The sequence below is a fragment of the Hakea prostrata genome, chromosome 7 (assembly GCF_041222555.1).
Source record: "Hakea prostrata isolate BN-2017 chromosome 7, UWA_Hpros_2, whole genome shotgun sequence".
NCBI classification, from domain to species: Eukaryota; Viridiplantae; Streptophyta; class Magnoliopsida; order Proteales; family Proteaceae; genus Hakea; species Hakea prostrata.
The window spans coordinates 15,346,095-15,611,249 of NC_142606.1; the positions used below are offsets into that span (position 1 = coordinate 15,346,095).

The 265,155-nt window shown below is 38.1% G+C and overlaps 16 protein-coding genes and 1 pseudogene across 31 annotated transcripts; 5 read left to right on the top strand and 12 right to left on the bottom strand.

Annotated features, from left to right (window-relative positions):
• Positions 1-4,615: 4,615 nt before the first annotated feature.
• On the bottom strand, positions 4,616-5,206 carry LOC149010106 (uncharacterized). The gene has a single exon (XM_089162397.1). It carries the CDS (start codon positions 5,204-5,206, stop codon positions 4,616-4,618), a length of 591 nt encoding a protein of 196 aa, XP_089018523.1.
• A 1,388-nt stretch (positions 5,207-6,594) lies between these two features.
• RUS6 (root UVB sensitive protein (Protein of unknown function, DUF647)) lies at positions 6,595-14,008 on the top strand. The gene is made up of 13 exons (XM_089162844.1): positions 6,595-7,341; positions 8,317-8,415; positions 8,588-8,701; positions 10,978-11,049; positions 11,144-11,254; positions 11,339-11,458; positions 11,693-11,794; positions 11,892-11,964; positions 12,125-12,208; positions 12,309-12,373; positions 12,542-12,643; positions 12,732-12,935; positions 13,353-14,008. Exons 1-13 carry the CDS (start codon positions 6,976-6,978, stop codon positions 13,404-13,406), a joined length of 1,566 nt encoding a protein of 521 aa, XP_089018970.1. The 5' UTR covers positions 6,595-6,975; the 3' UTR covers positions 13,407-14,008.
• Positions 14,009-16,795: 2,787 nt separating this feature from the next.
• On the bottom strand, positions 16,796-19,566 carry LOC149010108 (zinc-finger homeodomain protein 2 pseudogene; annotated as a pseudogene).
• A 6,900-nt stretch (positions 19,567-26,466) lies between these two features.
• Positions 26,467-58,254, bottom strand: EMB140 (EMBRYO DEFECTIVE 140). The gene is made up of 16 exons (XM_089163536.1): positions 57,732-58,254; positions 57,518-57,651; positions 56,901-56,958; positions 56,463-56,678; positions 55,994-56,269; positions 53,704-53,838; positions 53,504-53,629; positions 52,168-52,212; positions 49,349-49,456; positions 44,900-45,051; positions 44,696-44,819; positions 42,336-42,410; positions 34,497-34,829; positions 34,328-34,420; positions 31,133-31,292; positions 26,467-27,777 (listed from the first exon to the last, which is right to left on the bottom strand). The coding sequence occupies exons 1-16, from the start codon at positions 57,924-57,926 to the stop codon at positions 27,551-27,553; spliced, it is 2,457 nt and encodes an 818-aa protein (XP_089019662.1). The 5' UTR covers positions 57,927-58,254; the 3' UTR covers positions 26,467-27,550.
• An 8,990-nt stretch (positions 58,255-67,244) lies between these two features.
• Positions 67,245-67,823, bottom strand: LOC149010110 (18.1 kDa class I heat shock protein-like). Its single transcript, XM_089162399.1, has one exon. The coding sequence runs from the start codon at positions 67,821-67,823 to the stop codon at positions 67,245-67,247; it is 579 nt and encodes a 192-aa protein (XP_089018525.1).
• A 2,119-nt stretch (positions 67,824-69,942) lies between these two features.
• Positions 69,943-70,608, bottom strand: LOC149010111 (22.7 kDa class IV heat shock protein-like). The gene has a single exon (XM_089164131.1). The coding sequence runs from the start codon at positions 70,536-70,538 to the stop codon at positions 69,960-69,962; it is 579 nt and encodes a 192-aa protein (XP_089020257.1). The 5' UTR covers positions 70,539-70,608; the 3' UTR covers positions 69,943-69,959.
• Positions 70,609-72,208: 1,600 nt separating this feature from the next.
• On the bottom strand, positions 72,209-74,351 carry LOC149010112 (22.0 kDa class IV heat shock protein-like). The gene is made up of 2 exons (XM_089161936.1): positions 72,971-74,351; positions 72,209-72,867 (listed from the first exon to the last, which is right to left on the bottom strand). The coding sequence occupies exons 1-2, from the start codon at positions 73,236-73,238 to the stop codon at positions 72,548-72,550; spliced, it is 588 nt and encodes a 195-aa protein (XP_089018062.1). The 5' UTR covers positions 73,239-74,351; the 3' UTR covers positions 72,209-72,547.
• Positions 74,352-74,447: 96 nt separating this feature from the next.
• Positions 74,448-78,330, bottom strand: LOC149010113 (malate dehydrogenase, chloroplastic-like). Of its 2 annotated transcripts, none has more exons than XM_089161935.1 (2): positions 78,171-78,330; positions 74,448-76,001 (listed from the first exon to the last, which is right to left on the bottom strand). In XM_089161935.1, exon 2 carries the CDS (start codon positions 75,991-75,993, stop codon positions 74,758-74,760), a length of 1,236 nt encoding a protein of 411 aa, XP_089018061.1. In that variant the 5' UTR covers positions 75,994-76,001; positions 78,171-78,330; the 3' UTR covers positions 74,448-74,757. The 2 variants fall into 2 exon arrangements, with proteins under 2 accessions (XP_089018061.1, XP_089018060.1); XM_089161934.1 differs by having other exon boundaries at positions 74,448-76,014; positions 78,171-78,329.
• Positions 78,331-79,859: 1,529 nt separating this feature from the next.
• Positions 79,860-94,919, bottom strand: LOC149010114 (uncharacterized). The gene is made up of 6 exons (XM_089162221.1): positions 94,509-94,919; positions 94,063-94,138; positions 88,466-88,596; positions 88,284-88,354; positions 88,060-88,141; positions 79,860-80,298 (listed from the first exon to the last, which is right to left on the bottom strand). The coding sequence occupies exons 1-6, from the start codon at positions 94,827-94,829 to the stop codon at positions 80,278-80,280; spliced, it is 702 nt and encodes a 233-aa protein (XP_089018347.1). The 5' UTR covers positions 94,830-94,919; the 3' UTR covers positions 79,860-80,277.
• Positions 94,920-94,945: 26 nt separating this feature from the next.
• On the top strand, positions 94,946-98,337 carry LOC149010115 (Pentatricopeptide repeat (PPR) superfamily protein). The gene has a single exon (XM_089162220.1). The coding sequence runs from the start codon at positions 95,035-95,037 to the stop codon at positions 97,327-97,329; it is 2,295 nt and encodes a 764-aa protein (XP_089018346.1). The 5' UTR covers positions 94,946-95,034; the 3' UTR covers positions 97,330-98,337.
• A 2,730-nt stretch (positions 98,338-101,067) lies between these two features.
• Positions 101,068-104,934, top strand: LOC149010116 (small ribosomal subunit protein uS2-like). Its single transcript, XM_089163598.1, has 5 exons — positions 101,068-101,298; positions 103,002-103,264; positions 103,373-103,564; positions 103,823-104,045; positions 104,615-104,934. Exons 1-5 carry the CDS (start codon positions 101,166-101,168, stop codon positions 104,716-104,718), a joined length of 915 nt encoding a protein of 304 aa, XP_089019724.1. The 5' UTR covers positions 101,068-101,165; the 3' UTR covers positions 104,719-104,934.
• Positions 104,935-106,851: 1,917 nt separating this feature from the next.
• Positions 106,852-107,853, top strand: LOC149010117 (uncharacterized). Its single transcript, XM_089162400.1, has one exon. It carries the CDS (start codon positions 106,852-106,854, stop codon positions 107,851-107,853), a length of 1,002 nt encoding a protein of 333 aa, XP_089018526.1.
• Positions 107,854-111,729: 3,876 nt separating this feature from the next.
• Positions 111,730-144,816, bottom strand: NRB4 (mediator of RNA polymerase II transcription subunit 15a-like protein). The gene is made up of 12 exons (XM_089163485.1): positions 144,275-144,816; positions 144,051-144,178; positions 131,451-131,562; positions 130,619-130,742; positions 127,871-129,268; positions 122,645-122,709; positions 121,800-121,874; positions 118,922-120,409; positions 118,486-118,830; positions 113,041-113,235; positions 112,872-112,960; positions 111,730-112,564 (listed from the first exon to the last, which is right to left on the bottom strand). Exons 2-12 carry the CDS (start codon positions 144,155-144,157, stop codon positions 112,357-112,359), a joined length of 4,206 nt encoding a protein of 1,401 aa, XP_089019611.1. The 5' UTR covers positions 144,158-144,178; positions 144,275-144,816; the 3' UTR covers positions 111,730-112,356.
• Positions 144,817-146,545: 1,729 nt separating this feature from the next.
• LOC149010119 (mediator of RNA polymerase II transcription subunit 15a-like) lies at positions 146,546-168,801 on the bottom strand. 3 transcript variants are annotated; one of them, XM_089163487.1, is made up of 8 exons: positions 168,719-168,801; positions 168,440-168,567; positions 151,617-151,728; positions 150,810-150,933; positions 149,042-149,106; positions 148,208-148,282; positions 146,967-147,323; positions 146,546-146,851 (listed from the first exon to the last, which is right to left on the bottom strand). In XM_089163487.1, the coding sequence occupies exons 2-8, from the start codon at positions 168,544-168,546 to the stop codon at positions 146,762-146,764; spliced, it is 930 nt and encodes a 309-aa protein (XP_089019613.1). In that variant the 5' UTR covers positions 168,547-168,567; positions 168,719-168,801; the 3' UTR covers positions 146,546-146,761. The 3 variants fall into 3 exon arrangements, with proteins under 3 accessions (XP_089019613.1, XP_089019612.1, XP_089019614.1); XM_089163486.1 differs by having other exon boundaries at positions 168,664-168,763; XM_089163488.1 differs by lacking the exons at positions 168,440-168,567; positions 168,719-168,801 and adding an exon at positions 151,876-152,072.
• Positions 168,802-170,825: 2,024 nt separating this feature from the next.
• Positions 170,826-183,233, bottom strand: LOC149010120 (mediator of RNA polymerase II transcription subunit 15a-like). 2 transcript variants are annotated; one of them, XM_089163490.1, is made up of 6 exons: positions 183,096-183,233; positions 182,900-183,010; positions 175,851-175,962; positions 173,970-174,093; positions 171,930-171,994; positions 170,826-171,175 (listed from the first exon to the last, which is right to left on the bottom strand). In XM_089163490.1, the coding sequence occupies exons 2-6, from the start codon at positions 183,004-183,006 to the stop codon at positions 171,086-171,088; spliced, it is 498 nt and encodes a 165-aa protein (XP_089019616.1). In that variant the 5' UTR covers positions 183,007-183,010; positions 183,096-183,233; the 3' UTR covers positions 170,826-171,085. The 2 variants fall into 2 exon arrangements, with proteins under 2 accessions (XP_089019616.1, XP_089019615.1); XM_089163489.1 differs by having other exon boundaries at positions 170,827-171,175; positions 183,118-183,232.
• Positions 183,234-187,556: 4,323 nt separating this feature from the next.
• Positions 187,557-198,941, top strand: LOC149010121 (cyclin-dependent kinase C-1-like). 2 transcript variants are annotated; one of them, XM_089161497.1, is made up of 13 exons: positions 187,557-187,796; positions 188,144-188,263; positions 189,876-189,957; positions 190,149-190,239; positions 190,344-190,373; positions 191,264-191,373; positions 191,509-191,581; positions 191,675-191,795; positions 191,926-192,043; positions 195,527-195,666; positions 195,811-195,868; positions 197,692-197,762; positions 197,914-198,939. In XM_089161497.1, exons 2-13 carry the CDS (start codon positions 188,154-188,156, stop codon positions 198,458-198,460), a joined length of 1,551 nt encoding a protein of 516 aa, XP_089017623.1. In that variant the 5' UTR covers positions 187,557-187,796; positions 188,144-188,153; the 3' UTR covers positions 198,461-198,939. The 2 variants fall into 2 exon arrangements, with proteins under 2 accessions (XP_089017623.1, XP_089017624.1); XM_089161498.1 differs by lacking the exon at positions 187,557-187,796 and adding an exon at positions 187,833-187,921 and having other exon boundaries at positions 197,914-198,941.
• Positions 198,942-199,137: 196 nt separating this feature from the next.
• LOC149010122 (uncharacterized) lies at positions 199,138-255,964 on the bottom strand. 11 transcript variants are annotated; one of them, XM_089161503.1, is made up of 15 exons: positions 255,274-255,964; positions 254,614-254,813; positions 252,685-252,772; positions 252,425-252,540; positions 252,226-252,300; positions 252,031-252,119; positions 251,809-251,924; positions 244,902-244,998; positions 244,698-244,803; positions 244,388-244,443; positions 243,987-244,085; positions 216,048-216,349; positions 201,225-201,405; positions 200,237-200,520; positions 199,138-199,715 (listed from the first exon to the last, which is right to left on the bottom strand). In XM_089161503.1, exons 12-15 carry the CDS (start codon positions 216,081-216,083, stop codon positions 199,479-199,481), a joined length of 738 nt encoding a protein of 245 aa, XP_089017629.1. In that variant the 5' UTR covers positions 216,084-216,349; positions 243,987-244,085; positions 244,388-244,443; positions 244,698-244,803; positions 244,902-244,998; positions 251,809-251,924; positions 252,031-252,119; positions 252,226-252,300; positions 252,425-252,540; positions 252,685-252,772; positions 254,614-254,813; positions 255,274-255,964; the 3' UTR covers positions 199,138-199,478. The 11 variants fall into 11 exon arrangements, 7 of the variants coding, with proteins under 7 accessions (XP_089017629.1, XP_089017627.1, XP_089017630.1 ...); XM_089161501.1 differs by having other exon boundaries at positions 244,388-244,502; XM_089161504.1 differs by lacking the exon at positions 244,698-244,803 and having other exon boundaries at positions 255,286-255,964.
• Between the last annotated feature and the right edge of the window lie 9,191 nt (positions 255,965-265,155).

The window sequence follows — 265,155 nt, forward strand, 5'->3', positions numbered from 1 at the left end:
CCGTACCCAAACCACAACTCATTATAACCCGTTTTATAGTTTTGCATTAAATATTGTTCATACTACCATTAGCTAGTTGGTATAGACTATCATAAAAATTTAACATAAATTCAAATATCACGTAGTTATTATACTAATTGTAAGAGACAATTAAAAAGATTAAGTATGAATGTACCAATTTGTTTAAATTAACTAAATATTTATCAAGTATGAGAATGTTAGTTAAGTGTATGATTATATTTATCCAAATTTATTTCTTTTGTATATCATCAAAATACCAACCTAAAAATAGACGGATTTCATAGAAGGGAAAAAAAAATCAACATTATCATAAAACAAAAACCTAATTTCAAGACAATCAATTATAACACAAGTTACAATTTAAAAAGAGTTTTTTGTTTGAATATTTGTTTAAGGACTATCCGGTGGAGCCTAAGGAATGAGCTTGCAATTTATATGTTACTACTTACTATTTGAGTTATTGGTTTCTATAATGTGGCCGAGATTTCTACAACATTTAATGATTTTTCCTTCTTTTTTTTTTTTTAATGAAAAATTGATCAATAGCAATTTTGTTTTCCATTGAATTGTGGCTCTTGTTGTTGGATGCTCGACTATTTATTCTCATTATTTTTCTTGCTTAACTATAAATTATTAGCCCTCAAACTGTTAGTCAACCCGAGTATAGACCATTAGCCCAAATCGTTAGTTAGCCAAACCCAAATTGCATCAAAATAAATCGTCCCAAAACACTTTATTTTGCTAATGGGCAGTGTTTGGGTTGAGTGCTTTTGAACCCAAAACCATTAAACCCAGCCTAAAACAACCCCAAGCTACACCGTTGACATCCCTATTGATTATTGATCTTATCTAGAGCAATGTTACATGCACTACAAATAGATGATATAACCAGAGAATCCTCCAAAAGACTTTGAAAACCTATACAAAAAAAAATAATAATAATAATAAATAAATAACAAAATTTACATGAGCCTCTTCCATTTTCACTGAAAACACTTTACACCTCTTTCAAAATCAAAATCTTATAAATGCCCCATCTACACTCCACATTATCAATCTTAACTTTATTTTAAAGAGTTAACTATGTACTTTCACTAAGGGTGTGAAGTGTGAAGGGAGGCTTTGTAAGATTTTGATCCTTTATGGGTGTGACATGTTTCCATGGGAATGAATGAGGGCTAATGTAAACAATTAAAAAATACATCATTTTTTCATTTTTAGATATGAGTTAATTCGGGCCAGTTTATGCATACCTCGACTATATAATTATGTGGTTTTTATAAATATTTTAAATATTCCATTAGGGATAGTCAAGTCCATGACCACTTTACTAACAAGTGTTGGTCATTACCAACCAATAGCAACCCTTTAATAGTACATTTATTTATTTACTAATAACAAACACGGCCATTTATATGTAGGTATAGAAAAAAATATGGTAAATTTTCAACGCCATCCCTTGGCCTTGAGTAACCACTTAAAATTAATGCCACCTTGAGTTATCCAAATTATCAATAATGACCCCTATAGGATAAAAATATATCAAAGATATCCATACCCTTATGAAATCATAGTTCAAACTGGACACGAGTAACCCTGAGCAAAAAAACACCCACTCGACTTGTTTGCTTGTCTCCCTTTACCATCTGCTATTTCTTCTATCAATCATAAATCCACACAAAGTTTGAGAAATACACCTGATGAAAAATGTTTTTATAATAAGATGTGGGTGAAATACTATGAATACAAAAGTAAAATACTAAATAAGACTAATGGTGGTAGTAGTGGGGGGGGGGTATGTTTGATAAATTGAATAGCTCATGTGGTACCATTAATATTAGGGGTTAACTCAGGGGTGGCGCTAAAAAATTCTCAACAAATATCAAACAGGAGGGCAGTAAAATGTCTCATATATATGACGCGGTGATTGATTAGTACAAGGAGATAAAATGGTAATTAATTAGTTTTCAGATTTCTGTACGAAGTTACAAATAGATTTAATAGTTATCTACAAAGTTAGAAAAAATCGTCTTAGGCGTGCTCATAGACGACCATTAGTTGCAAGGTTGTTAAATTTATTAAAATGAGAGATAATATTTTCAACTATAGTTGAAGTGGTGAATAAAAGTGAAATCAAGTGAACACAAATAGATGTTTAATCTTATGATGTTTATTATAATGCTAATCACCTAGTACTTTTTAAGAGTACCTCATTAGGTCATTTTTTCTTTTTCTTTTTCTTGGTGATGTATAACCAGCTTATTCACACATTGTGCATGATTTATTTCATCCTCGCATAAGTACATTATGCATGATCAAGGACAATACAATTCTTGTACGGATAATGGGGATGTTTGTGGGTATTGTCACGACTTATAGTTATTTTATATATTTAGTTATAGTTCAACACAATAATTTTATTTATTTTTTTAAATAATAAGTTTGACATAATGAAAGCAATTAAAATACTACTAAATTATATAAGAAAATAAATTTATGTATTTCATTCTATTTCTATGAATTCATAACAAATACGAACTAAATTATATATTTTTATTTTTTAATTAGTTGAATGATTATTTGAACCCTTCAATTACAGAAATTCATATATTTCAACACACGTTAGGTGATTATTGACATATTTTATTTATTATAAACAATAATTTTGAAGTATTACTTTGTTAGAAATAATTGAATAAAGTTATGATTTGCAATTGTTGTGGTATCTGATAAGAGGACTTGGACTTTTTAGTGTTCATTTCAAATAGCTATATCAAAAATATATTATATTTACATAATTTTCAATGAGATCACCATATGAGAAGGTTGGAAGAAATACAACGGAATTATTTAAATGGAGTTCCCTATAAAATGAACTCCGAATAGTTAAAGTATAAATTAACATACTAAATAATAAGTTGAAGAAAAAAAAAATCTTCTTCACCATTTTTTTTCTTCTTAGGGTGCGACAATCAAATTTCGATTCTCAAATTATTCAAACATTAATACAACTTGGAGTTCGGATTTAAGTTTTGATTCAACTTATGAATAGGTCTATTTATTTTTGTTATTTGACTAATAGTTATAGGGGGTGACTCATCCCTCTCAAATTGTTTTCCATTATTAAGGTATTTACACCACCTCGAATTCGGAACCTCTTCAACAACTTTTCCCTTCACCCATACGATCTAAAAAAAAGTAACAAAGATAAAATACAAGCCCGTTTTATGGAAATAGTGGTTAATCATTAATGTTCCAAGGTTAAACCATTAACTCGTTTAATTAAAGGATAGTATCGTTTAATCACCATTCGGCTGTGAATATTAGTAATTTAATTCCCACCCCATAACAAGCTACCCTTAAAAAAAAAAAAAAAAAAAAAAAAAAAAAAAAAAAACTTCATTCATAATAACATGCAAATAACTTATTCTATATCCTATAACCGAGGAAGAGGGAAAATAATAGATAATTAGTTAAATATTAAATATAATGAAATGAAAAAAACAAATAGATATTTGAAAGGCAACTAATATAGAAGAATATATATATATATATATATATATAATTGAAAATAATAACTAATATTGTTTATTATTATATTATGAAACAAGATTGTAGCCTGTATTTTTTTGGAATGAGGTTCATGCGGGCCAGCTTGTGCGCACCACGACTACATCCTTCAGGCGCTTTTTATATAATTAATATACGCGGGGACAATTTTTTTTGGAAAAGAATATAGCGTATATTTGTAATGGATAGTTAGATATAATTTTGAGTGATGAGACAACTTTTTTTTGTTATCTTTTCATTTTGGGATGGAGACATGTTTTTTTGGATTTAACATGTAAGGTAATATCATTTTTTTTTTATGAGATAATATTAATTTATATACCATCACTTATGTGACATATAAAGTTTTAATTAAACTGGCATTCATTGTATAATTTCAAATCTCAGGCTCTTTGTGCATGGTTTTCATTTTTTACTCTAGTTTTTGCCAAAAAATTTGACTTTGACCTATCTTTTAAATTAGTATGACTAATTTATTTTGAATCCAAATGCAGAAAATGTTTGGTAACTAATTGATAAAATATATTTTTATATTTAAATATATATATATATATATATATATATATATATTTATATTTTTATGTAATCTAATTTTTTATAGGTTTTAAATACTTATATTGAAAAAATACATCAAATAATGACTTTGTAATATCCGATTGAGGAATTTGGAGAATAAACCTTTATTTTTTTATTCTTTTGTTGGACTCAAACAATTCAAATATACATTCATAAGAATATTATTATTGGTGATTCTACTTTGAATAGTTTTTAATTGTTGAATTTCAGCGCACGTTCAAAGCACTGAATAATAAGTATTGGAATGATATCATGGTGTTGTCGCTTTAAAAACAACAATCATACCAAAGACTACCTCAATAGAGAGTGTAAATTGTGGTTTAGAATGGAGCCCAACAACATCCATTAAATCCATCAGGAAAACAATTGAAATGTTTAAACTGTTTTTCGCAATTCAACACCAAAGTTATTAGTTTTTTTTTTTTTTTTTTTTTTGGTAAACCACATTTCATTCAACTGAAATAAAATGAGATAAATCCGAGCTACAAAACCTAGAAATCCAGGTAGTGGAAATAGGCCAGTCAAACCTCCCCGGTGAGGAGACAACCTTCCGTGCCAGAGAGTCAGCTACGCTGTTAGTCTCCCTTGGAGAGAAAAGAAATTTGCAATCTACAAATTTTCTAGCTAAGTACTTAATATCCCATTTCAAATTGTCCACACAAATAGGGGTTTGAATCTTGTCTTCAAGAGCATTGTAAAGTTGCAAACAATCGATCTCAGCTTCAATCATCTCGAACCCCTCAGCCAAACACTGAAGTAATCCTTCTCTTAGTGCTAGAGCTTCTCCTTGAAGCACCTCGGTGAAGCTCGCTAAAATAGACACCGCCACCAGCGGCAACCCTCTACAATCTCGGATAATAAACCCCAGTCCCCCTTTTGATCCTACCTTAGCTGCATTTGAATTCAGTTTAACAACCCCACTCAAAGGCTTAGACCACCTTACTTCCTTCTTTTTTCGTCTCTCATCACCCAATATCGAAGGCTTAACCGAGAGAAGTTGGGAACTACAAAGATCTTCAAACTGAGCGAGAGCTTTCATGAACACCTGGGATGGTGTTGAATCCACTCCATTGAAGGTGAGATCATTACTGGTTTGGTGTGAAATTTATTATTCTTGTTTAGTGTGTATGTATAGTAACGAAGTATTATTGACTTCATACTTACGATGCGTTAAATCTTCGTGGACTCAGGGTCTGTTTGGTTACATGAATCAATAGATCTCAAATCTTTAGATTCATGAATGTGAGATTTATACGGGTTTGGTGTGAAAATTTATAGATTAATGAATTCTAGAGATTCATCGTCTAGCGCTAAACATTTGTGCATTCACAAAAATCACGTCGAATTAATAGTTTTTTATGATGAATCCACATATTTCATTCCACAACCAAATAGTAAATTTTATGAATTATGACTCTATAGATTTGAAATCTCTAGATATTTGAAATATCCAGACTCGTGTACTCCCATTGTGTGCCTACTGATTTTCAAGATTCAATTATATGTATTATAATTATTATTATTTAACTTAGCTTCACTATGAATAGCTTACGCCCTTGGCCTTTAAGAGATCCGAACCCTTGACATCATAATTATGAGAGGTTGGTCTTACTAATTGAGCAACCACTCGAGATTGCCATGCATAATATTCTTATCCAGAGACTAAGATAAACCTTGCTAACTGACCTTCTTCATTGCCCTTAACCTAAATCGAGAGCCAAAATATAAAATAATAAAAAATAACAACTCCTTATATTTTAGTTTTTATTTATTTACTTTATAATTTGATGTTATTTTTTAATTGTTGCTATTTATTTTTCAGTTTGAGATTATCAAAATTTGAAAGTTTATATACTTCTAATAGGTTGCAATTCCAATATTAAGCCACTATGAAAGGAAAAGATTAAGTATGATTTTTATTTATTTACATTCCATTTTGTTTTTAAACAACATCTAATTTACAATTTTACATTATCAATCTTGGAAGGTTCCATAAGCTGTAATTTTGTTTTCTTTTCTTCTAAGTAAAAGTAGCTGTCAACACGGAGTTGTTATAGTGGTTGAAACCAACACCTCTTAGTGAAGAGGTTGTGGGTTTGACTATTGTTTAAGGCATGTAAATATCCTCATCCCCGGCTTAATAAGCCCCTTTGTACAAAAAGAAAAAAAATGTAAAAATAATTTATCCGATTTAAGAAAAAATAAAATAAAATTCATTTTAGCACCGAAAGTTCCACCATCTTAACGTCGGTGGTAGCAGTAAGGGGACAATAATAATTTCGTTAAAAATAAGATACCTTTAGTAATTAGCTATAATAAAAGTGGGCGACAATAATTATTCCAAGAAAGAATTACTTTTGTAATTTAAAGAATTTTATACTCGAGAACCTTCCCGTCCAAAATACAGGGCGAAAGATCAGAGACACGGCGAAAAGGTGATTTATATTGGTAAGAGACAGTAAATTTTAGCGCAGACAAGTAAAGAGAGGTGCAGAAACTCTCCTATCTGGCTGCGTTTCTGGCTTTCTCCTTCTTGAGCCCACCACAATGGAGATTGGAGAGGAAGGGTGGAGCAGAAAGGATCGAAGTTAGGTTTTACAGGTCAACCTAATATATTATCTGTTTCGCTCTTCCTCTGAAGATTTATTAGAGCGAGCCTCTTTGAGTCTTTGTCTCTTTGGGACACTTTCTTTGACTCCAATGACGCGTCATCGTTTCTGTCGACAATATCGAAGCTGTTTTGTCTTGGATATATTCGGTTCTTTCATTCCATAACAAAGGATCTTGGCTTAGTGTCTCTTTTTCCTGATGGCTCCGATCAAGATCAAGCAATCTCCCAGTTCTCATGCTCAAACCATTGCCAGCTCTCAAGATGCGCGGCTTCTGGTACGAGAAACTCTTCGATTAAACGCCAATCTTGCTTCGGCTCTATCTCCTGCAACTGCATCGTTGCCTTCTCCTTCTTTGGTTGCTGTTGAGAGCAGTGGCCTCAGGGTGGAGTCGAACATCGGGCTTCTAGAGGAGGACTGTAAAATTTCGAACTTGAAAATCGTCTGCACGGAGGAGATTGATGGAAGACGGTGGCAGTATGTGGCCGAGAAAAATGGTCCTGGACGATTGAAGGGAGGCTCGATTCGTACTGTTAGTTTGCACACTCCTCAGGCTCCTATTGATGTGAGAAACTATTGCCCATTTTTTACTTGGCTTCTCATTTTCGTTCTGGTCTGAAGTGATTTATCTTCTTCGGGTGTTCATATTGTCTGACCCAGCCTCATAATTTTCTAAGTTTTAAGCTTCAGAATAGAAGTAGATGTCTATATTAACCTAGTTTTCTTTTGTCAAATTAGGTTGACTAGTTATTACTTATTCGAGTCGTGGCTCTAGAGTCCATTTTTTTTGAATACTGAAACGATGCAAAAATGAGAGTAACTATGCGTCACATGCATCTGAAGACTATCCAATTTTTAATTCCATGCCTTGTACTCCTCTATAGTACTTTATATGTAGAGTAGTATGGTATTAACTATATTAGACACTGTTCACTGTTCTATATTCACTGAATATCATAGAAGGTACATAATTTGCTACCAATTTATCATTTTGAGATTGTTGATGAACGAGTGTTATGGATTGTTAAATTTTAGTATGAGCAACTATATTAGTCATTAGAAGATTTCTCATGTCAAGGGAAAAAAAGCAGAAAAGGAGATGACTTTGTCGTTTGGCGTGCTTGTTCTATGGCCTGTACTTATGCCAATGCCTTTTGCTGAAGAGTTCCTTCTTGTTCATAATAAAAGGGAAACTTTATTTGCTGTTTGTTCTTCATCAGGACCCACTTTGACATGCCTTTGTTGGGCATACAGCCACATGGTCGTATTTTCAAGGTTATCAACCTTCTAAGATTAGTTTTTCCCCCTCTTAGCCTCTAAGTATGATATTCTGTTGGATGCTAGAAAAGATACAGCCGTCATATTTTATTTGGAGTGTTTTACTTCTTGTATGCCTATTATTTTTTCGACTTACACTACTGTTGGTATTATTGATAAAAGAAAGGTTTCCATGGATATAAAGGAAGATCCATGTTATTATTATTGGTCTTTTTTGTTGTAGGAAAAATTTTCATTACTGACTTCTTGTACGTTGGTACAGGAGTTGATATCGTTCGTAAGATCTTATGTAGCTCCTGAAGGTTTCCCTGATAGTGTGACACCGGCATATGTTCCATACATGACATGGAGAGCTTTGAAGGTATTCATTTACTTGTCAGTAGCACTAGTAACTTGGAGTACGGCTTGTCATGGAATAGTCAAGTGTATGATTTGATTCTGAAGCAGAGAACATCGATTTTATTTGATTAGAGCCTTCCATTGATTTTATATTTGCCTTTGATATATTAATGATTGTTGCATGCTCCCTGCAGCATTTCTTTGGTGGAGCAATGGGTGTTTTCACAACACAGACACTTCTGAATTCAGTAGGCGTGACCAGAAATAGAGCCACTCCAGGGGCTGTTGCTATTAACTGGATTCTAAAGGTATACTCCACATGCAAACTTGTTATGGTCTGGAAATACTTCCATATAATCGTCCTTCGTTTGCTGGTGGGATCATGCTCTGAATCAGTATCAAATTGAAAGATTTGAAGAATGATTAGAAAAATTCCAGGTTTTAATGCAGTTCTATAGAAATATTTCAGTATTTTCCAACCATATCCAGGGACAGTCAGATGGATCCTTGCTCTTCAATTCCTCTGTTCGGTGTTATGCATGGTATGAGGCTTAAGCTAGGGATTATTTTCTTACTACTACTCCTATGGCTGTCTTAGGTTCCTTTGGTTCTCTCAGTATAAAATGAGTCACTCCACGGTCAGAGTTGTATGTAGGCCTTTATTGAGAATGACCATTATGCATCAAATGACTTTATTTAAGTTTATCATCGATTGAAGCTTTTACTGACCCAGCTCTAACATGGTCATTCCTTACCATATATCCTTTATAATTTTCTTACACATCCATCTCAACATCCTCATCTCCGCTATGCATGGTTTATTATATGAAATTATTTAGCTGCTCAGTTTTGCATTGTATATCATACCTGGTTGGTGACAGTCTGAGAAAATTTTCCTTCAATGTTGTGAATGAATACATGGATATGAACTACGGACACGCCTTTCCAGTATCTGAATCCTCTGAACAACATAGTCTTCTAGTTTATCTCAGATATCCAAAATTATCACTCTGCAGGATTTTCCTATTGCTCATATTTATCATGTCATCATGCATCCCATTATTGCCAAAGTTACACACCCTTATTGTTACTATTCCACCTAAAACCAACAGACCCCATTTGAGATCACAAATAGAGGCATCCCATGCAACATAACCGAATTACCCTAAACCCTTATTTTTTTGTCTCTTTGAGCTGGTTCTGTTACTGATCTTGGTTATTTGGCCCTCATTCAATTGATTGAGGCTACTTCCAGTTCTCTTTGGTTGGGTTACCTCTAGTATGTTGATGATACCATTTATAAGGTTGTAGGGTAGGAGTTTGAGCTTTCATTCTGGCGTATTATGATAGCCTTTATTTCTGATACAATCAGAGGATAACTTTCTTTGGCAGCAACAACAATATTCTGCTAGTGGTTTATTTTATCCAGCCACTTCTGCCGCTTTGACTGCTAGTAATCTTCTTCTTGTTTTCCCTATTTTTCTTCCTGTCGTGCTCTTTTCTCTTCTTGACATGATTTGGGATCTCATTGTCTAAAATCTAGGTGGCTCGTTGCAATGCCTTAAGAAATCCAATTGGACGTGTAACAGCTGCGTTGACAACAACGAATACATTGTTTGTTGATGAATTACATCTCAGGTGCTTCTTCCAAAGTGAAGCACTTGTTTTTGATCTAGCGAAAGGCATTATAGACTCATGTAGTTTGTCCATTATTGATTTGTTTAAGTTTATGAAGTCTGTGTAAAAGAGAAGGTAGTTGGAATCACAGCACATGCTCTGACATGTATTTCTTTGCTCTAGAAAACTTCTTTCTCTATTGCCTCAACATCAAGGGTTATGTTGGGGATAGCTCGGGAATCAGGATGGATGTTCTTGTATAATGTTCATGTATCTGTATGTACTTTGAAGTGGTTGGTCTAGTACCAATTTAGCATTTGAGTATAAATACATGAAGGGAAAAACAAAATTTCTATAAAAAAGGAAAATATTTGCACATTTCAGCATCTCCGTACTGCTAAATAGCTTCTCTTTTGACTATGTCTATTTGCAGCTCTATCCTTTGACAGAAATAAATATTTGCATTTAGATGAGTGATCTAACGCAAAAATTTCTATGTTCAATTATTTCTTTTTGTCTGGCAGTGCGATATAAATGATCATAGCTTAAAGTTAGATGCACAGAAAACATGAAGGCAAGAGGCATGGACAAATACGAGAACTCAAGAACATGAAAAATGTGCTTATCCAAAAGATTTAATGGAAAAGATTCTCCATGTTCAAAAGTTACAGATTCAGAATGTATCACTTTCCAGATCAAATGGTGACATTTTATCCAGAGCATGAAACACAAGATGATCCAAACAGTTGTTTCCAATTAATATCTCTAGAGTCTCCTATCTTGTTTGGCCTATTTTTATTCTTTTATTCTTTTTCTTTTAATTGCCCTATTACATTATTCACTCTTCATTTAAGTAATTTTAAGGAGTGTTAAGTTGCATGACTTCTATATTTTGGCATGTTAAGAGAGATTAAAATTATACTTTTTTCCCGTTCAAGTTAAAACTTATGTTGTGTTGTATTTTTAGGATGGAGCAGGTCGTGTTGGTAAAATGCTTTTTGCACGGCAAGGAAAGAAATTTGACTATGATCTGAAACAGGTAATGTTGCAGTTGAAATTGGTGCTATTTTTCTTATGAACATTGTTGTCTACTGTAATCCCATTTTATATACTGTTGCTAAAATTTGTTTCAGCTTCGGTTTGCTGGTGATCTTTTGATGGAGTTAGGTGCGGGGGTAGAGTTGGCAACTTCTGCTGTGCCACACCTTTTCTTACCATTGGCTTGTGCTGCTAATGTGGCCAAGGTTGGACTCTGCACTTCTGTGTTTCACATGTATTTTTGTGAAGAGATTTGAGAAAAGCTTATTTATGGTTCCTTTCACTCATAGAATGTGGCTGCTGTGACATCAACATCGACTCGCACACCAATTTACAAAGCTTTTGCCAAAGGTGAAAACATTGGGGATGTGACTGCTAAAGGAGAATGCATTGGAAATATTGCAGATTTGGTATGGACTTAAAGTTCCTACTGTTCTTTGCATATGTTGTTCTTTTAGATGTTTTGCGTATGATGCTCTTAACTTATCTGACTTATAGCCTCTAATTGTTGCTTGGGACTTTCCGCATCTTAGCGTTGATTTTATTCAAACTTGTTATCCGAAGAATAGGATGCTACATGTTTCATACATTTTCCAATTCAAGCTAAAGTAGGTGACTTTGTTTTATCTTTTTGTTTTGCAAAGCTTGGAACTGGATTCAGTATCATGATCTCAAAAAGAAATCCGAGCTTGGTGACTACGTTTGCACTCCTCTCATGTGGATATGTTCTTAGCTCCTACCAGGAGGTTTGGTTCTGGCATCTTCAGTTGCCATTCTTTTTCTTTTGCACTTTTTGAAGTTGTATTAGTTCCTTCTCATTGCCTTTGATTTGGTTGTGGCCAGGTAAAGTCTGTTGTTTTGCATACTTTGAACCGGGCTAGGTTCACTGTGGCAGTGGAATCATTCCTTAAGACAGGTTAGAGTTAATCCTTCGTAAGCAAGCATAGCATATGTGGTGTTCTCATCTCATGTCCTCATTATGTGTTCTTTGGTTGCATTAGCTGAAGTTCCATATAATCTTCGATAATGTGCTTCGTCTTTGATAGCTTTCTTTGTACCACCTATTAATGTTGCAGGATGTGTGCCCACCTTGGAGGAGGGGAATATGAAGGAAAATTTATTCAGTTTCCCTTGGACAAGAAATAGACCCATTTCTCTAGGTACATTTAGAATCTGCTGATCATGGCTGCTTTTATTTGTTCTTGCTGATTAAATTTGTTTCCTTAATTCAACTGATTTTTGTTGTGGCTGTTTTCACAGGAACGAGGTTTAAAGATGCATTTCAGGATCCTAATTCTTATTTTGCTGTAGAACCTTTATTTGAAGTATGCTTCATCACTGTACCTCTAATATCAGGATTCTAATGGAAATTTTGCTTCAGATTGTCTCTCTCTCTCTCTCTCTCTCTCTCTCTCTCTCTCATGCACTTACACTTGAAGAGTTGTTTTTTTTGTATTATTTAAAATTCATTTTTCCTTTTACACACATGACAGAAAGAGAAGTACATTGTTACATACAATCCTTCAAAGGGTAATGTGTATGCCTTGCTGAAGGATCAAGCGAAGTCGGATGACATTATAAAAGCTGCTTTCCATGTGAGTATTTGAAGTAGTATCTTATCCTAGTTGTATTTTGCTATATTATTCGGAGATCATGTCTTGTCTAAAATGTTGGATGATACAGGCCCATGTGCTTCTGCATTACATCCGTTCATCAAATAAACATAGCTCTTATTCAAAATATGGTGAATCTGATGGTACCAATTTTGATGGATCCCCTTCAACTCATTCTCCTCTGTCTGCTGCTGATCTTGAGGCTCATATCGTGCAGTCTTGCAAAGTGGTGTCTAATTCATATGTTTTCTTTAAGAGGAAAGCTGCTGAAAAGGTATTAGACTGAACTTATGTGCCATTTTCCCTTTTATAGATATAGATATATAGATATAGATTGTATCATGATAACAAAAGTGATTAGGTTGAACGAGGAGGAAAGCAAGTTCTAGTCTATAGATGCCGCAATTTTTCCGAACCAACCCCCCATTTTTCGTGGTAAACAGTGTCCAGTATTTTGAGGAGACATTTCCAAAACTTTGAATGGCAACTCATGCAAATATCTGGCGTTTTACTCTAATACAATTTCGTTTCTGCTTTTAATATCTTGTTGTATATTATTTTCGTTTGAAATAATGGGGGACTACTATGAGAACCTGAACGGTAAACACTTATGTCAACTATCCGTAGTTTCACATTTGCTGTTTCCTCGTTTGCCCCCTTAAAGTTGATCTCCGATTTTACTTTCTTGCAGGGATGGGTAATGTCAGAATCACTGCTGAACCCTGGGCGAGCTCGACTATGCTAACAAGAGCTTTAAAGAAGATCTCTCTCTATCCACTGTTCTTAGCACAATGCCCAGGCTATTCTTCTAGTCCCTTAAAATTTTTTACTGGCGAAAATGGGATGAGATTCATTACAGGAGGTCTTTCACACAATGATGATAGGGACCATTCCATGGAATCTCCTGCAGTGGTTGGCGTATCTGATTTAATTAGTTTCTGACAAATAGTCAAAGCTCTTAATCACCATGCTCTATGTCCTATTTTAACTTATAAGATTAGTTCCACAAGAGATGATAACGAAGAAGTGAGCATTTCTGTCGGTTTTGACGAGACACTTAGCAAATCCATTAAGCTGTATAGTCATATTGTGCAACGATAAAATCTCTGTTTTCTTTTGGTTTCAGGGTTGGGGGTTTATTCTGTAGGAGAGGTCAGTTTGTCGATCTGATGATGTATAACTTTATTTATTTATTTATTTTTGGTCAGAGACTGGAGGGGCAAGGGGTTCCTGTTGTTATAAAATGTAGGATATTTGATTGATCAATGGTAGGAGGGATTACTGCTTGTACCATATCTTGTACTTTTTTTCTTCACTTCAAAAAAGGAAAAAAAAAAAAAAAAGGGCTTTGCCCTGGTTGCTGGCACTTAGGGCCAGCGACATGCTTTAAGGTATGTCCTGCCAGCGGGGCTAGAACATGAGTAAAAGGGCAAACGTGGTGCCGTAGGTTTTTGCACAAGCAGACTCTTGGGAGTAAATTTTCTAGCTAATTCTATCTAGTAATGTCTGTTGAGGGGCTTTTTGGATGTCTTGATCTCAAGGTCGACGCCTAGTTGAGGCTTGAACACGAGTCCATTGGGCCATGCTTTCCCCTCGCTCCCTCTCCCCCCCTCGCCCCCAAAAAAAATTGGTATGATTTTTTGATCCTCTTTCTAGTGTGAAATATCACCAATTGGGCCTTCTTATATTGGAAAGAAATAATTTTTTTAAGAGTAAAGGGTAATGGGTAGAACGCACATTATGGCTTTTTCAATGTTGAATCCTCACTCCACCTTTAGTCATGATATATTTGAAAATTTTGTTTACTACCGGTGATCAGCAACAAATGAACATTCAATTTTGATAACTTTGAGGGGTGATTCAGTTGACGAAGACTAACGCTTCTACATAGGAGGTCAGGTTTTGAATTCCCTTGGGGTCAGGGGTGAAGTCCCGCTTTTATATTAATTATATGAACCTACCCGAGGATGTACCCGAGGATGTGGTTGAGGTAAGTGTAAGCTGGCTAATCGATTTTGATAAGATCTTTTAGACGAGCCAATGTTTGGTGTAACAAGAAGGTTTTGCTGTCAAATCGAGAAGCGGAAAACTTAGGATCAGATGATAGAAGCTTCAAGGTTCAACTTCTTTTACAATAAGAAACCCAGGAATCAATTAGTGGGGGTCTATGATTAGGTTATATAAGCTACACGAGACGGCTTTCGTAATAAGAAATTAAGGAATCAATTAGTGGTGACTTTAGACAATAAAGGACTCTGGAAACATCAATTACAGCCTATATTTGCCTATAATTAAGCCCTAATCGTTTTAGTTGAGCATGCTAAGCCTAGGTGGAAATCTCTAAGTCAAGATTTGTCCATGCTTTTCATCCCCTGGAGAGCAACTAATGAGATGAATCATATATAAAAATTCAGTTTTACCAAACGGGTTCTTTGTGCACATGATTCCTACTTACATTTGTCCTCTTTGCTTCAGATAAAATTATTAGGGTAATGATCCTCCCAGTAGACTTAAGAGCAATGCACTTTACTTTAATCTTCCCAGTTCTCCCTATTTGTTCCCTATTTGTTTATGTTGCTTTTCACCTCTTTCTATCTTGAATCATAGGATTAAAGAGGCATTCTATTGTGTAGAATATGGATCTTCACAGAAAACACTTATGTTTTTTACCTGTTAAGGGGACTTGGGGCCTACAAGGGGATGGGATGTTGGGGGAAAATGTGGACGAACAAAGCTTAGAATCATAGAGTGCCCAATGAAGGGCTCGCTTCTGATTAGAATTCAAAGGTGAACGCCTTCCTAATGTGTGATGGAGATGTGTGAAAGGAGCAAACAACTCTATTTTGATGAGTAGAGGATCCTTACTCGGTTCGAATCCAAGATTTCTTTGGTCAAATTATCTCTACATAGAAGATTGCCACCACTTTGTCAGAAGCAACAATTTTTTGTTCCAAACGCCAACTTGTATAAAACAAAAGTATCATAAATCCATGAGGAAGGTCACTGGCACTTCATTTCACACTTCTAGCTTAACCATCCAAAAGAATTCAATTAGATTGGAATGAGGTTCTCGGCCTGAGAGAAACTGCACTGCAATAATCCATTTATATTTGTAAAGGATAGATAAGCCTTTGTTCATCTCAACAAACGTGTCTCAAGAAGTGTGGCATGACTGATTAGGGCATCCGTAGAAAGAGATCTTATCCTTTACAATATTAAATAAGATCATAAGATAGAAATACAGTCACTACCATCTGCAAGCATTGCTCCATTAAATAGGACAGGTCATTTTGCGTATTAAATATGGCTCAGAAGATCAGGTTTTCCACAGGGCTCCAAATTAATTAAGAGAGACCCTATTAAATGAAAGGGTAATAATTTCACTCTTTGCTCACCTTCATAACTACTAGTCTTTTTGTGGTAAAAACTCTCATAACTCATTTGTAAATTCTGAATTCAACATAGAACATGTCATAGATTCCAATTTCCACCGATTTGGAACGATATTTTAAAGGTTTTGCGGTCGTAACAAGCGATATTTTATGTCACCATTTAAAAAAAAAAAAAAAAAAGAAGAAGAAGAAGAAAATGAACATTCATAAAAGAGCTTTCTAAAAGGGAAAATGGCTAAGGTAAAACAAGTCATTTTCTTATTGTTAAGGTCGTCTGAGCCATTACAACAAGGGTGGACGGTGAGGAGAGAAGGTAGGTAGAATCATCATTGGCAGGATTTAAGACTGAATACGTCATGATAAGTAGATTTGTTTCTGAAGGCTTATTGTTAACTGTCGTTTGAAACTGATGATTAAAAAAAAACAAATTAATGTATTAGCTTGTTTTGATGTGAAAGATTTCCAGTTCATCAGATAATTAGTAGTTAAATTGAGTTACAGAATCATTAGTATTCATCTATTGATATTAATGAAACATGCACTCTTACTGTACATGCATGGTGGTCCTGCAAGTACTACTGTTGCATCATTTTCACCCAGGCATTATTTCTCTCTCTATCTTCCAAACATACATGATGTGAGAAAGAGGAGATGAGAGAGAAAATTGCCTTCTCAAACAGTATAGTTGCTGAAAAGCAAATTAATATTTGTTCTTAAAAAAGGAAAAAGGAAGTGAAGGCAAGAGGAGATTAAGATTTGGGAATACATTGTAATCAATCAATCTCATGGAGTTTCTGATTTTGCGTATGTAGGGAAAGAAAATGAACAGTGGTCACTGTGTATATATATACTTCTACTGAAGGTACGTGAAGAGAAGACCTGAATTTGGACAAAAAAGAGATGCACATCAATACCAAGAAAGATAATAGAAACAGTGACAAAACAACACAGGGAAGCCTATCTGAGTCATTAAATTTTGGAGCTAGTCTACACACTACAGTACCTGGGATTCAAATGCTTTTCGTTTTCTTTTCCACTTATCTCTGACAAGAAAGAAAGATCAACAAGAGATGCTTATTTTGGAGGGGGTGAGAAATTGGACTTAGAAAATAAAGAAAGAGGAGACCAGCCCCATCTGAGCAACTTCAAGACCTTAGTGGTAATAAAACCAAAACCAAAATTTGAAACATAATTACATAAAAATTAGAGAGCCCAAGTGGGTAACTAAAAGAGAAATTGGCTGAGGATTAGATTAGAGCTTAGGCAAACAATTAAATCTATTGTAGTGGAAAGACAAACATGCATGGGTGGGTATCAAACCTCAAATTCTTGCAGACCAACTCTACCTGAATCACATTACATTGCCACAATAGTATGTAAGTAAACCGCACCCGAAAGAACAAGGGGAGAGGAACAATAGTCAAATAAGGGAGATCAATACAAAGAAAGAAAACAGTATAAAAGTAGCTGGAGTTCTACATCAGTGACCAAGAAGAAAGATGGAAACATAGAATAATATAGGGAGGGAGATAAACTAGGTTTTCAAGATACTGCTGCTGCATTCTTCTTGGCCAAGTTGTGCTTGTTGTTGTGCATCCACACCTTAAGGACTCTCCTCTTGACACCGATCTCCTGGCAGAATTGCTGCACCATAGACTCCTCTTGCTTCTGCATCCTCCAACCTACCTTTTCTGCAAAGCTGAGCATCTTCTCCTTCTGTTCTTGAGTGAATTTGGTTCTGAACCTCTTCTCCACCAGCTGTGGTGGCCTTGGGACAATTCCACCACCACCTTCTTGTTCATCAGACTCTGAAGGGACAGAACCTCCAGCCGCATTGTAAGACATTATCATAGGATGGTGAGATAATGGAGCTTGTGCTGCCCTTGATGAATGCATGAAAGCTCCAGTGTGATAACCCAAAGCCTCAGGAGGGCCTAACATACCACCAACCTTGTGGGGGCTTGGACCCAGAATGAGCTTCCTTCCCAATCCCATTCCCACCCTGTTGAGATGGGGGTGGTGGTAGCAGTCACAGGAGGAAGACTCACCTTCAATTTCTTTCCTATGGAAGTTCCTGTGGCAGTTGCAGGCTGAGCACTTAAGGGCTTCAAGAGAACCCTCTTCTCCACTGGGCATGAACTCTCCACACCCATCTGTGGCATTCCCACCCATGGCTGCTGCATGGTTCTTGAGGCATTCTCTGTATCTGATCACCACTTTCTTGTAAGGCATGTGATCCTCAAGAGCTGGTGTTATGGGGCCATTTGAGGGAAGCTGTGGGGATGATGAAGAAGGGATAATGTGGTTGTGTGCAGGAGTAGGTTCATGATGAATCATGTGACCATGTCCCCCAGCATAAGTGCTGGTTATTGGAATTGGGATCTCATCTTCTTGACCTGAAAGATCCATCTCCTTCACCCTATCTCTTTCTCTCTCTCTCTCTCTCTCTCTCTGTGTTCTTTTGTTTGGAGACCAAAAGAAAGAACAAAGGAAGAAGACAATTAGAGGCTTGAATGATTAAGAGTGGAACTTGTTTTTGGTCAGGGATTCTTGAGACTTATCTACAGTAATGTTGCCCTTCTTGCTTTCCATTTCTTCCCCTCTGAAAAGACCCACCAGAAAATATAATCAACCACTACGGATTTGCTTTCTCTCTCTCTGGATTCTTCAATTGGTGGTGAGCATGGACTCTCTTCTCACTGTATGCATATACAGTATACACTCAAGTATCTCTAAAACTAATGAAAGAGAATGAGAGAAAGGTAAGGGAGGAAGGGAGTCAACAGATTAGCCAAGCCAACAACTCAAACAGAAATGATGGTGGGGAAGATGATGGAATAGAAAGTCGGAAGAAAAAATGGCATGGAGACCATAACAGGAGCAGCACACAGCATGAAATATTTCCTCTGATTGCTACTGGAGTACAGGCCTCAGGGGATTAACAAAGACACTCTTCATACATCACCTTCTATCTGCAAAACTAGAACTAAAAACAAACTCTACAGAAAGAAACAGGTATTAAGGAAAAAGAAGTTTAAGAAAGAAGATGGGCCGAATGGAGCAATCGGAATTAATAATGGTGAAGGAGAAGAAGAGGGCTGAGAAGAGAAGAGCAGAGAAGAGAAAATGAAGGTGGGTTTTGCTGGTGGGATTTCAAGTCAAGCACTAAGCAAGAGCTTATAGTTGTAGTGAAAGAGCACAAAAAGGAATTGGCTATGGAGAAAGAGAAGGGGGACAAAAAAATAAAGCAGGTTTTTACAGACAAAGAGGAAGACAGATGGTTTAAGAGAGTGATGAAAAAAAAGTGGGGTTCTTGCTTTGCTTGCACTATCAGGCATCAAGCTTACGCCATACAGGGGTACAGAGCCAGTGGTGTCAGAGACTGTAACAGAGAGAGAATAGAGAGAATAGAGAGAGAGAGAGAAAGAGAACGTAATATAGTGAGAGAGGGAGGGAAAGAGAGAGAGACAGAAGAAGGGGAGACCCCTTGGAAGAATTTTGGAAAAGAAAAGGCATTAAATCCCCACGGAAGAATTCTGGAAAAGAAATGCCTTACAATATGAATATTTGTAGAGAAAAACAGTTCTTATTTATGACTAGTAAAGTTGACTCAAAACCCAAAACATTTTTTTATGACAACTTTGACCTTCAGAGTAACTTTTATACCATTTTCTTCTGCTATGTTTTTTTTCAGACTTTGCGTGGGTCTGCGCATTTAATGCAGAGAACCATCCAACCAAGCATTATGGACCGTCAGATTGGAACTTTGGTCGAAATGTTGTTCTCGACAATTGAAATGTTCAACTTCGACTGAGAATTCGGACCTGATGGTCCGAAACCTTGGCTTGATGGTCATGCTCATTTAATGTGCATAACCCCAGCAAAATTAGTTTTTTTGGGTCCATCTTAACTGTGAAGGAGGCAGCGTAGGTGGTTGGTCAAAATGCATGGGACTAATATTTTCTATGATATAGGAGGGCAAGTTGGTCATTTTGCCATTTCAGCTACATGTTCGTTCCCATGCATATCCAATGAAAATCTATAGAAGCAATCCTGCAATAGATATTTGCTAATTGAACTAACCTTTTGAGGTTAATATAAATGTTATTTGTGATCAAGAGGAGAACTAAGGAGAGAATATCATGCAAATGTAGAAGACATGTTGGACCATTGAGGTCTCTCTGTCACTCTCTCATGGAGTCATGGGCAAAATTACTGAATGAAATAAATATTTACAGAAATAAATCCAAACACAAGAAAAGAAAGAGAGGGTATGGTGCGTGAAATCATAAATTAGAATGAAGAGAATGGCCCAAACAAAGTCACCATGTATGATGTCCTTTCCAAATTTTGCAGGACAACCAACCAGTGCTTCACCCCAAAGGAAAAGGATTGCTATTTTATGCTTTCTAACCCTCCAAACACCGCCCAAACAGAGAATACCAGCACCAACGGCTCTTTTTTTTTTTCTTTTCTCTCTCTGGTAATACTAACATACATGCAAGTGTATATATGTACCAATACTCTTCTTCTCATAATTTCATCTTAAGAAAATTTCTGGTTTTTTTGTTGGGTTCAGATTTGATTTGGTCCAATCCGGTTGACCGGTCTAATGCAACCCATAAATGGTGAGGGTGCGCAGTACACCCATACCACAAAACTGTAGTACCAAATATCATTACTAGGGGCCCCACTTCTCTGTCAAAAAACTTATGGTATGTACAGTTTCGACAGAGGAAGATGATTCAGAAAGCAACTACTGTTCTTTCTATCGTGGGATTAGAATCTGCCAAAATAATTATATCCCAAGGGCATATTTGTCAATTTACCCATAAGAGAGAGTTTATTCTATATAAAGGATAGGAACCCTAGTTCCAAATCTAAATTTTTAATCTCTTATTTTTGAGGGGTGTTAAATCTATTGAACCATTTCTTAAGGTTAATGTGCAAATGTTTTCCGAGTTCGATAAAAATCATGTTCGAAAAAAAGATATCGCGACTCACAACATTTATTCAGTATTCAAAATTTTGGATGAACACGAGAATAAATCACGAAGGTATTTTAGGAAAACTAAGAATGAAGGAGAAACCCTGTGTTTTGTTAGTTATATTTATTTATAATTTCTTGAGGTTTTCTAGAAGAATTTATGTGGGTTTTTTTTTGAAGAATTTGCATGCGTTTTAAAGTGAGTGAATGATTTATGTCTTTATATATTTCAATCCAAATCACTTTATTCTTCATTATCCATTTCCTTTATTCCATCTCTCCACATTTAAAGTTTCTTCTTTTTATCTTTAAAGTTTTTTGTTTCATCTCCTTTCACCATCTTGTAAGATTATTAGTTCTTCCTATCAACTTGGCCATCTTGATATCTGCGTCGTGGTTGAAATTATCATTGACATCAAACAGGTTTTTCTTTTCTGCGTTTACATGGTTGAGAAAAAAATCTTATTTTTACACCAGTAGAACATAAAATGATTAGGCGGTAATTAAACTACTAATGCTAATGATGACACATTTGGAATAAACTTTATTTAACTTGTTAAGTGTTTGTCTCTACTGTTAAACATAATGTGAGGTATAATGATGTTGAATTAAGCTAATCATGTTTGTCATTTATAAAACAAATTAATGGGTTCTTGATCCAAAGTGATTATAAAAAAATCCACACCCAAAGCATACTTAGTCTTCAAATTCAAAAGATTTGAGTTTTGCTTGAAAGGAAGGAAATAGACAAAAGTAAGCTTTGAGGAAGCTCTTCCTCTTTTTTTTTTAATCCTGTCTTTTGCATTGTCTTAGGTGCTAACCATGTTTTCCAGATTAAAAATGGGATACAAGTGCACTTAAACAAACTGTGATAGATCTATGTTACATTTCTTTCATCTCTTTTAAGGGATTCTAATAATCACAATCCACTTTCTTCATTTCATCTTTGAAAGTTGGTTCTTTCTATTCTTATTCTTTTGTTGATATAAGAAGCAATCTAGATTAAGTAATCTAATAATTATAGGGTTTTCCTGCCATCAGTGTAGATAGAATCTCACTGATTAGAGTAGAAGAGAGCATGAAAAAACACCTTCAAGCTACTGACATAAAAATCATTTTACCAACATAATAATGGGTTTTAAAAATGGAAAATTTCCAACTTTTGTTTGACAATGAGTTTTCCTAAGAAAATCTCTTGATCCAAGGGATCTATGTAACACTGACATTGAACAAAGAAAGGGGATTTTAGATATTCAATTCAACTAGAGGGACCAAACTTAATGATAAGATTTGCTATTGAAGGAGTTCAATGAGATTCAAAGCAATCAAGTCACTAGTGGTGAATCTGAAAGAATACAGTAAAAACCATCTCTCTTTCCATTTGGGAATTGCAGTGTGTTTGTCCATTTCTCTTTTCTGGAAGTGTTTATTTTTTCTTGTCGTAGGGGCTAATGTACCCTATGATTCAGAAGGAGAGTGGGTGGGTTGTAAGTTGTAACTTGTACCCTTTCTCATCTCCTTTGCTTTGTGCATGTGCTTGAGGGCATGCCCTTCAACTTAGAGGACCATGTACCTCTACTGCTAAGTCAAATCATATATAGCCTTGCTCACTTCATACTTCACAGGGAGAAGAGTCAGATCAACCACCCACTTGAGGGTTAGGGGACCAATCCTAGTCGTCCATGGAGAGCTTGATCATACACCCAAGAGGTGGGCTCTAGGGTCTAACAATCTCTCATGAACATATAAGTAAGTCTCTTGCTGGCTAAGAGAAGTAGACTCTTACATGACTATTGAATAGTAGTTTAAGAAGAGAAGCAATAATCTATATTGCTCTCAAGTTTTTTTTTTAATTCTCCTACCTCCCAATGCTTTCCCTGCCCAAGAAGTAATTTGGATACCATTTCACATTCAAGGAAGAAAACTTGGTTCATAGAAATTGAACCCATTTTGATTTTTTGATTGTTCTCATTTTTCATATTCATAGTATATAAATTTCAATGCTTCATTAGTAGTCCGTGACATTTCATGTAGTTTCAGAATGAGTCACGAGTCTCGTGACTCATGAAAATCCAACTCTAAACAGCCAAGAATTGGTCAGAATTTCGCATTAGATTCTGTCACGATAATCAGTCCAATTGACAGATTAGTCTTTGACCTTAGCAGGGTTGCAGAATCTTATGCTCATTTTCACTTCTACTCCTTCCTGCAATGCTGAGGGTGTTAAGTGGTGCAATTCTGACTGATACGACAGTTTTGATTTTAATATATGAACATTTCAGTTGTTTCTTCTTAAATTTGAATATTTGTTAGAAAAAAAAAAAAATCAGCTTTCGACAAAAAAGAAAGAAAAAAAACGGGTCGAGTCAAACGCTTCTGTTCTGTATAAATTCATGTTTTCTTTTTTATTGATCAACAAATTTCATTAATTTATCATCAAAAAATTGGCAGACCTGACCAACAACTCTTAGTGAAGAGTCAGAATTTAATTCTTCCTGAAGATATATTTATATTGTATATAAAAATAACCTTGAGAATGTAGTAGAAATACACGGAAGTTAACCCAGATAAAATTCAGATTCAAAAAAATAAAAGGTAATTTCAATAAAATTTTTCAATTTTTGTGATATATTCTAGTTAAATATGAGAGTAGTCTTCATAATTATTCTCTATAATACCAGAGCTTTCTGTTTGGGTCATGGTAAGAGAGAATCTCTCTCTTTTTGTACTGAAAATTGAACAAAAGTGATATACATATTGATAAAAGAAGAATGGAAAAAAGGGCAAAGTAGCAGCCGTTAAGACATTCCCACCACTTTTAAATTTTGTCTTAACTTGGGCACTTGGCCAAAGGTTTTATATCCTGCCTCCTGGTATAAGATTCAAAGTAGGCTTAGAAAAAGATGGCCTTCTCATAAAAGAAAAACCGTTATTTTCCTACTCCAACCCCACCCAAGCTCTAATGAAAGATAAAAAAAAGTAAAAGGGATAAGAGAATAAAAGGATACATGAAAGCAAAGTGCATGGTTTCAAAACCTAAAATTGATAGTATCAAGGGATTCTAACACTCTTTTTGTTGCATCAGAAAAAAAATCTTCCAGAAATTATTTAAATATAGATGAAAAAAGTTCTTCAGAAAGCAAATCCAATGCGTGAGCTTTTCGTCATTGTGAGATTCTAGGAAGTTATAATACCCACAGACCATCCTCTGTTTCTTGAGTCACAATACCTAGATCATAATAGTGCAACCTTACTCTTGTATCTTTTTTTATTTATTTATAGCTGGAGTGTAGAATTAAAAGAAACATTGATAACGACAATGCCAGAAATACCCCAAAAAAAAAAAAAATTATGATAAAAATTCAAATTATTTTCTTTCAATAAAAGAAGCTAAAATGTTAGTCATTTCCATGTATTTTCATTGAGTTCCTCAAGCCTCTATAGATCCCATTGTAAAATTTTTTTTCCTCCTAAATTTAACTGTTTAGTTTGGAGCCTTTAGAAACTTGACTTGCCCTCCAAATATATTTACATTTGGATACTAATAAGATAATATTATTGCAGCATAAGACTTGTCAATTGTCACCTAAGTTATCCTATCGAACTATGTTTCATCAATATAATGGAATAAAAAGCAAATGTCAACGCCATTTGGGTCTCTTTCTCTCTCTATGATTCTTGCTCAAAGCCAAGAAGTGAAAGCTAAAGTACAAGAGTTAAGGAAACAGAAAGACCCATGCCAACCAACGCTAGATCTTCTGTTCTCTTCCCTTTTCTCTTGCAATTTCTAAGAATGCCACAAGTTTTCTTCTCATACTATAATTACATTAGGAAGGCCTACCATAATGCCCGTGTTAATGTGGGTATCCCTAGCATCATTGTAGATGTGTTATCTCAAGGCTTATTGGGGGTTCTGGCATGGACTGGACCATCTGCCCACTATACATGAACTGCCATGTTTGTTTTCCATGATAATGCAACAAAGATAGCTAGAAAAGCAAGATTTAAGTTAGTTTTTGTCTTTTATTAATGTGTTGTCTGAAGCTTTATTCCACTTTCGATTAATGGATCAAGCTTTGGATTTGATAAGGGGCCATTTTCTTCTCACTTTAACAAGTTGAATTTGTTTTCTTCTTCGTCTGGTGGAGCAGGGGAACCTGAGCCAGCAAAAGGGTTTGGTGTGGTGTGTGGGTCTATAGAGTGTGGCTTGTCGGATTTGATATAACCAGGTTAGGTAAAAGTTTTGGAAGGTTGGGTTCTAGTAATAAGGTACCCTAAGAATAACAAAGAGGTAAGTGTAAGACCTTTCTTTCTCCTTGTGTTGAGGGTGGGGACCCCTATTTCAGGAGGGAAAGAAGACCAATTAAGGGTCAGGGCTGCCCATATGTAAGAAGGCTTTTAATATGCAAAGCGGATGTTGCCAGAAAGATCATTCTCAAAGCCCACGCCAGTTTAAAGGACACCAACCCACCCTCTCTTTCTCTTTCTCTTTCTCTCTCATTTTGCGTGTGGGTTTTGGTTTTGGTGTCTGTGTGGGGATCGGAGCTGCACAGAATCTAAGGCATTATCAACTCAGAAGTCTCTGTGCTAATTACATAATTTCTTAAGAGGAGAACAAGAGATGAAGAAAGAGGGTTGTTACCTGACCTGAGGGAGTTCCAGCCCTAATTAGCTGATGATTATAGAAGTCCTCCTCCGTCCATGTTGGGCCAAATGCTGAATAATTAACCCATCAAAACTATTAATATATGTTTAGATACCAAGAAAGGTAAAAATTAACAAATAAAAACCAATCATTGGATTATTGCATATCAACCGAGGTGATGGGCAAAAATTCAAAATCCAAGATTCAGGATACAGAGGATGCGAAATGACCAATCTACCCATCTTCCTGGGAATATAATATAGAGATTTGTACTTGCTGAAACACAGTTGATACAGTTTGTTGAGCTTCCTACTGGCTACTATACCACTGCCAGTGGTGGTGATACGTGTTGTTAGAGGTGTGTTTCGTAAAGCAATGTAGTCGGTAGATTAGATAGCAAAACAGGTAGCGAGGTGTCAACAGGACACTGCAATGGACGGTAAGAGAAAAAGTTAAATAAATTAAAAAAGAGATTTGAATTGAATGAACAGAGCATTGAAAGGAGAGAGAGAGAGAGAGAGGAAAAGGTGAGACCAAGAAGGTGAGGTAGAGTAATTGCGCGATCCGAGGAACGCACAACAGAGCGCCAGAGAGAGATGAAGATATGTGCAACAACAAAGACCAGAGGCGCGCATGCCCGCATGACCACTGACCAGACTTTTTCCGACCACTGCCTGCCACCATTGCATCACCACGACACAGCTCTCTCTCTCTCTCTCTCTCTCTTTTGGCAAAATTCTGGGATTGGAACACGCAACCCCACCACACCCCAAGTCACCCGACTCACTTCTTTCTTTCTTCCTTCATTGCTACTACTGAATGCTCAGAACTCTCCCTCAGAGTCTGGGAGTGTAGGACCCACAGACAGCACCGAGTTATAGCCTTGTAGGTACATGAAAACTGTGCCCCTTGTCCATGTGTTTGACATGACATGGGCCTTGGCCTGGGCCTTCCTAGGTTAGATGACCTCATACATCCATTTTCTCCTCAGAATGTGTTCAATGGGTATGGTCTCTCGGTAGCTGTTCTTCAGTTATCTCGTTTACACTTCTGCTTTCCCATCTATTCTCGTAAGATACCGTACTCATCAAGTGTAGTGTCTAGTAATGTCTATACCAAAATAGCAGGTGTACCCAAATTTATTCAGATCTGACGATCGATGATTCAGATGGGTCAAGACAAATGTGTGGCTGCAATCAAACCTATGCAGTGAGACCACTAATACTCTGCGAAATCTCCAATCATTCGATGTGGTCAAGCTGAGTATCCAGAAGGTCATTCATTGTCTAAGGACCGCTCATTTATAAACCTAATCTCCATTGCACAACTTTCTGGGCTTGAAATCTGTCACACAAACACTCAAATGACATGAATCTCGAGCTTAAAAAGGAATACATGCAGAACAGGAATGAAAAAAAAAAACACAGGTTCAGTTGTTCTTTCACTGCTATTATGATTCAACGGCAAAGCATAGAAATATGTTGAAACTGTTCTTTAGCTACAATGATTGATCAACAGGATCTAAAAACAAGACAATTAAAATATTCATATCAAATATATTCTGCAATGCATCCAGATTATACAAAACAAAATTTTCATTACAATAGTTTATTGAATACCATAACCATCTAAAATACTTGATAATATTACAACTAAACTCAGGAAGCCTTACCAAACTAAATGGAGTGGCCCGCACAGATTCTATTTGCTATCACGTCTGTTCAAAAACACTGCTTTTCAACTGTCAGGTTACAAGTTCGATTCAAAGGAGCTACAAAAATGTTGAACATAAAAGAAAGAAAATACAACTAGAACTCAATTCATGCGAGTCAACTAAGCCACAATCCTAAACATGAACGAGAATGTTACGTGTTGGATTTGAGCAACATTTCCCTAAACTCATCATTAGATTTTGGCTTCTCATCCTCTTCAGTTTTCTGTTCGTTCTTACTCCATCCCAGGGGTCTAACCAGAGTCCTTGGCATTGCAAATGTGTTCTTCCCCTTCAACTGAACTCGGTCTTCACGCTTTTTGGTAACTGAAGATGACTTTTGAGAGGCTGCAATAGGTTCTTCATGTTGTGCCCTTGTACCTGCAAAAAATTATCGAATAACATAACGGTGAACCAAGAAACCGGAGAGTTGTGAGGTAAGCAAGAAATCCCAAACTGATGTCACCCCATTGAACTATATCCAGAATAAAAGTTCAAGCAAAACCTACCACCAAAAGCACTTGAATGCTCACACTTCTAATAATTTGTGGCATTGTGCAACTAACTCATGAGATTCCCTAAGAATTAAGACTCCAGATTTTGAACTGACAGCCTACTGGTGCCACAGCTGAAAACTGAAATTTTATCAGGCAAGAAGCCTATATGTTTCAGCATTAGGATCATTGCTGTTCAGTCCTGATGCCTCCTACATCTTCCCTTCAGTCTGCTCTTGTCAAGGAAGTTCATACCTTATGATAGAGGAGCTGGCGATCAAAGCCCTGGAGAACAGCGGCCATAACTCAAAAGGTCCTAAGGTAGTGAAATTCCTTGTTGGGTTTAAACCACGGTCCTCTTTACCTGTGGACACAGCCGACCTTCACGTAATTGGCAATTATCCAATCAAAAAAGGCTAGGTTTGTGATGCCGTGGCTGTATTCCTTTCCCTTTCTCATTTATCCTATCTTCCAGCAAACCCATAGTTTGCATGAGTTTCTGTTGCAACTTGGACTGCTGTTTGAAGATGAAATATGACTTGCTGTCCCTCCAAAGCTACTGCAAATGATTCTTTGATGGTTGATCAATGATCCAGTGTCAGTTCTTCTCAGGAATAGTAACTAGCAGCTATGGTTTTCCTTTTAATGTTGTCTTCTGGTTGTTACTGCTGTAAGAGTAAGCTTCAACCCTTGGCTCACATTTGTCACAGAACCTAGGTGACCCAAAGGCTTAGAGAAGGCAAAAGATAGAGTTAAGGTCACTAAGGAGAGCGAGACATCTAAACCACCCACCTAGGTGGCCACGGCGCATGTATGCTAATGTGGCGATGCCTTGACAACCTTAATTGAGAGCAAACAAGGTGAGTCTATTCTCTTCCGATTGTCATCCACCAACCTGAATTTTAAGTCCATTGGTGGTGCTGGCCTCAAGTTATTTCAGTTACTTATTACTAAATTAGTGATCGCGCTAGTTTGTGTTTCATGTCTACCTTCAGTACGAAGCATATGATGGTCCTTGAAGATGCTTTCACCACAAGTTCATCAGTTTTAGGCTTAGCCACAACCAGATTTTGTGCCACGTCAGACGGGTGCAAGTTTGGCCCTGACGGCCTTGACCCACCCTGAGCCCGAATAGGGCTTGGGCTAAAGATTTTGGCCTTGAGGGCGGGTTAGGGCCAAAATATTCTGGCCTTGAACTAGGCCAAGGGCGGGCCTGGGATTACTCTCTAGCCCGCCCAGCCCATCCCGGCCCGTCCCTGATTTTGGCCCTAATCTTGGCCCTGATTTTAGCCCTGATTTCGACCTTGATCTTGGCCCTGATTTTGGCATTGATTCTGACCAATCTTGGCTTTGATTTAGGCCCATGATTTTGGGATTTGAGTATGGACCCTCCACCCATATTGAGAGGAAGTATTTATAATCCACATGGGTGAATATTTGACACGTGTTAAATTTTAAAAAAATGATCATGTTTTGTAAAAAATTAATAAAAATAAATTATATCTTCATTACCAATGTAGTAAGCATTCACCAAATTTTGACCGATCTTGACCCTAATTTTGGCTCTAGTCTTAATGTTAATTTGACCTTGATCATGTAATAGATTTTTACCTTAATCTTCACATTAACATTGCATATAACTCTAAGTCTCAACTTTAACCTTCAGTCATTTTTATCATATTAGACTATGAGTTCACCTTCTATATTATTTTTAAGATAATAGATTTTTTTTTTTGACTAAGGCGAGATAATATATTATAAATAATAAAAGCTAATATATAGAGAATTAATATCTAACAAATCTACACCTCTCATCATGAATATTGTCATCTTTCTTTTGCCTCCAATGCGATATTTCAAAAAAAAATCTAATTTCTTTAACTACGAAAAAAATATCAATACTAAATTATCATTGATTTACTTGTTAACAAAGTTTTGAATATGATTTTTTTTTGGTTGAATAAGGATATCAATGGGAGGGGTTTTCAATTTCCATCACCAAAGTAATGGGAGAAGTTTTCAATTTCCATCATCAAAGCAATGAGAGATTTTCAGAGATCAATACAAAATTATGGAGTATGAATTTATTTATGTTTTAAGCAACACTATCAACTTATCGACTATTTTATCATTTTCTATGAGCTTGAATCATCTTATATTTATATGAATTTTATTTTTAGTTTATTTATGATACTTTTATTTTTATTATTATAATATTTTTTTATGAATTTACATTTGATATTTTAGATCCAAGGATAGAACCAATTAAGGCTAGGGCGAAGATAAGGTCAATTAGGGCCAAGGACAAGGCTAATCAGGGTCAGAGCCAATCAGGGCTAGGGACAGGGCCAATCAGGGACAGGGACAGGGCCAATCAGGGTCAAGGCTAGGGCCAATCAGGGTCAATTAGGGTTAGGGCCAGGGCCAACCCATCCCGACCCGGCCCAATTAGGGCGGGAATGGGCTTGGCTTGGCCCTGTAGGGCTTAGGGCCAAGGACAATAATCCTTGGCCTTGAACTAGGGTCAGGGCGGGAATGGGCTCAGATTAGAACATATAGGGCTGGGCTTGGGATTGCAAAAGCCCGGTCCAGTTGCAGCCCTAACGTCAGTAGGATGGTTTTCAAGTTTCTTCTATTTCTGTTTCATTGTTACCTATGATGGGAAACTGCAGTTCTAACCTGTGGAGTTTTCAATTCATCAAATATTTGTGATTTTTCAGAACTAAACTAACTTCTTAGAAAAGTTGAACCACCTAAACTCACTTTTTTCCAGAGCTACAACCAAGCATCAGACATACATGAAGTGTTGTGGTTCGGTAACAGTATTATTTATTTATTTATTATTATTATTATTTATTTATTATTCCAGAGCACTGAGTTGAACTTGAAATTGGTTGAGTAGCACAAAACTCTACAAAAGTTAAAAAAGAACAAACAACACATAAATGTCTTAAAAGAGTCAGTTTAAGAATGTGAGGTATGCACACCAATGCATAAGTAGTCAAGAAGCAACATCTATAAAAGAATGAAGTCCAGGCTTCTTTTTTTTTTTTCTTTTTGCCTGAGTTTTTGGGGATGGGTTTTTTCTTTTCTTTTTTTTTTTTTTTTTTTTGGGGGGGGGGGGGGGGGGGATGTTATGCTAGCACACTGTATTTCCAATGAATTCTTGGTAGACACATCACAACTAATGACTATATTAGTAAACAGACAGTCGGAAAAAAAAAATGGTCATGTTGGCATACCATGATCTGGTTTAGTGCTACCTCCAGAGGAAACCCTCTTTTGGCTTCGTTTTGGATCTGACCGTGCAATGCTCAATCTTTTACCAAGCAATGTCTGTCTGTTCTTTGATACAGCTGCTGCAAGTTGTGCACTATCCGAGAAATCCACATAGGCCAGTCCCTTTGGAAATAAAAGAAAATGATGATGGAAGGATTAACAAAGGAAAATAAAATTCATTGGCCAGAAAACAATTAGACAAAGCATGAGGAAGGGCCAAACAGAGAAACAATAGACATAAAAACTCGACTCCTTTGCAAGACTCCAAAGCAAAGGAGCAAAAGTAACAGAAAATCAAATGCAAAACCAAGGACAATAAAAATTCATTCCACATGTTAATTAGAGGATTCAGATGGTAATCCCACCCTGCTACCTTAGATACTAACATGGATAATCTACTCTCTCTATTTGAGGCCCTCTCAGCTTGGTCGTTGGTTCCCACCCCCACCTCCTTCACTCTTCCCTTACTGGGGCTCTTATAAATTACCACCCACCTACTGTTCTCTCTTCCCCTTCTTGGGGTTTGGCATTGATTTGTCAATTCACCAAATAAATAAATCCTCATTGGAAAAAGATACGATCCACCCACCACATAAAACTTTATTGGAGATGTCTTCCGTTAAGGCACAGTAGCCATCCCACATTAACTTTCCTGTGGTTGAAAATAGAAATGTCCATTGAGTGGTCTTCCCATGCCACCATCTCCACCCACGTCAGCCCTACAACCTGCCTTTGACAATTCATGGGTAAAGGTAAGGTCACTGCAACTGGTGCTGGATGGCTATGACAACCCAACTGAAGCCCCAACAAAAGGCTAGGAAATCCCAGCCCTTATCTATGCTTTCCATTGGCTGGTATATGCCATTCTCAAATGTTTAAATACCCTCAATAGCAAGGTTGTCAAGGCTGCAAGGCAGCTAAAGCAATAGGGTCTCCACCTAGGCGATTAGGCACAAAACGGCGCCTAGGTGGCAAAAAGGCAACCAAAGCGGTTGGGTAAAAAAAAAATCTTCAATACAACTTTCAAACTACTTTTTAATACAATTCTTTCTATAATAAGCAAACAAACATTCAATAATCACATTGATAAAAAAATAAAAATAAAAGCATTCAAGAATCATAATTATGAAAAATTATCCAAAAAAAGAACACAAACATAAATTCATTCATCAAGCATCATAACAATGACTATGTACTAACAAGGCCAACACAATAAATTAATAGATCTCACTATTCCGATTTCCAAGTCATTGTCCATTTAATGATTCATTGATTCTCGATGTTAAGTATGGCTCATGCTTCACATTTTGTTGCAAAGGGGCATAGAGTCCTGCTCCCCGATGAGTGGGCGGGGGTCCTATGTCACTTGGGCCTCAATTCCGAAATGACTAAGCTATTAAAGTTACATACGACTTTGTAGAATAAATCTTGATTTAAAAAAATTAAGAAAAAAAAAGATTATGTATACAAAATGTCAAAAAATCGGCTACTTTAATGTCAAGGCGGCAATAACGCATACAAGGCGATAAAGTGGCAAAAATCAGCGTGTCAATTAAGCAATTCAAAACAAGGCAGTTGAAAAACCGCCTTGCTGCCTAGGCGAACTCTTTGACTACACTGCTCCATAGTTAACCAAGGAATTGCCTAGGCACCCAGATTTCTGTTCATAGGTTTTATTCCCCCTGACCACTTTGGTAGCTTACTTGACTTTATGTAAAATGGAGATGCTGGGAAGTGTTAGACCTTGGACTACAAGATATTCATAGGGCTCCCCCCACACAACATCCAAACATTTTTACAAATAAGCATCAGATCAGACTCAGGCCAACAGACAGACCCATGGGCCTCACCCTTCCACCAGCCCTGCCAGACCTCCGGTTGGAGCTTCACAAGCATACTTTGGCCCATGGGTCTAAAGTCCTAGTCCTGGATATTTTGAAGCAAGTTGTGGCCTTTCTGACAATAAATCCTAACCCACCCTGTCTTCTTCTTATTCTCCTAGTTGACTGAACAATAACCCCCACTATGCCATATAGAAGGAAGCCCATGATTGGAACTTTGAAGATGAGACAAAAGCATGCAAATTCTTCCAACACATAATATTGCATTGCCACACACAAATTCTTCCATCAGACATTAAAAAAGAGGGTTCTTGACACCCCCAAGGGCCAAGTTATTGCTGCAAGAGCGCAGACCTTCACAATAAAAGACAAGATAAAAAGAAATACTTCAACGCAAAAAAGGTGCATCCAGTGCATCAGGCTCTAGCAATCACAGGGTCTGACAAGTGCCACAATGTATGCAGCCATACCCTGGTCTGCAAAAAGGCTGTTTCCCGATAAAGAAACACCCAAATTCAAAGAAAAGAAAAGAAATCCCAAGAATAGTACAAGGAAAAGGAGCACTAAACAAACCCACAGGTCCCATTTCAAAACAAACATGCAGAAACCAGAAGACAGAAAACAAAATTCTCTCAAATTGTAGAATTTATCCATGCTCACATGGTAACACAGCACCTTCTGCAGTGATAAACATCATCCCTGCAGGAAACAAAAAAGCAGTCTAGTCTTTCTGACACTTCTGGATAAGAAAAAGAAAAAGAAAAAAAATTTAGAAACGGAAATCACAGGAAGTGCTTTTTACACTTGCTAAACCACGTACATCAGGTGGACAATGGAACAGAGCTCAGCAGAACATCTTGGATATGGGTCAAAAATTGGAAAACAAATGAGACCTTGAAATGCAGTCATTTGATTGTGAATGAATATATATTTCAAATAAAAGAGACTGTTGATCAAATGATATAATCAATACGAACCGATCCAGAGCAATAAAAAACTGAAAAGTAAATTTTGCTGCAGGACCAGAATGCTGAAAAAAGCATGTTGCATAAAATATCCCCACTTTACACCTAGAAAATCCTTGGAAGCTGGGAAGAAGATGGTGCCAGGTGGATGTTTAGAATTTTCCTAGTAAGGGCAGCTTCAGGAACCACAGCACCAGAAATTATAATTCGTAGTTTGACAATAATGTGTAATATGAACAGCATTGGCAAGATTGAAAAGGCATAAATATATGCATCTGAGCAAGTTTGGCTCTATGTGCAAATAATTGTGTATATATTTTCTATGTATACATAGGAAGGGGGAGATACAAACCCTTGACTTGCCAGAAAACTTGTCCCTCAAGATTCGTATATCGGTGACCACACCAACATCGCTAAAGAACTCACGCAGGTGTCCTTCATTTGCCTAAGAAACTGGATATTATTAGAACTAAAGTACATAAATCAGCACAAAATATGTTCATCACAATATGGATACTTGCCTCCAAGCTAATATTTGAAATAAACACAGTGCACTCATCAGTGTACAACTTAGGTTTTCCAGCTCCAGAATCATTGACTTGCTGCTCATCTGAGTTTTCAGATTTGTCAGCCTTAACTTCGTTGAGTCTCTCCATCATTATACCTGAATCCTTTTGAAACAGTCCCTTCTGCCTCTTCGGCTGATTCTGTTCATCTGCTAATTTTGCATTTGATTTTCTTTTTTGTGAGACATTTTTTGCAGGGGTTCTCTCTTTCTGAGTTGTTGGTGCAGTTAGATGTGCTGACTGCTGCTGGGACATGAATACTTTAATCTCTCCAAGGCGTGGAGTCACCTATTGAAAAAAGGGCAAAGATAAGCCACTCGGACTTTGGAAGCTTTAGAATGGGGATATAACTTCAGTAGTTAATGATATAAATACTTTATGCATAGCAACCAGACACCTTGTTCAATTTTCCCCATCATCAATTTCTTTCAATTTAAAAAGATATTTAACTGTACTACAAGAAATATTACTGCAGAAAATACTTAAAAACAACCAGATGATGAAGTAAACACTAACAATAGAAATGTCCCAAAATAAGTGCATAAATGATGACATGAAATAAATAAGTCTCCTGCAAGAACAGAAAGTATTGAAATGAAGAATCATCTCATGAAAAGTCTCTTAACTGCACCACTAATCTTGTATCTCAGGTTTTCATTCTATTTTCCAGGCAAAGGTACAAATGCCAACAGTGACATGGTAGCAGTTTTATCACTATCTTCAAAATGGATTCAGTAAAATACATGCGTGTTTATCTATTGACTACTAGAATATGTACAGTGGACCAATGAATAGAAGCTTAAAGGAGAAGCAGAATCTATATTCTAAATGTGTGTGCCCATCTAAAAACTAAGTATACTAAATACAGGAATAGAAATGTAATAAAATAAGATAAACTAAAATGATCGCATGAAATAAGAATGCATAAATAAGTGTCCTGCAAAAACAGGAAGTATTGAAGTGAAGAATCATAAAGAGGTGGGCCTGGGCACAATGGTTGGTGGACCACAGTTGTGGCCTAAGGTCAAGGCATCAAAACAGCCTCTCATTTTTTTGTTGTGTTACCAAATCAAGACTAGAGGTATGTTAGGAAATCAACAAGATTTGGATCCAAAACTAGGCATCTGGCCAACATTTTGGACTGAAACCTTGTACCAATCAAAACCATTACCATCCACCTAGATAAAAGCCCACTTTCAATAAACTTGGCTGACTACGATCACTCTGGTCTGTCTTTGGTGGATTTCAACTATGAACACACAAACCCTCCCCCACCCCCAAAAAAAAAGGAGAAAAAATAAAAAATAAAAATGAAATAAAATAGAATGACAGTAACACAACCAAGCTTGGAGCAAGTGGGTTTTTTAAAATGCAAATCGTTTTAATTGAATTATAAAATGCTATTCCTATAGCTTATTTAAGCTGTTTTGCCTGAATTATGTGTTCCATACTAGTAATCGTGCAGAATAGGTCATATCTTGTATATAAGTACACTGCAACTTAGGGTCCTAAGTTAAACCACCATTTGAGATGCGATTTAAAATTTTTTTGTTATGGGTTCCACCATGTTTATAAGACCTGAAATGGTCGTCGTGCAAATTTCATCACCTAAGTAGGTCACGTGGCCGCCGAAACCATAGGCCAAATTTTGATATATAAACATCAAGTTGGCCAAGACTTGCCAAGTTACCAAGATAATCAGGTTCTTTTGGCAAACCAGAACCAGCCAAGATACCAAGACCTCGAACCAAGGTTTAAAGTATCGGACCATATCATATCATATCGGCCAATACGTATCAGTATCACAAGACGATATGTATCTAAAATTTTGTTTTCCGAATAATCTCTCGTGTATCTCAATGTATTGGCTGATACATGCCGATACAATGCGATAATACCAATATGACCTCTGTTCTCAGCCTCTTATCCTTCTCGTTTACTTCTTCACCTTATAAGTTTTCTCTTCTCTACTTTTCCTTTTTCTTTGAGTTAAGGGTCTACATTGCATTAAAGCTATTATTTAAGTTCTTATTTCTCAGTTCTAGATCATGCATTTTTGCTTTCGTCTTCCATTTTCTGCTGAAAATAAAAATTGATCTGATTTTGAAATGGTTCATATCATTAGATGTGATCAACTTATTCAAATTATCTAAATGATTAGTTTACTATTTTTATTTATTTTCTACTGATTTAATCGATGAGTTTCAGTTGGAACGATTTGGAGTTATTTAAGAGGGTATGTTCTGAGATCGATCGATCTCCCTTTTTACTTCAATGTGATTTTCCAATCCAATTGGCTTTAAATATTTGAAATCTCAGCATAAACTTAAGTAGGATCAGAGTTTTGTTCACTTTTGGTCTTTGGTGGATTTGAAGGAATAGGTTTATGAACCTGCTGAACCTTTTTAGTAGTTATTTCATAGCATCTTCCCGGAGCATCTATTGCAAATGAATAGAATTGTGTCACTAATGAAATCTATTGTCTTTATCATTCTAATTGCTTCCCTGATGGCCCTATTTTACGCTTTATTTGCCAATGGTTTGGGATCTGAAATTCAATTCCATGTCGATGGTTGAACTATAATTAGATAATCCTATAAAGAAAGTAGACCAACTTGCCCATTGACCCTAAAGGAAAGTTCCTGGATTTGCACATCCCAAAACTTGGGAGAACTAAATGTCTAGACTAAAGAAATGGGATGGACATACAAGATAGAGTCTATTGTTTTTATTCAAATTAGATTGTTTTCGTATGTATTTTGACAATTTCTATTCAATTATGCACCAATCGATACATATCTTAGAAACGATACGATACGATACGAGCCACAATGTCTCTTAAAATCACCCGACCGATACATTACCAATATGCGATACTTTAAACCTTCCCTCAAACCTTGAGTCTAAATGATACAAGCACTAAGCCATAAATGTCTCTCCTCACCAAAAACTTTTGTATGTTTATTTTAGGCCTGGCCCAGACTCTTCTAGATTCCTCAATCTGAACCAAATCAACCGAAATCACTCCAGAAAGGACTTTCCCAAGCTTATCAATTATTGGAGCTACTCCCAGATCAGCTTTGATCTGGTGATTTATTACTTTCACACTCCTTGTCTAGTCCCCACATCAAACTCAACATCCTCACCTCTGATAAACAAATTGTTTAATTGCTCAACATTCTGCACCATGCATCATGGCTGGTCACATGATAATTCTTCAAAATGTTCTTCAAAATAGGCTAAACACAACACTCCATGTTCTCCATAGGCACCTCTCCACTTCATCCACCCTTATTTAACTTTTAGTTAAATGAATAACATCAATCACCTTCTTTATTTATGATTGAGCTTAAATAATAAAATGATCACCGGTGAAATCTCCAGCAGTAATATTTTCTGGTTTGTTAATTGTTTAACTAAAGGTGCACACCATATAGTATGTCTATGTACTATTATTTTTATGGGGAATTCTTTGCAAACAGGGAGGAGAGGAGGCCAGCATGTACATCTTTTCTCATTGCTAATGAAGCCACTTTCATCTCTCCTACGACACAGGAACCTTGTCAAACAATGTAAATATGGGTGTTATAGTTGCTTGGATTTTTCCTTTATGTTAGTCTGTGTTTTATACACGTTTCAGGCCCTACCTTACCTACTTAGGTTACAAACCCCTAAGACCACTTAAAAGATTTTCTTTGATTTCTTATACTAAACTACATAAATTTTTTTAAGTAAAACTGACCTACTACATACATATATTTTATGCAAGACAGTCTTGAATTTCCTTGCGTATCTCACTGGTTGCCAAAAATCCACTCAGAAACTGTGACAGTATGAATAAAGCATCTTGAGAACCACAGGACAAGGTAATGCAGCCCTAGATTGGGTGCCCAACAAGGCAGCAGTACACCAACATCCTCTATACAGAACCAGATCAAATAAACTTCAAACAAGGCAGTTTGAGAAGTTTTAGTATGATGTAGAGGCTTGTAGGGGTTGTAGCTTTGGGTTAGGCTTGAAAAAGCAAGGTTACAAACTGACAAAAGCTTGGGGATAATTGGACAACTTCTAAAAATAGGAGTTTGTTGAGTGAAATTAGAAATCTCTGGTCACCAGTCTTCTAGGATTAACCCTAAGCTGGAATTCTCATCAAAGGAGGGATATGGGGCTATGGTATATTAAAAGAGACGGGATTCCAGTTAGGGAATGGGTAGTTATTAGGGTTTTATTTTTAAGGGAAGAAGGGAGTGTTGAACCAGGCCTGTTACAGGCCATTAAAAGCTGAAGACAAAGACAAAAGAAGGGGAAGAAGAGGTCCCAGACCTGAAGAATGTTGACTGCCTGAGACTCCCCTTTCGGGCCTTGCTTGACCAACAACGGATGGTTGCCCAGCAGCTCCGAAGGTCCCTTACCTAAAATAATGGAGTTGTCCAACTCCAAGGGTGAGATCACTTCCAGAGATTTCCCAAATTCCAAGCTTCAAACAGCAATTATTTTCTTAAAATCAAATCTAGAATCTATCCATTTGATGTGAACCGGATCCAAGACCACCCAAAGAGGGCCCAGGGGAGGTTACTAGTATCCTGCGGCCCAACCAGCAACCCAAGGAATTTTGGCCACCATAGGGCTATTTTGGTCATTTTGGGTCCCTAGTCAAACCCAATCTGACGTAGGTTGATTTAGAGTCCTATTAGGAGTTAGATCTACTCTTATTTTTTAATTTGATTCCTTTTTTGTTATTATGAAAGAGTCCTAGTCTAGTTAGAAGAATGAGAGGAAGATTTCCTTAGTCGGATCCAGTATGTTTCTGCAATCCTAGATCTACTTTTACTTTTAAATTTGAATCCTTAATTGTCAAATTATTGAAGAGTCCTAGTTAGGTTGAGATTCCCAAGTAGTAAGGGACTCCCCCAGTTACAGTCTACTTCCTACAAGGATTACATATCTACTTCTATTTTTCAATTTTGATCCTTCTAGAGTCCTTAGTCCAAGTAGGATTCCTAGTTTGTTTTGCTTTCAAAAGTTGAGTCTTAGTGTGAATTCCTTCTTAAAGGTCATAAATAAGCCTCTTTAGCTTGTAACAAATCAGATGATGATTAATGAAATTAAGCTGAGATTCTTGTTGGAGGAGTGGAATCTCCATAGGGGAACTTGCGGCAGCTTAGAGTGAAGAATTTCGGCCAAATTTTGTGAAGATTGACAGCCCCGAGCCATCTTCAAATGAGTACTAAAGCTCAACCCCAACCCAGCCCCTTCCCTCTTCTTCCTCCCATCTGCAACCTTCCCCTATCCCACCCTAACCTAATTCTGTAGTTTGTAGCCACCCCCCTTCTTTTTTCCCCACCGCAAGTCACCTTCCCCTCTTGCCTACCCTGTGGCAGCTCCTATCCCCTCCCTCAGTTCTAAAACCTTAACACCCCTCCCCTCCCCTCCCCAACCATAGATTATCAATCCCAGCCCCTCCTTTCTTCTTCTTCCTCCATCCTTGCAGCAATTTCTGGAGATTCCAAAATTCTTAAAACAGAATTACCTAACCCAAAACCCTAGGTTTCCGATAACCAATACCCTACCCCTTAAGGATTTAGAGACCCCCTTCCACCTTCCCTACCTACGACCTTCAATTCAGCCCCCCTCCCCCTAAACCCTAGAAAATCCTGCAATTCATCTTCTTCAGTAGAAACATAAAAACCTAAAATTTCAAATTCATTATTCTCTTCAATCATTCATTGAAAAAGCCCTTGTAAAATCAACTTCCCTCAACCCTAAGAAACACTCAACCCTTATCTTAACCCTAGTTCAAACCCTAGAAACCCTACAAATCTTAGAAACCCTAATTTTCTAACTCAAGATTTAAAAACCAGTTCTGAAATTAAAGTTGCAGCAAGTTTCAGACTTGACTCTCTTAACCATAGCTTCTGAACCTAGCCGAACCTAACCCCTACACAATTCCCAACCCTAAAACCTCCTACCCAGCTCAATTCCCTCAACCGTAGGATATTACAAACCCTAAAAGACTGCTGATTCACTTGAAGAGGATCCTGGGGTGGACCTAGACCTAGGGCTTGCATCAACCAATTAAACCCTAGATCCTGGTTCACATCACCGTTATTCTTCCACATTGGGGGTATTTTTATAATAGGCTAATGGCCATACAATGGGAGTCTGTTTTGGACTAGAAATTGAAATAAGGGAATCCTAACTACCAGCCCACCTTTTAAACACTCCTAAATTGGGTGAAATTCCTATTTATCGCATGCACGGAACTTCTATTCTTATTACATAAAATAAAATGACAAAAAAACCTTTCATGCTACAAATTGAACCAACAGGCTGATAACCAAATTAAAACAAAAGACACCTAAAATAACTATGGAAAATTTTCGTACCCAACCTATATTCCGATGTTTTAGGTCTATAAAGTTGACTGATTACAAGTTAAACCCAGCCAACAAATGTCCTACAAACAAAACTATCAAACCTAGGTTGAGTTTTAAGAAAATGAGCCTTCTTTGGTGCCAGATCTGCATAGAAAAGAGTATTAGCTTTCTAGGGATGTTATTTTGTTCGGTCTGGTGGCATCTGCAGAAGCTATCCACAATCATACCCAACACGTTTGGACAATTCCCCGCCTCTCGCCGGTAAGCTTAACATAGATGGTAGCTCAATTAGGAACAATGATGTCGCAGGTGTGGGTGATGCTTTCAGAGAACATGAGAGCAAGATAGTGTTGGTGCTTTTAGTACCTTTGGAATGCATACTGGATTTTGCAGAGTTCAAGGTATTCATTCAAGTAGTGGAAATTGCACCGACAGATGGATGGACAAATATTTACTGTGGAAGGTGATTTTGTGCTTTCAGACTGGCTTGAATATTATCCAAAGGGTGACTGGCGGCTTGGGATGGATGGTCAGTGATAGAAAAGCTACAGCTTCAATTACCTAAGGTAATTTTCCTTTCTTGGAGAAGGAGATCTGTAAACTCTATTTGAGAGCTTATTGTATTATGCAGTCTGGTCGAGGGTGAGCTTAGGCTGTTTTGCTTCTATTATTTTACCCAGCTATCTGCTTTGCAATCGGAAGGAAATCAGAAATCAAGTTTTAACATAACACAGCATGACTTAACAACTACATAACAGGCCAACCTAACAGTGGGCCAACATCCCAATGTTCAAAAACTCGTATGAACAGCAATCTTGACCGTTTCTGAAGATCTCTGCAAGTTTGTGTATCTTTTTTCCATTCAGTGAAGGATGGTCATAGATGGCTCCAAACCACAAGATACATTGAAACGTCCACAATGCACATTACAAAGATACCCAACACAGGTACATTAATAATATGCTACTATAGACAACTAGCTACCCTAGTCGCCCATGTCTCAATTTTCAAGTCCAATAATACCATATTATGAGTATTTAACTGCCTACAGAGGAGAAGATAATAAAAAGTTCAAGAATCAGCAGAGAATTCGCCAAGAATATCTAAATATTTTAAATTCAGTTAAGCTAGTTGAAATTGTGCATTTTTGTGTCTCATATGTCATCTCATCCTGAGAAGTCCAGATTCTTGACATATCTGAGATCTTGACCAGTTTTTGAACTATGTCCTACATTGGAATCAGAGTATCTGCTAGTCTGCTCTAAGATGGAATAGCAATCTCTCCTTTAATGCTGTACACTAATAGTACTCGAGTATCAAAGCCCACCAATACAAGGACTATTCTCTACATGCAAGGAAAACCTTAAATTCAAAATGCGGAAAGCTTATCAAGTTAAGAAAGAGAAAGAAAACATACCTTCCTTAAAGCATGGTCCAAATCCTCCAGGGTACCAAACTCCCGCTCAAAGCGCAACCAAGAATGGCATATGTCCTGAATAATTCTGTGTTTTAGGAAAGGAAGGTAGCATCCAATCCACAATATACTACACAGTAATTGAAGATCAAACTTCATAGTAAATATGCCAGTTCTGAGACTTGAAACGACACACAATTCAAAGAAGAATTCATATGAAAAAAATTCATGTGACTGAGAAAGAAAAACAATTCTTGATTGTGCTTCAGAATTCCAGTATTTTATCATGTAGGAAAACTATAGCAACAAGTCCACAAGAAACAACAATAAAATAAATTATCCCATTTCTATTCAATTGGAATGTGCAATATCCAATCAAGTAATAAGCAACTAAGTTGAACCGTTGGAAGACAGGAGTGGCCAACACATATTTGATAGACCAGTAATTAAGATCCAAAACAGGCCTGTTTCTTTGCTTGGAAGAAAATAAACTGCAGTATCCTTGGAATAAAATTGCAATCACACTGTTAATGCAAGATGCTGAATGAATATTAAGTGAGATGTAATGGATCACATTGTGTGGAGTACCATACAAATACTCTTGTTAAGTAAGGGCATATTTGCCAATATAGTATAGTGTATGTAAATAAATATCAGATAATAAGATTGGTAAGAAGACCGCTATCAAGTCAATAACATCTCTATATGCTTCTTTATCAGTTTCTGCCCTAATCAGTGTTCTGTTTTACAACATGGAGTCAGAACACTGATCTAAAGCAGTTTTCTTTCTCCGTTTAGATTCTTAACTCAGATACATTCTAAATGATTATTGGTTTCTCCTATGCTGACTCAGGAATAGATTTCTTTCTGTTCCAAAGTGCCTATTGGCTGCTGGCTCTGTTAGTGGAGCACATCCCAATGATGTGCACTATAATCTTCATAAATCAAAGCAACTTCTGACAGGATATCTTTGTGTTTGTGATCAGATTCAATTGTTGGTGATGTATCCCAGTCCTTGAAAGGATGATAACATTTACCAGGTGTCAGCTGTGGAGAAGTACATAACAAAGCATCACTGCCAGTTTTATGCACTACCCAGCTGCCAAAGAAGATTGGGATGCTGTACATGAAAGGTTTAGGACAACCAGAACAACTATCTGTGTATCAGATTTATAAAGATACTATTGAACTGAAACACAGTTAGATACCATTGAACTGAAACACAGTTAGATACTATTGAACTGAAACAAGTTATAAACCCCCCCCCCATTGAATGATAATTGTCAAGGCTAACACATAAATGAATAATACAAGAACACCCAACCGTAACACCCCCCTCCCCCAACCCGGCCCTTTTTGTATTTATTTTCCCCTCTCCCCCAACCAAGACAGCAAATCTCCTGCAGCTAGGCCAGCCTCACCTAGCCAATCGAGCACTACACGGAGCTATGGTTTTGATGGGGACGGTACAAGGCTAAGCTGATTTGTGTTTATTGGCAGACACCTTACTTAAATAGAGATGGGAGCACTTTCTTCTTGGTTTATAGTTGGCCTAAGTAGTGAGAACAGAACTTTTAGCTCTAATGCGAAGTGGCTGTATTTTTTGGCACTAAATTAATGGGGACAAGTTCACTCCATCATCTAGCCATGCATTAATTTCCAGTCTTCTTCCACATTGCCTAATGTCAGAACATTCTTTTGAAAATAGGGCTTCTAAACATGGTGGACCATACAAAAATTGAGCCATAACTAGCAAATTCCCCCATCTATCCAAATATTACAAATTTAGAATGACCAAACAACTGTTACTACGCTTTCAGAGAACAGAAAACCCCCTGAAGAAATTGCCTTTCCCTTAATTTCTTGGGGGAGTGTTCCACTAGCAAAATTAAGATCTTATAGGGCTCACCATGAAGCAGTCTCTTAAGTAAGCTTTCTAAACCCTAAGATTCTCCCAAGGATTAATGATTGCCCCAAAGCTAGTAAAGTATCAGAGACAACAGAGTCGAAAGTAATATATACTCTTGACAGCAAAGCAGCTAGAAGAGTAGAAGAACCCTTCGTATCTTCCGAAGATTACTTCATAAAATTGGTCGGTCATATTAGTTTCTCCTTGTCAAGGATAGTATAGGACCAGGGGGTTTCATAATCTTATCAGACCAATTTTATGAAATTTTATCTGCATATTTAATCACAATCAAATGACTGACTTCAGAACATTAAACAGAATTTTCATCAACAAAACATCCCAAATAACCCAAAAGGCTGAAAAATCCCAAGGGTAATTCGAAACAGCTCTAGCCCACAGTGTTTTTGTTAATTGTACATCTACAATTTCATTACAGCAAGAGAAAGGAGCACACCTCTGAACCAGTTCCGCTGAATCTTTTACTGTAGCACCTCTTATAGATAGATCTAGCTTCATGAATATGACCCATTTCAATTTCCATTCCTATGTAACCTTGCCAGGCCTCAATCATTGAACCACTGTGTAGTCAAACATCAACCATCACAAAGCAAAGAGAAACAGAAATAATATGCAAAACTTAAACTGAGATCAGTCAAACCTGGTCTTAAGCAGGCTCTCCCAAACACCCCGAGCTGCAACTGGATCATTTCCAAGCTTCAATTCCAAACGAGCCCAATAAGTATGCAAACGTAAATTATGAAACAAACCCCCTTCAGCCTTTAGGCATTGGGAGAGGTAATCTGCAGCACGCTGCACGTAAAAATATGTAGTCATAAGCCAAGAAGATATATTAAATAATACAGCATACAAACAAAAACGAGGATTTTTTAATCTGAAAAAAGATTGAACAGAATGCTATCAGTCAACAACAAACCCAGCCTTATTCCAACTTAGCAGGGGTCAGCGAAATGTACCCAGACAAAATAAAGTAGGGAAAACAGAGGTCTATCAAATAGGGGGACTAAGAGCTGGTAAGACAGATCGGAAATGATATAAGCCATGAAAAATTATAGAACATGTAAAGAAAGATGCAAGTGAGAGAAAAGAGGCATACCAGCACACCAGGAAAGGTCCACTACATGAAGCTTGCCCTCTAATAGGATCTAACTGAGGTCATAATTGGAACAAGACCTCGACTATGCCCTCCCTGTTCTAGCTCCTTTGATCAGGATTATATCACTCTTTATGTGGACACCACTAAGCTTCCAGTACCGTTCCTCCTGATAGGCTCTAGCGCTCTACATCAAACGTCTCTATTGATCTTGTAATTCATTGGGCAACTCTTAAGTCAGCTTATCCTCCATAGTCCTAGCGCAATCCATCTTAACATCCTTAATGTGCTACGGGTGGCTACTCAGTACAACACTTCTTAACCGCCCAACTTTCTGAGCCACACATCATAGCCAGTTATACAACAATATGTCAGTCACACAACACTCTGGAGGCATCTCACCACCCAATCCATCTCATCATTATTCTCTATGAAAATTCATCCTCGCTTTTCACTTTATTTATGATATGATTGACCATAGATACTTAAAATAATCACTTTGTGGTATCTCTCTTTCCTCAATTTGTACCACATCAGAGAAGTACACAATTTACCCCATCTTTGTTTTAGTAATCTCAAATTTTCTTGTTTACAATGTTGATCTCCACAGCTCTAACTAAATATTAATTCTTGTTATTGTCTCATCTACCAAATGATCAAGTGAAGAGCATGGAGTGTTATACGAGCATGGGAAGAAATGTAAAATGACACCAAATAGAGTGACATGCAATTTTCAGGGGGATGGTAATAAGATCAGCAAAGTTAGAATGAAATGAATGCATCCATAAGAACCATGGTTCGAGGACTCGCGAGATATTGGCTCCGTGAGACCTTGAGAAAAGACTTGAAGCAAAACTGGGAGAGTTGTAATCTCAGCCGAGATCTCAGTCCAACCATTTGTCATAAATACCAGATCTCATCAAGTCGAGACAAGATGTCTCGCTCGACTGTCTCGACCCTTTTCTTGACTCATCTTCTACTCGCCTTGCTGTTTTTCATCTTTTGGCTAGATTTTTGCCAAAGAAGTGCTCAGATCTCACCCTAGGCTGCATGAACATGTTGTCTTTAAACTTCCCTTTGGCATTTGCCTAGGTTTGTACCATGGCTTGAGATCTTGGTCTCAACCCAGATCTTGGTAGGCCAAAAAACCGAGATCTCGGATCTAGTTTTTTTTTCAAACTCATCTCAAGTGAACTCAAGGGTCCATCATAGCGGGTTTTAGGGCTCAACCTTTAGGAAGTTTCACTATCCCCAGCTGAGAGAAGCCTATTGCTCATATCCAATATTTAAAACACTCGAACTGCAGAACCACTTATAAAAGACAATTTTTAGAAACCAAGAATCGAAACAATGAATACATATCAGCTTCATGGTAGAGCCAATATCTTCCCAAAGGAAGTAGCTCTCATGAAAGCAACTCCTTTTTACACTTCCTGTTGGCCATCTTTTTTTGTCAGTAGTTCCAATTCCCATGGCAAGCTATTAATATCCATACAATTCCTGTTGGCCATCTTTTTTGTCAATAGTTCCAGTTTCCATGGCAAGACATTAATATCCACAGTAATTCATATGTAAAGGAGTTCATAGCATCACAAGGCCAAATTAACACTGGGGGACTGCTAAATCCACAGAAGCATGGTTTGCATTTTGGTCTAAGTAACCTAAATTTTGTGGAACTTTCAGTTTCGGAAACTTCTTACAGGCATAACTGACTTTTACAGACATCAGCCAAAGTTTCAGGCATTGTAATTATTTTGACCATTTCATCAAAATTTCAGGAAAATTTCCTTGAAATCAGGGCAGACTACTACTAAATTTTGAGCTTTCACCCCTTTGGCCTGAGAACTTCAAAACTTACTTGAAAACCTTACTTTTTTGCCGAAGTCCCATCAGTTTGTTACTAGAGCCAAGAAACCATTGTCAATTGTGAAGTATTCACTTCAAAATCCTGGCACAATTTTTTGATGGACTTCAACTGATTCTTCAGGCAGAGAACTGTATTTGGATGGAGAGTGCTCCTCTCATAATTCTGTTATTCAAGTGGACATCTTTTCTTTCTCTCTGTGTGTGCTCCCCCCCCCCCCTTTCTTTTTTTCTTTTTTTTGTTGGGGGGGGGGGGAGGATTTGGATGCACATCTGCAAAAGACAACATCCATCAATTGATCCACCCATTTCAAAAGGATTAGGTGTTCCAAATGTCTTCTTGTTTTGGCTTGCTGCTGAACTTGTACACATTAGTTGTGTAGTGTCATGCAATTTAATGTCTGGTCCTACTCGTTTGATGATGTGGGTAAGCAAAGAGTCTTGTGCCAACATTTCTCAGACATCTTTCTAGCAAAAGCACCGTGATGAAGATGAAATTCTCAGTCAATTGATTAGCTGGCATTAAAATAAAATAAAAATTTAAAAAAAAAAAGAGCAAGAGCAAAGCAAAGCTTTCAATAAACACTAAAATAAATCCCAAAAAAAAAGAAGAAACAACACCATTTTGTGTAGCTTGACAATAACACACACAAGGAAAAGACTATACAGGGATTTCACAAACCTAACCTAATCAGATACAGTGGATCTTCTTCTACAAGACAACTTAGCCTTATCCCAACTAAACAGGGTCAACTGTGTGGATCCATACAACTCACCTACTGGGGTCAGCTACATGGATCATTACCCTCTAATCAGTCTATTTGAGGCCAAACTTGAGATAAGGCCCAAACTATTTATGTGTTTCCTAACTATTGAACCTAGAGTCATTTCAGGCCTGCCCCTAGATCTGTTTGACCTCATCCACAATTCAAAGAAAACAATACAAAACCTGTCTCTGTGGCTTCCTGGAATCTACTCATATAGATAAGATCTCTTTCTCAAAGATTACTTTCTTAACGCATAGAATTTTTCCCCCGTGGGTCAAGGGGAGACCTCAGGCTTAAGGTTAGCAATAGTAAGAAAATCAGGGGGTACTTATGATGTATCTATAAATATTGGTACAGGTCTGGGACTCCATGAAATTTTAAATTACCTTCAAGAACTTGAATATAAAATATAACTTCTTGGTTTATAAAGAGGTAGTAAATGTGCATAAACTTTTTTGTGCATGTATAAATGTAAGCAAAAGCCGCCACCCCCACCAGCTGCTGCCCAAAAAAAGGGCTTAAGCATAAATTGTCAAATTTGATTTTTAAAGTTCAACCCACAACATGGAAGAGACATTTAACCAATAATACAGCAGAGAAAACACAGTGGAAATTTGAGGCTGAGGAATTCATTCTCTTTTTTCTACAACATGAGTCAAAAGATGGAGATAACAAGAGCAACTAAACACTGTTATTGAAGACAGCCAAGTCAGGTAGACTGTTTCTTTGAGTTTTTCATTCCCCCCCCCCCCCGGCATTCTTCTTCCCCATCTTGTCTTTGAGTCAGGGTTCCTTTCTTCTTCATCTTATTCCTTCTCCCAACCCCATATACACACACACACCCTCCAAAAAAAAAAGGGAAAAGGGGATAAAACAGAACAAATCATGTTTAGTCCACATTCTAATGTTGCAATATGCAATCAATTGCTCTTGATCTAGTCAAGTAGCATAATCAAACTCCGTAGCCTTTCCCACTCCATATTCTTCTCTGGACTCTTTAATGTTTTTTAAGATGAGACTAACAGCAACAGATTAAGAAGCATAGGAAAATTAGGATACCACAAACTTTCTTTATGGCCAAATTATTAAGTCCCAGTATCTTCATATTAACTACAAACAGAATCACAAAGAAATCAAGCTCAAACAAAAGATATTAAAGTTACACCATTATCAAAGAAAAAATTCAACAAATCCAGTGAACCCAAAAAAATATGATGTAAATCATTAAAATAGAAAAGACCAATCAAGGATGCAGCTTATATTTCTGCATGGAAAAAAAATTATGCAGGTATTATGCAAAAATACAAAGTACATACAAAAGTTAGCAGGTGCAAAGGAAAACTCAAGAGAAGAATTCTCTATAAACCTGAAATGTGTCCCTTATCAAGGAATAGTTGGGGACATCATCAACCAGACCAGTTAATGAAATTCTTCGTCGCAGCCCATCTATCCGAGTGAGGTATAAGTCCAGATACTGAAAATGGCATGAACCACTGACTATTAGCATCTTTTCACAATAACTGGTTTAGTAAAAAATAAGTACGGCTAAGACAACAGAAACTAATTGTGCCATCAACCTCTAGTAGCTGGGATATGTATGCGACACCACAAGACTGAAGATGCAACACAAATGCATGGATAAAGTTAATGTCAAAGGCCCAAATAAACTCAGCAGCATTTTCTAGCTCGAGTCAGGTCATAAGAACCCCTTGTAAGAGTGGGTGAGGTGTTGCAGGGACTCAAAAACCCCAACCTTTAGAGTCCCAACCTAGCAGGGTGATGAGGATGTTGACTGATCATATTCCAAAGGCTGCACGCGCACCCTATTCCCCTATGGTGCTGGAAATGATGGTGGTGATGATGATGATGATGATGGAATGATGGTTGTGGTGGCGAACTGGTGATCCTAGTTGTCAAGGCGATCCGCAGGTGTCCAGGCACTTTGGTCGACCTGGGCGCCTTGGACAGTCTGTTTGCCTAACTGGTGCCACCTTGTACCTTTGCCCTCTCCAACACCTAGGTTTGCCTAGGGAACATGAGAATTATGTATGCTGTAGATAGATATGCAAACATAAATAACAAAGATTAGTTGGCAAGTCATATATCTATTGTTGTTGGTGTGAAGATCAGTTCAGATAGAAGCCTAAACAGGCTCTTGGAAGGCACCATCCGGTATCTCCAGTTATCTAAAGGGCCACTAGTTGATAGCAGCATCTGACATCTTAAGGTATCTCAACTGTGCTCCCAGGGAAAACTTAACACACTTACTGCAAGCTACTACACGTTGGTTGGAGGTAATCATGTTTCATACTTTCATTGAGAAATAAAATAGCAAACTGCAGTAGCTAGTTCAAGTGTGGAGAACTTACAAAGCTACAACTCATTCTGCAACAGAATTTATATGGCTTAAATCCTTTATTCAAGAGCTTGATATTCTGTAAAGCAAGCATGAGGAAATGTTCTGTGATAACCAAAAAGCTACCATGTTGCTAGTAATCCAGTCTTTCACGTCAGGAGCACACATAATGGCAGAGAAGAGCCATTTATTATCCAAGTTTATTCATTCTTGTGTATTTTACACATGCATTGATCTAGATGGTCCCTAATCTTCCCAACAGATCTGTTCAGCATTATGCTTGAAGCTTTGAATCACCATTAAATGTGGGTCATGCAGGAAAAAAAAGGAAGATGGAAACTACACTAGGCCTGTAAATAAACCATGTGCAAGAATGATCCCCCCTCCCAACCAGCAACTTCTTCAACACCCTGCTATACATTGTCCAGGATGCCTTTCTTTCCTTTCCCAGAAAACCTAATGGTGGGGATATAACATTGTTTGCAGTCTGCGGACTGCATCTGCTTCCAGTATTCTTCAGCTCAAAAAGGGGCCCAGGGTGTCATCCTTTCTTATGGTACATTATCCCTCGGCACAAGTTAGTGTGGTGCACGAGTCACATACTTCGTCATAACTTTGTTATATGGAGGGACTTCTCCAACTGCCTCTTGACAGACTCTGCTCATCCACAGCCAGATTCATAATTTTCCACACATTGCATTTGTTGGAATGCTACAGAAGATATGAACCACCTCAGTTTTGCTTGCACATTTTCCTCTTCCATCTGGAAAGGAATCCTAGAAATCATGCTGGCCAAGGATACAGGGTATTCTTCGATTCCAGAGCAACACATTTGGATGGATATAACTTTTGACAGTAAATCAACTTGGGATATAATGGCCAAGTTCATCCCAACAAAAATCTGGCATCACTTCAAAACCATCACAAATCTATCCCTCCAACCATCTAAACACTGATTTCCCTACCCATGGGAAAACTCAAATCTCCCATAGCATCAACCATTCATCCACACACACACACAAAAAAAAAACCCTTCACTGATAATCTCCCCTACACCTGTCTCGGATAACCAAAGCATCAACCTAATCCTAAATTTCACAAGAAAACCTAGTATGATGAAATCAGATCAACCCATTCACATAAGATCCAGTTTTACAGGCCCATTACCCCTAACGGGCGCTCTTTATTCCTTCTTCTTTTTTCCAACTTTTTCTCCTGGTAATGAATAAGTAGTTCACCTAAAAAAATTATTTCTTTGGTACAGAGGATCTTTTTTTTTGGGGGTGAAATTCAGTACAGAGATTATAACAACATACATACCCAGGGGCAACAATGAATCAAACCCAATGAAGGGGGGAAAAACAGAACCATAATGGACTACCATCAAATCAATGAAAGAATATTAGACTAAGGTGTTTCAAAAAAAAAAAAGGGGAATAAATTCACAAGTGATTTCGAACTTTGCATCTATTACAAATATCAAATTTTGACTTTGGGCTGGATCTAGTTATAAATTACTGCATCTCCTTTCTCAAATTGCAAACCCAGATAAGAATGTTACATGCCATGGAAGTACATCCAACAAAAGCTGTGGGAAATTACAGAGATACCATAAAATGCTAGCACAAATTTTCGAAGGCTCGTGGCAATTTTGCAATGCGATAAACGTTTGAAACACATTCTCATATTGAATACTTTATTGGATTGAACATTGACTGATGTAAGCCTCTTCGTGGCAATAGCCTACTCGTATCTACCATGGCATCATGATGCAACTTAACCTATAAATATTAAGTTTACCTAAAAAACCAATGTGGATATTTTCTCACCTCTTCAATTGTTGAAAAAGTACATTGCAGGGACTGCTCAAAGACCTGAAATAGAAGGAATATACTATGAAAACTTAACCTATCAATCAGACCAAAATAATAATAATAACGAGCTGTAACTCATCCTCATTCAGATCAAAGAAACAACATCAAAATTATACTCTAATGCCACACACACAAAAAAAAAAAAAAACCAGAGAGAGAGAGAGAGACTAACGAAACAAATTCCAAATTGAGATTACTTAACCACAGGGAATCAGAACTTATATCATGGAAAACCATTAAGCATGAATCAAAGAATCCCATTCAGAACTTGCTTGTGACATCTAAGCCTCCCTAAAAGTATACACATTGCAAATCAATTAGATATGAAACATCACAAACCAAAGGAACAGCCTGAAGCAAATACCAAAACTACTCTTTAAGATCTTGGTTACATATATATTCACTACTAATGAACCTACCACACCAATAAGCAACAGAAACAACATAGAAAAATAAAAAGAATCCATACACGAATTGTCCACCTCATCTCAGATATATTAGAGATTTGGGGGCGGGGGAAAGTAAGTATCTGTGGGTTAAATACTCTTCCCCCACCCCCTACCCTGGATCAGGGAACTCCTTAAGTCTTTTCCCGTCTTTTGATCTCATATGATTTGATAGCCCTTGCAAACTCATCCCCAAAGCTCATGTACCAGTGGGTGCACAACAGGATCTGATATGTACTCTACCCAAACAACAGACTAGTTTTCCAGCAATGACCTCCCTCATGCACCTAGCTAATTATTCAGCATTCAATCCCAATTAGAGAGACACCTATGAGTCTATGACCAACAACGTGGTGACTCTACAAAAGCAATGGGCTCTTTGAAATAGTAAGAGAAGATCCTGCAACAACATTAACAAGGTTCCGCAAACTTGAGAAAGCTCTGACAGCAAGTAGGCCACTAAAGATTAGCTTAAACTTCCTTGCCTCCTCTAGTAATTATTTGGTTTGGTATTTAAAAATCCATGGGTCCAGCCACAGAAAATTGTTAAAATGGTCAATGCTTCAGAAGGCAGGGAGGTTAGAGGGCGCTCAGGTATTGACAATAATCAAGGCATTGGAAGGGGGGAGAAAGACCCAACGCATCCAAGTTGCCCGGCTAGGCAACAGCAGTAGTCATGTCAGGAAAATATAATTAAATCTCTGGACGTCATGTGCTTTTATATATAGATAAAAAATTAAATCTCTGGACATCATTTGCTTACATACAGATATACAATAAAATCTCTGGGCATCATACACTAAATAAGTTCAATAATCCGACAAAAGATAAGAACTCAAACATACAGTAGACAACTCATTTTCAGAAGCATGACCACGCTCCAAGGAGAGCAAATATCGACTCCAAAGCTCTCCAATCCAGGAGCAGTTTTTGATGGACCTGGAATATACATCCTTAGCAACACTGGGAACCTGGAATAGAAGACCAAACAATAGTCATAACCTATTACACTACAAGTAATTTAAGCAAGTTTTAAGGGGGCAACCTTCAATGTGTGATCCAAAAAACGAGTGTAATCAAGCCATAAATCACTTGATAAAGGAAACTCAGTGATGGAACGTTCATACAGGATTTGAATGCGAGCTGGATCACCACATGACTGTTCAAATTTTAGGTATGTCTGCAACAACACAAGGTCTGTCACTTGCAATTAATTAAAAGAGATCAGTCAAACTATTAACAATAAGTCTATTAAAAAGAATACCAAACACGTGAAAATAACTTTGGACCACCTAGTATAGAATAAGTGAACAAAGCAGACTAAAATGAAAGTAACGATCACTGAAATGACCAAATATGAAATATGGAAGCAGTGGAAGTGTGTTTTATGTTAACGGACAACAATTACTTTCTCATCAGGGTAATCAGTATACGGAGGAACTAATGATATCCAGATAAATCAAAACCTTCTGATTAGAGAACAGCAGCACGAACCAATTTGGCAGTATTTGTAAGTGGTCCTTCTGCAGGTATTATCCTGTAAAATAAAGATGAACTGTTTTCCCAGATTCCCAATTCCTCTTCAAGCTGCTTATCTGCAGATCCACTTTCCACTCAACTAGGCAAAGCATCACAGGAGGGAAAGGGGGCGACGGATAACCCATAACATCAATTCTTTTACCAAATACCAACTGATATTGACCCCAAATGAAAAGGAAAAATGGTTATGCTTCTTTTGATACAGGTAATGAATCCTAATATTAGTGTATAGTACCTGTCTCTGACTTTCTACCGTGTCCATATTTTTGACAGAATCACCTTCTGCTATCGTTGGAAAAAACAGAAGAAAATACAAAAAGGAAGAATTTTGGCTGATTGGCCTGATTTTTTCACAGTAAAGCACTCCCAGCGGAGATGTAGAGCATCCATCTGATCCAGCAGCACGCCCAACTCCCCAAAAGCAATGGCAAAGGGCATGATCAATATTTCTTCAGTCTCCAAGTACTCTAGAAAGGGTGGCCAGCCCAATCCAAGACCAGACCCACTGCCTAGCTTGGCCATGGTTCAAGATCTCAATTTCATGTCCCATTTCGCCAACTACAAGGGAGTTGGCTCAAGATATTGCTGAGTTGGTGGAATTTTCCCCCCCAACTTGAGGGGCATCAGAGGTCATCTAGGGCTGAAACCAACTGTCCAGCCTATTTCAGACCTTTAGAACGCACTAATAACCCCAAATTTATTGTGTGAGGGTGGGGGGAGAAATGTGTCAACATGAGTTTCACTTCAGACCCAAGTTGGGAACCACTATGCTGAAGTAAAACCTTAAAATGGCCTATTTGTACAAAACCTATACTTGAAGGTTAACACATTCAAAGTTAAAACAATTCTAACACATTACACATGTTCATAATTCAAATTGCATAGTCCAAATTATTGTCAAACTTACAACTCAACAGTCAAGAGTCAAGACCAATGTGCTAAGCACATCATGTCGTCTATCTAAACTAAAAAGAAGAGACATCTTGCAAGCCCTACTTTCCATTAAATTCTAACTAACTGTAGTTAACCCCAACAACCCTAAACCTATTATTGCTTTTTCCCTAGGTTCTGATCATCCATCCTTTGTCCTTTTAAGGAACCTTCCCCCGCTACAGCGCCTACACTCGACCAAAAGCCTGCCCCAAACAACCCCTCAGACCTGATTGCCAGACATCCCTACATTCCCTCAATTCAAACACCTAATTTTCAGGAACTCTCATCGAGCCATCAGAGTCAGTGAGAGACACATAAACCTTCACCTAGAGCACATCATTCCCTTTAAAGGCTGTTTCCAATGTGATTGCCAAGTACACTAAATACCCATGATCAGGTAACTGCAAATTGCACATTCCTACCTTCTGCTAACTTAAGAAGCTAGCTTCCCCTGGTCGTGCTTTAACTGGTATACCTACAGCCTTAAACCAGTATGTAAAGATATGCTATTCTGACAGCAGCACCAACAAAACTTTACAAGCAAAATATACCGTTCAACAAATAAATCGGGACCAGTAAATGCGCTGGAAAGGAGGAATAACACTTAATAGGTTAGAGGAGCCACAAGGGACAGAAAAAAATATATAATGGAGATATGAACCAAAAAGATACAAGTTCAAATAGAATTGAATGACAAGATGGGACTCCAGTAGCCAGCCCATTTAATGAGGGTAAGGCATAGTCAAGTACAGTTGGGGTATAAAATACATAAATACACAATAAAAGAATGTAACACATGAGCATATTACTAAAAATCTGAACAAATACACATCTTCAGCGAATAGTGCAAAAATATTTTGTACCATGTAATGTTGAAGCTTCTCCATGTCTGATGTGTCTTGCTTAGAGATTTTCTCTTCGTGAAGGACCCGAGCACTATACATCTCCATGGCCTTTTCATATGCTGAAACAACATTAGGAGGAACTCCGTCCAGCTCAGCAACTTTAACTTCAGGAGCAGTCCCTTGTTCAACCTCCCAAGCTTTGTAGGCAAGAAGTGTTGACCTCAAGTCAGCCAGAGGCAAAGATAACTGACGATGAAATATACTTCGAATTCGATTGACCTGCTTTTCTTTTTCCTGTACACAAAGAAAACAATTACAAGTCGCATTTATCACTAGTTTTCATTTACCACTAAAAAGAAACCTAAAAGAGGTTACTTGCTTGGGCAGGATGAAACAAACATATCAATATAATTGAGATAAGGAACAGATCACTCAAAGAAAGTGAATGTTTGACATGTAACTCTTTCTCATGCAGCAAAAGCCTGACCTCTTGACCAATATCATCAATGGTATGAGCGACAGCTTGCTCAAATTTTCTGTATGCTTCCCAGATCTTATTGCCTTCAACAAAATGCAATCCAGCAGCAGTAATAGCACGTTCAAATAAGCTCCTCATTTTCAAGATACCAGCTGGTGAATATTCACAAACTGATGGGTCATGCTCTTGGACATAAGTCAAGTAGTCACACCATAGAGGCACAGACTGCAAAAGAGATGCAATATTTAGTTGTACTGAGAAAATTAATTTACTGACAAAACTTACAAAGATTGAACCCAAGGGATGTTGAGACTAGCCGTTCACTTTCTTGAATAAACCCTAAAATGCCCTCCCCACCCTTTTTCTCCCATCTATGGTTTACCTTTATTCTTCTAAGAATACTAAACATCTACAATATTTTCCATATTATTCCAAATCAGAGCTTACCAGATATTCATGTAGACCTCGCTCAAAAAGTTTTTCAATTACAACAAAAGTTTCGGGTCTGCAAAATGATAAGGAGAAGATAAAATATCATCAAGTCATCGGTTAACTAAAATAATATCATAACATCCTCCCAGACATCCACTCCTCCCTACAACCACAAAATAACTGAGAGAACAAAGCATGATTTAACAAGATTTCACTCATATGAGAAGTCCAGGTTCAACATATAGTATTGTATGATAAGACAATGAGGTTATATACTGTGAGTAGACATGCAAATGAAAAACATTTTAACAAAATGTTGGTATACAAACCGTAAGTTGCTTCGATAATTAAAATGAAAAAAGGGAAAACAAGCTAGAAAATTCAAAATGCTAAAATCAAACGATTTCCTCCATTCAGATTCTTCCAGTATCATCATAAAGACGAGTTAATAAAGGCCCCCCCTAAATACTTGATCATCACAATTGGCGCATGGGTGAACTATGCGAACCCTAGTCAATCCATGAGAAACGAGTGATAGATATAGGAAAATTCCATAAAACTTTTAGAGTCTAAGATAGTCGTGACTAACACAAACATAACTGGATCAAACGTCAACAAGGAGAGGAACATACCCGGTGCTCAGTGAGGCTTCGTCCTTGACCCACTCCTGCCACATTGCAGGGGTTAAAGGGAAGAGAGCATTCATCGACTCCCTTGCTTCACGTAACTTCTCAATATGGCCGAGTCTCCTCAGAGCTTTAATGTACTGTGAAACGCAAAATTTTAGTTAAACCAGTAGGATATGTTGCTTATCAACCTAAAAAAATTAACGAAGTAGGAACATACTTGAACGTGGGTATCATAACTCGACGGATTCTCTGCAAGTTCTTTCTCTAGGGCTTCAACTCGGAGATCTTCGACGTCATCGTCCGACTCCGAATCCGACTCAGAAGAACTAGGGTTTTCCATTTCTGTGTCAACTTCCATTTCATTGTGAGTTCTCTCGAGGGTTTTCGCTTCCATAAGAGACGTTTCCGACATCGACTCTTCTCTCTCGGCCTGGTAGTCGTTTGAGCTGAGCAGCCACGAGCGCAGATTCTAACGTCTTCTACTTTTCTTTTGGGCGCCTAAACGAAGCGAGTGTTCTCGTAACCGCCAGATCATGGTTCAGATTTAAAAATCCATTCGGACGGATGCGGATCTGCCCACCTACAATAGGTGAGGGTGGTTTCAGTCACCGCCATTAATCTTCTACTTCTCAGATCGTAGTTTCAGATTTAAAACCTCATTTGGACGGACAGGGATCTGCGCGTCCATAAGTCTGATGGTCTCCATGGATCTGAGATTCTGAACAATGTTCACCTACTGAAAAACGATACGGTTTCCTTTTATAAGCGGTATTTGATGTCAAAATATGATATCGATAAGCAATTAGGGTTTATCAAAATTAATTAGAATTCACCGAAAAACAAAAAACAAATTACATGTGAGTCCCTTTAGTGTGGCCTAAATTCTTGTTAAGGCTCTTTTTTTATCAATTCTCATTTTCTATTAGAGATTTTTTCATTATTTTAAAATGATTTGGCATCTATTATCATTTTTATTTTTATTTAAAATAATAGAAAAACCTCTAAAATCCACAATGGATTTTTTCTCCATTATGGATTATGACTGAGAATTGATTCTCCTCATTTATGCGGGGGTATACTTGAAATTTTAAAATTAAGACGAGGGTATAATAGGAAATACACACTATTTTATAAAATCTCATTTTAAATTCTCTCAAACCCTACGGCAAGTCTCCATTCCAGCAAAACTTTTCTCATCTTCGAACGGCAAACCTCCCTGTTTCAACCCTTTCAAATTCTCTCAAACCCTACGGCAAGTCTCCATTCCAGCAAAACTTTTCTCATCTTCGAACGGCAAAGTTCCCTGTTTTAAGGCTTTGACTCTGCTCGCTACTGCTACTTCTTCCCTTATTCATCTGGTTTAAGGCTTGAGAGCTCCGACGGCAGATTTTTAATGTCGGTTTCTTGTTTACCAACTTTTTCTTTTTTCATTCCATTTCAACTAGTGTTTGCAGTGGATTTTCCTCTCATAACTTCCAGCTTTGAAGATTTAATGTGTTCGTTTTCCTCTATTTTTGAAATCTTGACCGTGGGTTTCTGATTCTGGCACTACTGAAGTAATTTGCGGAGTTTACTTTTTTCATTTCTATTAGATCTAGATTTACATCTGAGAAGGGTTTAAGGTTTAGAAATGTTTTTGTTGTTTTAATTGTTAACGTGTTCAGTTTGGAGGAAGCTTAGGTTATGGGTGGAAGTGGAACTGAATCGGTTGGAAACAGTATTTTCAGTGTAAGAAAGAAATTTTACCGTGAAGAGAATTATGAGAGACTTATCGAATCAACACGCCTCCACCCTCAATGCTCTGATGGTTTGTTGGCGAATCTCTACTATTGCTCTTTCTCCTTCTGCTTCGATCCAGCCAAAGCAAAGAAGCTCTAACAGAAAAATCAAAGATTAGGTGTCCAGTCAGCCCTCTTCACGGTAAGAAATTTATGAGATTAAGGTTGAAGCTGGCTTGATGGATCGTTCTGAATAAACAAAACCCAAAGCCCAAAACTAGAGATTAAGCTAGAAAGATCAAGTGGAGAGGTGTACATCTTTGATACTTAGCAAGACGATGGTTTAAGCTCAGTTAATTAATCATGTACAATATTAGATAAAACAGTTGAATCAATGGATTACTCCACTCCTTTTGGAATTTATGTTTGTTTCTCTGTAATTCTCCAGTGTTTTTAGAACAGAGATATTTAGATCAAGTAGGATAATATAGTATTTCTCAATTTCATTTTGGTGAGTTACAGAGGCGAGCAATTGATTGAGACCAGCTCCAAATGGCCACTGTTCCTTAGTAGCTGAAATATGTGCCAATCTCTTCCTCATTCCCTCTCTGTTTCTCTTTCGGGTGAATCTGAAGTGAACCCCCAGATTACTTCATTTTCTGTTCAAGTCATCAGAAAACCAACCATCTATAGAAATTCTGAGATTCTGGTTCACAGAAAGAAGTAAATCATAAGGTCTTTATTCCCTTAGGTTTCAATTTCCATTGTATCACTCAGTTTCCTCTCATACCTTTGAGATGGAATTTCAACTAACCCATCTAACAAGTATTGTTTAAAAGAGCATTTCTTGTAGGCAACTGAGCAAATATATATTCTTCATCTTTATATTTTATTTGATGCATTTTTTAGTAATTAGTTAATTGTTAATATTAAGATTAATAGGATTTTTTTATTTATTAATTTCTAGAAAATTTTCATTTTGACATACCAAACTTATTTTTCATTCCATAATTTATTGTCGACAAATGTCACCAAACCATTTGTCATTCTTGACCAATAATGGATTCTTATACTTATTTCTTTTAAATAGTCATATTAGACAATGAGAATTGATACCAAAAAGAGCCTAAGTCCCTTCATGCAAAATTTATTGTCTCAAATCAACTTTTTAAGTTTGGGATAATTACTATTAGCCCCCTGTACTTTGATTTTATTACTATTGTATCCCCTGTACTTTTCAAAATTACTAATCCAACCTTCAACTTTGTCTATAATTACTATTGCCCCCTACCGTTAGTTAACTGATGATGTGGCATCTTTATATTTTCTCAAAAATCCCAAAATACCCTTATACTTATCTCTTTATTTATTTACCTTTTTGTCAAGTTACAGTAGTACCCTTAATTGACTGTGGAAAAAAAAAATACCAAATAAAGAAAGAATGATTGAATAAAACTCAAATAGAAACTGAAGAGGAAGAGAAATCGAATTCAACTCAAATTGGAAACTGAATATCACTTAAAAAAAATTCAAAATAAATGAAGTTTAGTGAAGGTGGGAAACCAAATCGGATTTGAATTTTGTCCATTTCATTAATTCAAAATAAATGAAGTTTAGGGTAAAATTTACTTTTAAAAATTTACTTTTAATATGGTTTTATAAATATGATAGAATCGTCTTTTAGTTTCTTAATTTTAATGAAGGGCAAATTAGACATTAAATATTCAAACTTAATGGCAATTTAACACCGTTATAAGGAAAGAAAGGGGAGCAACAGTAATTTCGTAAAGAACAGGGTTTTATTAGTAATAAAATCAAACCACAGGGGGGCAACAGTAATTATCCCTTTAAGTTTTATCATAAAATGAACAAAATAACACCCCACTCAGCCACCTCCATCGAACATTACTCACCACAAAAACAAGAAAAATAAAATTTAACACTCGAGTCACTTATATTTTATCCAAACTTGTGTTCCCTTCTTAGACCGGTGACACAAACAAAAACATAATTTTGCAGAGAAAAGATGAAGGTTTCTAAGGGCCACTAATAACCATGGCGACTTACCATATCCTAGTAGTCATTGATTCTGGCGAATAGCGAACATGGAATCCGGGGAAGATTCTGGTAATTTCAGTTAGTTCGCCAGAAAATTGGCGATTTTCTTGCCAAATCGGGAGAAATTTGCCCGACTTTCGCCTATGTTTTACAATGGTTTCACCCCACTCCACTAGGTCACGTGTACCATTTCGGATGAAAGGGTTAGTTTCTTCAACAATGTTGATGATCTTAGGTTGGCGTTTATTCTGAGCCAACACAGTGATTTTGAAAACCCCATTAACCAGATGAGCTTCAATGGCTTCCAAGTTCGCATGGCCAGGCAACCTGAACTGTCTTCAGAATTTGCCAGTAACGATTTCAACTTCAACAGAGTGCCATTTCTCGCCTTCTACCTTATCTTCACGCTTATGTACTCTCCCAGGGGATTCTCAGAATCGTATTTTCCTCCACCTCGATCTCCACATCTTCCTTCTTCATCCATGGAACATCTACTGCTATCACATGTGCGTGCTGTGTCTCCTTCCAATCTGCCCCAGCCATAGCGCCAATGTCTCAATCCCAACCCCTTTAGGCATAACAACTGGGACCTGCTCGACAATATTCCTAAATGGATTTTCTTCTGTTCGGTAGTGCCAAATTCCACAAGCTTCTCGATCGTCAAGAACATCAGTGCCTTCCCCCGGCAGGATCGACCAAGATGTTCACATCGCCATGCACGCAAACGTCATCATGCACAACAACAAAGTCGATCGACCTCGTAATCCTTATTCTTCTAAACAACAACAGAGGAAGCAGACATGATAGAGTGGAAAGTCTTCCCATAAACTTCGTTTAGCGTACGTACCAGAGTTTCAATTTTAGGAAGCAACAGAATTCTTTGCTAGATAGTTGGGGTACGTTCCTTGCTAATAGGAATTCAAAAATTCATCTTTGAATTAGGATTTATCCGTATCAGTGGTGACTGCGGAGACCTGAGAAAGGGTAGTGGAGAAAATTTAAGCTTGAAAAAGACTGGACTCCATTAAGATAGGAGTCGTCGTGGAACGGTTTTACAAATTCAGATCCTAAGCTGAACCTGAAGGGGTTGGAAGAGACTGGACTCCTACAGGATAGGAATCCATAAAACAGCTTTTTAAATCCTCGATCGTAACTGATTTGCAAATTCCTTTTTGTGTTTCACGAGCCGTTATCATATGTGTGAAGAGTTGTTGTGAGTTTGAACTCTTACCGTGCAAACACTTCGGGTGATGAGAGTCCATTAGGTTTAGAATTTTGTGTAAGCAATCCTTGTGAATACTTATCCGAAGACTTATCCTTGATACTTGCTAATTGGAACCTATATACATCTGGTTTAACCTTATCGCATGGAATTTAAAAATTCATATTTGAATGAGGGTTTTCTGTATCAGTGATGACTGCAGAGACCTGTTTTACAGATTCAAATTCTAAGCTGAAGTTTGGAAGAGGTTGAACTCCTACAGGATAGAATCGTTTTTCAAAGTTCAATCCTTATAACTGACTTTAAATTCCCGCGATAGAATCGTTTTCAAAGTTCAATCCTCATAACTTGTAAATTCCGTTCGAAATTAAATACCTGTTAATTTTGATCTTAATTTTCCATGTTTCCTAAATTTGCTTTCTAAAATATTGGAATGGGCTGATTATTATTATTTGAATATTCATCGCCAACTTGAGATTGGATTGGATTGGATATTTACAAAAAACCAGAACAAGTGATTTCAAGATCAATGAAAGATTCATACTTGCAAGTGTGAAATTGTTGAAAATCAATATATAACTGAGAGGTTTCACTAGTGATCAACCCAAAATTGATCATGCAGTGCATTGAATTGAATAAATATGATTTCACAGAGAACAAATTTTCTTCACCAAAACAATTACCATCTAACTAAATTCTGCAGGAGATGAAACACAAACTTGAAAGAAATAAAGAAAAAAGGTTGGGGGGATCTAGTGCATGATCTTAGACATTTTTAGGTTTTATGTTCTTGGAGCAACTATGTCTTCAGGAGTATAACCACAAGCACTCGTGTTCAGATATTCCAAAATGCTGTTAGTATCGGGTGGACCCATATCCTCTACTGTGATCCTTGGCATACTGATTTCCAACATCTCCTTCATCACCAGACGAGTTCTGAGAGACTTTATAACTGCATCATAAGGCAACCTGAATTGTCTGCAATATCTACCAGTTGGGTTCTCATACGGCCGCCGCCACATCGCTGCTATAATATCTTCTGGGTTTTCAGGGAAAGCCTCTCCAAATTTCCAATTCCCTTTGATTATCAACCTTGGATTTTTGTTTCCTTGAATCACCTGGATCCTTACATCCTTCTCCTTTACAATCAAACTTGGAAGGCGTATTGTAATCACGTATTCGTACACAATACTCTCGTTTACGGACGCAACACTTTCTCTCCAAATCATCTGATGTACTTGAAGCTGCTGCTTTTGCTTGTGAATCTCATTGTATTGCTCCATCTGGATCCTCGTGATCATATTGTACTGCTCCATGTCTATTCCTCTCGCCAAAAAGGACATCAATAGAACTCCCAAAACCATAAAGCACACAACCATTGTTGATGATCTCTTCATTGTTTCCTTTTCTTAATTTCTAAAGTGAATGATGAATGAGTATATGCGTTAGAACTCACACCCTAACACAAGAGCAAGGACAACCCAAGTCTATGGTATGAAAGTCTCAAGAGTTCTAGTTATCCTTAAATAGATGATACAAAGTAGAGTCCTTCACGATTTCAACTTAATTTCCTACTTACATGTAAAATTGAACTCTTTTATCTTCAGACTTTGAAAGAGTCCTTGACTTATTTTTCTTTATAATCATGCATCTACATGCATTTTAATAATAAATCCACAACTATTAAAAAAGATGACCGGAAATTTGAAATTTTAGAATTATAGCTAAAAAAACACAAAAAGAATTTGCAGGCAATAACGGTCATAGTGGGTGTAACTAGGCCTATAAACGGACCGGATTCGGCTCGGATACACCAGTATCCAAATCTGGCAAAAATTTAGATAAGGCATCCGAATCCGAATCCGAAACTTTATCGGATATCCGATCCGATAAAATATCCGATTATTGATTGATAATTGTCACTTTTTTACATTTTTTATTATAAATTTCTAATTTCTGATTACCGAATACCGCTATCCGAATCCGATTACCGATATCCGAATCCGATTATCATCTATTTTTAAAGGAAAAATGTTAAATACTTTACTCTATCCGGATAAAAATTTATCCGGATATTATCCGATCCGATAAGCAATTATCCGAATCCGAATCCGAATCCGGTTACTTAGCGGACGGATACGGATATTTTCCGGTAAGAAAATTTCCAGATTCGGATACCCTTAAACGAATACGAATGCGAATTCGGAGGCGGATTTCGGCTATCCATTTACAGATCTAGGTGTAACTGAGCAAGGATGAGCAAATTTTTAACGGTTATTTGGTTTTCAGAAATACCTCCAAATAATTAGCAAAAACAATGGATACCTTAAAATTATGTTGAACTAGCAATTACCCTTTTCCAAGTCGAACAATTAATTAACTAGTCTACGGAGAAAACAAAAATATGAAAATATGAAATTTAAGATTCAATTTTATTAAAGATAAAAATCATAGAAAATATAATAAATATTTATTTATTTGAACCTGAAAGGCTAAAACCACAAGTCTGCTACTCTAAATGAAAAAACTTCATAAAAATTACTATAAATTTAAAGGCATAATTTTGAAGTTACCATATTTCTAACAATCTTGAGGAATTCTTGAAATTTTCTCTAAACTTTATGATCCCTCTATTGGGATAACATTATACTTTACAAACTGAACCATAACTAAATGTCATGAATAAGTAACCATTAGTTATGGGTTAATATGAAATGTTGTTACTTTTCACAAATGATCATAAATCCAATTTCACTTAAAGTGCTCAATTGAATTGGCGATTGATGCTTTTGATGGGAAAATGTATTTGAGCCATTGTTATATAAAAGGGTCCCTGAACCTAGCAAATACATTAAGTCAGACACCATTATTCTGGATTTGCTAGGGGGTTCAGAAGAATCCTTTAAATCATTTTGTTATATTTGCAAAATCTGTAGTAGCATCAATGGCAGGAGGATATAAAAGACATTCACTTCTGCATTTGTTTTATCGTATGAATTTAGATTTTCATGCTTATTATTTGGTTAACAACAAACAATGCTATGATTGGTTCTCTTGAAATTGGGTTCTTTCTTGTTATGTGAGAATATAGATTTCCCCCCCCCCTCTATGAATCCCTCTCTTTCTTGGGTTGGTATTTAGTTTGATATGTAAAAGATATTTCAGGATTGGATAAGTTTTTGTTCAATCTAACCAAACTTAATATATTCACTTGGACATTCATACTTAATCCTCTAATTGTCTTACAAGTTATAGAATGACTATTTAATCAACTTTTTCCGGTTGTCTATGCCACCTACTTAGTGGTAATATGACAATTCAAATAGTATTTAATATAAAACTACAAAATGGGTTATAACGGTTTACGGTTACAGTTGTCTGTATCAACTACAGGTTATAGTTTTGTTTCAGGCTAATGTAAGCTTTACCCCCCTTAGCCCAAACACAACCCATTAAGGTTAAGTTTGGACTAGCTTTGGCAATAACGAGATGGTATAGTTCAATTTTAATGGTTCGGGCTGCAAATTAACATTGCTACTTTAAACATTGATGCAACGTGCGCAAAGAAAAAAGTTAAAACAACTCAAAATTAATTAGAAACTCAAGAAAATAAAAGTGACCCCAAAACCCAGTAACCGATGGAATTTGGAAGTCAAAACAACACCAATAGGGACATTATAGAGCTTCTCAAGCTTTTATTTGACATGTTGTGGATCCCGTAACTCTTCCCAACTTAAAAGTTACATTCGTTTTTCGATCAACACATCAGTTAAGTAATGTTTTAGGCCAAAATTGCACTCATAGTGTATGTATTGGTCTCAAATTGGGTTAGACATTAAATTTCGACAAAAAAATGACATATGACACCCCCCAATTGAGGATCAAAATCCAAGCGAAACATGACGAAATTTCAGCCAAAATATTGGCAAATTTCGTCGTTTAGCCAAGGGATAAAATGGCGAAATTCTCTGATATTTCACACCTACATAACATTCACTACCCATTCTCAGATATTTCACACCTTCTAAATCCGATTATTAAAAACATTATCTAAATTCGAATCCAATATGGATATACAAATTTGAATTTATTTAATCAAATTTGGATATCCGATTAGAATAACTATTGGTAGTTTAATTAATTACTAATAATGAATACTAATGAAGGAATAATGATATACTCCTCAATATTAAACTTTAATCGAATATATAATAATATCCAACTTAAAAATGACAAATCCAAATTTAAATCTAATTATTAATTATTAAATTCAAAAAAATCAAATTTGAATGTTCTTAAACTGTTAAACATATACGAATATGAATCAATTTAAATTTTCGACTACCCAATGGTTCGGATCCGTAAAAAGATTAAATTTGTTGTCGGGAAAAAAAATTATCCATAGTCACTGGCCATTTGAATAAAAACGCAATAAGCACCTCGACTTCATTCCTAGCTTAGCCCAAACTTGCTCTCAAATAGAAAAGGGTGGATTGTTCTCTTCAATTTCACATTATCTGATCCCAAAACGATTCGAATTCAGTGACAGATAGATAGATGCTGTTCCCTCATATCCTGAAACAAGTCTCATTATTTTGTAAGAAACTTCAAGCTCATTACATTCCTCTCACTGATGGGTAAATTACAAACACACGTACCATGCATATCATCCATAACATTCAAACAATGGATATTAAGTTACAGTCACCAAGAACGCGAATAACAAAGTGATTTACGCATCAGCCTTGGAAGGCTTGATGTCTTCACCACCAGAAGGGTTAGCCTCTTCAACAATGTTCACAACCTTGGGTTGGCGCTTCTCCTCAGCGAGTTTAGGCACAGTGATCTTCAAAACCCCATTCTCCAGATGAGCTTTAATGGCTTCCAAATTCGCGTTGCGAGGCAACCTGAACTGTCTCCAGAACTTCCCAGTAGTGCGTTCGACGCTGTGCCATTTCTCGCCCTCAACCTCATCTTCCCGCTTCCTCTCACCACTGATCCTCAAAACCCTATTTTCCTCCACCTCGATCTTCACATCTTCCTTCTTCATCCCCGGAACATCCACTGTAATCACATGAGCTTGTGGTGTTTCCTTCCAATCTGCCCGAGCCAGAGCCAATGTCGTCGTCTCAATTCCAACCCCTTTAGGTAAATTAAATGGGCTCTGCTCGAGAATCCTGAATGGATCTTCTGTAGGTAGTGTGAAATCCCACAAGCTTCTCGTGTAGGGCACCAGTCCCTTCGCCGGCAGGGCCATCAAGAGACCCCCAAACGCCATTGCAATGCACAATGCCAAAATCGAGCTCCTCATTCTTGATCTGCTACCCCTGACAAACAACAGAGAGAAATTCGAATGGATTAATTAATCTGTTCGCAAATTGCTTGCTATTTGTGATTGTGTTGATCAGTGATAGTTGCAGAGACCTGAGGTGCATTTTATAGAGCAAATGAGTGTTTGTTCTGGAGAGTTTCCATTTTCTGGATTCTTCTCCATGATGAAGTAATAACATTACAATGGGTTGTTTCCGGAGCTTTCTACGTTTTTCAATGCTTCGAGTGAGATTCACTGACCATGACGTGTCATCTACTTTGGGATTATTTTATTGACGTGTCAAATTCGATCTCGGCCGTCCATTTATGAATCACACAGAACAAAGAAGAAGAAGGCGCTTCTAGAATTTCATTAAAAAAAATGAAAATTTTTGAATTTTGTGGTCGGTGTGTATTGTTGTCCGTTGGATCAAATGTATTTGATGTATTTTCTTTAACCAACGCCAGTGATCTATCCCGTCACAAAATTTGAGTGGATTCAGCAGGGTTTGGAAAATTTGGAAATTGTACCTGAATTCACTGTTCAGGTTTCCATATCTAGAACCGGTTCACATCCTTTACAATTTTCATTTCCTGCAAAAATCAGATCAGTTTAAGAATTAGGAATTTAGGAGTCGACTCAATTTAATATAGTTTATTAAGAAAAAAATACTTATATAATCAACCAATCTGGGATTCACATCCTCTGTAATTCCTTTCTCTGCAATTCCTTACAATTCCCTCATAAGATTGTGCCATGTGGCATTTAAGTAATCCATCGGTTACCCAACAAACTAGAGTTTCAATAAAATTCAAATTTATGGGTGGGTTTAAATACAATTCAAATTTAGTTTAAATTGGATAACCATTAGATTATTTAAATTCCACATGGCACAATCCTATGAGGGAATTATAGGGAATTGCTGAGAAAGGAATTACAGAGGATGTGAATCCACCAATCTGATGGGTTCACATTCTTTATAATTTCCACTTCTTGTAATTCCCTGTAATTCCTATCTAGAATTGTGACAGATGACAGGATCCACATCCTCTGTAATTCCCTTCCCTACAATTCCCTGCAATTCCCTCGTAGGATTGTGCCATGTGGCATTTAAATAATCCAAAGGTTACCCAATGAACTAGAGTTTAAATAAAATTCAAATTTATGAGTGGGTTTAAATAAAATTCAAATTTAATTTAAATTGAATAGCCGTTGGATTACTTAAATGCCACATGGCACAATCCTACGAGGGAATTGCAGGGAATTGTAGGGAAGGGAATTACAGAGGATGTGGATCCCAGATGACACCATTACATTCGACCTGGCTTGATCCACTATCGGCCGTGAAACAGATGCCTTGTCCTGCTGTGTTGAAGTTGCAATCAGTTTTGTCTCAATCTTTCCAACCTTTTGATTCATTTGTTTTCCCGGAAAGCTAAAGTTTTTTTTTGTTTTTCCAGCTTATAATGCATATTTCCATTATGATTATCAGCCTGGTTGGTTACTTGAGTCTTAAAGAAGATGATGACTAATGGCAGAGCTTCCACTAATTAGACAATATTAATAAACTGAAATTAACGCCATAGATACTTCTTCAGTTTGTTCTAACTTGAAAAACAAGTCAGACATGGAAAGGTAATTTCTGTCACCGAGTTCTTCCTTTTAAAGAAAAACTCAATTCAGAAGAGGAAGTTTTTCAAACTAGAACTAGGAATATTTGCGTTTTAGTTTTATTAAATGTTTGCATTTTGATTAACCAACATAAGTCAAACCCTTAGCATCAGTTTCCTTTTTCCTACCTTAATGCAATCTCAAGATTTAATACCATGACAAAAGCCAAATCCTCACCATCTATTACACATCTATCCAATTTTTCAAATGATCTGAGAAGAAAAAAAAAAAAGTGAGTGAACGTTAGGTGAGCTAGAGAGAAAAAATTGAGTGTACAGTGGAAGTGGGTGAAAACGATCTGAACCACAATACGATCATATCCTGAAACAAGTTGCATTAATATTGTACGAAACTTCAAGCCCATTACATTCCTCTCACCAAGAGGGAGGTTACTGTATCATACATGACATTCAAACAACGAACTGTTAGGTTATTATCAACAAGAACACGCGCGAACAGGGTGATTTACATATTGGCTTTGGAAGGTTTGATGTCTTCACCACCAGAAGGATTAGCCTCTTCAACAATGTTGACGACCTTAGGTTGGCGCTTCTCCTCAGCCAGCTTAGCCACAGTGATCTTCAAAACCCCATTCTCCAGATGAGCTTTAATGGCCTCCAAATTCGCGTTTCGAGGCAACCTGAATCGTCTCCAGAACTTTCCTGTAGTTCGTTCAACGCTATGCCATTTCTCGCCCTCAATCTCATCTTCCCGCTTCCTCTCTCCACTGATCCTCAGAACCCTATTTTCCTCCACCTCGATCTTCACATCTTCTTTCTTCATTCCTGGAACGTCCACCGTAATCACATGTGCTTGTGGTGTCTCCTTCCAATCTGCCCTAGCCAGAGCCAATGTCGTCTCCATCCCAACCCCTTTAGGGATAGTAAAAGGACTCTGCTCGAGAATCCTAAAAGGGTCTTCTGTAGGTAATGTCATCAAATCCAACAAGCTTCTAGTGTAGGGCATCAGTCCGTTCACCGGCAAGGCCATCAAGAGACCCCCAAACGCCGCTGCAATACACCATGCCAACATTGAGCTCCTCATTTTCTTGATCTGCAACTTCAGTGAAACAACAGCAGAGAACAATTCAAATGGAATCCTTCGTGAGTTGCTTTGTTCACTATCTTCTTCTCGACGAGCGACGGTTGCAGAGACCTGAGGTGCGTTTTATAGAGCAAACGACCGTTTGTTCTGGAGATTTTTAATTTTCTGGATTCTTCTTCGTGGTTAAGTAATTACCATACTGGGTCGTGCTTCCGGAGCTTTCTAGGTGTTTCCATACTTAAAAAAGTGAGAGATTCTTTTTCCAAAGTAGATCATGAGAGCTTTCATGTTTCTAGAATCTGGATCTGTTCGATTAACTGACCATGACGTGTCATCTTCTTGTGGACTGTTTGGAAAACGTGTCCTATCCAATCTGCGCCGTCCATTTGTGGACCTCTAGTTCACCGTGCAGCCTACGGTTCTCATATCGCAACTTGTGGTCGAGACTGCAGCCGTAGGAGGCACGCTGCTAGACTGCTGCAGCACTGAAACTTCTTCAAAATTTACGAACTAACGCACACAATAAAGAAAGAAGCAAGAAGTTTCTAGGGTTTTGAAAAATTGGATATTAGTGATGGATTCGGCTCCCCGTGATTGTATGTGTAATATTTCCTCTCTATATACACAGAAGTTTCTAAGGTTTTGTAAGAGCGAATTTGAGGTATACATTGGTGAGTGTTTTTTTTTAAAGCTAAATTAATAACAATTTATGGTCCACATGCAAGTGGCAATGGGGAAAGATTGTACGTTGATAATTGTAAAGTCACACTTATCAAGAACCATAATAAAATCATGCTACGCTACATAGCAAAAAGAGTAAGCTGAGTTAGACATTGCCAACCCAAGTGATTTGATATATTGTAATCACATTTGTAAGGAAGTGAAATGTATTGTCTAGGTCAAATTTGATAGTCGGAACACTACATAGCGAGAGTACATGATCACAACTACTGCATCCTCTCTTTTCTTTATCTAAATAAAAGAAATCATGCTATCAATTATGTGTTTTTGAAATGTTTAGTCTTGTTATAAGAGTCTATTGCTATTAAGGCTTAAGAGACCCATTAACACCTAGTGTATATTTATAAATGTAATGTAGACACTAGAGCAAGTCTAGTGGATTTACCCAAATAGGGAGTAAGGTCAACTGAAAGTCCAAACGCTACATAACGAGGATGCAAGGTCACCACTATTTGCATTCCATCGTTGAACCAAATTGCCTCTTTGCTGTTCTTTGTAAATCCACCTAAAAGGGATTCTTCAGCACGCAGTTGGCTGCAATTGATCGTTTGCAGGTTTGTTTCTCTGGATCTTTGACACCTCTTTAGTGAATAGATACATCATATTGATACAAAGAAACTGCATTTCCTTAGAAAAGAAGAGGTATGTTTGCCGTAGGTTTTAAAGTCTTAACAACCAGTTTGTTCATACAATGCTTCTAGACATCGTAAATCATACTTGATTCACACATTATAAATCATAATGAATGTAGAATGAAATTCTATACTTTTCCCTTTCAGTAAAATGTATGTGTATTTTTATTTTTTACTTTTTTTAATTTAATTAATTTTAAGTAAAATCTCCAAACTTGGAAGAGCATATACGTTATATATACGAATAATATTGGTTACTTGTCATGAATATATAGAGCTGATTTTGGTTTTGTACAGAGAGCATCTATTAGACGTTTCTTGCAAAATTCGTTTCGATCGTTTCTTGTCTTTCCTTCCGAGAGATGGCTGTCCATGGTAGGTTGACGCCTCCGTATAACACAATTGGAAGAAACAAGCTAAATAGTAGCAAGCAATGGCGGAGCTAGGGCATTCTGCACACAACTGAAAGGTCAGTTTATTATCTTCATAGCTAAATTTATCTTCACAGAAGAGCAGCAGTCGTCCTTAACAACATATATCAGTATTACAAACTTTATAATTAACACTAAACATGAAATTCTCTCTCGATAGATTGCAAAATGCAAGTAAACGCAGGATCACTGTTTTAAATCAAAATCAAAGTTCTTGCTTCTGATCATGGCCGATTTCGGGCTTTTTAGCATCAGCATCTGCAATGCTGACGACTCTGGGACCCTTGATCTTCTCTGGAGCCAGCTTAGCAATGGAGATGGTGAGAACGCCATTCTCCAGCTTAGCTTGAATTGAATCCAAATCCACGTTTTCAGGCAGACGGAATTGCCTCCAGAACTTCCCAAAAGACCTCTCCACACGGTGCCAGTGATCCCCTTTCTTATCCTCTTTCTTCTTCCTCTCTCCGCTCACCCGCAGCACTCTGTTCTCGTCCATCTCGATCTTCAATTCATCTCTCTTCAGCCCTAATTAATTAACACAGCCGCCACCAATTTCAGAATATTGGATAGATCAACATCCAAAAAATCACTAGCAGGGAGAATTCGAATCAGCTATTTGAATACTTACCAGGAACGTCGAGTATTATGAGATGTGCTTCGGGAGTCTCTTTCCAGTCAACCCTAGCAGGAGAGACGACAATGTCATCCTTCTCCAGTTCGAAGGGTAACCGTTCCAGTATTTTGAAAGGATCTGGTAACCTATCCTGCCAGAAATCCGACCACAGACTTGGCGGTGAATCCATAAACGGCAGCAGCGAACCCTCCGAGGGTGAAACAATCATCATAGCTACGAGTACAGCCAGAATGGCACCACAGATGATTGAGAACCTCCTCATTTTTGCTGTTTGATCACAATATTAGTTAAATCCAAACCAAAACCAGGCAGTAGAACGTAATTCAGGGACAAAAGCAAGCGCAATCTCTTGCTATTTGCTAGCAGTGTGAATTTGGTTTTCCTGAGATGATCGATCACTTGGGGATGAAGGAGTGGGTTTAAAGATTTATAAGGGAGAAGGGTCGTTTCTTGAAGGTTCCATACGCGAGAAGGTTCGAGTTTCATCATAAAGAATTTCGAGTTCCAGAGGTTTCACGTAGAAGGTCGAATTGAAATTAGTGATGATCGAGGGTCCCTCCATTTTTGTTAGTAATCATCGAGGCCCATTTATCTTATCTGACAACAATGTTGAGATTCAGTCCATGGGCCAAGTTCAAGTCCTACTAGGTAGGAACCCAAATAGCCATATGTCAATTGGGATATTGCGGTAGAGGACTCTGTTCGTCCTTTTACTCTCTACTATACATTTAGGAGAAAAATCTATCTCTGATCACACCTCAATTATACATTATCTTTTCATCAAAAACCCACCAACCAATTTGTAAGTTGTAGCCCTTATACTAATGAATGATTTGAGAATCCATATGAACATATGTAAACAAGATGAAATCCTCTAACTTCTTGGGTAGAAGATTCTGCCCCTCTCATCACCCCCTTCATCTTACGTTTAAAAGAATGTGTAATTGAAGAGTGAGAGGAGAGCACAATGTATTTACTATTTACTGCCTGTACCACAACAAGCAACTAGACCAACCAATTCATCTTATTCTAAATGGGAATCAGTTATGCTCCCTCCAGAACCATTGCCACTAAGCAGTACCGAAGCAAGTTAAGAGACCAACACAGACTAGAACTGAAAGAGAGAACACAGTCGCAGTTGAGGTAGTATTTTATTGATCAACAATCACAAATGCAGTTTCAAGCTTTGTCAAAGATTAAAGGTGAAGGGGCCAAACAAAAAGAAAAACATTTGAAAGAAAATTCAGATCCATATCGGCAAGAAACCGCCCCTTCCTAGCAGCCCAACCAGTAGATATGCCTCAAATAAATTTACCCGAAAAAAACAAAAAAGGAAGATATGCCTCAAATAAATACAAAAGTTGGAAAGTAAATGCAAGAACTGACAACATTCATCTAGGAGACTAGTTATTGACCTACTGTCTTAATACACAATACCATATTAAACTAACCACAAAGGCATCAGAGGGTGTATTAAGTGTGGAGAAGCCCCACAAAGTTTTGGAGCTAAAACTATTACACGCTATAACCTACTCAACCTAGCTCTCCAGCTAGCTCTCCAGCTGAACCACAACGTTCTTCAAAACAATCAAAATTTATCTCAGAACTACAGTTCATCATACTAAAATCCCCGCTACAGGAGAAAGTATTTCAATGAACACCAATGAAAAACACTTACGCAATTGGTTTGCCCAAAGCACTCCTCTCTTACTCCCTCTTGTTATTCAAACGCTAGTACCTTTACCTCCTAAGTTCAAGCTCCACAACTCCAGACATCTAACTCAAGCCATCGCCGGTTGCTTCTGTGCAAATCCTACACCTTTCTCGATACTGGACTTGAGTTCTGGTTTAAGCGCCTCTAGAGCCTTTGCCTCATATTCACTCAACCCATTAAGATCACTAGATATCAGAGCTTCAACACCTGCCTTTCCAAGCTTTATCCTTGATGCAAAGAAAGGCAGCTCTGTCAGATCTGACTGGACGAATGCGCACTCATAGACATCTGAATCTCCATCCAGGGCACGAAGAGAAGATTCAACAAATCTGGCTGCTGCATATGCCATAGATAGAGTTGCAGATCCTGCCCCGGCCTTTGCCTCTACTACTTCAGTCCCAGCATTCTGGATCCTCACGGTCAGCTCCTCTACTTCTTCATCTGTGAAAGTAACAGATGGTTTTGTCTTTGAAAGCAAGGGAAGAATAGTAATCCCAGCATGTCCCCCAACAACTGGGACATCCACATCAATGAGCTTCAGGTTCTTCTTCTGTGCAACGAATGTGTTTGCCCTAACAACATCCAGAGTGGTAACACCAAAGAGCTTCTTTGGATTAAAAACACCCTTCTGCTTCAACACTTCCGCTGCAATTGGTACTGTAGAATTGACTGGATTGCTGATGATGTGGATGAAGGCATCTGGGCAGTTATCTGCAACAGCCTCAACCAGGGTTTTGACTATGTTGGCATTGATCTTGAAGAGGTCATCACGAGTCATGCCCGGCTTTCTTGGAACTCCAGCAGGTATCACAACAACATCTACACCTTTCAGAGAGTCGGCCAATTCACCGTTACCTGTGAAGTCCTTAACTTGTGAAGGGGTATTGCAATGACTTAGATCAGCTGCTACTCCCTTAACATTTGCAATATCATAAAGATGCAGATCCGAGACCAAAGGCGACATCTTGATCAGAAGTGCAAGCGGTTGGCCAATACCACCAGCAGCTCCAAGAATAGCCACTTTAAAAGCAGAAGCCTGTGGTTGGACACAGGTACTTGTTCTCTTGTTTGGTTCTACGGCTCTTCGAGCAAATGAACCTCGAAGAGCAGAACTGCTTTCCTTGGCCAAGAAGGATGACTCTGATTCACAGCTTACAGATGTTGCAGCTTTGAGACCACTGAAACTCCTAAGAGAACTGGCAGAGTTCAGCTTCATGCTGAGGGGCTTAAATTTTGAAACTCGGCTTGGCTGGTTACCAGTAACTGACCCAATGGAGAAAGTAGCTGCTGTTGTTGTTGCCATCTTGCACTCTGAAGGGTAAAACTTCAATGAAAAACAGACACAGAATTCTTGAGTATCAACGATAAACAGTAAAATTAAATCATCTGATGAAAACAACTGGTATTTAGCAAGTTGATAGCAAATTAACTAAAGAAATGAGATCTAGGATACAGATGTTTTATATGCTGCTTTGTTATTTTTAAACCAAAATACCAAGTAGACTAGCCTTCTGCAGTAAGAAAGATAAAAGTAGACTAGCCTTCTGCAGTAAGAAAGATAAAGTAAACTAGCCTTCTGCAGTAAGAAAGATAAAGTAGACTAGCCTTCTGCATTTTGTTGATATGAGTCAGAATTGGAAAAATAATAGTACTCAAGAAAGAGAATCCAGACAAGAAGCACACTTTAGTCAAACTTGTGTTTGCTAGGCTGGTTTAGGCCAGTGTGCATTGATCATGGGGAGACTGATCCAAAGCTGGATTTTGATCCCTGTATTGTACATAATACACCAACCCTGAGGCTATTAAAGATACACAACATTTTTAAGTACTTACAGTTACAATTTCCACGCGCTCAAGGGACAAGGCAATTAGGCACAAATTGAATATGACCAGCCCTGTTAACAGAGCAAACACCCCCACCAACTCACTAAGGGCAGCTTTCATTGTTTACAGCAGGCCTATTGATCTTAAGATGATTACAGGGCAGAAACTTTAGTAGAGAATGTTTCATTGAAGATGCCAAAAAGGTGAATAAGGTGGTCAGCAATCTTTACCAACCCTTCCCCAAAAAAGAAAAAAGAAGAGGTTTTACAGCCATCTTACCATCCATATATTGATTCTATTCCTAGAGGAATCAAAGATGCCACTGATTCAAATCAGGAGGAATGTGACCATTGGGACCCAAGCAAGTTACTTGGATTCCAGGTCCATTCTATCCTCCCTTTACTTGGAGTCATGGGAGGATTCACTCACTGAGATACAAAAACACTGAAGACTAGGTTTGCCAAAATTTCTAAAGGGCTTTTTTTTCTTTCCCCTTTCTTTTTTCCCTTTCGTTACAGTTTTTATATGTATAAAATACATTCATTTGGTACTGATTATGTTTTATAATGTTTGGCAAAAATACCAGGTGGGTATAAATATGTACTAAAGCAAAGAAAATTACATATGATATTTCAATAAAAATGAATCAGAGTGGACAATTCAGTTACCAATCGACCATAGACATAAATCTGGGGCTGCAGCCAGTCCATATTGGGCAATTAAACAGGGAACTGCCACATTGTCTGAGCTGAACCCAGATTTGTCCAGATCTTGGCATCCATAAAGAACTAAAACATCAGGGACCCTAAAATTCACGACAAGTCAAAATGAGGACTCGTGAAAATACAATGATATAATAAGTAATAATGATAAAAGAACCACAAAGTTATTTATTATATCAATGGCGGAATCAAGGCTTCAAAAACAAAAACCTCATTAAAAGAATGTAGAGCGCACACACACACACAGAAAAGAAAAAGAGAGAGATAGAAGGAGAGAGGGAGAGAGAAAGAAAGAAGAAAGAGGTAAAATAATTAAAAAGGAAAAAAAGGGAACCAATTAGAAATGAAATCCCCGTGTTACCTACCACACAATAATTTAAAAGAAAAATCGAGAAAAATGTAAATAAGATGCGAGTGTTGAGTAGTAAATCTTCTAATATCAAAGATTAGCAAAAAAACCAATCACAACCACAAAAGGCCCTTTCATGTAAAAGCATATAGTGACGCAATATTTAGGCATCGAAGAAAATCTCCAAGTTGGTCCAGATTTGTAGAACAGCAGATGCATACCAAGATACGGAAACAACGGTAATCTCAGAAGTGCGAAAAAATTGATGAACAATCAAGCATAGTCAGTGGACTGATCTCCGTTAAATTTAGCCTATTCAAGTTAAAACAACCATTCGAGGCATCACTAGTTCAAGAGAAACTCTCAAAAGTTAGATCTCAAAGCATAAATAGACGTAAATCATAAATTTCAATCCCGAAATAAAAATCCAAATCATGAAACGAAATGAGTTCGGATTCTACTTGAATCGATCCAAAAAAAGTCAAAAACACAATAACTAAATACAGTATGCACTCGCAACAGAGGAAGGAAAAGAAAATTTTATGAGAAATGAAGCTTACAGAGTTACAGGGTTTCTATTCTCACCTGGATTTGATCTACGCTCAGCTGCTAGGGTCACCTGCTCCTTGCCGGAGCTTGAATATCGCTTCGCTTTTTCAACTTTCAGCTCCTACTTTCCACGAAGAAGAAAAGGGACAGAGAGGCAAAAAGGTTTTTCAAGTCTCTTTTTATTACAATTTGGATTTTATAATTGAGACATATTCTTATTCAGAGTCCAGGCAACAGTGCGGATTAGAGCTCCGAGTTGATTCTAATCTGACGGCTTCATAGAAGTTTGCTTGTGCGGTTGGGCAGATGAAGAACATTTTTCCGTCAGAAAGCTGGGTTGGAGCGACAAAAGCGTGTGAATCGGTTTGGTTTTGTTATTTGGTGCAATTTCGGTTTATATATCGACCAGGCAAAATCAAAATGACAAAATCAACCTTTTTTTTTTTTTTTTTTATCTGAAGTTCATCCGAGCAGCTTGGGCACATCACGACTATATCTCATGGGAGCTTTTATATAATTAATATAGAAAGAGGCTTCGCCCCTAACTTCGAGGAGATTCAAACTCTGACCTCTTATGTAGAAGCGTTGGTCTTTTGCCAATTGAGCCACCTCTCGGGAATTAAACAAGGCTTTTAGATGGATGTGCTTCTAACACAGTGATAGGGTCCTCTTATGTTAAGTCAAATAAAGTCTTGGATTCAAACTTTTGTTCTTTCGCACTTACATTAAGAAGGGACCACTGAGATCTACCTTTTATTTTTTTTTTTTATCAAAAATTAGAAATGGTCCTCCTCTTAGTGTGTGGTCGAGAAATGTAGTGAACAACTAATCAATGGACCAGATAGGCACCACTACCCAAATTTAATATAAATCAATCAAAATTATATTACATTTGGTTCGGTTTTCTTAATTTATAATTAATTTGTATTATTTCCTAATCAGTTCACATGCAATTTATTCTTTGTAATACCTACTTGGGAAATGATGAGAAAGATAACTTTGGTTTTTCTTGTGTCTGCACATCATCCTCTTCATATTGGTTTGCCATGTCTTTTAAAAGATAAAAAAAGGGAATCATCCTCATGTGTCTCATTTTTAATCTTTTTAGTACTTATTTATCACATGATAAATTAACTATTTCCTTCAGTAACAGGTGGGGTTTTGTTAATCCATTTTAATACGATCCATCATATTCCATCAATACATAAACATATATGTTATAAATTACTAGTTGTCTCAATTGATGATCATATTCCATGGCATATCCTAATCTCTATACATAATAACATAAACACTATAAATTACTAGTTGTCTCATTGGATGATCATATTCCATGGCATATCCTAGTCTCTAAAAACAGTATTAGTTGTTTCATGGGTTTGTTAATAAGAAAGAAAGTATGGTAGATATTTTCACACCTGTTTTAATGGTAAAATTTCAGCTCCAAACAAGCAGAAGCACTGTGTTAAAAGCCAGTGGTTAACCCAAAAAACAGGTGTTAAAAGCCAGTGTAAGTAAGCACTAAGATTTCACAGAAATTTCACTAGATTCCGTGTAAGTGGTCAGTCTATGGATTTTTAAAGGCCGCGGGGCGCGAACCGGGGACAAAAACAAAAAAGGGGTCCGGGGGGCCAAAAACAAGCAAACAAAAAAAAAAAAAAAAAAAAAAAAAAAAAAAAAAAAAAAAAAAAAAAAAAATAAATGATTTTCCAGTAATTTCCCTTGCTAATTTTGGGCTGAAACTTTGACCAGTGAAATGGATATGAACTCCTCTTATTATATTGGACCTAATCAGTTTGATCCATATTTGTACATTATTAAGTACAAACTGCTTTTCATCCTGTTCTCTGTAACCATCTCACACAACAAGCAAGCACACACACTCACTCACATACGAAGACAGAGGGGGGGGGGGGGGGTGGAAGAGGCCCTTTCATCCTCTCAAAATCAGCTCCCTTTCAATGAGACAAATTATACAAACTAAAAGTTATGTCAAGCAGAAAGAAAGCTTTACAAAATACAAAATGGCCAATTTTTTGTTTCTCTCCCAATCCAAAGTTGAGTGTGCTAGTACCAGGATCAAGCTAAATTGAAAACATGATACATGAACCTGACACTGATGCCATTGCTCTTCTCAAGAATCTTAAACAAGCGGCCTCATTCCCTGCAGGGACCCAATGAGTTAGATTTGGAATCTATTCTAAAACTATATGCATTTGATAAAATGAGTAGAATTCCTCTCTAGCAGAATGCAGTCTGATCATAATGATATAAATATTTTCATGGTGGGCAGTTCAAGGTGATTATAAATAAACAGAACCGGTGAGGGAGGGAGGAGAAAAAAGAATAAAAAGGGGGGGGGGGGGGGGCATAAAACAAAATTTCACCATCTTGTCCATTTACTATTCCATTGTTAACTAGAAAAAGGATAGGGTTCACAAAGGAAGGAATGGTAATGCATAAAAACCCTGTAAGTTGGGCCAAACCCTTTACCCCTCCCCACACTGGACCCAAAAAAGATTTAAAAGGAAGAAAAAAGAGAGGCACTTAAAACCATCTTGAGTCATTTGAATTGTAGATCTTATCAAACTGCAAACGGATGGTTAGCATACACTTGGATTAGCAACATGCATAGTTTCAGATCCTTAACCATGCCGTGCACTTGGTTGTAACTAAGCAGGGTTTGGTTTATCTCTCAACCTATATTTGCACACTGCAAGATGCATTCTGTTCTCCATGACAAGGAAAAAATCAGTTACTTGTCTCCATGAAACCTCAACCCCAACCAGAAGAAAGAGAGATTAACAGAGAACTACTGAGATCATAAACAATTAATGCTAAAACCATGAAATTTTCCTAGAAAATGGATAGATCACAATGAAGGACTCCATGAAGATTAAACATGAATCATAAAAGCATAGAAAGCCATTGTAAAATGATGGAGGCTATATAATGGGGGACACAATAGAGAAGAAAGAAGGATAAAAAAGATAGGGGGAAGAAGGGAAATCTTAGAAGAATTAGTCTTGAAGAAGGGGAAGAGGGAGAAGAAAACTCATAAGAAGAAGAAGAGAAGAGGAGAAGAAGGGGGGGCTGCAAACACACAAAGCTCAAGCTTCAATTCATTTTTTCTATTCCATGCTCAATAAGCTGATTACAAGTGTTTAAATAACAAAATAAACATACTTGATACGAAAACAACTATAATAGGACTCTTGGTAATTTAAAACTAACAAAAGATTGATCCTACTAGGACTCTTAGGAATTTAAAACTAACTAAAACTTATCCTAGATATCCTACCCAAATAAAAACTTTGATTACATGATTATCCCAATAATAAATAACAAAATTCTAAATCCTACCCCCCTATCCTTAGCCAGTTCCGTGACTCCACCATCTGGACCCCTTCTCCATCAAAAACCTTCACCACATCCTCCGCCTGGAACCTTCTTCGTCCCCACCATCCCCCTGTCCCTTGGTCCCATTTGGTTTGGTTTAAAGGTTATATCCCCCGCCACTCCCTCACCCTTTGGAGAGCCCTCAACCTAGCTCTTCCAACCCAATCATTCCTTATTAGCCGCCATAGACTTGCCACCCCCAGCTGCTCCCTATGCTGGACTGATTCAGAGGACATTGAACACCTTTTTTTCTCCTGCCCCCTTTCCCGGTCCTTATGGGATAGAGTCCTTGCCTCCATTTGGCCTCGCTCGAGGCGATCTCATGGATTTGCCAGTGATTGGGTTTGGATCTTGAGAAACTTTGCTGGTCACTCTATTTGCGATCGCATTGGCAAGCTAGTTTTCGATGCCACCATCCACCATCTCTCGTGGGAACGTAATATCAAAAGATGGACTCCCAAATCCCGCTCTCTCGACTTGATTTGGGGAGCCATCTATTTTGATATTTCTTCCAGATTGTTATCTATTCCCCCCCCCTATGGTTGATTCTCTCAGAAATAGGTTAATTGTTAGTTTTTGGGGCTCAGCTCTCCTCTTATCCCCTCCCTGAGCTCTTTGAGTTCCCTTAGTTTGCTCTTGTGTATATTGCTGGTTTTTTAATATATTTAGTTATTCATCCAAAAAAAAATTCTAAATTATCACTAGAACTCCCACAAAAACAGTTCCTATTTTATCTCCTTGCAAGCTGGAGTTTGGGCCCACCAAATTTGAATCTATTTCCATGCAAGCTGGACTTGGGGCCCACCAAATATGAAATTATCATCTATGTTACTGTTCACGCTACTGTAGCGTGAATAGTAACTTCTGGTTGTGCTGCATCAATTTCTCCCTCTCTTAAAAAAAAAACTCGTCCTCGAGTTTCATAGAAAAAATTTGTCTCACGATTGGCACCACAAAAAAAAGGATTTGATAGGTTGTTGTAGCATTGTTCACAATTACTGAGAATAGAAATTAGGGACGATAAAGAAAGGATGAAGAATAGAAAAATCTCAAGGAGGAGAAGAAAACAAGGAAGAGAGAAAAGAAGGTTGAACAAACCATGAGATAAATAAGAGATCTATCCAGGTTTGGGCTTTGATACCAGAATTGATGTAGGAAAAAAACTAGAAACTAGGGGACCAACAAAGTGGGTTACTATACTCTTAGAATTAAACACTTATTCTTGACAGATAGTAAAGAAAGGAATTTGCAGCACTTGAAATCTGATTAATCATGCATGTAAGACAGCTAAAGTAGAGAAATAAACACAATAAATCTTACTGGTAAGCACAACTAAACAAGAATCAATAGGGAAACAAGGGGATGGGGATCTTGGCACCATAACACTAAATTGGATGCAAGGGTATTAAGAAACTTAAAGAAAAATAGAGCTGTCCTAATCAATATCAGATTTCTAACAAGGAAGTTTTGGGAAGTTTTTGTTTTAAACAAAACTACTGCCAAAGAATAAATAAGAAATATTTTAGGAGAGATAATGTTACCTACTGATCCTGGCTGCAAAACAGGGGTTAGAAAGCATATAGGAACAGAAATAAGAGAAAGAAAAAATATTTTGAAGTAGTGAATCCTAGGAAAGGAGAAAAAAATATTTTGAAGTAATGGTGTATCTGAAGAATGAGAGTAGGTGATAAGATAGAGGGAGGGAAAGAAAAGAACCAAAGAGAAGGGAAGTGAGACTAACAAAAGAAAACTAGACTGCCGTATAAGGGAAAGAGGGAAGAAAAAAAACAAAGGTTTTTTTTTCTGCAATAAAATTATAACAACCGTGGGGTTTGGGGAAGAAGAAGATTTCTAGGAAAGAAACTAGGTCTTTTTTTGAAAAAAAAAAGAGTAGATCTTTGTAGAAGAGAGCAATAGGATTTTTTCTAGTGGGAAACAAGGGTAAAAGGAGGAAAGAGAGCTTACCTGGAGAGAGGGGGAAGAACTAGTACCGCCAGGAGAGAGAGAGAGAGAGAGAGAGAGCATGAGCTTCTTTTCTAATTCTTTTTTTCATTCATTGATTCACCAAAAATGAATTTCATACAAGGTTTAAATAAAAAATTGATCCCTCACAACCCTACATGTTTAATTCTCAAAATAACCCCATCTTAAGTTGTAAATATAACCCAAACTCAAAATAATTCAAAATTGGGCAAAAATAGACTCTAGGCCCAACCCATAAAGACTCAAACATGAAATTAAAATATTTCAATAGTAAACTACTACCCAACCCACTAAAACTAAGGAAAATAACATGACAAACTGCCTATGAGCAGTGTTTTTCATCGAACCATAGGATCCTAGCAATCTGATAACCTCCGAACTCATCATCGATCCACATAGATGTTGTCGTGGGATGATCTCTACGTCGGCGTCGCTGGTAAACTCGGAACTGCTCATTGATGTCCTCATCAACTCTCCCCGACTTTAAAGAATTCACCTCCGGTGAATAAAGGCTCTGGTAGTACTCTAGCATGTCTGGGTCAAGTCGTTGTAGCTCTGCCATCGTGATCCAAGTGCTGTTGTTCTCAGGATGTCCCTGCCACTTAGCTAGGAATTCTCTGTAACCTCCCTCTTTTGTAGTTGTAACTCTCTCATCAAGGATCTCTTCAATTGTTTCAACTCTATCGTGAAATTTAGGTGGTACTGAAGTAGTAGGGAGTGAAGGGGTCTTACCAGCAGGGTCATCAAAAACAAAGGGAAGGGTGTCATCTGGATAGAAAGATGCAATAGTAGGAGTGCCATGGAAAGGGACAAGGTCCTCCACATTGAAAATATTGTTGATCCCTATGTTAGTTGGCAGATTAAGAACATATGCATCAGCTCCTATTTTCTTCAGAATCTCGAATGGTCCTACACTACGAGCATGTAGCTTGCTCGCTTTACCTTTAGTGAAACACTGCGGTCTGATCCTAACCATCACCATATCTCCTTCTTGAAACTCTTGCAGTCGTCGATGCACATCAGCTTTGGACTTATATTGGTCATTACTCAGTGCTATTCGTTGTCTTATACTTGTATGTAAATCAGATATGTGCAACGCAAAAGACTCGGCTAATGGGGAAGTCCTAGAATTGGACACAACTGGAATAAGGTCTATAGGAGCCTTGGGCTGGTATCCTAGACAAACCTCAAAAAAGGTGACAGACCAGTGGTTCGGTTCTTAGAGCTATTATAGGCAAACTTGGCTTGGGTAAGGACCCAGTCCCAACTGGTAAGGTACTCTCCTATAAGACAATGCAACAAGTTCCCCAGACTTCTATTAACAAATTTGTCTGATGTGTGATGTGTATTTGAATTACTTTGCGAGGCAACTAGAGCATAAACAACTCCTGATTCTTTACACTCAACTTCAAATTTTTGCTGATTTAGTATGCCAAGTGTTTTAGAGCAAGTTTGTTTGATAATACTGCCTTTATGCTCCACAACCTTAAACTCTTTTGGGACGGTAGGGGTCAATCGGATCTTTTTCCCTTTATATTCAAAGATACAGATGTTAGATTTCCTATAGGTAGTGACATCCCTATCATATAACCATCGTCTCCCTAGAATGATGTGAGCAACATCCATCTCTAGGACATCACACCACATTCTGTCCTCATAACCAGCAAAATGTAGGGGAACTAAACACCTAAAGGTTACAGGGATAATAGACTGATCGACCCAAGCAACCTTGTACGGTTTGGGGTGAGCCTCTAGTTTGAGCCCCATTCTGGAAACAACACTTTAAGCAATTACATTCATGCAGCTACCACTATCTATGGCGACTCGACAGTTCTTACCTTGATGGCAAGTATAGTAATAAAAATATTAGTCCATCGCCATTCATTAGTATCTTTGAGTTGTGATACCATACAATGCACAACTCCAAGCTTAGACCCATATACCATATCAAGATCCTCATCAGATATGTTTTCATCTGGTCTATGGTCTTCATACTCAAGCTCCTGATCATCATCCTGATCTAAATCCATATGGTCTTGCCCTCCAACATAAAGATTTCTGTTGGGGCATTCCCTAGCAACATGTCCAAATCCTTGGCATTTGAAACACTGGAGCTAGCCAGCTTTCATGGGGGAGTTCCCAAAATGCCTTTACCCTTGTTATTAATTGGGTGCTGTGGATTAATAGGGGGTCTTTGGAAATTGGTAGTGTTAGGGGTAGACCTTCGGAAACTAGATTCTCCAGGTTGAAAGCTATTCTTTTAAGGAAAAGTCTTCATGGATGTCTCAAGTTCTAGAGCAATCCTAAAGGCTTGAGGGACATCTCGCACTAAGTAGGGTGCAAGTCGTGACCAGATATCTGAGTTAAGTCCAGTAATAAACCTAGAAAGTGTTTGCTCAACATCCTCACGAGTACGGCTTCTAATCTTAAGTTCATTGAATTTGGCCATGTACTCAGTCACAGTTAATTTCCCTTGCTTTAGGGTATTCATTTCATTCAACAAGTTCAGCCTATAGGTGATAGGTAAGAACTCCCTTTTAAGCCTTTCTTGCATCTCAACCCAAGTGGTCACTGGCTCAAGTCCTAGATTGTTCTCTTGGTACTCTAATTCTGTCCAAAAATCTTGGGCAGCCCTGGTAAGCTTAATCTTAGCAAACCTAAAGCGAATCTCTTCCGACATATTATAAAAATCAAAGTACCTGTCCATTTGTCTAATCCAATCTAGTAAGACTTTTGCATCTATTTGGCCATCATAAGAAAGGGCCTCTACCTTGACTATCCTCCTAATATCGAACCCTCTATCATGGGTGTCATTGTCATGCTCATAGGTTGCATGAAGCATAGGACCAAGATGTCCACGTGCTCCATGACCTCTACCTCTACCTCTTCCATTACCTTGGAAATTATCCCCAGTTCTATCAAGATCCTCGAAGCGGTGGTCAATGTTTTGGAGGTCCACTTGGTAGTTTTCATTCTTAGGTCCATTGGCTTGAGTATTATGTCCATGCTGCTCTTGCTGTCCCTCTATGGCTGTAAGTCGTGTTGCAAGGGTCCGAACATTACATTCTATGGCCTGAATGGTGGTGGCTTGGGCTGCCTGTGCTGCCCTTTGGTTATTTAACTCCTCTTGAGTTGTTTGAATGGCCTTTAAGATCTCTCCATTTTGTTGGAGCAGCTGAGTCAATTGGTCAGGGGTCAATTGGGCACTTGATGAACCAGTCATATTGTTTCCAATTCGGGTTACTACCATACACAGTTTGACCTAAAGACACCTAAACTAAAAACCAGCAATTCTAACAACTCGAAACCTAAAAGTCCAGCAGTACTGACACTCTAAACCATGCTCTGATACCAATTAATGGGGCCCAATTTTGAATTATTTCCATGCAAGCTGGACTTGGGGCCCACCAAATATAAAATTATCATCTAAGTTACTGTTCACGCTACTGTAGCGTGAACAGTAACTTCTGGTTGTGCTGCATCACTATATTGCCAGGTCATCGAAAAAAGGACATCACCAGAAAATACAAGGAACTTTGGTAGAGAATAAACGAGACATTACAGATGTCTCTGTGTGTGATTATTTCTTTTATGGGTAGGGTGGGTGCAGGACATGAATTATAGCAAATGAACTGAATTGAATTGTTTTAGAAGCACCAGCACATGAATGAAGCCCTAAAGAAGCCTAGGTCATCATTCTTTATTTTTCCACAAGATTATGTCTCTTCAATCCAATTGTATGTGAGTGTTACTTTGCTTTAATTTCTCCAAACCTAATTCCCAATTTTATTTTTCTGTTTCATAATGCAATAACTTGTCACTGACTTATTCCAAGTACACCACTCCAAAAAAACAACCTGCACCTTTCTCTTTCAAATCTGTTGTGGAGATTGAGCGGTCACATGATGAATCACTTGCAAGCAAGAAGCTCATGATAAAGCAGGATATAGAACTGAAGCTAGGTCCCTTGGGGACTCTCCAATGCTTAATCCAATATTCCTCACAACAGCAGTAATTAGTGTCAGGAACCAAAAGAACTAGAAGTACGAGAGAGTACTAAAATAGCTCAGTGAGTAGCTCTCTCCACTATATGATAACAATATTAAGTTGACTCTGGGGAATCTTCTGTTCATATGAAGGCAACAAGACAACAACACTTGAGAAAGAAAATATTGAGTTGAGGATGACAAAATGATTATTTAGGAATCATGCTCAAGTCACTTTTATTCCTGGATAAGAAATTTTAGAATAGCTATCTAAGCGGAATTTGAAATATCGCATCTTGGACAACCATATCTTTCTTAAAATAATTCTATCAATGTTAATGATCCATTTTTTGTTCAACTGAAAGAGAGAAGGGGAAAAGAGACAGTCTACATGGCTATATAAAACAGTGTATATGGCATCACTCACCCCAACACTACGAAACAAGGAAAACTGGACTGAAAACTTTCATATGAAACATGAATAGGATATCCATACATTACTATAGTAAGATTTAGATGAGGAACTTTGAACATTGCCTGATTCTATATAAGCATACCTTGGATGTCCTCAGTTCATTTACAGCCATTCTAAGAGAATCGTCAGATAATATCAAACGTGATAATGCACCAGTGCTTAACCTGCACCATTCAAGAGAGAATGCAATGATTCTAATTGATAGTGGGTTAGGGTCTGGTAAAACAAGTTAAAGCAAGAACCAGAATGCCTGCTGTATTATATCAAATATTTTATAACTCCAACGAATAGTGGAATTTTTTATACCCCAAAAGCTTTGCTGCATCTGATACAGAGCCATCAACTGCAAACATTAGGTCCAACAAAGCTTGCATTCCCTATAGCCGAAATAAATGAAAAATTAGACCGAGATCATATTCATTTACAATCCTTGTAGGCTTACAAACTTTAGAGAGATAATTAGCATACATAATATGATAGGGCAATACCAAGACAAATTTTGGATTATTTGGTCCAATTTGTGAGCCACAGTCTGGTCCTCTCATAGTTGACTTTGCAGGAAGAATCTGAAGAAGCTCAAGTGGAGGTTTATAGCCATTCAAGTCAACTGGTTTCCTGACTAGTTCAAAGGCACAAAAATGCTACCAATCAGTGCAAAACACATTTTCATTTCACAAACAAAATAAATACACTGTTATAAGGAGCATAACTATGATATATGTTCTTCATTTATTCACATCCATTCATCTCAGGTGGATGTATCCAGAAATTATGCATCTCCAAGAATTTTTCCTAACAATTTATTAATAATTGAGGAACAGATGAAGTATCAAATAAGTAAGATCTCTTCCTTTTTTCAATTCATGACTAACAAAGAAATTTAGCCCTCTTCCAGTCCATCTTTTTTCCTTTTCCGATAAATAATTCAAAGAATACTAAATTGCAAAGGTAAGTCAACAGACTTCCAAGACAAAATTTAAGAATAAGAATCATAAACAATTGCAAAAACCTTTATATGGTTCCACAGTGATTAAAAAACTCTGAACAAAACATAGCTGATAAACAAAGAAATGGAAGACTTCTTCACTGAAGCAAGCCTTGAAGATTCATCCCAAACCTGACTGCAATTTGAATGTGTTATTCCAGTCCAAGTGTCCCACCCTCAATTGGGAGATCATTTTTTTTTTGGATGAATGAATAATATATTAAACAACAAGCAACACTACAAGAGAAAAATACAAAAGGGCAGACAAGAAAGAAGGAAAAAAAGAGGGGGGGGGGGGGAAGAGCAGGGAGCTCAAGAGGGGGAGAGGAAAGAGCAGCTGAGACCCCAAAAACTAACAATCAACCTGATTTTGGGGCTGTCAGCAGCAGGGGGGGTGGGGGGAGGGAGAGCAATCTAGAAGAAACATCAAAGAAGATGGCTTTCCAAATCATGTCTAAGGATCGCGATTTGGGAGTCCATCTTCTAAGGTTGCGCTCCCACCAAATGTGATGGATGACGGCACTAAAGACTAGCTTGCCAAGGCGGTCGCAGATGGAGTGACCGGCAAAATTCCTCAGGATCCAATACCAATCACGAACGAACGCGTGCGAGCGCCTTGAGCAGGGTCAAATGGAAGCAAGAGCTCGATCCCAAAGGGGACAGGAGAAGGGACAGGAGAAGAAAAGGTGGTCAATGTCCTCTGAACCACTCTAGCAAAGGGTGCAGTTAGGGTTGGCGGGGATGTGGCGGCTAATGAGGAAAGATTGGGTAGGGAGAGCATGGTTGAAAGCTCTCCAAAGGGTGAAGGAATGACGGGGAATGTGGCCTTTGAACCAAACCAAATGGGACCACGGGACAGGGGGATGGGGGAAGCAGAGAGGATTCCAAGCGGAGGAGGTGGTAAATGATTTGTAAGGCAAAGGGGACCAAATGGTGGTATCTTGGGATAGGTTGAGGATCGAGGGGAGCGCATTCCAAACATGTGTGAGACTAGGGTGGGGGAGAGGGGCCCAGGCCCTGCAGGAGAGATGGAGTCTAGCGTGGTTGTCTTAGGGATGTGAGTCTCATAGGCTGCACGGGGACCAAGAAGGTTGAAAAGAATGCCCAACGGATGCCAAGGGTCAAGCCAGAAAAGGGTGGAGGAACTGTCCAAGACTTGGATAGAGATGGCGGAGAGAGCACGGGGCCGAAGGAGGAGTCTTCCTTCAAATCCAGGAAGAGTTTGAGGGGCAGGAAGCAGTCCAAAAAGAATCCTATTTGAGAATGTAAGAATAAACCCAGGAGACCCAGATGGAGTCATGCTTGGAAGCAATCTTCCAAATGAGCTTAAGGAGGCAGGCCAAGTTAACATCAAGGATACGACGTATGCCAAGGCCACCCTCAGCTTTGGGGAGACAGACAGCCGCCCAGGAGATGGGATGAAGGAATTAGGAAGCTTCTTGACCTTTCAAGAGGAAGGCACAGAAGAGGGACTCCATGGACTGAATAATGGATTTGGGGATAGAGAAGATGCCACTCCAATAAAGGTAAGAAAATTGGAGGACAGATTGAATGAGCACCACTCTCACAGCAAAGGATAGGAACTTGCCTTTCCAGAGCTGAAGTTTTTTCCTAATATGTTCAAGCATAGGAGAGCAGTGATGGCGGGTAAGCCTACCAGGAATAAGAGGGAGGCCAAGGTAGGTCACAGGAAAGGAGCCAGGATTGAACCCAGAGAGCTGCAGGAGAGAAGCTCAGGTAGCATCCGAGACACCGGAGAGAAAGAGAGTGGATTTGTTGAGGTTGACACAAGCCGGAAAGAGATTCAAACAAGGAGAGGGAGGAGAGAATGGTGGAAATGGATTGATGGTCAGCTTTGGAGAAGATCACGAGATCATCCGCAAAGGCGAGGTGGGTGAGGTTTGTGGATCTGCATTTGGGAATGGGAAAGATGAGGAATTGACCTGTATTAAATTGAAGGATATGGGAGAGGACCTCAAGAGCCATGGTGAATAAGTAGGGTGAGAGAGGACAGCCCTGGCGGATTCCCACCCCGGGAGTGGAAGAAGCTGCAGGGGAGCCATTAGTGATAATGGAGAAGCGAGGGGTGGAGATACAAATCTCAATCCAGTGGACAAAAGCCGGAGGGAATCCCATAGCAGAGAGGACCTCGCTAATGAAATCCAAACGGATTGAATCAAAGTCCTTATGAAGGTCCACTTTTAGGAGGGTAGCTGGGGAGTGGGAAGATCTATCGATACCTCGAACAATTTCCGCACGAAGGAGGATATTATCCGAGATGCTCTGACCTGAGATGAAAGCAGATTGGTTAGGGCTCACCAGAGAAGGAATAACCTTCTTGATTTGATTGGCAAGGATTTTGGAAATGAACTTGTAAATGACATTGCAGAGGGAAATGGGGTGAAAATCAGAAAGAGAAGAGGCGCCAGGCTTTTTAGGGATGAGACAAAGGAAAGTTTGGTTGATGAAGGAGAGCTGTGAAGGATTAAGAAGAAACTCCGAATGGCGTGGATGAGATCATCCACAATGAAGTCCTAGGAAGACAAAAATAAACCCATACTAAAACCATTAGGGCGAGGGGCCAGATTAGCTTTGTGAGAGTGGATGGCAATGAGGATCTCATCAGGGGAGGGGATAGATCGGAGGAAGTCCAGATCAGAGGGAGAAACGAACTTGCTAAGAAGAGAGGGAGGGAGAGAGGGCCGAGGAGGGAGGGAAGATGGAGAAAGAAGACTGGAAAAGAAAGAGACAACTTCATTCCTGGTACTAGGGAGATCAGTGATCCAGGATCCATTCCTAGACAGGAGACCAGGAATGGAGTTGTAGTTCAAACGACCTTTGAGGGAGCGGTGGAAATAGGCATTGTTTGCGTCCCCAAGTTCGAGCCATTTGATTCTCGCTTTTTGCCTAAGAAAGCTTTCCTCCTGAGAGGAAAGGGAGAGAGAATGCTCTTCCTCAGCGAGAGAGGGATTCAAGGGGTCCCCATAAAGAAGGAGCTGGATCCTAGAGAGATTAGAAAGGTAAGAGGTGACTTAGAAGGAGATGATTCCAAACGTGGAAGAGGTCCAGGATCAGAAAGCGAACTTAGTGTTTCTGAGCTTGTGGGCTAGAGCAATCAAGGGGAGAGAGTTACAGTGGGTCGGCTGATTCCAAGCCTCAATGACTATAGGGAGGAAAGAGGGGCTAGAGGTCCACATGTCGAAGAATTTGAATGGCTTGGGGCCAGTGGAGGGGAGATCGAATATACGGAGGATGCAGGGGGAGTGGTAAGAGAGGCTAGGTGGGGAGAAAAAGGCATGGGATGCAGGGAAGGAGGTGAGCCAGGACTCATTGACAAGGAAGCAGTCAAGCTTGGTGGCGATGCGGGAGGACAGAGGAGTTAGGGGAGCAAAACCAGGAGATCCTTGATTTTTTTTTTTTCCTTTCTTTCTTTTTCTTGTTTCTCCGGTAAGTTTTCATTGGAGCTGGTGTCGGAGATGTGTCGGCAAGGATAACAAGGGATCTGAGCTGTATTTGAGAGGTTTTCTTCCATTTTTTCTTCAAGCAGCGGAGCAGAGCTATTTTCACTGGAAAGTCGTGGATTCAAAGAGTTCGGTTTGGGCAAAATTCCATCAGAGGAGTTGACATTTGAGAAACTTGATTTGCAGGAGGATTCTTCATGACCGAAGGAGGCACAGGCGTTGCACCTTTCAAGGATCAATCATAGGCTATGATTTGGTTGTAATGCAGCCCATTGTCATCTTCGATGATGATATGAGGGGGAAGGGGCTTGGCTGCAGAGATTTCCACGCAGATTCTAGCATACGAAAGACGCTCCAATTTTGAAGTTTTCAAATCCGAGCAGAGGGGGCGTCCAATTGTTGAGCCTATTCTACTGAGGCAGTCTTGATTCCAGTAGTCCAAGGGGAGTCCTGGGAGGTTGATCCACAGGGGAATAGTATTGAAGTCGACCCTGCAGAGAGGCTTAGAAGGCTCCCAAGACTTGATGAAGATTGAAGATTTACCAACAAACCACGAAGATCCTTCAATGGCTTTTGCTTTACAAGAAGGAGAGGCAAATTTGAAAAGGAAAGTATTTGTGTCGATCAGGTGAGTTTCCAAAGAATCTTGAGCGCGCCATTGCTTAGACAGCGAGGTTTTAACAATGCCAAGGGGAGGGCAAGGGCGAAGAAATTGGCCATACACAGCAAGATTCTAGAGCTTTATGCTATCAGCAGTGGCTTCCGAAGGGCAGTGAACCAGGGGGGCTGAGTTTGGGGTGGGCGCAGGCGGGATGAAGGAGAGGTTGCAGCTGTGGGAAGGTAGAGGAGGGATAGGCGAGACTCACGAGAGGGAGGGGTTAAACAGGGAGCTCCAGGCTTTTGGGGGAGACTCAAGGGAACAAGGGATGGCAGGTTTGGGTTCAGGAGGATTTGTGGAAAGGGTGAAAGCAGATGGGGGGTTGCAGAAAGAGTCAGATGGGGAAGGAGAGGTGGATGGTGGCTGAGGGGGGAATTGGGAGATCTTACCCATTTGAGAAGCCTAGTTACTACTTCTAGAACTATTTGATATTCTGGGTATCACCTTATTTCACGTCATGATGATAGACTAGAGTTTGCATGGTTTTGTTTCTTTTGTGGCTAAGATATCACCCCAACATACTGAGACATATTGCTGAGAGTTTTAAGAGTTGAAGAACCTTGATGTTCACCTAGGTGTTTCTGTTATTATATTTTTTTCTTTCGGTAAACCAAATTTCATTCAATACAGCAACTAGTGACATGATGTACTGGTAATGTGTGGTTGTTCTATAGTGGACTAGGTTCATAGGTGTGCCCCATTTGAATCCTTGTCTCCCACTATATTTTTCTCATTCAAACGCTATGTTCTTTAAGAAGGAAACCAATGGGGCGGAGGGAGTGGGAAAAGGAGGGCAGAGGGGAGATCACCAAAGAGAACTCTGTGAAACTTCAACGAGAGTTCTTGATAACACCACCAAATCAAGAGCTACTTTGGTTGCTTTACATCCCATAATCAAGACACAAACACACACACCTCTCATAGATTTAGAAGTAAAGGGAGAGGAAAGAAATGCAGCAGGCAACCAAAGTTGGAGGGAACCTTTAAGAGCTAACAGAGTGCGCAAACGAGCCAAGGCTGATGCTCGGTTCCTATGTTGTGAGCGATCCTCGGCAGCCTACACAAGACACAAAGCCAGTTGAACTTACGACATGACTGAGTAACGTTGCAATGAAAAGAAATGGGTCCAGAAACATATGCAGAGAATGAAGCTAACCCAAGTAATCATTTTAAGTAAGAACAACTGACTTAAATAAAGATGAACATTGGGTTTGAACCTTTTAAAAGATGCAAACAAACGCCAATGGATGGTTCAAAATCATCAGGATTGATGACATTATTTTGATTCGGTATTTAATCTCTCAATAGTAACCAAAATAAAATTCAAAACTATTTGTCTACTATCCAGTGTCAGTCCAAGTCCTCATCCCTCTGTTTCTAATTGTTCTTTCAATCTTTAGGTCTGATTTTGAAAGAAAAGAACGGACCTGAGCTATTACCCCGGAGGGAAGGTGCTTGAGGCGGACTGCGCTTTCTCGCTTGTTCCGGTGCTGGCCACCAGGACCAGAAGATTTGTACGTATCCATTTCGCACTGGCTCATCAGCTCTTCGTCCGACAATACCAGAAAATCTCGACCCCCATTGCTGCTACCGCTGCTCAAAGAGAAGGCCTTCATTTGCGTCTGAAACTGCATCTGAAGCCAAGGTGTGTTCGACCTGTTCTTCAGAGACACATAGAAACCTGAACAATTTCCAACACCCACCATCGGATTTCGAATCCATTTCGAGATAGATTGAGTAATAAACATTCTTCCTCTATCAGAAAAGAATGAGTTCTGTTCTCTTCCCTTGGTTTGACAATTTTATACATTCGCCTGAAAAGAAGAAAAAGCAGTGGGATTGATTTTACTAGATTGCCCTCCATCATTAACCAGATTACCATTAATGAAATCTAGTTTGAATGTTAACGTAACAATTGTTAGTTGCAGGTGCTGAGCCTGCTGCAAGCATCTTATGTCACGCCTGCACACCGTCGTTATCGGCGATTTCAATCAACTAAGGCAACTCCATGTGCAGATAATCCACCATTCGCTCCATCACCACAACTACTGGATCGCTGCGCTTATTACCCATTGCACGCGCGTCCGTGCTCCATTGGCTTACGCCCGTCTTCTTTTTAACTCCTGCCGCCGTCCAAATGTCTTCGTCTTCACCAACATGCTCAAATGCTACTCCCAATGGGGAGCCCACGAAGATGTCCTTTCTCTTTTCCTCCAAATGCAGCGCTTTCACTTGGACGGTGTCAATGTGGATGTGAAGCCCGACGCTTTTGTGTACCCAATTCTGATAAAATCAGCCGGAAAGGAAGCCTTTCCATTGCATGCTCATGTTCTCAAGTTGGGTCATGCTTGTGATCGTTATGTTAGGAACGCCATAATGGATATGTATGCCAAGTACGGTCCGATTGAAGTGGCTCATCAATTGTTCGAGGAAATGCCTGATAAGATGGCTGCCGATTGGAACTCGATAATCTCTGGCTTTTGGAAATGGGGTCATAAAGCTGAAGCTCATCGGTTGTTTGACTCAATGCCCGAGAAGAATGTTGTCTCTTGGACTACCATGGTTAGTGGTTACTCTAAGCACGGTGATATGGTAAAGGCCCGGAAGTTCTTTGAACAAATGCCTGAGAAGACCGTGATCTCATGGAATGCAATGCTTTCGGGATACTTACATAACGGGTTTGTGGAAGAAGCTCTAAGATTGTTCCAAGAAATGGTGGATGCAGGGGTACAACCCGATGAGACAACCTGGGTCACCATTATTTCATTGTGCTCTGCACGTGGTGACCCTGAACTTGCAGAGTTGCTAGTGGGATCCCTTGACCAAAGGAAGATCCATGTGAATGTTTTTGTCAAAACAGCACTTCTTGACATGTATGCGAAATGTGGGTCTATAGGAATTGCAAGAAGGATATTCGATGAGATGGGAACATACAGGAATCCTGTTTCATGGAATGCAATGATATCTGCATACACTAAGAATGGTGATTTTGTGTCAGCCAGGGAACTATTCTCTCAAATGCCAGAGAGGAATGTTGTCTCATGGAATTCAATGATTGCAGGCTATGCTCAGAACGGGCATTCATCTACAGCAGTTGAGCTCTTCAAAGAAATGATAACAATTGGAGACTCAAAACCAGATGAAGTGACAATGGTAAGTGTGATTTCTGCTTGTGGGCATCTCGGGGCTTTAGAACTTGGCAAATGGGTCGTCAACTTTGTCACCCAAAGCAAGATCAATTTGAGCATCTCAGGTTGGAATTCCCTAATTTCTATGTACTCAAGATGTGGGAGCATGGAAGATGCTAAGAGGATTTTTCAGCAAATGCCAGAAAGAGATGTAGTTTCCTACAATTCATTGATCACTGGGTTTGCAGCTCATGGCAGTGGACATGAGGTCATCAAATTGTTCTTGAAGATGAAAGACGAAGGGATAGAACCAGACCGAGTAACATTTATTGGTGTCTTAACAGCATGTAGTCATGCTGGACTATCAGAACAAGGCCTTCGGGTTTTTTATTTGATCAGAAGCCCAGAAGCAGATCACTATGCCTGCATCATTGATCTGCTAGGTCGAGCAGGCAAGTTAGACAAAGCAAAGAAGTTTGTAGACATAATGCCAATAAAACCACATGCAGGGGTGTTCGGGGCTCTTTTGAATGCCAGTTGTATACACAAACGAGTGGATCTTGGGGAGTTTGCTGCACACAAACTTTTTGAACTTGAACCTGAGAACTCTGGGAATTATGTCCTGCTTTCAAACATTTATGCAGCACTGGGAAAGTGGAGAGATGTAGAGAAGGTTAGGGAGGCAATGAGAGCTAGGGGAGTGATGAAGACGACAGGGTGGAGTTGGGTTGAGTTTGCTGGCAAGGCGCACCGATTTATTGTTGGAGATCGGTCACATGAACGGTCCAGGGAGATATACAGGATACTGGAAGAACTGGGAAAGAAGATGAGGGCTGCTGGGTATGTAGCTGATAAGAGCTGTGTTCTGAGAGATATTGAGGAGGAAGAAAAAGAAGAAATGGTGGGGACTCATAGTGAGAAGCTGGCCATTGCATTTGGGCTTCTGGTTTTCGAAGTGGGGGCAACAATTAGAGTTGTGAAGAACTTAAGGGTTTGCAGGGATTGTCATTTTGCCATTAAGATGATCTCGAAGTTGGAGAGAAGGGAGATAGTTGTGAGAGATAATAACCGGTTTCACTGTTTTAAGGATGGTGAGTGTTCCTGCAGAGATTATTGGTGATTGAAGTGAGCTATGATAATCATGATATGAGGAAATCAAAGTGAGATGATCAAGGAATGTTCCATGTGGCAGCTCATTTTTAGGAAGGGTTCCATTAGTCGCCAGTTCACACCAGTGCAATGGTAAAGAAAGCCATCATTCCTGGGCGGAAATGGGATGATTTTGGCATTTACAAGGACGGTACACTCACCGCTAGAATTTACTGCATATCAGCAGTGCGCAGACAAAGGGAACTCACAGGATCCTAATACTCAACCAAAATTCAGCCCCTTATTTTGAAGATAACTGCCTGCTAGTGCCATACTGTTCAGTAACGTGCACTGATTGTCCTTAACTGTGAGCTGCTGGGCATGAAGTCAGCAGTCAAAGTGTGGCTGACTACTCTGTGGCTCTAGACTTGAATCTATATTGCATAACTTAATCAGGTGTGCTCTTTCAGAAGGCATGCCTGCGCAGGATCACTTTTGTATCCAGGTTGATCCATAACTTTGTCTGAGCGTGTGGCTACTCCGATGATTTGGTGATCCCAAGGACAAAGAGCTGAATTATGTGACTGATAAGCAACACATGGGCACATCACACATGTATATGGAGGCAGTGGCAGTTCAAGACCATTGCATTCTTAAAACGCCTCATTCCTGTGGGGATTGGAACCTGCTACTTTGCCAATCCATAGAGCTTGAGAGGGTTGGTATGATTGGAGATTATATTTATGGACATACCAAATGAAAGTTCCGTGATGAGAATAATTATGATGTGTATTACCCATTGGCCCCGTCAGACAAATACGGTTGACTCCTAATAGCAATCAGCTTAGTTTGAAGATATGATTATGTTATCAAATCTAATGTTGAGATTCATTTTGCTATACTTTTGCATACATTTTGGACTGTTCTGGGATTCCAAAGCTTCTTCTTTAAGTCCCAATGTTGTCAGTGTTATTAAGTGTTACCATCATTTTAAAGTATAATTTGCTTATTCATGTCATATTCATACCTGTAATTTCATTTTCAAACGTCTGTGTAGACTATGTGAGGGTAAGGTTCAGTTCATTTATTCCTCTTGCTTTTCTATTTGCTGCTTTGTTATGATTTGATATTATTTCAAGCTGTTCAAGCTTGCAGTAGTTTCCACAGTGGCACCTGGTCCATTACTATATTACATTAAAAGCATTTACCTAGGCCCAATTGTTGCCGATGGTAGCACCAACGCACGCTGAGATGGAGGTTATTTTACATGAATGGTTGTTGCTAAAAGCTGGCGTCCTTTACTGTCTCATTTTATACTGTGAGATTCGTAATTGCAGTAACCTTGAACCTGATGTCTCCTGCTTTAGAAACTTTCTTTAGCTGTATCTCAGTAATAAGATGCTTTTACTAACTAGTGCTTCCTATAATGAGTATGTGCCATCACTGATGCTTCAGTGGAGTTATCATGCTGCAAAATGTAAGTTCTACGGCATATTATGCAGTTATTAACTTTTGATTGCAGATGTTCTACTGAAATCTCACCAATGTAGAACTATGAAAGCATCAACATGGGTGACATTTTTGCTCTTCATAAGGTTAGGGCAATCAGTTGATCCCCCATCATGTCTCAACACAGAAGTGCCCCACCACAATTTTGAGCTTTTGATGCCAAGTAATCTTCACTGATTGCAATCCTTAGCGATGCAACATGGTGTTTGGCACACAGTGGATGGCCCTGCTGACCTTGACATGCAATTTCATGCACATCCCTTGCGTAGAGTTGCCTAGGCAGCTTGCAGAGACTGATGTGTAACCCCTGCCATGCAATGAAAAGAGGGAAAAGAATATGAATTACCAGTTCTAATATTGATGCCATCTCAAAATGAATCAAAATATTAGGTTAGATACCTTGTCAATAACATAATTTTTTAAAGGGTCAAAATGCCCCTCCAATGATGTGAATAATCAGTTACATACTTTAGATTCAAATAACCAACTCATTGAATTGAAGATGAAAATGCAAATGTAAATAGTATTAATCCTAAAACCAAGTTACACTATGGCAATAATCTAATTGATCAAATTCTCAGCAAGTTGATTTCGTGTTCTTTTTCATTAGTTCTTTTAATTAAAAGGATATAATTGACACTTCACATTAATGAATAGATACTTTTGTCTTTTTCATACAAAAACTCAACCTAATATTCTAATTCTTTTTCGGGAGCCATTAATATTAATGGTAACTCAAGAAAGAGGTGACACTAAATTATTTTTTTAAATAATAATAAAATGAATTTTTACATAAACCTCCTTTGTTTCGACTATAAAACGGGTACCTGAAGACCAAAACTTTATAAAAACCCCCTCCACACTTTACGCTTTAGCTTTCTGTTTATTTCATTTATGTTTTTACCCTCACTTAATTAATTTATTTTAAAACCTATTATGAAATTATTATTCTACCCTAAACTATATTCACCCTTCCCTCTATAAGACAACTCCCACTCCCTTCACCTCCATTACCCTCAACCACCACTGGTTAAATAATACTTAGACCCCTTCTTAGTTGTATAATGTCACTTACCTCCCATTTTTTATATCAAAATATCAAGCACCTCCATTCTATTAATTTTTTCAGTTAAATTTAACTTTTACTGTTAAATATCTTCATAAAACCCCAAACTACCCTTGGCTGAAAACATATTTTTAGTGTACACCCTAAATGGCTAAATTACTTTGAATTGATGTTATATTTATGACCCAAAACACCCTTAATTAACTTCGATTCTTTAATTTAAACGCTAAAAAAAAAAAAAGAAATGAGAGAGAATCGACTCTTCATCTTCTTCAACCAAGATGTATCAATTTAAATTGCATTTTGAAATCAAGTGGTACGTGTTTTTTGAGTTGTTTGATCAAATTAACAAAAGAAAAAAAAAAAGATACGTTAGGGTTTTAATAATTGTAACTATGGTATTTTGGTTTTTAATAATTATTTAATGAGGGTAATTTAGTATTTTAACTACTATGGTGATTATTGTAATTTAAGGTTTAAACTAAAAAAAAATGTTTTTCGTCAATAATAGTTTGGGATTTTATAAAAAATATTTAATAGTAAAAGTTAAATTTAATTGAGAAAATTAATAGATTTGATGTGTTTTATATATTTGCTAGGTAAGATGGGAAGTAAGTGACATTATTCAACTAAGAAGGGGTCTAAATGCTATTTGTTCAGCTAAGAGGGAATGTAAGTGATATTTACCCAATAAGATATTAGAGTGACATTGGTATTTTTTTCCTTTTTTGGGTGAAAATTTTGATTTATTTGATAGTTTCATCCTTTTGATGTTTTGGAAACAAGATGATAACAAGTGTTTTACCCTATTATTACTAAAGGGTATTAATTATCATATATATATATTTTAAAAATAATAATCATATATCCCTATGAGGTGGTGTCTTATATTATTATTAATCTTCTTGAATTATAATGGTTATTTTTACCCTCCCAAAAAAAGAAAAAGAAAAAAACAGAGGAATTCTAACGGTTAAACGTTAATAACCATTTTTTTTTTAATTAATTAATAGACAGTGCGACTAAGGATGTGAAGGTTGGAGGGGATATTTGTAAGATTTTGGATTGGAGGGGTGAACAGAGATTGATTTCATCTAGGAGGGGGTGCATGTAATAAGTTATATTATTTTCACAATGAAGGATATTTTAGTCATTGGGAACTCTATCTAGGGTGTCACTTATAAGAAAACCCTAAACAGCTCCGCAGTTTGCTTCATTAAGCAGAGCGAGAGCTAGGGTTTTGAGTACCTAAGGCGGAGCCATTGTTCAGGGAGATTCCTCAGATCCTAGTCATGGCGACACCTGCGAAGGTCTTATCTCAGAAGGAAGCCGATATCCAGATGATGTTGGCTGCCGACGTCCATTTAGGGACTAAAAACTGTGATTTCCAGATGGAAAGATATGTCTTCAAGCGTAGAACCGATGGTAAGGTTTTCTCATTATTCTTTCTTCGATATAATTGTTGCCTTAGCATTTGGTAATGGATAGGGAAGTGTGTATAATGGGCTTCAATAGAGCTGTTAGAACAACGAAGAGTTGTAGTGTGAATGCTAAAGGTTATTATGTTTATTCGATTATAGGTGTCTATTCCCTCCTTATTTTATTTTATTATTATTAAAAAAAATTTTGCGGGAAAGTTTGTTATTATGATTTGAAAAAAATGCCTCAACTTTGCTGTTACTTCACTTTGTTCATTATCTAAATTTTGTTACAATATTTGTTTATGTATGTCATAGTATTCTTAATTTGTAGATGTATTGATTCCATTGATGTTCAACACTTTTTTTTTGGGGCGAATTGGTTGTTCATTGTTCTACATACTGGAAATTGTGTAGATACAGATATTTTTTTCGTTCTTATGATCGTATTTCGTGCTGCAATGAGTTTTCCTATGAACTTCAGTCTGACCCAAGATCAACTCACAGAGCGGCAATTTCATTGTTGAGATGTTTTAGTGGTCACCGGATTGTTTACTTTTGGGGGCCTTGGCGTTGCTCCACCGAGAGCATGTTGTCATGGGTCCTGCAATGGATAGGGGTAAGGCTGTGTATATTACTACCCTCTTCGTCTGCCTTGTGGACAGGGTAGATGCCCTTTATTGTTTTTAGGTGGGTTTCCATTTTCGGAATTATTTCTGGCATCCTTTAATAACCCGTGAATTTTGCTTAATTTGTTTTGAGGGTTTTTGTTTAGAATGAGATTTTTCCTTGGCCTGACACTTCTTTGCTTATTGAAATCCTATAAAGTCAGTGCCATACGGTCTGTACAGAATGGATGAAGATACTTTTTAGATATACCAATCCTTCTTGTGTCTACATTTTCAGCTTTTTTATAACATGATATGCTACTTGGAGGATGTGAACTAAAAACCTTTGTTCTCGAGAAGCTATTCTGTATGCCAAAAAGAGGTCTAAAAACGCAGAGGAAATTTATATTTGCTTAAATGTATTGCCTTTTTTTTGTTTGAACAAAACAATCACCAAATTGTATATTTGTTTTCATTTGCCTTTTTATTCTTCTTCACTTTCAAGGTAGTAAGAGTTTGTCATTTTCTGGTGATAAAAAAGCATGCAATTGGGGACCTATAATATATCTGTCTGAGAACTCAGGAATTTTTTTTGGTTAAATGTTTATTTTTCTGTTTGGTATTTTGTTTATTGATCACTAGATTAGAGGAAAATAAGTGGTTGTACCAGACCCCCCCCCAAAAAGAAAAAAGAAAAAAAAGGGGTTGGGGTTGGGTGGTGATAGGTTCCCTCCTAATACTGAATACCCCCCCCAAAGTGAAGATGACATTTTTTAGGGTGATTAGTACATGTAGGAAACCTCGTCGTTACAATGTGCTTGTCCCCATTTCTATATGTACTCATTGGACATGACATATTTTACGGATTATTGTTTATAGCATTTTCAGAACTCTATTTTACATGTATTTTGCACCTTCCCATGCCTAAATTCTTTTGAATCATCTTTCTGCTACTTAAAATTCTGATGGGATGTCATGTTGCTTATTGTTACAGTATACATGTGCTTATTCTATATGAATGTGTTATTCTCACACCTTGGATCATGAGTGCTTATGCGTGCGCTTTGCTGTTTTGTTACTGATTTTTGTTTATTTTTCTCAGGGATCTTCATCATTAATCTTGGAAAGACCTGGGAGAAGCTTCAATTGGCAGCCAGAGTAATTGTAGCTATTGAGAACCCCCAGGATATAATTGTTCAATCTGCTAGACCCTATGGTCAGAGGGCTGTTTTGAAGTTTGCCCAGTTCACAGGTGCTCATCCAATTGCTGGTAGACACACTCCAGGAACATTCACCAATCAGCTCCAAACTTCTTTTAGTGAGCCAAGATTACTAATCCTTACGGATCCTAGAACAGATCATCAGGTGGACACGCCTATTGTTATTACTTGTGGATACCTTTTCTTGTTGATATTTTTTTATGGATTTGGTGAATTGTATGTTTATAGTAGTTTCTTCCCTTGTGTTGTGCAGCCAATTAAGGAAGCTGCATTAGGTAACATTCCAACCATTGCTTTCTGTGACACGGACTCCCCTATGCGATATGTGGACATTGGTATCCCTGCCAATAACAAGGGAAAACACAGCATTGGTTGTTTGTTCTGGTTGTTGGCGAGGATGGTTCTACAAATGCGTGGGACTATTGGGCACAAATGGGATGTGATGGTAAAATACTTGCTTGCTTTTTTATTAACACTGGAAATTGTCAGTTTAGCAATCTTAATGCTGGAATCAGATTAGTTATTGACAGATTGCTAGAACATCTCTGGCACCATTTTAATTTTCCTAGTTACTTTGGAAGGCTAGTAGTGGATGTAGTAGTATGAATTTATTTTAATTTAGCACTCATTTCTTCCTTCACTTCAATGATGGATGTAACATGTAAAAATAGGGTTACTGATATCAATTGAATATTTTGTGTAGGTGGATTTATTTTTCTACAGGGAGCCAGAGGAGGCCAAGGAACAAGAAGAAGATGAGATGGGTGCTCCAGCTGAGTATGTGCCAACAGAGTACCCACCTGCCGCACTTGGCCTTGCAGGTGATCAATGGCCTGGACAAGTTCCAGATCAACAGTGGGCGCCGGAGCTGGCCGTACCAGGTCCCCTTCCTGCTGTTCCTGCTGCTGAATGGACTGCAGCTCCAGGTGAATACTAATACTTACCTTTCTATGGTACTTATCTTTCTAGGTAATTTGTTTGGCAATATAACATGTATGACTTGGGATATAGCTGATTGGGCTGACCGTTTGAGGGGGGGGGGGTTTAGGGTTGCTTTTAAATTGTCTGTAAGAATGTTAGCTCAGCTGAATTGTTCCTAGATTTTGCGTTTAACTATATCAAGAGAGCCATCGATTAAGCTTCCACCACAATTTGCAACCCCAGATTTGCCATTGTGGCTTCATTGCATCGGGGATCTGGATAGTTTGTGCTACTACTCTTTCAGTTTTACTAATCATTTTCGAAACTCACTTGTGTCTTCCGTGTAACCCCCTGAAGGAGAAGGAAGGTGACAATCAGAAATCAGAACGCCATAAGTGAGAGGGTTGGGTTGGGTTGTTATATTTTAAAGGGATTTTATCCTCATTGAACTCATGAAGGGCACATCATATCATCTCTCTATTTATGAGTGCTGAAATTTTCGTAGCATGTTCTCATTTTTAGTTTCTGTTATTTACATTTCTCATGGTGGCCTGTGTTTCGTTGTGATGTACAGTACCAGTTCCTTTGATGAGAGACGGATGGGATGAGGCAGCTGCCCCAGTAGTGCCACCACCTGTTGTTACTGATGCTGTTCCTGCTCCTACTGGATGGGATTAAAAGCGCTACAGTTTTGTTAACAACTCAAGTCAGGCCTAGGTGTCGTGTTGTTTGTCATTCTTGATAGGGCGAATATGATAAAAATCTTCGAATCAAACAATTGTCTTTCTTAGGTGAGATGTACTTTGTACCTGCCCCTACTGAATGGGACATTAAAAGGGCCTACAATTTTGTGAACTGCTCAGTTTTAGAAGAACCTCTGCTTTTGACTTGTTATAGGATTGATTACATGATCTTTTCTCAAATTAAATAGTTATCTTCGTCAGACGAGTATTTGTTTTGTTTTGTTTTTATGTCTTTCAATGTTTTGTGGTGTATGTAGCTTAGGGTTGGAATATCAATAGAGAGCTTAATATACGTTGTATAAGAATCCATGAGGATTGCTACCGGTAGAGTCTTCTGTGGAGATGTGAATTTTTGCTTTGGTACATCTCGACGCTGGAAATCAAAGAACATGTGATATATGATAATCTTAATGCGGAATCCTGAGTTTCGTCTAAAGTTCGATTCATAGCGTGGTGGGCCCCCCCCCAACCCCCCCCCGGGAAACCCCCAACCCATCTCCCCCCCCCCCCCTTTTTAATATTCTCCCCCCCCCCCCCCCCCCTAAAGAAGTGACTTTTTGTTGTGAGGTAGTAGCGAATCAAGAATCGTTATCTTGTTTTCTATGATAGTCTTCAGTATTTCTCTTTCCCACCTTACACATTTGGGAATAAATCATATTGTAATATGTTAAACCCATTCTGAACAGAAAGCTAGACCAGTACTTAATAGAACTACGTAAATACATGGGGTCTGTTCAGTTATGGCATGAGGGTCAACATTCATCATGTATTACCTACAAAATTAAATCATATACTGGGTTGGGCTGGGCTGGGCTGGGAAAATTGGTGTCCTAGTTGGGCCTGGGCTGTCTATCATTGCTTCCCACTCCACTCCACTTCCATATTTGGTAAGTGAAGTCTTATAAAAAGTAATGATCATCCAGCATAAATGTATTGATATGATCAGATTTTGGCCCTTAGAATCTTTTCTACATTAAATTTTTTAAAATCAAAAGTGATAAACAAGTCACGATAAGCTGAAATAAAAAAAGAAATAATCTGATTGAGTTAATCTTTTACACTCCAATACATGCAGATATACAGTCAAGCATTTACCAAATAAGAGACTTAAAAGAGTTGGGCTAGCTGCTGGGTTGTATAAGTGGAAGAATGAGTAATGAAAGGCTGTACTTTAGTCTATATTCATCCCTCTGATGAGACTGCATGTAGTTGTAAGGAAATAAAAGGAAGGAAAATGAAATTATTTCAAAACTAAACTAGAAATTTTGTATATCATTAGTTGCAACTTTGAAATTTTTTGAAACTGACAGCCAACATTTGGGTTTCAAGCAATCTTCAGGAAGATTACATTGTAATAGTATGATTATGACAAAGAGTTTTTTTTTTTTCTTTCTGTCCAGAAGAAGAGTTAATCATGGGATCTTTCAAAGAAGCCTCAACAACACATACCTTGGAAGATAACCCTCAGTATACTTATTTTTTCCTTTAAAGCATCATTTCTAAATACAGTAAGAGTTTTAAGTAGTTGGCTACCCAACTCTTCATTTTTTTTGGCCAAAAAAAAAAGATCGAGTTCTTTTTCGCACACGATGGAGATCCGATCATGTCTTTATTGCCATTTTGGATAAGACTTTATGTATAATACTTCGTATTATTGTCGGACAAATTAACGGTCCTTGATTATCTTTGAACATGTTCAACGTGCCCTTATTACTTTCGAATGAAACTACATTTATCTAGGTGGACTGTATGAACGTATGGACGGAGGGTGGAGGTGGGTCCAGATTGAATAGAACTCATATTTTCCTCTTAAAATCAATTTCACTTCCCTTCCTTCCATTTTTAGTTCCAAGCACAATGAATCTCACAGCAAATGGCAGTTTTACTAATATCAAGCCTCTAATAACTATCCATTGAGATATTATACCATGTAAGGAAGATTATAGATTGAATCCTTATAAAAGACAAACTTCATGAAAACTTTCTCAAAACCTAACCCCTACAAGTCCTATTTATAAGACAACATAGGATCATGGATATTCATTCTTGCACAGCCTTGGATGTAAGCATGGAAGTACCAGTTATTGTGGAGATCTGTAACTCTGATTCCTCAAGTATCTCAGCTGCCTCTGATCCTCCTCCTTCTGACAAGGGAAATATGAAGGAGAAGGTTGTAGAAGGAGAAGAAATCCAACCCCAACTAGCAGCAGCAGCAGCACCACCACCACCACCAAATGAATTCATTGAGTACTTGAAGGTGCCATCATTTCCTAATGAACATGATGTTGAACAATCATCACCTGCTGTTCCAGAATTAGAAACTGCAGGTACGTCAAGGAAGCGATCTCGGGAAGCCGACGATGATGCAGATGCCAGTGCTAACGAGGATGGCGATGCCGTAGGCCCCAAAGAATTCTCCTGCAACTTCTGCAACAAGAAGTTCAGTAATTCTCAAGCATTGGGTGGGCATCAAAATGCTCATAAGCATTTGAGAGCTGCCCTGAAAAGAGGAAGAGAAGCCCTAGACATGCCATGGTGTCCATATCCCCATATGCACATGGTTCCTCCTCTTCCTCCTCCTCCTGCTGCTGCTGCTGGTGGTGGCGTCGTTCCTGTTAATGGGTATTTCAATGGTACCCCTTTTAACCATGGAATGCACTCACCATTTCTCTATAAACCTAGGCCAAATCGCCTGCAAAACCATGTTTATACTGTTGCAGGTGTCCGTCAAGGACTTCATGGGATGAGAATGGGTGATTATTATCATGCAGCAGCCAATAACCCTTCTGGGATTCATCGACCTGATGGATTGGGAACAACTTCAAGATACAATAGTGAAACTGCTGGTGGTGTTCGTTTCTTTGGAGGTTATCCGGCTTCAAACTCTGCAAGTTCATCAACTAGTTCAATTGCTGGAAATTCGATTGCTCAACCGAATGGAAATCTTTATATTAATGGAAACCCACTTTTGGGAGGTTATGGTGGTATGGTCACTCGTTGGAATCAACAGAAAAATCTTCATAATCAAGGACAGGATCATGAGGAGCTTGATCTGTCCTTAAAGCTCTGATTGCATGTCTACATGCTTTGATTACTATTTAGCATGTTGTATTGTGTTTGTTTGTTCTCTTTAGGGTTTGGGTTTGGGTTTGGGCTTCAATAGAGGGGTAGTTGTAGTAGTTTGCTTGATGGCTGTCATCTTAGGGTTTGCTATTAGTCTAGTGGGGCTAGTGTTTGTAGGATGAAGTGCTGCAAAGCAATGTAAATAATTTTAGAACTTTAATTTATGCATTTTTCTCCTTTTACTTTTTAACTTAATTGTGTGATTTTATTTGATATGATAGAACAACAAAATACAATGAAATACAAATTTTAGGTCCTAGAGGAAATGCTGGACATGTTAACTGGTATTAAAATTTTCTGAAGATTGATTTGAGAACTAGTTATCACCCTGGTTTAGATCTAAGCTTAGAGATAGGTGGAAGAATATTTTTGCTGATGCAGTCCTGCTTATGATATCTCTTGTGTTATTAAAGGTTTTCAACACCTTTATAAGAATGATCAGCAAAGCCACCATCGATAACACTGAATTCTATATCAAGGTGATTTCACCATTAGGAGGCTATTTGGGTTGTCTCAAGTTTTTGACAAAAAAATTGTGATTTTTTGTTTAACAATAATAATAATGATAATAATAATAAAAAAAAATAATAAATAGAGAAAGAAAACCATGACTTGAAAAAATAAAACTTTTTTGTAGTTTTTCATTCAAAAGGTTTATTTTTCAAGAATTTACAAGAATCTATACGCAAATTGTAAATATTGGGAAAGACATAATAAATCCCACAAAATACAGTTTGAACAAATGATAAACATGCATTAGCATGATATTATATGAATATTTAGTCGTTTACTTTCTCCTATTAATAGGATCAATATTATAGTTTTCCTATAACTATACAAATCATCTTCCCTTAATTTGTAATCTAAATATCCAAGTTTAATTTATAAAATCTTCAAAGGGATCTGACTTTTAATATTTTCGTCAGAACCTTTTTTGTTTTAAATTTTATTTTTCCCTTATGGATAGTCATTAAGAAAAAAAATTGGCAATAGTTTTGGTGTTGGGTTTTTGAGTTGTCAAGAGAAGATGATAATTAGCATATAATCTCAATCTTGAATGTGGACTAAAATCTTTTCTTCATTAAAGGCAAATTATTTTCTTTCATGGAAACATTTTTATTTTGTCCAGGTGAGCTTTGGGTGTCATATCAGGTTAGTAAACATGCATTTGAGTTTTGTGGTAATTGAAGTTTAATTGTAGACTCAAGAATCAAGATCTTTAATGTGAATCAAGATTGATAGTATTTCACTTAGGCAAATTATATATATTCTGATCTACAACTTTTGTGTTATCTTGTCTATCAATATCATAATCGAACAAGAATTAAATAGGATAAATGAATCCACATGGGATATGGTAACCAATGAAATTACAATATAACAACCAAATACAAGAACAACATTGTAATCACACTTGAATTAGACCAACTAAGATCAAATTTGGTTTTCATAAATTTTGAAACCATTCTAAGACTTGGTCTAAATCTAGATCTCACTTTCACTTCTTAGACACATAACAAGTTGACACCCTTACCCTCCTATTGACAGTTCTATTTGTAGTTGAAATCATAAAGGAATTACCAAAGAGATGCTTAAAATTATTTATTTATATTGCGAAATAAGTTTGTTCAATAGGAATCTTGGTGAATCTTGAAAGATGACTTTAACCATGGTGTTTACAGTGCATGAGATGAAAATGATGAATATATGATTTTCCAAAACTCATATTACTAAGAAGATATAGCATTAGTAATTAGGAACAATCCTGGGTTGTTTAACCCAGCTTTCCTTGTTTTCCTATGGTCACTCTTTTTTCATTTGATGTTTGGGAGTTCTTTTCTACATTAATATATAGCTTGGATTAATAGTAGTAACAGTTCTATTTCCCTATATGCATTTTGAAGGCTTTCTTTGTCTTATTTATATTAGCATATAACAATAAGGAAGAGAGGTAAAGAAAGTTACGCTCAACTTCAGATAAAGCTGATTGAAGACCAAAGATCCTGCGGGTAGCTGGACTTTATGTTATGGATGATTGTTGTACAGACAATTTTTAGAGATTTTGAGCAAGATGTCATGTAGTTAAGGTAAGAAAGAAAAGTACTCTTAGAAAGTGTTGTTCCAATATCTGAATTCGCTTCACTTGGTTCGTTCAAGGAGTGAACTTGGTTCTTAGGTCTTGGAGAAAACAAGGAAAGTGAGAGTGGGCTGCCTCTGGGACGGGAAGCCACCTCCAATGATTAAGTTGGATTTGGTTAAACATGAATCCTCACAAGAAAAAGTAAATGCTCTCAGAAGACGAAGAGAATGTCTTCTTGGATTGTTGGCCCGAGAGTTATGAACCAGAGTTAATGCTCTTGAATGACGTACTTTTTGTATTGAGTGTTTGCGTATTTATTCCCCCATACCTCTGTGATCGTGAAGATGTTGCATAACCATTAGATCTAGGAATTCCAAAAGGAAGGTGGCGATCGCTTGGGGGACATGGCTTTATCAACAAGACAAACCCCAATCTTCCTCAAGAAGCTTTCACAGCTGTACAAAATCCCATCGAATAAGGAAATCAGGTCACCATTGACATAGATGCGACAACAAATCCCATCTTCGGCAGGCAAAACCTTAGGATGGAATACTTGAGTAAGCCGTAGGTGAATGAGAAGTTTTTTGACTGTCAATGAACATTTAATGAATCTCATGGCATTCAATACTGAAATTAATGCGTCGATTGATGTTTGAAAGATATGCGTAGTGTCTTCTAGCAACGTTACTTTATCTGAGAAGTGACTTGTCGGGTACATGCTGAGTGTTCGCGGAGAAGCTTCTTAGGACAATTGATTGTCACTAAAAGGCGCTCATCTCAACAATTTTCTCTGCTGAGAAGTGCCTTGCTGGAAAGTGCCTTATGAGGCCAACTAACTAGGGTTTAATGAACCAGGACCCAACCAAAGCGTTGATTTGGTTGGTTCTCTTGGGCCCATAGGTCTGAGCCAAACATCCGAAACACAAAGCGATTCATAGATAATAAGGTTTGCTCTAAGAGTCTGTGCTATTGTCTGCATACGAGTGTTGTGTGATACAATCTACTTTCTCGATGTCTATATTCAATGCTGATTCAAACTACTTTCTCAAGGATTATACAATACAAGGGAACGGAACCGACCCAAAAACACCTTTCAAGGTTTGCACCACTGGACAGGACCGATTTTTATCTATTTAATGCTTCTTAACTACTCAAGCATTCCCATATTATACGGTTGAAAGTATGAAAATTTATAGAAATTTCCCTTTTTTTTTTGGTTGATAGAAGTTTTCCTTTTACCTCTGAAGTGATATATGTTGATCATACCAATAAAGATTTTCGATGCAATTTTTCACCTCATCAATCTCACTCTAATGATATTTAAACTAATCAGTTATACGATATCACTCTTATTGTAAAGTTTTCTAATCATTTCTGGGATTCGATTGGTCACTGGTTATCATGTAAATATCCTTTTGAGGATTTCTGATGATCCAAAATGTTCGAAAATTTGATATACAGTACTCTGGGCTTTTGGTTGGTAGTGAGCATAGTTTCTTCACAACTATGTATGGTGTCAACGAAAGAAAACCAACGAGGGGAGAAGATTGAAGATCAATTCCATCAACCCAGCTTCATAGGGGGTGGGTGTAAGCCTGTAAGGAGAGGCTTCAGAAACTTCAATTTCAGATTGACATTGACAATAATCTCACTACATTTGATGCAGGTCGTCCTTTAAAACAAGGATAAAAAATTTGTGCACACAATCCCTTCTGTAAATTGCCAGGGCAAGTAGAACAAAATTGTTCGGCTGTTGAAGGATATAGAAAGACATAACTCCAAAACTTAAAACATAAACGCATATCTAACTAAATTAACTTAATCTGGAACAACAGAGTGTTTCTTTACTAGATAAGGGAATCAGCTTTTATAGCAAAGGGAAAATGTATATAGTTCAGGAATACAAAGTCTTACAAGAAAATAATTGAAAAAGTATAGGGTTCTCCCTTTATCCTTACAATGTGTGGGCAATAGATAATAAACCCACAACACAACTGTAACAACATTACAAGCAAACCCACCCAGGATAATTCACCCTTGCGATATATTCAATCAATCACAAACTGAAAAATATTTAAATATTTAAATATTTAATAACCACCGACTCACATATGATCAGTTCAGAGACAGAGAGACGATCTTCAATTACTTCCATTAGCCACTTAAGTTTTGAATCAGGCATCAAGCTACAACATTCACCTTAGACTTAAAAGTGCTTCTGATTGAATTATGAGAGTAAGTCCACCATCTCATCCTTAAATGGTTCAGCAGCAGTTATCATAGGTAGCGTACAGCGGATCTTTCATCTCTCTGCCCCAAACCACTTCGTCCTAGCAGTAAGTCACTGGATCAAAATGCAGATACAGAAAGTCAAGCAGCACTCACGCAGTTCTCCCAAGTACCATATCTAGAGCTGAAGCTTCCTCCTCCACTCTGTTGTGCATATTCGGCCACAACTGCACGAGCACAAACATCCCATGTTTTTGCCATCTCACTCAGTGACATTGGTTGTGAAAGGCTGCGGAGGGATATGCTGAACTTAGACTTCGCTTTTACTGAGAGATCTTCATACTCCTTACTGTATCACACCAGTGGGCATCAACAAAGAGATCAAATCAAACGGATAGGAATTTTAACCAAGGTCATACATGAATAATGCAGATGGATATAAGCCATGATAAATTGACAGTCGTCCTAAACAAAGCCAACTCTGCATTCACCTCATTAAAACCCTCTCAAGAAACCTGTTGGACTAGCATCCAACTGGGGAAGGTCACATCTCATGGATACTTTGAATTAGATGCGCATATTACACTCAGTTTCTCAGAATGGAAATCATACATAAAGAGGAATTAAATGGACAACATAATACATGTTGCACTTACCTCAGCTCTACCGGTAACTTGTCTAGCAGCACAGGAGAACAATTTGGATAATTTGAGGGGACAAGCAACCTCAAAGGCAGAATTGGGGACTGCATAGGCATAAACACAAAATAAATACGAAGACATATATATACACACATATATGTATTAGAGAAGTCAAAGCTTTCACCATTTGTGCTGAAGTATATTGTGACTTTAAATTTGGACTGAGAGCCACTGCACTGAAGGAGCATTTGACAATAGTTCCTTCACCACCTTCAGCTGAAGCCGCAGTTGGGTCAACATCCTCATTGCTGATATCCACCACAGTATCTATAAGCTGCAGGTTTATCTCTCTGATCTCTTTCAACAGAACATGATTTGCCTGTCAAAAGGGGCAGTCCATCATTCATTTAATACAAAAGAAAATAGTTGGATGCACTCCAAGATGGGAAGTTGATTACACAGTAAACATTGTGTAAATAAAATGGTTCTTTTTTTTGGGGGATTTATTTTTTGTTTTGGGGTTGGAAGGAGGGGGGGGGGAGTACTTATTTTATTGATAAATGGAGAAGAGGGGTACTACGATTTAGTGACAAGTCACATGGCAGCAGCAGCATAACAGAAACCATAAAAGACAAGAATCCCCACAGACTTGAGTCCTCATCCAAACCAGTAAGGGTGATTTCACAACTGTATCTCATTCCAAATCAGGATCTTAGTCCCATTATTTTTATAATATACCCCTACAGAAGTAAATCACATAGCTGTTAGACATCTGCTGTTTCTCTTAAAAATAAATAAATATGATGTTTAAATTTGGAATTCCAGGGTTACAAGTCCACAAATGAAAATGGTTGCAGCTAACATCATAGTAGATTTGACGAGTGCCCGAGTTTACTCTATGATTTGCTACCCAGGCTATTGGGTAAAAGAAAACCATTTCACACAATTTTCTACAATTAAAAAGATCCTAAGGCAATACTACCTATTTAGTGTATGATTTTCCCTCATTATTATTAGGTAGAAGGAAAATCCATTCACATAATAGATCCTAATCCAGAAAAACCTATTTTTCATTCTTTTTTCCACCCTTTTGGCGCCTGAAAAAGCTAGTCTAGTTAAAAGTAAAACGATCTGCTGGATCAGGTTAGGGAATAATTTCAAAATGACTAGTACACTAACTCCTCACTAACAATCCCTCTCTACCAGGCCTTGAGCATGGTCAAACAGAAGGGCATGATAAACAGATTTTTGTTCGTGCCTACACGGATATCGTCTATGTAGGCGTGACATACGACACCAGTTGTGTGTTAAATCAAATGGTTAATATAAAAGAACTTTATAGTTTTTTTAAGTAAAAAAAATTACAAACCCTTTAAAAAGCACCTCTTTTTCTCTAGAAGCCCCCTCCCCCAGAGTATAATTTTTTCCTCACAAAATTACACCAACTTTCTGACGTAAACCAGAAAACCGGAGCTTTGGGTCTAAACCCTAGCACTAGCCCCTCTTCTCAGTGCCATGGTCTCCGGCAATCCAAATAACCAATTCCATCTTCTCAGGCGGCCAGAAAAATCCAAATTTACTTGTAAGACAGAACGGAGGACCTATGCATAGGCTAGTGGCACAAGCACGAACCTCAATAACACAACCAACAGATGAGAAGAATTCATGAAATCAACCTCAACAACTTTCTTCTTTTGTTGGATTCGAACTTGGTTAAAAGAAGATATCTATTACCAATTTGTTACAGTGAAATGTATCAATGAAGGAAATTTCTGGTTAAACTCCCACTGAACAAAACCCTAACCTCCAAATGCATTAAGGATCTTGCCTAGCCTCTTGAGAGCGTAAAAAACATCCATGGCAGTCACGATCTTCCTGCGATTAACATTCTTGAGAAAGATCTTAAGAACCCTTTGAGTCTCTTCATAGATCAAACCACTGATAGAGATCCCAAATCTTAAACTGATTCATTCCCTTCGTCAAGCAACAGTAATTTGAGGAAGCACTTGTAGGGTTTCTTCGCCATTACCATATCTGAGATAGAAAACTCTGTAGTTCTCTTTCTTCATTAAAACTCCATGAAATTGTAGCAAACAAGGTTGATTGGGTCAACAGAGACAAGGTTGGCAAGGGTTCTTAGATTCACAAAATATGGTTTCTTCGATGGTTAGATTCTGGGATTCGTTTTGCAAATTTGGTTGATATATTAGGGTGGTCTTTAGTAAATGTCGAAACTTCTTTTAATTTGACTGATATAATTACCATACTACCTTCTCTTTTTTATCACCGTTGGATCAATATTCGACAGATGTCATAACCTGATGCCTGCACGGACGATCTCCGCACAGGCGCGAACAAAAATCCATGATAAACCAAGGAAATACTAGTCATACACCAAAGAAAATATGACACAAGGAAGATTTATTGCTAATAATAGCCACAGTGTATCATGGGAGGTTTAACACATGACAGACTCTTCAGTGTGCGTACCTACAAATGAATGCGTGCACAAAGAGGATATAAGTCCGGATAGAGAACATAAAGGATATAAATATGAACAAATGGCACCTCAGCTAATCATTAGCCTACCGACTGCCAGCTTCAACTTGTATTTCTGCCCGCAGAGAGGGAGGTGGGATATGCGGATCATTGTTACCAACCCATTAGCCAAGTTGACTGGGAGGTAATTTGAATCATCCTCTACTACAAGCAGCTTTAAATTTTGATAAAGGATCTAAGATGCAAGCAGTGCTAATAGTCAAATATGTGATCAGATATGAAGAAAGGAAGCAACTATATTGTCGAGGGAGGAAATCAAAATGGCGATATGGGAGGGAAGAACAATTAAATCGTTCTTCTTGGGACATAGAGAGAGACCAGGTTTGAGATTAAAAATTAAAAAAAAAATTCCCATATGCACTACAGCACTACTCAATGACACCAAACACTTAAAATAATCTCATGTTCATTAGGGAAAAAAAAAATCTCTAGTAGATTAAGGATTCATGTATATAAACATTCTAAAATTCTTAATCTGACTCATAAAAGAAGTCCCTAATTACTCTGATAAACTCAATAGTCAACAACCTTACACTAAAATTCTATTTAGCTATTAGAAACCTAATCTGACCCAAAACACGCAGTTCAACTATTAATACAACTTGTTAATATTATCCCTGCTTTATGAGCTTATAAATCACAGATGCTTTATTAATTTTATCCCGTTGACTAATATTATCCCCATTTCCTAGTAATATCCCCACTTTACGGGCCCATTATACTAATAAACTCAGAAGTAAGAAGTCCAAGGTCTATCCAACCATGGGCCAGAATTAAATTTCCTGAAGCCTAACTGAACCAATAGAAAACCTTACCTGCACCTCTGATTGAAATTGAAGTCCTGTTTCCCACAAGTGCCATCAAAATGGCATTTTGGGAAGTCATATAAATCTCCAGCTTGTAAGAAGTCCATCAGATGAAGCTAGGAGAAATCAATTTTGTTTTGTACATGGGAGTGTTGAAACATCATGGGCAGTACATCAAAGAGATCAAATTCCTTTTTATTAGGATCTCAGGGCTGAGGTGTCAGGCCATACCATCTGTTATCTTCATTATTTAGGAGTTCAGTTTTAATACTATAAAGTTATACGACAATTACCAGATTGTCAATTTTAGTTCAAATTTTTGTTCTCTAGTTTACTCAAGCTTCTAATCCTTAGTATCATGGATTCTAATTCCTATACAAGTCCATAAAACTGAATGTCCAGATGTGGGATGTAATTGCTCGTGCTTTCCTCTGATTTCTTGGTTTTACTAATTAATATAAATTATTTGTTTCGGATAATTACTGTTACCCCACTATAGTTTGATTTTATTACTAATAAAATCTTGTTCTTTACAAAATTACTGTTGCCCCCCTTTCTTATAATGGTGTTAAGTAGCCGTTAAGTTTGAATATATAATGTCTAATTTGCCCTTCATTAAAATTAAGAAATCAAAAGATGATGCTACCCCATTTATAAAAACCAGATTAAATGTCAATTTTACCCTAAACTTCATTTATTTTGAATTAATGAAATGGGAAAAATCCAAATCCGATTTGGTTTCCCACCTTCACTAAACTTCATTTATTTTGAATAATTTCACCTAAGCTTCATTTATTTTGAATTAAAGAAATGGGCAAAATCCAAATCCGATTTGGTTTCCCACCTTCACTAAATTTCATTTATTTTGAATAAAAGAAATGAGCAAAATCCAAATCCAATTTGGTTTCCCACCTTCACTAAACTTCATTTATTCTGAAAATATGTGATATTCAGTTTCCAATTTGAGTTGAATTCGATTTTCCTTCTTCTTTGGTTTCTATTTGAGTTTTATTCAATCATTCTTTCTTTATTTGGTGGTTTTTTTTAAGAATAAAACGGATTATAACAGTTAATTAAGGGTACTACTGTAACTTGACAAAAGAGTAAATAAGTATAAAGAGTATTTTGGGGTTTTTGAGAAAATATAAAGATGCCACATCATCAGTAAACTAACGGAACTTAACAGTAGGGGGCAATAGTAATTGTAGACAAAGTTAAAGGTTGGATTAGTAATTTTGAAAAGTACAGGGGATACAGTAATAATAAAATCAAAGTACAGGGGGGCAATAGTAATTATCCCTATTTGTTTTAACCAAAGAACCACACTTCACACCCCCCCCCCCCCAAAAGAAAAAAAGAAAAAAAGAAAGAAAGAAAGTAAAAGAAGCCAATTAATTCATATTATTCAGAAAATTTGACATGCTCCAGTCCGCTGCAACCAAATACGTGATACATACATACAAATCTTCTTAAGATACAAGGCTTGCTGATTTATCTAAAAAACTGAGTCATGTTTCAATTTTAACAATTACTATTTTAGTTCTATTCTCACCTTCAGTTCATCAGGACATGACCCGAAAGCAGGATCAATGCCCACGGAGAATGATAAGAGCAACGCCAAGCCCATGCCTTTGATGAGGTAGGCTGACAAGGAAGATAAAATGCTCCTTCCTAGGTCTTATCCAGGCTGAAAGGACTAACAGCTCATGATGGTAGGGGAGGACAAGAAAATTGGTACAGATTTGAGCTTAAGAGGATAAAACAATGGTGAACACAACATAGACTCCACAAAGTAAGAACATGAAGGAGGTACTTTGCTCAAGTAAACATTGGAAGAAATTGGCAGGATCAGCTGCAAGCACTAGCCTTTCTGTCACCAAAAACTATTTCCCAATTTTTTTTTCCAATGCAAACCATATAAGGCTTCATCATTATATACAATGATCAGTGATGAAGAAAAGCAAACTACAGAAACAAAGCATCTCGTAACAACCTTTTCTAATCTGATTATGGGCAATTGAACAAAATAATGAAGTCATACTAAGTAGATCTACAAGGAAAAGACAATAAAAATAAAAACCGTCCAACAATACAGATACTGTTCCAATATGAATCCACACATAATGTCAGACATGACTTACCTTGCAAAGACTATTTAATTAGTTGTTATGGAGAATACATAATAGCAAGTTTTGCAATACATAAAGACAATTTTCACTAGTAGCTTTAATTACCAAATTCTTTAGAATAAGAATACAACATACCTCGAGTCTGGGTCTTTTGATTCTTGATGTTGCGGTAGACTCCAAGTCAGATGTTTCAAGACAATTTGATTGCTTGAGGCTATCATTAACACTGCCGGCTGATGATACAGCATTCAGGGGCATAGCACTTGTGTTGCGTCTCATTCTCTTTGTTGCTGCACTTCCATCTTGTGAAATGAAGTTCCTTGCTTGCAAACGACACATTGTCATAGCTACCAAATCCTCCCCAACAGCAGCTCTTGATCCATTACCAGGTGCTGATCCTGCTATCCTATCAATCATGCTCACAACTGATCCAATGTCACTGACAGAGGCACACAGAGCTTCAGATGGCATGGATTTTACCTGAAAATTTAGAAAAAGTTAAAAGAACATTGTAAGCTGCTTTCTTCATTAATCTAACATCATATGCAGGGAATGGATGAAATGAACTAACCACTTTAAGTAGACGCTCCAAAGGTTGCTCTGTAACACCTGACTTGCCAGAAACAATTGTTGAAACAGCACCATGATTTCCATCCTGACTGCTAAATTCAGCAAGCAATGGAGAAGCTGATATACCTGGTGTACCAATGGCTAGGGATTGGGACTGGGGAGGGGCATGTGCAACGGTTGTTTGCGGATGTCCTGTATTCCCTGAATTTGAGAGCAAAGAAACGCCAGAAACTTGTTTCTCAGCATCCCCTGGCATGGGAGATGGTACCATAGGAGGGGAAGGAGAAGGAACAACAAAAGGAGAGTTTGTTGACTGCAGAGGTGTTTCAGCTTTTGAAAGTGATGTTAGCAAACTCTGCTGGTCAATCTGTGGGGATGAATGCTGAGAAAGTTGGGGGGATGCAGCTTGAAGGTGCTGAGGAGAGGAGATGGGAAATGGCGCACCTGTTTTCAACTGCTGATGATATGTTGAGCGCTGGCCTGCTGAGTGGTGCGGTGGGAAGATTCCTTGTTTGACACCCATGCCTTGTCTCACCTTCAAGTCATTGACTTCATTCATCTGGTGAATCTGAGGAATTTGGTGTGCCTGCAACTGTGCAGATTGCTGCTGCTTTAGTTGTTGTAAATGCTGCTGCTGCTGCTGCTGCTGCTGCTGCTGTTGTTGTTGTTGCTGCTGCTGCTGCTGCTGCTGTTGCCTCTGCTGGAACAATATCTGCTGCTTCTGCTGTTGAGTCAACTGTGGGTGCATCTGGCGCTGTTGAAGTTGCTGCTTTAGCTGTTGTGTTTGCATCAATTGTTGTTCCTGTTGCTTCAGATGCTGGTGTTGAAGCATACTGGAATTTGGCTGAAGATTATTAATATTAGACTGTAATGTATTCACTCCACTCTGTGACAGTGTACTCATGTTTGCCTGTTGGGGCATGCCCACAGTATTTTGCTGAAGAGAATTGACAACACCTTGCTGCAATGAACTCAATGAACCTCCTTGCCCTGACTCCAAGTTAGAAGTAGACTGCAGTGAACTAATCATGTTTGGCTGTCCACTTGGAACCCCTAAATGGCCGGATAAAGATGGTAATGAACCATGCTGCATGCTAGAGACAGATGTTGGCTGCATTGATGTTACTGAAGCTGGCATGTTAATTGGTTGCATCTGGGGATTCATTTGGTTGTCATGCTGTTGCAACTGAGTCAGTTGAGATTGTGATTGTGATTGTGGCTGCTGCTGTTGTTGCTGCATGGAGTGTGGATGCAAACCAGGTGCCTGAAGGTGTTGTCCTTGTATTTGTGAAGAAACAGGCTTCTTTGGTCGATGTGTAGTAAGAACATTAAGGATCTGCTTTTCATATAGAGCCAGCTTGTCCTTGTAAGCGGGCATAATATTACTTTTTGGCACTTGTAAAAAGGTTATCATGCGCTCCAGCAAATTCTTGAAAAATTTGTATCGTTCAAATTGGTCTACCTTTGGTTGCTGTGTAGGGTCTTGCGGCTAAATGAGAAAATTAAGCAAAAGGTAAGTTTGTTTTCACAACAATTAAAACTTGAGAAACTTACACGGCACCCACTATTTTTTGGGTGAAACTAAGTAACCTCCCCCCACTATTATCTCCAAAATTACATGGCACCCACATGCATAATTACAAGTTACCCACAGTTAAAGTTTGCTATTAAATGGGTAGTAAAATTACCTAAATGCCCTTTTTGCCCATACTCAACTCCCAGGTGAGTGAAGGGATTCTCCCTTCTTCACCCATCTTCTTCCTATCCCTCTTCGGAAACTGCTCACCACCACCGGAAACCGCCCACCGCCACCGACGACCACAGCCCACCCCCAAACCTTCTTGACATACATCTCCCTCTCTCTCTCTCTCTCTCTCTCTCTAACCGAAACCAGAAGCAAATGTATAGCATTTACAATATCAGAATCTCAATATGGGAAAGAAAAAAAAAAAAAGAAAAAGAAGAAGAAGAAGAAAGAACAAGCACAAAATCGAGTAAAGTAACCTGACCTCTAAATAAATACACACAATAGAGCACCCACCTCCAAAAACAGATTTAAAGAACATAACTAAGTGGCAGTCGCTTCAAATTCAATAACCCTAACTGCTCAAATTGCCAGGCAATAACAAAGGAACCAGTAAGAGAATTCAAATACGACCATAACCAGAAGAGAAGGAAACTTTCTTGAACTTCTTGTTCATTGAAAAATTGATTTGGGTTTGGGTTATCTGAGTTGTGGAAAGGGAAGAGATGAAATCAGCAACTATGGCATGCTGGGAAGGCTTGAATCAACCGTACCAAAGGAGATTGACGGAGATTTGGCCAGAAAGTAGAGAGCCTATGGTATTCAAGCAAGGGTTGCTCCTGTACCAACTCACAGAGCTTTCTCCTGGCAGAGGAGACATAAATGAGGGAAATAACAAGCAAGAATTTCAAGGAAAGGGAAACAAATGAAAATGAAGCCATACTGGATCAAAGCAACTTAAGGGAGTAACTAGAAGTTGAAAAGATAGAGACAAAGAAATGGGGGCGGGCTGTGGTTGCCAGTGGGGAGGGGGTCTAGTCGTCAGCAGTGGTGGGCGATTTCCGGTGGTAGTGAGTAGTTTTCGGCAAGGGATAGGAAGAAGATCGTGAAACTAAATTCCTTCACCCACCTAGGGAATGGGTATCGGCAGAAAGGACATTTAGATAAATTTACTACCCATTTAATAGCATAGTTTAACTGTGGGTAACTTTAATTATGCATGTGGTTGCCATGTAATTTTGGAGATAATAGTGGGTGGACACTAGTTTCACCCAAAAATTGTTTGCCATGTAACTTTGTGGTGCATTTTATGGAGAACAACTAATGAGGAATCCAGTTTCCAAAAAACAGGTACCTGCTGGAATTTGTGATTAATCCTCTGGTATAGTTCACTTAGTTCTGGCAAGTACATTTCCTTCATTGCCTTAATCTGCAAATTCAATGCAAAAAGCCACATATTTAAGTACATATCAGAAAATGTATACATTATCTGCTTGAATAATTTCTTGCTCATTGAGATTCTTGAAAGAATAAAGTAAATAAAAGAAAAACCATAATTAACTGAAAACTGTCACTCCAACAAAGTTCAGCATTCTGATATTGAAGATCCTAATTCATTTAGACTCCTCAGGATCAGAATACAACAAACTCTACGTAAGATGGATCAATAATTTCCCACATTTGGACGATCATAAGTACTAAGTACCCCATGAATCTTATGGCAGAGTCAATTTTTGTATAAACCATTCACAACAAGGTGGCCCTAGTTTCATTCAAAAGAGACAGGAGTATGTGGGGAACCATATTACCACCCCTTTTACTAATTCAAAGCAAGCTTATTACTCAGTCATTAAAAGGTTTCTTGTTCCAAAGTGTTCAAAAAGCCATTTCTTATCAGCAGTGTTAAAAGTAATAAAGAAAAGAAAAGCAACCGTTAGTGCACACTGAAGGCATTTAAAACAGAAAACTAAGGATGGCTAACAGAGTATCGAGATCCAACAGACAAAAATGAGCGGTCACATATGAATATCTACACTTTCTTAACAACCATCTCTTAGAGAGGGAAGGGACAAAAGTTAGAAGCAGGTAGCCACAAAATTTGATTTCAAGCACCACAGAATTACAGACTATGGAAGCCATCCTAGCTGTTTAAATGCCTTCAGTGTAGCAATTAAGGTCAACAAGGAGTTGGGAAGCCACCTTTTGAAAGACTTCTTCTTGCCAATCATAACTTTGTCCCGTCTGAGCTGTAGAATCTATTGAAGCTGAGAATTGGCAAAAACAGACAAATAGAGATTAGCCAACAACCCCCACATACTGGATATGAAAATTCTGTATAAAAGAGAAGGAAGAAAAATTATGCAAAACTAAGACTACTTCCATTTGTCAACAAAAGTTAAGCATCATAGTACTAGTGCCATGTCTTCGAAGGATATCTTATGGTTTTAGAAAAACTCTACTTGTACTTTACCTCTCTCCCTTAGGCTCCATTTATTTCCAGTTAAACACAGGCAAAAAGAGAAAGTGTTCAGACAACCATGAGATTTACCTGAATGACTTCAGTTCTTGGGCTATGTTTTCCAAAAAAATTCAAAGATTTCAGAGAAAGTGTTCTGGCATTTGGCTTCTATCATTTGGGGCTCCCATTTATTTCCAGGTAAAAGTAAAGTACGAGGAAATTTTTAAGGAGAAGTCTCTGAAAACATGAGATTTACCTGAAACTTTGTTTATCTGGAGTTTCTTTTTGTATCCTACAAGGATGATCAAATCTGCAAGGACCATGATTGGGAATTGTTTGATTGTCTTTCTACAAGGAAGAAGCGAAACAGAATCAACTTGAATTCAAGATAGCTATTTGAAATCTTGGCAAAACGCTGGATTTGCTATCTCATGTCTGCTTTTTGAGAAACAAGACCAATTGAAGAGGAGGGTTTCTTCAAACAACATGGAACTGAGTCAACTATTCAATCAAATGATATTGAGAACGTTTGCGTCTCTTCTCGAGAAAGAAGTGGGGTATTTCTTTGCAAAATTGTGTTCAATTTCATATGTGGCAATTCCATCAAGATCTCTTCGTCAGTTGGGGGCAATTATTGTTGCACCAAGTCCATCCTCCCCAATTATTAACTTAGCTAAGCAATAATTAAGTGAGCAAAACAACTTCATCAGTAGTATTGAGAACACAAGAATAAAATTGGAATAGAGCATTCCAGCAATGCAGTCAGCTGACAGTACTCAGAATGCAGAATGCTAAGTACCAAGTTGATTAGACATCACATTGGGAGGAGGCAGCCAAGATATATTGAACAACTATAATGGAGTCCAAAATATGGACATTTTCAACCCCCCAAAAAATGCAACTAGAATGAAGTAAAAGTTGGTTGAACAAGTGGGGTATGCACTTAAGCCCTTGTCTATTTGCACTTGTCACAGATGACCAAACCATGAACTTTGAAATCAAGGTCCCATGGATCGTAGCCAAAATATAGTTTTGATGGATGAGACGAAAGTGGGGACAACGCCAAGTAAGAGCATTGGAGATCGACAATGGAAACAAGAGGCTTTCTGCTTAGTGAAACAAGACAGAATGTATAACATGTAATTTTAGTCAAGTGATGATGGATACTGACATTGTGCACATTTGAGAGAGAGAGCAACCAGAAAGTGACGACTTTGAATATTTGGGGTCAATCATGAATAAGAAAAGTGGCATACAAGATGGTGTTTGATAAGAACCTACTAATCACTGTGAGATTTAACAGCAAAAAATGGAAGAGACTTATAAGATAAAGCTGGTTTTAATGGTGCCAGTCAGCCCAACACCCAACGGCTGCCCTAACTCACTCACATAACCTTCCCTGCACTCTCCTCTCAATTCCCCCTATTTATTACCCCTGAACTAACCCTAGCACTCCCTCTCTCTGCCACATGGCATGATTCTGGGGTCCTATCACTACCAACCCCTTGAAATTCACCTTTTCCTCAAGGTGAAGGAAATGTTGAAGCTTGGTCTTCACATGTTTGGCGCACAATCATACCATTGCAGCAACAATCTCAGAGACCCAACAGTAGACCCATCCCCAAAAATGTCACCATTGGCTGATGCCACCCTTACAATATTGATCTCCATCCCAGCGACCTGATAAAATGGTGTCTTGCCACTGCAAGCGAGTCTTGTAATTGCCAAAATCAAAATTTGCCCCAAAAACATCATTAAAATGAATCTGATTCCGAATATCAAATGCTAAGAACCATGGAACCATTGAAGAGTAACCCTTTTCAAAATCAGCATTCTTCGCAAGCATTACCAACTAGGCTCCTTGAACGCCTTTTTTTGTAATTGTCAGAAGACCAAAGTCTAAAGAGGATAATGAGAGAGTAGCAGCGATCACTACGATCACTCTAGCAACAACATTTCCTTAACTAGATCAGATTGTGTGCAGGAAAGGAACTCCAAAAATCTTATTCGACGAACCTTGGTGGGAGCTCAAACGCCAAGAAAGGAAGAATAGACAATGGAACTTGAGTCGCCACTGTTGGAAGGGCTTTTAGGATAGATGATGAATATATGGATACTTATTTTCCTTACAAGTGTTTGGTGTAGTTTTAATTTTAGCAGACATTACATTGACACTGTAGTGAGTATTATTGTTTTCTTGCAAGACTCATAGTTTATATGAATACTGTTAAGCTAATATTTTGTTTGATGCATTTTCTAATAATTTGTTAATTGTTAATATTTAGATTAATAGGTTTTTTTTTTGTATCAATTTTCATTATCATTTTCTAACAATTTTTCATCTTGACATACTAAACTTATTTTGCATTCCATAATTTATTCTCGACAAATGTCACCAAACCATTTTTCATTCTTGACCAATAATGAATTCTTGTACTTATTTCTTTTAAATAGACATAATAGAGAAAGAGAATTGATACCAATAAGAGCCTAAACAAGAACCTGCAACTCATCTTCTTCCTTGGATTTGCAGAATTTTCAGAATCTCCAGAAATGAAATAAGTCCTAATCATCACATCTGGTTATGGTTGAAGATCATCTATAGATAACAATTTTGAAAATTAGAACCACCAACCCTATCCCTTTTCCCTCCCAACCAAAAGCCATTCCCAAAACCCTAACCCTAATTGAGCCCCAATTGGCCAAGGACTGGAATTTCCAAATCTGAGTTTGTATTCCTATTAAATTTCAGAACCGAAATCACAATCCCAGCAGCTTATAACCCCTAAAACCTTAGCCAAAGCCTCTAGAAACCCTGGTTGAGTGCTGGTTCCATTCTAGAAGATCCAGGAAGATTAACCCTAAACCTGGGTATACATCAATTGCCCTAGTCAATGACAAGCTCTAGGTGAATCATCTGAGGATATATTAAACAAATGCCTAGGGGTTCCCCAATAAAGAGGAGTGGATTGGTCTAGATAGGAGCTAAAAGAGCTAAGGCAGGCCTAAAATGACCATGGGAGAAGTTGTGAGGAGGGCCATGCATAGTCCAGGCTTTCTACCAAGTATGACCTCAGATGAAGGCAAAAATGAAGCCAACTGAAGGTCAAGGATCCGTGTAGTAGACCCCATTCACATGAGATTCTCCAAGTCCCAACTTGCTGGGCTGCGCCATGTTCTCTTACTTCCATCTTCCAATTTTCTTTTGATTCTCAATGTTCCATTTGTCTTTTCTATTTTAAATTTCTCATCTCATTTCCCATCCCTCTGTTCCCCATCTCTTCTCCCACAGACCTCACTTTGGCTCCATGTAGCTGACCCATTAAGTCAAGATAAGGTATACACTGACCTACACCTGAAATGGAGTAAGCCCAGGTTCACAACTAGGTGGCTTTGTCCTTTGAAGCTCCACCAGAACTAGGTTAATTACAAAAAATACATGATTCCCAGCAGTAAAATTGGACCCTGACCACTAGGGACAGCCAAGGACAGAAAAAAGAAAAATAAGGATATCTCCCAACCCCCCCCCCCAAAAAAAAAGGCTCCTATATTCTCTATATGGATTCACTCAAGGGATCGGAAGCGGGCAGAAGCAACTTTGTTGTTGCCTCTATCTACACCGGCTCTCTTTCAAGCGTCGTAGGTCGAGTCTATGCAATGGAGGGGTTGCTTTGTGATTGTCGACCACCCTCCGCATTGAGCTGTCAAGACAAGAAGAGCCAACGTTCTTGCTTCTTTGGTCCAATAACCCTCTAGGAGAATGAGGATCATACCCCAAAAATTCATGGGTACAGATGTAGACACGGTGATAATGAGTCACAGAATTTGCTATCTAAACCTTCCGTTCAGTTTGTCACGCTTTCATCTGTGGCGGAGAAGAATAGCCTCAGTTAACCCTGTCTTTCATTGATAAGAATCGATACACTCTCTAAAAAGTTCCTCCTCTAAATGAAATTCAATGGGGTCCATAGAGACCATGTCTTCATCCATAGGATCCCAAGTACCCAGGTCAATAGAAAGTTTGATTCTATCTGAACTACTCATTTTCAAATGATATCCACATTGTTCACAAATATTCATTTTTGCCTCAAAAAAATCTTATAATTTAATTCATAAGAACTTTCACATTGAACCAACAATGCCTGTATATTTTATTTATATCGAGATCATCATATCCTTCTCTTATATTATATATATATATAAAATAAAATTAAAAAAACCCCAAAAACCACCTCAACCCAATAGGAAAACAAAATTAGAAAGAACACACTACCTACTAGAGACTTTCTCATCTGCATCATTGAATACTAGGAGCTCATAATCTAGACAAGACCATATTAGTACCCTAAAAATCCTAATTTCTAAGAGAACCAGGATTCCTATGCCAAATATCTTGCATCTTTTTGTTTATCTCCTTCTACTCGACAATTTCTAATGTTTTGCATCCCCACCCGCCACCAAAAAAAAAAGGAACACAAAAGAGAATCACCAAATCTACTAACTTTAGCAATTAGCAAATCACATAAATTCTAAACAGAAGTTAAAAAACCATCTTAACATTTATTCACTTCCCCCCCCCCCTCCTTTCTGGGGGAGGGGCGTAGGGCAGTATGTGCTATGGGGAGATAAGGTATCTTAACATCCTTGTAGGAGATCATACATCTTAACATGCAAGTTCTTCAGAAAAGTCAGAGAACAGACACTTTACAACTGCAACAGCATCTGCATCTAAGAATTTCAGTAATAACTCCAAAAGACTGATTCTAGAAACAAATTACAAATTTAATGTCATTTGCATTATTAAGAACAAAAGGAAAATGTGTGGTGTAAACTATCTGATGAGATGGCAATAATAATTGAACGTTTACTGATATCATGAGAGAATGCACTCTGCAGAACAATAAAGGCATATGAGCAAGTAGAGTTTCAGTATAAAAAAAATCATTGAAATACAATAGCATACATACTTGATGAAGTCTCAGGAAGAATTCTTTGTGACTGCATCAGTTTCTGCTGCTCAACAACACTCTGCGGCTGAACCAAGCCACCTGAACTTTGAATCCTTTGCTGCACGTCTCTTTGCAACGAATTAGGCTGTTGTTGCAACCCTAATTGTTGTTGCAACTGACCAGGTTGTGATTGGAGTTGAGACATCATTTGCTGCTGCGCAAGTTGTGATTGCGGTTGTTGCCCTTGTGTTGGTAACAAGGTCGATGCTGTTTGATGTGGTTGTTGCTGCTGCACGGCAACCTTAGCTTGTAACATCTGCATTGCATGCTGATTAGACTGAATGTTTGACATACCAGACTGAGCTCCAAGTAGTTGATGCTGCTGCTGCTGCTGCGGCTGCTGTTGTAACCCAGAAACATTACTTTGTGAACCTAACTGCTGCTGCATGTTTGAGAGGTTATTCTGCTGGGCTTGAGCTAGCAACCTCTGCTGCTGCTGCTGCTGCTGCTGCTGCTGTTGCTGCTGCATGTCTGGGACATTGCTTTGTTGTCCGAGTAACATATTCTGTTGCATGTTTGCACCATTTGTTTGTTGCCCTATTAGTGGTTGTTGCTGCTGGGAGGGCATCAGTGATGACTGAGACATTGGTGCTTGCTGTTGATTAAGAATGGAAGTTTGTTGGTGCCCAGATTGTTGAGCCTGTTGCTGATGCCTGAGCCCAGATTGTGGATGTTGCTGAAGCACAGAAGCTGTAGGCTGTTGAACAGAAGGTTGCTGATTCTGTGGAAGGCCTGAGGGTGGAGTGGATTGCATCAAGGGAGGCTGTCCCTGCTGAAGAGTGGACTGGCTTGAAGGCAAACCAGAAGACATTTGCATTAGAGACTGCTGCGTGGATTGCATTGCAGTTGTCTGTAATAGATTTTGCTGTGGCTGCTGTTGCTGCTGGATATGCGATTGTATTACTGAAGGCTGACTATTTCCCTGCTGAAGCTTCTGCTTCAGATGTTGGAACTGTTGTTGCTGTTGGAACTGTTGTTGCTGGTAAAGATACTGTTGTGGATTCTGAGACTGTTGCTGGTGCTGCTGTAGGTGCTGTTTTCCTTGCATCGGCCGCTGGGAATTGGAAAACATATTTGAAGACAGTCCTTGGCCCAGCGAATTACTTACAGTGTTCTGTGAAATGCCTGTAACACTCTGTAAATTAGTAGTCTGGCTACCAACACTTGACACCGTGCTCTGAGTTAGACTGCTCATAGATGGAAGCACAGATGGCAGGCCTGCAGAATTCTGCATTCCAACAGATGCCATGGGATTTTGGATGCTCTGACCCAACATCTGTTGCCTTGACTGATTAGGCACTGTCATTGGAAGTGCCTGTCCTTGGTTCCGTATTGAGGACTGCATATTTTGGGTTCCTATTTTACAAAAAAAAGACATGAACAGAAATAAAAAGTCTTGACAAAAACAACAGATCAGCTACTGAAAAATCACAAGACCTAATATAATAAAATGTAATACACATCAAAAGAATTAACCCCAAAATAAAAAGGGAAAGCAGGGAAAATGACAGCAGAAAGAAGTCCACATTTGAGTGTCTTTTCATCAGATTAGACATAGAAACACCATGGCAGAGAAAGGAAGTCCAACTTAAGTCTCACCAGATTAGAGATTAGACAATAGGACCACTTGAGGAGAAGATGAAAGAACAAATCTTAACTATCCCACTCCTTTGAGAACAGTAGAAATAATTTTGTAAACCTATAACACATATGCAGTAAACAGTCCTGGACATCCACTCAAATCTATGTCAGACAAAACACAATAAAATCCTCTAGCAAGGTGAAAGAATCCCAAACTTCTATACTTGTGCTCAGCTCATGAATGGGTACATTTTAAATCTTGCTCATACGACTTAGATGTACCATTAAGAAGGTAAGCCAGTTCAAGGACCAGTAATGCAGGAGCAAGACCATGGGCCAATTTCTGGTTCACAATTGAGCCTAGGCACTGACTAGTTTACCAGGCACGTTGTTGGCGCCTTGATCCTCCTCCCCCACCCCCACCATGCACTGCGGACACCTTACTTGCCTATTACAATCCTTCTCTAACCCTAATATGAACCCCTGACATGTTTGGAATTGATCCTCCTAAAACTCCCTTCTAGAGTTGGACTCTATTCCTACAGTGTATGCCCCTCATTATTGGTGTCTTCCATACAGACGATTTCCTAGACATCCAATAATAAGAATTACCACATCACCCTACCACATGGCACAATTAGGCTGGACCATAACCCACAGATTACATAGTGCTCAGTCCAAAAAAAATTGTACACTACTTTCATTAGAAAATGCAAAATAGAAATAAATGACCAATGCAACACTGTAAAAAAGAAATTCAAACATGAAAGATCAGAAAATTTTGAAGGAAAACCAGCAAAGAATAAATTTAGTTAAAAAGGATGATTAGCAACACCGACATTAAAAAAAGACTAATTTAACAATAATTTTAAAAAAAAATTATCTTTGAAACTAGATAAACCAAGGCGTTGCAGCGTCTAGGCGACAAGGCATACATTCAGGTGTTCTAGCCATGCAGTTTATGACAATATGCATTGGTATTTCTATTTAATTATGCTTGTATCCAATATAGGAGCCATGTCAATGCAGACATAATTACGGTAATAATGACACCTTGGTGATGCTTTGGCATCTATAGTGAAGAATTCAATCTGTTGAATCTGGAAAAAGCACTCCAAATTGTACCTGGATCTGGCGGACTTTGGTTACCAACACCAGGATTTGACGATAAGGACCCAGTTACGCCAGGAGGCTGAGATTTTGTCTCCATTGTCAACATCTTTAGAGAAATCTTTCTCAGATAATCTGGCTGAAACAAAAAATCCAAAAATGTTATACACATTTAGAAAGCAAGCTACAAAAAGGAAGAAGCAAAGTGACTATTATCGTACCCCACACTACTAACACAAACAAAGACAATTCTGAAACCATCCATTTGTCTCCCCCCCCCCCCCCCCCCCCCCCAAAAAAATTCCTGTAACTATTACACAGTCATTTTATTCTCAGTGAGCATTCCTGATGAGACCATCTGCTGTAAAGCTATAGGTGATATGCCCCTTCAGCAAGAATGAATCTGCAAAATCATGGGTGGATCCAAGGGGGTCCTGAAATTTGCGCCCCTTATATGCACTGTATAGACAGTAGGAAAGGCACAGGACTTGATAGGCATATGTGGCTAGCCTCCTACCTCATCTCATTATTCATGTCCCTCGTCATCTTCAAAATGTTCAACTCCATGAAATTATGATATATGTAATATCCATAAAACATGTAAACCAATAAGAAGAATTTATCTTATGTACACATCTTATATTCTAGATTATAGCGACTAACTCATTACTAATTCATAGAATTTTGAAGAATCAGCACCAAGTTCTTCAACCTTGACATAGGTATTGACAACAGTAATCCACAATATGCAGAAGCTTAGCAGTTAAAGGAATGGCAAGCATGTAATAATGCCAAAGAAAAAAAAGAGCCACAAAGAGAATACCATATGCACAAGTAACGAGTGTACCTGATTTGCTGCAGCGGTATATATCTTTTCCTCAAATCTTACAGCAATCTTCCTAAGTTCTTGTAACCCTTCTGGGCCAGCAATTGGAAGGTTCTTCTTCAAAGTCTCCATTCTGTAGATGTGGAACACTTTTTAAGTATAAATAACTGACTAAGAATCAGCAATCCATAACAAAGAAGCAAAGAATCAAAACTCCTATGAAATAGAAAGGAATACCAATACAGAAACATAAATGAGATCTCCTATCCTGCTACACCTACCGATTGTCCCTAAAAGAAACTCAAATGAAGCTATACACAATTACCCATGCAGGACAACCAGCCAGGAACCAATTCGGACCACCAGCATTGAAGGCCACCTGATAAGAATTCGTGTTCGAGCCTGATAAGAATCCACGACTCGAACACGAATATATATGTGTGTGTGTGTGTGTGTGTGGAATGGATACTTAATAATATTTAATATTTAAGTACTGAAATAATATTCAATTACTGGAATAACAAATAACAAACACAAATAAAAGATAAACTGGTTTTGATGATCCCAGTCACCCCCACAAGATACACTGCCCCTCAGCCATAGGCTGCCCAAACACTCACATAAGACATCTCATACCCTTTCCTCACACTTTTCCCTCTAGGTACAACCCCAAATCAATACTAATCCTCTCTCTCCTCCATGTGGCATGATCCAGGGCCCACCCCGCCCCCCCAAAAAACCCCCCCCCCCCCCAGGGAAAAGAAAAAAAAGGGGGGGGGCCCCCCGCCCCCCCCCCCCCCCACCCCCCCCCCCCAAACCCCCCCCTCCCCCCCCCAACACACCCCCCACTGGGCCCTAACCACTCATTCTGCGGTCCCTTTCAAATGAAGGCTTAGTTCCTTCAAATGGCAGCCTCTTTGCAATTTTGTTTCTCAATCCAGCACATTCAGCCTTTAACTCCTCGATATCATCAATGCTAGTGCAAGGCAGACCTTACGACTGTACCTTTTTGTCCTCAGAGATAAAATCCATAACCATGAGAAACAGTATTTGGTGCAAAGCAAAGAAAGCCCTCTCGGATTCGATAAGCTGTCGTAACTTCTATGTGAGATTTTCCAGCACCCCTGAGCAAGACTATACTTTCAAAACTTGCTTTACTCTGATTAATCGTTCTATTATGACGTTCGATACTTTTCCTTCTAATTTTTCCCCAGCCGCCCACGAAGTAGATCAAACAGATTGAAGCAAATGCCCTGATGTCGCCCTCGAACTATCCGCATTCATCCTTGGCTGCGAGATGCATCACCACCTCGGTCAGGGTTGCTGCACCCTTCCTCGCCATCACGAGTCGCAGCTGGATGTTCTGGTTTGCTGAATAGATCCTGGTGTCGGAGGAAGACGAAAGTGGAACAGTTTTATAATTTTTATTCTGAGAATACCCCTACTCAAAGTGTTTTACACATGGGCAGCTTGGTCTCTAGGCCTTTATTTGTGAGGTCACTAAGCCATTTGTTGGGCTAGGCCCAATATTTCTCATTAAAGCCAAATTATGGGTCCCTATAGAACATAGTTGTCAAGGCATCGCCTCGGCGTCTCGGCTCCTTCGGAGCGCCTCAAATTGGTGTCGCCTTATTTTTAGGCAATAAGGCATCTGTTTTTTTTTTCTTTTTAAATCACGAGAAAGATGCCGAATCAAAGGCATATATTGAAATACTTATTAGATTCCGATTGTAAAGTATCTATTGTTTGAACCTATATGCATATGTATAATGATGCTACATGTGATCAAATGTTAAAATAAAAATAAAAACAAACAAAATCGAAAGAGAAAGTTCTTGACTCAAGTCTCACACTCTCACTCTCACTCTCACTCTAATCCCTAATCTCTTTCTCCCTTCCTCTCTTCTTCTCTTCCATTCCCGCGACGACACTCCGGCAAGCAATGGCCAGCGACGACACTCCGGCAAGCAATGGCCAGCGACAAACAACTTCTACTCTTCCTTTCTTCTTGCAACTTTTTATTTAGGACCTATTATGTGTGGTTTGTAGTATGTTGGATGACTTGAGGTAGTTTGATATTAGTTTTTTTATTATATAAGATATGATAGATTTAGAGTGAATGAGATGTACACTTAAAACGCCTCAACCGCCTCAAAAGCGCCTCGAAGGGCGCCTCATCGACTCATCGCCTCAATTAGCCTAAACCGCCTTACATCGCCTCGTCGTCGTGACAACTATGCTATAGAATGGGTTTTAGTTGGCTCTCTTAAGTCCCATTCTTTAATAAGGTACACGGGCCAAATACCAAAGCCAACCCAAGGGTCTAATAAACTTAGCCCACAACCCTAGTCCTCCCAAACCCATTTCTAGACCATTTCTTCCCAAATGAGACTCAACTCTATGATGCCAACCCTAGTTTTCTCCCCAACTGCGGCAGGCCAGATCTGGAACTCACTTCTCTTCTTGATTTACAGCAGTCTGACACCCGGAATCTCACCGTAACAATCCCAACGTTGCATGCAAGTCCCCCTCCTTCACTTTTGAGTTTTGACCTCATCAAAGGGGGCTTTGATGGTGTTCTGGCCCTCCATACGTCTTGTTCTTCGACCCGACGGGGTCTCTGCAACTCCGCAATCCACTCGACCACCATGGTTGCCTCTATCACTTCAAGACTCGACTCCTCAAATCCTTGGATTCTAAGGTTACCAAGATAGCAGGGGATAGTATCCCTTGTTTCCATTCTAACCCAATCAGTTTTGAAGGGTTTGTGGATCCCTTTCAAAACTAGATCTGTGGAGTCCTCCACCCTAGCCTCCCTCTTCTCTGCCCTATAGACTCCTCTTATCAATATCAAGCATGCTATCAGTTCCAGCATGGTTACCAAACTCAAGTTGAAGGGCCTTCTTCAAGTATGCCCCATTGAACTCCTGCCATTCCCTACAGTAAACCCAATCCAACGCTTTGCAACCCAAATGTTGGAAACTCACTCCCAGTCATTGCTCATACTCGATCGCAAGTGCCCAACAAAAGAGCATGATCTTTATTAACCATCCATGTGCACTCCATTCATCGGAAAACATGGATAATTTGGTCTCCAACTCTCTTCCCGCGGATCAAAACGCGCTATCATACTAGTTGATAAGACCCCGCAAATCAAACACAAAAACTAATCATATTTAATCACTAGAATGATGAAAACAAGCACAAATAAAAGATAAAATGGTTTGAATGGTGCAAATCACCACCCACAGCATATGCTGCCCCTCAGCCAAAGGCTGCCCAAACACTCACATAAAACATCTCATACCCTTTCCTCACACTTTACCCTCTATTTATAACCCCCTAACCAATACTAATCCTCTCTCTCCTCCATGCAGCATGATCCCAGAGCCCTAAAAACAACTCAAACTAGCCAGCTCATCCAACTAGAAGGTCCCCCTACTCCACAAAAACCGTTTGCATCACTGTTCACATGAATAACGTCACAGCCCATTATTTGGTATATTAGAAATATTTCATAGAGCATTTGCTGGGTCTAAAATCAGATTGCATGACGATTTCATCTTGGGAGATTTAGGACATTAGATTAGTTTTTATTTTGGAAGTTTCCAATTTCAATTACTCTCTCTCTCTCTCTCTCTCTCTCTCTCTCTCTCTGATGAATTGAAGCTTTAGCATTGTGCGCTTGCAGTCTCTTCTATTCTTCATCTTATGATTGTTCTTCTTCTTCTTCCCCTTCTTCAACTCTTATTCTTCTCAGGTTTCCCCTTCTTTCCTCTGTCCTCTTTATCCTTCTTCCTTCTCTATTCCGTTCCATATTATAAACATACTAAAAATAACCTAAAATAAGAAAAAACCCCACTGTACAATTACATAAAAAAAGGTCCCAAAGTCCCCTCTAATTAACAAAAATAACCTTGTAGCATGGCTACTTATCTGCAATAGTGATGTTACATATCCATGTTTGAGACGGCAGATATGCTCCCAACTTCCAATGTTGCATGTTGCTAGAACTAGATTTCACATATTGCTTTGTTCCCTACAACACTGCTCAGGCCTAGGCTTTTGTGTAATATAAACAAGTACCAAGGATACCAGCAAATTTGGCAAGGTCTTCTCTGAACAGCTGAACTCAGTCATATCCCAACCAAATAGGTCGGCTACAAAAAACCTCCTTCAGCCAGCTCCATCTGAAGCAATACTCATTACTACTACTCAGCTATGCATGTATTTTCTACCGTCTTTTTTTTTGGTATCACCAAAATACCAAAGAGGCAGCCATATGTACCTCAGGACACCCGGCCAGTCCCATTTCTCCTATAGTCATTTTTGGCATATCCAGGCTCTTTAAACTCCTCCAATCTGAATCAAATTACCCTGCATACCAGGGCACGCAAAGGCCTCAATTGCAGTATTGCACATGTCCATACCACCACAAAAAACTTTCTTGCAACTGACCATGTATCAGATGTTCCGTACCACTCCTGTATTAGCTTTAATTTGTGGAATCCTTCATATGGTTTGACCACCCATCCAACTCAAAATCCTTGTTTCAGCCACACTAAGCATATCCATGGTGTTTCATCGTTGTCGAACATTAAGCTCCATACATCACTGTTGGATGTATGAACTGTCACATTAAAATTAATCTTTGAGTTTCGAAGGAATATGTCAAGTAACACCATCACACAACACCCCAGGTGCATTGCTCCACCTCTCCAATGTAACTAGTCTGAGTTTCCAACATGTGTTTAGTAAGGTTTATGTTCTGGATACCAGTTCCTGTGTAAACCCATTTTTATATGTTTCTATCCTGAATATTGTTCTTTGCTGAGACATGGGCTTCTTGATAAACCCATCCTGGAAATATTTCCCAATTGGGTCCAGAATCTGAAAATTCCAGTCTTCACGCAAGGATGCAGGTTGGGAGAGCAAGGTCAAGGGTATTTGCAAGAAGGGATGGGGGTAGGGGCCATAGGGGTGGTCTAAAGAGACTTTAACTGTCAAGATCATTTTATCAAGTTTTTTTATCCCTTGACAGAACATGTCTAATACGTTCTGCAAAACCCCTTCCTCATACCGCTTTCCTCACTGGATTGTACTTTAAAAACAAAAGAACAAACTGTTTTAATTAACACCTACCACCTGTTCTGTTCTCCAAGAACAAAGAGCACCAGAACAGCTCTCTGAGACCGTTATCACACATCCCAAGAGAACATTCTATGATATTACTTTCTATCATATTCGCTTTTGTCCTGATCTTCTCCAAAACCTGGAGTTCATTTTGTCAACTTTGACTGGCTCAAATAACTAGGCAACAAATTTCATGTAACCTGATGCAGATCCAGCACCAAATTGGGCTATTTCCCTTGGAATCAATTTAGGATTGATAGATATAGGTGTTAGGCCTCCGTGCCATAACTATATTTGGTAATGGACCTATTCTGTACCTGGAAACTGAGTGGCAAGCTGGAGTATGAGAGATAATTAGTTGCATAATTACTGTTACTGAAGCTGAACCAGGTTAGTTCTGATTCAAGTCAAATTTTTTGAGGTCATGTGGTAATTTGAAAATGACTAAAAGTGGAAACCCAACAGAATCCTCACACCTGCACAAAAACGGCGAAGAGGTAGTGTAATATTTTATTTTGATTACTTTTTCCTAATATACTTAGGACTCGGTGGTTGACACTACGGCCCTTTTACTTAATACCCAAAGTGGACAGTAGAAGGTAAGACTAGATTAAATCAAGTTGCTTGAGCAAGCTGATGCAGCCTCTCCTCCAAGCATGAGATTTGCTGATGCATATCTGGCAGCAAAGAGGCTATTTTTACTTTAAGCCAAGGAAGGACATATATGGGTTATGGACCTTTAATCCCATATGTTAAAGTTGTAATGGGCAGCATCCAAGGGTCCAAACCCAGAGTAAAAAAATACATAGTTAAATATTTATTTCAAACGATACTTCATGTAATAGATGCAGTATCAATGAACCAGTTCAATCCATTCCAGTCCAAACCCAAATGAACCAGTCAGATGGGGTTTGGTCCTACAAGAGTTGGCCTTAATTAAGTATTTTATTTCAATTTCAATTCTAGTCTTTTATTTGTTTTAGTATTCTAAGAGTTAAGAGTTTGATTTGGATTATGTCTTGAGTTTCATATTTCAACTAGGTTATGATAAAATTGCAGGTTGAATAAAACGAATTGACTATTATTAGATTGAGAGTTTTTCTTCCCCTATCTGATGTAACGGGGTCAGCAGGCTAGAGATAGCACGAAAATTGGGCCCCAAACATCCCCCATGCCATGCGGCAACCAGGGCCGGCCGATGCCCCAAGGGGCATTTTGCTCATTCTCAAACCCCTCCTTAAGGTCTCGTAGGTCCAATTAGTTTCTTCGCGGTGTCAGGAGTTAGAATCTATTTCTACTTTTTAAGTTGATTATATCATTGTCAAGTTATTAAAGAGTCTCTGTTTATGTGGGAGTCACAGTTAGAATCAATTTCAAAGCAAGATTACTTCTGGATAATTTTTATTTTATTTTGGTTATTTATGGTCCTTAGAAAGCCCCTTTTTCAAGTTGTTAGCTAGTTGTTAATCAGTTGAGGGATTCCAAATCCAAATTGGATTGCCTAATTAGAGTCCAAGTTTGTTTGTTAGTGTCTTCCTTCTTGTGAAAGGCTATATAAAGGCCCTCACACCTTGTATGAAAATTAGATTAGATGACTAAAATTGCAAGAATTGAAGGAGAATTGGAATCAGGGGTTCCAAGGAGGATCCCCATGGCTGAGTATTGAATTTTCTGCAAATTTCTTCCTTCTTCTTGAACTCCAAGATCCTGTGATAGCTTATTGTCCTTCCCTACAGCAGCTAGAGTGTATTAACCCACTCAATCAACAAGTGAAACCCCAGCCCCTTCCCTAATCCCATTCCCTCCCCTAACTCTTGCACAACTACCCCCACCCCTCTCTTTCCCTTGCAGCAGCAGCCAACCTACCCTCCCCCAGCTTCTCTCCCACCGCAGGCCTCCCCCAACTGATTCCCTCCTTTTCCCCTCTGCTTTCCTCCTTTCCTGATCTTGCAGCAGCTTAGGAAAAAAGAAAAGAGAGGAAAGAAAAGAGAAGAAGAAAAGAAAGCCAAGAAAGAGAGAAAGATTGATCCAAGAAAGCCTCCAAACCATTCCCAAACCAACTGCAAGCTTCCCTATTCTTTTCTCCTTAATTGCAAGCCTCCCAAGCCCCCCTCCCATCTAGGTTTTGTTAAACCCTGATTTTGCCCAAAACCCTAAATCCTTCCAACAATCCATCAAGAGTTTTATTAATCTAAACTTCGGATTTTCTTCTCCAAAACCATCCCATCTTGCGTATAGTTAAAACCAAGGATCGCAATCTCTATTTCGAGGCCAGTTTCGCCCAGCCAAGAAACTGAGATATGGTGGCTTCCACTGAAAACTTTCCCCCCAAGTTTCGACAAGTTTCAACAAATTTTCAGCATTTTCCCCCGAGTTTTGACAAATGAGTTATTGATCTAAAGTGAAACAGATGTTGAAATCACAAAATCCAGCAAAAAGAGGGTTTGGGGGTCAAAACTCAAAAAGGCGAAACCAAGCGGAAGCTGTCAAAACTTGCAAAATCTCACAGGTTTTGACTGTTTCGGTCAAAACCTAGTACTCTTTCAATTCCACCCAGGTTTCATTTCTTTTTTTCAAAAACCAAAATTTCTGTGGTTTCGACCGAAATTTTGTACCATTGGTTAAAACCCTAACTTTTCCCAACCCTTTTGCCAAGTTGTTAAAACCTAATCCATCAAAAATCCATCCCATCTATCTGATTGAGACCTTAGTTTTCCCTAACGCTATCCCATTTTGTCAAGACCCTAAACTTTCCACAATTCAATCCCAAAACCCTAACCCCCCTAAGTCCATCCCATAACCCATTTTTCTCAATTCTATCGATTCCCTGTGAGGTTACCAAAATTTGGAATGAACTTCCTGGAGACTGTTTATTTGATAGCTGGTTCAATTTGAGAGTATCCTAAAGAGTAGCCCAGAACATGGGTTACATCACTATCTCTACTTCCCCTGATGAAAACCTAATATACGACTGAAATGGTGGGCTGTAATGCAGGGAGAATTAGAGGAATAGGGAGGAGAAGAAGGGGGAAGTAGAATCCAGGAAAGGAAATATCTCAATAACAAACAGAAGTCTTCGATCTATTCGATCTGAAAATCCTATACAAGCTATTTAAAGAAAGTAAAACACAAATCCTAGTTGAAATCAAAACCACGGACTCCAAACCAAAGTGTACTCGCTCAATGTAGGAATTTTTAAACAAATAAAAAGCTAAAATCAAAATTGAAGTAAAATACTTAATTAGGTCTGACTATTGTTGGACCAAACCCCATTGGACCAGTTCTTTTGGGTTGGACAGGAAACGATTGAACTGGTTTATTGACACTGCATGATCCCCCCTTCTTAATCTTCCATTCTCCTTCACTGAACCCTACCATTGTAGTCCAACAAGGCATTTAGGCCTACTTCATATGATATCAGAGCCAAACATCCCTACACTTAAATCTTTTCTTCCTCTAATCCCTCTCTTCCTTGACTAACTTTGTTCTACGAACCAGCAATAGTTCTTCAGAGGGGGGAAAAAGGGATTAACAGCAGCTCCCACTCTTCAGCTATTCTTTTCTGTTTTCGAAGGAAAAAGAAACCCAGTTACAACGAGTTCCACTATTTACTAATCCACCATTCCCCTCTAGAGACCCACTTATGTACAAATCTCCCATTAATGTCATGAACCCAATACATGGAGATTGATCTAGATGATTTATCATGATTGATCAATGATGGGTTCTCTAAAATGCAAGAAGAGCTTTCAAACTTGACAAAAAGTCTGCGGGAGCTCGCAAATATTAACCACTTCTAACAATGTTAAGTATGTTACAATCCTTAGAAGATTAATCAAATGTGGAAGAATCTGAGATCCATGAAAGCAACAATCAAATTGATGTGCATGGTTTGATAGAAGTGGAAATTGAAGAATCGTTTGACAGTGTGATTCAATTGTAAAACCCCATGTACAGATTCCATTGAAGAGAAATTGTTCACCACCAACAGCCGGTTGACCTTGAGACACGTTGGATCATTACCCCATTTTTGTGGATGCCGATATCATGGCTGGTTCTCTCATGTTACAGAACTCATGAGCGTGCTTTTCTCAAAACCGGGAGAATTGATGCAGATCAGAATGTCCAAGTCATAAGTCTACAAGGAGCCCTAAATTTATGGGATTTCCAAGTTTCATTTCATTGGGATTTTGTTTAATATTTATTTATGAGTTGCAAGGCTGATCAGCAATCAATATATACCTCCTTGAGGGGAAGAACAAATGGACAGAATTGTAATACCCTATGTTCTATATTGTGAGATTAGAAGCTGGCCAAGGACCTCTTGTTCCTCTTCCTTGAGTCTGCTGGGCAGTTGATATAGAATTAATAGACTGGTTGGATTGGCATGCTAGATTTTGCAAGCCCAACCCAACAAGAACAGGTCCAAGTCTTTCTGGTCCAACAGAGTTGGAATTATGCAATTCAATATTTTATTTTGGGTTACCTAGTACCTACATTGGAATGAATTAGACAAGTTGCATTTTTTTCCAAGTTTCATACTTCGACAAGGATGTCTTTTTTCTCTTCTTTTTTTCCTTTTATATACATGCTTGTTACCCAATCATCATTTGAATGAATAAAAAAGAAATTTTGAGAGTGTGTGCTCGCGTATCTCTTTCCCTTTCCCCGGTGATTTTAGCCTTCTTCAAATTCCTGAATAGTTAACCTCACCATAGCAGACATTTCTGAGATCTGCATTAGCAGCTCATCATTGACCACTAAACTAGGTCAGGAACCCAGTAGGGAATCCCCATCCCCCACACTCCCCACGTAGGGGACCTTTCTTCTTAAGTCCTATTTTAAGATTCAGGTATACTCCATTAAACCTGCAACTTTTCTCCAAATTGCTTTCCAAATATAAGCAAGTTGTTTGAGATTTTTCCACCTGGCCCCATCAAGCCAATAGATCACTCTCATCTTTTAACCATGTAACCCCCTCCATTACCACAGCTCACCTCCAATTCCCAGCCGCATTAGATGACTAAAACCCAAGAATGAGCCCTTTTTTTGAATTTTAGATCCCTTGGGCAAATTCAAACTTCATATCTACTATGCCAATCTAACCGGCAGAATTGACTCAAACCTGGAGGAACCCTTCCACTGTTAGGATTCCATCTGATCCAAGTTACAGCCCTACAACACCCTTCTAGCCCCTTTGACCAAGGACTCCTATTTCTACTCAACTAAGTCTAGAATTTAGGAAACCTTGAAATCACTCGAAACCTACATCTGTCCAGACCTAGGGCCTGCACATCACTACCCAAAGCCAGTTCCCTAACTGAGCATCAAAACCCTAAAAAGGTCACTCCTTTGAACATCGAATTCACTTGTATTTGGTTCTGGTTTTTAGATCCTGCAGATTTGGACCTTTGGTCGAATCCTAAATCCAAGGCTATGTCACTTGTCTAAATCATAAATCCAGGTATGTGTTATAGCCTTATAGCCTGCTGATTAAAATCCAGATTGCATGCTTTTAAAGTCAAAGTTGCTCAATTGGAGTTCGAGTTTAAGGTGTAGCCCCTGAACTGACTGTGGAATCAGTATTGTGTGTGATGAACCTTCATTCTTCAAAGTTCAAACTAATGCACAGAGGATCACATCTAAAGGGAGGCAAGCCTGCAGATCCAACTCGTGCCTCCCCTTTCCTGTCCCCTTTTTGCTATTTCTTGATTACCCAAGATCCTCCCACCAACACAATAAACTCACTTTCAAGACCAGATAATAAACCAGCCATTGGTTTACCTTATGATTAAACCCAAAGATCCCCCTCACTGTCTCCTCATTGATCCCAGATGTAGCCCCATCTCCTATAAACAAAATCCTGCATTTTTTCTTGAGATCGACTTTTTCAAGAAACCCCACCCAGGAACCTAGATCTATCCTAACCCTTTGGTCCCCACTAAGCTTCAGGCATCATCCCCAGAGGACCTAACCTAGACTTGATATTAGGTCCAAGCCAATCAACTCACTGGATCCCTCTTTCTGTTGTGTTTTTGGGCGGTTTTTATCTTTTCCCTTTTTCTTTTTTTTTTTTTTTTTTTGGTTACAGTTTTCCTTATCAAAGCCCTCAAAAGAAAGGCTTGTGCAGAGGAAATTTTAACTTGTAAGACAAAACACCTACATCATAGCCCTAAAACCCTATCCAGTCCAAAAAATCAACTTTTTCCCATCCAAGTTCTTTCGATCCTGAAACAATTTTTTGTTAACCCATTCCCCACACACCATCTTAGCCAGAGCAGTCATCCCAAAACCTGAAAAGAGCTACCCAAAAAAATTCCTGCTTCCCTAAAATTGGTTTCAAAACCCTTTTTTGCTCCAAACTTGAGTTGGTTCTTTGGCTGATCTTCATTACTAGCCCTCAATTGTACTGAGGCTACATCATTACCATCAACTAAATGAACTTGAATGAGTAAGAGGACTTGGGATACGAATTTTGGTTGTGCAATATACTATTCATTCCTTCACCATAACTCACTGCAGTCCACTGGCTTCTGACTTCAATTAAGTGGAAACCCTAGGTTGCTAAATCATTTGCCACAAAAAAAAAACTTCCTATTATTTCATCACAAACTTGCATCCAACTACAGTACTTTCTTTCCACTTACAGAAGACCAGCCATCCACTAGATTTATTCTGTTTTGCAAATTATGTTCTTTTTTTTTTTTTTTTATTACATTCTCATGTTTCGACAGATTTAAAAGCCATAATGTGTATGAAATTTAGCCACCAATATTAGATAAGGATAAAAAGGGAAAATTCAATCACATTAGCCATCCATATCAGACTTCAGGATACACAACCAGCTCTTACTCTATTATCTGAACGCTGCAAACTTAGCTAATAATCTGTCATAAAGTTTAGCTTGGTTTGTATATAAACAAATATATTTGCTTCTTCGGGACAGAACTATCTATTCTTCCGTCACATAAGTCATGTTTCTCTTAAAGTGAAAACGAGATGATAAATTGTCGATAACCTTAAAACAGTAGATGATGGGGAAAAAATTGCAGGCAACTCATCAAATTAAATTTTTTTCAACCCATCAATAGTACAACAACAACAACAACAAGCCTTGTCCCAACTAAATAGGATCGGCTACATGGATTCTTGACATGCTAGATACAAGGCCTAAGCTATGCATATCCTTTCTCACCACTTTTCTTAAGGTAATCTTTGGTCCACCCCTAGCTCTTCAATAGTATAAGAAAATATACAAACCAACTTTAACACTTTAACAACAATAAACACATGGTGAAGACAATCCATCCATTCAAAACCCTACATGTTTCAACTGGAAAATTTTGTAGAAAACATGCTTTGCTTTCTATTCATTCAGTTCCTAATCAAAGGCAGTTGATGACCAAATAGAGGAAACCCATGAAGATCAATTTTGTAGATTTATTAAAAACAGAATCGCGAGAGACAGATAAACAAGAAGAATCTTACATTTTATTAACAATTCTCTGACGAGATTCAGGTTGAAGTTGACTTCTCCAATCGCTGGTATCCATGTTAGGCTCCCCTTGAGTAGGTCTCCAGTTATTGTTATCCATATATTAAGCTCACGGAAAAAACTATCCAAAATGAAATTACAGAGTAAAAACCCCTCCGTAACCAAACAAACCTAGAAATTAAATTCCCGAAAATATGAACAAAAGATCCGCAGAAACCTGAAATCTACTATGTTTTTCTATGTGATTCTCCCTTTCCAGATCGCCGTGCGAGTCAACACTTACCCCACAAGAATTTCGCTACCTGTTTTCCTATGTGATTTTCCCTTTCCAGATCGCCGTACAAGTCAACACTTACCCCACAAGTTTGTGGAATTTCGCTACCTTAGAACCGTTATAGTTATGCCCACACCGAATAGAGACCAAACTGTCTCACAACGTTCTGAACCCAGCTCGCGTTCCGCTTTCCGTTCACCCCAGAAGGAATTAGAAGGAATTTTGCTACCTTAGAACCGTTATAGTTTACGCCCACGACGGATAGATACCAAACTGTCTCACAACGTTCTGAACCCAGCTCGCGTTCCGCTTTCCGTTCACCCCAGAAGGAATTAGAAGGAATTTCGCTACCTTAGAACCGTTATAGTTTACGCCCACGACGGATAGAGACCGAACTGTCACACGACGTTCTGAACCCAGTTCACCCCCACAAGGAATTTCGCTACCTTATAGTTATGGCCGCCGTTCACCGGCATGCCTTCGAGCTTCTCATCCACCCATCTTTAAATGGAGTCTCGACTCTCGAATAAAGAATTCGAGACTTCCGTGACTTGAAAGGAAAACTCAAATCAGAAATTAAAAAAGTGCCCAAGTGCCAAACCCGGGCCCAGAATCTCTGCTCGCTGCTTTCGGTTATTATTGGATGATTTGGTTTGGTATAATTAATTGGAAAGGAGGTAGCGTACTAAACGCCCTCAATTTTTAGTGTCCGATCGATTAACTAAATCTAAATCGTTAAATAAAATTTATGTTTCTTTATCCCATTAGTTATGGGTTAGTTAAGATAATTTTTTATAATAATTAAAATTTTTCATTTGCATGGATCAAGTTTAGACCCTTTGATTGTAGTAGTAGTTCTTTTGCTATCGTCTTGAAGTAGTGAAAAAAAAAATCATCTTCCATAAGTTCTCATGACTCTTTTATTATTTCTAATTCAATCTCAAAGGATATAAACAAGAGATCCTCATATATTTATGTTCAGTGAATCTCCCACAAAAACCAACTTTTTTTCTCTATGTCTCTCCAAAAAATCAGTTGTATTGAACTTGGAGAATAACTGTATTAGAGAAGGAATAGAGGAAGAAGAAATAGATGTTATTAATAATTTCATTTCATTTTTTATTAGATTAAACTTACAAATCCAATCTTAGACTTTGCCTGAACATACTAATGGCCTCCACTATTAATCAATTAGTTAATTGATGAAATAGCATATTTAATAACCTTGAGTGGGTTTAAATAAAATTCAAATTTAGTTTAAATTAGGTAATCGTTGGATCACTTAAATGCCACGTGGCACAATCCTATGAGGGAATTACAGGGAATTGTAAGGAAAGGAATTACAGAGGATGTGAATCATATATCTAATTCCAAATTGGAACAATGTTGCTGTTACTTCATAAATTTTGTTGCATTGATATCTACTTTACTTGTAATAATCATATAAAGCAATTTTGTGATTCCCATCAGATGAAGTGTTTTGTTTGGTAATAATGTGTTTAAACCAGTTTACAGCAAACTTAAGACAGTAAACGCCGATTGCACTTTATGGCCAAAGTTGCAAGAACCCATTTTATGGGAACAATGGTTTGATCAATACAAGCAGATCAAGGTTGTTGATTCTCAAGACTTTTATTGAAATGGTTACTTGATGCTCACAGATGTCGCATTTGAATAATTGTCGACATATTAGAGAGTAGAAATGAACAAGAATCTCCTTTGTGAAAAAGAACATTATCAAAATTCGACATGAGAAACGTGATGAGAATCCAAACTAAAGCTGGCATTATCTGCTTTAAATCATTATCTGCTTAAATCATTTCTCGCCCACTCAGATGTTTCAAAGAACGAAGTAAACAAAAGGAAAACCATGATTTTCTAAAACTATACGTAATTGCACATTTGATTTTGATCCCTAATTTCATTTAGACTCCTCAGAATCAGAATATAAGGAACACCACCACGTAAGATGAATTCATAATTTATCCCACATTTGGAAGATCGTAAATACTAAGGGTCATTTTTGGTATCAATTTTCATTCTTTATTTGCCTATATAAAAGAAATGAATACAAGAAACATAAAAAATAAAAAATTGTACAATATGCAAAATAAATTATGAAATGAAAAATAAGTTTGGCATCTCAGAATGAAAAACTGTTAGAAATTGATAACGAGAATTGATTATAAAAATGGCCATAATAATAACTAATTAATTAATATTACGAAACTCAACATCACTATGTAAACGAGATATAACTAATTAACTATATACAGTAAAAAGAAGATATGATGAAGAATAGAGAGTTATATTAACAAAAAAGTTGCCGCAAAGCCATCAATTACGGCTGAAAATCTTGTCACATTGAAGAAACAAAGTGAAATATAAACGTTGTATCTAGGGAAAGTGGAATGATCTCAGGTTAGAATCTTAGGCAGCTTCGTCTTCAATTATTTTAAGCCTGTAGTGGACTGCATCAGCCATGTCATCTACTGAAGTCAGTTGGCAACCTTCTTCCACCTGCAATATATCCAATCTGAGATTAAATTTCCCTAGGAGATTGCAAAGCAAGTAGTTTTCAAACATAGCAACATAATAACAAAAGAGGGAAGATTTCTTCTTCAACGAACACCACCTTTGCTACAGACAATTCATATGGTTGCATCAGGGGATTCATTTGGTTGTCATGCTGTTGCAACTGAGTTAGTTGAGATTGTGGCTGCTGCTGTTGTTGCTGCATGGAGTGTGGATGCAAACCAGGTGCCTGAAGGTGTTGTTGTCCTTGTATTTGTGAAGAAACAGGCTTCTTCGGTCGATGTGTAGTAAGAACATGAAGGATCTGCTTTTCATACAGAGCCAGCTTGTCCCTGTAAACAGGTATGATATTACTTTTTGGCACTCGTAAAAAGGTTATCATGCGCTCCAGCAAATTCTTGAAAAATTGGTATCGTTCAAATTGGTCCAACTTTGGTTGCTGTGTATGATCTTGCGGCTAAATGAAAAAATTAAGTAGAAGGTAAGTTTGTTTTCATAACAATTAGAACTTGAGAAAATTACATGACACCCACTATTTTTTGGGTGAAACTAGTAGCCCCCACTATTATCTCCAAAATTACATGGCACCCACTATTTTTTGGGTGAAACTAGTAACCCCACAATTATCTCCAAAATTACATGGCACCCACATGCATAATTACAAGTTACCCACAGTTAAAGTCTGCTATTAAATGGGTAGTAAAATTACCTAAATGCCCTTTTCTGCCCATACTCAACCCCCAGGTTTGGGTTGTCTGAGTTGTGGAAAGGAAAGAGATGAAATCAGCGACTATGGCACGCTGGGAAGGCTTGAATCTACCGTACCAAAGGAGATTGACAGAGATTTAGCCAGAAAGGAGAGAGCCTATGTGGTATTCAAGCAAGGCTTGCTCCTGTACCGACTCACTGAGCTTTCTCATGGCAGAGGAGACATGAATGAGGGAAATAACAAGCAAGAATTTCAAGGAAAGGGAAACAAACGAAAATGAAGCCATACTGGATCAAAGCAACTTGAGGGAGTAACTAGAAGTTGAAAAGAAAGAGACAAAGAAATGGGGGTGGGCTGTGGTCGCCAGTGGAGAGGGGGTCTAGTCGTCGGCAGCGGTGGGTGGGTGGTTTCCTGTGGTGGTGAGTAGTTTCCACCAAGTGATAGGAAGAAGAATATCCATTTAACAACATAATTTAACTGTGGGCAACTTATAATTATGCATGTGGTTGCCATTTAATTTTGGAGATAATAGTCGATAGACACTAGTTTCACCCAAAAATAGTTTGCCATAAAACTTTGTGGTGCATTTTATGGAGAACTAATGAGGAATCCAGTTTCCAAAAAACAGGTACCTGCTGGAATTTGAGATTAATCCTCTGGTATAGTTCACATAGTTCTGGCAAGTACATTTCCTTCATTGCCTTAATCTGCAAATTCAATGCAAAAAGCCACATATTTAAGTACATATTAGAAAATGTATACATTATCTGCTTGAATCATTTCTTGCTCACTGAGATGCTTGAAAGAATGAAGTAAATAAAAGAAAAACCTTAATTAACTGAAAACTGCCACTCCGACAAAGTTTTGCATTCTGATATTCAAGATCCTAATTCCTAATTTCATTTAGACTCCTCAGGATCAGAACACGACAAACTCTACGTAAGATGGATCAATAATTTATCCCACATTTGGAAGATCATAAGTACTAAATACCACATGAATCTTATGGCAGAGTCAATTTTAGTATAAACCATTCACAACAAGATGGCCCTAGTTTCATTCAAAAGAGACAGGAGTATGTGGGGAACCATATTACCACCCCTTTTACTAACTCAAAGCAAGCTTATTTACTCAATCATTAAAAGGTGTCTTGTTCCAAAGAGTTCAAAAAGCCATTTCTTAGCAGCAGTGTTAAAATTAATAAAGAAAAGAAAAGCAACCGTTAGTGCACACAGAAGGCATTTAAATAGAAAACTAAGGATGGCTAACAGAGTATCAAGATCCAACAAACAGAAATGAGCGGCCATATATGAATATCTACACTTTCTTAACAACCATCTCTTAGAGAGGGAAGGGACAAAAGTTAGAAGCAGGAATTAGCCACAAAATTTGATTTCCACCACAGAATTACAGAATATGGAAGACCATAAAAAGCAATTAAGGTCAACAAGGAGCTGGGAAGCCACCTTTTGAAAGACATCTTCTTGCCAATCATAACTTTGTCCCGTCTGAGCTGTAGAATCTATTGAACCTGAGAATTGGCAAAAACAGACAAACAGAGATTAGCCAACAATCCCCACATACTGGATATGAAAATTCTGCATACAAGAGAAGGAAGAAAAATTATGCAAAACTCAGACTAATTCCATTTGTCAACAAAAGTTAAGCATCATAGTACTTGTGCTATGTCTTCGAAGGCTATCTTCTGGTTTTAGAAACTATACTTGTACTTTACCTCTCTCTCCCTTAGGCTCCATGTCCCAGTGAAAAACAGGCAAAAAGAGAAAGTGTTCAGACAACCATGATATTTACCTGAATGGCTTCAGTTCTTGTGCCATGTTTTCCAAAAAAAATAGCAAAGATTTCAGAGAAAGTGTTCCGGCATTTGGCTTCTATCATTTGGGCTCCCATTTATTTCCAGGTAAAAGTAAAGTACGAGGAAATTTTTTCAGGAGAAGTCTCTGAAAACATGAGATTTACCTGAAACTTTGTGTTGTATATAAGTTCCACCCAAAATAAAACAGGGCCCCAGTAAAAGTTCCATGACCGAAATGGGCTACCCAATTCATGAAGCTCCTGCCTTTTTTCTGTACTTTCTTTTGGGGTTTTTTTTTGGTGTGTTGGGGGGGGGGGGGGAATATGCATGCAGCCTTACCATTGCTTTCGCAGAGAGGTTGTTTATCTGGAGTTTCTTTTTGTATCCTACAAGGATGATCAAATCTGCAAGGACCATGATTGGGAATTATTTGATTGTATTTCTACAAGGAAGAAGTGAAACCGAATCAACTTGAATTCGACATAGCTATTTGAAATCTTGGCAAAACGCTGGATTTGCTATCTCATGTCTGCTTTTCGGGAAACAAGACCAGTTGAAGAGGAGGGTTTCTTCAAACAAGGAGCTGAGTCAACTATTCAATCAAATGATATTGAGAATGTTTGTCTCTTCTCGAGAAAGATGTGGGGTAATTCTTTGCAAAATTGTGCTGGACATCCACTCAAATCTATGTCAGACAAAACACAATAAAATCCTCTAGCAAGGTGAAAGAATCCCAAACTTCTATACTTGTGCTCAGCTCATGAATGGGTACATTTTAACTCTTTGCTCATACGTCTTAGATGTACCATTCAGAAGGTAAGCCAGTTCAAGGACCAGTAATGCAGGAGCAAGACCATGGGCCAATTTCTGGTTCACAATTGAGCCTAGTTTTCAAGGCACTGAGTAGTTTTACCAGGCACATTGTTGGCGCCTTGATCCTCCTCCCCAACTCACCAATCCCCCCCACCCCCACCATGCAGTGCGGACACCTTACTTGCCTATTACAGTCCCTCTCTAACCCTAATATGAACCCCTGACATGTTTGGAATTGATCCTCCTAAAACTCCCTTCTAGAGTTGAAGGAAAGCCAGCAAAGGATAAATTTAGTTGAAAAGATTGATTAGCAACACTGACATTAAAAAGAAGACTAATTTAACAATAATTAAAAAAAAAAAATCTTTGTAACTAGATAAGCCAAGGCATTGTAGCGTCTAGGCGACAAGGCATAAATTCAGGTGCTCTAGCCATGCAGTTTATGACAATATGCAGTGGTATTTCTATTTAATTATGCTTATATCCAATATAGGAGCCATGTCAATGCAGACATAATTACGGTAATAATGACACCTTGGTGAGGCTTTGGCATCAATAGTGAAGAATTCAATCTGTTGAATCTGGAAAAGCACTCCAAATTGTACCTGGATCTGGCGAACTTTGGTTACTAACACCAGGATTTGACAGTAAGGACACAGCTATGCCAGGAGGCAGAGATTTTGTCTCCATTGTCGACATCTTTAGAGAAATCTCTCTCAGATAATCTACCTGAACCAAAAAAATCCAAAAATGTTATACTCATTTAGAAAGCAAGCTAAAAAAGGATGAAGCAAAGTGACTATTTTTGTACCCCACAGTACTAACACAATACAAAGACAATTCTGAAACCATCCATTTGTCTCCCCCCACCAACCAAAAAAAAATAAAAATCCTGTAACTATTACACAGTCATTTTATTCTCAGTGAGCATTCCTGATGAGACCATCTGTTGTAAAGCTAAAGGTGATATGCCCCTTCAGCAAGAATGAATCTGCAAAATCATGGGTGGATCCAAGGGGCTCCTGAAATTTGCGCCCCTGATATGCACTGTATAGACAGTAGGGAAAGGTACAGGACTCGATAGGCATATGCGGCTAGCCTACCTCATCTCATTATTCATGTCCATCGTCATCTTCAAAATGTTCAACTCCATGAAATTATGATATACGTAATATCCATAAAACATGCAAACCAAAAAGAATATATTCTAGATTATAGCGACTAACTCATCACAAATTCATAGAATTTTGAAGAATCAGCACCAAGTTCTTCAACCTTGGCATAGGTATTGACAACAGTAATCCAAAATATGCAGAAGCTTAGCAGTTAAAGGAATGGCAAGCATGTAATAATGCCAAAGAGAAAAGAAAGAGCTGCAAAGAGAATACCGTATGCACAAGTAACGAGTGTACCTGACTTGCTGCAGCAGTATATATATTTTCCTCAAATCTTACAGCAATCTTCCAAAGTTCTTGTAGCCCTTCTGGGCCAGCAACTGGAAGGTTCTTCTTCAAAGTCTCCATTCTGTAGATGTGGAACACTTTTAAGTTTAAATAACTGACTAAGAATCAACAATCCATAATGAAGAAGCAAATAAGCAAAACTCCTACAAAATAGAAAGGAATACCAATACAGAAACATAAATGAGATCTCCAATCCTGCTACACCTACCTATTGCCCCTAGAAGAAACTCAAACCAGGTTATACTCATGCAGGACAACCAGCCAGGAACCAATTCAGACCAGCATTGATAATATATATATATATATATATATATATACAAGGATCTTTCGTGGTGATAGACGTTATTACAAATCATCGGAGATGATACAAGGCATTGTTACAAACATGATAGAAGATGGTACAGAGAGGGGAAGGGATGAAACAAACCTATTCCTAGAGAAACACTCCTCCAAGCTCTCTAATCTTGCAAAAAACCCAACTCCCTTTCACTTATGAGAGCACTCTCATTTATAAAAGAAGGAGAATCCTTGTGGATGAAGGGTGTTCATTGGATTCCATGTAATCTTGATTGACGGTAAGGATTAATTCCTTGAGATTTCCTTGCAATCTTCATGGATAAGATAAGGATAAGATAAGGATAAGATTACTATTTAAGAATAGTATCTTGTCTGGAACCTTTAATCTTGTCCGTCAGATTTGAAGCTTGAATCTTGATCCTTGATATAGCATTTGGGGTAGAATTTGCTTTGCACCGTTGGATGCAGATATTTGCTTTGCATCGTCGGATGCAGAATTGATTGATGATGAACCATTCCAGGGCATTCCATGTGTCAAAGACACTGTTTTCTAGTTCAAAGTGTTTAACCCAATTTGGCTGAGCCGGATTTTGGCTGGATTGGTTTATCCTATTTGACCAAGCCGGATATTGGTTGGACCATTCTTAAACTAGAATGATGAACCGGCTGCCATTTTACTGATAGGACACATCAGACTATTCAATGCCGGAATAGTAACGATAACCCATATTTTACCTTGGGTAAAAAGGTGCTGATATTACCGTCACGGCTTACGGACCATTCTTTGATGTCGTTATGGCTAAAAATTTACCAACTTCACATCCTAGGGAACTGGAAGGATTGGTTAATTTGCAGAAGGCTTTTGCCTTTGCCGATGATATTGGTAGTATTCTTGGGACGTCCATGGCCTCGCCCGCGTTTACTAGTAACACGAACAAAGGGGGAGGAAGCCACAGACTCGGCAAGAAGATCATCTTCTTTGTCATCCAGTGGATCTTGAGCATGTTGTCCAATGTGGCAATGGTGCATCAGAGAATCACCGATGGATTAGTCATACTCTTCTTCTTCGTCCTCTTCGTCAAGGGCCGCAATTTGGGTTTTGAGCAGAGCCTGTTTAGCCAAGAGCTTGGTTTTTCTGCTATTGGTAGATGAGGCCTGAGATATTGTTAGTATTGGTTCAAGGCCTGTGAGGGACTTGATGAGGGCCATAATGCTACATTTGGATATGTCACAACTATCCCACCATTTGATATGATAAGACCGTGCAAGACACGGAATTGTTCATTCATAGTCAGGTGCAGTTTTGGTGGCTGCACTGGTTTGTTCAGCAATCAAATAGTCCCAATACATTATCCATGCAAGTTTGCAATGGACAAAGAACCTGAGCAAGTCCGGTATTGTTGGGCAAGACGTTGTATGCTGGCAAAAGATAGTGAAGGTTTCTGACACAGAACTTGGCAGAATTGCTTCAAGGGGTCCCATAGTTGCCCACCATTGGTTGAACCAGTATGGAAATGTTGTGTTGAATAGAGAATTTGTGTGCAAAGCAAAGGAACAAAAAATGGCGATTTGCTTTATTTTGATAGAAGAATGCATGCATCCATGCATCAATATAATCAAAATAATGGTATTGGTTGGGTTGGTATTCGGGGTTGGAGAAAGTCCGACACCGAAGTGGTGTTGTACCCCATTCTTCAGGTGTTATAACCTATATATATGTGTGTGTGTGTGTGTGTGTGTGTGTGTGTGTGTGTGACCAGTGGTCTGGGGCTTTTAAGGCTAAAAATAAGGGATAATCGATCAGAGGTAGTCAACTGGCTCTTGTAACTTCGATTGACTGCCTCTATATGTATGTATATTTTTTGGTGCAAAGGATACTTAATAATATTTAATATTTAAGTACTGAAATAATATTCAATTACTAGAATAACAAAGAACAAATACAAATAAAAGATAAACTGGTTTTGATGATCCCAGTCACCCCACAAGATACACTGCCCCTCAGCCATAGGCTGCCCAAACACTCACATAAGACATCCCATACCCTTTCCTCACACTTTTCCCTCTAGGTACAACCCCAAATCAATACTAATCCTCTCTCTCCTCCATGTGGCATGATCCAAAGGCCCTATCACCACCGGCCCCTCGAAATTCACCTTCCCCTCAAGGTAAAGGAAAAATTAGAAGCTAGGTCTTCACATGTTTGCCACACAACCATGCCAATTCGCAACTAATCCGTGCATAACTATCTAAAAAAGATTTATGCATGGCAGGGATCAACTTGCGACTCCAACTAGAAGCAGGATGTTTTGCTCTTCTAGTAAATTTGCATGTGAATATTCAAGGCAAATGAAGCCAATCCCTAGGAACAATCAACCTGTCCCATTGAATCCTCTGCTGCTTCATTTGCATTTGAATCACTGGCACAATCGCCTACAAAAGTATTTCCAAACACATATGACCCGTCATTCGCCTTATTAGATTCTAAAGGCCAATGAAACTTCTAGTTCTTTCAAATAGGCAACCTTCTTTGCAATTCTGTTTCTCAATCCAGCACATTCAGCCTTTAACTCCTCGATATCATTAATGCTTGTGCAAGGCAGAACTTCCAAATGTACCTTTTTGTCCTCAAAGATAAAATCCATAACCATGAGAAACAATATTTGGTGCAAAGCAAAGAAAGCCCTACTCTAAGGTTGCTGAGATAGTAGGGGATAGTATCCCTTGTTTCCATTCTAACCCAATCAGTTTTGAAGGGTTTGTGGATCCCTTTCAAAACTAGATCTGTGGAGTCCTCCACCCTAGCCTCCCTCTTCTCTTCCCTGTAGACTCCTCTTATCAATACCAAGCATGCTATCAGTTCCAGCATGGTTACCAAACTCAAGTTGAAGGGCTTTCTTCAAGTATGCCCCATTGATCTCCTGCCATTTCCAACGGTAAACCCAATCCAATGCTTCTCAACCCAAATGTTGGAAACTCACTCCCAATCATTGCTCATACTCAATCGCATGTGCCCAACAAAAGAGCATGATCTTTGTTAACCATCCCTGTGCACTCCATTCATCGGAAAACATGGATAATTTGGTCTCCAACTCTCTTCTCGCGGATCAAAACGCGCCATCATACTAGTTGATAAGACCCCCGCAAATCAAACACAAAAACTAATAATATTTAATCACTAGAATAACGAAATCAAGCACAAAAGTAAACTGGTTTGAATGGTGCCAGTCACCACCCATAGCATATGCTGCCTCTCAGCCAAAGGCTGCCCAAACACTCACATAAAACATCTCATACCCTTTCTTCACACTTTACCCTCTATTTATAACCCCCTAACCAATACTAATCCTCTCTTTCCTCCATGCGGCATGATGCCTGGGCCCAAACAACACCTCAAACTAGCCAGCTCGTCCAACAAGAAGGTCCCCCTACTCCACAAATACCGTTTGCATCATTGTTCACATGAATAATGTCACAGCCCATTATTTGGTATATTGGAAATATTTCAAAGAGCATTTGCCGGCCCAAAATAAGATTGCATGAAGATTTCATCTTGGGAGATTTAGGACCTTAGTTTAGTTTTTATTTTGGAAGTATAAATTTTCAATTACTGTCTTTCTCTCTGATGAATTGGAGCTTTAGCATTGTGCACTTGCAGTCTCTTCTATTCTTCTTCTTATGATTGTTCTTCTTCTTCTTCCCCTTCTTCAACTCTTATTCTTCTTAGGTTTCCCCTTCTTTCCTCTATCCTCTTTATCTTTCTTCCTTTTCTATTCCGTTCCTCATTATAAACATACTAAAAATACCTAAAATAAGCAACAACCCCACTGTACAATTACATCAAAAAGGTCCCAAAGTCCCCTCTAATTAACAAAAATTACCTTGTAGCCATGGAAGAAAATTCGATCGAAATGGTCGAAACTTCAATCGAAATGCCTGCAAAAATCCAAATCGAAACGAAATGTAGTAGTAGGCACGAAATGTATCCATATCGTTTCGTATCGACCGAAATTTCGGTATTTCGGCCCGATACCATATCGGGCCGAAACGACACTTCTACAGGTTATAAAATACCCAAAATCGAGTCATTTTCGACATTTCGACATTTCGAGCGATATCGCCCTCTGCATTTCGACCTCATTTTGAAATTTTTGCTGATTTCTCTTGCTTTCATCCCATTCTACACCTAATTTCTAGTATTCCATTTCCTTCAAACACTTGATTTGCTCCTCCATTTGTGCATTTTCTCAAATCTTGCAAGGTGAGTAACCAACTTCCTCATTTTTTTATTTTTGTTTCATTTGTGCCTTAAATCATGTTAGATTGCTTCCAAATTTATATATGTTTACTTTAGAGTGTTGATCTATGAATTTGTAGTGTCAAAATTATTTTTTGATTCTTCCTACTATTTTTTTATTTTTTTGTTATTAAAAATTATGTACTAAATTATGTATATTGTTAAAAATGTATATGTATAGTACATTTATAAGCTTCAAATGAATGTATGTGAGAGTTGAGACACCATATTATTGTGATGGTGTTGAATTAATGTATATGTATAGTACATGTATAAGCTTCAGATCGATGAGCATTGATGATGCTAGAGACTTCTCCACCTCCAGAGGATCGGGATGGCATAGGCCTGCAGAGTCCTCATATGATACTGCTGTGGAGAGTATTGGTTCTACCGAGTCGACTTATGGTTATGTTCCTTATGAACCATATGGTGTCCCTCCTGGCTATCAGATTCAGGGTCAGGCCAGTCAGCCATGACTGGAGCCTTATGGTTATGGAGCGGCCTATGGAGCTTACGGTGTCCCTCCCACTGTCGATTATCGAGTCAGCCACTGGGACCTATCATTATCCTTATCCTTCTCCTAGTCCTGAGAGCCAGGGTGCTCTTTCATTTGTTGAGCAGATCTTCCACACTATTCCACAGCCACAAGGCCCACCACCACCAATTCCTTTGGAGATTCACAACTTCCCACCGTTAGGGAATCTTATGCATGTGGATGAGGCCACATATAGAGGTGCAGTTCTTGACTATGTCCAAAACTATATGGGGCGGGGGCAAACATCATGGGAGTTGTATTGTCATTTGTATGGGGTGCAGATGGAAGAGGGAGACCTTGAGGCTTGAATAGAATAGATTTGTAAGTAATAACATTCCAGCTTCTTCTCTGATTCATGTACTTACTTGGAATGTTGGATGTTACATTTCAGTAGTTTTTTAGTAAACTAGGAGTTTTATAGTGTTTATTATGCTTGAAATAGCTAGTATGCAAAAATCCAAATCAATTTGAGTGCATTTGAGGCTCGAAATTGAGTTTTCAAGAATCAGGAAAAAAGTATCCAGTTTCTCAAAATTTCGACCTTTTCCAAGGTCGAAATGTTCATTTCGATCGAATTTTTTACCTTGCTTGTAGCATGGCTACTTATCCGCAATAGTGATGTTACATATCCATGTTTGAGACGGCAGATACGCTCCCAATGTTGCGTGTTGCTAGAACTAGATTTCACATATCGCTTTGTTCCCTACAACACTGCTCAGGCCTAGGCTTTTATGTGTAATTTAAACCAGTACCAAGGATTCCAGCAAATTTGGCATGGTCTTCTCTGAACAGCTGAACTCAGCCATATCCCAACCAAATGGGTCGGCTACAAAAACCTCCAACAGCCAGCTCCATCTGAAGCAATACTCATTACTACTACTCAGCTATGCATGTATTTTCTACCGTCTTTTTTTTGGGTATCACCAAAATACCAAAGAGGCAGCCATATGTACCTCGGGATACCCGGCCAGTTCCATTTCTCCTATAGTCATTTTTGGCATATCCAGGCTCTTTAAACTCCTCAATCAAATTACCCTGCATACCAGGGCGCACAAAGGCCTAAATTGCAAATGTTCATACCACCACGAAAGACTTTCTTGCAACTGATCATGTATCAGATGTTCCGTACCTCTCCTGTATTAGCTTTAATTTGTGGAATCCTTCATATGGTTTGACCACCCATCCAACTCAACATCCTTGTTTCAGCCACACTAAGCATATCCATGGTGTTTCATCGTTGTCGAACATTAAGCTCCATACATCACTGTTGGATGTATGAACTGTCACATTAAAATTAATCTTTGAGTTTCGAAGGAATACGTCAAGTAAAACCATCACACAACACCCCAGGTGCATTGCTCCACCTCTCCAATGTAACTAGTCTTGAGTTTCCAACATGTGTTTAGTAAGGTTTATGTTCTGGATACCAGTTCCTGTATAAAACCATTTTTATATGTTTCTATCCTGAATATTGTTCTTTGCTGAGACATGGGCTTCTTGATAAACCCATCCTGGAAATATTTCCCAATTGGGTCCAGAATCTGAAAATTCCAGTATTCAAGCAAGGATGCAGGTTGGGAGAGCAAGGTCAAGGGTATTTGCAAGAAGGGATGGGGGTAGGGCCGTAGGGGTGGTCTAAAGAGACTTTAACTGTCAAGATCATTTTATCAAGTTTTTTATTCCCTTGACAGAACATGTCTTATACGTTCTGCAAAACCCCTTCCTCGTACCGCTTTCCTCACTGGATTGTACTTTAAAAACAAAAGAACAAACTGTTTTAATTAACACCAACCACCCATTCTGTTCTCCAAGAACAAAGAGCACCTGAACAGCTTTCTGAGACCGTTATCACACATCCCAAGGGTCCAAACCCAGAGTAAAAAAATACATAGTTAAATATTTATTTCAAACGAAATTTCAAAGTAATAGATGCAGTATCAATGAACCAGATCAATCCATTCCAGTCCAACCCCAAAAGAACCAGTCAGATGGGGTTTGGTCCAACAAGAGTTGGCCTTAATTAAGTATTTTATTTCAGTTTCAATTCTAGTCTTTTATTCGTTTTAGTATTCTAAGAGTTAAGAGTTTGGTTTGCATTATGTTTTGAGTTTCATATTTCACCTAGGTTAGGATAAAATTGCAGGTTGAATAAAACGAATTGACTATTATTAGATTGAGAGTTTTTATTCCCCTATCTGACGTAACCGGGGTCAGCAGGCTAGAGATAGCGCGAAAATTGGGCCCAAAGAAGCCCCCAGGCCATGCGGCAACCAGGGCCGGCCGATGCAATAAGGGGCATTTTGGTCATTTTCAGACCCCTCCTTGAGGTCTCGGGGGTCCAATCAGTTTTTTCGTGGTGTCAGGAGTTGGAATCAATTTCAAAGTAAGATTACTTCTGTATAATTGTTATTTTATTTTGGTTATTTGTGGTCCTTAGAAAGCCCCTTTTTCAAGTTGTTAGCTAGTTGTTAATCAGTTGAGGGATTCCAAATCCAAATTGGATTGCCTAATTAGAGTCCAAGTTTGTTTGTTAGTGTCTTCCTTCTTGTGAAAGGCTATATAAAGGCCCTCACACCTTGTATGAAAATTAGATTGGATGACTAAAATTGCAAGAATTGAAGGAGAATGGGAATCATGGGTCCCAAGGAGGATCCCCAAGGCTGAGTATCGAATTTTCTGCAAATTTCTTCCTTCTTCTTGAACTCAAAGATCCTGTGACAGCTTATTGTCCTTCCCTACAGCAGCTAGAGTGCATTTAGCCCACTCAATAACGAAGTGAAACCCTAGCCCTTCCCTAATCCCATTGCCTCCCCTAACTCTTTAACAACTACCCCCACCCCTCTCTTTCCCTTGCAGCAGCAGCCAACCTCCCCTCCCCTGCTTCTCTCCAACCACAGGCCTCCCCCAACTGATTTCCTCCTCTTCCCCTCTGCTTTCCTCCTTTCCTGATCTTGTGGCAGCTTAGGAAGAAAGAAAAAGAATGAAAAGAAAAGAGAGGAAAGAAAAGAGAGGAACAAAAGGAACAAAAAAAGAAAAGAGAGAAAAGAAAGAAGAGAAAGAAGAGAAAAGAGAGGAAAGAAAAGAAAGCCAAGAAAGAGAGAAAGATTGATCCAAGAAACCCTCCAAACCATTCCCAAACCAACCGCAAGCTTCCCTATTCTTTTCTCCTTAATTGCAAGCCTCCCAAACCCCCTCCCATCTAGGTTTTGTTAAACCCTGATTTTGCCCAAAACACTAAATCCTTCCAACAGCCCATCAAGAGTTTTATTAATCTAAACTTCCGATTTTCTTCTCCAATACCATCGCATCTTGCGTATAGTTAAAACCAAGGATTGCAATCTCTATTTCGAGGCCGGTATCGCCCAGCCAAGAAACTGAGATATGGTGGGTTCCATTGAAAACTTTTCCCCCAAGTTTCAACAAGTTTCAACAAATTTTCAGCATTTTCCCAAGTTTTGACAAATGAGTTATTGATCTAAGGTGAAACAGATGTTGAAATCACAAAATCCAGCCAAAAGATGGTTTGGGGGTCCAAACTCAAAGTGCGAAACCTGGCGGAAGCTGTCAAAACTTGCAAAATCTCAAAGGTTTTCTTTCAACAGGTTTTGACTGTTTCGGTTGAAACCTAGTACTTTTTCAATTCCACCTAGGTTTCGTTTCTTTTTTTCAAAAGCCAAAATTTCTGACTAGGGGTGCAAGTTTGGCCCTGGCAGCCCTGACCCGCCCTAAGTCCACCCTGAGCCCGAATAGGGCTTGGGCTAAAGATTTAGGCCCTAAGGGCGGGTTAGGGACAAAATATTTTGGCCCTGAACTAGGGCAAAGGGCGGGCCTGGGATTACTCTCTGACCCGCCCAGCCCATCCCGGCCCGCCTAATTTTGGCCCTGATTTTGGCCCTGCTTCTGACCCTGATTTGAGTCTGGACCCTCCACCCATATGGAGAGGAATTAATTATAATCCACATGGGTGAATATTTGACACGTGTCAAATTTTAAAAACATGATCATGTTTTGTAAAAAATTAATAAAAATAAATTATATCTTCATTACCAATGTAGTAAGCATCCACCTGATTTTGGCCCGATCTTGACCCTAATTTTGGCTCTAGTCTTAATGTTAAGTTGACCCTGATCATGTATTAGATTTTTACCCTAATCTTCACATTAACATTGATATTACTATAAATCTCAACTTTGACCTTCAGTCATTTTGATCATATTAGACTAATATGATTATTTTTATATTATTTTTAAGATCATTTTTATTTTTCGAACTAAGTCATTTTTAGTTCCAAAAAATCATTGATTTTTTTTTTTTGGACTAAGGCGAGATATATATTATAAATAATAAAAGCTAGTATATAGAGAATTAATATCTAAGAAATCTACACCCCAACTTCTCATCATGAATATTGACATCTTTCTTTTACCTCCAATGTGATATTTAAAGGGAGAAAAAAAAAGAACTTATTAAGGACAGATAGCTATGTTTGTAACTAAAATATAATTTTCTTTAACTACGAAAAAAATATCAATACTAAATTATCATCGATTTACTTGTTAACAAAGTTTTGAATATGATTTTTTTTTTTTTTTTTTTTTGTTGAATAAGGATATCAATGGGAGGGGTTTTCAATTCCATCACCAAAGTAATAGGAGAGGTTTTCAATTTCCATCATCAAAGCAATGAGAGACTTTCAGAGATAAATATAGAATTATGGAGTATGAATTTATTTATGTTTAAAGCAACACTATCAACTTATTGACTATTTTATCATTTGGTATGAGCTTGAATCATCTTATATTTCTATGAATTTTATTTTTCAGTTTACTTATGATACTTTTATTTTAATTATTATTATTATTATTCTTATGAATTTACATTTGATATTTTAGGTCCAAGGATAGGACCAATTAAGGCTAGGGCCAAGATAGGGTCAATCAGGGTCAGGGCCAATTAGGGTCAGGGCCAGGGCAAGGGCCAACGCATCCCGACAAGGCCCAATTAGGGCCATTAGGGCGGGAATGGGCTTGGCTTGGCCCTGTAGGGCTTAGGGCCAAGGACAATAATCCTTGGCCCTGAACTAGGGTCAGGGCGGGAATGGGCTCAAATTAGAACATATATGGCTGGGCTTGGGATTGCAAAAGCCCGGCCCAGTTGCAGCCCTAATTTCTGTGATTTCGACCGAAATTTTATACCATTGTTAAAACCCTAACTTTTCCCAACCCTTTTGCCATGTTGTTAAAACCCTAATCCATCCAAAATCCATCCCATCTATTTGATTGAGACCATAGTTTTCCCCAACGCTATCCCATTTTGTCAAGACCCTAAACTTTCCCCAATTCAATCCCAAAACCCTAACCCCCTAAGTCCATCCCATAACCAATTTTATCCATTCCCCGTGAAGTTACCAAAATTTGGAATGAACTTCCTAGCGACTATTTATTTGATAGCTAGTTCAATTTGAGAGTATACTAAAGAGTGGCCAAGAACATGGGGGGTTACATCACTATCTCTACTTCCCCTGATGCAAAACCTAATATACGACTCAAATGGTGTGCTGTAACGTAGGGAGAGTTAAAGGAATAGGGAGGAGAAGAAGGGGGAAGTAGAATCGAGGAAAAGAAATATCTCAATGACAAACAGAAGTCTTCGATCTATTCAATCTGAAAATCATATACAAGCTTATTTAATGAAAGTAAAACACAAATCCTAGTTGAAATCAAAACCACGGACTCCAAACCAAAGTGTACTCGCTCTTATGTAGGAATTTTTAAACAAATAAAAGGCTAAAATCAAAATTGAAATAAAATACTTAATTAGGTTTGATTATAGTTGGACTAAACCCCGTTGGACCAGTTCTTTTGGGTTGGACCGGGTACGATTTAACTGGTCTATTGAGACTGCATGATCCCCCCTTCTTAATCTTCCATTCTCCTTCACTAAAGCCTACCATTGTAGTCCAACATTAGGCCCATGGAAGAAAATTCGATCGAAATGGTCCAAATTTCGATCGAAATGCCTGCAAAAATCCAACTCGAAACGAAATTTAGTAGTATGCACGAAAGGTATCCATTTCATTTCGTATCGACCGAAATTTCGGTCGTTACGAGTCGATATTTCGGCCCGATACCATATCGGGCCGAAACGACACTTGCGTAGGCTTTAAAATACCCAAAATCGAGCTCATTTTCGACCTACCGTCAGGTTCGACTGTTTCGAGCAATATCGCCCTCTGCATTTCGACCTGATTTTGAAATTTTTGTTGATTTCTCTTGCTTTCATCCCATTCTACACCTAATTTCTAGTATTCTATTTCCTTCAAACACTTGATTTGCTCCTCCATTTGTGCATTTTCTCAAATCTTGCAAGGTGAGTAACCAACTTCCTCATTTTTTTATTTTTGTTTCATTTGTGCCTTAAATCATGTTAGATTGCTTCCAAATTTATATATGTTTACTTTAGAGTGATGATCTATGAATTTGTAGTATCAAAATTATTTTTTGATTCTTCCTACTATTTTTTTATTTTTCTGTTATTAAAAATTATTTACTAAATTATGTATATTGTTAAAAATGTTTATGTATAGTACATGTATAAGCTTCAAATGGATGTATGTGAGAGTTGAGACACCATATTGCTGTGATGGTGTTGAATTAATTTTTTTTCTGTTAATTATGTAATTTTATTGTATTTAATATATATTTAAATAATTAAAAAATATATTTAAATATTAAAAAAATAATTAATTTCTGTTTTAAATTTAAAAATAGGAGAGTATTAGTGGAAGCATGTATGCAATTTTTTGAGCATGTTGTGGATATTTTAAAGATAGTTAGTGTGTATTTTATATATTTTAAAATTATTTATATATTAAAAAATACTTATATAGTTATACATATTTTTTTTTATATTTAAAAATAGGAGGTTATTATTAGAAGCATGTATGTCATTTTTGGAGCATATTGTGGAGCTTTTCAAGATACTTAGTGTGTGTTTCTTGTATCAGGCACTCTATTTTAAAAATGTCAGACATAGCTTGGGATCATGGGAGGCCACTGACAACTGATAAGAGGAAGAGTGAGTGTAATTACTGCAAGAAACAAATAGGAGGAGGTGGGGCCACTAGATTGAAGGTGCATCTAGCTGGTGGCAACAGGGATGTAACAGGGTGCCCAAAGGTGCCTGTAGAGGTCAAGAGGGCAATGGCCTCATATATTAGTGGTGGAAAGCAAAAGAGGAAAGAGAAGAGAACACAGAGGGATGAGTTCGAGGATGCTCGCTTAGATGACCTTCCGGATCCCGAGGGTTATGGTAGGGATGAGCCAGAGAGACAGTGACCCCGATCCGGGAGGCCGATCAGGCGAGGAGGGAGATGATGATGAGTAGGGAGCAACAAAGGATTGATGACATCGGGAGGCAACAGAGGGGTCTAGGTTGTGGGTCCTCAGAGAGCCGGTGAGGTATGGGAGGCATAGGTGGCTCCCAAGTCCCTATGAGGAGGTCTCGAGTGTAAGGCAGAGGCTCCTATCCCACGGGCCCCTACAAGGGGTTGAGCTTCCTCAAGACATCCTACAGATCCGGATCTTGAGATTCTTCGCAATGATCCGGCCCTATTTGCGAGGCCCGAGCATAAACGAGAGAAAGTTGAAGCATTTATGGGGGGAGTGTGAAGGAGAAAGTGGGGATGGCTTTCTCCAAATGGGCGCATTACCATAGTGTTTCAGCACATACAGCTCGGGGCCCTACTACGAGAGATATGATTGAGCGAGATAGAGGCCGGGAGTGGTGTATGGGGCCCCACTCCATATGAGATATATAATGTGTATTTGCCTAAGCATAAAGAGGACATAAATGAATACATTAAGGGATTAAAGCCCATGTGGAATCATTATGGAGTGACTACGATGGTGATGGTTGGACCGGTCCCATTAGACACCCATCATCAATTTCATGTTGAATTGTGATGGGAGGACAAGTGTTCCTCAAGTCGGTAGATGCATCCGGTGAGAAGAAGGATGCAAAATACATTTACAAATTACTGAAGCAAGTGGTGAAGGAGGTTGGAGTGGAAAATGTAGTTCAAATTGTGACTGATAATGGCTCCAACTACAAGAAAGCTGGGTTGAAGATGCAAGAAAACTCCAGGTATCTAAAGTCTAAACATATAGTATTAATTTTCATTTGTAAATACATATATTTACATTACACATATACATATACACTTTATAACTTTGTATTGATGGCTTGATGCCTTGATGGATGGACAGATATAGGCTCTTTTGGACTCCTTGTGCTGCTCACTGCATTGACTTAATGTTAAAGGAGATTGGAAAGGTCAAGCTTGTGAAGAATACGGTGGACCAAGCTCGACATTTTAGCACCTTCATATATAACCACACCTATGCATTAAAGATGATGAGGGACAAGTGTCAGGGTGAGTTAGTGAGGCCAGGCATAACCAGATTTGCTACTAATTGGATAGCACTGCAGAGCTTTGAGAGTAGGAAGACTGGCCTTAGGAGTATGTTTGCATCAGAGGAGTGGTTTAACTGGGAGGGTTCTTCATCAGTGGGAGGAAGGAGAGCTAAGTTGACTATCCTTGATAAGAGTTTCTGGCACAATGTGAGGATAGTAGTGAAGATGCTTGAGCCTGTGGTGAATGTGTTGAGGATGGTAGATCAACAAAGAAAACCTACTCTAGCACACATAGTTGCATTTTTTTCCAAGTTTCATACTTCGACAAGGATATGTCTTTTTTCTTTTTTTCCTTTTATATACATGCTTGTTACCCAATCATCATTTGAATGAATAAAAAAGAAGTTTTGAGAGTGTGTGCTCGTGTATCTCTTTCCCTTTCCCCAGTGATTTTATCCTTCTTCAAATTCCTGAATAGTTAACCCCACCATAGCAGACATTTCTGAGATCTGCATTAGCAGCTCATCATTGACCACTAAATAGGTCAGGAACCCAGTAGGGAATCCCCATCCCCCACACTCCCCACGTAGGGGACCTTTCTTCTTAAGTCCTATTTTAAGATTCAGGTATACTCCATTAAACCTGAAACTTTTCTCCAAATTGCTTTCCAAATATAAGCAAGTTGTTTGAGATTTTTCCACTTGGCCCCATCAAGCCAATAGATCACTCTCATCTTTTAACCATGTAACCCCCATTACCACAGCTCACCTCCAATTCCCAGCCGCATTAGATGACTAAAACCCAAGAATGAGCCCTTTTTTTGAATTTTAGATCCCTTGGGCGAATTCAAACTTCATATCTACTATGCCAATCTAACCGGCAGAATTGACTCAAACCTGGAGGAACCCTTCCACTGTTAGGATTCCATCTGATCCAAGTTACAGCCCTACAACACCCTTCCAGCCGCTTTGACCAGGGACTCCTATTGCTACTCAACTAAGTCTAGAATATAGGAAACCTTGAAATCACTAGATACCTACAGATACCCCAAAGCCAGTTCCCTAACTGAGCATCAAAACCCTAAAAAGGTCACTCCTTTGAACATCGAATTCACTTGTATTTGGTTCTGGTTTTCTTTAGATCCTTCAGATTTGGACCTTTGGTTGAATCCTAAATCCAAGGCTATGTCACTTGTCTAAATCATAAAATCCAGGCATGTGTTATAGCCTTATAGGCTGCCTGATTAAAATCCAGATTGCATGCTTTTTAAAGTCAAAGTTGCTCAATTGGAGTTCGAGTTTAAGGTCTAGCCCCTGAACTGACTGTGGAATCAGTATTGTGTGTGATGAACCTTCATTCTTCAAACTAATGCACTGAGGATCACATCTAAAGGGAGGCAAGCCTGCAGATCCAAGTCGTTCCTCCCCTCTCCTGTCCCCTTTTTGCTATTTCTTGATTACCCAAGATCCTCCCACCACCACAATAAATTCACTTTCAAGACCAGATAATAAACCAGCCATTGGTTTACCTTATGATTAAACCCAAAGATCCCCCTCACTGTGTCCTCATTGATCCCAGATGTAGCCCCATCTCCTATAAACAAAATCCTGCATATTTTCTTGAGATCGACTTTTTCAAGAAGCCCCACCCAGGAACCTAGATCTATCCTAACCCTTTGGTCCCCACTAAGCTTCAGGCGCCATCCCCAGAGGACCTGACCTAGACTTGATATTAGGTCCAAGCCAATCCACTCACTGGATCCGTCTTTCCGTCGTGTTTTTTGGCAGTTTTTTTTATCTTTTCCCTTTTTCTTTTTCTTCCTTTTTTTTTTTTTTTGGTTACAGTTTTCCTTATCAAAGCCCTCAAAAGAAAGGCTTGTGCAGAGGAAATTTTAACTTGTAAGACAAAACACCTACATCATAGCCCTAAAACCCTATCCAGTCCAAAAAATCAACTTTTGCCTGTCCAAGTTTTTTCGATCCTGAAACAATCTTTTGTTAACCCATTCCCCACACACCATCTTAACCAGAGCAGTCATCCCAAAACCTGAAAAAAGCTACCCAAAAAAATTCCTGCGTCTTTAAAATTGGTTTCAAAACCCTTTTTTGCTCCAAACTTGAGTTGGTTCTTTGGCTGATCTTATTACTAGCCCTCAATCATATTGAGGCTACATCATAACCATCAACTAAACGAACTTGAATGAGTAAGAGGACTTGGGATACGAATTTTGCTTGTGCAATACACTAGTCATTCCTTCACCATAACTCACTGCAATCCACTGGCTTCTGACTTCAATTAAGTGGAAACCCTAGGTTGCTAAATCATTTGCCACAAAAAAAAACCTTCCTATTATTTCATCACAAACTTGCATCCAACTACAGTACTTTCTTTCCACTTACAGAAGACCAGCCATCCACTAGATTTATTGTGTTTTGCAAATTATGTTCTTTTTTTTTATGACATTCTCATGGTCCGACAGATTTAAAAGCCATAATGTGTATGAGATTTAACCACCAATATTAGATAATGATAAAAAGGAAAAATTCAACCAAATTAGCCATCCATATTAGACTTCAGGATACACAACCAGCTCTTACTCTGTTATGTGAACGCTGCAAACTTAGCTAATAATCTGTCATAAAGTTTAGCTTGGTTCGTATATAAACAAATATATTTGCTTCTTCGGGACAGAACTATCTATTCGTCCATCACATAAGTCCTGTTTCTCTTAAAGTGAAAACAAGATGATAAATTGTCGAACAACCTTGAAACAGTAGATGATGGGAAAAAAATTGCAGGCAACTCATCAAAATTAAAAAATTTAAATTTCAACCCATCAATAGTACAACAACAACAACAATAAGCCTTGTCCCAACTAAATGGGATCTGCTGCTACATGGATTCTTGCCATGCTAGATACAAGGACTAAGCTATGCATATCCTATATTTTGTCTATCCTAGCTCTTCAATAGTATAAGAAAATCTACAAACCAACTTTAACACTTAAACAACAATAACACACGGTGAAGAGACAATCCATCCATGCAAAACCCTACATGTTTCAACTGGAAAATTTTGTCAAAAGGAAAACATGTTTTGCTTTCTTCATTCAGTTCCTAATCTAAGGCAGTTGAAGACTAAATACAGGAAGCCCATGAAGATCAATTTTGTAGATTTATTAAAAAAAAAAAAGGATCGCGAGAGACAGATAAACAAGAAAAATCTTACATTTTATTAAAAATTATCTGACGAGATTCAGGTTGAAGTTGACTTCTCCAATCGCTGGTATCCATGTTAGGCTTCCCTTGAGTAGGTCTCCAATTAGTGTAATCCATATATTAAGCTCTCGGAAAAAACTATCCAAAATGATATTACAGAGTAAAAACCCCTCCGTAACCAGACAAACCGAGAAAATAAATTCCCGAAAATATGAACAAAAGATAAATAAATACCTAATTCCGCAGAAACCTGAAATCTAAAACGCCTTTAGTGTGACTCAACACTTACCGAGAAGGAATTTCGCAACCTCACCAGCACTACAACAACCTCGTACTTCGCATCGGCCCATCTTTATATTATATAGAGTCTCGACTCTCGAATAAAGATATTGCGAAAGAAAACTCAAATCTAAAATTAAATAAAAAAACAAATTTGCACTTGCACTTGCACCTCCAAAGTGTAGGCCTTAAAACCACTTACACCCCACGTTTAAAAAACTCAAAGATACTAAAATTGAATTTTTATTAAATTTATTTGTCTAATTTATTATTAAAAATAATTAAATCAGTGTTTATTTTGTTTCAATTCAAAGATATCTCTATAAACAACACTATATGGACTATTTTCAGTGATAAATTAGACAAATATATATAATAAAAATTTAATTTTAAGTTTATAAAGATAAAGTGGAGGTGTCAATGCTTTAAGACCTCCATTTTGGGGTGCCAATGCAATTTGTTCAAAAAAAATGTTGAAGTACCAAGCCCAGGCCCAGGACCTGCTAGCTACTTTCAGTTGTTATTGGTTGACTTGAGTTTTTCATCCGATCGATTTACACCAATGAGGTATTCTTATTTTTCATCCAGTAGATTTACACCTAAATTTTTTGGTGAACCTAGACCTATGCCCATTATGTGATTTGAGAGTTATTTACGATTGTCTTTCGGTTGTGGGGGAATATTGACTAAATTCTAGCCCACCATGGTTTGATCAATACAAGTAGATCAAGTTTGTTGATTCTTAAAACTTTAGTTGAAATAGTTACTTGATAATTACTTGATGCTCATGGATGTCGCATTAGAATAATTATAGGCACATTAGAGAGTAGAAATGAAAGAGAATCTACTTTGTGAAAAAGAACATTATCAAAATTTGACGTGACAAACATGATGGGAATCCAAACATTTCAATATGCATATTTGAATACAAAGATTAATTCATTATTTGGGCTTTATTTTTCTTTACTTTTGGACTCCTTAGGAGAGATAAGAACTGGTGAATCGAAAATAATCAATAAGAACAAAACAAATTTGATTTTCTTATGGAACATACATATCGAAATACATTTAGATCACATACCAATCCTTCAACTCCCAGTTGCCATGTTCTATTCTAACATTTTGGAATTATTTTTATAAAATATAATTTTGTTTTTTTGTGGTCGTCCACTGGCGTGGTGGGTGATTTGATCCCTGTTCGAACCCAACCGTGCTTACCACTTGGACCAACCCCTCTTGGTTATAATTTCGTTTTTAGAATAAACATATATCGAACATCCAACCATGTGGATTAGTATTTTTCCTTTCCATATGAGTAGAGGATGTAAATTCCTAAGGATCTCAACCAGCTTGTCCTTGTAAGCGGGTACAATACCACTTTTTGGCACTTGTAAAACGATGATCATGTGTTCCACCAAACCCTGGAAAATTTTGAAACGTTCAATTTGGTCCAACTTTGGTTGCCATGTATGATCTTGTGGCTAAACGAAAAAACTAAGCAGAAAGTGAAGTAATGAGGAATCCAGTGACCCAAAAACAGGGGAACCCCTGGAATTTGACGATGAGAGCCCAATGTGAAAAATCATACGTTGCCTTAATGTGCAAAACCGAATGCAAAAAATCACATATCCAAGCACAGTTCAGAAAATGTATATCAGAGCAAGGAAAGAACCCTGATACATTATATGCTTAAATCATTTCTCGCTCATTCAGATGTTTCAAAAAACGAAGTAAACAAAAGGAAAACCATGATTTACTAAAAAAAACTATACGTAATTGCACATTTGTAAGTGCCATTCCAACGAAGTTTGGCATTTTGATCCCTAATTTCATTTAGACTCCTCAGAATCAGAATATAAGGAACACGGAACACCACCACGTAAGATGAATTGATAATTTATCCCACGTTTGGAAAGATCATACGTACTTTGGGTCTTTTTGGTATCAATTTCCATTTTTTATTTTGCCAATTTAAAAGAAATGAATGCAGGAAACAAATTATTGATAAAAAAAGGAAAAATGGTACAACATTCAAAATAAATTATGGAATGAAAAATAAGTTTGGCATCTCAGAATGAAAAACTGTTAGAAAATGATAACGAAAATTGTTATAAAAAAATGCCATAATAATAATAATAACAAATTAATATTAAGAAAAACACAATCATTTTTGTTAATCAACATCACTATGTAAACAAGATATAACTAATTAACTATACAGTAAAAAGAAGATATGATGAAGAATAGAGAGTTACATTAACAAAAAAAATGCCGCAGAAAGCAATTAATTACGTCTGAAAATCTTATTACATTGAAGAAACAAAGTGAAATATAAACGGTGTATCTAGGGAAAATGGAATGATCTCAGGTTAGAATCTTAGGCAGCTTCGTCTTTAACTATTTTAAGCCTGTGGTGGACCGCACCAGCCATGTCATCTACTGAAGTCACTTGGCAACCTTCTTCCATCTGCAACATATCCAATTTGAGATTAAATTTCCCTAGGAGATTGCAAAGCAAGTAGTTTTCAAACACAGCAACATAATAACAAAAGAGGGAAGATTTCTTCTTCAATGAACACCACCACCTTCAGTCTTATGGCTACAGACAATTCATAACTGAAATGAAACATACTGGTAATAGGACAAGTTACCAAATCCAATCAGACAGTGATAAAGCAAAAGAGAAAATTAGTTGTTAAACCACCTCTAGGAGAAGACTACTAGTTCTCAATGAATTTCTGTAAATTCTCAACCAACTAGATGTTAATAGATTACACTGAAAATTCACAACCAACAAGCTGAATCCTCTACACCATAGAATCAGATTAACCAATCCTTTCGATCATAAAGACGTAAACACAATAAATGAACTATTTCTGACGTCAAAGTATAGGCAGAAGCAACCAAGACTAAAATTATTCTATCACATCCAGCAGCTAGGTCACAAAACCCAGAGGTCAACAGCAATGAACTGCTTGATGGGTCTCATACTCTGTTGGACTAGACTAGGTACAAAGGGGAATAATAGACCCTGCAAATCTCAGGCCAAACTAATTCAAAATTTCAAACTAAGTGAAGCTATGAGTGTACTTGACCGTCCACGAATGGACTTGAGCGTCCCGAATGGACTTGAGTCATTAGAAGAATCATCGTTTTCATAGTGTTGAAAATCTCAAAAAATAAAAAACCCAAAGAAAAACAAAAAAGAGTAGGGAAACCACCTTTTGGTAGACATCTTCTTGCCAGTCATACCTTTGTCCTGCCTGAGCTGTCGAATCTATTGAAGCTGAAAATTGGCAAAAACAGACAAATAGAGATAAGCCAACAAGCCCTGCATATTTTTTACATATGAAAACTCCTTCCACAAGAGAAGGAAGAAAAAGTAATTGCAACAAAACTAAGACTACTTCCATTTGTCAACAAAAGCTAAAATAATGGTACTTGTGTTATGCTTTGAAGGCTATCTTATGGTTTTGGAGGAACTCTCATTGTATTTTGCATATTTGATTTCCAGTTAAACGACAGGCAAAGAGAGACTGGTAATTTTATACGACCATGAGATTTACCTGAAAATTTTCAGTTCTTGTGCTATGTTTTCCAAAAAAAATAGCAAGGCTTTTGGAGAAAGTGTACCGATATTTGGCTTCCTTTATGATGCAGTAGCCTTGGCCTGGCTGGACCAACATGATCCACTATCGAGAGTCGAGACCCAGACCAAGAGGTGGGCCATGACCAGATTTCTAGTCTAGAAAAGGCTGGGTTGAATAATATTTATTTGCTTTATATGGGATAGATTATGCATCATCTCCTTAGATAGTTTCTTATTTTGAATGTGTGTTCTATTACTGGGATTCATATCTCAGTTATTGCTGTTCTAGTTAGGTTTCTATTTTCAGACAAGGCCTATTCCTAATTATTATTTAACCGATAACTGATGAGGATTCTCAAGAGTTTGATTATGAAATTTGAATGTTGAAGTTCAATAGATAAAACTCCAGTGAGAGTGTGTTTACTGTCTTCCCCTTTCTTCTTCTCCTTCATATTCTCCTAATCCTCTCTCAATGCAGCCCACCTCACCACTTTATCCAACATGGATGATCAGACAGTAGCTCATACTATTGACTAGGCTACGTCCAAACCTGCAACACTGACCTGGAAGATCTCCTTAAACCCTAAACCCTAATATGGTGAGTATAAATACAACAAAACAAAAGCCAAACAAGGGTATGCTCATCTAATTCCTATCCCTCTCACTGAACACTCATTGATTCCAATTCATTGGTGTTGCTCACTATCTGACTTAGCCATCGGAGGTGGCCCACTGATCAACATGATCAGCCTGCTCTAACTCTGCTTTGATTTCTTGGCATATTCAAGCCAGATTCAATCAACAGACCAATATCTGATCCCATCGTTTGATCCAATCAGGGGTCTAAGTGGCGATCCAACCAATCAAACAGATACAGTAGCAACTCATCCCATTTGTCAGTAGGGCCAAAAGGCCAAGTACAATTCAAGACTAATTAAGAATTGTAATTTCAATTCTGAAGGAAAACTAACCCTCCCATATCTGAGGAGATATTCTCCATTAATAACTAAACATAGCAGAACTTACAGGATGGAGCTTCAGTGCTGCACAATTAATGCGCAGCACTGAGCTGCGTTGCGTACAGTTCGGATGGAACGGCTGGTCGAGGGTGAAATCTTGACCACCAGGTTTGCATTTTTTTTAATACTTTTTCAACCATACCTACCTGTAACAAAAGAAAAAATATATGCAAAATGAATGGTCGAGATTTCAACCTCGACCACTCAGGGAGATCATGGAAGTTGAGCCGGAACTTACATTATACAAAACAAAGTTGTCCTGGAAACTAGGTAACTAAGGCCTTGTAGCATCTAGGTGACGAGGCATTCATCCAGGTGCTACAGCCATGCGGTATATCACCATATGCATTGATACTTCTATTTTATTATGTTAATATACAACATATAGCCATGTCAATGCAGACATCATTATGGTAATAACGACTAAATATGAGGAAAACAACAGATAATCAAAAAATATAAAATATAATGCACGCATGTTTCATCAAAAACAAAACAACAAACATAAATCAACGTCAACTAGTGAAGTTTCAATAAGGCATGTAGCCTTGCACCCAAGAAAGGAATATGCCAGGATGTCACCTTGGTGACACTTGAGCATTCTATATTAAGATTTCAATTTGTTGAATATGGGAATGTACTCCAAATTGTACCTGGGTCTAGCAGACTTTGGTTACCAACAGCAGCGTTTGACGGTAAGGAACCAGGCATGCTAGGAGGTCGAGATTGTGTCTCCATTGTCAGCATCTTTAGACTGATCTTCCTCAAATAATCTGGCTGAAACGAGAAATCAAGAAAACTTAAATTCATTTAGAACGCAAGCTACAAAACGAAGATGCAAAGTGACTATCATCATACTCGACAGTACTTAACCGTAGTATAAAGTTCAATAGAGACTTGTGAATCTTCAGTTGAAATTTCAGATTTTCAAAAGCTCGAAACAAAGCTTATTAGGGGTACTGAAACGAAATCACCTGTTTCAACCGAAACTTGCGAAACGGTCAAAATGCCGAAACCTAGGTCGAACTAGTTCAAAATGGTAAAAAGTTGTCAAAATTCCAATTGAAATGGTCTAAATTTTGTGAAAACTTGGGACCTTCTACTACAAGTTCCAACAGCAAGTTTCAGAGAGACTCTGCATATAAGCTAATTAAAGCATAGGGAACACACTGGCACATGCATTTTGCTCAAAAAAATCAATGTAGATATGTCATTCAAGCCATAGTATATATAGATTAGTTTCTGACAGATACAACACAAACTATAAACAGAACTTTCATTACAAAACTTCAAAGTTCAAAAACTTCAAATGCATTTTGTAGAGTTTTGACTAAAAGGAAGGCTGAAACCCACCATTTCGATCGAAATTTCCCCTTGGATTTCAACACTTCTTAGGTGAGTGACAAGGATGGGGGAACCAAATTAGATTATGGTCCTCCAAAAGATAACATAAGATGTTAGTTTATCTGCCAGCAGCTTTTTCATACTACTTCAACAAGTAAATGGTATAAGATCTCAGCCAGAATCACATATAACTGTCACTGGTTGTTCGTTGCACATTGGTTCACCAACATGATCTAGTTCACCGGAATGCAGATTTAGCTGGGTTTTTTTTTAATGCAAAGATTTAGTCGGAAATAAGCTGGTAGACAGAGACAAGAATTCAGGTAGTAGCAAGGCAGAAAAAATTATTTCATTATATGCATGGTATCCAAGATTCATGTGAGAATAAGGTAAAGATGGGTTGCAGTGGACCAGTGGTTCTTTACCAGGTGCTATTTGGATTCTCACAAAAGCCTACCTCTACCCATAGTTTAGGCCATTAAAATGGACCATTATAAAGAAAATCACATGCATCAAAAGCACAATACATATATAAGATACCCATGTCAAGGCATACTTCCAGTTAACCAAGTCCTTCAGGTGACTTGTCTGCATCATGATGCCTTTAACTTCGAAGAACTTGGTCGAAATTGCAAGTTTTAACTAAGTAGTCTTTGTTCAGTCTCACTTATATTGGAGAAGTAATTTCACCACAAAAAAAAATATTGAAGAAGTTGTGTTCAAGACATGATTGCTTAAATCTCATATATATTGCAAGAGTTATACTCGAAAACCTAATCTGATACAATGTCCAAGAATAATATACACTATCATACTTGGTCCAAAACCACAAGTATTATCTGGTACGCTCTCTGTGCGAACACAATGCATTGATTGGGTTTAAAATATCAAAAAGAGGAAGCACAATAAGAATTAGGACAACAGAAGCCAAACCCCAAGGTTTATGGTTTTACCCTAAATTACCAGGTTTCAACAGTTTCTACAGAGATATGGTCGAAACCTGGTCAATCTCAATTTCTGGCGGGTTAAAAGACTCAAAACCAACATCGGCACCAAGTTCTTGAACCTTGGAATTGACAACTAGGATCCAGAGTATGCAGGAGCTTAAAAGTTAAAGGAATGGCAAACATCTGGTAACGCAAAAAACCAAGCCACAAAAAGAATACCATATGCCTAAGTAATGAGTGTACCTGGCTTGCAGCAGCAATATACACTTTTTCCTCAAATCTTACAGCAATCTTCCTAAGTTCTTGTAACCCTTCTGGGCCAGTAATTGGAAGGTTCTTCTTCAGAGTTTCCATTCTGTAGATGTGGACATTTAAGCACAAAAATAACTAACTAAGAATCAATAATTCATAATAAAGAAGCAAAGAAGCAAAACTCCTACCACGTAGAAAGGGATACCAATACAAAAACATAAATTAGAACTCCTATCCTGCTGTGCGTACCTATTGTCCCTAAAAGAAACTCAGATAAAGATACTAAAAATAACCTAAATTAAGCAAAGGCACATTCTCTAAAATAACCCTGCAGCATGGCTACCTCTCTGCAATATTAGTGTTTCCAATTCATTTTTCAGACAGCAGACATGCTCACAACTTCCAATGCTGCATGCTGCTAGTACTAGATTTCACATATCGCTTGTTCCCTACACCACACACTGCTCAGGCCTAGATTTTTATGAGTGATTCAAGTACCAAGGATACCAGTGAATTTGGGGTGGACTTCTCAGAACAGCTGATCACAGGCTTATCCCAACCAAATGGGGTCAGCTACATAAATCCTCCTTCAAACCGTTCTATCTGAAGCAATACTCATCACTAGTCCTAAGCTAGTAAGTTATATATATATATATATATATATATATATATATATATATATATATATATATATATATATTTTTTTTTTTTTTTTTGGGGGGGGGGGGGGGTATCACAAAAACACCCAAGGGGGAGCCATATGTACTTCAAGAGTCCCAGCCCGTTTCACTTCTCCTTCAGTCATTAATGCAGCATTGTATTTGAATGATCAAAACAGTAGCCAAACAAGATCTTTTCCTAGGGAATGAGTTTCAGATTTTATAGGTTAAGGATAATATGAAAATCAAATTTGAATCAAAGCCGAAATCTAGAGTGCTATCACAATGATAACTTCAGGATAATATCAAAATAAGAGGGACACATTTGTACTTCAAGGTAAGGGTAGTAACTGAAATAGAAGATTTTAAGAACTAACTAGGCTTATAGCTAGATGGAGAAGTGAGGGAATGATAATAGCAGAAATGAGAGAACAACAAGCACAACAAAATAACACCTAGACTTCACACATCAAGGTGGACCGATTGGATTAGACAACAACCTACATTGATTAAACACAAGGTTTCTCCATAGAGAAGAATAGCTAACAAGCAACTTTTTGATTTCAAATGACGAGTGATTGATCCACCCTCTTACATGAGTCCTTTTATATTCTAAAGAGACATAAACATTAAATGCACCATCCAACCACTAGCAAACACCTATCTATTAATGTTTCAACTATTATTACCTAACTCTTGACAAAGGAAAATCTCTTTTGACAAGAGTTCCTTATTTTTAAACTATAGCCCATTTTATTGACTTTGATGAAACTTGGGCTTAAGTCTAGCCCATGAAAGTCATAACACGTGGGCTGACTGTAACCCACTAAAATAGTCCTACCCCATGAAAGACATGGGCTGACTTGGGCCATGTCCATAGGCCTTTGATGGGCCTAACCCATTGAGCTTTTACTTTCTTGTATGTCTTCAATTCTGCATCAGTCACTATTGGCCTACCCAGGTTCTTTAAACTCCTTCAATCTGAATCAGATCACCTTGGATGCCAGAGCACTGAAAAGCCTCCATCGCACATTTAGTTTGGAAAACTCTTGTGTTTGATCAAGGTAGGTTGGTGTTCGATCCAATCAATCCACCTTGCGGTGTGAAGCCCGGGTGTTACATGTTACATTGTTATTGTCACTTTCTTCATTATAGTTCTGCCCCTATTTGAAGATATATTCAGCCCGTTATATAATCATTCTAGTTTCAGCCCTCTTTCCCATCTAAACTCTGTTTCACCTTAAGTCCATCAAATTTGCAATTGACTCCATGTGAAAAGGTCCTATTTGGGTACTGTTTTGATCAATCAAATTCGGTATCTACATTATGTAATTTTCTCTTTTTTGAGTTTCATACTTCAGCTAGGATGTCTTTTTTCCTTTAGAAACATGCTTGTAAGTTGTAACTCGGTCTTTATTAGAATAAATTGAGAATATAAATTCTGAGAGTGTGTGCTTGTGTATTTCTTTCCCATTTCCCAGCAATTTTCTCCTCCTTTAAATTCCCAAATAGCTAACCCCAACATAACAGACCTTTCTAAGGTCTGCAATTTGCAGTGCTCATGGTTGACCACTATGTCAGGGACCAGGCAGGGAATCCCCATCCCCCACCCTCCCCAGGGAGGGAACTTTTCTTCTATAATTTTCTATTTTCAGATTCAGGATTGCTCTGTTAAACCTGCAACTTTTCTGCAAATTTCCTTGCAAACATAAGCAAGGTGTTTTTTGAGAGTTTTCTACTTAGCCCACCAAACCATTAGATCACTCTCATCTATTAACCATACCACCCACTTCATTACTTACAGCTCACCTCCAAATCAAGCCACATCAGATTACTAAAACAATAGAATGAGCCCTTTTTGCCACTTTTAGATCTCTTGGGGAAATTCAAACTTATATCTACGCCAATCTGACCAGCAGAATTTACTCAAACTTGGAGGAATGCTTCCCCCTGTTAGGACTCCATTTGATCCAAGTTACGGATTCCTATTTTTACTCTACTAAGTCTAAGATGAGGAAAAATCTATTTATAAGATAGCTAAGATGAGGGATAGGAAGAGTAGAGATCTTGACCATGTTAGATGTATTAAAAATGGAGATGGTAAAGTTTTAGTTTGTGAGGAAGACATTAAGAAAATATGGGAAACATATTTCTCTAGTTTACTAAATGAGCATTCTTCAAGCATTTATGATTCGAACGATTACACCTTTCACCAAGGCACCAATCTCCGAACTTATATACGTAGAATTTCGATGTCCGAAGTAAAAGAAGCTTTAAGGATGGTGAAACTCGGCAAGACACAAGGTTCTGATGAAATCCCAATTGAAGTATGGAAGAGCTTAGGAACCCATGGACTAGTTTGGTTGACTAAGTTATTTAATAAGATTATGAGCACAGGGAAAATCCTAGATGAATGGAGGAGAAGAGTCGTGGTTCCAATTTACAAACATAAAAGAGATATTCAAAGTTGTAATAACTATAGGGGCATTAAATTGATGAGCCATACGATGAAATTATGGGAGAGAATAATTGAAACCCATTTGAGACACTTAACTACAGTTACGGAGAACCAATTTGGGTTTATGCCGGGAAGATCTACAACGGAGGCTATTTACCTAATTAGGAGACTTATGGAAAGGTGAGAATGTAGGAAAGACCTTCATATGGTATTTATTGACCTAGAAAAAGCTTATGATAGAGTCCCTAGAGCGTTAATTTGGCAAGTACTAGAGAAAAGAAGTGTTGCAATTAAATATCTAGATATAGTTAAGGATATGTATGATGGCTTGGTGACTAGTGTTAGAACAGTGGGGGGACAAAGTAATGAATTCCCGATAACAGTTGGGCTACATCAAGGGTCAACTTTAAGCCCATATCTTTTTGCATTGGTAATGGATGAATTAACCAAAGACATTCAAGATGAGGTCCCCTGGTTTATGCTTTTTGCGGATGATATTGTGCTGAATGATGAGACCCAAGTGGGGATTAATACCAAATTAGAAACATGGAGAGTAGCTTTGGAATCAAAAGACTTTAAACTTAGTAGATTGAAAACAGAATATCTAGTTTGTAACTTTAGTCACGATCGGGCAGATGATGAGGTAGTGATACTTGACGATAAAGAAATTCCTCAAAAGTGATTGTTTTAAGTACCTATGTTCAATCATAAGTAAAAGAGGTGATTTAGAGGATGAGGTTTCCCAAAGAATTAAAATACGGTGGATGAAGTGGAGAGGTGCGGTCTTATGTGAACGGCGTATTCCATTAAAGCTTGAAGGAAAATTTTATAGGAACGTTGTTCGACCAGCTATGATGTACGGTGCAGAGTGTTGGGTTGTTAAAAAGAATCATATAGATAAACTCAGTGTAGCAGAAATGAGGATGCTAATATGGATGATTGGCAAAACTATGATGGATAAGATAAGAAATTATCATATTAGAGTTGGTTTGGGAGTTGCTCCCATAGGTGATAAGCTTTGAGAAAGTCGTTTGAGGTGGCATGGTCACGTTCAACGAAGACCTATAAATGCCCCTCTAAGGAGAAGTGATATAATCCATATTGAAGGAACTAGAAGAGCTAGGGGTAGACCTAAGATAACCCTAGGAGAAGTGGTGAGAAAGGATATGTATAGCTTAGGCCTTGTATCTAGCATGGCTTCGAACAAAATTGATTGGAGGGCCAGAATCCAAGTAGCCGACCCCATTTAGTTGGGAGAAGGCTTATTGTTGTTGTTGTTGTTGTGGTTTAGGGTTTAGGGTTAGGGTCCTCCAAACTTACATCAGTCAAGACCTACGGCCTACATATCAATACCCTAAAGCCCAGTTCCCCATCTGAGCCTTCAAAACCTTGAAAAAGCCACTACTTTGAGAATCAAATTTCCTCATGTTTGGTTCTGGTTTTATTAAGATCCTGCAGCACTTGGTCCTTGGTTGAATCCTCAATCCAAGGCTACATCACTTGTCCAAAGCGTAAAATCCAGGCTAGTATTACTGCCGGCTGCTTAAAATCCAGGTTCCATGTTTCTGGATTGGGTTTAAAGTCCAGCCCCTGAACTGACTGTGGAATCAGTCTTGTGTGTGAAGAACCTTCATTCTTCAAGCTAATGCACTAACGACACATCAAGAGGAAGGCGCGCCTGCAGATCCAACTTGTTCCTCCCCCTTTCTTTGCCCTTTTTGCTATTTCTTGATTACCCCTCACCCCAACACAATCTGTTCACTTTCAAGGAGAGAGATTAAACCAGCCATTAGTTTACCCTATGACTAAACCCACAGATCCCCCTCACTGTCCCCTCATTCAGCAACAGCTGGAGGCCCATCTCCTATTAACAAAAATTCCACCTTTTTTTCCTTGAGAGATACTTTTTCAAGGGTTCCAAGAACCAAGATCTATCTAACCTTTGGTCTCCAACAACTTCAGGCATCATCCCAATACAACCTACACCTACCTAGACTTGATATTAGGAGTTTAGGACAAAGCAATTCTACTCATTGGATCCCTTTTTCTTTTACCCTTTTTTTCCAGGGTTTTTATCTTTTTCTTTGGGGGAGGGGAGCAAGGTGAGTGATCGAACCCCGAGAGAGAGAGGTTTGTGCTGATAAGACAAACACCTATTCCACAACCCAAAATCCTATTTAGTCCAAAAAAATCAACTTATGCCCATCCAAGTTTTTTTGGAACTTGAAACAACCTTTTGTTACCCCATTCCCCTCACCCCATCTTAGCCAGAGCAGTCAAGAAGAGCTACCCCATAGCAAAATTCTGCATCCCTAAGATTGATTTTTCAAAACTCTTTTTTGCTTAGGTTGGTTCTTTGATTGATCTTGGTTACTAGCCGACAATCCTTGATTTTTCAAAACTCTTCTTTGCTTGAGTTGGTTCTTTGATTGATCTTGGTTACTAGCAGACAATCCTATTGAAGCTACATCATTACCATCAACTAAATGAACTTGGATAAGTAAGAGGACTAGAGATGAGAATTCTGGTTGTGGATACACTATTCACTCCCTCCCCATAAGGGTATTTCTCACTGCAATCCACTAGTTTCTGCCATCAATTAAGTGGAAACCCTAGGTAGGAAGTTGGTTTAAAAGTATCATCCAAAATAGTAAATAATTTGCCCCAAAAAAAACCTCCCTAACATTTCCACGATGAAGAAACAAGGAACTTTCAATGCCACCCAAAAAAAAAAACATAGAGATAGACTCATCCCTAGAATGAACCATCATCAACTTGCATCCAACTACAGTACTTTCTTTCCTCAAACAAAAGACCAACTGTCTACTAGGGTTATTCTTCTTCGCACTCTTATGTCCCAACAAATTTAAAGCTGTAATGTGAAATTAAATACAAACACTATTATTGGCGTAAGATAAACTAGAAAAATTCAACCCACTAGATATCCATACCGGGCATCAGGACACAAAACCAGCTCTTACAATGTTATCTGAATGCTACAATCTTAGGCTCTCTTTGATACAGTTTAAATTTATGATTATTTGACCTATAAATAAGAATAAATGTGTTTGGTATGATTTATGACCGGTGTTTCTCACTAAAATAAATTTATTTAAGCATAAATTCATAAATAGATCTCATTCATTGTTAATTTTGCTTATGTGGATACCATAAATGAACATGCACAGAATTACAACTTAAATAAGGATGAAATGGTAAAATTATCAAAAACTAGAACAAAACATTACTTTTCTCTCTATCTCTCCAACCTCCACCTTGCTTCTATCTCCATTTAAATAATAATGACATCAAAACTAGTCTAAACTAATGAAAGCAAACCAAAACCATATATATACACTAAAACCAAACGATACATAAAACTATTTCTTGTTATATAATACAATATATAACAGTAACCAAACGATTATGTTTATTATCATAATTGATTATTCATAAATAAGTCATAAACATAAATATAAATTATGCTCAAAGAGAACCTTAGCTAATAATGTCATACAATCACCCTGGTCCTAAATATAATACAAAATTATTTGCTGCTTCTTCAGGACAGGACTATCTGTCATCCTTTTTCTCTTAAAGTGAGAAGGAGTTGTTAAACTGACGAATAACCTTAAAACAGTAGATGATGGGGAAAAATTGCATGCAACGTCAATAGTAGAAGAAAATATATAAACCGACTTTAACTCTATAACAACAATAACAAATGCTGAAGACAATCCATCCATGCAAAACCCTACATGTTTCAATTGGGAAAAGTTGTCAAAATTAAAACATGCTTTGCTCGCTATCATCCTAATCTAAAGGAGTCAAACAAGATCAAACAGAAGAACCCCATGGAAATCAAAATTGTAGGGTAGTTAACAACAGGATCACAAGAAACACAACAACAGGAAAAATCTTACATTTTATTCACAATTCTCATACGAGACTCAGGTTGAAGTTCACTTCTCCAGTCACTGATATCCACGTTAGGCTCCCCTCGAGTAGGTCTCCAGTAGTTGTTATCCATAGCTCTGAGAACAACCATACACAATGTCAAAAAGTCCCGAAATCAGATAGATAAGATAAAAACCCTAAGAACATCCCGAAATCAAGTACATGAGATAGATTAGATTAAAACCCTAATAACCGCAGGAAAGCTGAAATCGTGAAATCTACTCTGCTTTCCTATGCAAATCTCCCTTTAAGTAGAGCCTCGATAAACGTGATTGAAGGGGACTTGACTTGAAATTGACACTTTTATCGGGGGAAAATTAATGATTTTTTTTTTTTTTTTTCGGATATGAACTTATGAAGGTGGTTTTTATATTGAAACAAATTCCAGATGGACAGATTTTTTTTATTATTATTATTTAACTACATATTTCAAAAAAAAAAATCTATTTAAATAGATTCTATTTTGTGATAATTTTGTCTACCCAACTAATATTCTAGCATGAACTATCAAAATTACCCTCTTTTTTTTTTTTTTTTTTTGTTTGGTTTGTCGGGCGCCCCGACATCTTCAAGTGAGATTTTATTTATATATATATAATTAATGCCGCCGAACGGTAAAACTGGCGAACAATAAGAGGACTAAAAGCTAAAAAAAAAGATATTGTTGGCCCTAGAATTGTCAATAAATTCAAGAAATTGTTAAACACTTCTTATAAAATTAAATGCGTATTTTTAGTGACGGTAGAAATAAAACCATCGTCAATTTTTTTTTTCTCATCGTTGATCCTAAGCAATAAGAAACATACAACTGGGTGACAAGTACCATTTAAATTTGTCAAAATCCTAATATGTATGCATTGTTTTTCATGTACCAAAATAACAATAAAGACAAATATTTGTATATAACCGTTACAATTCATTCTTAATAATCCACCTTTTGAAGAGTTGTCCAAGGGCAATAGAAAAACAAATGCATTTTATTTTCAATCTCATAATCACACACACACACACACACATATATATATATATATATATATATATATATATATATATATATATATATATATATATATATATATATATAACAAACTAAGGAACAATTTACCCAATATGCAATCTCATTCTTATGATATAAACCATACAAAAGTTAATAATAATAACCAAATTTGCAGAGACAGACGTGGGGAAGTATCATCTATACCTTCACATACAAAAGAAATTGCAATATCTTTACATAAAGTTATTGTAGGACATAGCTTTATAAAGTGGACTGGGAGCTGGGAGTATGGAATATTTGGTCTTTTTTTCTTCTTCCTTTCAATTGTATGAGAGGAGGTGTCTCCACTCATTGATCCTTCATTGCTTCACTTTCTTGCAAGATCCGTTGAAGTTTCATCTCCTTGAGAATAACCTGTGGTTCACGATAAGATAATATATAAAGAATTTGTGAAAATTATTATTGCTATCTACCTTTTCCTTATGAATAGAAATAAATGCAAATTTCATCTTCATATTAGGTTTGGCTACTAACATTCCACAATTTATCTCATCAATCATGCTTTCTTTTGCTTTCTACTCAAACCCCACGTAAATAAGATTGTCATTTCAAGGTTTTTTGTTAAATGAACTTTGCTTTTGTTGAAATGAATACTCGTGTTAACGAGAGGACACTTATATAAACCAAAGAGGGCAAAAGGAACAAGAATATATAGAATACAAAATATATACCCAACAACCCCACAAAGTCAAGGCCAGAGGAGCACTGGAGAACGAGAAAACGGGTGGATGAGAGACCCTTTGGAAGAATATTGGCCAACTGATCCGTGGTGGAAATAAATCGAACGACAAGATCCCGCTTAGCCACCTTGTCGCGCACAAAATGAAAATCAACCTCAATGTGTTTTGTGCAAGTATGAAAAACGGGATTGATTGTCAAATAGGTAGCACCAATGTTGTCACACCACAAAGTAGGAGGTGTAGTTTGAGAAATACGTAACTCAATGAGTAAATACTGAATCCATGTAAGCTCATAAGTAAGGGTGTAAATGGATAACCGAAATCCGCTTCCGAATTCGCATCCGCATCCGTTTAGGGGTATCCGAATCCGTCCGATTATTAATAGGATACGGATATGGTATACCCCTTTCTTACCGAATATTATCCCTCTGATAAAATTATCCGATTAAGTTACTTATTTAGATTTATTATTCTTATTTTTATAAAATTTACCTATGATATGTGACTATTTTTCTATATTTTTTACTCAAAATTAGCTACTAAAGTTGTTAAATTCTTAAATTTCAAACCTAGCTCTCACAAATAAAAAGGTAAAGATGTAAATAGGTAGTCGAAAATTTGTATTCAATCTATATTAATGCCCATTTAGAATAATCTACTTAAGAAAATAACTATCCAATTATAATCCGAATCCGACAAAATCTGTTCAAAAACCAATAGGATATTATCCGAATCTGTCCGAATATAATAGGATGCGGATATGGATATACCACTATCCAATCAGAATCCGGTCCGTTTACACCCCTACTTAGAAGTAGCAAGGGCAAGGGCGTGATACTCACTCTTAGTACTTGAGCGTGCAATAGTAGTTTGTTTACAAGATTACCAAGAGAACAAGTTGTCAGCCAATAAGATAAAATAGCCTCCTTGAGACTTGTGATCTACAGGACATTCAGCCCAATCTACATAAAAATAGGCGATAAGAGAACAAGTAACAGAAGGTGTAATATGAAGTCCATAAAGTAAAGTGTTTTTAAGATAGTGAAGCAACCGCTTAAGAGCAATCCAATGATCCTCCAATGACGTGCTCAAAAACTAACATAACTTGTTAACAGTGAAAGCAATCTCAAGACGAGTGAGAGTCACGTATTGCAATGAGCCAACAAGACTCCGATATAAAGATGGATCAATGATAGGTTTCCTCCTTCACGTGTTTACTTTGTAGATGAAGCAATTGGAGTAGAGACAGGCTTTGCATTAGAGAGTTAAGCCCGTTGCAATAATTCACTGATATACTATTGTTGAGACAACAATAAGCCGGTAGGAAGAGGGATAAGTTCCACAACCCAAAAGAATTTGGCTATTCCAAGATCATTCATGAGTTTTAGCATCCACGTGGTATATGTAATTTTTTTGTTTGTTGTAGCAACGTGGTATATGTAATTGTTCCGTTATTTTGGATTGAAAAAAGAATAATTGCCAATATAGAATTTCCTAGTAATATAAAATCATAGGTTTTGAGAAAGAATAACTATCAATATAGGAATTCCTAGTAATATCAAACCCTAGGTTTATTTGAAGGTATTCACATAAATCATGGATGCCTTATTATTATTATTTTTTTGTTAGACAATGTCATCCCTTAGGGTGCGTTTTGGTAATGGTCTTTTATGAAAATGACAATCTTTATAACAATTGTTTTCTAGGGTTTTTAATTTTGATCAAATAACGATGGTCTAGGCACAATTTTGAACTGTTTGGAAAAATTTGTGTTGAGAACACTTGAAGTGATGGAGATTAAAAAAAAATCTTAGGAAGGTGGGAAGGAGTTAGAAGTTCTATGTGAATGAAGTTTGGATTGAATGTCCCTATTTCGCATCATTATGACATGTTTTTTTGTTTTGTTTTTGAGAACGACGAAACAATTAAAGTTGTTTTATGAAATGCTTTATCAAACAATAAAATTAGATTGGTTCGTTTATTAAAAATGAAAGAACAATGCATTTTACCAAACTTTTTTTGGCGTTATGAGAATGGAAGAACGCAAAAATTGTTTATTGACTTGTTACCAAACGTGTTCTTAACTAATAGAACTTAATAGTAGGAGGCATTAGTAATTACTGACAAAGTCTCAAATTAGATTAATAATTTAAAAAACTATAAGGGATGGAGTAGCAATAAGCTACAATAGACTAAGGATGTCAATTGCATACCGAAATCATTTAATTGTATCAAACCACACCGTTCAAAAATTGGTACTGTACGTATCAAAACCGAATTTATTCAGTACGGTTTTGGTTTTAAATACTCATACTGTCGGTATGTACTAAAACTGTATCGAATTGGTGCCATATCAAGTTAATGAATATAAATGTAATTTTATAATTAAAACACTTTACTTTTACTTTATCTCTAATTCTCGTTTTCAGTTTTTTGGTTTCGTCATTCACTTCTATTCTTAGATTTACTTCTTTTTTTTTTTATCTATATTATTATCATATTCTATCGATTGTTTTATCGCAATTTCATTAGGATCTTAATGAGTTAATGAACTAATAACAAAAGTGGCAAGTGTTCGTTCGTACTAAGATTGTACCGCACTAGATGCTGTGTTTAAACTATTTTCCCGCACCGATTTAATACCGAATCGGAGAAACCGTACCAAACCGTTTTTACAAATATTGAAGCCGTATCGTATCGTGTAAATTCGGTACTGTACAGTTCTGATTTTCTGTATTTAAAGTTGGTACGGTACCGAAACTGTACCGAATTATTGAACGTAGAGGGGATAACTCTAATTATCCTCAAAATATATAATATTATAACACAATAATGTATATATATATATTAAAACTATAATATTATAATGATACTTTGAAGGATCGTTTGCTTGGTACAAGGGGGCAAGTCTTGTTTGGTGCCATTGAATTATTAATCTGAGGGTTTTATCTTGAGGTTCTTGCGTTGGTGCTGTGTCTGTTCCTGGGACCTTCTTCAAGTCGAGGTCAAGGTGCTCGTTTTTGGTTAAGGTTCTAAGAAACCCTTAGTCGACCTTCCGATACTATAATTCTTCAATTTCAGTCATGAGACGGTGACCTGATTTTGTCGCCGGCATATTCGAATCTGGTTAGGTTCCTTTTGTATTCCATTGCTTTCTTCTCCTGCTCGCAAGCCTTGTTTCCTTTTGCGTTTATTTCGTTTTTCTCCGTCAGTTGTTAGTCGACGGGAAGATTTCACTGATCATCTTCTCAGTTGGGTTTGGTTCTGATTATAGGGTTGCATCTTCTCTTTATTTTGGTTTTCGTTTGTTTTTTGAATGGTTGAATTAGTGATTCTGTGCTGTAATAATTATTCTTCGAGTCTCTGGATGTTTATCTGGGCTTTATAGGGTACTTCCATTAGTTAATTTTGGAGTTATTTATAAATTTTGATGCCGGTTCACATTTTTACGATCTGCTTTTGGTTGGGATCAGGGAAAGTAAGATGGCTGTGGCGCCCTCCGGCCACCTTAATCTCAATGAGCCACCTTCATGGGGATCTCGAAGCGTGGACTGTTTCGAGAAATTGGAGCAGATTGGTGAAGGAACTTACGGGTGAGTGATCAATTTTTAGGGTAATTTGCTGTGTTAGGCTTCTTGGGTAATTACTTCTTTCACATGGGGTTGCACTTATAGAGTACCTTGTTGGTGGACATAGTTAAAATTCACATTCTACAACTGTTCGAGGAATTTGTTGTGTTTATCAACTGTCTACACATCGGTCAAGGTGTAAGGGTTGAGGAAGTGTACATAGATAAATTAAAACAATTGGAAGCTTGAATTTGGATCCTCAATAGACATATCTTTACAATAAGACAGTAAACCATCCGCCGATGAATTAGTTTCTGAAAATCAGTTCACCTCTCCGCCCAAAATTCCCAACAACAGAACCAGTGTTCCCTTAACCTGATCTGCCTCTCTCGTGACAAAGTTGGTACCTGCGCTTGTAATTTGTCTTTGTGAAGTTCTGAAGTTCCTCTTTAGAGTAGAAAAAGAAGAGTAGCTTGTACATGTGACTCTTTGTAATCCGGGGGCCTTTTCAATTTTCTAGTTAACCAAGAGTACTTCTTATCAGGGGGTGGGGGGGGGGGGGGGCGAGGAGGCATTTTGATATTCCAATAAGCCAAAAATTTATGGAGAATTAGAAGTAGAAAAGAAACTCATTCTAATCCCCAGTGGGTATCTAAGCTGGCGTACTGGTTGGTACTAATCGGAGGCAACCTGTGTTCAACTACTTTTACCTGCTTGGCCTTTGATTTATTTGGCTTTCCCTTCTGTAACAGCAGGCTAGAAAAATGCAAAATCTGCAGGTCATTATCAAGGTATTAAGTAGTTTCCTCTTTTCTGGGTGAATGTTAAACAAAAATTTGACTCTGCCTTTTTGAGCAGGTTAAGATCCCATTACCTTGATGGTTGACTATGGGTTGGGAGAAGGGTAAAGTTGGATGGGTATGAGGAATGTGATCATGCAAGCACATGCTTTTGAAGAGTAAATAAAATTTTATTCTTACTTCACTGGCCATTGTGGGGTTACATGCAAGTATTTAAAGGGACAATGATGAGGCTTCTAATCAATCTGCAAACTGAAATAACTGCAACTTTTACTCTTTAACTCCTGTGTACTAAAGCTAAAGAAAATAAAAGACATAGATAAATAACCTACTGAATAACTAATTCCAACCCTCATTGGATCAAAAGCCATTGGATTGGTTGTTTTTGTGTTTTGGCCTCTACAGACTATCGCGTTGGTTCAACCAGCCAAGCTTTACGACTGCAAACCAAAGGGTAATGGTCCCAGGTATGATGTTTGAGCTTTAATAAAATGAGTAGAATTACTGAGGCACTAAATCAAACTAGAAGCAAGTTCGGAAAGTAAAAGGTTATGATTTTAATAGGAACCAGCCTCTAGAAGGTTGCAATAAAATTTTGTTGCTTTTTGGGCCCAAAATCCAGTTCTGTGGGGGCTTTATAGAGCTGTAATTATATATATACACATACACACGGAAAATTTGAATGCTCTTTTTTTTTGGCTGAAACAATTGATAGTGTTCCAGTCACTTATGTTTTCTAGTGACCATTATTGTTCTATTTATGCTGCTTTTATATGTTTCTTGGTGAACTCCAATGAGCCATTTATGTTATCCCTTACTTATTTTTGTGCTTGCAGTCAAGTTTACATGGCTAGGGAAATCAAAACGGGGGAGATTGTTGCGTTAAAAAAGATACGAATGGACAACGAAAGGGAAGGGGTATGATTTAAAATTCCCTATTTGCTATTTTACTTTTATTTTCAAGTGTAAAATCTCATGAAAGTATGCTTAGACTATTATTAGTTGAAATATTAGACTACATAGATTACCTGGGTCATTGTTTTATTGATGGGGTTAAAGTAGTTAATTATCCTTCAGAAGTTCTCTTACATTTCACACTGGTTTTGCAGTTTCCAATAACTGCCATACGTGAAATTAAAATTCTAAAGAAACTACATCATGAAAATGTTATCAAGCTGAAAGAGATCGTGACTTCTCCTGGTACTTCTCATACCCATTGTATTTTCTTACTGCTTTCTCTTAAATGAACTTAATATTTTTCATGTTTGTGTTGTCCACACATATAAAATCATGTTGTCTTGCAGGTCCTGAGAAAGATGAGCAAGGAAGACCAGGTGAGTTTTGAATGCTTACTTGATGCAAAACATATCCACTTTTAAAACAATTAATTAATTTACAGAATTTGAATCACCCAAAGCAGAGAAACAGAACTGCTCGTAGAAATAGTGGAGGATTGAATTTCTGGGACTTTTCTTTCCTATCAGATGATCATGTCTACACATATCCCAGAAAGCTGAAAGCTAAAATCGTGTGTCCGGACAACCACTAATGGTATTAGTTGAACGGAGTCATCAGAATTGGAGTTAGTCTAGCATCGCCTTACTGCCTGAGGTAGGACTGTGGGCTGATGCAACAGGAACCCTAAAGAACCACCCAAGTTAAGCAGATTAGGGTAATGAGTTTGAAAAAAAGGGGAAATTGAGGTTTTCTAGTAATAAGAATTAGTGGTGGGGACTTGGATCAAGTATGAGAGGTGTGAGGGTTGTTAATCCAAATTTGGGAGAATTCTGATAGGTGAAAGTTGGTTTCTTGAAAATAAAGGTGTTGGGGGATCTAGTATTTCTGTTGAATAGTCAGATAACTTCTGACTAGCATCAGAGAGACACAGTCAAGTCTTTCTTTTTAATAATAAGAGAGTAGAGAAAGAAAAGAAATTCCCGATGTGGGATTATTACATATTATCATCCTAGAGACAATATACATCATAAGTTTTCACTACTCTGGACTTGTGTCTGGTGTCCTACAATGTGTTTGATTATTGATTACTCGATAACTTGGTCATATTTTGGTGCCTTTTTTTTTTTTTTTTGGGGGGGGGGGGGGAAGTGTTGTGCTTAACTTGGCGTGTTTTCTTTCAATTGGGTAGATATTAAATTTAGTGTGCATAGTTTCCTTTTACATATTTGCAGGGAAATATGATCCTAATTGACTTACATTGGAACAGATGGTAACAAATACAAAGGTGGCATCTACATGGTTTTTGAATATATGGACCATGATTTGACAGGTCTCTCTGACCGTCCTGGGATGCGATTTTCAGTTCCTCAAATCAAGGTATATTTATCTCAATTGCTGCCAATAATGCTAGTTTTGCCTGAGGGTGACTATGCCTCTTTTTTCTCTTTGGATAAACAGTTGTTAGTTGATCACTGATTTTTGGACAATTTGTCTTCTTCTTCTTCTTGTTAGTGCTACATGAGGCAACTGTTGACTGGGCTTCATTACTGCCATGTCAATCAAGTGCTTCATCGTGACATCAAAGGTTATTATCAAGTTTTAACCTTTCCATTTGTTGGACTTGGTTTGAATTATCTAGAGCTTGGATGATATCTATCTGGTATTTTGCTTGTTTCAGGCTCTAATCTTCTTATAGACAATGAAGGTAATCTGAAACTTGCTGATTTTGGTCTTGCACGGTCGTTCTCCAATGATCACAATGGGAATCTGACAAACCGTGTGATTACTTTGTGGTATAGGTAAAAATTTACATTTAACCTGCTATACTATATAGCAATTAGTTCCTTTGTGTCCAAGAGGTTAATGACTTCTGGCATTGACTGACATTTACTAGTTCTCATGTTTGATTATTGTTGATCATCTGTTCAGGCCTCCAGAGTTGCTTCTTGGGACAACAAAGTATGGTCCAGCTGTGGACATGTGGTCTGTTGGTTGTATCTTTGCAGAGCTATTGCATGGGAAACCTATCTTTCCTGGAAAAGATGAGGTAGGGTTTGCTGTTTCCTCAGTGATCCAAAATATAGATATATATAATTTTAAGGTCATAGGTTGGTCTCCGCTCTATATTTTTAGTTAAACTTAGTTGTATTGATTGTGAACAAGTGGATACGTAATTTTACACGTGTCTTCTCTTTTCTTTTTTCTTAGTTATATGCCTTACATTCTCACATGTGAATGAGCTGATGGCATTGCATTGAATGAGTCCTTAAATTTTATATAATTGTCATTGATAAAAGAGAACCATGATGTTGGCTATGTAAATCTGTCGCATTCAGTCCTAACCTTGTTGTTTCCATATCAGCCACTTTGCAATGGGATTCTTTCCTCACCATGCTTTGCAAATGGAATTATCGATATGCCTCCCGTAATTTGGATGTCTCTTACTTTTATATTTTTTATTGCTAAGTTATTTATCTCAATCAGCAGGCTTAGAATTGACACCTTCTGTTTTTCTTCAGGAAACACTCTTCATCGAGGGTCAAAATATGGATTTGGATTGATATTTCATCCTTGGCAAGTTGCAGAATTTTTTATTTGAGGGGTGGGGGTGGGGTGGGGTGGGGTGGGGGTTAACGATGATGGTTAAAATTTATAATGGAACTCCACAAAGTCTGATGATTATGTATCCAGAAGTTAAACAGAATAAAATTACTAGGCAATAGTATATAGTGGGATAGGTTCAAGGGCAACACACTGAGTCCGGATTGTCTCCCCCAACGGGGAGTGCTCCCCGGATGGCTGTTGACCACAAATTACAGGGGTTCCTATAGGATTAGGGTGATGGGGTTTATTTTTTCTAATGTTTTATTATTTTTACTTGTGGGCCCACATAACTTGTGGTTGTAAGGCCGTTGGGGGAGCACAGAGTGCTTCCCGTCAGGGGAGATGATCCACACTCCAACACACTGGCTTTACTTAGTATTATTATCTATCTTTTTACTTGATTTCATTCTTTTCATCATCTTCTCTTTTTCAAATTTGTTTTTCATTTCGTTTTGGTAACATATCCTGGAAAGCACAATACATGAACATGACAGTGTGTTCTCTTCCTCAAATATTATAAGTTTCCAATCTAGTTGGGAATCATTCTTATATAAGCTTGGTGTCTAGTCATTGACCAATGCTTCAAATATCTACAATACTAAGCCAACCCATATTGTTGAGGGACTGGTCATTTGGTCATTCTATCTCGGTTAACCTTTAGTTAGGTATTTGAGATTGAGAGGATGTTAAAATGTAGTTAAATGTGATGCAACTTTTTACTTTAGGGAGATAGTCTGAGGCTTCCAATGTTGTGAGTTTGCTCTTTCGAATTTTTTGGAAATGATTAGTTCATGTGTTTTTTGTGAAAGTTACAAGATAATTATGTTTTTGGATCCCTAATTTTTTGAGGTTATAGCATAAATGTTGTCAATTCCCTCCCCTTCCTGTCTTCATCGAAAGTGGAGAATATTTGCATTTCCTTAGTGGTCTCTCAAAACCACTGATCGCGTTTCATTTTGCTTTTCAGTTTTGTCCATAGACCAAAATTCCTTTGAAACTTGTGAAATTTCAGCCATTTTGGGAACCTCGAAACTAAAAACTAGGGACCGAAAAAAAATCCCAAGTTTTGATCGAAACAGTTGAAATTTCGTCAAAACTTGTCAAAACCTGGTTCAACCTGACCAGCTGGTTTATGGGGAAAAAAATTCCCACATTTCATGGGAATCATGGAAAATTTCGTGGAAACTTGGAAAATTTCGTGGAAACCTGGAAAATTTTATGGAAACTTGAGAAATTTCATAGAAACCTAGGACATTTTCCTGCGAGTTTAGTAGTTTTTCCAAATTTTCAGTTTTTTTGTTTCTCTCATGTTTCCCCAAATACCACGACAAATACCCCCTCCATCAGGACTTCCCTATCCAGATTGCGTATTCCCTCATACTGGTTATCTTAGGCATGTTGATGACCAGATTTATAAAGTTATAGTTGTCGATTATCTTGACAACCATAGGCATAAAATGTCATGGGATGTCTATGTTCGTTTGTTGGAGGAGAGGATGTTATAGGCATAGTATTACTCAACTCATAGGATGGATCCATTCTTGGCACTCCTCTTGGCACTAAGTTGTTCTTTCCTTTTATTGTCAGTTATTTTGTATTTGACGTTTTGAAGTTAGAAATTATATATTGAATGTTATGTACTTGAGTAGTTAAGTTTATAGTGTACTTCTCGAACAACTCTACATTGATGTTATGTACATTGAATGACATATCTACATTATTTTTTTTAACAAAATACAGCCAATGTGTTCTTTATACTCTAATTAGCTTAAATGTAGAGTCTCACCCTAAAATATTCCCTAAAACCTATTGAAACTTGCATGAAAAAGCTTTAAGTTTCCTCGAAATTTTTCAGTTTCCCACATCCGTTTCCCCCCCACATACGTTTTCCATTTTCACTTGGTCGAAACTTGAGTTTCTCTCGAATTTTTTTCTATGGTTTTGTCCAGATTTTTATCTCTATGATTGGTGTTGCAACTATGGCATCATGCTGGCTTTATTTGTAATCTTTAATGGCCGTGATTTAATATTTTTGAACTTCCACTCTGAGTGACAATTTTGTGTGATAGTTCAAAGCCTCAGAGGAGCACTTTCCATATTATTGTTAAGTATTGGGTTTTTCAGTTGCTTTCAGGGGTAATGGTTTTCAAAAACTTGTGGTGCCTCTAACGTTGCATTTACCCCCCTCCTGGTATTGCTGGATGACTCAGATGAGATATTTTATTTCTTGTAACTGTTTGTTTTGATTACTTGATGCTAATTATTTATACTGCCTTATAATATTCTCACTAACTACATTGCTGCAGAATCATTGTTTACATAATTTTTGTTGGTATTTTCAGTTCCATTTTGTTGGAGGGGGGAGGAGTTTGGTTTTAATTAAGTAACCCTAGCCTGTTATCTTACTAAAGTTTTCACTTTTATGTGAATTTGATCATGTTTATGCAGAAAAGAGTTGTTGTCTTTTTTATAACATAGCCAGTTATAAACTACAATGTTGACCTTGTCATTCTGAAGACTTTAGTTTACATGGACTACATGAACGTGGGGAAAGTTGCTTTGTTGCCTGATTTTGAAGGTGTGTAGACATGTTGCACATGATTGTTATCACTTAAGAGATGATAAGGCATACATATGAAACATTAATTATTAGTCTTTTCATTTTCTATTGTACATGTTGCACATGATTTTTACTCTTTTTTTTTTTTTTTGGGGGGGGGGGGAGGCATTAGTCTGATGCTGATGTCTTCTTCTACTTGATCTCGAACGCTGCTGATTTATGCTGTTCTCTGCTTCATCTGATATTCTGATCTGATGTGGTCTTTAAAAGCTTCTGGTCTTCCACTACTTGATATCAAGTTCTGCTGACATGCTCTGTATTAAGACCTCTTAATTAAGTTCATAATTCTCTTCATTCTTACTGTAGCCTGAGCAATTGAATAAGATATTTGAGCTGTGTGGAGCTCCTGATGAGAGCAATTGGCCTGGAGTTTCCAAGATTCCCTGGTATAACAATTTCAAGCCAACAAGGCCGATGAAGAGACGTCTAAGAGAGGTTTTCAGGCAGTAAGAAGAACAACTCTATTAGTTACTTGAGTTTGGATTTGGTTGATTTATGTAGTGGAAAAGACATTTGTTTTTCACTCATTCATTTCTATGTTATTTTATTTTATATATATTTTTTGTGTTGGTTTTCAATTTGTGTCATAGTTTTGATCGCAATGCATTGGAACTACTGGACAGAATGCTGACTCTTGATCCCAGTCAGGTACAGAGCTTAGACATGCTTTTTTTCTTTCTTTTTCCGATAAGAATGCTTAGACATGCCATTTGTTAATCTTTTGTGGTTTTTTTTTTAATGTATAATATTATGTTTTTCTATGTGGCTTTTTGAATGAATCTGCTTCTCATTAAATTGAAAAGATCTGGTGCTTGACCTGGAAAGCTTTTGCCAAATGTTACATATATTATACCAGCAATTAAGTGTACAAAAAAATTGTGTGATACTTCAATACAGAGGCTTATTTGTATGTGTGTATATATATTTATCTATATAAAATGGAAATAGTGCTTTGTTACTAATATTTAAGATGAGTAAACACCACTTGCTTGGTAAAACCCATCCAACCATTTTGGACCCTTCTGTAGCACTCTCTACTTTCAAGCTGAATCAAGCAATATGCCTTCTATGTATTAACATCTTCTCGTGAGATGAGAGTGGTTGGTTTGTACCTTAGTAGTATGTCAATTTAGTTGAACCTTTTTTTTGCTCAGTGTATGCTTGGTCTGCTTATACTCATGTTTGGTGAAAGACATGGAATCAAAACTGGCCTTTTCAAAGAGAAGAATGATCTGAATCTGTTGGAGGAGTTCCTCCCCGTAATTCAATGCCTACCATGAATTTTGGTTTTGTTCGACTGGTTGACGATTTTTCTGTTATTCAGTCCCAGGACTTCTCCATGAGAGGAAGTTAGCTTCTGGGGTGCATTTACCTCTGGTGTTTGTTAGATTTATCCTTGCTATCATTTCTGGCTGTGGAGAGTTGCTTGCTTACATTGTCTTGGGAGTTCTTTCCTACACTTTCTATTCCTAGGCTTTTATTTTTCTTTTTGAGTCCTTTCTTCCACCCTTGTGCCCCCCCAAATTATTATTATTTTTTTTAAATTTTAATTTTTATATAAAGGATGATATTTATTACTTATTTTCAAAATGAATAATTTTTCCTCAAGTCTTTAGCTTCTTTAAGGTATCCTGAAAGTAGACATTATGCTGATGAGATGGGGCAATTCCTTTTGTCCATTTATTTTCATCGTTGGAGGATTCAGGATTCTATCCTGAAAAATCCTTTACTCATTGGTACAAAAATCTTTCTGAGGCTCTCTTTTTTATTTGGTTGATGTGATTGTAATCTTGACATTGATACCATAAATCCATGTCTGTGAAACCTTGTTGATGGAATGTAACTGCATGTATAAAATTTTGATCTCACCATTCCAAACTTTGCATGAAATGGTATTGAGTTGAGTTTCTGATTACTTTTTACAACCAAAAGACTTTAACTCTAAAAGCTTGTACTCACCAACTTCTGGTTTCTGTTTGTGTATCTGGTGGTTGAGTTTTGACCATATTTCATTTTAGTAACTTGGGCTTACCGTTCCTAATAACAGTTAGTCTATTTGATGGGATTTTTTGGGGTTGGATCTGTATGATAACCTTGGTGATACCATTACCTCAGTGATGCTTAGGTGTTTCTTGCTTTATAATCATGTGGACTTTATGCCAATGATGAACAAATTGCGCAAATTCAATAAACTGATTGCCTTCAAATAGTGGACTTCATGATATTCAATGTATATTGGTTGCCATCAATTAAAGTTTTCTTGTTTTTCTTTGTCATTTTTCCTTGTTCTGCCATTTTGTACTTGAAATTCATCTGGCCCAAAGTTTTGTGATGCTCCCTTGGCATTTCCCATTTCAGTTCAACTGAATTCATATTCTCATATCATTAGTGGAAGATATATTCTTGACATTTTGTTGAATTAATGGATTTCCTACTATTTAATGCTTGTTTGTCCTGCTCAATCAATGTAGAGAATATGCGCTAAGGATGCACTTGATGCAGAGTATTTTTGGACTGACCCTTTGCCTTGTGATCCCAAAAGGTTTGTTTTTCTTGTTTTGCTCATATTGATAATTCATTCTTTTGCATCCACAATGTCTCAAAGTTTGTAGCTTCTAGTTATAACTTTCAACCGTTCTTCCAAGGAGGAGAAAAAAGGCCTTCCGACCAACTATTTTACATTTACTTTGCAGCTTACCAAAGTATGAATCATCTCATGAGTTCCAAACAAAGAAAAAGCGGCAACAACAGCGTCAACATGAAGAGACGGCAAAGCGCCAAAAGCTGCAGCATGCACAGCAGCATCAACGGCTGCCTCCTATCCAGCAGAGCGGACAAGCACATCCCCAGCTTCGTCAAGGGCCGAACCAGCCAATGCATTCTTCTCAGCCTCCAATTCCAGCTGGAGCTAGTCACCACTATGGCAAGCCTCGTGGGCCTTCTGGAGGACCAAACAGATACCCCCAGAGTGGAAACCCTAGTGGGGGATACAATCACCCTAATCGTGGAGGCCAAGGTGGAGGTTACAGTGGTGGACCATACCCACCGCATGGGCGTGGCCCTCCATATGCCGCAAGTGGTATACCGGGTGGTGCTGGTCCTAGAGCGAGTGGCAGTAACTATGGAGGGGGTGCTCCGAATTATCCTCAAGGGGGACCATATGGAGGTGGTTCGGGTGTTGGCAGGGGTTCAAACATGATGGGTAGTAACCGGAATCAACAGTATGGCTGGCAGCAGTAATGATTGATTGTTGATGTGTATGGTCTTCTGAAATTCCCCAACATTGATCAATTTGGTGTGAATAAGGGATGGTCAGAAGAGAAGAGGGGGTTAAATACTAAAATTATTAAAAAAGAAAAGAAAAGAAAAAAGAACTAGTTGACTCTGGGTAGATGGGTGTTCGTGTTTTCTTTTCGGTGACATAACCTGATAATTGGAGGTTTATGCTGAAGCCATTAGATCCTGTGTCCACCATGCATTGCGATGTAAACCTAAGTGAAAAGTATGATCAGTTTGCTTTTCTGAAAATGTTGTCTAAAGTGTCATTGTAATGCTAGTTTCGGTTGGCCACATGGAGTTTTTATGTTAAAAGATATCAATATCTGATGTTTCTAGCAGAAAACTGAGACTGTTCGCTTTTTCTCTGTCCTTTTTCTTTTTTATAGTTAAAAAATAGCGAGTCTCAGTGGTCTTCTGATCGACTAGAAGTGATGGGAAGAAACTTAGTCAAATTTTGGACTCTGTAGAGGAAAAAAAAGAACCAACAGGTGAATCTCAATTGCTAGAGTACGTTTTTCCTTCACAAATGCCACTAAGTGGGTATATATGTTACATCATGGAATTTCGCTGAAATTCTTTGGGACCGATCGATGTTTGCAATCATTAGTGTGGCCGGCAAGGTTAGAAAATCTTTTTGGAAGCAGCTGAGATTTTCAGAGGCTGGTGCTGTGAGCGCTAAGCTATTGATCTTTTCTTGCATTAATGGAATCTTTGTGGCCTCTAGCTAGCTAATAATCTCGTATTTTGTTAAAGAAGTGGTTCAAAGATTTGATTTGGAGTACTGCTCTTGAGAACTTGGGATTTTCACAGTTGGGTTGATTTAAAGGAAAAATACCTTTTATACATGCTATATATATATATAGTAACTCTTGACGTACGAGTGTATGGAGTGATGGAAATGCCCAACAAAATACGTTTATAAGGAAGGAAAAAAACAAAAAAAGGGTGCATACAAAGATGATAAAGAAGCAGGAGAAATCTAGGGACTTGGGCCCATCGCATACTTATATGTCCATTCCCTTGCTTTCTTGTCAAAGTTCTTCCTTTCCACACTATCAAGATCAGCCAGAGGACCAAAAGGGTCGACTATGGTTGGGTCTGCAAGAACAGACCATATGGAGATTAACAATGTCATGATCGTCATGGCCGGGGTCCATCGATCTTCCAGTATATCCATATAGATGTTGCCGTCTTCATCGATGCTTGGATGATATACCTTAAAATTGTTGGAAACACATTCACAAATCATCAGGCAATCCAATCCTCTCATTCCATTCATTATTAATGCAAGCCAATCTAAATTTGCAAACTGGTTCTAGAACCATTGAGTTCCTAGGGTGATGATGAATCATGCATGCATTCTTGTTCATAGCGAGAATAAGGATTTTCTTGGTCTTCTGATTTGGGTCAGACTTTAATTCTTTATGGAAAACACACAGTTTAATGAAGTAAACACACAAGCATTAGTCTCATGGGTTAATAATACATACAAATCCAGTTGGTTCTGCAATTTGATAAATGTTCTCTTCTGATCATCCAGCCATGCATGGAAAAAGGGAACTAACTCTAAAGTCTTCAGACATTCTGTACTAAATATATATATATAGGTAGAATTTTCAAAGAGAAGCGGCTGGAAATGAAAAGAGGATTTTGAAGTAATTTCATCTGCTTTATGTGCAAAAATTCATATTGTAATGTTTGGAATTTGAGGTAATTAAATGGAGAAGAGAAGCATACCTTTGTCTGGAACTTGATTTTTGGTGGACTAAAGGGATAATCTTCAGGGAAATCCATAGAGAGAAAATAGATGCCATCCTCCAATGGGGAACAGGGAGGCCCCATTATTGCTGCTTGCCACTTGAAGATATCATCACCATCAGGTCCGCAGCTGTAATGAGTGAAGGGTTCCTTTCTTATTATCTGAAGCTCCTGCTTGAGTCTCTGTATTGCAAACTCGTTTGTTATCACCTGAGCATATTTTCTTTCAGTTGCAGAACTTGATTGAGTATGTTTTGGATCCACTGCAGCAGAAGTAGACTCATCAAAATTAGAACAAAACTAGAACAAAACTTGGAAGAGGTGAAATGGCTACGATAAATTCTCACTAGGAAGGAAAATGATCGAACAATAAATGATGTCGATCTCAAAGAACCAAACCAAAAAGCTTTAAGCCTATGACAGCAGCTTGAATCTAATCAAGCAAAGAAGAACTATCAATTTCCTGATAGACAAGAAGAAATCAAGACGGAAAAGTACTGTACATGCATACATCATCACAGAGATTTGAACAAATACACAAGAACACCATCTAACAAGGCAATACATAAACAAGGAAACATAGAATGAGGGAGACTCACAAAATATTTACATTAAATTAGAGCATAAATATTCACCCTTATTTCTCTTCGATATCCAAGTAGAAAGAAAAAACCCACAAAACCCACCTCAAAATAACAGAATAAGAGATAAATCCTAACTAGTTTCACGAAACCCACTTCAAGAACAGTTGATTAAGTCTATAAATAGTAAAATAAAACCAAAAGAATAGTCAGTTTCACTCATCAAACCACCAAACCACTCAACAAGATAATCAAATAAAAACTTCCCAAAAACAAAACCAAAAATTGCTTCGGCCAAATTAAATTGTGAAGTTCTGGTTTCCTCCATTTTTGGGTTGAAGGTGTTAATCCATGTAGCAAGAGGAACCAAGAAAGAGAATACAGACCCAGAAAGGATAGAGCATTGGGCTCAGAATCATCATCAATCTGCAACATTGATACGGCGTTGTTTATCTCTTCTTCCATGTGAATTGAAAGAGAATTTTTGTAAAGAACTATAAAACTTGATTTTCCTCTGATAGGCAATAAATGAAGTATAAGAAAATGTGCTTCGGATGTTCGTTCTCTCTGCAAGGAAAGACACAGAAAAATCGTGAGAGAGATAGAGAAGGGTCTTTAATCTGTATTTTGAGTATTGACTAAGAAGTCAGTCAAACAGGAAGAAGATTCATGGTAATTTAACCGCTCCTTATTGGAAGTTGCTGTGATCCGTTACATTTTAAGAAAAAATAAAATCCAAAAGCTTAAGCGCGTGATATTTACGCGGAAGACTGTTCAACCCGACTTACACGGCATGGATGGATTGGACAGTTTTCGTAGATTCTACCAAAAAAAAAAAAGAAGACAGTTTTCGTAGATGGTTGGTTACCCATTTTTTATTTTTTTTTAAACACACTTACACAAAACAGAATTTGCGTAGTGAAAAAGAAATTGCCACGCAAATTCTACCCAAAAAAAAAAAAAAAATGCCACGCAAATATCATTTTCTTCCTCATATTTATAACTCGAAATTCTTTTAGTCAAATTATAATTCAAAATTACTTGGAGAGGAAGTTTGCACTAAAAAAAAGTGAAAGAAATTTTCAATAAAGGTAACGATAATTTGACAAGATTTCCAAAAAAGTTTTATATGGGTTCTACTTTTGAAAAGATTTATCCAGTCATTACTTTATGCCAATGAAAATTTTAATCAAATCTAACAAAATTATCTTTTGAGAAAATTTCTAACACTTTGATGCACTTGAATGCATTTATTATAATTTTCCATCTAACTCTTGCAGAGTCTTGAGTGTTTCTACAAGTAAAACATTTTTTTAGGCTTTTAATAAAAATTGCTTCTAAAAGTAGAAACATTACACATATGCATTTCTGTTCACTTAAGTCCAACCTGTACCAAATTTTTGCTTTGAGAAATAGAAACAAGAGTGTTCAAAAATTTGATGTACTAAGCTTCCACTTAGTTCCCAATTTGTTATATAATTTTTTTGTTTAGATTTTGAGATTTAGTCATGTGTTTCTTAGGTGAATCTTTAACTCAAATGGAAGAGCACTTGAACACCATCCAAGCCACCAGGGTATGATGGTTCAATCTCATCATGATTCCTGTTATTAATCTTGTGAATCGTATTTATTTGGTCCTCAATTGGGTGCAACTAAGTTCACCGTGCTATTGTCTTTCATTTTTTTTTTCTGGATTTTGGAATGATGATTACATTCAAATGTGTCATATCCTAATGGTGATTACAAGATATATGAACACCTTAGCTCTGCTGCCCTACCTTGGATACACATTCATGTAGTTGAGGATACCATTAACTTAGCTAGTAAGTTCATATTTCATATTCTTTGATCTTTCTCAATTCCCTTTCCTCGTCGTCCAGGAGGTAAAGATGAGGTTATATGAGGTTTCTCTGGTTTGTTCACACCATTCTAGGATTTGGCGTATGGAAATATTTTCTTACTTTAGGCATCCCTCAGTTGATCTCAGTTTTTAGCAGTTTAGAGTCTTGGGACTGATTTTCTTACTTTTGGCTACACCAGTGAGTTTTGCAAATTTACATTCAGCTGCATTATCATTTCCAAAACTCTGTGAGCTAAAAATTGATATCATTTGACTGGTAGGGATCTTAAAACTTCTCCAAATGAAGAGGCAATGATCCAAATCTACATATTTGCCATGGTGGGAATTTGTTTGTTTTGTTCTCAAGAAACTGAAACCAATTGGCATATTTTCTTCACCGCTTCTGGTCTAAACATCTTTGGGCAGCAGGCCTTTTTAAGCACTCGATTTTGAAGGTTTTAGTGGTTCTTCCATTTTAGTTTTTTGAGGATTATAAGTTACTATCTTGCTGATCCCCAATGGCCTCAGACCTCTAATGTGGGATGTAGGATTGCAGGATCAATGAGCAGGTGCCATCAACGTGTTTGGGTTTTTTGTTGTGTTAAGAATGACAGATGCCCATTAAGCAATCCAGGATTGTTTGCCATTCTCATGGTTTAGCTGCTTCAGGCAAAAATGTTTTGCTTTATCACAAGGTGAAGGGTTTCTTACCTAGGGTTACATAATTATCAATTGTACAAGGTGCATCAATATTTGCACATTGATATCTGATTTTACTTAAATGAATAGATAATGACAATATAATAATTATTCACTTTAAATTAATTAACCCACTCTCTACTTTCTTTTTAGATTTTGTATAAATGGCATTGGGGATTCAATCAGTGTGACTCAATCAAGGAGAGATGAAGACTGACTCAGAAGAGAAATCCAGTTCCAGGAGTGAATTACTAGTGCAAGCAACCATAGAGAGGGCCTAAGTGATTGATTCTTTTGAGCTTCCTCCTTCCTCTACGATTAAACCTAACCATTATCCTTCTTCATATTTTTGTGGTTTTGCTCTCTTTGATCAAAGAAAAAGACAAATTTGACTTGGACAATACTGGAGGACTGAGGAGGTTCCACTTGGATCTTCTTTGGCATGATTAGAAGCTTTCTTTCATCTGCTGTTTGATTTTATTGAGTTGTAGAGATGGTGAAGAGAAACAATGCTTCAATTTCCGAAGGGCACCACATTGAAATTCTAGAACAGGTTCCCCCCCACAAAAAAAAAAAAAAAAAAAAAAAAAAAAGAAAAGAAAAAAAAGAAATAGTGTTCTGTAACAGCACATAAAAGACCTGTTGTGAGTTTTTTACAGATCGGTAGCGTTTGAGAGCCTTAGAGCTAAATACAAAGTTGAGATGGATGGACACACCTGAGGGCCTTAAAGGTCAGTCATTTGGTAATTGCAACATTGAATAAAAATCAGTTCAGTTCATTAACTGTATCCAAGTTAAAAATAAAACTTCTAACATGGTTTAAATTTTTATCAACGATGCACAAAGAATCCTGCCGCCATTGCTACCCTTAACTACAGTCCTAAGGGTCTACTCATGTGAATGTGAAGTTTCAGTACCACTACTGCAATGGTTTGTAAAAAACATTGAATTCAGCATTATTTTTAGCATTGAATCCTGAACCATCATTGCCTAGAAAAGTTCTAGGTGCTCATCCAATTGAGGCCAAGGTTTCACATACAAAAATATACAAACACACAGAAGAATATCGTGTGCTGTGCACAGCAGCACACCATTATAATGTGACACGTGAAATATGCCTTATAAATGGTTGAGATCAAACCTGTAATTTTTAAGTGATTTGAATCCAATTTTAGTACCCATTTTAGCTATACCCGCCCATTGCTGAACCCGATAAATCTAAAATTCCTCAACTACCACTACTCTCTCTTTCTCTAAGACTCTGTTCCTCCCGTAGTCGTTTCTTCATCCATCTCTCGTTTATCCTCTTTTGTTCTGCTGTTTGCAATTTAGCCAATATGGTGTCTTGCTCAACTCTCTCCTTCTGTACAATGGAGAAAAGCTTTTCTCTGTGATGGTCTCCACCACTTCATCAGCCATTGCAGGTCCACTCTGCTGAAGCTCCACCTCTTGACCTGGACAACCACCACCTTTACGCTGTTGCAAAGGGCTTATAGGTACTGCTCTGTTTTCCATGGTCAAAAACTGCAAGCTTTTGGAGACCACCGTATCAAACAGTGTTCTAGGATTGAGCGTGACACCATTGAGTTCTTTCTCAATTCCCCAAGAATCACACAGGGCCATGTTGAAGAAAGCAAGCAATCTGTTGTTGCCAAGACATGGGCCTCTGATAGAACCCTCCCTAAACCCCCATTGATCCTTTACTTCTAACAAACAAATAGGAATTATCACTAGCAAGCTACTGAACTCAGAAACATATATCAGCAGGACAATATTGAATTAACAGTCATCTTCATTAAGCAACACTGATCGGATATAACTCCTGAATACAAACTGTAATTCTACTAACTGATAAGGACGGCTGAGATTAATAAAAACCAAATAAAAACTCAGATAAACAAGAACACCACCATAGCTATGCCATTCCCCAGAGGTTTCCCTCTCCCCAAGCACTCGCTTGCTTCCTTCTTTGCTTTCCCTCTTCCTCCCCTCCTCTTCCCCTACATAATCCCTGAATTCTAACAAACTCTTACACAATCAGCCACTCATCTGTTGCCACTTGGATTGTTCCTTCTGCTCCTCTGTTTGCAGCAGGTTAGTGGTTGCTGTCCAATTGGATGCTGCCATCTGTCTTCTCCTCATTTGGATCCCCTGTAGCAGCTGTAGATGATATTGCGTACTCCCCATTATTCCTTCGCTTGTACACCTTGGTTATTAGGGGCCTATCAGCCTCTCAGAAATTCATCCAAATTATTGGTTGATTAAAGATTTAATGGTGAAAGACCAGTGAATATTTCTATGAGAAAATAGGGAGAAAAAAAAGACCACCGAAAGAGGACAAACAGGGAGACACAAAAAGAGAGAATAGACAGAACAAATAAGGAGCTAGGGTTTGAAGAGTCATAGAGCACTTTTTTGATCGCAAAAACTAAGCGAGGACAACAGAGTCCGAGAAAGAACACAAAGCTAAATAGAGAGAACAACAAGGGAAATACTGGAAGAGAAGAAAGACGGAACAAAAGGGAGCCTCATTTGCTAAAGAGAGAACAAAAAGAGAAATACTGGAAGAGAAGAGAGATGGAACAAAGGGGAGCCTTACTCACATAAAGAAAAAAGACGAAGTTCGGTGTATGAGAGAGAGAGACATGCCAAATAGCCAATAGGAGAGGGGGAAAAGAGTTTAAAAAAGACAAAACAAAGAGAAAAAAAATAGGAGAACAGAGATATCGGACAAAAGGTGAGCCTAATACACAACGAAGAGACGTGCATGAAAGGGTTTGAAGAGAGAGAATATAAAAGATAGGCACACAAGAAAGTGATTGCAAAAACTAGAAGAGGACAAAAGAGTTCGAGAAAGAACACAAGGCTACAAAGAGAGAACAAAATGGGAGACAATATAAGAGAGAGAGACGGAACATTTGGGTGTATGAGAGAGAGAGGCATGCCAAATAGCCAATAAGTGAAGAAAGGAGAGTTCAAGAAAGACAAAACAAAGAGACAAAAATAGAAGGAAGAAAAAACATAAGAATAGAGAGACCGAACAAAAGGTGGGCTTAATACACACAACGAAGAGAGGTGGAAGATAGGATTTGAAGAGAGTGAGTGTCAGAAGGAAGACGAGAGAAGAAAGCCACAAAAAGTACGAGGAAACCAAAATGAGAGAAAAATAGAGAAAACACACACAGAGAAAGAGAGAGAGAGAGTGTGTGTGTGGTAGAGAAAAGGTACGCAGAAGAAAGTTGGAGAGAAAATGAGAATCGAAAAAAGATATAACAAAAGAGAAACACAAGAAAAAAAAGGGAGATAGAACGGGAGAGACTAAAGAGATGAAACAAAGGGGACCCTAATCCAAATGAGAAGGCGAAGAAAGGAAGTCAAAGAAAGAATGAATAAATAAAAGAAGGGAAAGGGAACAGAACGGGAGAGAATAGAGAGAGAACAACTGGAGAGCCTCATTCACACAAGAAAGAGTGAGAGAGGGAAGGTAGAGTCCAGAGAAAGAGGACGAAAGAGAACGACAAAAGGAAGACAACAAAAAGTTAAAGGAAGCTAGAAATAGAGAAAGGTTGCACAAAGACATCATTAAAGGGTTTGAAGGGAAGCAGAGAGAGAGAGAGAACGAATCAAGAGGGAAAAAAACAAAAAAAGGGAAAAAGAAAAACTAGAAATGGAGCCAGAGAAAGTACAAGGAAGCCAACAGGACAGAAAAATAACGAGTGGAAAATAGAAATGATGGAGAGAAATAAAAAAAAGAAGACAATGGGAGAGAAGAGAGAAGCCTCACTTACCCAAAGAAGAGAGGGAAAATATTTGTTAATAAAAGGGGACACAAAATAAAAGAGTGCCGCATACGAAGAGTACATGAAAGCAAATGATATAGAAAACGAGAGTCAAAGAAAGATACAACAGAAAGACAGACAAATGGGAGAGATTATAAAAATGGAACAAAGTCACTCACACAAAGAAGTGTGATAGAGGGAAGACAGGGTTTGAAGATTGACCCTAAATCTTATGGCCTCCTCTTCCTCTCGATTGACGATGGCGATGACGACGACGACGACGACGGCAACAGTGACGATTTGTTGCAGCGACTTCTTCTGCTGTTTTCTTTTCTTTTCTTTTCTTTTTCTTCCGTCTGGTACAAAGTTGCAGCGGCAGCAGCATCTCAGGCGAAGGTTCCACTGTTGTTTCTTACTTTCTTCTTCTTTCTTCTACTTTTTTTTTTTTCATTTCCTAAAAAGTCTGGTACAATTTGCAGCGGCAGCAGCATCTCAGGCGATGGGAGCAGCACTCCGGCAGCATCATCTTAGGCGAAGGTTCCGCTGTTGTTTCTTACTTTCTTCTGCTTTTTTTTCTTTCTTTTCCTAAAAAGTCTACAAATGCTTTTGCAGTTGTAGCGACCCTCAAATCTGAAGTTGCAGCGGCAGCGGCACTCCGGCAGTTCTTGCATCGCAGCGTCTTAGGCAAAGGTTGGCAACTTCAACTTTGCGATATTGTTTTTCTTCTTTCTTCTGCTTTTCTTTTAATTCTCTGTTAACAGATTTTGTTAACACTAACAGCCGTAAACTCCGGTGATTTTGTTCACCATCTTCTCAGGCGACGGTAAGTCGTCGGGCATTCTTTTTTTCCTTTTTTATTTTCTATGTTTTAACCATGTTGTAACTTATAACTTATTAAGTATAACCGAGACCAGTTTATTAGCTTATAGTCTACTGATTATAAAAGATATGATACATTTATAATGAATTAGAGAATTAGAGTGTATGAGATGTACACTAAAAATTTCACTTAAAACGCCTCGACAGCCTCAAAAGCGCCTCGGAGGGCGCCTCGTCGACTCATCGGCCCAACTAGCTAAAACCGCCTCGCATCGCCTCGTCGCCGTGACAACTATGATCACATATATGCCACTCAGAATAGGCAAATATAATAGGGATTCAGGGTATGCACAGCACACTAACCCTTACCCTCAATCAAAAGTGAGACCCACAAATCCCACCTCGCGCCCCTATCACCTAGGGTTCTAATTTCCCTTAACTAACCCTTAAAATCTAAGAGACCTTAGTATTGGCAGAAACTCTCAAGAGTCCTTGATTTAGGACCCATAGTTCTATTCCGAAAGCCACATTTCCAATTCAGTCCCAAAGACCCTAGAAAATCCCCTTAGCCCTTAACCAAAATTCCCTTCTGTGGCTTATTTTCCTATTTTCCGAGTGGCACTATCCCTTGTTTTAAGTCCCCAGTCAAGGCTATATTAAAGGCACTTTCCATGTTTCAAACCCGCAATCCGATGATTGCCATGGTGCAACTTATAAAAAGGCTGCCCTACAAAAGGGGCATTTTTCCACATCTAGTTAAGACATTTCCAACTTGTTTAGAGGGTTTCACTCTTGATGACATATTGGCTTCAAATGGAATAGTCCAACCTCGAGTCGTTTCCATGTTTGAAGCCCGCAACCTGATGGTTTCAATTGTGCAACTTCACCGTTGCACAAAGGCTCGCCCCACTAAAAGGGCATTTTATTTGCATTCAATTAACATTTTACCACTTGCTAGGTGAGTCAGTTTCACATTCAATGACACTTCCTATTGACATCAGTGGCCATTCTACCACTACCCCTAACAGTATCTTCAAGTCCTTATTGTCAAATTTACAAAGAGAAGCCTCAAAACGTCGTCATCATCAATTCCATCATCCAACTTCGCCTTGAAAGAATAGGGGAAGCTAGCCATCACCGAACTCTCCACAAACTCATCTAAACCACACAAGAGAGAGAGATGAAGTTATTCTCAAAGCATCTAGGCTCAAGCAATCCATGGCAGGGTTGGATTAGAAGCTCAACAGCTTCACATCTACTACCAAAGCCTGAAATTAGGATTTTAGGTATGCTTCTCACATAATATTTCTAAAACAGAAAAGAATTAATGTACAATCCTATTAGTGCTTATTTTAATTTATTCTTTATAAACACTCTCTCGGTACCATCCAAGAAATAACACCTACATTTCCACTTGCTATCTGTGCACTGCATGTGGAACTTTACTAGTAAATTGAGAAAATAAGAATCAAGAAGAAAGAACAAAAAAACAAACATAATTCACATTTTGTATGTATGCTACACTTGTTTAAATGTGAAATTTCCCCTTCATCTTCATGGAATCAGATTTGGTCATCCATATGGTAACAACACCTCATGCCACAGTTTTCTTGTACCTTGTTTGTTTGAAACTTCAAGATCGAATGAGATCAGACAGGATTGAGGAGTGCTAATGGGTGAGATTGTTTGAGAAGCTTACAATATGATATGGATTGCTGGTATTCTGATTGAAAAGAAGATGGCGGATGAGTTTTTCACATTGTGGGCTCATCTGATTGAGCTTGCAGTCGTCCATTCGTGTATTTGAGAACAAGGTACAAGAAAACTGTGGCATCATCTTCTCATCTTCTTATGCTTGCTGTGAGTGGTGGTGTCTTCTCTAAGAAGACCAGATACCGGAGTCTTCGTTTCTCTTCCGGAGGTGTGAAATGAATATATGCGTAAGTTTGCATTTAATAAGTTATCTTATGCAAGGGAACAAGGCCTGACCTAACTAATTCCTCCTGTAGCCCTTTTCACCTACAGTCCTAGTTTCCCTAAACTAACTCATAAAATGTAAGAGACCTCAGAATAGGACCAATAGCCCTATTCCCAGAGCCACGTTTACTGTTAAGTCCTAAAACCCTAGAAAATCCCCTTAGCCCCTAACTAAAATTCCCTTCTTTGGTTTTCTTTTTCCATTTCCTGGTGGCACTGGCCCTAGTTGTAAGCCCCCATTCAAGCCTACATCAGAGGCACATTCCATGTTTCGAACTCACAACCTAATGATTGCAATGGTGCAACTTATACAAAGGCTTGCCTACGAAAAGGGTTTCTTTTATATTTCAATAAAACATTCCCCACTTGTTTAGTGGGCAGGTTTCTCTCTTAATGACCAATTGGTTTCAAATGAAATAGATCAACTAACTTAGTTACGTGATAAAGCCCAAACTAAATATTCCTTTGTGCAATTATATTTCCATGCATAAGCTTGAAGTTATACCTTGTATGTTGTATCTACAAACTATGAAGCTGCTGCAATAGTAGAAATTAGACCAACAAGGTATCCAACTAATCAATTATTTCATCATATCTCAAACGTACCTAATTTGCCAAACATCAAATTACCCAGATAATATAACCTCATAAGCTAAGCAATGCCATATCAGGCCAGCAACATGGAGAAAGGTATACAGCCCTCTAAGCACCATCAATCCTCCTCCATTTCCTTTCTAGTGTATTTGGTGCTTCGCTGAGAAAGGAAGACAGGAATCAGTCATGACAAGTGGAGAAAGAAAAAGACAAGGCACATAAAAAGGCTAGACACATCATTCCATCTAGTACAAGTACAACTAATTTTGCATGGCTTGACAGCAATTCATCTTACAGGGTTTATTCAAAATCTCTGAACGTTTGAGAAGAATTGAGCATCAACGTCAATGAAAAACATCGACATGTACTTTTTCTCAATATCAGTCCCTACTAAAAACAAACAAAATTTATTAACATCAGATTGTATGGATTCTAACATGAATTCGGTATTGCTAGGGGCCCCAAAGGTGTTTCGAGAAAGGAGAAAGAATAGGAGAAATGCGAAGCTTAGCATAGTATGGCGGACTGAGGAAAACCACCACCATCACAGGGGAAAAAAACCCTAACAATAAACCACCACCATCACAGGGGAAAAAAACCCTAACAATAAACCACCACCATCACAGGGGAAAAAAACCCTAACAATCGCAGGGAGCCGTGACCGCCATTGCGGTGCGAGACCGTGACTCCGTGAGAGAAAACAAATTCCAAATAAAATTCACCTAACAGTGAATGGAACAAATAGCCAAATAGGTTGGTTTTATGTCGGTCGTAATGTGGCTTTTCAAATTCTACTTCTTTTCTTTTCTTTTTAATTTAACTTTAATTTGATATCACCGACGTAAAAACAATACTATATATATCAAAAATTATGGCTTGCATATTATAAGATTATAATAGAGAATTTATAATCTATAATATAATTTATTTGTAACATCATATGTTTTACAAAATATATAGTCCCGATGTATGACAAAAGTTTAAAAAAAAAAATTAATAAATACCATAGGATAAAGTTTGAGCTTAGTCCTCGGACCAACCTTGTCCTGGCCCCCGTGCTATCTACATCTCCCGCATCCCCAAGTCCACCCCCTTTTCCATTTTCATCACAAACAGATCCTGGAATCCTGCCCCACTCCCCATTCTCACACAAGTTTGGAAAACTCTTCCCTCTCTCTCTAGCTCCACCAATGATATTCCCATTTGGCTCCCCTCCCCCACCAAAACCTTCTTTGCAGCCTTAGCCTGGAACATCCTCAGAGCTCAAAACCCAAAAACCCATGGTCCCCCTTGGTCTGGTTCAAAGGCTTCATTCCTCGTCACTCCCTTACCCTTTAAAGGGCCCTTAACCTTGCCCTCCCTACCCTGTCCTTCCTTATTAGCTGCCACATCCCTACAAATCCGAATTGCATCCTTTGTTGGAATGGTTTGGAAGATCTAGAGCACCTATTCTTTTCTTGCACTTTCTCCATATCTATCTGGAGAAAAGCCCTAGCCTCCATTTGGCCCCGTTCGAGGTGGTCTTTCGGTATTTCACGTGATTGGCCTTGGATTCTGAGAATCTTTTCAGGTAATTCTATATGTGATCGGATTGGCAAGCTAGTTTTTTGTGCATCCATTCATCACCTTTGGTGGGAGCACAACCTTAGGAGATGAAGTTCCAAATCCCGCTCTATAGCTAGGATTTGGAATGCCATCTATTTTGATGTTTCATCCAGATTGTTAGCTATTCCCCATCCCCCGGTTGATGATACCCCAAGGAACAGGCTTATTGTTGTCTCCTGGGGTCTTAGTTCTTCGTTTCGGTCTCCTTCTTGAAGGCATTGTTTCTTTAATATAATTATTTATTCATTAAAAAAAAAAAAAAAGAAGCTAGCATACTAGTCGTATCTAATGGTGTCAACTATGGACAGGAACCGTCAAACCGTACCGGACCGCGCCGCCTAATACCGGACCGTACCGAACCATTTAAAATTCGGTCTGGTACGGACCGAAACAGAATTTGAAAATTCGGTTCGGTTCGGTTCCGGTTTCAGATGCACATACCGATGGTACAGAACCGAACCGGACCGAATTGCTTGTACCGATTCTGCACCGAAAATCATGGTTAAATTGTAATTTTACACAGGCTCCAGTTTAGTTTGCCCTAGGGCTAGGCTGCGAATCTGCGATTCTCATTCACTCTTCGCCTCTTCGTCAGTTCGTCGTCTTCGAGTCTTCGGTGTATTCACTCATCTCTCATCTCTCAATCTCTAATTCTCTCGATCTCTCATCGTCTTCGTCTCACATGACTACATGAGTCTCATCGTGCAGAGCAGAAATCGTGAGCCTGAAGGCTGAAGTTAAGGAGGACTGGCTTGGGGAAGCCGAAAACAAAAGTCTCATCTTCAATGTACGCTTTCTTCTTCCTTTACTATGTTTCTCCTTCTTCTACTTCTTCGCCTTCTTGAATGATTCATGTTGCTACTGGTTTCAATTTCATTTCTTTCTTCTTTTTTTTTTTTCTCTTGGGGTTACTGACAAGATTTTCAATTGTTCAACCGTGTCACACTAACATTCAACTCAAAACAGCAAGAAAGGAATTCTGATTACAACTCTTAACAAAAGACCCTTGTGCGAGTGACTTCCTATTTTAAGAAGGAATCCAACTAAGAATGAAATTCTAAATAGGACTCCTAATGGGGCAAGGACTCTTTCATAACTTAATAACCAAGGACTCAAACTCAAAACAAAAAGTAGATCTAGACTCCTCGTAGAAAGTGGAGTGCAACTCTAGAGATCCCTCTCTAGCTCGGACTCCTAACCAGACGAGAACCTTCTAATAACTTGATCAAAACAAAAACAAAAACAAACTTAAAAAATAAAAGTAGATGTAGACTCCTATCAGCATTCTGCATTTGAACAGCCTTACTGGGGCTCCAAAAGAGGGGATAAAATGACCAAAATACCCCCGGTAAGGTTTGCCCAGCCGCCACATGATTGGGCTGAATTTGGGTCAAAGTCTGAGGAGACCATGGTTGCCAATCCTGGTTACATCACTTAAGGGTAGATGGGTCAACATCCAAGTCAATGTCAATTCCCTAGCACCCACCTTGCATGATGTCTTCTTGCCTTCAGCGTATTGTTTCATCAAGGAACTTTAACCCATCAAATACCTCCAAAGGCAATACTTCAGCTTTTACCATCTCCCTTGGCTGTGGTCGTGGTCATGTATTAAGGGAGGTAGATTGAGCTCCACGGCTGTGTACCTTTTGTGGGAAGTTTGGTCGTCTAAAAGCTTGTTGGGCAAAACACGGAAAACCTGAATTGGCTTATCAAGTAGCCAACAATGCAGTGTTCGACGGAGGTACTGACATAATCTAACCTACTGATACTACATCGACTTCCACATCAGGAGATTCCTCCAAAAGTCTACATGATGATGTTAGCCAACTCATGTGCCGTTTGCAGAATATTGAAGCATCCAATTCCACCTCTCAAGGAACCTCCAAGTCCACCACAACATTGTCCCATGCAGGTACACTTGCCTTTTTAACTTCTACATCCTTTCTAAGATCATTGATTCTGAGTATTCCGCTTATATGACAGGTAAGTGATCGTTGTTCATTTTTTGCATCTAACCACCCTTCATACATTATTATTGCCAATGATACTTCCATCGCCGTTTGGGAGACCAATAAAGTATCTCTACACCTTCATTTACTCCGTCATTTGTCTTACATGTTGATTAGTTTCCATTTAACTTCTTATCTGCTAGCCAATTGACAGAAGCCCTAAATTGATCTGTAACCTTTACTCCTACAACTTGTGCTTTTTAGGACCCTTCACATGAGAGGATAATTGGTGGAGGGTATGCCAAGGATGGACTGTAGTACCTGGACTATGCAGCCCCTATAGCTGCTGCTTAACCTAGTACTTTACACTTTCAGTGGCACCGTAGGTTAGGGCATTTATCTCTACTGTTTAGGAGCGTGTGAGTTAGGTAAACACTACCGTGTTTCATATCCCACTTGCTCTACGGGTTTTAGCTAATCGTTATTTGATTTAGTCTATACAAAATGAGGACGTTTAATTTTTCGATTAGAGGGGGGGTTGAAAAGGCTGGTGATGTGGAGGATGGTTTTCGATTTCATGCCCGTAATTGAGGAGGTAGAGGACTCACTCAAGCCAACGAGGATGGAGATAGAACAAGCACGGTTACAAGCTTTTAGAGTTCAACGAAAAAAGCCAGAGTTTAAGTCTCCACGCCCAAGCCATTAGACGTTGGACTTTTGGCACAAGAAACTCTCCTTTTAGGAGGTGAGAAGAGCCAATTTAGAAGACATGCGTTTCTCGTTGATGGTAAGAAGGGGGTCAGAAAGATTAAAAAGGTGCTGGGATTGGATGAGGGAAAGTTGGAACCAACTTTTATGGGCAAGTTTTAAATTTTGAAAGCTTTGGGAAGGACGGGGGTTGGGGTAAAAAATTGAAAGCTTTGAAGCTGAAGGATAGAAGGGATTAAATGAAATCATTGCAAGGTCATTGGTCAAGAAGCCCGGGGGGGGAATCCACATGGATAAGAGGGAAAGAGGAGAGCTAGTGATCATTGATGAGGAACCGATCCAATTTACTAGCAAACAATTCTGGCTGGTTTATCGGTTTTGCCGGTTGCTTGGCGCTCTAGTCCAAGAAGGTCATTTATTCCGAGATCTTCAATACAGTGATTAAAGGCATTAACTGCGTTGAGATCAAGGGAATTGGCCCCCAGCTTTTTGTGAGTGAAACCAACAAAAATGGAGTCGCCCACCGACTCGTTAGGGGGCAGCAAAAGAAGAGGGCATAAGGGAGTAGAGCATATTACATAGTGAGATTTTGTCTGGAGTTCGATTATTAGCAGAAGGCTTGTAAGGAAGATGGAAGTTCAATCAATTGTTGAAAGGAAGCTTTGGTAGAACCTCTTGAACTTCTCATTGGCAATGAGTCCATTGTTTCCAGTCCCAACAGTAGCTTTGAAAATGCTGTATCACAGGGAAGGAGGAGGAAGGGGATGGGCTGATCTGGCTGAAAATGATTGTCTAGGTCAAGCGAATGGGGGAGGTTGCTGTACTTACTTTTAGACTAACAAGGATTGCTGGAACTATTGTTCGAGTCATTTCGTCCGAAACAAGGGTTTCAGTTTTGAGGAATCCATCAAATAATCTGGTAGCTTCCCCTTCTGCAAAAAAAACTCATACTAAAGAAATGAAACCTCCTTTTTCTTCAAATTTAGAGAGATTACAATAATTATTGACCTACATGTAAGAAAATGTACATTATAGTTAGATACTAAATACCAAAACCAATAAACAAAAATTGCACGATTTTGATTAAGTCTATTTCAGCTTTCACTAATTTCTTCATTCTTAAGACTTGTTTAATCTTAATAAACCGTATATCATGCAATTTTCATTCTATTACAAATTATAAAATTTTAAGGTCATGAAAGCATAAAACATGAGACCCAAGGAGGGAAATAAACATACCTCTGGAGCAACCTCGTTCACTTCTTGACTCCCCATGAACTTGGTCCTTTTAGTGTTTATGCTTAAGAAAAGATAAAATAGGCACAAGGAGGGCAAATAGGACAAGAATATCTGGAGAGCACTACAATCCACTCCTTGGCTGCCTTAGAATTTTCATATGAGAAATCTACCTTCCACAGGCATCTTATAAGGTCCTTTTAGGCTGAGTTTGTCTGTAACATGGAAGTCAATAGCACTGCTAGCATTTTAGTGATCCTCCAGATAAGAGAGATATGTCCAGCTGCATCTTTCAACTTTATGGCCTAATGTAATGACATAAAATCTTGTCAACAAACATTTATGTGTAATATTACTTTGGATTTTACATAAAGGAATCCTACTACATAGCAAGCAGATGGACATTTAACAAGAGAGGGGAAGAGAAGGGCTGCCTCCATGTGCGAGGTAAGGGTGAGGAGTTCCGATCCTGGGTCTCCGCAGTCATGGCTATAACCTTCCAAGGAACCAATATAAGCCCAGCGAGCAGGCTACTGAAGCATTGGTTAATACAAAAAGAGAGCATTCAGAGTAACCAAGGTTGTCTCTGTAGGTGGTAAATGCTTGAAATGGTTAAGAGTGTTCACAGTGAAGGTCATCAAATGCACAAATAAGGAGTTACATGACATAGACAATAGACAAAACAGAAAAACACAAAGGGTAATTCAAAAAATAACTATTCAATGCTGTTTGAGGTAAATATGTGAGTAGAACCCCGGACCGAGCTGAACGGAGAAACATGATTTGTGCAAGTATTAGCTAATTGACTTGGAAAATTTGTTAGAGTTGGGGGCTTCAATGTTCCATTAAAAGATTTGAGATACGTGCAAATGAATATCAAAGACTTAGAGCTTTCAAGTCTTACAACAACATATCAGTTACTATTTTACCATCACGACAATGATTAAAGGCAATCAGAGGAAAGAAAAAAAAAAAAAAAACTGACTACTGTCATCCTTGATTCAGACCCAAAGACATAATAGTTAAAACAAGATGTTTGCCATACGTAAAATTTTTAAATGTTGTGTATGTCAGCTGCAATTTTTCCCTAAAAGAAAACGGCAGATGTCACAAGACCTACTTCAGCGGTTGATAGGGACGCCTAAGCAAGAGCAATTGCCAGGAAACCATAACATTTGAGGGAAATACACCCGATTCCTGGTTCTGTTTGAGTTCCAAATGCGTTCTCTTATACTACTTTTCCCTTTCCATCCCACCTTTTCTACCCATTTTTTGTGCCCCCCTACCTTCTTGTGTGCAACCCCCCAGCCCTCTGTCCCTGCTGCTGCAACCCTCGAGGAGCAACCCAACACCCCACAAGCCCCAAAGACCCTTCTCCTTGCTGTTTCAGACTTGTACGAACCCCTCCCACCCTATTCAATTCTCAGCTTTGGCAGTCAATGGGGAACCAGGACAGAAATCAGAAGTTCCTGCACTTAGTTGAAAGGTCCTAAATTCTGAAACCCTATATTTCAGGCCCTAATTAGTGCTAGTTCCTACCTAAGAGTATCCTGGAAATTCAACCCAGACCTTGGATTACATCAGTGGTATTAGAGCAACATGAACCAGCAATAATCCAGACCATAGATGATTCAACATATTGTTGCAAGGAAGAAAATGAATTCGAAGATTCCTACGGATACCAAAAAAAAGCACTTGGCGAATCCCAATTCTGAAGGCAGTCAAGGAAAAAAAAAAGTCACCACCAGTAGCTCCAAGGCCAAGGCTCCTCAACTAGATGGTGAACCCTATTCAAAATCCAAAAGCTTCCTCCGGTGGAGGTGATACAAGAGATTGACAAGACTAGCATACGAGTGTAAGATCCCATTGACGAATTACCCCACCATACCAATGGTTCCCTATGCCCATAGGATCGAGGACAAAATACTGCTGCCCATAGATATCAGGACCGTACTAGCACCAATCCCATGCGAAACTGGCCCACCTTGGGGTCTCAATTTCTTTTTGGAGAAGATATTATAAACATTCTAAAGGCAATAGCTACAGTTATGATAGAGCTGTTTGACAAAGAAAGACTCCAAAGGCATGGCTATTGGCTCCATTCTTCCTCCAAGGACTCCTAAAACTCAGGGCCCTAGGATTGATGAATACATAGCTACAGGTCTAGACATCAAGGTTTGAATGCTTCCAGGCTGGGTATTTTAGATTAAGGATTTCAAGTTTTAGGTCAAGGCTTCATCATTTGAAACCAAGGCCTAGTGGTTTAGGATTTTTTTTTTTGGGGGTTCATGCCTACGGTTACAATGGCTTTTAGGTTTTTGGGTATCAGATTTAACTTTCCGATTTAGTGTTCTTTTTGGGAATCGTCTTTATTTTTTTATTTTTTGGTCTTTAGCTTTAGATTTTTTCATTTTTCTTTCGGATGAATAAAAAAAGTTGTTACCAAAGGAAAGAAGGGAGAGATTGCCTTCACGTATCTTTCAAGATCCCCATTTCTTTAAGTCCTCAAATAAGAGAGAGATACAAAGGCAGAAAAAGGTCAAACAGAGACATTGCAAAAAAGTAGAGACAAGGTTTGAAGAGAGAGAGAGAGAACGAGAAAGAGTGTAAAAGGAAGAGAGAGAGAATGAGTGGGAAGAGAGATACAAAGAGAGGTATAACAAAGACATCATTAGAGAGGGTTTGAAGAAAGAGAGAGCGAGGCACCATAAATGATTCAACATATTGCTGCAAAGAAGAAACTGAATCCAAAAACTCCTATGGCAGCACCTCCATCAATGCCATTTTAACAGTCTTTTCAGCAGAGCAATAAGAAGAAAACTGGAGGAGTTGGCCCTTCTACACTAGAGTCCAACCGGGTGAACACAGAGCTTTGGTAACTGTTAATAGTGGCAGTAGCTTTAATGCGGTGTCTGAAGATTTTGCAAAAAAGGATGATTTTAAAATCAAGAGCCATCCCCAAAGCCTAGAGAGTCTCCCTTGAAACGGTGAAGAATTAGAAGTCACTCAATGAGTGCCTAGTTCCCATCAGTCTCCATTCCTATTCAGACGAGATATGGTGTGATGTAGCACGCGAATGTCTAGCATTATTCTAGGGAGAGGCTGGTTATATGATAAGGATGTTAATATCATTGGGAGAGACAACAAGTGTAAGTTCACGCACAAAGGCTTGAGAATTGTACTCATAATCTTAGACCCATTAGCAAAGATCCAGAAGCAGGCCCTCAAAACAACTAAGGAGGACTGCAATACCAAGACACAACACTTAAGTGGATCCTCAATCTAAAGGATCCAGTCAAAAGAACAACTAAGACATCACCACTAGCTCAAGCCCAACGCATATGGTGTACCCTCTTCACCAATCCAGTGAAGGTGCTAGAAGAGATTGACAAGACTAACATAGGAGTAGAAGATCCCATCGATGAGGTACCCACTACACCAGTGGTTCCCTATGCCCTTAACATCAAGGACAGAGTATTGTTGCCCACAAAGATCAGGACCGTACCAGCACCAATCCTATGTGAAACTGGCCCTTCTTTGGGTCTCAATTTCTTTCTAGAGAAGATACTATAAACTTTCTAGGGGCTCCAAAGGCATGGCTATTGACTCCGTTCTTCCTCTCAGGGCTCCTTACACTTTAGGCCCCTAGGATTGAAGATTGAAGATTACATAGCCACTAGTCCAATTTCACCAAGATTTTCTGTCAAGGAAAGATGCAAGCAGAAACATGCCTACTACTTTCTTCACACTGCAATATAAGATGACAAATCCCCATGCAAACCCTCCAGAGGGTTGACCCTAAAGCACATGAAAAGCACATTAATCAGCAGATGAAGGTTTTAAAGAAGGGGGGTGGGGGGTGGGGGGGAACTGATGTTACCTGGGTTGGACCCCTAAAAAATTGGGCCCAGAAATCCAGACCCAAGAAGCTTCCTAAAGTTGGCTGAACTCTTCCAAAGGTATTTTGGTAATTTTCCAGCCCCCTTTTGGGCTGAATATGGGTCATGATTTACTCCCCATGATCCTAGGTTTAGAGACTAAAGAGATGAAACAAAGGGGACCCTTATCCAAACGAGCAGGCGAAGAAAGAATGGAGAAACGGAGAAGGAAAAGGGGACAGAACGGGAGAGAATAGAGAGGAACAACAGGAGAGGCGTCATTCACACAAGGAAGCGTGAGAGAGGGAAGGTAGGGTTGGGAGACAGAGGATGAAAGAGCGACAAAAGCAAGACAACAAAAAGTCCAAGGAAACCAAAAGATAGAAGAAGAGTAAAAATGAACACAGAGATAAAGAGAGAGAATAAGAAGGGAGATCAAACAAAAGAGTGTAAAAGGAAGAAAGAGAGAGAACGAGGAAAGAAAGAGAATAAACAAAAAAAAAACCAAAAAAAGGGAAAAAGAAGACAATGGAAGAGAAGAGAGGTGCCTCACTCACACAAAGAAGAGAGGGAATATACTGGGTGATAAAAGGGGAGATAAAAAAAAAAGAGTGCGGCATTCAAAGAGTACACGGAAGCAAGTAGAAAAGAAAACGAGAGTCGTAGAAAGATACAACAGAAAGATAAAGAGAAGGAAAAGAGAGACAAATGGGAGACTCACACACATATAGAAGTGTGAGACAGGGGAAGACAAGCTTTGAAGATAGAAAAAGAAGAGCCAGAATTGAAGAGAGTAATAGAAGACAAGGAGAAAAAATAGGAAGAAGAAAGAGATAGAGAGAGGATGAACAAAGGCCAGCAAAAAAAGATTATCAAGAATTCCGTACCGGAGAAAAAGCTAGCACAAACAAAGAGATAAAGAAAGGGGATACAAAAAGAGAGAGAATAAAGAGACAATAAAGAGGGAGCTAGGGTTTGAAGAGAGATAGAGAGAGACTATAAAAGAGAGTGGTAGATGAGAAAGCGATCGCAAAAGCTAGGAGAGGACAAAAGAGTCCGAGAAAGAACACAAGGCTAAAGAGAGAGAACTAAAAAGGAGACAATGGAAAAAAGATACGGAACAAAGGGGATCCTCATTCACATAAAGAAGAGAAAGTTTGGGTGTATGAGAGAGAGAGAGAGACACATGCCAAACAAACAATAAGAGAAAAAAAAGGAGAGTACTAAAAAGACAAACCAAAGAGATAAAAGAAAGCACACGGAGAGAAAGTGCGGTAGAGAAAAGGTATGTAGAAGCAAGTTTGAAAGAAAATGAGAGTCAAAGAAAGATATAATAAAAGAAAAACACAAGAAAAAAAGGGAGACAGAACGAGCGAGACTAAATAGATGAAACAACGGGGACCCCTATCCAAACGAGCAAGCGAAGAAAGAATGGAGAGACAAAGAGAAGGAAAAGGGGACAGAACGGGAGAGAATAGAGATGGAACAACGAGAGAGCCTCATTCACACAAGAATAAGTAAAAGAGAGAGGGTAGGCTCAAGAGAAGGAGGATGAAAGAAAGCAACAAAAGGAAGACAACAAAAAGTTCAAGGAAGCCAAAGTAGAGAAGAAGAGGAAAAAAAGAACACGGAGAAAAAGAGAGAATGAAAAGGGAGAGAGAAGATACAAAAAAAAAGTGAGTGTAAAAGGAAGAAAGAGACATAACAAGGGAAGAGAGAGAAAGGTTGCACAAAGACATCATTATAGGGAAACAAAGAGAGAACGATAGAGAGATTAAAGAAAGGGGGAAAAAGAAAAATAGAAAAGAAGCCAAAGAAAGTACAAGGAAGCCAATAGGAGAGAAAAAGAATAAGAGAGGAGCGAATACACTGGTTGATAAAGGGGAGACAAGGAAAAAGAAGATAACGGAGGAGAAGAGAGAGGGAAAATATTAATTTTTAAAAGGGGAGACAAAATAAAAGAGTGCGTCATACAAAGAGTAGAAAGATGGAACAAAGTGGGAGCCTCACGCATATAGAAGTGTGATAGAGGGAAGACAGGGTTTGAAGATAGAATCGAAGAGAGTAATAGAATGAAGGGAGAAAAAAATAAGAAGAATAAAAGAGATAAAGAGCGGCTAAACAAAGACCGACAAAAAAAGACTATGCAGAATTCAGTACCAGATAAAAAGAGACGACAAAAAAATAAAGAAGGAAAATGAGGATACAAAAAGAGAGAAAAGAGTTAGAGAAAAAACACAAGGCTACATAAAGAGAACAAAAAGGGAGACAATAGAAGAGAAGAGAGACGGAACAAAGGGGAGCCTCATTCACATAAAGAAGAAAGAGGAAGTTTGGGTGTATGAGAAACAGAAAGGCATGCCAAATAGCCAATAAGTGAAGAAAGGAGAGTTCAAGAAAGACAAAACAAACAGACAAAAATAGAAGGAAGAAAAAACATAAGAGAACGACAAAAGGAAGACAACAAAAAGTTAAAGGAAGCTAGAAATAGAGAAAGGTTGAACAAAGACATCATTAAAGGGTTTGAAGGGAAGCAGAGAGAGAGAACGAATCAAGAGGGAAAAAAACAAAAAAAGGGAAAAAGAAAAACTAGAAATGGAGCCAGAGAAAGTACAAGGAAGCCAACAGGACAGAAAAATAACGAGTGGAAAACAAAAATGATGGAGAGAAATAAAAAAAAGAAGACAATGGGAGAGAAGAGAGAAGCCTCACTTACCCAAAGAAGAGAGGGAAAATATTTGTTAATAAAAGGGGACACAAAATAAAAGAGTGCCGCATACAAAGAGTACACGAAAGCAAATGATATAGAAAACGAGAGTCAAAGAAAGATACAACAGAAAGACAGACAAATGGGAGAGATTATAAAAATGGAACAAAGTCACTCACACATAGAAGTGTGATAGAGGGAAGACAGGGTTTGAAGATTGAAAAAGAAGAGAGAATCGAAGAGAGTAACAGAAGGGAGAAAAACTAGGAAGAATGAAAGAGCTTAGAGAAAGGCTGAACAGAGACCACAAAAAAAAAGACTGCAAAATTCAGTACCAGAGAAAGAAAGAGGACAAAAAGGGAAACACAGAAAGAGAGAATAAAGAGACAAAACAAATAAGGAGCTAGGGTTTGATGAGTGATAGAGAGAGACAATATAAAATAGAGTGGCAGATGAGAAAGCGATCGCAAAAACTAAGAGAGGACAACAGAGTCCCAAAAAGAACACAAAGCTAAATATAGAGAACAAAAAGGGAAATACTGGAAGAGAAGAGAGACGAAACAAAGGGGAGCCTCATTCGCTAACGAGAGAACAAAAACAGAAATACTGGAAGAGAAGAGGAATGGAACAAAGGGGAGCTTCATTCACATAAAGAAGAAAGACGAAGTTTGGTGTAAAAGAGAGAGAGAGACATGCCAAATAACATTTAAGGAAGGGGAAAAAAGGAGAGTTTAAGAAAGACAAAACAAAGAGAAAAAATAGGAGAATAGAGAGACCGGACAAACGGTGAGCCTAATACACAACGAAGAGACGTGCATTATAGGGTTTGAAGACACAGAGAGCGTCAGAAGGAAAATGAGACAAAAGGAAGCCACAAAAGTTCAAGGAAGACAAAGATATGGAAGGTAGGCTCGAGAGAAAGAGGATGAAAGAGAGCAACAAAAGGAAAACAACAAAAAGTTCAAGGAAGACAAAGAAGAGAAGAAGCGCAAAAATGAACACAGAGATAAAGTGAGAGAATGAAAAGGGAGAAAAAATATATAAAATAAGTGTAAAAGGAAGAAAGAAGAGAGGAGAGAGGAGCCTCACTCACACAAAGAAGAGAGAGGCAATATATTGGTTGATAAAAGGGGAGACAACAAATGAGCGGGATATACAACGAGTACACGAAAGCAAGTTGGAAAGAAAATGAGAGTCATAGAAAAATACAACAGAAAGATATAGAGAAGGAAAATAAACACCAATGAAGGGAATAGAAAGATAGAACCGTGAGAGAGGGAAGACTGGGTTTGAAGAGAGTAACAAAAGGAAGGGAGAAAGATATAGAGGCTGAACAGAGACCCACGAAAAAAGACTCTGCAGAATTTAGTAGAAGAGAAAAAGAGAGGACAAACAAAGAGAGAAGGAAACGGATACACAAAAAGAGGGAATAGAGAGATAAAACGAATGGGGAGCTACGTTTTAGAGAGAGAGAGAGAGAGAGACAATATAAAGAGAGTGGCAAATAGAGAATGGCGAGACAAAGAGAAGGAAAAGGGGACAGAACGGGAGAGAATAGAGATGGAACAACGAGAGAGCCTCATTCACACAAGAATAAGTAAAAGAGAGAGGGTAGGCTCAAGAGAAGGAGGATGAAAGAAAGCAACAAAAGGAAGACAACAAAAAGTTCAAGGAAGCCAAAGTAGAGAAGAAGAGGAAAAAAAGAACACGGAGAAAAAGAGAGAATGAAAAGGGAGAGAGAAGATACAAAAAAAAAGTGAGTGTAAAAGGAAGAAAGAGACATAACAAGGGAAGAGAGAGAAAGGTTGCACAAAGACATCATTATAGGGAAACAAAGAGAGAACGATAGAGAGATTAAAGAAAGGGGGAAAAGGAAAAATAGAAAAGAAGCCAAAGAAAGTACAAGGAAGCCAATAGGAGAGAAAAAGAATAAGAGAGGAGCGAATACACTGGTTGATAAAGGGGAGACAAGGAAAAAGAAGATAACGGAGGAGAAGAGAGAGGGGAAATATTAATTTTTAAAAGGGGAGACAAAATAAAAGAGTGCGTCATACAAAGAGTAGAAAGATGGAACAAAGTGGGAGCCTCACGCATATAGAAGTGTGATAGAGGGAAGACAGGGTTTGAAGATAGAATCGAAGAGAGTAATAGAATGAAGGGAGAAAAAAATAAGAAGAATAAAAGAGATAAAGAGCGGCTAAACAAAGACCGACAAAAAAAGACTATGCAGAATTCAGTACCAGAGAAAAAGAGACGACAAACAAATAAAGAAGGAAAATGAGGATACAAAAAGAGACAAAAGAGTTGGAGAAAAAACACAAGGCTACATAAAGAGAACAAAAAGGGAGACAATAGAAGAGAAGAGAGACGGAACAAAGGGGAGCCTCATTCACATAAAGAAGAAAGAGGAAGTTTGGGTGTATGAGAAAGAGAAAGGCATGCCAAATAGCCAATAAGTGAAGAAAGGAGAGTTCAAGAAAGACAAAACAAACAGACAAAAATAGAAGGAAGAAAAAACATAAGAATAGAGAGACTGAACAAAAGGTGGGCTTAATACACACAACGAAGAGAGGTGGAAGATAGGACTTGAAGAGAGAGAGTGTCAAAAGGAAGACGAGAGAGAAAAGAAAGCCACAAAAAGTACGAGGAAACCAAAATGAGAGAAAGAGAGAGTGTGTGTGTGTGGTAGAGCAAAGGTACGTCGAAGCAAGTTGGAGAAAAATGAGAGTCGAGAAAAGATATAACAAAAGAAAATCACAAGAAAGAAAAAAAAGGGTGATAGAACGAGAGAGACTAAAGAGATGAAACAAAGGGGACTCCTATCAAAATGAGCAGGCAAAGAAAGAAAGAATGGAGAAATAAAGAGAAGGGAAAGGGGACAGAACAGGAGAGAATAGAGAGAGAACAACCGAAGAGCCTCATTCACACGAGAGAGAGAGAGTGAGAGAGGGAAGGTAGGGTCCAGAGAAAGAGAACAAAAGAGAGCGACAAAAGGAAGACAACAAAAAGTTAAAGGAAGCCAGAAATAGAGAAAGGTTACACAAAGACATCATTAAAGGGTTTGAAGCGAAACACGAGAGAGAGAGAGAGAGAGAGAACGAATAAAGAGGGAAAAAAAAGAAAGGGGAAAAAAGAAAAACTAGAAATGAATTAAAAGAAAGTACAAGGAAACCAACAGGAGAGAAATAATGAGTCGAAGATAGAAATGATGGAGAGAAATAAAGAAAAAGAAGACAATGGGAGAGAAGAGAGAATCCTCACTTACCCAAAGAAGAGAGGGAAAACACTTGTTAATAAAAGGGGACACAAAATAAAAGAGTGCCGCATACAAAGAGTACACAAAAGCAAGTGATAAGGAAAACGAGAGTTAGAGAAAGATACAACAGAAAGACAAAGAGAAAGAAAAGAAAGACAAATGGGAAAGATTAGAAAAATGGAACAAAGTCATTCCCACATAGAAGTGTGAGAGAGGGAAGACAGGGTATGAAGATTGAAGAAGAAGAGAAAGAATCGAAGAGAGTAACAGAAGGAATAAAAAACAGGAAGAATGAAAGAGATTACAGAAAGGTTGAACAGAGAGCACAAAAAAAGAGACTATGCAAAATTCAGTACCAAGAGAAAGAAAGAGGACTAACAGCGAGACACAAAAAGAGAGAATAAACAGAACAAATAAGGAGCTAGGGTTTGAAGAGTCATAAAGAGAGAGAGAGAGAGAGAGAGACAATATAAAAGAGTGGCAGATGACAAAGCGATCGCAAAAACTAAGCAAGGACAACGAGTCCGAGAAAGAACACAAAGCTAAATAGAGAGAACAAAAAGGGAAATCGGAAGAGAAGAAAGACGGAACAAAAGGGAGCCTCATTTGCTAAAGAGAGAACAAAAAGAGAAATACTGGAAGAGAAGAGAGATGGAACAAAGGGGAGCCTCATTCACATAAAGAAGAAAGACGAAGTTCGGTGTATGAGAGAGAGACATGCCAAATAGCCAATAGGAGGGGGGGGAAAGAGTTTAAAAAAGACAAAACATAGAGACAAAAATACGAGAATAGAGATATCGGACAAAAGGTGAACCTAATACACAACGAAGAGACGTGCATGAAAGGGTTTGAAGAGAGAGAATATAAAAGATAGGCACACAAGAAAGTGATTGCAAAAACTAGAAGAGGACAAAAGAGTTCGAGAAAGAACACAAGGCTACAAAGAGAGAACAAAATGGGAGACAATATAAGAGAGAGAGACGGAACATTTGGGTGTATGAGAGAGAGAGGCATGCCAAATAGCCAATAAGTGAAGAAAGGAGAGTTCAAGAAAGACAAAACAAAGAGACAAAAATAGAAGGAAGAAAAAACATAAGAATAGAGAGACCGAACAAAAGGTGGGCTTAATACACACAACGAAGAGAGGTGGAAGATAGGATTTGAAGAGAGTGAGTGTCAGAAGGAAGACGAGAGAAGAAAGCCACAAAAAGTACGAGGAACCAAAATGAGAGAAAATAGAGAAAACACACAGAGAGAAAGAGAGAGTGTGTGTGTGGGAGAGAAAAGGTACGAGAAGAAAGTTGGAGAGAAAATGAGAATCGAAAAAGATATAACAAAAGAGAAACACAAGAAAAAAAAGGGAGATAGAACGGGAGAGACTAAAGAGATGAAACAAAGGGGACCCTAATCCAAATGAGAAGGCGAAGAAAGGAAGTCAAAGAAAGAATGAAGAAATAAAAGAAGGGAAAGGGAACAGAGAGAGAGAGAATAGAGAGAGAACAACTGGAGAGCCTCATTCACACAAGAAAGAGTGAGAGAGGGAAGGTAGAGTCCAGAGAAAGAGGACGAAAGAGAACGACAAAAGGAAGACAACAAAAAGTTAAAGGAAGCTAGAAATAGAGAAAGGTTGCACAAAGACATCATTAAAGGGTTTGAAGGGAAACAGAGAGAGAGAGAGAGAACGAATCAAGAGGGAAAAAACAAAAAAGGGAGAAAGAAAAACTAGAAATGGAGCCAGAGAAAGTACAAGGAAGCCAACAGACAGAAAAATAACGAGTGGAAAATAGAAATGATGGAGAGAAATAAAAAAAGAAGACAATGGGAGAGAAGAGAGAAGCCTCACTTACCCAAAGAAGAGAGGGAAAATATTTGTTAATAAAAGGGGACACAAAATAAAAGAGTGCCGCATACAAAGAGTACACGAAAGCAAATGATATAGAAAACGAGAGTCAAAGAAAGATACAACAGAAAGACAGACAAATGGGAGAGATTATAAAAATGGAACAAAGTCACTCACACATAGAAGTGTGATAGAGGGAAGACAGGGTTTGAAGATTGAAAAAGAAGAGAGAATCGAAGAGAGTAACAGAAGGGAGAAAAACTAGGAAGAATGAAAGAGCTTAGATAAAGGCTGAACAGAGACCACAAAAAAAAAGACTGCAAAATTCAGACCGAGAGAAAGAAAGAGGACAAAAAGGAAAACACAGAAAGAGAGAATAAAGAGACAAAACAGAAAAGGAGCTAGGGTTTGATGAGTGATAGAGAGAGATAATATAAAATAGAGTGGCGATGAGAAAGCGATGAAAACAAGAGAGGACAACGAGTCCCAAAAAGAACACAAAGCTAAATATAGAGAAAAAAAAGGGAAAACTTGGAAGAGAAGAGAGACGAAACAAAGGGGAGCCTCATTCGCTAACGAGAGAACAAAAAGAGAAATACTGGAAGAGAAGAGGAATGGAACAAAGGGGAGCTTCATTCACATAAAGAAGAAAGGCGAAGTTTGGTGTAAGAGAGAGAGAGAGACATGCCAAATAACCAATAGGAAGGGGAAAAAAGGAGAGTTTAAGAAAGACAAAACAAGGGGAAAAAATAGGAGAATAGAGAGACCGGACAAACGGTGAGCCTAATACACAACGAAGAGACGTGCATTATAGGGTTTGAAGACACAGAGAGCGTCAGAAGGAAAATGAGACAAAAGGAAGCCACAAAAGTTCAAGGAAGACAAAGAGGATGAAAGAGAGCAACAAAAGGAAAACAACAAAAAGTTCAAGGAAGACAAAGAAGAGAAGAAGCGCAAAAATGACACGAGATAAAGTGAGAGAATGAAAAGGAGGGAAAAAATATATAAAATAAGTGTAAAAGGAAGAAAGAAGAGAGGAGAGAGGAGCCTCACTCACACAAAGAAGAGAGAGGCAATATATTGGTTGATAAAAGGGGAGACAACAAATGAGCGGGATATACAACGAGTACACGAAAGCAAGTTGGAAAGAAAATGAGAGTCATAGAAAAATACAACAGAAAGATATAGAGAAGGAAAATAAACACCAATGAAGGGAATAGAAAGATAGAACCGTGAGAGAGGGAAGACTGGGTTTGAAGAGAGTAACAAAAGGAAGGGAGAAAGATATAGAGGTGAACAGAGACCCAGAAAAAGACTAGAATTTAGTACAAGAGAAAAAGAGAGGACAAACAAAGAGAGAAGGAAACGGATACACAAAAAGAGGGAATAGAGAGATAAAACGAATGGGGAACTACGTTTTAAAAGAGAGAGAGAGAGAGAGAGAGAGAGAGAGAGAGAGAGAGAGAATATAAAGAGAGTGGCAAAAGATAGAAAGAAAAATAGGAATAATGAAAGAGATAAAGAAAGGTTGAACAGAGACCGACGAAAAAGACTATAGAATTCAGACCAAAGAAAAAGAGATGACAAACAAAGAGAAAAGGAAATGGATGCACAAAAGAGAGAATAAATAGACAAAACAAATGGGGAGCTAGGATATAAAAGAGAGCGGTAGATGGAGAAAGTGATTGCAAAATCTAACAGAGGACAAAAGAGTCCAAGAAAGAACACAGGCTTAAAAGAGAAAACAAAAAGGAAACAACGGAAGACAAGAGAGAAGAAAAAGGGAAGCCTCATTCCATAAAGAAGAAAGAGGAAGCGAAGAAAGAATGGAGAGACAAAGAGAAGGAAAAGGGGACCTATAAACGAGCAGCGAAGAAAGAATGGAGAGACAAAGAGAAGGAAAAGGGGACGAACGGGAGAGAATAGAGATGGAACAACGAGAGAGCCTCATTCACACAAGAATAAGTAAAATAGAGAGAGGGTAGGCTCAAGAGAAGGAGGATGAAAGAAAGCAACAAAAGGAAGACAACAAAAAGTTCAAGGAAGCCAAAGTAGAGAAGAAGAGGAAAAAAGAACACGGAGAAAAAGAGAGAATGAAAAGGGAGAGAGAAGATAAAAAAAAAAAGTGAGTGTAAAAGGAAGAAAGAGACATAACAAGGGAAGAGAGAGAAAGGTTGCACAAAGACATCATTAAAGGGAAACAAAGAGAGAACGATAGAGAGATTAAAGAAAGGGGGAAAAGGAAAAATAGAAAAGAAGCCAAAGAAAGTACAAGGAAGCAATAGGAGAGAAAAAGAATAAGAGAGGAGCGAATATACTTGTTGATAAAGGGGAGACAAGGAAAAAGAAGATAACGGAGGAGAAGAGAGAGGGAAAATATTAGTTTTTAAAAGGGAGACAAAATAAAAGAGTACGTTATACAAAGAGTAGAAAGATGGAACAAAGTGGGAGCCTCACGCATATAGAAGTGTGATAGAGGGAAGACAGGGTTTGAAGATAGAATCGAAGAGAGTAATAGAATGAAGGGAGAAAAAATAAGAAGAATAAAAGAGATAAAGAGCGGCTAAACAAAGACCGACAAAAAAAGACTATGCAGAATTCAGAGAGAGAAAAAGAGACGACAAACAAATAAAGAAGGAAAATGAGGATACAAAAAGAGACAAAGAGTTCGAGAAAGAACACAAGGCTGCATAAAGAGAACAAAAAGGAGACAATAGAAGAGAAGAGAGACGGAACAAAGGGGAGCCTCATTCACATAAAGAAGAAAGAGGAAGTTTGGGTGTATGAGAAAGAGAAAGGCATGCCAAATAGCCAATAAGTGAAGAAAGGAGAGTTCAAGAAAGACAAAACAAACAGACAAAAATAGAAGGAAGAAAAAACATAAGAATAGAGAGACTGAACAAAAGGTGGGCTTAATACACACAACGAAGAGAGGTGGAAGATAGGACTTGAAGAGAGAGAGTGTCAAAAGGAAGACGAGAGAGAAAAGAAAGCCACAAAAAGTACGAGGAAACCAAAATGAGAGAAAGAGAGAGAGTGTGTGTGTGTGGTAGAGCAAAGGTACGTCGAAGCAAGTTGGAGAAAAATGAGAGTGAGAAAAGATATAACAAAAGAAAATCACAAGAAGAAAAAAAAGGTGATAGAACGAGAGAGACTTAAGAGATGAAACAAAGGGGACTCTATCAAAATGAGAGGCAAAGAAAGAAAGTTGAAGAAAGAATGGAGAAATAAAGAGAAGGGAAAGGGGACAGAATAGGAGAGAATAGAGAGAGAACAAGGGAGAGCCTCATTCACACGAGAGAGAGTAGAGAGGGAAGGTAGGGTCAGAGAAAGAGGACAAAAGAGAGCCACAAAAGGAAGACAACAAAAAGTTAAAGGAAGCAGAAATAGAGAAAGGTTACACAAAGACAACATTAAAGGGTTTGAAGGGAAACACGAGAGAGAGAGAACGAATAAAGAGGGGAAAAAGAAAAACTAGAAATGAAGCAAAAGAAAGTACAAGGAAACCAAGGAGAGAAATAATGAGTCGAAGATAGAAGTGATGGAGAGAAATAAAGAAAAAGAAGACAATGGGAGAGAAGAGAGAATCCTCACTTACCCAAAGAAGACAATGGAGGGAAAACACTGTTAATAAAAGGGGACACAAAATAAAAGAGTGCCGCATACAAAGAGTACACAAAAGCAAGTGATAAGGAAAACGAGAGTTAGAGAAAGATACAACAGAAAGACAAAGAGAAAGAAAAGAAAGACAAATGGGAAAGATTAGAAAAATGGAACAAAGTCATTCCACATAGAAGTGTGAGAGAGGGAAGACAGGGTATGAAGATTGAAGAAGAAGAGAAAGAATCGAAGAGAGTAATGAAGGAATAAAAAATAGGAAGAATGAAAGAGATTAGAGAAAGGTTGAACAAAGAGCACAAAAAAGAGACTATGCAAAATTCAGTACCAAGAGAAAGAAAGAGGACAAACAGCGAGACACGAAAAGAGAATAGAGAGAACAAATAAGGAGCTAGGGTTTGAAGAGTAGAGAGAGAGAGAGAGAGAGAGACAATATAAAAGAGTGGAGATGAGAAAGCGATCGCAAAAACTAAGCGAGGACAACGAGAGTCCGAGAAAGAACACAAAGCTAAATAGAGAGAACAAAAAGGGAAATCGGAAGAGAACAAAAAGGTTCTCCAACGAAGTTAATTTGTCGAAACATATTTCTTCCCTTTGGAACCATCTTTCCCCGGTGTGGATTCATCAACATTTCCTCATATAGAAATCACCACGAAGTCCGAATATACGACTAGCGACGTTACGAGATCTTGACGTATAGATCATGTAAACACATACAAATGTATAGTCACCTAAAACTAAAACAGGGGTAGCAATTTAAGAAAAAGAGAGTACTATGTGTAATATGGGGAACTTTCGAACGTTATATTTTCTTGGAAACTCCAAAAGAAAGGTTCACCAAGAAAATTATACAAAATAAACAAATTTATAAGACAGAAGGGGAAAAATATTTTAACTGCAATGCAGACTAGGGATAAAGAACCTAGTAAAAAGCATAAAAGACGAGGGTCAGGGGAGAAAAAGGATGTGCTCGGAAACAAAAATTACGCAGATTCGGAATGAAGGAGTCCTACACTCTACTTGTTCTTCATATGCGGATAAATGACAATCTTTATCAAAGATGGGACTTGGACGAAGCCAATAGGAGAGAAAAAGAATAAGAGAGGAGCGAATACACTGGTTGATAAAGGGGAGACAAGGAAAAAGAAGATAACGGAGGAGAAGAGAGAGGGAAAATATTAATTTTTAAAAGGGTAGACAAAATAAAAGAGTGCGCATACAAAGAGTAGAAAGATGGAACAAAGTGGAGCCTCACGCATATAGAAGTGTGATAGAGGGAAGACAGGGTTTGAAGATAGAATCGAAGAGAGTAATAGAATGAAGGGGGAAAAAATAAGAAGAATAAAAGAGATAAAGAGCGGCAAACAAAGACCGACAAAAAAGACTATGCAGAATTCAGACCAGATAAAAAGAGACGACAAAAAAATAAAGAAGGAAAATGAGGATACAAAAAGAGAGAAAAGAGTTAGAGAAAAAACACAAGGCTACATAAAGAGAACAAAAAGGGAGACAATAGAAGAGAAGAGAGACGGAACAAAGGGGAGCCTCATTCACATAAAGAAGAAAGAGGAAGTTTGGGTGTATAAGAAACAGAAAGGCATGCCAAATAGCCAATAAGTGAAGAAAGGAGAGTTCAAGAAAGACAAAACAAACAGACAAAAATAGAAGGAAGAAAAACATAAGAGAACGACAAAAGGAAGACAACAAAAAGTTAAAGGAAGCTAGAAATAGAGAAAGGTTGAACAAAGACATCATTAAAGGGTTTGAAGGGAAGCGGAGAGAGAGAGAGAACGAATCAAGAGGGAAAAAAAAAAAAAGGGAAAAAGAAAAACTAGAAATGGAGCCGGAGAAAGTACAAGGAAGCCAACAGACAGAAAAATAACGAGTGGAAAACAAAAATGATGGAGAGAAAAAAAAAAAGAAGACAATGGGAGAGAAGAGAGAAGCCTCACTTACCCAAAGAAGAGAGGGAAAATATTTGTTAATAAAAGGGGACACAAAATAAAAGAGTGCCGCATACAAAGAGTACACGAAAGCAAATGATATAGAAAACGAGAGTCAAAGAAAGATACAACAAGAAAGACAGACAAATGGGAGAGATTATAAAAATGGAACAAAGTCACTCACACATAGAAGTGTGATAGAGGGAAGACAGGGTTTGAAGATTGAAAAAGAAGAGAGAATCGAAGAGAGTAATGAAGGGAGAAAAACTAGGAAGAATGAAAGAGCTTAGAGAAAGGCTGAACAGAGACCACAAAAAAAAGACTGAAAATTCAGTACCAGAGAAAGAAAGAGGACAAAAAGGGAAACACGAGAAAGAGAGAATAAAGAGACAAAACAAATAAGGAGCTAGGGTTTGATGAGTGATAGAGAGAGACAATATAAAATAGAGTGGAGATGAGAAAGCGATCGCAAAAACTAAGAGAGGACAACAGAGTCCCAAAAAGAACACAAAGCTAAATATAGAGAACAAAAAGGGAAATACGGAAGAGAAGAGAGACGAAACAAAGGGGAGCCTCATTCGCTAACGAGAGAACAAAAACAGAAATCGGAAGAGAAGAGGAATGGAACAAAGGGGAGCTTCATTCACATAAAGAAAGAAGAAAGACGAAGTTTGGTGTAAAAGAGAGAGAGAGACATGCCAAATAACATTTAAGGAAGGGGAAAAAAGGAGAGTTTAAGAAAGACAAAACAAAGAGAAAAAATAGGAGAATAGAGAGACCGGACAAACGGTGAGCCTAATACACAACGAAGAGACGTGCATTATAGGGTTTGAAGACACAGAGAGCGTCGAAGGAAAATGAGACAAAAGGAAGCCACAAAAGTTCAAGGAAGACAAAGATATGGAAGGTAGGCTCGAGAGAAAGAGGATGAAAGAGAGCAACAAAAGGAAAACAACAAAAAGTTCAAGGAAGACAAAGAAGAGAAGAAGGAAAAATGAACACAGAGATAAAGTGAGAGAATGAAAAGGGAGAAAAATATATAAAATAAGTGTAAAAGGAAGAAAGAAGAGAGGAGAGAGGGCCTCACTAAAAAGAAGAGAGAGGCAATATATTGGTTGATAAAAGGGGAGACAACAAATGAGCGGGATAACGAGAGAAAGCAAGTTGGAAAGAAAATGAGAGTCATAGAAAAATACAAGAAGATATAGAGAAGGAAAATAAACACCAATGAAGGGAATAGAAAGATAGAACCTGAGAGAGGGAAGGGTTTGAAGAGAGTAACAAAAGGAAGGGAGAAAGATATAGAGGTGAACAGAGACCCACGAAAAAAGACTCGAGAATTTAGTAGAAGAGAAAAAGAGAGGACAAACAAAGAGAGAAGGAAACGGATACACAAAAAGAGGGAATAGAGAGATAAAACGAATGGGGAGCTACGTTGAGAGAGAGAGAGAGAGAGAGAGACAATATAAAGAGAGTGGCAAATAGAGAATGGCGAGACAAAGAGAAGGAAAAGGGGACAGAACGGGAGAGAATAGAGATGGAACAACGAGAGAGCCTCATTCACACAAGAATAAGTAAAAGAGAGAGGGTAGGCTCAAGAGAAGGAGGATGAAAGAAAGCAACAAAAGGAAGACAACAAAAAGTTCAAGGAAGCCAAAGTAGAGAAGAAGAGGAAAAAAAGAACACGGAGAAAAAGAGAGAATGAAAAGGGAGAGAGAAGATACAAAAAAAAAGTGAGTGTAAAAGGAAGAAAGAGACATAACAAGGGAAGAGAGAGAAAGGTTGCACAAAGACATCATTATAGGGAAACAAAGAGAGAACGATAGAGAGATTAAAGAAAGGGGGAAAAGGAAAAATAGAAAAGAAGCCAAAGAAAGTACAAGGAAGCCAATAGGAGAGAAAAAGAATAAGAGAGGAGCGAATACACTGGTTGATAAAGGGGAGACAAGGAAAAAGAAGATAACGGAGGAGAAGAGAGAGGGGAAATATTAATTTTTAAAAGGGGAGACAAAATAAAAGAGTGCGTCATACAAAGAGTAGAAAGATGGAACAAAGTGGGAGCCTCACGCATATAGAAGTGTGATAGAGGGAAGACAGGGTTTGAAGATAGAATCGAAGAGAGTAATAGAATGAAGGGAGAAAAAAATAAGAAGAATAAAAGAGATAAAGCGCGGCTAAACAAAGACCGACAAAAAAAGACTATGCAGAATTCAGTACCAGAGAAAAAGAGACGACAAACAAATAAAGAAGGAAAATGAGGATACAAAAAGAGACAAAAGAGTTGGAGAAAAAACACAAGGCTACATAAAGAGAACAAAAAGGGAGACAATAGAAGAGAAGAGAGACGGAACAAAGGGGAGCCTCATTCACATAAAGAAGAAAGAGGAAGTTTGGGTGTATGAGAAAGAGAAAGGCATGCCAAATAGCCAATAAGTGAAGAAAGGAGAGTTCAAGAAAGACAAAACAAACAGACAAAAATAGAAGGAAGAAAAAACATAAGAATAGAGAGACTGAACAAAAGGTGGGCTTAATACACACAACGAAGAGAGGTGGAAGATAGGACTTGAAGAGAGAGAGTGTCAAAAGGAAGACGAGAGAGAAAAGAAAGCCACAAAAAGTACGAGGAAACCAAAATGAGAGAAAGAGAGAGAGTGTGTGTGTGTGGTAGAGCAAAGGTACGTCGAAGCAAGTTGGAGAAAAATGAGAGTCGAGAAAAGATATAACAAAAGAAAATCACAAGAAAGAAAAAAAAAGGGTGATAGAACGAGAGAGACTAAAGAGATGAAACAAAGGGGACTCCTATCAAAATGAGCAGGCAAAGAAAGAAAGAATGGAGAAATAAAGAGAAGGGAAAGGGGACAGAACAGGAGAGAATAGAGAGAGAACAACCGAAGAGCCTCATTCACACGAGAGAGAGAGAGTGAGAGAGGGAAGGTAGGGTCCAGAGAAAGAGAACAAAAGAGAGCGACAAAAGGAAGACAACAAAAAGTTAAAGGAAGCGGAAATAGAGAAAGGTTACACAAAGACATCATTAAAGGGTTTGAAGCGAAACACAGACAGAGAGAGAGAGAGAGAGAACGAATAAAGAGGGAAAAAAAAAGAAAGGGGAAAAAAGAAAAACTAGAAATGAATTAAAAGAAAGTACAAGGAAACCAACAGGAGAGAAATAATGAGTCGAAGATAGAAATGATGGAGAGAAATAAAGAAAAAGAAGACAATGGGAGAGAAGAGAGAATCCTCACTTACCCAAAGAAGAGAGGGAAAACACTTGTTAATAAAAGGGGACACAAAATAAAAGAGTGCCGCATACAAAGAGTACACAAAAGCAAGTGATAAGGAAAACGAGAGTTAGAGAAAGATACAACAGAAAGACAAAGAGAAAGAAAAGAAAGACAAATGGGAAAGATTAGAAAAATGGAACAAAGTCATTCCCACATAGAAGTGTGAGAGAGGGAAGACAGGGTATGAAGATTGAAGAAGAAGAGAAAGAATCGAAGAGAGTAACAGAAGGAATAAAAAACAGGAAGAATGAAAGAGATTATAGAAAGGTTGAACAGAGAGCACAAAAAAAGAGACTATGCAAAATTCAGTACCAAGAGAAAGAAAGAGGACTAACAGCGAGACACAAAAAGAGAGAATAAACAGAACAAATAAGGAGCTAGGGTTTGAAGAGTCATAGAGAGACAGAGAGAGAGAGAGAGAGAGAGACAATATAAAAGAGTGGCAGATGACAAAGCGATCGCAAAAACTAAGCAAGGACAACAGAGTCCGAGAAAGAACACAAAGCTAAATAGAGAGAACAAAAAGGGAAATACTGGAAGAGAAGAAAGACGGAACAAAAGGGAGCCTCATTTGCTAAAGAGAGAACAAAAAGAGAAATACTGGAAGAGAAGAGAGATGGAACAAAGGGGAGCCTCATTCACATAAAGAAGAAAGACGAAGTTCGGTGTATGAGAGAGAGAGACATGCCAAATAGCCAATAGGAGGGGGGGGAAAGAGTTTAAAAAAGACAAAACATAGAGACAAAAATACGAGAATAGAGATATCGGACAAAAGGTGAACCTAATACACAACGAAGAGACGTGCATGAAAGGGTTTGAAGAGAGAGAATATAAAAGATAGGCACACAAGAAAGTGATTGCAAAAACTAGAAGAGGACAAAAGAGTTCGAGAAAGAACACAAGGCTACAAACAGAGAACAAAATGGGAGACAATATAAGAGAGAGAGACGGAACATTTGGGTGTATGAGAGAGAGAGGCATGCCAAATAGCCAATAAGTGAAGAAAGGAGAGTTCAAGAAAGACAAAACAAAGAGACAAAAATAGAAGGAAGAAAAAACATAAGAATAGAGAGACCGAACAAAAGGTGGGCTTAATACACACAACGAAGAGAGGTGGAAGATAGGATTTGAAGAGAGTGAGTGTCAGAAGGAAGACGAGAGAAGAAAGCCACAAAAAGTACGAGGAACCAAAATGAGAGAAAAATAGAGAAAACACACACAGAGAAAGAGAGAGAGTGTGTGTGTGGGAGAGAAAAGGTACGCAGAAGAAAGTTGGATAGAAAATGAGAATCGAAAAAAGATATAACAAAAGAGAAACACAAGAAAAAAAAAGGGAGATAGAACGGGAGAGACTAAAGAGATGAAACAAAGGGGACCCTAATCCAAATGAGAAGGCGAAGAAAGGAAGTCAAAGAAAGAATGAAGAAATAAAAGAAGGGAAAGGGAACAGACAGAGAGAATAGAGAGAGAACAACTGGAGAGCCTCATTCACACAAGAAAGAGTGAGAGAGGGAAGGTAGAGTCCAGAGAAAGAGGACGAAAGAGAACGACAAAAGGAAGACAACAAAAAGTTAAAGGAAGCTAGAAATAGAGAAAGGTTGCACAAAGACATCATTAAAGGGTTTGAAGCGAAACAGAGAGAGAGAGAGAGAACGAATCAAGAGGGAAAAAAACAAAAAAAGGGAGAAAGAAAAACTAGAAATGGAGCCAGAGAAAGTACAAGGAAGCCAACAGGACAGAAAAATAACGAGTGGAAAATAGAAATGATGGAGAGAAAAAAAAAAAGAAGACAATGGGAGAGAAGAGAGAAGCCTCACTTACCCAAAGAAGAGAGGGAAAATATTTGTTAATAAAAGGGGACACAAAATAAAAGAGTGCCGCATACAAAGAGTACACGAAAGCAAATGATATAGAAAACGAGAGTCAAAGAAAGATACAACAGAAAGACAGACAAATGGGAGAGATTATAAAAATGGAACAAAGTCACTCACACATAGAAGTGTGATAGAGGGAAGACAGGGTTTGAAGATTGAAAAAGAAGAGAGAATCGAAGAGAGTAACAGAAGGGAGAAAAACTAGGAAGAATGAAAGAGCTTAGATAAAGGCTGAACAGAGACCACAAAAAAAAAGACTGCAAAATTCAGTACCAGAGAAAGAAAGAGGACAAAAAGGAAAACACAGAAAGAGAGAATAAAGAGACAAAACAGAAAAGGAGCTAGGGTTTGATGAGTGATAGAGAGAGATAATATAAAATAGAGTGGCAGATGAGAAAGCGATCGCAAAAACTAAGAGAGGACAACAGAGTCCCAAAAAGAACACAAAGCTAAATATAGAGAACAAAAAGGGAAATACTGGAAGAGAAGAGAGACGAAACAAAGGGGAGCCTCATTCGCTAACGAGAGAACAAAAAGAGAAATACTGGAAGAGAAGAGGAATGGAACAAAGGGAAGCTTCATTCACATAAAGAAGAAAGGCGAAGTTTGGTGTAAGAGAGAGAGAGAGACATGCCAAATAACCAATAGGAAGGGGGAAAAAAGGAGAGTTTAAGAAAGACAAAACAAAGGGAAAAAAATAGGAGAATAGAGAGACCGGACAAACGGTGAGCCTAATACACAACGAAGAGACGTGCATTATAGGGTTTGAAGACACAGAGAGCGTCAGAAGGAAAATGAGACAAAAGGAAGCCACAAAAGTTCAAGGAAGACAAAGAGGATGAAAGAGAGCAACAAAAGGAAAACAACAAAAAGTTCAAGGAAGACAAAGAAGAGAAGAAGCGCAAAAATGAACACAGAGATAAAGTGAGAGAATGAAAAGGGAGAAAAAATATATAAAATAAGTGTAAAAGGAAGAAAGAAGAGAGGAGAGAGGAGCCTCACTCACACAAAGAAGAGAGAGGCAATATATTGGTTGATAAAAGGGGAGACAACAAATGAGCGGGATATACAACGAGTACACGAAAGCAAGTTGGAAAGAAAATGAGAGTCATAGAAAAATACAACAGAAAGATATAGAGAAGGAAAATAAACACCAATGAAGGGAATAGAAGGATAGAACCGTGAGAGAGGGAAGACGGGTTTGAAGAGAGTAACAAAAGGAAGGGAGAAAGATATAGAGGCTGAACAAAGACCCACGAAAAAAGACTCCGCAGAATTTAGTACAAGAGAAAAAGACAGGACAAACAAAGAGAGAAGGAAACGGATACACAAAAAGAGGGAATAGAGAGATAAAACGAATGGGGAACTACGTTTTAGAGAGAGAGAGAGAGAGAGAGAGAGAGAGAGAGAGAGAGAGAGAGAGAGAGAATATAAAGAGAGTGGCAAAAGATAGAAAGAAAAATAGGAATAATGAAAGAGATAAAGAAAGGTTGAACAGAGACCACGAAAAAGACTATAGAATTCAGTACCAAAGAAAAAGAGATGACAAACAAAGAGAAAAGGAAATGGATGCACAAAAAGACAAAACAAATGGGGAGCTAGGATATAAAAGAGAGCGGTAGATGGAGAAAGTGATTGCAAAATCTAACCGAGGACAAAAGAGTCCAAGAAAGAACACAAGGCTTAAAAGAGAAAACAAAAAGGGAAACAACGGAAGACAAGAGAGAAGGAAAAAAAGGGAAGCCTCATTCACATAAAGAAGAAAGAGGAAGCGAAGAAAGAATGGAGAGACAAAGAGAAGGAAAAGGGGACCCCTATCCAAACGAGCAAGCGAAGAAAGAATGGAGAGACAAAGAGAAGGAAAAGGGGACAGAACGGGAGAGAATAGAGATGGAACAACGAGAGAGCCTCATTCACACAAGAATAAGTAAAATAGAGAGGGTAGGCTCAAGAGAAGGAGGATGAAAGAAAGCAACAAAAGGAAGACAACAAAAAGTTCAAGGAAGCCAAAGTAGAGAAGAAGAGGAAAAAAAGAACACGGAGAAAAAGAGAGAATGAAAAGGGAGAGAGAAGATAAAAAAAAAAAAAGTGAGTGTAAAAGGAAGAAAGAGACATAACAAGGGAAGAGAGAGAAAGGTTGCACAAAGACATCATTAAAGGGAAACAAAGAGAGAACGATAGAGAGATTAAAGAAAGGGGGAATAGGAAAAATAGAAAAGAAGCCAAATAAAGTACAAGGAAGCCAATAGGAGAGAAAAAGAATAAGAGAGGAGCGAATATACTTGTTGATAAAGGGGAGACAAGGAAAAAGAAGATAACGGAGGAGAAGAGAGAGGGAAAATATTAGTTTTTAAAAGGGGAGACAAAATAAAAGAGTACGTTATACAAAGAGTAGAAAGATGGAACAAAGTGGGAGCCTCACGCATATAGAAGTGTGATAGAGGGAAGACAGGGTTTGAAGATAGAATCGAAGAGAGTAATAGAATGAAGGGAGAAAAAATAAGAAGAATAAAAGAGATAAAGAGCGGCTAAACAAAGACCGACAAAAAAAGACTATGCAGAATTCAGTACCAGAGAAAAAGAGACGACAAACAAATAAAGAAGGAAAATGAGGATACAAAAAGAGACAAGAGTTCGAGAAAGAACACAAGGCTGCATAAAGAGAACAAAAAGGGAGACAATAGAAGAGAAGAGAGACGGAACAAAGGGGAGCCTCATTCACATAAAGAAGAAAGAGGAAGTTTGGGTGTATGAGAAAGAGAAAGGCATGCCAAATAGCCAATAAGTGAAGAAAGGAGAGTTCAAGAAAGACAAAACAAACAGACAAAAATAGAAGGAAGAAAAAACATAAGAATAGAGAGACTGAACAAAAGGTGGGCTTAATACACACAACGAAGAGAGGTGGAAGATAGGACTTGAAGAGAGAGAGTGTCAAAAGGAAGACGAGAGAGAAAAGAAAGCCACAAAAAGTACGAGGAAACCAAAATGAGAGAAAGAGAGAGAGTGTGTGTGTGGTAGAGCAAAGGTACGTCGAAGCAAGTTGGAGAAAAAATGAGAGTCGAGAAAAGATATAACAAAAGAAAATCACAAGAAGAAAAAAAAAGGTGATAGAACGAGAGAGACTTAAGAGATGAAACAAAGGGGACTCCTATCAAAATGAGCAGGCAAAGAAAGAAAGTTGAAGAAAGAATGGAGAAATAAAGAGAAGGGAAAGGGGACAGAATAGGAGAGAATAGAGAGAGAACAACTGGAGAGCCTCATTCACACGAGAGAGAGTGAGAGAGGGAAGGTAGGGTCCAGAGAAAGAGGACAAAAGAGAGCCACAAAAGGAAGACAACAAAAAGTTAAAGGAAGCCAGAAATAGAGAAAGGTTACACAAAGACATCATTAAAGGGTTTGAAGGGAAACACAGAGAGAGAGAACGAATAAAGAGGGGAAAAAAGAAAAACTAGAAATGAAGCAAAAGAAAGTACAAGGAAACCAACAGGAGAGAAATAATGAGTCGAAGATAGAAGTGATGGAGAGAAATAAAGAAAAAGAAGACAATGGGAGAGAAGAGAGAATCCTCACTTACCAAAAGAAGACAATGGAGGGAAAACACTTGTTAATAAAAGGGGACACAAAATAAAAGAGTGCCGCATACAAAGAGTACACAAAAGCAAGTGATAAGGAAAACGAGAGTTAGAGAAAGATACAACAGAAAGACAAAGAGAAAGAAAAGAAAGACAAATGGGAAAGATTAGAAAAATGGAACAAAGTCATTCCCACATAGAAGTGTGAGAGAGGGAAGACAGGGTATGAAGATTGAAGAAGAAGAGAAAGAATCGAAGAGAGTAACAGAAGGAATAAAAAATAGGAAGAATGAAAGAGATTAGAGAAAGGTTGAACAGAGAGCACAAAAAAAGAGACTATGCAAAATTCAGTACCAAGAGAAAGAAAGAGGACAAACAAGAGACACGTAAAAGAGAATAGACAGAACAAATAAGGAGCTAGGGTTTGAAGAGTCATAGAGAGAGAGAGAGAGAGACAATATAAAAGAGTGGCAGATGAGAAAGCGATCGCAAAAACTAAGCGAGGACAACAGAGTCCGAGAAAGAACACAAAGCTAAATAGAAAGAACAAAAAGGGAAATACTGGAAGAGAACAAAAAGGTTCTCCAATCTGAAGTTAATTTGTCAGAAACATATTTCTTCCCTTTGGAACCATCTTTCCCTGGTGTGGATTCATCAACATTTCCTCATATAGAAATCACCACTGAAGTCTGAATATACGACTAGCGTACGTTACAGATCTTGACGTATAGATCATGTAAACACATACAAATGTATAGTCACCTAAAACTAAAACAGGGGTAGCAATTTAAGAAAAAGAGAGTACTATGTGTAATATGGGGAACTTTCCTGAACGTTATATTTTCTTCTGGAAACTCCAAAAGAAAGGTTCACCAAGAAAATTATACAAAATAAACAAATTTATAAGACCAGAAGGGGAATAAATATTTTAACTTGCAATGCAGTACTAGGGATAAAGAACCTAGTAAAAAGCATAAAAGACGAGGGTCACGGGGAGAAAAAGGATGTGCTCGGTAAACAATAAATTTACTGCACTGATTCAAGAATTGAAGGAGTCCTACACTCTACTTGTTCTTCATATGTGGATAAATGACAATCTTTATCAAAGATGGGACTTGGACGATATATGGAAATTAATGAAAGGTTTTTCAATGGAGCTCTATATAATATGGTATTTCGATATATTTTCACCATTTTAAATTCACAAAAACAACTTTCCAATAGGTAAACAAATCACAACCCATTAAGTAGTTAGAGGGTACATATAAGAGCACAGACCCAACTCTAACAGTAGAACATAATTTCAAGAAAAAAAATAGAGCAATGACTGAAATCTGGACACACAATCATGGTTAGCTCCCTTGCCCATTGGAATCCACTAAAGCTTTGAAGTTTTGGAGGGAATTAATCGATAAGCACTCGTTCATCATTTTTACCCAATTACTATATTTCCCTAATCTCTCTCTATTTTGTATTGAAAAAACAGATACAAAAAATAATTCAAATTCACCGAAGAAGATTTGAACATGTCTTGTGGGAAAGGACACATGTATCATAATGGGTAATACGAAAAATGGATAGGAATGGGTACCGTCTTAAACATAGATATTTGACTCGCATACTAGTGATCACCTGTCCTAAAAGGCTCAAGAACAATCTTCCATGGGATTTACTCCAACAGTCCCCGATTATAGCTACAAATGACTAAAAACTTCAAAACCGTGATCGACAATTAATAGGGAAATTGAAAAGTTAAATTCGTAGAGACACATGGAGGTTTAAGGCTTTCATATGTCAAGGCAGTCGCTTTTAGAAAATAGTGAGTTCGCAAAAAGTGATCATCCTTATGATTCACTGATCACAAACCAATTCACACCCTAAAAGTCCAAAACCAGACAGCTGGACTATTTCAAATTCATTGATCTTGTTAGGACCTATTTCCAACCATAAATAACAAAATTGACGGTACTTACCAATAGATACTTCATAAGAAAGATAGCCACCAGCTTTATCACTCAGAAATGATACCCCATGCCCAATTTCAGTAACAAGGGCATGCCAATGCCCGGTACCTGTTATTCAAATTATTGTTAATGATAGGTTTTCAATAACAGTGAACAGGATAGGACATCATGCAGTGGATCCAATCTAGCTAGTGACTAGTCCAACAGGCTGATCATGAAACATTCATTCACAGGCAGTTCTTTGCATTCAGTGATTTCCCATGGGTCAAATGAATGACAACTGCAACGTCAGTGTGTCCAACTTAAACTAGCCATTCATAGGGCTTGACCATATAGAAACCTGATATCTATCTGAATTGTATGATGAACAATAATGCAGTTTGATAGTGTAAAGGAAGTGCAACAAATACCTCTCTCGTCCGTCAAAAGAATAAGGGATATAACTTCTGGGTACAATCATTATCACCTGCCAACGATTGCAACAATGTATCAGCTCTTTATTTCCTTGAAATGATTTCACTTGGGCTGCACATAAATATGGAAGAGTCATGGGTTTCAGATCTAACTTAATTGGAAAAAAACAGGAAACATGAACCAAAGAACTGCCATGTTTGTTCACCTCAAGCTATATAATCTTGAATGATACATGAAATAATGTACACAAGAAACTCGTGCTGAAGAAGTAGAAATAACTCAGAGAAGGAAATGCCTATAACTTACAACATTTGGCTCCGAAGGATGGTCACAGCTAATCATGGGAGAATTGTGAACATCAATTCCTTGATGGTGAGCTTGTTCAACAGAGATTTTTATGTCTATATGCATTCTACATGAATCAAATAGCCCAAAATGTGTTCTCCCAATATTGGACAAAAATGCAACCCAAATGAGAAACTGAAAGAACAAACAGAAGTTTCAACAGACCTATAAAAGTTGGGTTCGGCTGATGATAAGTTTGAGAGTGCCTTCACGTATCTTTCAAGATCCCCATTTCTTTAAGTCCTCTTTGCAGTATTTCAACCTACAACTCAAATGAACTCAATTCATTTAGCATAGCTTACATATTAGAAAAAAAGTACACATCTTCTTAATGTCCACGTGAAAATTTTTAACATACAGACAGACAAAAGAAGTAGAATAAGAACAGTGAGAAGACAGTGAAGAGTAGTTTTGTTAAAAGATCATTGAATAAAGGTATTCGAAAATATAACAGGACCATCATCCCCCAGCCCCCTCCAAGTTGTCAGAAAGTCAACAGGAACATCCTAAGTATAATTTCTTAACAAGATACAAAATAAGGAAGGGATCGAAACAAGAGGAAAGAAACAGATGGACATAGGTCAAACAGAGACATCTCTAAGAGAAAAGAGAGGGTTTGAAGAGACAGAGAGAGAGGGGAGAAACAGAGGAACTCTTTTCTTTTTCTTTCACTTCCCACGTTTAGGATCATAAGTTGCCCAAAGAGGACTACGCCTTATAATGGAATCATTTGTACCATGTGATTCATCTATGAAATGCCAAGGGAAAAAAACACACACACACAGTTAGAAAAGAGACATCCATGAGACAGGACATACATCGATTACTTCTTCTACAATAGAAACTGAAGTTCAAACTTTAGGATTCCAACCCCCATAAGGTCAGGTTAGAGTTATTTAAGACTAACCTAGCAGAGAATAAAAACTCATTGATGAGATAGATCAGCAACCTCAAGCAAATCAGCAGCTAGCACATCAGTGCAACATTCCATCTATTGCAATAAGAAATTCCAACCAAATATTTTACTGAAAAATGAACCTCCATTTATTCAATAGATCTGATTTACCAATAGTTTTTTTTTTTTTTAATTAGTGCCAGGAGATTAAAAGATACCACGATCATACAGTTGAACTAAGAATAACACAGAAACCTTTCCTACAAATTTAGTAAATAATAAGATACTAAGCACAGATGATGCTAATAAAATGAAAAAGCTTGATCAAAAGATGATGTCCTTGATGCCTAGATATATGCTTTCATTAACTAATACCTTTTCTTACGGAACACAGTGATTTAAAGGGCCTAATGTGTAACTTTATGTTTGTAGAATAAACCGTGTAGGGGTATATTGAGTACTTTACCTTCCCACTGAGTCTAATTAGTATAGTGGAGAAGGGAGGAGGCTGTTACGTAATTTTCCTTCAAAACATTTTATATCAATAAAGGGCTTGGCTGATCCAAATGGTAATTGAAGCCATACAGCCCAATACTGTCCTTTTAACAGGTACAACAACAGAATGAAAAGTACAACCCTTGCAGATATACGGATCAGTATTATGTCTCTGATTCTAGGACCGAAAAGGTACCAACATTTAGGATTAGTCTTAGGGACAAATATTTAATCTTTTTGGGTTTGACTTTTGAATAGGTTTGTTATATATAATTTGACGATAGGGGTTTTAATGGCTAAGAAGTTAGGTCTTTGGATGGCAATTTGGTTGTCTAGAATAATTAATGGCTTTGTCTAATCGAGGTGCACTTTTGGTTTTGCTCGAGATTGGAACCGGGTCTTGAGTAAGTTCTATGGTTCCACGATTTGTGATCGAGTAGGTAAGCTCGTCTACGCTGCTACAGTTCATCATTTATGGTGGGAGCACAACATGAGAAGATGGACAGATAGAGACAAGACGGGAGAGAGAGAGAGAGAGAGAGAGAGAGAGAGAGAGAGAGAGAGGGAAAGGGGGAGAAAAAGAAAGAAGCAAGAATAAGGGAAGACAAAGAAACAGTACGCAGAAACCACAAGAGACATATAAAGATCGGACAAAGAGATATATAGAGAAAAGTAAAAGGGAGGTAAAACGGTAGAGGAAAGAAAAGATGGAACAAAAGGGCAGCCGCATTCACACAAGGAAGAGTGAGGGAGAGGAGAGAGGATTTGAAAAGAGAAAAAGAGAGAGAATAAAGAGACACAGAATAAGAGAGGAAGGGAAGAAAGAGATGAAATAAACGTCCCTTCTCTCAAAAGGATTCTTCTATATTGGCTTTTGGCCATCTTCTAATTAAAGAGAGGGAAAACAGGAGTAAAAAGGGCACGAGAGGAGAGAGGAGACAATAGGGAGGGAAGATAAAGACATATATAAAACGTGGCCTTTGAAGGGAACATCTTGCCACGATTCATTGCCATTTCAAACAAATAAGGAAGAGCAAGAAAAAAGAATAAGGAGGGAAGACGAGAGACAAATAATTGGAAAAAAATCATTGTCAAAGAAGGGGTAAAGAGAATGAGAGAGACAAAGGGAAATTGAACGATAGAGGAGGGAAGGAATAGAGAAAAGGGAGGATAGGGAGGGAAAATGAGGCGGAGAGTGACCAAATGGAGAGATTTCTGGAGAGCAAAGAGAAGGTCTAGAGAGAGATACCAGGGAAGAGAGACAGACATAGGTCTAACAGGTACATTGCCTGTTAGAGAGGGAATTAAGGGTTGAAAGAGAGAGACAGAGAGAGCAAGAACCAAGAAGAAAGGTAGACAAAAGAATACATGAAAGCCAAAGAAAGACAGAATGGAGAGGGCAGGGAGGAAAGGAAGACAAATGGGAGAGAATAGAGAAATAGAAAGATGAAACAAAATCGTCTTCAATGGGAATGGGGGGAGGAAGAGAGAAGAAAGGATAAAAAGAAGAAAGCAAGAGCCAAAGAGGCCAAAAAAAGACATTAGTAGAGATCAAAGAGATGCTTTCAAAAGCGAATGAATTAGAGAGAGAGAGAGAGAGTGTGTGTGTGTGTGTATGAAAAGAAGAGAGAGAGACCGAGAGGGAGGAGAAAGAGAGGTCAATAAAAGATGCTAGTAAAAAGGGATTAGAGGGTTTGGAGGGAGAGGGGGAGAGAGAGAGAGAGAGTGACAGAGGACAAACCGAGAACGAGAACGACGAGACAAAATAAGGGAGAAAAAGAGTAGGGAAAGCAAGACAGAATAGGAGAGAAAAAAACAAAACAAAGGGAAAAGCCATTTCCTCACACAAGTAAAAAAGGGAAGAGAAGGTCTAAAATGAGGGAGAGAACAAAAAAGAGTTAGATAAAGAAAACACACACACAAAAAGAGAGAGAGAGACAGAGACAGAGGTTGAAGAATGAAATAGATAAAGAGAGGTTGAGCAAACACGGACAAAAAAAGAATATGCAGAATTTGGTACCAGAGAAAAAGAGAGGACAAACAAAGACAAAAGGAAATGGAGACACAAAAAGAGAAAATAAAAAGACAAAACAAATGGGGAGCTAGGCTATGAATAGAGAAAGAGAGAGAGAGAGACAATATAAAAGAGCGTGGCATATGGAGAAAGCGATCGCAAAAACTAAGAGAGGTCAAAAGAGTCCGAGAAAGAACACAAGGCTAAAAGAAGAGAACAAAAAAGGGTGACAATGGAAGAGAAGAGGGACGAAACAAAGGGAAGCCTCCTTCACATAAAGAATAAAGAGGAAGCTTGGATGTATGAGTGAGAGAGACGTGCCAAATAGCCAATAACAAGAAAAAAACAAGAGAATAGAGAGACCAAACAAAAGGTGAGCCTAATACACACAACGGATAAAGGTGCAAGATAGGGTTTGAGAGAGAGAGAGAGAGTGTGTCAGAAGGAAAACGAGAGAGAAAACGAAGCCACAAAAAGTACGAGGAAACCAATAAGAGAGAAAAAGAGAGACAAAGAAAGAAAGCACAAAGAGAGAGAGAGAGAGAGAGAGTGTTGTAAAGAAAAGCTACGTAGAAGCAAGTTGGAGAGAAAATGAGTCGAAGAAAGATGGAACAAAAGAGAAACACCAGACAAGAAAGGGACAAAGAACGAGAGAACCAATAAGAGAGAAAACAAAGCCACAAAAAGTACGAGGAAACCAATAAGAGAGAAAAAGAGAGACAAAGAAAGAAAGCACAAAGAGAGAGAGAGAGTGTGTGTGTGTGTGTGTGTTGTAAAGAAAAGCTACGTAGAAGCAAGTTGGAGAGAAAATGAGTCGAAGAAAGATAGAACAAAAGAGAAACACCAGACAAGAAAGGGACAAAGAACGAGAGAGACTAAAGAAATGAAACAAAGGAAACCCTTATCCAAACGAGCAGGCGAAGAAAAAAAGTCGAAGAAAGAATGGAGAGACAAAGTGAAGGAAAAGGGGACAAAATGATAGAGAATAGAGAGGGAACAATAGGAGAGCCTCATTCAAACAAAAAAGAGTGAGAAAGGGAAGGTAGGGTCGAGAGAAAGAGAGGATGAAGAAGTACAAGGAAGCCAAAGGAGAGAAGAAGAGTAAAAAAGAAAACGGAGACAAACAAAGAGAATGAAGGAGAGGAGATTAAAACAGAGAATGTAAAAAGAAGAAAGAGAGGTAACGAGGGAAGAGAGAGATAGAGAAAGGTTGCACAAAGACATCATTAAAGGGTTTTAAGGGAAACACAGAGAGAGAGGGAGAGTAAAAAAAAGGAATAACTAGAGACAGTACAAGGAAGTCAATAAGAGAGAAATAAAGAGTCAAAGAAAGAAACAATAGAGATAGAGAAGGAAAAAGAAGACAATGGGAGGGGAGAGAAGAGTGGAACCCCACTTACACAAAGAGAGGGAAAATACAGATAGATAAAAGGGGAGATAAATTAAAAGAGTGCGGCATACAAAGAGTAGAAAGTTGGAACAAAGTGGGAGCCTCATCACACATAGAAGTGTGAGAGAGGGAAGACAAGGTTTGAGGATAGAAAAAGAAGAGACAGGATCGAACATAGTAATAGAAGGAAGGGAGAAAAAATAGGAAGAATGAAAGAGATAAAGAGAGGCTGAACTGAGACAGACAAAAAAAGACTACGTAGAATTTAGTATCAGAGAAAAAGAGAGGACAAACAAAGAGAGAAGGAAATGGATACACAAAAAGAGAGAATAAAGAGACAACAAATGGGGAGCCAGATTTTGAAAAGAGAGAGAGAGAGAGAGAGAGAGATTATAAAAGAGAGTGGCAGATGGAGAAAGTGATCGCAAAAACTAAGAGAGGACAAAGAGTACGAGAAAGAACACAAGGCTAAACAGAGAGAACAAAAAGGGAGACAATAGAAGAGAAGAGAGACGAAAAAAATTGGAAGCCTCAATCACATAATGAAGAAAGAGGAAGCTTGGGTGTATGAGAGAGAGAGAGAGTGAAAGACATGCCAAATAGCGAATGAGAGAAAAAAGGAGAAGTGGAAGACAGAGTTTAAAGAAAGAGAGACCGTCGGAAGGAAGACAAAAGAGAAAAGGAAGCCACAAAAAGTACGAGGAAGCCAAAAGGAGAGAAAAGGAGGGAAAAAGAAAGAGTATGCAAAAGCCAACGGGAGAGAAAAAGGGAGAAAATAATAACACAGAGAGATACAGAGAAGGAAAGGGGAGACAACACACGAGAGACTAGAGAGATGGAATGAAGGGGGAGCCTTATTCACACAAGCAATTGTGAAAGAGGAAAAATAGGGATTGAAGATAAACAAAGAAAAAGACAAAATCAAACAGTGACAGAAGGAAGAGAGACAAAACAGATAAAATGAAAGAGAAAGGTAGAGGTTGAACAGAAATGTTGCTAGAGAAGGAAGAAAGGGTTTAAAGATAGACAAATGAGCGAATTAAGGTGAGACAAAACGAGACAAGAAAGAGAGAACAAAAGAGAGGGAAAAAGAAAGAATACGCCAAAGCCAGTAGGAGAGAAAAGAGAGTCGAAGAAAGATAGAACAGAGATGCCAAGAGAGAAGAAAAAGGGAGGCAGAACAGGAGAGAATAGAGAGATAGCACAAGGGGGGAGCCTCATCCACAATAAGAAAAGTGAGATAGGTTTTAAAGAGATAGAGAGAGATAGAATGAAAGAGATCGACTTAAGGAAGAGATCGCAGAAGCAAGAGGAGAGTAAAAGAGAGTCAGAGCAAAAATAGAACGGAGAGATAGGACAGGAGAAGGAAGACAGAATGGGAGACAAATTTGCAATTCTATTTTTCTTTTGGAAGAGATGAGCCTTTTTTATGTAGACCGCCTACTCAAAGGAATGGAGGGGGACTTTCTTAGCAGCAACTCTCATCTCCAAGCCCATGGCCATTCAGACTAAGAACAAGGGGCCTCTCTAGACAAAGTGATGAAAACCAAGGAGGAGAATTGCAAGATTCTGGAATTCCAGCTTTCGAAGATTCCAAAAACTTGTTGCCCATGGAGGGAAAGAAACGCATAGCTTAGGAAGGCCTAGTTTTGGGTTTTGGAGCTGGGATTTTGTACTTACTAGTTCTACCTTGAGGGAGAAGGGAAGAAGAACTATAATGAGACATGGACTAGGAGTTTGCCTTTATTACTAACTAAAGTAGTTATAAGACCAATGCCTTTCAGCAACCAACCCATTAAAACAACCACAGGTTTCAATGCACTTCCCAATTGGCCCCATGCTGATGAAAGGCTAGTGACTTAAGTAGCAAAATAAACATGTCCCATCTACAAGTAAGATGATTCAGGGGTGTTTTAATCAACTACCCACCCCACAACTTGCTTAAAGTTCCCCCAACTCCCTCTTCTCCCTTGTGACTTGATATGGTGATGTATATCAGAAAAAAGATCTCCTCATGTAAGCAAGAAAATATCTCTCACTTTTCCTAAGGATGGCGATTTGATGGTTACTTTGTCTAGCAGTGGAGCACAGAGTCTTTTGATGGTTACCTTTAGAACATTTTGAATAATTTGAGCACCCATCTTCTGGTCAAAGTTGGCAGCTCGCAACTTATCTAGTTCCTTGGATGTAGAAAGAAGTGCAACCCCACCCCATGTTGATGACCAATACATTGCTTAATAAAATCACCAAGTAAATGCATTATGAGACAGAAACTAACCTCAATACAATAAAGAAATACGTGGTAAAATTCCCCCTTCTATTGCAGCCTTTCTGACATTTAATACTAGTTGTATCCTTCTTCTCATCTATTTCAGCTTTCATAGCACCTCCTATCTGTTCAAATAACAACTATGATCAGAAGACTTGGAACACGAGTTAACTGACAACATAAAATCCCTTGTGAGCTTCAGCCATAAAAATTAGGAGCTCAGTAGCAGACCTTCAACCGTAACACTGCCAGAATGCTTCGCAAGTCTTTCTTGCAGCTTCTCCTTCTCATAATCAGCTCACTTCAATTGCAGATCTCAGCTGTTAGTGTAGCAGAATGTAAACCAAAGCAGAATTTAACATTTTTTCTGTTTTTATGACCATGCACCAAGAGAACATTTCAGTTAAATCAAGGAAAGAAATGAACCTCTACACATCTTTCAATGGCTTTCTTATAACCAGCCCCATCCAGAACGACAATGTCATCCTTAGATGCTGTCACCTACAAAATCACTAACAAATAAACAATATAGCAAACTGGACCAAACAGAATCTCAGAGGGGAAAAAATTTACACCAGATGGGACCAAAAAGATATCTATGTAGAAACAGCAAAATGTTTGGAACCTTCACACCCCCACGAAAAAACCAACTCCCCAGGTATGGCAGGACATTTGATTCCGGAATGAGGTGACAACCAGCTACTGGGATTTTCCTTCACTCACATGTTCTGGTGTTTATATCTGCAGCAACAATAAACAATCACCTTTGCCTCTCACACGACCAAGAGTGTATTGTCAAATAAACAGAAGACAGCTTATGCAGATATGCTAAGATTACTGTAGCAAACCACGGCAAATGCAATCAAAGCGAAAAGAAATGCCTACCTTCAGAGCCAACTCAAAACACTTTGGCCACAGCATTTATGCTTGAAATATTCTTGTCATAGACCAAGATGAGAGGACTATCTAGTTCCTGATAACAGATATAGAACAAGTCTGGTTTCAATGTACATGCAGTTTCCAGTAAACACAAACAGGCAGTTGATTTCTTAAATGATAAAATTAACCCCAAGAGTAAACACACGGATGCTCCATCACTATGCAATAAATTGGAGATTCCACATAGATGACAACAGAATTCAAAACTTCGGTTCTTTTGCATGGTGATGAAATATGGAGATACATAACCTCTATCCAATTTCATTTCTTCAACAACTTTCAGTTCATTAAGTAGGCTTTTGCCTTTGCCATTCTACAAAATATTGATGGTAAGTCAAATACACAGCAATAAGAATGGGGAATATAGCATCCCAACATCACAACTAGACCTTTAGAAAGAAAACAATGTCATGAGAAGAAAAATGGCACCAGCAAACCATGCTAATTTGTCTTGTGACAAACTTGACAGTGCTTTCAAGCCAGAAGCAATGTGATGTAAGAATGCATCGGTAGGGGAGTGCAAGAGTAAAGGGAAGCACCAGCACGAGCAGTGTGGTGGACGAACCTTGTACAGGACACTATCGTTATTGGGTTAGCCGTACACTTCACATCTTTCTAGCGATTCACAATAACTCCTCAAAGCAGCAGGCGTGATGAAAAAACTCCAATTTGAGCAACTTTGGGACAAGGCACCAAATCATATAGGTAGAACTGAATGGCATGGAAAGATGTGGAAATCTATGAACAGATCCTTGAAATACAGCCTGTTCTTTGATACTTCCAAAGAAGGGGAAAACTGAAATAAGATTGAGTTTACAAACTCAAATAGATGGAAGCTCAATTGGGAACCGAAGCAACAAAAGCTGGTAATGTATTTGGAGATCCAAATGCTAATGTGGTGGGATACTTTCAAATTTTCCTAGTCATCAAATCAAACTTTGAACCAGAGTTTGAGCACTAATGAGATGGAAAGAACCAATGAAATGCATGCGGTAGAAGTTACGGATTGAATGCAACTCGGCAGCAGTGGTGTGTCTAGTGCAAAAGAAAAAGCCCACCATGGTTCATACTGCAAGGATGATGGAGTCTACAGCAGTTCCTAAACATGACAGAGTGGAAGATTACACTGTTTTAGAGAAACTATTCTGATAGCATCATCGGGGATCTGAGGTGCCAATAAATCAAGTATCTAGTCCAGTGGGTGGATCCATGGCCAGGTGATCATTTAAGAATTGGAAATTGATGCAGCAGAATGACCTCGATATACACTTTGGAGAGATTTAAGTCACTATTTTGCATCAATATGCAGACCCCCGCACCCCAAGCAAAAGAAAAACCAACCAATGTGTATCTGTCTGTACACACTGCAAATGCATTGTATAACTTTTGGGATAGAGACCTAGACAAAAATTTAAAAAAAAACAATATAAGTAAACAAAGATAAAAAAAGAAAAAGGATAGAGACATGACCATCAACACAGAAAGGAGCTTCATATGAAGCTCATCCCTCAGCACTCCATTTGATGACACAACTCTTTTCCTCGCTGTCTAGATCTATCAACACCCCCCCCCTTCCCCAGGGTCAGTAATCTCTTCACTATTGATATAACCAGTTTGTCTTTTTCCGAAACTTTCTTGAAATATAAAGAGGGCAGCAGTCGCTTGTAATTTATAGTTAGAAGAGAGACGCAATAACAGTATGTGACTGCACCAATGTTTAAGAAAATGCAATATTTGTAGCCATGCTTTGGTGAAGATCATGTGGGAAGAAAAGGCGCAGAAACAGCAAAGACAACAAGAAGAATGAACAAACCAATGCAGTGGGACAGTCGTTGAGATTTCAAAAGTCACTTAAAAAACTAACAGGGATCTGACCTGAGGCCTGCTGGTGACAGATTTACAGGTCAGCAAACATAATCACCATTTTTTATTTTTATCTTTTTGGCATTTCCCACGCGGCAGACACGGAGCTCGTAGCATCCACAGACACAGTAAACCATGTAACCAATATTCAATTGGTTAACCAGAAGCATATCTGATAGCCTCTCTGAGTTCAACCTTCTTGAAAACTCTACCTGCATCCATCCAAACATATTAATATACAACTGTACAATTATGGACAATGATACATGAAAAGTATATAATTTGGTTAGACATATATGTCTAAAAAAATGTCCAAAAATTGTAAAAATTGCTTTCAAGCTAATGCAGTGACATAAAATGATTGATCTGATGTTTACTCCTATGAATGATTTCATTATGGGCCATCTGATAACGAAGAAAGGCTGCTACTAAACAAGGAGGAGAGGCATCTAAAATATAACCTATCTTTGACAACACCCTACAAACTCTGCCTTTACTACCAATCTGAGGACATGGGGCCTCTTACGAAGTGAAAAGAATTACTTGGCATCCATAAGCTCTATGTATAGGCAGCAGAATTGCACCAATACTAGAATTCGAGTTAGTCTAAGCCTCATGCACAACTGTGGCTCACATCTCCTAGAACAAAGCAAGTTGAAAATATTTCCATACCAGATTGATTACCGTCAATGGTCTCGGTATTCATCTGGCTCTGCGCTTCCAATTGTTGTATACACTTCAATGATTGGGAGCGACCAGTACCTTCATAGCTTTGAACATACAACACATTTACCAATTCCAGAAACAAAGATCAAGATAGAAAATCAGGACAGCCAAGGTAGAAGGAAAAGTGAAAACATATTTATATGTGACAAGTAAAATTCAAGATAACCATGACAAAATTACAGTTTTCTAGTTATCAAATACTAGATGAAAGCAGTTCAAATCATGGCCATTTAATGCTTATAGGGAACATTTAATGCTATGGAATAACGTTAAACAGTAAATGAAATAATATAGAAGCGGAAAGATTCAACATAATCGGTTAACGGCGACGCAGGTAACAGCTTGAAAACCCTTGCATAACCGTCTCCAATTTGCTTCGTTGCTGCATAAAGCCTGTTTCTAGACACAAAACTCAAGCCCCACTCACATTGGCCAGATATACGCTTCCAAAAAGAGAAGATCCGAAGCAGGTGTTTGACAGGGAAAAAAAACCCTATCAATCGCAGGGAGCCGTGACCGCCATTGCTGTGCAAGACCGTTACTCCGTGAGAGAAAAAATTCCAAATAAAATTTACCTAATGAATGAAACAAATAGGTTGATTTTATGTCGGTTCGTAATGTGGCTTTTCAAATTCTACGATTTTATCTTTACCAAAAAAAAAAAAATTCTACGATTTTATGTCGGTTCGTAATGTGGCTTTTCAAATTCTACTTCTTTTCTTTTTTTTTCTTTTTTTTTTTTTTAATTTAACTTTAATTTGATATCATCGACGTAAAAACAATACTATATATATCAAAAATTATGGCTTGCATATTATAAGATTATAAGAGAGAATTTATAATCTATAATATAATTTATTTGTAACATCATATGTTTTACAAAATATATAGTCCCGATGTATGATAAAAGTTTTTTAAAAAAAATAATAAATATCATAAGATAAAGTTTGAGCTTAGTTCTCGGACCAACCTTGTCCTGTCTTCCTCAACCAAATGTTACTTATATTAAATTATAATTAAATCCCCCTCTGTAATTTGTGATCAATAGCAAATAGCAGTCAAGGAACATAGAGGGAGATGATCCGAACTTGACGATCCGAACACGAAATTGAACCCTTAACCAAAGTTAAGCCATGAATTTTGTGTAAAAAACAAAAATGACAACTTTAATAAGAACAAAAGTACTCGAGGCAGTTTTTTTCACCGGTGAATTTTCTTGTTTTTTTGTCACTAAAAATGATAATAACCATTTGGAGGGGTGTCAAAAAGTTTTGAAAGGTGCATTTCACTTTAAAAAAATAAAGTAATAATAATAATTGATTATTTGGTTTTTCCTTCAAAATAAATAAACATTTTCATAAGTTGTAGGGAGAATTGCATTATAGTTATTTTATTCGAATTGTTATTTCTTTGTTGCGGCTACAACCTGCTATCAACGTATAACATAAAACATTCGGACGGTGTGAAATCAAATGACAAAGATTTATTCATAAATATGACTTTTAATTTCCGTACATCAAGATTTAATAGTTTACAAACTTACAAAACGAAACCCTAACCATACTCAAGTTGAACTCTAAAATAAATTGATCTTTTCATGGTTGATTTGCTTAATTTAATTTGTTTTTTCAATAATTAATATTCGAATAAATTGTTATTTGCTGTTGCGGCTACAACCTGCTATCAACGTATAACATAAAACATTCGGACGGTGTGAAATCAAATGACAAAGGTTTATTCATAAATATGACTTTTAATTTCCGTACATCAAGATTTAATAGTTTACAAAATTACAAAACGAAACCCTAACCATACTCAAGTTGAACTCTAAAATAAATTGATCTTTTCATGGTTGATTTGCTTAATTTAATTTGTTTTTTCAATAATTAATATTCGATTTATTATTGAAAAGTAAAAACGTTTAATATATTTTAGATGACTCATTTTTTTTATTTTCAGTGACATGCTTTCATTCTTTTTTTCTCGATACCAATCGACATGCCTTATGTTCAACATAAAAAACACTTCAAGGGTCAGAAAGACCCAACTAAACGATTAAGTTAACAATCACATGATAAAAATGCATTTGATGGTATCTTTGACCTATTGAATTAGGTGGTGTGTAACTTTCTCTAAATTGAAAATCCAAAAGTATTCAAATTTAATTGAATAAGGAATAATAAATAAATAAAAATTACTTTCGAGATTTGAAAGAAAAGAAGGAATTATGACTGAGTGTGCTTAAGTTTTTTTTTTTTTTTTTTTTATATAGACACTTGGTAAAATATAAGAGTTGAACTGATGACCTCTTCATTATGAAATATCGGTCTTACCAATAAAAAACGATACCAAATATCGGTTTTTCTCTTTGTATTATTTCCACGTACATACAGTTAGAAAGCTTCGAGACACGTCAAACACAGCTCCATGTGAACGAATTTTGTCTATTCTAGGCTTAATTGAGGTATATGTTACCCGTAGTCAATTCTATCCTTAATTGAGGTTTCCTTATTCCTTATTAAATTATAGACATATCTCATATATTCAATTTCAATCTTAATGACCTCTTAGTTTCAATTGGATAGATTACCCAATTTAGTTACAAGATCAATCCCAAAATGTAAAATATCTTTCACAGTAAGACTTACTTTACGACCCTACCATTCTACCTTGCATTTTAAAATTATGAAGTTGCTACTTAGAGTTTAGGACAGCAGAATATCCAAGCAAATGAAATTATTCCAAATCACAAATGAACCTGGCTCAGCCAACCGTCAAATATCAAGACAATAAACCTCAGGGGCTGAAGAAGGAAATTTTAAGCAAGCAATGAATTAAGGCATAGAGCCCTTTGAGCACAATTAATCCTCCTGTATTTTCCTTCCAATATTTTTTAGGCTACACTGAAAAAGAAAGATAGGAATCTATCGTTGAGAAAGAAAGGACCCGGCACACCAAACACAACTTTTCTTCTATTTGTGGACTCTAGGGTCTACTTTCCCCCATCTTGCCACCCAGTAGGTTGTAATCCCCCATAGAGGTGAGTGAAGAGATTCCCCATTTACTTATCTTCTTTATTTCTTTCTTCAATCAGAGGGGTACTTGATTGAATACTCTCCATGTAAAGGATCTCTTTGAAAATAGAAATGATGGAGAGAAATAAAAAAAAGAAGACAATTGGAGAGAAGAGAGAAGCCTCACTTACCCAAAGAAGAGAGGGAAAATATTTGTTAATAAAAGGGGACACAAAATAAAAGAGTGCCGCATACAAAGAGTACACGAAAGCAAATGATATAGAAAACGAGAGTCAAAGAAAGATACAACAGAAAGACATAAAGAACGAAAAGACAGACAAATGGGAGAGATTATAAAAATGGAACAAAGTCACTCACACATAGAAGTGTGATAGAGGGAAGATAGGGTTTGAAGATTGAAAAAGAAGAGAGAATCGAAGAGAGTAACAGAAGGGAGAAAAACTAGGAAGAATGAAAGAGATTAGAGAAAGGCTGAACAGAGACCACAAAAAAAAAGACTGCAAAATTCAGTAGCAGAGAAAGAAAGAGGACAAAAAGGGAAACACAGAAAGAGAGAATAAAGAGACAAAACAAATAAGGAGCTAGGGTTTGATGAGTGATAGAGAGAGACAATATAAAATAGAGTGGCAGATGAGAAAGCGATCGCAAAAACTAAGAGAGGACAACATAGTCCCAAAAAGAACACAAAGCTAAATATAGAGAACAAAAAGGGAAATACTGGAAGAGAAGAGAGACGAAACAAAGGGGAGCCTCATTCGCTAACGAGAGAACAAAAAGAGAAATACTGGAAGAGAAGAGGAATGGAACAAAGGGGAGCTTCATTCACATAAAGAAGAAAGACGAAGTTTGGTGTAAGAGAGAGAGAGAGACATGCCAAATAACCAATAGGAAGGGGAAAAAAGGAGAGTTTAAGAAAGACAAAACAAAGAAAAAATAGGAGAATAGAGAGACCGGACAAACGGTGAGCCTAATACACAACGAAGAGACGTGCATTATAGGGTTTGAAGACACAGAGAGCGTCAGAAGGAAAATGAGACAAAAGGAAGCCACAAAAGTTCAAGGAAGACAAAGATATGGAAGGTAGGCTCGAGAGAAAGAGGATGAAAGAGAGCAACAAAAGGAAAACAACAAAAAGTTCAAGGAAGACAAAGAAGAGAAGAAGCGCAAAAATGAACACAGAGATAAAGTGAGAGAATGAAAAGGGAGAAAAAATATATAAAATAAGTGTAAAAGGAAGAAAGAAGAGAGGAGAGAGGAGCCTCACTCACACAAAGAAGAGAGAGGCAATATATTGGTTGATAAAAGGGGAGACAACAAATGAGCGGGATATACAACGAGTACACGAAAGCAAGTTGGAAAGAAAATGAGAGTCATAGAAAAATACAACAGAAAGATATAGAGAAGGAAAATAAACACCAATGAAGGGAATAGAAAGATAGAACTGTGAGAGAGGGAAGATTGGGTTTGAAGAGAGTAACAAAAGGAGGGAGAAAGATATAGAGGCTGAACAGAGACCCACGAAAAAAGACTCCGCAGAATTTAGTACACAAAAAGAGGGAATAGAGAGATAAAACGAATGGGGAGCTACGTTTTAGAGAGAGAGAGAGAGAGAGAGAGAGAGAGAGAGAGAATATAAAGAGAGTGGCAAATAGAGAAAGCGATCGTAGAAACTAAAAGAGGACAAAAGAGTTCGAGAAAGAACACAAAGCCAAACAGAGAGAACAAAAAGGGAGACAATAGAAGAGAAAAGAGATGAAAAAAGGGAAACCTCATTCACATAAAGAAGAAAGAGGAAGCTTCGGTGTATGACAGAACGAGACAAGCCAAAAAGCCAATGATAGAAAAAAGGAGACATAAAGAGAGCCTGAACAGAGACCGACAAAAAAAGACTGCAGAATTCAGTACCAGGGAAAAATAGAAGAGAAACAAATAGAGAAGGAAAATGGAAACACAAAAAGAAAGAAAAAAGAGACAACAAATAGTGAGGCAAGGGTTTGAAGAGAGATAGAGAGAGACTATAAAAGAGAGTGGCACATGAGAAAGCGATTGCAAAAATTAGAAGAGAACAAAAGAATTCGAGAAAAAACACAAGGCTACAGAGAGAAAACAAAAAGAGAGACGATGGAAGAGAAGAGAGACGGAACAAAGGGGAGCCTCATTCACATAAAAAAGAAACAGAAAGCTTGGGTATATGAGAGAGAGAGACATGCCAAATAGCCAATAAGTGAAAAAAGGAGAGTTCAAGAAAGACAAAACAAAGAGATAAAAATAGAAGGAAGAAAAAACATTAGAATACAAAGACCGAACAAAAGGTGAGCGTCATACACACAACGAAGAGAGGCGGAAGATACGGTTCGAAGAGAGAGAGCGTCCAAAGGATATCAAGATAGAAAAGGAAGCCACAAAAAGTACGAGCAAACCAATAGAAGACAAAAAGAGAGACTGAAAGAAACCACTGAAGCTGAAAGCGAGAGTGCGGTAGAGAAAAAGTATGTAGATGCAAGTCAGAGAAAAAATGAGAGTCGAAGAAAGATAGAAAAAAAGAGAAACACAAGAAAGAAAGAAAAAAAAAGGGAGAAAGAACGAGAGAGGCTAAAGAGATGAAACAAAGGGGACCCTTATTAAAATGAGTAGGCAAAAAAAGAATAGAGAGACAGAGAAGGAAAAGGGAACGAAATAGGAGAGAATAAAGAGGGAACAACAAGATAACCTCATTCACACAAGAGCTAGAGAAAGAAGTTAGGGTCCAGATAGAGGATGAAAGCGAGCGACAAAAGGAAGACAACAAAAAGTTCAACGAAGCCAAAGGAGAGAAGATGACTAAAAACGAACACGTAGATGAAGAGAGAATGAAAGGGAGATAAAAAAATAAAAAAAAAAAAGAGTTTTAAAAGGAAGAAAGAGAGACATAAATGTTGCACAAAGACATCATTAAAGGGTTTTAAGGAAAACAAGAAATGAAGCTAGAGTTGAGTCTCTTCGTGAACGTATCTATAAATAAAATTCCTACTAATGTTAGAGTTGAGTCTCTTCGTGAACGTATCTATAAATAAAACTACTGAAACCAAATATTTTGTTTACTTGAAACCAAAAATGGATGGAAAGTAGAACACTGTAGGAAAAAACAAGAAACTCTTACAAACACAAGAAAGAAATACATTTATTTCGTGCATAATAAAGTATGTTGAAATAATATTTTTTTATTATTGATATAACTTTGATCAGGATAAATTTTTCTAAGGCATGAACCTCAATCGTGTAATGTGCATAATAAGGATCACCTCAATCGTATAATGTGCAAATTACGCGGATTATAACAATGCAAATTAGAAGACGGTGCGAGCTTTAGATGGTATACAAACATTAAAAAAAAAAAAAAAAAAAAAGAGCAATGAACCACGTGCTTATGCACGTTTTATTTTCCTTGTCATACTACAGAAAAAAACCTCAAACACTTGTTGTACGTATTTTCTTAGACCAAAATATCCTTCATAAATAAACATGAACCTTCTAAAAAAACCGGTAATCAACCCATCGCACCCCTGAACGGTTGAAAACTAAACACCTACACACCCGTCGGTAAAAAAAGAAAAAGAATGCCAAAGGGCCGGATGAACCTCGTAAAAAAAAAAAAAAAAATAAAAAAATAAAAAAATAAAAAAAGAAAAAAAAGAAAAGAGAAAAGAATCCAAGAATGCAAAGGTGAACCATCACATGCGGATTTTTATTTTGCGGCGAGCAGGCAACTGCTGCCGCCGACGGTTTAGATTGTGCCACATCAACAAATTTTGATCCAACGGTTAAGATTCAGATGTTGAGGGTTTACATGTAAATATGAATTTTTATTTTTACATTTTAAATACTTAAATCTTATCAATTTACAACTTCAAATCCCTCAGTTACCCGACCTCCAAAACTCTCTCATTTTGCCTTTTCACACGGACGCCGACGCCATTTGGGAGCAGGTTTCCGAGAAGGATTTGGGAGCAGGATTCCAAGCCGCTCCGGTGAAATAACCCATTATCAGTTGCGATTTTCCGTGAAATAACCCCATCATCGTTGGAGAGACTCTAATATATCAGTAAGGAAAAGGAGAAAAAGAGAACCAACAGACCTTTCGCAGATGGACCATCTTTTGCTTTCTATCAAACCAGAGAAAGGAATGGTCCTCTATTCTCGACTCGCAACGAGATGCTAGACGAAGATGATGGGGGTTATTTCACCGGAGTGGCTCTGGCTTCCCGGAATACTGCTCTCAAATCGCGTGGGCGTCGGAGTTGGCATCCGAGGATTTGAAGTTGTAAATTGATAAAATCCTGAGAGAGAGAGGTTGTTATAGAAAGAGTGGAGGAAGTCTATGGAAAATCTTGAGAGTGATGGAGTAAACCTGGAGAGAAAGAGAAGAACAGAGGAGGATGAGGGAAGAGAGAAGAGGAGAGGAGAGAGATGCCCTTTATCCTCCGGTTCCGAATGACACTATATTTGCGGCGGCCGACAATCATCTGCCGGACGGTACCTTCCTCTTTCTTTTGTGTTTCGAAAACTCGGTCATCATCTTCGGCAATGGATCCCTGACCGTTTCGCCGACCGGGACGAAGAGGTGGAGCAGAGGCCGAGGGTTTGGGAAATCCGGGATTGAATGAATCGGGTAGAGTTAGGGAGTGGTTTTGTAAATTTGTAAAATGATAAATCCTTTAATGTAAAAATAAATTTTAATATTTACATATTTAACCTCACCGATTGAACCCTCACCGTTGGATTTTTTTATTGAACGCGTGGGTAAATCTGGAGCGTTGGCGATAAAAATCCATCACATGCCGTCACTCAAAAACAACAACTCACTCAAATTAAAAATAAAAAGAAAACCGACCGTTTAGCTTCCCGAGTAGAATTGCGACCGTTTAGCTTCTCCAGTAGAATACAGTATATAAGGCCGGTTGCTCTGTTATATCCCCTGCTTCTAGGCTGAGAAAAGACAGTCGATCTCGAAAGAATAGGAGCAATCGGGTTTTTCCAGTCTCAAACGTGGAGACAAATAGCTTCAGTGGTGAAGTATCGATTCCGCTAAAAAGCCCTAATGGGCATGCGGAAAATGGTCGTTCCTGTTTAGCTTCTGGTCATTCTTTGAGAAATGGGGATCTGGACGAATCTTTTAAGATTCTGGAGAGCATGGTATGTCAAGGTGACATCCCAGATATAATTCCCAGCACAAGCATGATTCGGGGACTCTGTAATTTGGGTAAGACTAAGAAGGTGGCTAGGGTTCTAGAGATTCTTGAAGTTTGATTCCAACAAATAAGTTTGGATTTAATCATGTGGGTTGTATAATGGTGAGGTTTCTCCGGTTCCAATCCAGCGGTACCGAAGCTTCTTATATCTCCTCATATTGCCCGGGGAAGCCTTCCGGTCTCTCTTGCAGTCTCTCTCTCTCTCTCTCAGTCGGCATGGCGTCTCAAAACAGTTGGAGCAAAGGCAGCGATGATGGTACACTAACTAGGGTTTCCAGCATATTTCTCAATCCCCAGTGGTTTATCATGGAAAGAGAGTGGTCTCCGACGCGGCATTCGTGACAAAGAAGCTCTTCAAGAGTACCGGCAAAGCAGCCTGGATTGCAGGAACGACTTTCCTGATTCTGGTGGTTCCTCTTATCATAGAGATGGATAGAGAGCAGCAGTTGAACGACCTTGAAATGCAACAGGCCAGTCTGCTCAGAACCCCGCCACTTTCACATCCCTCTCCTCCCAAGTGATGATTTTGATCCTCCCAGGTCGGAGAAGCTTTCTCATCTATTGGGTTTCGTTTCATTATTATAGTCTAGGGTTTACTATGATTTGTTTTCTGTATTGGTTTTTTTAGGTTTTAGGGTTTTAGCTGTATTGTGGTGTATTCAATCTATATAGAAAGCAGATTTTCTAGGGCTTATCTGTTTTTTCTGGTAACATAATGGAATATTTGACTACTTTTTGGATTCTGGTTTGAATTATTTCACAATACTGCTTTCCTTTCCATTGAATATATGTCTGAGCTAAACGGAAGTAGTAATCCATATCCTTCTTGTTCATAATGACGCATCCGAATTGGTTAAGATCGTAGTTTACTTACCCAGTTTTGAAAGCTGCATATAGAAATATATATCCTTCAACACTAAGAGCTGTGGCAAAAGGAAATTCATACCCTAAATCAAATGCTTGATCCTTCCAGTTCTTCATTAGGATTAGCAGTCTAATTTAATTTAGAGAATGTTATCTCAGGGGAGTTTATTGAATCTACTATATTATATACAACTCCTTATTTGGATAATTCTAGGTATCAGCTACTAAAGCAAGCCCATTTCTCGAGCATGTCGAAAACATTAATCAGTCAAGAGGAGGAAGAAGTGGTGAGACATCTCATCTCTCTGTACTATAAAATACTCATTATTAATGATGTGCACTATTAGTAGAAAGGAACAATTTGTTCATCCCTTTGGCTTAAGTTGGGCTTTAATGCTGGAAGCATTCAATTTAGCAAGTTCTGAGATTGGTAGGGTCTAAATTTCAATATATAACAGTAGTTATATCTATTAAAAAATAAGGTTTGACATTGAATTTTGTAACAGAGCTGGAAATGAAGGAATTATAGGATTATAACCAATAAAGGAAGAACTTCAAATTCAGAAAATATACCACCAAAGTATTTGCAATCTAGGTTCTTCTTACTAGGGGCAGGCCTTTGTTCAGTGGTTGGTGCAGGTGTGAGATCAAGGCATCGAAACAGCTTCTCAACCCCCCCCCCCAACCAAAAAAAAAAAGGA

What these genes read in the sequence shown, in the direction of transcription:
- LOC149010111 (XM_089164131.1), bottom strand. Translation starts at nt 70,538, where the DNA reads ATGAGGAGCTCAATGTTGGCATGGTGTATTGCAGCGGCGTTTGGGGGT.
- LOC149010113 (XM_089161935.1), bottom strand. Translation starts at nt 75,993, where the DNA reads ATGGCAACAACAACAGCAGCTACTTTCTCCATTGGGTCAGTTACTGGT.
- LOC149010114 (XM_089162221.1), bottom strand. Translation starts at nt 94,829, where the DNA reads ATGTTTATTACTCAATCTATCTCGAAATGGATTCGAAATCCGATGGTG. An exon ending in CCTCCGGGGTAATAGCTCAG is followed by an intron (nt 94,139 to 94,508) that starts GTCCGTTCTTTT and finishes TGTCTTGTGTAG; the next exon opens with GCTGCCGAGGATCGCTCACA. An exon ending in CACTCTGTTAGCTCTTAAAG is followed by an intron (nt 88,597 to 94,062) that starts GTTCCCTCCAAC and finishes CCTTTGAACTAG; the next exon opens with TCAGGAAACCAGTTGACTTG.
- LOC149010116 (XM_089163598.1), top strand. Translation starts at nt 101,166, where the DNA reads ATGGCGACACCTGCGAAGGTCTTATCTCAGAAGGAAGCCGATATCCAG. An exon ending in GGCACAAATGGGATGTGATG is followed by an intron (nt 103,565 to 103,822) that starts GTAAAATACTTG and finishes TATTTTGTGTAG; the next exon opens with GTGGATTTATTTTTCTACAG. An exon ending in TGAATGGACTGCAGCTCCAG is followed by an intron (nt 104,046 to 104,614) that starts GTGAATACTAAT and finishes TGTGATGTACAG; the next exon opens with TACCAGTTCCTTTGATGAGA.
- LOC149010120 (XM_089163490.1), bottom strand. Translation starts at nt 183,006, where the DNA reads ATGGATAACAACTACTGGAGACCTACTCGAGGGGAGCCTAACGTGGAT. An exon ending in ATATTGCTGCTGCAAGCCAG is followed by an intron (nt 174,094 to 175,850) that starts GTACACTCATTA and finishes TTCTCGTTTCAG; the next exon opens with CCAGATTATTTGAGGAAGAT. An exon ending in AAGAAGATGTCTACCAAAAG is followed by an intron (nt 171,176 to 171,929) that starts GTGGTTTCCCTA and finishes GATATGTTGCAG; the next exon opens with ATGGAAGAAGGTTGCCAAGT.
- LOC149010106 (XM_089162397.1), bottom strand. Translation starts at nt 5,206, where the DNA reads ATGAAAGCTCTCGCTCAGTTTGAAGATCTTTGTAGTTCCCAACTTCTC.
- LOC149010110 (XM_089162399.1), bottom strand. Translation starts at nt 67,823, where the DNA reads ATGAGGAGCTCGATTTTGGCATTGTGCATTGCAATGGCGTTTGGGGGT.
- LOC149010115 (XM_089162220.1), top strand. Translation starts at nt 95,035, where the DNA reads ATGTCACGCCTGCACACCGTCGTTATCGGCGATTTCAATCAACTAAGG.
- LOC149010122 (XM_089161504.1), bottom strand. Translation starts at nt 216,083, where the DNA reads ATGGGGAGTCAAGAAGTGAACGAGGTTGCTCCAGAG. An exon ending in CAATGCTCTATCCTTTCTGG is followed by an intron (nt 200,521 to 201,224) that starts GTCTGTATTCTC and finishes CTTCTGCTGCAG; the next exon opens with TGGATCCAAAACATACTCAA. An exon ending in AAATCAAGTTCCAGACAAAG is followed by an intron (nt 199,716 to 200,236) that starts GTATGCTTCTCT and finishes AACAATTTTAAG; the next exon opens with GTATATCATCCAAGCATCGA.
- LOC149010121 (XM_089161497.1), top strand. Translation starts at nt 188,154, where the DNA reads ATGGCTGTGGCGCCCTCCGGCCACCTTAATCTCAATGAGCCACCTTCA. An exon ending in AGAGATCGTGACTTCTCCTG is followed by an intron (nt 190,240 to 190,343) that starts GTACTTCTCATA and finishes GTTGTCTTGCAG; the next exon opens with GTCCTGAGAAAGATGAGCAA. An exon ending in GTGATTACTTTGTGGTATAG is followed by an intron (nt 191,796 to 191,925) that starts GTAAAAATTTAC and finishes TCATCTGTTCAG; the next exon opens with GCCTCCAGAGTTGCTTCTTG.
- RUS6 (XM_089162844.1), top strand. Translation starts at nt 6,976, where the DNA reads ATGGCTCCGATCAAGATCAAGCAATCTCCCAGTTCTCATGCTCAAACC. An exon ending in CTGTAGAACCTTTATTTGAA is followed by an intron (nt 12,374 to 12,541) that starts GTATGCTTCATC and finishes CACACATGACAG; the next exon opens with AAAGAGAAGTACATTGTTAC. An exon ending in TTATAAAAGCTGCTTTCCAT is followed by an intron (nt 12,644 to 12,731) that starts GTGAGTATTTGA and finishes TGGATGATACAG; the next exon opens with GCCCATGTGCTTCTGCATTA.
- LOC149010112 (XM_089161936.1), bottom strand. Translation starts at nt 73,238, where the DNA reads ATGAGGAGGTTCTCAATCATCTGTGGTGCCATTCTGGCTGTACTCGTA. An exon ending in CATAATACTCGACGTTCCTG is followed by an intron (nt 72,868 to 72,970) that starts GTAAGTATTCAA and finishes TTAATTAATTAG; the next exon opens with GGCTGAAGAGAGATGAATTG.
- LOC149010119 (XM_089163487.1), bottom strand. Translation starts at nt 168,546, where the DNA reads ATGGATTACACTAATTGGAGACCTACTCAAGGGAAGCCTAACATGGAT. An exon ending in CAGATAATTTTTAATAAAAT is followed by an intron (nt 151,729 to 168,439) that starts GTAAGATTTTTC and finishes CCACATCTACAG; the next exon opens with AATGGAGACTTTGAAGAAGA. An exon ending in AAGAAGATGTCTTTCAAAAG is followed by an intron (nt 148,283 to 149,041) that starts GTGGCTTCCCAG and finishes TTGAATTTGCAG; the next exon opens with ATTAAGGCAATGAAGGAAAT.
- LOC149010117 (XM_089162400.1), top strand. Translation starts at nt 106,852, where the DNA reads ATGGAAGTACCAGTTATTGTGGAGATCTGTAACTCTGATTCCTCAAGT.
- NRB4 (XM_089163485.1), bottom strand. Translation starts at nt 144,157, where the DNA reads ATGGATAACAATAACTGGAGACCTACTCAAGGGGAGCCTAACATGGAT. An exon ending in AAGAAGAAGTCTTTCAAAAG is followed by an intron (nt 121,875 to 122,644) that starts GTGGCTTCCCAA and finishes TTGAATTTGCAG; the next exon opens with ATTAAGGCAATGAAGGAAAT. An exon ending in TTAATCACAAATTCCAGCAG is followed by an intron (nt 120,410 to 121,799) that starts GTACCTGTTTTT and finishes TTTCTCATTTAG; the next exon opens with CCGCAAGACCCTACACAGCA.
- EMB140 (XM_089163536.1), bottom strand. Translation starts at nt 57,926, where the DNA reads ATGTCGGAAACGTCTCTTATGGAAGCGAAAACCCTCGAGAGAACTCAC. An exon ending in GAAGCCTCACTGAGCACCGG is followed by an intron (nt 56,959 to 57,517) that starts GTATGTTCCTCT and finishes ATCATTTTGCAG; the next exon opens with ACCCGAAACTTTTGTTGTAA. An exon ending in CTGAAAATGAGTTGTCTACT is followed by an intron (nt 52,213 to 53,503) that starts GTATGTTTGAGT and finishes CTTCTATTTCAG; the next exon opens with GTCTTTGAGCAGTCCCTGCA.